General features: G+C 42.0%; 4 protein-coding genes, 2 long non-coding RNA genes and 3 pseudogenes across 25 annotated transcripts; 5 read left to right on the forward strand and 4 right to left on the reverse strand.

Moving 5' to 3' along the window:
- The first annotated feature begins 1,364 nt into the window (after positions 1-1,364).
- Brdt (bromodomain, testis-specific) lies at positions 1,365-57,310 on the forward strand. 14 transcript variants are annotated; one of them, XM_011249398.3, is made up of 19 exons: positions 1,365-1,611; positions 11,549-11,690; positions 12,269-12,508; positions 13,802-13,939; positions 15,385-15,499; positions 18,715-18,887; positions 20,325-20,675; positions 27,001-27,129; positions 27,996-28,184; positions 29,086-29,258; positions 29,442-29,722; positions 29,829-29,954; positions 30,021-30,236; positions 39,552-39,613; positions 40,404-40,578; positions 46,499-46,611; positions 47,259-47,464; positions 48,153-48,333; positions 55,707-57,310. In XM_011249398.3, the coding sequence occupies exons 3-19, from the start codon at positions 12,320-12,322 to the stop codon at positions 55,773-55,775; spliced, it is 2,886 nt and encodes a 961-aa protein (XP_011247700.1). In that variant the 5' UTR covers positions 1,365-1,611; positions 11,549-11,690; positions 12,269-12,319; the 3' UTR covers positions 55,776-57,310. The 14 variants fall into 14 exon arrangements, 10 of the variants coding, with proteins under 10 accessions (XP_011247700.1, XP_006534791.1, XP_030109919.1 ...); XM_006534728.4 differs by having other exon boundaries at positions 1,365-1,556; XM_030254059.1 differs by having other exon boundaries at positions 1,365-1,556; positions 40,407-40,578.
- Positions 40,868-102,372, reverse strand: Gm17202. 2 transcript variants are annotated; one of them, XR_880524.3, is made up of 8 exons: positions 102,073-102,372; positions 100,041-100,113; positions 98,261-98,350; positions 77,588-77,753; positions 76,994-77,068; positions 75,420-75,862; positions 67,178-67,317; positions 59,731-63,328 (listed from the first exon to the last, which is right to left on the reverse strand). It is a non-coding gene; the product is annotated as a predicted gene 17202 (long non-coding RNA). The 2 variants fall into 2 exon arrangements; XR_389494.4 differs by lacking the exons at positions 59,731-63,328; positions 76,994-77,068; positions 77,588-77,753; positions 98,261-98,350 and adding an exon at positions 40,868-41,304 and having other exon boundaries at positions 102,073-102,300.
- On the reverse strand, positions 51,544-52,504 carry Gm8152 (annotated as a pseudogene).
- Positions 71,568-71,686, forward strand: n-R5s173 (annotated as a pseudogene).
- Ephx4 (epoxide hydrolase 4) lies at positions 73,762-100,284 on the forward strand. Of its 3 annotated transcripts, none has more exons than NM_001001804.2 (7): positions 73,762-74,024; positions 76,281-76,366; positions 83,265-83,422; positions 83,747-83,875; positions 90,025-90,128; positions 97,049-97,197; positions 99,912-100,284. In NM_001001804.2, the coding sequence occupies exons 1-7, from the start codon at positions 73,800-73,802 to the stop codon at positions 100,138-100,140; spliced, it is 1,080 nt and encodes a 359-aa protein (NP_001001804.2). In that variant the 5' UTR covers positions 73,762-73,799; the 3' UTR covers positions 100,141-100,284. The 3 variants fall into 3 exon arrangements, with proteins under 3 accessions (NP_001001804.2, NP_001366153.1, NP_001366154.1); NM_001379224.1 differs by having other exon boundaries at positions 73,997-74,201; NM_001379225.1 differs by lacking the exon at positions 73,762-74,024 and adding an exon at positions 76,010-76,122.
- Lpcat2b (lysophosphatidylcholine acyltransferase 2B) lies at positions 101,798-105,288 on the forward strand. Its single transcript, NM_027599.3, has 2 exons — positions 101,798-102,227; positions 102,937-105,288. The coding sequence occupies exon 2, from the start codon at positions 103,056-103,058 to the stop codon at positions 104,604-104,606; it is 1,551 nt and encodes a 516-aa protein (NP_081875.1). The 5' UTR covers positions 101,798-102,227; positions 102,937-103,055; the 3' UTR covers positions 104,607-105,288.
- Positions 105,289-108,178: 2,890 nt separating this feature from the next.
- Btbd8 (BTB (POZ) domain containing 8) lies at positions 108,179-182,809 on the forward strand. Of its 3 annotated transcripts, NM_001378266.2 has the most exons (18): positions 108,179-108,394; positions 116,112-116,306; positions 122,238-122,434; positions 131,687-131,804; positions 140,957-141,046; positions 155,296-155,376; positions 156,006-156,102; positions 160,912-161,000; positions 161,728-161,830; positions 166,120-166,302; positions 166,985-167,122; positions 167,970-168,099; positions 170,276-170,337; positions 173,588-174,263; positions 174,753-174,843; positions 175,240-175,379; positions 177,125-179,371; positions 180,601-182,809. In NM_001378266.2, exons 1-18 carry the CDS (start codon positions 108,246-108,248, stop codon positions 181,068-181,070), a joined length of 5,256 nt encoding a protein of 1,751 aa, NP_001365195.1. In that variant the 5' UTR covers positions 108,179-108,245; the 3' UTR covers positions 181,071-182,809. The 3 variants fall into 3 exon arrangements, with proteins under 3 accessions (NP_001365195.1, NP_001371041.1, NP_001162029.1); NM_001384112.1 differs by lacking the exons at positions 108,179-108,394; positions 116,112-116,306; positions 122,238-122,434; ... (6 more) ...; positions 166,120-166,302; positions 166,985-167,122 and having other exon boundaries at positions 168,023-168,099; NM_001168557.2 differs by lacking the exons at positions 108,179-108,394; positions 116,112-116,306; positions 122,238-122,434; ... (6 more) ...; positions 166,120-166,302; positions 166,985-167,122 and having other exon boundaries at positions 168,023-168,099; positions 179,060-182,809.
- On the reverse strand, positions 131,781-141,808 carry Gm33885. Of its 2 annotated transcripts, none has more exons than XR_389496.4 (3): positions 141,268-141,808; positions 140,934-141,117; positions 131,781-132,014 (listed from the first exon to the last, which is right to left on the reverse strand). It is a non-coding gene; the product is annotated as a predicted gene, 33885 (long non-coding RNA). The 2 variants fall into 2 exon arrangements; XR_389495.4 differs by having other exon boundaries at positions 131,781-132,044.
- Gm9727 (predicted gene 9727) lies at positions 148,575-149,381 on the reverse strand (annotated as a pseudogene).
- Positions 182,810-202,283: the final 19,474 nt, after the last annotated feature.

The raw sequence follows: 202,283 nt of genomic DNA on the forward strand, positions 1-202,283 counted from the left end.
TTAGCCACTGATGATGCTCAGATGTTTTTTTTTCTCGGCAAGTTAAGGCAACCCAGCTGTTCTCTCCTTTCTCCTTGGTGCATCTAGGACTACTAATTTGGAGGTAGGCCTGAGGTAAACACCTTTAATCCCAGCATTCAGGAAGCAGGCAGGCAAGACGCTAGCTGGATCTACACAGCCAGTTTAAGGTCAGCCTGAGCTTCAGTGAAACCTGTCTCAAAACAACAAATGGAGACATTGTGATAGGATTAAAACAAACAAACAAACAAAAACCTATCATGCTAAACATACCCTTAGGCTCGCTAAATTTAAATGCCCACAAGCCCCAAGACATCTGGAGGTAGTTACTAAAACTCGAAATCCTTAATCACTTTGTGCAGCTGTGAAAAGGGTTACTTTGTTTGTTTGTTTGTTTTGTTTTTTGAACAGGGTTTCTCTGTGAAGCCCTGGCTGTCCTGGAACTCAGAAATACGCCTGCCTCTGCCTCCCAAGTGCTGGGATTAAAGGTGTGCGCCACCTCGCCCAGCAGGATTACTTAAAAAAAAAAACAACAAAAAAACAGTGAGTATCCCGGGTGTGGCGGTCCCCGCCTTTAACCCCAGTTTAACCCCAGCATGCAGAGGGCAGAGGCAGGCAGATTTGTGTGAGTTAACAAGTTAGCATAGCCCCGAAAAGTCAGAACTACATAGAGAAACCCTGTCTCAAAAAACCAAAAGAACAAAACAATACATTAAGTATCTATTATCGATTTGAGACTAGAGACCAGAGCTATACAGAAGTCTGAAACAAAAGACAAATGTCACCAGATTAAACTCAGGAACACCCAAAGTAACAGCACAGGGTCAGACCATGATGAGAAAGTGGCTTCAAAAGCAAACCTCTTGGACCAAGGAGATGGCTCATGGGTTAAAGGTGCCGGCCGCACCTATGACCAGAGTGGCTATCCTTGGGATCCACATGGTTGGAAAGTGAGAACTGACTCTTGGAGGTAGTCCTCTTCATGGAAAGCATACAGAATAAAAAACATAGTAACGCCACTCTCCTTGTTTGGAAAACAAAACACAGGAAAGTCCTTGGCCTGGAGTACAGGTCCTTCAAGCCCATCCCAGGATCACTCCAGGTCACGGAAGGCTACCCGAGACCACCTCCAGATAAAAGAACAAGTAAATAATAATTGCAAAACCTAAACCAACCAAGCAAGCAAACAGTAAAATTCTCACAGCTCCACTGTGCTTGCAGGCCCACGCCCTCCTAGGGAGTGGCGGCACGGAGCGAATACGCCCAGCCCACGCAGCCTAACTTCAAAGCCTCAGCCGCCACAGACCTGACTCACACCTCCGCGCGGTTTGAGGCGCAGGCACAGTCACGTGGCAGACCCTGGCCAATCAGCAGGCTGCTCGCGGGTGAGTCCCATAAAGGCGCCAGTCGCTGGCTGCTGACAGCCGCCATCCGGGCGAGAGCTGGCGGCCACCGGTGGAGAACCGGGAGCGACGGTCCTGCACTGCTTCATCTAGTGCAAACTGAAAGGGTGATCGGATAAGGCCCTTTCCTAAGAGGTACTACCATTGCTACAGAGGCTCGGCCCTGGGGCCGCCCCAGGCGGCTCTTTGGGTGAGAATAACGGTTTTTTGCCTCTCCCCTCCCCCATGAGCGCTGGGCCTCAAGGAGGGCAGTTGGGAGGCCATTGCCCAACCGAGTGCGTGACGCCTGAAGCCCTGGTGAGCTGGGAGCTGCCTTCCTTTGGTCTTGACCAGCTGCGAACTTGTGGTCCCACTTTCTCCCCTTTTTTTCTGCTTCTAGTACTTAGCCTTCCTACCCAAGGCTTGGAAGGAGGTTGGCACAAAGTCCAGGGTATAACGGTTTTCTTTGTGGTTGGAGTGTCGGGCCATTTTCTGTACTGTAGTTTTGAGAGGCCGGAGAATATTTAAAGCGCCTTTGTTGTGTCTGTTCTGTTTGTGGATATCGAGGACAGGAAAATCCTGGTCCTTGATTCAGTCTCCTACTCTTATGGAGCGCCTTGGAATATACCAAACCTTCTGCTGTGTGCTGTGGGTTAGAGTGTGCCCCACCTCCGGGCACTGGCCTTGTGCATGGACAAGAGTGCCTATGGACCCACGGGAAGGAGCAGGTATGTGGGAAGGAACGAGGGAGGTGGCTCACAAAAGACAGCCCGATCTCCAGGAGCAGATGGAAGCTGGATTTAAGAGTGATAACGGCAGTTCTGGTGTAGAAGTGATTCAGAAGTCAATACATAGAGTGAGGTGGATGGAGCCGGGCATAATTGTTTGGCTCGGTAGTCCAGACTGGCCTTGTCTGCCTCCGCCTCAGTAGTGTGGGGATTATAGATGTTTATCACAACACCTGGCAAGATTTTCTAAGTTTTAAAAGAAAATGTGTGTGTGTGTGTATGTGTATGCCTGTTATGTGGGAGCTGGGTATGCACGGCTCTCTGGCCTGCTGGTCCACAGGATTGTCCTATAAGCACTTCTAACCACTGAGACATATCTCTAACCCAGAATTGCTCATTTGTGAGTGGCTGCTATAATGTTGGGTTGATGGAATAGCAAGAGCTAAGTCTCACAGTGAGTAAGGTGACAGTTTATTAAAGGATCGATATGTCCTAAAGGCCAGGCTGTTGAAAAGTTTGGTCTTAAACAAGTGCTTGAATGAAAAACTGGGAACATCACTGTGTTGCATGAGCTTATATTGGGGGAGGGGGGGGGTGACAAGCAGTGAAACAGAACCTGGTGGTGTGTAGGACAGAGGATAGTAGTCTGTACAAAAAAGCACTTACTATCTATCTTGAGGTCTTGGGGTGACTGAGGTTGGCATAAAGCAAAGGTGTAGATGGAGTTAAGGGGGGATGGGCAGGCATGGTACCCAACGCCTATAATCTCAACACTTGGGAGGTCCAGGTAGGAGGACCAGGAATCCTAGGTCATCCTTGGCTACAGAGTGAGTTTGAGGCCAGCCTGGGTTACATAAGAAAGGGAGTTGGGGAGAAAGACTGAGAGAGACATGAAGGAAGGAAGGAAGGAAGGAAAACAGGGAGAGGAAAAAGAGGGAGGGGGGATTAAGAATGGGACTAGAAAGAAAAGTTCGCACAGCAGACACTGTCAGGAAGGAGGTGACTGACGCCTCTCTTTCCTCTCTGGTCCCCCAATGCCCCGTTTTTACTGTCAAAGCACTACTTATGTTTGTCAAGTGATAATCACCTGTTCACAAGGACCTGAAAGAAGTCTCCAACCTCAGCTGTAACGCTGGGCTTGACATCCTTCTAAGTGCTTTACACATATTTAATAGATGAACAAATAGAATTTGGAAGACGGTGTCCTGGAAAACAGACAAGAGTTTTAGGAGTGTCACAGTGATAGTCTAGTGACGTGACAGACTGCCAAGCAGTCTGGTCAGGTAAAGTACAGCAAGAGTCCATTGGATTTAAGAACTGACCGTGTTGACTGTTAGTGTAGGGGTGACTTAAGAACTGACCGTGGTGACTGTTAGTGTAGGGGTGACTTAAGAACTGACCGTGGTGAGTGTCAGTGTAGGGGAAGTTGTAAGGAGTGGGGAGGAAGCCAGGTGTGAAGCAGGTAACGCACACAATGCAGATTTTGGGGTACTCCGTGTGAGATCCACAAACCAATGTTGAGGCTCCAAGGAGGTAATAGGATTACGAGAAGACATTGTTTTGAGGAAGAGTCAGGATAATTCATGGTGTTTCAAGTCCTAGGTATGAAGAGACATTAATGATATCATAACCTCTAATCTATCTATCTGTCTATCTAATTTACTTATTTACTACTATTTCTGGATTTTTAACCTACTTTTATCTTTTATATGCCATGTATATGTTTTTAAATACTTTTATTTATTTATGTGTAGGCATGTGCGTTTATATGCACATGCATGCAAATGCTCTCTGAAGCCAAAGGGAAGCTGGATCCTTTGAAGCTGGAGTTATAGGTAATTGTGAGCCAGCTGTTGCTGGGAACCAAACTCTGGACCTCTGGGAGAGCAGCCCCAGATCTTAACCCCTGAGCCCCTTTTTAGCCCCTTGTGCATCTCTTTTTTGGAGCGAAACCTCTCCAAAGAAGTCCTTTGCCCGTGTTTGAATCAAGTTTCTCTTGTGTAGGATCCTTCTGTGGTTTGGACACTGGCTCCTCAGTAGGTTATGTGAAGACTTGTAGCTGCCTTCTCCCATTTGGTAGGCTGTCTTTTCATCTCAATGATTCTTTCTTCCCTGAGTGTACAGAATCTATTTCATTCTCTTCACTGATTTATCTTTACTTTTGGTGTCTCAGATTTTGATGTCTTCAAAATTCCAAAGACCACAGTCCAGATTCACATATAAATGAATATATACCACATGTACCTCATTTGTCTTTTTGAATCTGGGTTACCTCACTATCTCTATCCATTTTCCAGATTTCATTTTTTAATATCTGAGTAATATTCCATTGTGTATATGTACTACATTTTTTTAATCCATTCATCCATTGACAGACATCTATTGCTATTTCTAATTCTTGGCTATTATAAATACAATATCTATGAACATTGTTTATAGTAAGTGTCTCTGCAGTAGAATGTAGAGTCCTTTTATATGTCAACAGTGGTAGAGCTGGGTCTTGAGGTAGATCCATTCTTTGCTCCCTGAGGAACCACCACACTGATTTCCACAGTGGCTGCACAAGTTTGCACTCCAGCAATGAATGGATATTCCAATACCCTTGCTCCGCATGCTTGCCAGCATGAGCAACATTGCCAACATTTTTTTTTATGTTGGTTATTCTGATGGATATAAGATGAAATCTCAATAAAGTTTTGATTTTGTTTCCCTGATGACTAAGGATGTTGATCATTTCTTTAAGTGCTTCTTAGACATTTGTATTTCATCTTCTGAGAATTCCCTTTTTAGATCTGTATTCTGTTTTTTAAGTTGGATGGTTTCTGATGTCTAGTTGTTTCAGTTCTTTATATATTTTAGACATGAACCCTTTACTGAATGTACAGTAGTTGGTAAAAACCTTTCCTATTCTGTGGGCTGCCCCTTTGTCCCAATGATGGTGTCTGTTACCATACAGAAGCATCTCGGTTTCATGAGGTCCCATGTATTTTTGTTTGTTTGTTTTTCGGCTTTTTTGAGACAGGGTTTCTCTGTGTAGCCCTGGCTGTCTTGGAACTCACTCTGTAGACCAGGCTGGCCTTGAACTCAGAAATCCGCCTGCCTCTGCCTCCCAAGTGCTGGGATTAAAGACCTGTGCCATCACCGCCCGGCTAGGTTCCATGTATTAATTGCTGATCTTAGTGACTATGCTAAGGGTGTTCTATTCAGGAAGTCTTTTCCTGTGCTAATGAGTTCAAGACTATTCCCACTTTCTTTAATTGGATTCGGTGTATCTGGCCTTATGTTGAGGTCCTTGATCCATTTGGAGTTGTTTTATGCAGGATGATAAGTATGGATCTATTTGGATTTTTCTACATGTAGCCATGCAGTTTGATAAACACCATTTTTTTTGAAGATACAATATGTATTTTTGGATTCTTTGACAAAAATCAAGTGTCCATAGTTTGTAGATTTTTATCAAAATCTTCAACTTGATTCCACTGATTTTTATGCCTATACTGTCCTTCCTGTTTTTATTGCTCTTGTTCTATAGTACAACTTGAAATCTGGAATGATGATAGATACCTGTAATAGTTTTTTTTTATTATCCAGGATTTTTTTTTTAGCTATCTCTTGTGTGTGTATATATATGAAACATAAAATTGTCCTTTCAAGTTCTGTGAATATCTGTGAAATATTGATGGGCATTACATTGAATCTATAGATTGCTTTTGGTAAGGTGGCCATTTCACTGTATTAATTCTACCAATCCCTGAGCATGGGAGATCCTTCCATCTTCTGATACCTTCTTTAATGTCTTTCTTCAATGTCTTAAGGTTGGTGTTATGTAAGTATTTAATTTGGTTGGTTAGTGTTGCCCCAAGATAATTTTTGTGGCTATTGTGAAAGGTTTTGTTTCTCTGATTTCTGTCTCGGGTCATTTGTCATTTGTGTATAGAAGGGCTACTGATTTTCATGTTAATTTTGCATCTTGCTACTTTGCTAAAAGTGCTAATAGGCTGTTCCTGGTGGAGTTTTTAGGGTCATTTATGTATAAAATCATATTATTCACAAGTAAGCATACTTTGATTTCTTCTCTTCCTTTTAGGTTCCCCTTGACCTCTTTCAGTTGTCTAATCACTCTAGCTAAAAATTCAAGTTCTATACGGAAGTTTTGGAGGGAGCAGACAACCTTGTCTTGTTCCTGATTTTAGTAAAACTGCTTTGAGTCTAAGCCCCTTTGGGTTGATGTTGGCTGTACACTTGCTGTAAATCTCCTCTATTATGTTGAGTTATGTCCCTTGTATTCCCAGTCTCTCTTTCCCTTTTCAAAACTCTTAGAACTGAAAGTGTTTTGAATTTTACATTTGGAAATATTTGCATATAATATAATGAGATATCTTCAGTTAGAAACATTAAATTCATTTATGTTCCATGTATGAGCAATGTATATATACATACATACACACAAATATAGTTTTATACAGCATTTTTAGTGTGTTTGTATTTTTACCACATTCTGTTCCATGAAGTCAGAAATAGAATTTTCCAGGCATAGTGTCAGGTTCTGGAGCGTTTCAGATGTTAGGTCTCTACACTGATGTTCAACCTGAGGCAGTGAGTGCAGAGTAGAATAGTGGATAACGTGTGAGCAGGACCTGGGGAGGATGGGGTTTGGTGCCTGTTTAGAATGTGACTGTGAATCTAGGTGGGAAGAGCATCTCAGGCCTGACTGTATTGGCTCAGAGGCTGGCCAGCCAAGAAATTAATGGAGGATATGCCTAGTCCAAAAAGACAAAGTGGGGTAAGAAAATGATCTTGAGGGATCAGTAATCTTGGCTCTGGAAGTCTTGGGAACAGTTTAGAAGCTGTGACATTGTGTGTATGTGTGTGTGTACGTGTGTGTGTGTGTGTGTGAGTGTACCCATGCATGTGGAGACCAGAGGAAAACCTTGGATGCAATCCTTATGAATACTCTCCACCCTGAGATAGGATCTCTTCATCTCACCACTTAGGCTAGAGCAGGTATGCAGAGAGCTTTAGGAACCTCGCTTTGTTCACTTCCCCAGCACTAAGATTACAAGCAGGCTCCTTCCACCTCTCTGCTTTTTAATGAGGGTATTTGTGTGGCAAAGCACTTTACTGACTAAGCTATCTCCCCAGTCTCTGCAATTTAATTTCTTCCTTTTGAATGGTGCTTTAAATTTTATTTTTATTTATGAATGTGTCTATATAACCTGAGTGCAGTGCCCAGAAGAGGATGTTGGATGCCATGGAGCTGGAGTTATGAGCCACCCAGTGCCAGTGTGAGGAACTGATCTCAGGACCTCTGGAAAAGCAGTGCATACTCTTAATGACCGAGCCATTTCTCTAGCTCCTGTAATTTCTTATAATAAATGTTCTGTGTCTCCATTGTCCAGTGGCTAGCCACCAACCATATGTAGCCAGACGTTAGGCAGTTAGAGGTGGCCAACAATATGTATGATCATTTATAGTACCCTATCAGTCAACAACCAATTTAGGATTGTGTGTCTCTCTGTATTAATGGGGATCAAACTCAGGACCTCGCATGCAAGGTAAGTGCTCTACCACTAAACTCATACTTCAGTTCCTGATACAGTTTTAAATGGCCGAGATAGAGATAGAAGACTTTATTTTCAAGAGAAGCTGATAAAAGTACATTTATTAATGTAAGAACTTGGGGCTGGTGAGATGGCTCAGAAGGTAAAGACACTTGCTGTTAAACCTGCCTACCAGGATTAAGTTTCCAGTCCATGTGATGGGAGGAAAGAACTGGCTAGAGGTTTGCTGACCTGCACAAGCATGTGTGCATGTACACATGTACAACCATGTGTATGCTCATGCAATAATAAATAACTTTTAAAGCTGGTTTGTCTAGGCTTCCTTCTCATTGATACTTTAAAGAGTAAATTTTGCATTTAACACTTTGACAGGGGTTACATTTCCCCCAAGAGATTTCTTCTGCTCACCTTGTATTGTAAGTAGATAAATGCACTTCACAAATGGCAGCTTCCATCCCTCTAAAAACACCATTAAGAGTACCAGGAGGCCCATGCCAGTCATCCCAGTACTCAGGAGGCTGAGTAGAGGATTGCCTTGACTTTGAGGCTCATTTGGGCTTCAATAAGACCCTGTCTAAAAGAAAGAGGGAAAGAAAGGGAGAAGGAGAGAAAGAGATGGAGGAAAGGGAGGGAGGGATGGAGAAGAATTAAATAGCTGGCAATTGGAAGGTAGAAGCAGAAAAATTAAGAATTACTAAGCTTGAGGAAAGCTGGGATACATAAGTCCCTGCCCCCTCAAGCCTCCCCCAAACCACAAAGCCAGGTTTGGTAGTATTATGCCCACGCTCCAAACTCTTGAGAGGTAGAAGCCTTAAGACGATAGGATCAGGATCTGGGTTATTCTTGGCTTTATGAGGTAGGTTGAGCTACATAAAGCCTTGCCTCAAAAAATAAAGAAAAAGGAAAAACAACAACAACAACAACAAAACCCCAAAAACTAGGAGAGACTGTGATATTTACACACTAGGAGAAGATATTTGTAGTACATAACAACAAAGGCTTTGTGTTCAAAATATGTGACAATAGTGACAGACAGCATGGTAGACATGTAGTTACTACACCTCAAATGCTTGGTGGGCGATGCCCATGTGGCCAGTAAACACAAGGCGGAGCTTCACATGGCTCCTCAGAAAAACACACTTACCATCACATGTTAGCCTCCTGTGCACACAGAGGGCTGGGGTGGACGTAGGATCAGACGCTAATACAGAAAGGAAGTGGCTTGGAGAGTGGTTTGCACATTTTGGAAAGCAAGTGGCATCTTTTAGGTTGAATTCCTGCATATGATTTGGTAGCTTCACTTTTCGACTTCTACATGGCGTGCACATATGACTCAGTGATGTCGTCATGTCTGGGTTCATACATGGCATAAACATTCATGTATTACATGTTTTTGACAACAGTGTCAAATAACTCTAAAGTCTCAAAATGAATGATGTGGATGTGAATGGTACATGCTATAATAATCTATACTTGGGATGCTGAGGCAGGAAGCTTCCTGCAAGTTTGAGGATGGTCCTGGTCTACACAGTGAGACCTTGCTCAAGGAAAACTAAAACAGGAAAGAAAAGAAGCTTTCTCCTGCAGTGAATTAGTTTAAGTGAGCAAAGCAATTCCTGAATAAGCCTTATAAACATAATAATGAGGGACGAGCCAAGTGAACTGTAGTACATAGTAAGTAATGCTGTGTCTGTGCCAGGCTTGAAGTGTTTCAGATAACACAGAGAGGTAAGAGTAGGCTGTAAAGGCGCCGGGTGGTGGTGGCGCACACCTTTAATCCCAGCACTCGGGAGGCAGAGGCAGGCGGATTTCTGAGTTCGAGACCAGCCTGGTCTACAAAGTGAGTTCCAGGACAGCCAGGGCTATACAGAGAAACCCTGTCTCGAAAAAGAGTAGGCTGTAAGACTAATGTGGTGGAGCCATCCTCCTGTGGCACTCTGGTTCTATGTCTCTGTTCATAGCATAAAATATCTGTGTTTTTACTGAGCACTGTGTACAGTCCCCAAAAGCCACAAGCAGCTTGCATGATGCTGAAGGTGCAGGTAAGATGCAGTGCTGCAATGCCACAGTGGAATGCCACACAGCTTTAAAAAGGAAGAAGGGGCTAGAGAGATGGCAGAGTGCTTATGAGCTCTTGGTGCTTCCATAGTCCAATTCCAAGCACCCATTTTGAATGGCTTATCTGCTTCATTCTGGTACCATCCAGTGCCTTCTAGCCCTTGTCTGACCACTGAGGACACCTGTACATATAGCTATATACTCACCCATACATACATAATAAATAACCTTTAAAGGAAGGAAATGGAGGCTGAGGTCATATAGGTCAGGGTAGGTTTCTTACCTAGCACGAACATTGTCCTGAGTTCAATCTATAGCACCACAGAAGTGTGTGGGGTAGGGGTGGTGACCATCACACACCTGTGGCCCCAGTTCTCAGGAATCTGAAATAGGAAGTTTGTAAATTCCAGGCTAACCCTAGATACATGGCAAAGAAGAGAGGAGGAAAGAAAATCTGACATTCTGTAAACATGGATGACTCTTGAGGATTTTGAAGTAAATAAAAAAAAAACATTTATTTAAAAATATAATGTGCTCACAAGATGGCTGAGCAGGTAAACATGCTTGCCGCCAGGCCTAACGGCCTGAGTTTGATCCCTAGGACCTACATGATGAAGAGAAATGATTCCTACAAGTTGTCCTCTGACCTCCACAGCATGTGTGCTCTCACGTGTGCACGCATGCACACACACACACACACACAAATGTAATGAAAAAATAAGGTGAATGCTGTGTGATTCCACATGTAACATCTGGACTAGTGCATTTCATAGAAACAGAAGAGCCAGCCTTGGGTCTTGTGCTACAAGCCTATAACTCCAGCTCTTAAGAAATTCAGGGCTCTTCTGAGCATAGTGAGAGACCTTGCTCCTGGAATAATAACAACAGCAGAAATACAAGTTGTGGATGCCAAGAGTGGGGGAGACAAGAATCGGTGGGATAGGGATTGTTCAATGGATGTAGAATATGAGTTTTGTGAGGTAGAGATGGGAGACTGGTTTCAGAAAAACATGAATATATGCAATAATAGTGTACTAAGGACTTTTAACAGTTGATTGTTTCCATATGGATTTTACACAAGTCAAACGGAGACAAGCAGTTACTGGGAGCACTGATGTCATATAAATGGCCCCTGGCTTAGTTTCAGAACACACATGCCACTTCTCATTTTGCTTACTAACTGGAGGAGCAATCATCTTCCCAGTTCTAGAGTCTGAACTCTGTCTCTTCTCAATAACGCCATCCAGGCATCTCAGATAGAACAATGTGCACCCAAGAGCCAGGCCTTAACACTCAGTTCTCTTCCTAACTTGTTTTCCATTTTACTTATTTAGTTATTACTGTTGTTGGTGTTGAGGCTTGGACTAGGGCCTAGGCCTGGGTAAGCCACCTCTTTGCCACTGAGGTATGCTGCTAGGCCCTATTTGAATTGGAGGATGTGTGCGTGTGCCTATGCGTGGGTGCGTGTGCGTGTGTGTGTGTGTGTGTGTGCACACCTGCACACATTACCAAGCATGTGTGGAGGTCAGAGGACAAGTTGCAAGAGTCTGCTGAGCCATCTTGCTTGGTTTTAGACCTAGTTATTTCGTGTGTGCAAGCAAAGACCAGAGGACAACTTGTAGGTGTTGATGGCTTGGAATTTTAAATAAATTACTTTATTTAAATCACAATGAAGTTTTCGGGGTGGGGGGTTTGGGGGTGGAGGAATTAGTCAAAAACTCCTTCAGTCTTTCTCCTGTGCTGAGTGAACAACTACAGGACAGCGAAACCTTTAACCTTCCTGGTGCTTCTTTTTTCTTAGGAATTTGTAGACTTTTCCTGCTAAGACCTCAATTTGTATTTTTGAAGAACAGAAAGAAATTCTGTGACGTGTTGAAATAATTTAAACCATCTAAGACCAAGACACACATAATGAAGCAATGCATACTATTTATATAAAAAAGGTTAGTATTTGTTTAAAAATTTGTCATTTGTCCTTTTTGTTCCTAGCCTAAGATGTGAGGGTTTTGTTTTGGACTTTTTTGGGGGGAGGGGGGAGGGATGTTTTTGTTTTTGGGACAGGCCTTTACTATGTAGCTTTGGTTGGCCTGGAACTCAATATATAGACCAAGCTGGCCCTAAATTTACAGAGATCTGTTTGTTTCTGCCTCCTGAGTGCTAGAACTAAAGGTGTGTACCACCATGCCTGGACATTTATAAATGAACATTTAAACAAAATGTGTAATATCTTATCTATGTGGATTGTGTATGCCTATAATCCCAACACTCAGGAGGCTGAAGCAGGAAAGTCTTATCTGAGGCTGGCTTGGACTACATACACAGTAAGATGTGGGACCTGTCCCCAAAACAGCAGCAGCATACAGCCAGGCTTGGTGCTGTACTACTTTAGTGAGCTCCAGGCCAGCCCCAGAAACATAGTCAGACCCTGTCCAGAAAAACAAAACAACAAAAGTTAAACCCCTTGGTCTCTTATAAATGGCTATTTTAAAGTACTCATTTTTTTTTTTTTTTGATTTTTCAGGACATGTCCTCTTAGACAACTTTAAAATACCAGGATCCGAAGTGGTTGAGAATGTCTCTGCCAAGTCGACAAACAGCTATTGTTAACCCCCCTCCACCAGAGTACATAAACACTAAGAAGAGTGGGCGGTTGACGAATCAGCTGCAGTTCCTACAGAGGGTTGTGCTGAAGGCCCTGTGGAAGCACGGCTTCTCTTGGCCTTTCCAACAGCCGGTGGACGCCGTGAAACTAAAGCTGCCTGTGAGCACCAGGACATGTTAACTTAAAATAACTTTCTATTTTTTAATTTGTGTATGTGGGTGCATGTATGTACGTGTGGGTGCATGCATGCATGTGTGTGTATGTGTGCACATTTCAACATATCCATGTAGATCAGAGGACAGCTTGGGGAGGGTCAATTCTTTCCCTACACCCTGGGTTCAGGGACTGAGTTCAGGTTGTCAGCCCATGGGTTGACAGTAGGATTTCCCTACTGAGCCATCACTGGCCCAGATCTCAGGTGCTTGAATCAAGGCAGAAGGAGAACCTTGTAAGGAGCCCGGAAGCCATATGGTAGTGGACCAGAAGGAGCAAACTTAGTATCAAGATACAACCTGTGGAGACTTAGTCTGTGTTTTTATAAAGCACCTCAGTTAGGAATGGGTATTTAATGAAATATGGGAGAGAACTGTCACCAAGATGCAGGAGCCAAATTCAGCTCCAGCACCTGCAGGTGTCAGAGCCCCCAGCATTCATGGTCTCGTGTGGGGAGTGGGAGATGGGGGTCATAAAAGATGCTACTTTCAAGCCTTTCTCAGATAATACCGGGAAATGGAGGATGAGAAATTCCTTTCAGAGCTAAGGTTTGGAGGAAGCAATTTTAAATTCTAAAAACTGTATTGAAAAGCTATACCACTCTTGGGAATATACTCAAAAGATGCCCCACCTTGCCACAGGGGCATTATTTATTCATCGTTATTTACTTGCATGTGTGCACCAGATGCACAAGGCAGGAGCATGGAAACCGGAGGACAGCCTTTAGGAGTCTGTTCTCTCTTTCCACCATGTGGGCCTGCAGTGCCAAGTCAGGTGGTCAGGCTTAGTGGCGAGCACCAAGCACCTTTATGGTGCCAGCAAGCTGTCGGCACTGCCTGCCTTGTAGTCTTTAGAAGCTTTTTCTTCCCTCTGAAGAGCAGCGCTGTGACGCCTAGCCTTGCTAGCCTTGGTTTTTGTTACTAAAGGCTCTGGTAACCAGGCTGTTGACAAAGGTAATGGTTTGATTAGAGGTGTACAGTTTACAAATGGTTTAAATCAATAGTTGTAGTGAAATCCTTTTCTACATGTAATGGTACTGTACTGAACCCAAGGCCTCGAAGCCTACTAAATGTACGCATAACACTGAGCTACATCTCCAGGCTGCTTTCAAATATGTATTATTAGTTTATCGTGGTGCTGGGGGTGGAACCCAAGGCCTTGTGCATATTTTATGAGCTCGCGACCTCTGAACTACACCCTCAGCCTCATTCTAAAAATAAAATCTGTTCAAACCTACAGGACTATTACACCATCATAAAAACCCCAATGGATTTAAATACAATTAAGAAGCGGTTGGAAAATAAGTATTATGAGAAGGCTTCCGAATGCATAGAAGACTTCAACACAATGTTCTCAAACTGCTACTTATACAACAAGGTATGGAAGCTGTTAGCACAGTGCCTCTTCTTTGCTGTTGTGTGTAACAAGTATGATTTCAAAGTCCAGGTCCTGATTAGAAGTGCTTCTGTGTTGTTTTTGAGGGGAGAAGGACAGTTTGAAACACAGTTACCATGTCTGAAGTCAAGCTTGAGTCCCCTGCCCCAGCCTCTAGAGTCCTTGAATTATAGGCATGTCCATCATGTTCTGCTTACCTATTTTTATTACACATACTGATTTTGTAATATTTTGTCATTTTTCTCTTAGTGTGTGAAAATGTATAACGGTCAGAGAACAGCATTCAGGAGTTGATTTTCTCCCATAGTTGGTTATGGGGCTGGGCTGAGGTCATTAGGCTCATATGGCAAGTATTTTTACCAATTCTGAGCCATCTCACTGGCCCTACTTTGCCTATTTTAAGAAAAATGTTATCATTGGATTTCATAATTTTCATAATTAATCTATTTGCTCAACTTGTTTTTCAGCCCATTGGCTGTATTTTGGTCTGAATAGCTGAAAGGGGCCAAGGAAAAAATGAAATACCAAAGTCAGACTGTAACCCAGGAGGCTGAGGCAGGAGGATTTTTTGAGTTTAAGGACAGCTTGGGTACAGTGTAGGGCACTGTGTCAAGAAGAAAAAGAAGCACTGGTGGGCTGGCTCTCTGTGACCATTGTGCAGGGTTTCCTCTGTTCTCTTGATGTCTTAGTTACAGTTGAGCACCTGATGGCACATTAATCTTGGTTAAATTTTCTATCTATTGCCTAAGTTGGAAACTTAATGACACACTTTGCAGTGCCAAGGACTGAGCCCAACCCTGAAGTCTTATCAGGTGTCTATGGTAGAGATGTTTCAGTGTCAGACTGCAGCTTTCACATTTCCTTAGTAGTAGCTTTGTCTTTCCTCAGTGATGGGTGCAGTAAGGCTAGGGGACACTACAGTGCACTAGGGGACACTACAGGGCACACCAATCTCACCCAGTCCCTACTCAGTGTGCAGGGTCAGTGACTGACTTTGCTCAGCAATGTACCCTATTCATGTGTAGAAATCTTAACTGCAGACTCCTTTTTGTATTGCTGTGTTGGTTAGATTACATTTTTTTTTTTCTTGAGACAGGGTTTCTCTGTGCAGCCCTGGCTGTCCTGGAACTCACTCTGTAGACTAGGCTGGCCTCGAACTCAGAAATCTGCCTGCCTCTGCCCCCCAAGTTAAAGGCATGTGCCACCACTGCCTGGCAGATTACATTTCTTTGTTGTTCAGAAAAACCACTCGGATCCTTTTTCAAAGGTGAGGGGTTGGATGCTAGAACTTAAGGTCTTTCCTGCTACACTGTTTTCTAAATAGAAGAGATAAGACCTGCCAAAGAATGCTATGACATGTTCTACAAAGAAATGTGGTACAGCAGCCACTCTATGTATCCTTAGCGTATTTCCAACATGTTTTCTAGACTGGAGATGACATTGTTGTTATGGCCCAAGCTCTAGAGAAGTTATTTATGCAGAAATTATCTCAGATGCCACAAGAAGAGCAAGTTGTGGGTGGTAAGGAGAGAATAAAGAAAGGTAAGATCAGAGTGCATTATTGATGCCGACACTCTTGTGGAACATGTGTGTGTGCACGTGTGTTAGAGTTAAACATAAATAAAATAGAAAGAATACTTCAAAAGACATAGACACATGGAAGTCCTTTTACTTCCATGACTTTTGAAACCATTTGCCCATTTAAACAGTCTCCTCCACCTTACTTACACAGGTGGCTACCATACAAGTGTGTAGCCATGTTTCCAGTCACGTGATGATATTTATCAAATTGTCGCCTGGTTGATTGTAGCTGCTGTGGCTGTTCTCAGTGGCTCTTGTATCTGTGTGCTGTGTCAATAAGAGAACCCAAATGGACTGTAGCTGAGAACCAAATGTTATTGGGTCTAAGATTTCTTTCCCTCTAGCTGAAAATATTTTACTGACTGAGCTGTCTGTTATACCCCCTTTCTTTTTTATTTTTGGTTTTTCGAGACAGGGTTTCTCTATAGCCCTGGCTGTCCTGGAACTCACTTTGTAGACCAGGCTGGCCTCGAACTCAGAAATCCGCGTGCCTCTGCCTTCCAAGTGCTGGGATTAAAGGTGTGCGCCACCACACCTGGCTTATACCCCCTTTCTTAATTTGTATTTTGAAATAGGGTTTCTTTAAGTTTTCCAGGGTGGCCTTCAGCATGTGGTTCTCTGCCTCTCGAGTGGCCAGGATGACCAGCCTGCACCACCATCTCTGGCTGTACTGAAACTCTTTATCGCTGGTCATGCTGTTTACACAGAGACGTATATAACTAATCTTAATATTCACATAGGTTACTATAGAGCATCATCCAGCATTGATTGATTTTTTTTTGTATCACAGAAATATTTATCTTTTTTGTTTGCAAACATTATACAATTTATAGTTAAATGGCTGGACTACAGAAGATTATAGTGGGTCTTTCTAGACATCATTTTTATTAACGGTACTCTGTACCTTTTCTTCACTGTTGACAGATTTTAAGATGGGTTATGTCTACTTGTGAGGGTTTTTTTCATTCATGAGACTCACTATAATTTCCTATATTCCAGCCATTTAACTATAAATTGTTTAGTATTAGAACTGAAAAGACTTTTCAAGGAAGGACATATGAGGCACCACATGTGTGCATGCCCATGGAGACCAGAAGAGGGCATCAGATCTGCTGGGAGTGGAGTTCCAGATGTTTGCGAGCCAGCATGTGGTAGAAATCAAACCCACTCAGGGGATCATATAGTGGTTTTAATCAATAACCATGGCTCCAACTCCTACATATTTAAAATTTTTTCTTTTCCCACCCTCCATTCATCCTTCCCTCTCTTCCTGTTTTTGAGGCCAGATGTTATATAGCCAGGCTGGCTTCAAACTGACACTCATTGTTGGGGAGAATGGCTGTGACTGCCCAGTCCTCTCACCTCTACTTTCCAAGTGCTGGACCTGTGGGCAGAAAACATCATGCCAGCTCTTACACGTCGTCTTTTTCCTCCCTCTTTTTTTTTTTTTTTAAAGATTTATTTATGTATTGTGGCAGTATATGTAGGTACCTGCAGAGGCCAGAAGAGCTAAAGTTACAAGCAGTTGTAAGCTGTCAAATATAAGTGCTGGGAACCCAAACTTCAGCCCTCTGGCAGAGCAGAGACTATTCTTAACCACTAAGCTACTTCCCCAGCCCTCTGAATGTTGTGTTGTGTTGTGTTGTGTTTTTTAAAGAAACATTTAATACATTTTTTTTCTTTTTCTAGAAGTCAGGATTGAAGCTGAGGTCTTGTGTAGGCTGTCTTTGACTATCACTGCACTATATCTCAGATCCTTTTGGCTTTTCATATTGAGACAGAATCTCATTAAGTTGCCGAGGCTAGCCTTAAATTCACACTCCTTCTCTGTCAGCCTCCTTCTTAGATGGGATTACAGGCATGTTACAACTATACTCAGTAAGACTTCGTTTTTTTCCTGATTCCAGCATGTTGATTGTGCTCATAGTCACCTTCCACGTTACTTTATTTCCTCCCCAAGTCCCTAAGGGAGGCCTCTCACTTCCATTGCCTGCCCAGCAACCCCAGCAACATGGTAGTTCTATGTTTACCTTTTTGAGGAGGCTTTGAGTGGATTTTGAGGGCAGACATGCTAATTAATATTCCAGCAGCAAGCATGGGGCTCTTCTCTCCTCGTGCTCATTTCTGCTCATTTTCTTGGTGGCAGCCATTCTGACTGGGTTAAGGTAGAATGGCAAAGCAATTTTTCTTTTCTATTTCTTTTCCTTTTCAGATAAGACCTTACAGATGGCAGGCTGGCCTGTAATTCTTTAGAGAGGCCATGGCTGCCCTGAGCTCCTGATTCCCCTGCCTCAGCCTTGCCCAGAGCTGATGGCAGACATGCATCACCACGCCCAGCTCTTTCTTTGAAAAATGTAATTGTGATTTTCATTTTTCTAACTTTATTTATGTATATATGTTTAGGCCTGCATTTCAGTGTGCATGTATGCACTCAGTGCCCATGCGTGGAGGCCAGAAGCAGGGTTAGACCTGCTAGAGCTAGAGGTGCAGCCACAGGAGCTGCCTGGTGTGGGTGCTGGAAACCAGGCTCCAATCCTCTGCAAGAGCAGCAAGTGCTCTTACCCCACACACCACTCCAGCCCCTGGATTTGCGTTTTCTTGATGTAGATATTGAGCACCTTTTCTTGTATTGCTAGCCTCATCTTTCCATTCTTGACAAGTGGCTTTCAGTTCATATATTTACTTATAGCTGAATTATTCATGTTAGTTCTTATAAGTTTTTAAAAAGTTTTGTTTTTTAAAGATATTTGTGTGACTGTGTGTGTGCACTTATGTGTATGTGTTTCTGTGTACCGTGTGTTCTGGTATCTCTGTTTAGAAGCAGACAACTGTAGTTATGTAGGTTTATTTCTGGATCCTATATCATATTTTTTGTTGTCATTCTTTAGGTTTTATTGTTACTTGCTTTCTTTGGCCTTCAACACATCTGGCTTAAATTTAACTTTCCAAAAATTATATTTTAGAGATTTTGATATTGTGGTTTTTCAACTTTAAGCATTTTTTTTAAATGTCCCAGGGATTCAGCGTCTTGGATCAATTCTTTCAGGAATTATGACTAAGTCGTCAGCAACAGTGCACTGGGGCTTATTTTTCCAACTGAATTAGATTAGAATAGAAAATGAAAAAATGGTGTCTTATGCTTATCAGGTATTTGACTCTGGTTCACATTTCACTAGATATCCAACAAAAGATAGCGGTTTCCTCTGCTAAGGAACAAATCCCCTCCAAAGCGGCAGAGAATGTCTTTAAGCGGCAAGAGATTCCTTCTGGGCTTCCTGACATCTCTCTCTCGCCCTTAAACATGGCACAAGAAGCTCCCCCGATCTGTGACTCGCAGTCTCTGGTCCAAGTAAGTTGTGTGTGTGTGCACACGTGTGCTCGTGTGTGCGTGCATGCGCACTAGCACGAGTGCACAAGTGTGCAGGTGTGTAAGCCTATTCATGCCCATGCAGAGTTTCCGCCCTTTTTCTTAGAGACAGGGTCTCCCACTGAATCTGGAGCTAGGCTGGCAGCCAGCCAGTCGCAGAAATCCTCCAGCTCCTTCCCTCACAGTACTGGAACTACAGGTGTGGCCGTGCCTGGTTTTGACATGAGTGCTGGGCGTAAAGTCAGGCCTTTCTGTATGCACAGCAAGCATTGTGAACTGTTTAGCTTCGCTGTGCCTTTAAACTTGTTTTACTTCTAAAATGTTTATACTTTTAAAAATTGACATGAGAATTATTTGTCAGCATGGAGTCATTTATAAAATATTTTGTATTTTTCCTTTTTGTGCACATACGTGTTTGTGAATGTGTGTCTGTATGTATGCCACATGTGTAAGGTCACTTGGTGGAAGAAGAGGGCACAAAATCCCTTAAAGTGGCAGTTACAGGGGGTTGGGAGCCTGTTGTAGGTGCTAGATGCCATGTCTGCCCATCTATTTTCTTCATGGATAACGACCTAGAGTATTAAGCAAATATTAGAGATTTCTTAAGTAGAATTTGGACTATTTTACTATCTCAAATAGTATTTCTTTTTCTTTCTTTCTTTCTCTTTCTCTTTTCTTTTTCTTTCTTTCTTTCTTTCTTTTTTTTTTTTCCCTGGAGACAGGGTTTTTCTGTGTAGCTTTGGCTGTCCTGGAACTTACTCTGTAGACCAGGATGGCCTCAAACTCAGAAATCCTCCTGCCTCTGCCTCCCAAGTGTTGGGATTAAAGGCATGTGCCACCACTGCCTGGCTCAAATGGTATTTCTATCAAAAGCTGTCCATTTTAATCCAGGTTTGGAGGTATAGTCCTGTAGTGCTAACACTCAAAAAGCTATGGCAGGGGGGATCACTACTTGGAGAACAGTCTGGAATACATTTGAGAGCAGCCTGGGCTACAGAGTAAAACAAAACAAAACAAGTGTCCATAGTTACATTGGAGGTTTTTTCTTTTAATGTAGTAATGACAATAGTTTCTTTGTTTTGTAACATTATGGGCCATGCCACCACACCTGGCATCTATAGTTTGCACTTTAAAAGCATATATCCCAGCTAATTCCATCTTCTCAGAAACATAATTGGTATAAACATGACTTTGATTTTCCATCCTTCATTTGTCTTTAAGATTTGTACAAGATTTTTGGGGGGCTGTGGGAAGGGAACATCAAAGCTATTTGTTCTCTCTGTAAAAGAGGAATCATCTAATATTTAATACATGTGTGGTAAAAATCCTCTCATAAAACTTGGTGTTGGTAATTGTTTCTTTTGTTTAATTCATGGACGGTGCCTCCTTAAGTGTGCTTTTTGTTGAACTGTTCTTTAGATTACAAAGGGTGTGAAGAGGCGAGCAGACACAACAACTCCTACCACTTCCATAGCTAAAGCAAGTAGCGAATCTCCTCCGACACTTAGAGAAACAAAGCCAGTGAACATGCCAGTAAAAGAAAATACAGTAAAGAACGTTTTGCCAGACTCTCAGCAACAACACAAAGTTTTAAAAACAGTCAAAGTAACGGAGCAATTAAAGCACTGCAGCGAGATTCTTAAAGAAATGCTTGCCAAGAAACATTTGCCGTATGCATGGCCCTTCTATAATCCTGTGGATGCTGATGCTTTGGGACTCCACAACTACTATGACGTTGTCAAAAATCCCATGGATCTCGGAACGATCAAGGTAAATACTGCCTGAGTGGGAAGAGCTTTCTTTTCTTGTCTTGATTGTAAAAGTATTTCATCATTGCAAAGAAATTGATCTAATGTCCAGGAAATTGTGAAGAAAATTACATCACCAGAATACTAACACCTGAAGAGGACCGTTGGGACGTTTTAAATACATCTTGTTGTTTTTCCTGTAACATATCCATCTTACAGGCTAGTGGAGATTGAACCAGGGTCCTCAGTCTTACACAGCATCTCCTCGGCCCTGGCTCTCTTAAAGCACAGTTTTGTTTCATTATTTTTATCAATATAGTAAAGTTTGTTAACATGCTACTAAACTTTGTGTTTGCCCTCATTTCTTTTATTCTGCTGTCTCCCTCTAAGCTTATTCTGTTAGTTAAAATTCAAAAGCAGTGGTCATTTTTATGGATTTATAGATAGTAAACTCAGTTTATATATAGAAGTATCTTAAATGATTCTTAAAGTGAATATAGGATTCAAAAAAACAGTCATTTTCTGTCAACACTTGGATGACGTTCCAGCCTCTATTTGCTGTCAAGCAACTTGTCATTCCTTTGTACCATAATTTGTCTTCCTCTCTCTAGCTCAGTATTTGATTTATATCCATCTTGTACTGGAAGTTAACCCTTTCAGTCTGAGGATCTATGTCCTAAGTTTTTAATTGTTATATCTTAAATAGTACTGTTTTATTTCTTGATACATGCAAACTCAGACCCAAAGGTTAAAGAGTAGTATCAGGCCAGGCAGTGATGGTGCCTTCAATCCCAACACGTGGAAGGCAGAGGCAGGCAGGTCTCTTGAATTTGCAGCCAGCCTGGTCTACAGAGCGACTTCCAGGATAGCCAGGACTACACACACACACACACACACACACACACACAGAGAGAGAGAGAGAGAGAGAGAGAGAGAGAGAGAGAGAGAGAGAGAAACAGACTATGATCTGAAATAGCCATATGTTAAGAGGTAAATAAGAGTCTGTAGTTACTGTATATATATTTCAAGAAGAGAAAGTAACTTGTGGAATAGCCATGAGGTAAAGAAAACAATTCAGAACAGTATCTTAGTATTTAGAACCTAGGAAGGATGTGAGGGAAACCCAGAGGAAGGTAAGATGGGAAGGAGGTCACGTCTGAATAAAGCTGCTGCAGAGAAGCATGAGCGTCTCAGCCTTAACTGAGGATTTGTGGTGTTTTGTCTGGGAGCTGGGTACACACCAGTTACAAAGCTGTTAGATGGTTCCTGAAACAGGAAGATGTCGACTATAATTCAGCTCTGAAATCATTCTTAATTGCCATTGATGTAGCTGGTAGAAATTACATTCTTGAGACAGATTGATGCCTCAGTGCTTAAAAGCATGGCCTGCTCTTACAGGGGACCTGGGTTCAGTTCCCAGCATCCACACAGTGGCTTACAGCTGTCTTTCCTGGAAAGTTTCAAAAGACCCATCCCCTTGTCTGGCCTCTTTGGATACAGGCATAGGCATGCACGTGGTACACCAACATACATGCAAGGAAGATCTCTCTAAGATAGATAGATAGATAGATAGATAGATAGATATACATATAGATATAGATACAGATATAGATATATCAAAAGAAAAGAAAACTAACCAGTCATGGTAGTGCACCTTCAGTTGTAGCACTCAGGAGGCAAACACAGGGTGTATCTCTGAGTTCAAGGCCATCCTGGTCTACACAGTAAATTCCATAGAAGTCCTGTTTCAAATAAAAACAAAACAAAATGATGGCTCCATCCTGCATCATCTTAGTTTTGCATTTCTGCCCCAGCCTGGCGCATGATCCCCTGGCTCATGATCCATGGCTGGTGAATGCTGGGGTCACTGGTGGATGCTGGCTGGGATCACTGACCTTGCATTTGTTTAAAGTGAGCCTCCTGTAATTCACCTGCTGTTGGTCTGTGGATTGTAACTCACACCCCTGTTACCCTTATGCTTTTAAAATCTTTTCATTACTTTCTTACTGTAGAATTTCCATGTCAAGACAGTCTGAAAACACTTTCCTGTCTATTTTTCCCACAGTGCCTCCTTCAATCTCTTTACGTGTAAATGCTCATTGATTTCTTTTGTAAGTGTAAAATTTGATAAATATAGAACAATGTTTGATATTTGTTTTAAAAAGATATACATAGTGATCTCCCTCCCTCCCTCCCTCCCCCTCCCTTCCCCCTCCCTCCCATTTACTTGCTTCTGGTTAGCACACAAAGAAGTGGGTTCCTGTGACTCTCTTTCCTTTCTTTCCCTTTGTTCATTTGTTGGTTGAGACCTTGTCTCACACAGCCCAGGCTGGCCTCACACTTCCTGTGTACCTGAGGATGCCCTTTACTCCTGATCTTCCTGCTTGCACCTCCCCAGAGCTAGGCTCACAGGCATGCACATCATGCTGGCCATGATGTTTCCATACATATACATCACTACACTTTGTTCTTGTCTGCCACCCCCATGACTCCTGCTGCTTGGCTCACCCCCTTTATATCCCCATAAATAGGGCCCTCTTTCCTTTCGCAACATATGTTCTATTGCCTTCTGTTGTTCCCTTTCTGCATCCTCTCTTTACTGCTCTTTCTACTTTCATACTGTACATATATCTTTACATATATGTACATACTGCATATGTATATACATATATGTGCAAAAATTTAAATCTAGATTCCACATATAAGAGAAAACATATTTGTCTTTTCAAGTCTGTCTTATTTCAGTTCTCTGTTTCCTTCCTCTTCAGAGCTGAATAAAATTCCCTGTGTGTGCACCACATTTTCATTAGTCATCTGCTGATGAGCCTCTCGGCTGTTTTACATCATGTCTGTCATGCACAGAAATAGCAGTGATCATGAACGTGCAGGTGTCTTTGCTATGCTGATTGAGAGCCCTTTGTGGACTTACATGCTGGACCATGTGTGGCAGTTCTCTTTTGCATCTTTTTTAAAAAATTTATTTATTATATGTAAGTACACTGTAGCTGTCTTCAGACACTCCAGAAGAGGGCTCCAGATCTCATTACAGATGGTTGTGAGCCACCATGTGGTTGCTGGGATTTAAACTCAGGACTTTCAGAAGAGCAGTTGGTGCTCTTAACCACTGAGCCATCTCATCAGTCCCTCTCTTTTGCATCTTTAAAGGACACTCCATACTGATTTCCAGAGAGCCTATACAGATTTGCATTCTGACCAGCAATGTGTAAGAGTATCTTTCCTGTGTCTTCCCCAGTATGTGCTGTTTTCCCCCCTCTTGATATTAGCCACTCTGACTGCAGTAAAATAGAAAATCAATGTCGTTTTTATTTTTACTTCCTAAGATAGATAAGGATATTGAACACTTTTAACTATCTATTGGCTGTTTGTTTTTCTTCCTTTAAGAACTGCCTATTAAATTCACTAGTGTCTCTATTTTAAATGATGGGTTTTGTTTTGTATGTGTATACATATGTGGCAAGACTATATAGTTTCTAGCACTAATCCTCTTCTTGTTGTCTAGTGTACGGTTGGCCAAGACTTTTCCTCCATTCCATAGGCTATCTCTTTATTCTGCTGATGGTTTCTTTTTGCTACATAGAGCTTTTTAATACTACACAATACAACTTATCAATTCTTGTTTTTCATTTACTGAGCTGTTGGAATACTTTTATCAGAATGCTTTGTATGGTTGTTTTGAAGTGGGATTTCACACACACACACACACACACACACACACACACACACACACACAGGATTTCCTTCTGCATTACCGATGTGCTAGAAAAGCAGCTGCTTTCTTATGCTGCTTCTGTGTACCGCTGCTTTGCTTGCAGGTGTTTGTCAGCCTTGAAGGTTTTCTAATGGAGTCTTCAGGGTTTTCTAAGTACAGAGTCATGTAATCTACAAGCAGGGAAACCTGACCCTCCCTTCCCTGTGCCTGCCGTCTTTCTTATTTCTCCCTGTGTTCTTACAGCTGTAGCTAGATTGACTAGGAGTGAAGAGAATGGGTTCCCTGGTCTCATTCCTGATTTTAATGGAAATTAATTTGTTCCCCATGTCGCATAAAGCTGGTTGTAGATTTGTTGTATATGCATCTTAAGTCTCTTTATTCTTAGTTCAGAAATTTGCCAAGGACATTGGGCTCTTCTGTCTGACCTTTCTCCATCTCTTAAGATGATGGTATGGACTCATCCTCTTTGCTTTTCCTGGGTTGCTGGCCATCCTCTCCTGGTCTGTGGCCCACTTCTGTCCCTTGTTCCCCTGGTTTTAAATCTCCCGTAAGGTCACTGATCATTTTTACCAGTAAATGTTTGAAATCTTCATACGATGTTTTACTCCGTCCCCTGTCTTTGAATTCAGTGGCTAAGGAGCATTACACTCTTTTGTAAGTTTCCTTGCTTTCTCGTGGTTTTGGGAGAGTGTGGGTTTCTGTGTGTTGTGTTGTGTACATCTGTTTGTGTACATCTCTCCCGGTTTAATTTGTTTGTTTGTTTTCTTAGTGAATAGTTTGCTCTTTAGGGCTCAATTCCATTCACTGAACACCACTAAAACAGGAGAAAACAACTTTTAAACACGAGATATAGAAGTACAGTGAAAACTGGTTAAAGGTCACTAATATACCATTCATAGTCGGAAAACAAAAAATGGCAGAGTGCCAACGTTTAAAATGATGTTTAAATGTGAAACCAGCTAATGAATGAAGCTGTGGCAGGGAGTAGAGAAAGATGAAAAATAGAAGCATGGATAACAGAAGAGAAACAAGAAAGAAGAATTTTCTGAAGGAGAAAAATACATTAGTGGGAAAATAAAGATGGAAAATTACTCAATAACAAGAAAATGTAAAAAGTTATATAATGTGAGGAGATCAGAAAATGAGAACATCATTGGGATGTTTTTGTATAGAAATCAGTTGAGATCAGTCCTATTGGAAGCATAATAGGAAAACATCAAAAGGGAGACTAAGAGGAAACAAAAACAGATTATATGAAAATAAATTTTTAAAACGAAAACTTTTCTTAAGTATTGAAGAAATCATAGGCATAGAGGGGTGGTCAGCAGGTACACTTGCAGTCAGGCCTGACAACCTGAATTTGGCCTCTAGAACCCATGTTGGAGAAGGAGAGAGCTCACTTCTATGGCTGTCCTCTGATCTCCTTAAGAGATTCATTGCAGACACATACACATGCACAGGTCGGGGAGGGGCAGAGCAAGAAGACAAAGTTTTGACTTCTTTGAGGACTCTTCAAAATTGGAGAGGTAACACAGGTCAGCTGACTTGATGCTAGACTTGTGTCTCCTGCATCAGGGCTGTCTCCACTTTAACTTGGTCCTGCAGCTGTATATCAGGGGTCTGTGCTGCCAAGCTGAACACTGTAGCCTGTGGACTGAGCAGGTTCTCCTGCTCTCTGGAAGATCCCTAGTTTCTGCCCCCTGGGGCAGCTAATGTTCTGGCCAAAGAGTTTCTTCCATGTAGAATGGGAGAAGGCAAAGCAAGCACAGTGCTGAAATCTGCAAGTGCAGCCCTGCCTTCAGTTTCCAAGTCCACAAGCATTAGTCACTGCTGGGGGAGGGGATGCAGCTGCAGAGTTCTTGGGCCAGATGCATGAGCAGATGGGGGGGGGGGGGGACGTTCTACCCATTGAGCTCAGGCTTGTGGTGTTGGCTCCAGTTAGTAGGTGATGAGGTGTCTCCAGGCCCCTAGGCAAGACTCCTGTCACTTACACCTTTGGTTTGTCAGGATCTCACCCATCTGCTTCCTAGACTTATCCCTCACATTGGGTCTGTGACAGATCTAATTCAAGCTCAAATGGGACCTAGTCCACAGCCCTCTGAGCCAGATCTCTCTCCCTCTGCCAACCCCTCCTGTCTAAAAGGTCACTGTCTCAGTAAAAACCACAGCTGGATTTGAGGCTTGTGAGAACTGTGGGTTTGTCCTGTGGGTAGAACCACCTAGTATCTCTCTCACTGGGACTGCCTGGCTTGTCTTTTGGACGTAGCTTCTACTCCTTCTTCCTCAAGTAGGAAACCATACTGCTGGCCCTGTGTCTGGCTTCAGGCTCTTTTTACTGTTTCCCATCTTGTTGCCCCACCTGTTTCTCCATATTTCTAAGCTGCCCTATCAGGCCATTTATGAATTTTCAATATTCTTTCTCTGTTTGGAATGAAGTCTTTTTAAGAGATTTCCTATTCTCACAGCATGCACAGAGGCAAATGTCTAGGCCATCATCTTACCCAGACATTGAAATATTTTCTCTGTGTTATCTTCTCCATTTCCCAGTTCATCTAAATTGTTTCATGTGAATTGACTTCAGTTGTTTGTGAATCCTTCTAATTTTTCCTTAACTCAGGGGAAAATGGACAATCAAGAATATAAGGATGCATATGAATTTGCTGCAGATGTCAGACTGATGTTCATGAACTGTTACAAGTATAATCCTCCCGATCATGAAGTTGTGGCGATGGCTCGGACCCTTCAGGTGAGGCTTTACTCACTCTCTGGGTAAATTACCTTTGAGCATAATATATTTATTTCTGAACCATAACTCAAGAGCCAAATGATAACCTCTGTCCTTAATAGTGCCAAAAATTGTATAAATTACTTATTACACTGTGGAGGGTTGTCCGTTTAGTTGTAAGCGTTAGCAGCACACTTTTAAAAAAGAAGCTGCCTACTTCTCATAAGAAATGGATGAATCGTCAGTGAGAAGAGGGTAACGGGTCCCTAGTGGGACTGACTGAACCCTGGTCTGCTTCAGGAGAGGGCCCAGTCTTGAGTCACTGAAAGGTAGAACTGTATATGACATGGCTGACCTTAACTACAAAGGTCGACCATGCTGAGAGACATAGCCTAGAAGTGTGCTGAGGCACAGAAGTGCAGACAGAATCATCATGCTGCACTTCTTCTGGTGTGGCTTAAAGACGGCTGCCCAGGTATCTCCATGTGTAATTGTTTGTTTGTTTGTTTGTTTGTTTGGTTTGGTTTTTCGAGACAGGGTTTCTCTGTATAGCCCTGGCTGTCCTGGAACTCACTTTGTAGACCAGGCTGGCCTCGAACTCAGAAATCCGCCTGCCTCTGCCTTCCAAGTGCTGGGATTAAAGATGTGAGCCACCACCTCCCAGCCATGTGTACTTTTAAAGGTGTTCTTGTTGCATTAAATCAGAAATGGAGAAAATCAAACCAGGTGGTGTATGCCTACAATCCCAGCACTCTGGAGGTGGGCAGGAGGATTTCAAGTTCCAAGGCAGTCTGGGCTACATAGTGCACTCCAGGCCAGCCTGGACATGGTGAAACTCTGTCTCAAAATAAACCAAAAAATGTGAACAGGTTAATTTTGCATTATAGGATGTTTTTGAACTACATTTTGCCAAGATTCCCGATGAACCTATTGAGAGTATGCATGCATGCCACCTTACAACAAACAGTGCACAAGCCCTCAGCAGAGAAAGCAGCAGCGAGGCCTCCTCGGGGGACGCCTCTTCTGAAGACTCTGAGGATGAACGAGTGCAGCATCTTGCCAAGCTTCAGGAGCAGGTGGCCGTATATGACGCAAGTGTTGATGGTTCCCAAGCGGCTAGTCAGTGGTGCACTGCTTGCAGAGTCACAGCTGTTATGTTTAGATCACCTAATGCCATCTATAGCTTTAGTTGCATCACCTAATGTCTATAGCTTTAGTTAGTTTTTGGCATATTTGCCATGTTCAAAATTTCCTACTCAAATATCTGTATACTATAGTTCTAGAGCCACTACCACCACATTTTATTCCTCTTCCTCCTCCTCTTCCTCCTCCTCCTCCTCTTTGAAATGGTCTCATGTACCCGGCTTGTCATAAACTTCTGCTCCTTCTGCCTCTGCCTTTCAAGTGCTGGGATTGTTGGTGTGCACCATGATGCCTGGGAATTATTTACAATTCTGCTATTTGCATTTATAGTCTGAGTAGTTGATTCTTACTGAAGTGATTTTTGGTATAATGTGGAATATTTTAGAATGAGATCACTTGCTACTTTCTGTGATAAAATAGTAACTTTTACTGAGGTCATATCTGAAGACTAGGGCTGGAGAGATGGCTCAGCAGTTATTGGCACTGGCTGGTCTTCCAGAGCACCTGAGTTCAGTTCTTAGCATGTGTACCAGGCTACTTACAACCACCTGTAAGATATATATATCTTTTGAAAGAAACTTTAATACTGAGAAATGTTGGGCTGTAGTGTTTTTATTACTATACTATGTTATACTATACAGTTTGTTTATTATTTATTTATTTATATACCCTTCAAAACACTGAAATTCCAAAATGAAGCAAAATCCTGAAGGAAGTAGAACATGACATGAATTTCACAAAGGGTGGCATGACTTTGGAGTACCATGTTTTTCTAGTATCTTTAGTGCTTTAGAGACATAAATGTTTAAAGGCTTTTATTTTTTCCTTTCCCAGCTTAATGCTGTTCATCAGCAGCTGCAAGTTCTGTCCCAAGTTCCATTACGTAAGCTGAAGAAAAAGAATGAGAAGTCCAAAAGGGCGCCAAAAAGGAAAAAGGTTAATAACAGAGATGAAAACCCAAGGAAAAAGCCTAAGCAAATGAAGCAAAAGGAGAAGGCCAAAATCAAGTAAGCATGTTCAGTGAGTGACTGCCCAGGAGGCAGGCTCAGTGAAGGACCACACAGTTAGCCTATGTGAGGGCCTGGATCAAGATGAACTGAATGCCTGTGTGATGTGGGTACATTGTATGAAATTCCCACACCAACAAAAATGTTTTAAAAATATGAAACCAATATATAATTTTGTTACAGTCAACCAAAGAAGAAGAAGCCGCTTTTGAAATCGGAAGAGGAAGACAATGCGAAGCCTATGAACTACGATGAGAAAAGGCAGCTGAGCTTGGACATAAACAAACTGCCTGGAGACAAGCTTGGTCGAATAGTTCACATAATACAGTCAAGGGAGCCTTCCCTGAGAAACTCCAACCCGGACGAGATCGAGATCGACTTTGAGACCCTGAAGGCATCCACACTTAGAGAACTGGAGAAGTATGTCCTGGCCTGTCTGAGGAAGAGGTCGCTGAAGCCCCAAGGTAGGCCAGGCCCAGCCCCATCCCTAGGTCCCGCCCCATCTTGCCTCTAGGCCACGCCCCACCTCCAGGCCCCTCCCCGCACTCACGGTTGCTCCTCCTCTCACAGCAAAGAAGGTTGTCAGGTCTAAGGAGGAGCTCCATTCTGAAAAAAAGCTGGAGCTGGAGAGGCGGTTGCTGGACGTCAACAATCAGCTGAATTGTAGGAAACGGCAAACGAAACGTCCAGCAAAAGGTAGGTGGCGGTTTCTCCGCGCCCACCCGTGAGCCATGACCGCTGTTAACGCTCCCTGTTTTGCAGTGGAGAAGCCGCCCCCGCCCCCGCCCCCGCCCCCGCCCCCGCCGCCTCCCCCGGAGCTGGCCAGTGGGTCTCGCCTGACCGACAGCAGCAGCAGCAGCGGCAGCGGCAGCGGCAGCAGCAGCAGCAGCAGCGGCAGCAGCAGCAGCAGCAGCTCCTCGGGGTCCGCGAGCAGCAGCAGCGACTCGAGCTCCTCCGACAGCAGCGATTCTGAACCAGGTTAGCTGGCTCGTAGGCACCGCTGCGGTGGTGGGGGTGGGGGTGGGGGGGTGGCCTTTCCTGTAGCGTCCGGAGAATGTGTAGAGGAGGACCTATGCTTTGGATGCCAACATCCTTAATAAAATCCTTACTCTTTCCATAAAAGAAGGAAAGGATGTGACTTGGGCCTGATGGGAGGTCTCCTAAGGAAATGTACGAGATTGAAAAACTGCGGGTGCTGCTTTCACTTCTTAATGAAAACATTATTTGGGAGGCCTCAGTGTGTTCCCATTGTACTTTGGGTCACTCCGATGTGAAGTGTGTCCTGTTTGGACACTGCTTTCTGAGTTGAACTGTCGCTTTGAATTAAGAAGCCACTCACCCCAAAATTTGTAGAGAGTTTTTTTTTTTTTTTAATTTATGTTTTTTAACTACATATTATTACCTATCATCTATAGAAAAAGATGGAAGTACCACATTTTCTTGTGCAGTTTGTCAGTTGTATTAAGCCAGGCCACTCATGTTTTCTATTACTAGTTGGACAGCTGCCATGTGATCACTGTCCACCCCACCAATGGTGTTCCATTTTAACCAAGCAGCAAATGCAGAACCCAGGGCGCTTTCTTCCCTAAAATGTGCTTTATTGTTAATGGGATGTTTCTTGTGAGGTTCAGTTCTTTTTAATTAAAAAGAACCTCACAGAAACTCCAGCGTAAAGAATTGCAGTTGACAGTCAGGGTCTGCTGGCTGGCAGCGATTCTGTTTTCCTTTGGTTTTGATTCATTTATTTTTTGTAGAGCTAGTCGCTGATTTGGTTTTCACATTTCTGAGTATATAGAGGGGAACAATTTTGTAAAATTTAAAAGAATTTTTACTTTGGTTAGAATTTGTTATTTTAATACATTACATTAAAACTCATTTTAGAGTTCTTATTACAAAGTATTTCTTATATTTGACTTTTAAGCATAAAACAATACTGGAAAAATCTAAGTTGCATTTAGTATTTTAAATTGTAATTAATTGTAATTTTATCTAATAAAGCATTTGTGGCCTAATAAGTTACAGCACCTTGTCTTTTATTTGTGGGATAAAACTATGACTATTAATTTGAATTATTTAACTTAAATATTCAATAAATGCTTTGAAAGTTAGAAAAAAATACTGCATAGAGTTTTTTGGTATAGCGCCTTAGTATTTAGAATTCCTTCTTTCCTTCCTCCCTCCCTCCCTCCCTCACTCCCTCCCTCCCTCCCTCTCTCCTTCCCTTCCTGTCTTTGCTTACTGTGTAGCCAGACTTCACTTTGTAGGCCAGAGTGGATTTGAACTCAGCAATCCTCCTGCTTCTGCCTCCCAGCAGGTGTGCTATACCACACAAAACTCTTGATATGATATTCTAGATATTACTTGATATGATATTCTAGTATATTACTTGAAGAGAAGAAAATGTTTATCATCATCTATATGTTCTTAAAATGGTACAGAAACTTGGTTTCTAACTTTAACAGAACAGCTCAAACTCAGAATTCTAATCCTAAAACATTGCTGAGTTTGTATCTGCTGATCAGCATTCATGGTTGGTGGCATGTTTTCCAGAGAGCTTTGCTTCTGTTGTGTGGTGGTGGGACTAAGGCACCTGTGCATGCACACAAGGTGAGCAAGCACTGCAGCACCAAGCTGTGTCCTCAGGGAGTGTCCTGGGCTGGGCTGGGCTGGAGCTTGCACTGAAGCCTAAGCCATCCTTGAACTTGCAGAACAATTTAGTAAAGTTCAACAGAAGTTTTGCTGTGGTTAGGATTTGTCATTCTAATACATTTTAAAGTCATGTGCAGCTCTTATTATAAAATATTTCTTATATTTGACTTCTGAGCATAGAACAGTATTGGAAAAATATCCATTGCATTCATGGCCTCAAGCAGTAGATCATAGGCCCACACATGTAGACTGATTTAGACGCTTTTAAAAATATATAATGTTAAAATAAAAGCAACAAATTTTATTCCCTTTCCTGGCACTGGAGAGTGAACCCAAGGTCTTACATACCAGGAAATCAGTTTAACCATCAAGCTGCAGGTATTCCTCAGCTCGCTTCATTTATTTATTTATCTATCTATTTATTCAAGTTAACCATCTTATGAATAGTTTGTGATTTATTACACTGAGATCAGTTTGTCTTCACTGTGGGCACTGAAATTGTCTTTTACTGTTGTTTGAGATGGAGTCTCACTGTGTAGCCACGGATAGACTTAAAGTCCTGTTCTTTCTCTCACAGCCTCCTGAGTGCTGGAATCACAGGCATCTGTTGCTACATCTGTCTTGTCATTTATTCTTGAAATTTTAATTTTTGAACATACCATCTATATCTTTATAGACAGAGGGAAACACTGTTTAAGTGTATTATAAATTGCAAAGTCTAAAATGGAAAAAATACATCTATGCTTCCAATAAGCAAATTAAGTATAGGATCTTTTAATACTTTTTAGTACTAAACTGATACTAAGTAAATACTTCAATACTAAGTACTTTAAAATGCCACAAGACTTACTAATTTCTAGTGTGTAAACTAGGAACATTTTTACTTCCCTAAGAATAACAATAAAATTTGTAAGCAGGATTATAAATTAGAGAGAAAAAAATAAGTCAGCCCCCATCATTGCAATATTCTTGTAAAACTAATGAAAGCGCCTGTGTTCTTGACTGTGTGTATAACAGTTTCAACAAACTGCAGATGACAAACATGTTGCCAGCTTCCATTGTGTGGTGAAAATTGGTTAATTACCCATCAAAAAGTGAAAATTTGGTATATTAACAAAACACCAACTAAGAATAAAGCTAGGCATAGTGGCAGGTACTTGTAACTCCAGCATTCAGGGAGCTGAGGCCAGCATGCACTAGTGATAAAACCTTGTTCAATAAAACAAAAACTAGCTGAAAGGATCAGTAAGATGTTGACATTATAAGTGATAGTGCTTTGTTCAGAATGGATGTAGTTGGATATCATGATCCTGAGAGACTAGGTAATAGAAGCAACTTTTTTGAAAGCTTTGGTGGCATACATACTTTCTTATTAAAAAGCTAATCATATTTTTTAATTTATCTACCTTTCAATACTTGTCATACTGGATTTGTTAACATTTTATTGTCATATATTAATTCTATTTGACAATGGTTTATTATGACGCTTTCATACGTGTACATATTTTGATAATACTGTGTCCCCCTTCACTCCTGTTCTTTTCCCAACTGCCCTTTCTACCTCTGTGTGCACGTGAGTGTGTGTGTGTGTGTGTGTGTGTGTGTGTGTGTGTACCAGTGAGTGCCATTGAGGGTGAAAGCTGGTGGTTACTCACTAAGGAAATGTCTCTTCCCATGTATCAATTGCTAACTGTTTGTCCATTCTCAGTTTAAGGTGGACCCATAGCTCCTTCCCCTTCCTTCCATAACAGCATAATAGTATCAACAGCTCATCCCTACGGCAGTTTCCCCCCTTGATTATTTCAGCTACTTGACTATGACGATTTTGTTTTTGTTTCCTTTAGTCTTAATCTTGTTTGGTGTCGGGCAGGGGCAGATTCCTCTTGTTAAGTTTCTGTTCTTGCTATATTGTGGGTTTGTTTCTCTGCAATAGTGCTCTATTTAGGTGTGATGTCCTACTTAGGTTTTTTGTTTGTTTGTTTGTTTGATTTTGTTTTGTTTTTCGAGACAGGGATTCTCTGTATAGTCCTGGCTGTCCTGGAACTCACTCTGTAGACCAGGCTGGCCTCGAACTCAGAATCTACCTGCCTCTGCCTCCTGAGTGCTGGGATTTAAGGCGTGTGCCACCTCCGACTGGCCCTGCTTAGGGTTTTGATTGCTGTGATAAAACACCAGGACCAAAGCAATTGGAGAGGAAAGGGTTATTTGTTGTACACTTCCACAGCACTGTTCATCCTGGAATGGAGTTAGGACAGGAACTCAAAGCAGGAACCTGGAGGCAGGAATAGCTTGGTCAGCATGCTTTATTATAAAAAAGGGGTGGCACCACCCACAATGGGCTGGACCCTCCCCCATCAATCACTAATTTAAAAAAAATGCCCTACGGGCCTGCCTGCAGTCCAAACTTAATGTAGGCAATTTCTCAGTTGAGGCTCTCTTCTCTCTAGAGAGTGTAGCTTGTTTTAAGTTGACATAAAACTATCCAGTACAACTGACCCCTTGTCAGCTTGACACACAAATACATCACTATTAAACCACAACCTTTTGTTTCTTGTACATCCCTAAGAACTCACATGAATACAAACATCACAATTTAAAATATTCCAAAATTTTAAAGTCTCACAGTCTTTAAAGACTCAGTCTCTTATCCAAAATTTCACAACATCTTCATAAAACTCTAAACTCTTTAAGAATTAAAAATCAACTATGGGCTTCTGTAAAACAAAAAATAATTTCTCACTTGAAGAAGAAAGAACCAAATTCCACCATATCCATTGATCTCAACTTTATCTTCCAAACTCCCACAGAACAGCAGCCCACCACCCAAAGTCCCTGTTCATCATGGAAGAAAGGCAGGACAGCCTCAAATGAGACAGGAACCTGGGGGCAGGAACTAATGCAGAGGCCACAGTGGGGTGCTGCTTCCTAGCTTGCTCCCATGGCTTGGCTGAGCCTGCTGGAATACAGAACTCAGAACCACCAGCCCAAGGGTGGTCCCATCCACAGCAGACAGAGCCCTTTCCCATCAGCCACTAATTGAGAAAACATGCTATAGGCTTGGCTACAGCTTGATCTTAATAAGGGGTATTTTCTCAGTCGAGGCTTTCTCCTCTCCAGTGACTGTAGCTTGATCAAACTAACATAAAGCTAGCCAGCACCGGAGCTACTGAAAACCACATGAATGTTTTAAGTGGCTTTAGGGCTGTTTGTTCTAATCATCCAAAGAGCCCATTATTTTGAAACTTCATTTGTACATTTTTTAAAACCATGCTCATTTTTTTTTTACTTGGTTAAGCAGTACCAATTATGCAGTAAAGTACTGATTTCCAAGGAAAGTCTTGTTTAAAAAAATCTAGGAAAGTCATTTAATTATCATTTCAAGCAAGATATTTAATCTGATTCAAGATAAATAGTTGCTAATGAAATCCCAAATCTTTCTAAAGTAAGTATGAGAACCTGCAGACCAGAAGCAGCATTTCATTGCAAATTTCAATGTAATTTGATCATTTAAATTTTCTTTTTGGCTGACACCAATATCTACAAACAGTCACGTACAGATAAATCAAGAACATTTATTAAACATTGGTACAAATATAAAACCTTTACGTTTATTTTTATGTCTGTCAAAATACCAAGGATAAGATTCATGATATGGATGAGGCTGCAAAATACAATTAATTCTGACATAGCCTGTACTTGCTGCCCAAGTGCTCAGGGAGGGGCTATTAAGACAGTTCCGACATTCATCACGCTTGGATGACATGATAAGAGAAATATATTCAAATTATTGAATAAATAACCCTATAGCTCATCGACCATAGCACTGTTCTCCAGGCCTAGTGATTACTCTTCTGGTTCTCACACTTGGATTGTGAAGGCAGGAGGCCATCCTTGGACAAGTTCTAGGCCAGCCCAAACTGCATGAGGCCCGGTCTCAAAAATTGAATAAAAATGAATGAAACACCAATGCTTCTGATTGGAACCTTATAGGAAATAATCCTGGAAACTACTTAAGTGTTTAGCTCAGACAGTGTGAAATAGAATGCTTGAGGCATGTGCAACACCATAGTAATAGCATTAGTTCTTTTTTTTTCAGTGATTTTAAAGTAGGAATAAGTGATTTGTCACTTCACTGCCGTCGAGCTCTTCTGCAGAAGTACAGAGAATATGACTAAAGTTCTCATCAACTAACATCTAGAAGGGTTTAGAAAGATAAAAGCCAAGGATCCAGGCTTAGTACAGTAAAATAAAAGCTGATTCATATGCTGAGGTCTATATTGAGGTTGGACCTTGCAATAGCCATTTCTTTCTCATGCATTTTAAATTTTATTTTTCCATACAAGCTAGGTCTTCCTGGATAAATATATTATCTGTAATAGTATGTCTTAATCTTGGCAACATTAGAATGGCCTAAAAGCTTTTTATAATACTATGTCTAAATCTGGATTTGAATGTACAGGGAGACAGGTATGATTTATTTTCTTTAAAATGTACGAGGGGTTGGAGCTGATACAGCCACAAGGATTGTTGAGAGCACTGGATGCTCTTCCAGAGGACTTGGGTTCAATTCTCAGCACCCACATGTGGCTCAAGACCATTTGTAACTCTGGGATCTGATGCCCTCTTCTGGCCTCTGAAGGCATGAGGCTCACATGTCACACATATGTTTATACTGGCAAGTAGTCATACACGGGAAATAACCAATACTTAAGGCTTCTAAGGTGCTAACTAATTTGAGAATAACTGTAGTTGTTTGCTCTTTTATGGCTTTCCCTTTTCTGACTCAAGTTAAAATCTTTGTAGAAGGAGCACATTTTTATGACGGGTTTGTTCTTAATGTTAAAGAAACTACTAAACAGAGGGAGAATAGCTAAATAAAATAGGTTTTTTAAAGGAACCAAATTGCTTAGTATAGGGCTGAAAGTCGGTGCTTGTAAATCACTAGAATGTGATCCGGGCGAGTCCTTCCATACCTCAGGGCCTGCTGTCTCTCTGTAGAGTGAGATGCAGCTGCCACATGAGTTCAGTGACTTCCACGGAATTTCAGAATGGGACATGATTCGCTTCTCTAACGTCAGAAATGTTGGTGACTATTTCTTCTGTGTGTGACACCATACTCTGGCTTTGCGTTGTGGTGCCTCTTGGGATTTTATTCCAAACCAACTTGCTGGTGAGATGTGGTGTCTCTGGAGCTTTGGCCTCAGTGCCCTGATAGGTAAACAAACAGGTGCTTTTTTCCTTTTCGCTCACTCCCCACCAGTTCCAGCCATTTGTTTCAACTCTAGGAAGTTTTTTGTGTAGTTTAGAACAAAACATTTATAACAAAAATTTTAAATTAGGCTTTTGAGAGCTGTGAAATTCAAACACAACATGCATCATGGTTCATGTTCATTACTTAATGTTTCTTAATGTAGGCACGGATATAGTCAGAGGTCCCAGAGAAATTAGTGTTAATACATATGTGGTCATAATTGTGGTCAACTTAACTGATGTCCCCCAAACATGGTAGATATTTATTACTAACTGAAATATGATTTTAAGCTTAATAGAAAAAATGTGCATATATGTTTTAATTCCCAAAACCAGAGACACAGTTTACTTCAGCATGGGTCAGGGAAGCAGTTACCTGAGATTAGAATCAGAAGCAAAGCGCTGAGCCACAAGCTCCTGTCACTCACCTGTTTATGTCCCACAAGGCATTCAAGTGTTAAAGTGCTGTAGTGTCGTGACATGAACTAGGTAATTTTGAAATTTCTAGTCAATATCTTTGCCTTTTGCTAGCCTCTTCAGATCTAATTTTTATAAGCCTAAGTATTAGTTTTATATGTCATAAAACTAAGGAAATATTCTTCAGCTTTTCTTAGCAGAACACCAATGTAGCATGCTGTATTTTTATCTCACTAAGGTGTTTATGTTGTAAGACATTGTAGTTTAGGTGCATGTTTGAATAAGATATATTAATAAATATGTATGTTATATATTAATGAACTGTGTTTTTGTTTTTTGTTCGAAGCTGAAACTGTAGTTTCTCCTTTAAGTGTGAAGGAGCCCTGGATCTCTACCCTGTGTGTTCAGGCTCTCCCCGTCACCCCTCTACCCAACCCCAACACTAAAATCAGTCTTGGCTGAGTAATACTGGTTTGTGTCATTTTAAGTACTTGGATTCTTTAAGTTAAAATGCAGCTTTGAGTGCCATTTAGCAATTTTAACAGTGTCCAGCATCAAATATTTTAAGCAAGGAAAGAACAATAGCACATCCAGTGGAGACTGCTGGCATTTCAGGAGGCAGAAGGTAATTCTTCCATTAGAATGCTTTAAGTCTGAATAACAGTTGGTGTAGACCAGCCTTGGTACCCTTGAGCTCAAACCAAATACTGTTCAGGTGGTTCGTGACAGCTGTGGTTCGTGACAGCCGGCTTGGAGTGGTGCGTCCAGGTTCCTGCTTCACCACCTGGCAAAGGCCTGTGCTGGGGAGGACGGTACCACAGTCTATTGTTCATGAACAGAGGAATCTTGCCACGCCATGACAAGCAGACAGGGCTTTTTATATTTGCTTCTACCCCCAATGTCAGCAGCACAGATATTTCTGAGGGTAAAGGAGACCCTGTAAAACCCATTGGTTCTCTGGGGGCCTGAGGTGATAGAGAAGGCTGCACACAGCCAGAGTGAGCCCGGTTCACACAAACCAGGTGCAATGTCAAGACCATGCTCAGCTACATAGTGAGATCGAGGCCATCCTGCGCTATATGAGACACTGTCTCAAAACAAACAAGACAGGGAACCTATTTGTTGTTATCTAGTCCAAACTGCCAAAGTTTCAAGTAGAAGGATGGATCTTTGAGTTTAGTAAGGATATCAGATATCTCACTTATAATAAATGCATCCTCTGTACCCTCGCAGATAAATAAGTAACTTGTGTTTCTCTTGTGGTAGATTCTCGGTGATTTCACCTGAGCCCCAAGGAGCTACACTTAGGGCTCTTACGCTGGTGTAATTGGTGCCATGTCTGAAACCTTGAGCTCTGTTTGTGACTTCCTTTTTAAATGCTCCCTGGAGCTTCTTACAGTCAAAGAACACACTTGGTTTTTGCCTGAACATAATCCAAAGTGGAGTTTCTGAATGGGTGTTTACATCCTGAACAAAGAAGTTTGGAGAAATAACTTTTCTCATTTAAACAGAAGTTGACTAATTTAAATAGGGCAAACTCGGTGACTTTAAGAGATTTGTATTAAAAGCATTCTTTTGAAATGAGCCTTTTCTTCCCCCCCCCCCCCATTAGCCCCAGTGGTATTATTTTCTTTCCTTGAAAAATAATAAAAAGATACATTTAGGGTGTCTGCCATGATTTTGATGTATGTATGCATCTTAAAAACAGTTCAGTCACTTACATTAACATGTCTACCACTATATATTTCTGTGTTAAAACACTTAAAAGCTATTACCAACCATAGTCACTTTATAACAGGGCTCCTGAACTTGGCCTTTCATCTGCCTGAAAGCTTTACCTGTGACTGAAGCCCCGTGGCCAGGGAACCGAGGCCTCTTGGTTCTTAGTTTCACTTCTAATATAGAAAACCTGTAACTTGGTAGGGCTTTTCTGTTAAGATTACAAATGTTGAAATAATTATCTATATACATTTTCAGAAATATTTCCTAAATTTACTGGAGTAAAACAGAATGATTTACCTCCAAAAGAAAATATAAAGGTAAGTTGAATCTTTAACCTCAGCATTGAAAGCAGGGTGTGTGTTGTAACAGCTAGTGTAGTGGTAATGTAGTAGTGACTTTCTCGACAATGTTTTATGTGGAGGGGAGGTCGGTGGGCATAGTTTAGCACATAAATCGTGTCCACACTGAGGAAGCAGAGGAAAGACAACCACAGATTTAGGCTAGCTTGAGTTATATAGCAAGAGACTCAAAAAGAAAAAAAAAATAAAACATTTATTTTGTTTATATTAAAAAGTCACTGTTTTCAATCATTAACTAGGTGTTCAAAGACTTCCTCTCAAAGGCTGTTGACTAGAGAAATGACTTGGCTTCCTCCTTCTAATAAATACAACTACTGTATAAGCCAAGCGGTTAAGTAGAACAAGTTTTAGAAACTTCAGTTCAACCTAAGGCTGTGAATACAGAGGAACTGCCTTGGTACAGAAAATGGAGTGTGAGGGGTCCTATGTAAAATTTCTAAACAAAAATTAGGAGGAGAGTCAGGACTCCAGAGATCCAAGTTCTTAGGCATCCAACAAGGTATTTACTCTTCCTAGACCTTGATCCTCTCACCTGCAGAGTCTGCCCTAGCAGGACTCTGTGTGTGTGTGTGTGTGTGTGTGTGTGTGTGTGTGTGTGTGTGTGTGTGTGTGTGACTTAAGGTGTAATGCATTTTCAGAAGGTACCATTAAAGCATCGTTAGTCTGCTGCTTATGTCTTGTGTTCCAGATCTCTTAATTATGCTTTTGTGTGGTTAGAGGTCTGAAGGATAATTTAATCTTTGTCTAGCAGATACAATCTTCTGTGCAAGACATAACCTCTGCTGAAGCTCCCCTTGCTCAGCAGAGCACAGCACCATGCGGAGCCCCAGGGAAGCACTCCCAGCAGATGCTTGGTTGCCAAGTGACACAGCATCTGCAGGCCACAGAGAACACTGCATCTGTGCAGACTCAGCCTCTTTCAGGTAAGAAACACAAGTCAGCCATTCTGGCTGAGAAATGGACTCTGTAGTCCACATGTGTCTGGAGGCACGTGTGGGGACACAATGGTGTTGTCAGTGTTACACACCCAAGCATCACTGAATGAGCCAGGTCCCAGGAAACTGCTTTATATACATGAGCACTCCTAATATTTGTGTATCTATACTCAATTTGTTAGAGTGTATAGATGATGAAAAATCTCTTTTACTACCCAAGTTTAACCATATTCTAGCTACTTGGAAAATGCTGCTCTACCACCATGTGGAAAGCAAGCTGCAGTGGTGTGGAGAGAACAAAGCAGGTTTTGTTTTCCTTTGTCAGAGTTGCAGCTCCTCCAGCCTCTCCCTGACCTCACTATGTACCCAGGGAAGGCCTTGAGCTGATCCAGCCTGGGAAGGGCACTGGGGTCTTGATGCTCTTGTTGCCGCTGGTGTTGGGCTCCATGCTACTCTGCTTTGTCTGTAACTCAAATTACAGCTCATCCTTGAGGAGAAGAAAATGGAGATCAAGAAAAACATGGATGGGGACTAGGCTTGTAGCTCAGTGGTAGATTGTATTGTTGGCATATATGAGGTCTCTGGTTTATTTCCCAGTACCCACCACCCTCCAAAATACAAAAGGCCCTACAAACCAGAGAGAAAGAGGCAGGTGCAGATTGTCGAGCCAGCTAAGGCAGGGTGAATTGTGTCCAGAGGGAGAGCATTTGCATCCTGTGAGAAGAATAAGAAGAACATGTAGCTGTCCTAGGTCACAGTTTCTTTCTCAGACTACCATAGCATTTCAACTTTTAATTTTTATGCAACAAGGAACTTCAAACAGAAACATGTCAAACAAACAAAAAGACACCCTCACCCCCCCCCCCTGCAAAAAAGAAAAAAAAAAAAAGAACTACAATACTTTAGGGGATGAGGGAGTAGCTTATTGGTAAAACACTTGCCTGACAGGCATGAGCCTGAGGTTCAGAACCCAGCACTGGGCAAAACAGCAATAAAAAGTTTATAAAGAAAAAATTTGCTGCTTACTAAATTGTGGGTTAAGTTGAAGATACTCTGATTAGTCAGTACCATGGAAGAAAGCTGAGTTTGTCGTCTAAGTCAAAGTTACTACAACCAAAACTAATGCTATGAGCATAGGAAGGTAGTTTTGTAGCAGAAGGTGTAAGGCTTGAGAGGAGATAACCTAACAGCTGGACGGGAAGTACGAGGTAGAGCTCATTTGGCTATGCAGCTGGGTGAGTAAAAGCAGAAATGGGTATCTGGGACTAAAGAGTCTAACATCACTTAAGCATTGCCACAAGCGATTAAGATAAAATGGATGTAATTTAGGAAACCACGAGAAGGAAGGAAGGAAGGAAGGAAGGAAGGAAGGAAGGAAGGAAGGAAGGAAGGACAGAAGGAAGGAAGGAAGGAAGGAAGGAAGGAAGGAAGGAAGGAAGGAAGGAAGGAAGGAAGGACAGAAGGAAGGAAGGAAGGAAGGAAGGAAGGAAGGAAGGAAGGAAGGACAGAAGGAAGGACAGAAGGAAGGAAGGAAGGAAGGAAGGAAGGAAGGAAGGAAGGAAGGAAGAAATAAATATGCAAACTAAGAAGAGTAGTTCTAGGAAAGAAAATGTCAGTAAAGAGATTAACAAATCAAAGCACTGGTCCTGATGCTGCACTGCAGCGTGAGGCTTGTCTAAGCTGGAAGTTTGAGGCCATCCTGATCTTAAAAGAAGAAGAGGAAAAATTAGAAAGACAGGAGACAAAAAGGAAGGAGAGGTAATGAGAGGAGAGAGGGCTGAGAAGGGCCACCACCTGGGCCACTGGCTGCAGAGGCTGCAGTGGACACAGGGACAGAGGGGTCTAAACAGACACTGGCTGCAGAGGCTGCAGTGGACACAGGGACAGAGAGGTCTAAACGGACAGCAGAAGCGCTGCTCTTCCAAGCTTACGTAGGAGTTGTAGCAGCCAGGGTTCTACAAACTGCGTAGACCCTGGTGGATGCCTCAGTGAGGCCAAGGGGAAATAGCTGGGTTATTAACACAAAGACAGAACTTTTTAAAGCAGCCATGAGAGTTATTTTTTTCAGTTGGAAAGGTCCGAATGTTCAAAGGCATTAATAAAGCCCGAGCCAAGTAGGAAGAACCTGCTGCTGTCTAGCGTGCGATTGTGAGCGAGCAAGTGGGGAGATGGTGGCGCCCTTGAAAAGAAGGAAGAGGCTAGAGCGGCGTCTAGATTCCCACTTAACCCTGGCCTTGGCAAGGCAAGCCTGATGCCTAAACCTTCAGAAAGGGGCACCCTGCTGTGGACATCTGAGCTGGACACTGCAGCAGATAAGACTTCCCTGTATGCATTTAGACTGAGCAGTCTGGATGGAAGAACAGAATGTTCAAAAACTTTTAAGAAACTGACCTCAACATGACTGGTTTGATCAACAGGAAATGTAGAAATAAGTATGAACAGGTCGGCAGGGCAGATCACAGAGACCCTAGCAGCTGAAAGGCTTTGGTCTTGGGTGAGAGTGCAGTTAGTAGAAAGCTGATGGAGCTCTGAGCAAAGACGGTGCTTAGGGCAGTTAAACTTCCTGTAAAGGGAGGCTAGGGGTAGCTCTTGTAGAGCAGAAGAGGAGACAATGAGATGTTGTGGTGAGTGCTCCAAAGAGAAAAAAATAAAAGGTTGAAAGACTCTTCTCAGGCAGGCTGAGCACTGCACCCACAAGGCACTTGTGCTGTGTTAGTTATGGTAGGTGGGCCAGCATCGGTTCATGGGAAGGAAGCTCGCAAGGACTAGAGGTGAGGACTCCAGAGAAAGGAGAGCTATGGTATTTGATGTGTCAAGTGATAACTTTTGTGGTCGTGCTGCTCCCAGTTGGACCCTTCCTGCCATCCTAGGCTTCGATGACCCTGTTCTCTTGATTGTCCCACCTCTCTGAATGTTTCCTGCAGTCACCTTTTGGTATGACTGCCTTTAGATAAGGTTGATTGATAGCTTTAACTTTTGTTTTCTTTTGAGACAGGATTGTGCTATGTATATAGCCCACATATTCTCAAACTCATAATCCACCTACCTCAGCGTCCCAAGTGCTGGGGAAACAGGTGCGTGTCACTGCCCCCAGCCAGCTGCTTCCCTTCCTACTTAACCACAGAGCTTCCCACCCAGCCTTGCTGAACAAGTCCTGATCTTCCCCTCAAAGCAGTGTGCTGACCACAGTGAGTCTCGATAGCATGAGACGGAAAGGCTGAGAGACAACCTGATGTAGACTGCATCTGGGAAATCTCTGGGTTTTTTTTTGTTTTTTGTTTTTTCTGTTACTTGCACAATTCAAATGTACCTGGCCCCAGGCATACTTATACAACACTAGAGCATCTTTATTTAAACATCAAGTAACCATTGCAAACCATGTGAAAACAAAATTCTCACTTTTCCTTTTTTGGGTTTTTGAGACAGGGTTTCTCTGTGTAGTCCTGGCTGTCCTGGAACTCACTCTGTAGACCAGGCTGGCCTCGAACTCAGAGATCTGCCTGCCTCTGCCTCCCAAGTGCTGGGATTAAAGGCATACCCGGCCAAATACCCACTTTTCAATCCCCAGATTTTAAAAAGGGTTTTACTTATTATTTTAATTCTTATGTCATATGTGTGTTGTCTGCATGCTTGTCTATGCACCATGTACATGCCTGAAGCCCACAGAGGCTGGAAGACAGGCTTAGCTCCTCTAGAACTAGAGTTATGGATGGTTGTACATCATGTGTGGGTGATGGGAACTGAAAAACAGCCAGTGCCACCTCTGCAGCCTTTCAACATCCAGATCCTAATCTTCCCCTTTTATTTAGTGATAGCAACACTGCTACCTCTTATCAACAAGTTGAGAATCATTCTAGAGTTTCTACTTTCCACACAGACTCTCCTTCCTGCCTAAGTCTGGTGGCAGCTCAGAAGGGTTGTAGTTCTGAACTTTGCTTTCCATTCCACGTGAGTTTAAGAAGTGCACGCGTGTTGAGTGTCCGGGATCTTGTGAAGTTTGGGTGTGTTGGGCTGTCCAGGGTTTAAACGTAAGATCTGTTCTTTAACCCACACACTCCTCCTCTGACAGTGTCACATTCTCTCTCTGTTCTGTTTCTAGCTCTACCCTAACCTCAGCTTGAAGACAAGCATGATTTAGTCAAGGGACTGAAGGGAGGTAGAAGCTTAGATATACATCCCCACAGCATTAGATGATCTAGAATTTTATGAGTTTGGGTCAGCTAATTTTGCTTTTTCTTCTCTGTCCTTTAATCAACCAATCAATACTGGTGAGAGTTCAAACGGGATTGTTGTATTTTGTGTCTCTGTCCTGTCACATCCCCTCCAACTCCACTTGAACATCTCTCTGCATGTCTCCTCCCAATTTCATATCCTCCTCTTTTATTAAAAACCAAATCTGCCAGGCGTGGTGGTGCACGCCTTTAATCCTAGCACTCGGGAGGCAGAGGCAGACGGATTTCTGAGTTCGAGGCCAGCCTGGTCTACAGAGTGAGTTCCAGGACAGCCAGGGCTATACAGAGAAATCCTGTCTCAAAAACAAAACAAAACAAAACAAAAACCAAATCCACAGAGTCCAGTCAGTGTTGATTGCTGTGGGATGCACACTGATGTAGAGCCTCCACTACAGCCTGGGCAACCCACCAGTAGCCATATTGCCAAACAAACAAGGACTCTATCCCCAGAATCCATCAACTGCCAATAGCTAGCTCCTCAGCTAGGTGTGGGGCTTGTGAGCTCCTCAGCTAGGGGTGGGGCTTGTGAGCTCCTCAGGCAGGGGTGGGGCTTGTGAGCTCCTATTCTCCATGATGAAATGCTGACCAGCTTGATCTTGTTCAGATAACTACTGTGAGCTCATGAATGCAACATCCATGTCATGTCTAGAAGACAGCCCTTCATTGTGCTCCTTCCTATCCCCGTCACTGCCTCTTCTGCAGTGCTCCCTGAGAGGGAAATTGGCATGTGTCCCACTTAGAGCTGAGCACTCAGTCATGCATTCTCAGTACTTTGAACAGTTGCATGTCTTTCTGCATTGCTGCCCACTACAAAAAGATTTTCTGACCAAGATTGAGAGCACATATCTATGCACAAAAACATAAATAATGTGAAGACATTATGACCGTTCAACAAAATATCAGTAGGTTCTCCTCTATGATCTTTATCCCCAGCCATGAGCTTTTGACCAAGTTTATACTGCAAGGTATGAATTCCTCCTGTAGAACAGACCTTAGCTACAGTCACCCCCATGCCAGTCACAGCACCAGCTGGCACATTCTGCCTGGTAGGTTGGTATTATAGTATGCATTGTCCTAGGCTCTGCATTTTCATTTTCACATGGACTGTCCTGCCTCCCTAGAAGCCGTACATTGGCTTACCAGGGGAAAAGCAGAATTTTTATGACTAGCAGCTTAATCCAGATCCACCTCTGGAGCGGAATCAAGTCTACAAACTTTAGAGCTCCATATCATGAGAACAGACCTGCTCAACATCATGGTATGTCAACCCTTCATGGTTCCAAAACAAAAATAGAAAACAACAACAACAATCAAAGGTCACTTCAAGTGAGAAATGTTTACTTTTATAATATAACCCAACAGATACCATAATAAGGATGTATAGAAACTTATTTTTCTTATTCCATATATGTACATATATATGTACACAGACATACATGTGTGTATGCGTCTCCTTATTTTGGTTTTTTTTTCTCTTTCCCTAATCAGGATCTTATAAGTAGTACAAGCATACCTTAAACTTCTTACCCTCCTGCCTCAGCCTCTTGACTGTTGGGATCAAAGGCATGTGCCACTATATCTGGCTATTTTATATTTATGATGTCTGACATGGAAGGAAAAAGAAATTTAAACTCCAGATAAGTACCCTGACGTATTTGTGTTATTCCTTTCTAAAGAGTATGTGCTTCTAGGTGATTGCAAGCGAGTATTGCTTGGCCCCCCTGTGGTGCACACCTCTGCTGAGAGCCTCACAGTGCTGGAGCCAGAATGCCATGCTCCCGCGCAGAAGGTAAAAATGTTGTGATTGTTCTCAAGGGTTGAGAGGACCTGAGATGTAATATGAGTTATGTGGAAGATTGTTAAACACTAACTTAAATAAGATTAGATCCCTAAGCCAAACTTTTGCTTGTGTATCTCCAAGCTGCGGTGATGAATTTCTTGTTTGTTTGTGTGTGTGTAGCAGTGGCGTCAAGCTGTCTTTAGTCTGCAGAAGAGCCCACCCCCCCCCTCATTCAGAGCACACACTGGCAGCTTTGCCTTCTAGATGTTGAGAAACTTGAACTGTGAGGGCCTGTTCCAGGCCTTAGAGACACATTTTTAAACTTTGAATACACCATTTCTTTTCTTCCTCCTTAGAAGTACTCAGAGCATAAGCTCAGCTTCACTGTTTCTTAAGATAATTGTCTGGACAAAACACCTAACAGTTCACCCTGTTAACACGCAGAAGTAAACTACATTGAAACTGTCTAGAACCTTGGTGCTTTAGTTTGATCTTAGATAAATAGAGTTTAAATATCCGTTTTCCCCAACTAAAGTTAAAGTCCATGAAGGCTTTTACAACCTAAGCCTGCTCTATTAACAAGACAGAAGATATCATTTTCCTTCCAAAATCTGATTGACATCTAACATAGGCTGAATCAATATTTGTCATTTTAGGATATAAAGATTAAGAATGCAGACTCTTGGAAAAGTTTAGGGAAGCCAGTGAAAGCATCAAGTGTACTGAAGTCTTCAGATGAGCTTTTCAACCAGTTTAGAAAAGCTGCAATAGAAAAGGAGGTAAAGGCCCGGACACAGGAGCAGATGCGGAAACACCTGGAGCATAATGCGAAGGACCCAAAAGTATCTCAAGAAAATCAGAGGTCTGTGCTTACCGACCTTACTGGCCATGGGAGACTAAGGAATGTATTTGGCAGTTTGTCAGCTTACTGTGATTCAGTTGTCTAGTAGAACACACAACAAATTGTCATTACAAAAAAGTGTAGCTTATTAGTATTTCTCTAAATTATTGTGTCTATTTAGTAGAAGACAGAAATAGCAAAGAAATCAAGCTAGTAAATTTGTAACTGTTACCAAATTATAATTATTATATATTTCCCTGAACTGTCTTCCAAGCATTTCCATTCTACTATAGGAAGACAATGCTGTGTTGTGTTCAGGGCCACAGTTTTCTAAACCTTTCCTTTTTGTTGTTAATATAGATTGCCCTATGTAAAACTTGTCATTCAGAAGTAAAGTTCAGGGGTTTGGAGCGGTGTATAGCTCAGTTAGTGGAATGTTCACCTAATATGTCCAAGGTCCTAGATTTGATCCCTGGTATGGTAGTACTTGACTGTAATCCCAACAAGGGGAAGATCAGAAGTTCAAGGTCATCGTTAGCTACATAGGGGCTACATAAGGTCCTGTCAAGAAAGGAGGAAAAAGGGAAGGCAAGAAGGCCTTGATAGCCGGGAACCCAGGACATGGCTTTCTGTAGTTGTTTAATCATGTCATTATAATAAAAATGTTAAGGAACTTGAAACCTACTTTGAGCCATTCTATTTCTTTAAGGGAGCCTGGAAGTGGATTGACTCTAGAATCTTTATCAAGTAAAGTGCAAGATAAGTCTCTTGAAGAAGATCAGAGTGAACAGCAGCCACCGTCGGAAGCTCAAGACGTAAGCAAGCTCTGGCTTCTCAAAGACCGGAATCTAGCGAGGGAGAAAGAGCAAGAGCGCAGGAGAAGAGAAGCAGTGAGTACACTAGCTCCCTGGGCCCGAGACATCTCAGAGACGGCGGTGTCACCTCATTGGTCTAAAATAAGAGCTTAAAATCAGGTTTCATAATCTAAATGAGCAAGCTTACTGTAATGCAGACACACTGTGGGACCATTAGACTGCCTGGGCTCAAAGCCTGGCCTCTGATGTTTACTAGATTTTGCCCCTGGCAGTTTATTTATTCTTCCTATAACTGAAGCTCCTCATTTTAAAAAGAAAATAACAATTCCCTGTAACAAAGTAAATGAGCATACTTTGAGCACATAAAGGAAGTGACTGGCGTGTGAGTGGGGCAATCACTGCTGGCCATTACTGCCCTTAGAAAGCTCAGATCAGTCAGACATGGCGTGTCTTCCAGGTCAGTGTTTCTCGGGGTGACAGTACACAGCATACAACTCACCTCAATAGCGCAGAGTGAGGTGATTCAGCTTCAGAGGCTGTCATTCACAGGGCCAGTGCAACTGCACTTGGCATCTACCCTGCATCATGGTCCTGCCTGTGTCAAGTATGGCATGGCATGTCTGTGTCCTCCAATCTAAAAATATCATTCCAGGCAAATCTCACTCATGAACCCATGAGTGTAACTGGAGTTGTTTACAGGAGTAAGTGTGGGTGAGGGGGTCATGTATAGGAACCTGGCAGCTTTTAGGCATCTGTCCACTGGAGTCTTTCTCATCTCCAACAGTTAACTGCTTCTGTATCCCCAGGGAGGGGAAGTGTCTCGTACACCTTTAAGCCTCCTCCCAGTCTTGTGAGGGTCCCATGTGTATAAAGCTGCTGCTCTGATTTTAAATGGCAGTCTGCCATGCCCAGAGGAGACAGACTTCAACAGCACTGTCAGCACCAGCACATCACTGTAACCCTGAGTTCCCTAAGTCCACAGTGTGGGGCTGGAGAAATGGCTCAGTGGGTAAAGCACACACTTGCTGTGCAAGAATGAAGCCAGAGTGCAGATCCCAAGAACCTACTAAATGCAGGGTGAGCATTGAGCCTGTAATCTCGACACTGGAAAGTTGGAGACAAGAATCAGCAGAGCAAGTGGCTATCTAGACACGAGAACCAATAATGAGCTCTGGGTTCTAGTGAGAGACCCTATGTCAATAGAGAAGATGGAGGGCAATCAGAGAAGATACTTAATGTCAGTCTCTAGCTTTCACATGTATATGTGTGTGTGTGTGCAAGCGTGAGCACACACACACACAGACACAAGTCCATATTATAGTAGAATTAACTCATTGTGTTGTATCTTCCGTGTCTGTATGTTTTATTACTATGTGTAAATTATAACTAGGTTCATTATGAATATGTGTTGGTCATATTCACACCCCACAAAATACTCTTGACTGAAGCCTTTCCTACGAGCCTCTTTGTCAAATAGTTTCCCTTTTATTCTTGTGACTTTCACAAAAATCAAGCTTCCACACAATCTATTCTTTCTTTTCTGAGTCTGGTGTATGTTGCTGGACATGATGGTTTTCAGTCCTATTTTCCTGCCTACACGAAAATTCTCTCTCCTTAACAGTTGAGGGATACTCCATTATAGATATAGATATATACATGACAAATTTTATCTATTCATCTGTTAATGAGCACCTAACTGCTGTGAATAGTACCACGGTAAATGTGGTGGGTGTTCAGGTGTCTGTTATCTACTGATGCTGATTCCTCTGGGTGTGCCCAGGAATGGCAGGGTGTGTGTTTATAGCTTCTTTTTGAAGACCTTCCAGACTGATTTCCATAATGTCTTTACTAATTTCTGCTTCCAGCATTCCTTAGAGCACCCTACATCCCTGAGAGCATCTGTTGCTTTTGTTTTCTTGCTGATTACCGTTTGCCTGTGGGAGATGGATGTCAGTGTGGTTTTGAGCTCCACTGTGGCAGGAGATGCTGAGCATGTGGCTATGCATTTATTGCTATGCAGTCTTGCTTTTGTGTTCTCCTTTATGGATCAGATTGGTTTTCTTCATTTACACGTTACATTATTTGCCCTTTCTGTGTTTGCCCTGTCTGTTCTGAGTGGCAGTCCCCATCAGATAAATAGCTGGCAGGTTTCAACACTCTGTAGACTGTCTCTCCACTCTCATTCCCCATGCTTAGAGATTCATAGTTGGGGTTTTTTGTTTGTTTTGTTTTGTTTTGGTTTGGTTTTTCAAGACAGGGTTTCTCTGTATAGCCCTGGCTGTCCTGGAACTCACTCTGTAGACCAGGCTGGCCTCAAACTGAGAAATCCACCTGCCTCTGCTTCCCAAATGCTAGGATTAAAGGCGTGCACCACCACGCCCAGCTTGATTCGAAGTTGTTAATTTAAAGCAATTGTATTTGCCAGTTCTTGCCAGATTTCCTGGCTATAATCCTGAACAGTCATTGTTCTGGCTCAAATCTTGAAGCATTGTTTGCCTCTGGTACTCTCAAGCTCTTCAGGTCTGTTCTTTTTCCTCTCATTCTAGATTTTCTGCTAACTCACTGATCATTTGAAAGTGAATTGTTCAGTTTTCATGTGTTTGTGTGGTTTCTCTCTCTACTCATTTTTAGTTATAGTTCATTATGATATGAATGAACACAAGAGGTTATTCCAGTGATTTGGTATTTGTTAAAACTTTCTTTGTGGTCTAAAATGTGATCTACTTTGGAAAAGCCAGTTAAATGAGCTGCATGAAAAAGAGCATGTTTTCTGTTGCTACCGGATGGCGTGTTCTGTAGATCCCGAGTTCATTTGATCCACTACACAGTTTCACTCCGAAGTTTCTTATGAATATTTGTCTGACAGCTCTATTTTTAAAAAATAAAAAATGTTATTTACTTGAGCATTCAGAATGTCAACAAAATAGCTGCATTTTTTTTTGCAATTACAGAGTGGTATTCAGTTAACAGAACAACAATTATCTTTGTATAAGCTGCATCAGAGACAACTGAAGATGAAAAAAAATAAAACCCAAAAATAAAACCAAGAGAAAAAAAAAACAAACAAAAACCAAACTACTGTCCCCGTATATAACTAATTTGTGCTGTGCACCAACAAAAACCTGCTTTAAATTTCCATGCCATTTTCAACCCCAGACTGTACCAGGCAAAGTTAATGGCTATTGAAAATACCACTAAGACAGGGCTATCTAAAGACACATTTGGTAGTGTGTTAACTATACAAAAGAAGACACTGTACAGTTTAAAAACAAGTCTTACACAGCCTTACATTTCAATTTTTTTTCTTTAAAAGGAGTGAGTTGTGTACAGGGGGGTTAAATAGACAAGGAAAAAACGGCACTAGAACCAACTTATTCATCATCATCATCTTCTTCCTCTTCTTCCTCCTCTTCCTCATCCTCTTCATCTTCCTCATCATCCTCCTCATCATCTTCCTCTTCCTTCTTTTTCTTGCTCTTTTCAGCCTTGACCACCCCCTTTTCCGCTGCATCAGGTTTTCCTTTAACTCTGCAGGCAGCAATATCCTTCTCGCACTTCTCCTTCAGCTTGGCGGCCTTCTTCTCACAGGGCTGCTTGTCATCCGCTGCAGTGTTGTTCCACATCTCTCCTAGTTTCTTTGCAACATCACCAATGGACAAGCCAGGATGCTCGCCTTTGATTTGGGGGCGGTACTCAGAACAGAACAAGAAGAAGGAGGCCTCTTGGGTGCATTGGGGTCCTTGAACTTCTTTTTGGTCTCCCCATTGTGGGGAGGATGTAGGTTTTCATTTCTCTTTCATAGTGTGCCTTGTCAGCCTTTGCCATATCTTCACATTTCCCCTTTTCTTTAGCAGACATGGTCTCCCACCTCTCTGAGCCCTTCTTGGAGAACTCTGAGAAGTTGTCAGAAGCATCTGGGTGCTTCTTGTGCTCCTCCTGGCAGGTTTGCACAAAGAATGCATATGAGGACATTTTGCCTCTCGGCTTCTTAGGATCTCCTTTGCCCATGTTTAGTTGATTTTCCTCCGAGAGGCACAGAGTCGCCCAGTGCCCGTCCAGCTCGAGCTGTCTCTATGGAGTTCAATGTACTGCAATGGCTGTGAGAGTGGGAGCCAGAAACTGTCTGACAGCTCTATTGATGGAGTCTTGGAGTTACCACTGTAATTGTGCATATCTATGTTTAAATGTTTCTTCTTAGCTGTGGCATTGATTGCATGTTAACTTCCTAGAAAACAACAAATGAAATTCTGCCTGCCCTGCTTTCTCCCTACTTTCCTCTCAGATAGGACTTCAGCTATGTAGTCTAAGTTCACGTGGAACACACCATGCTCCTGCCTCAGCTTCTTGAATAATGGGATTAAGGCTTTGGCCTCCAGCAAGAGATGACTGACTTTTTTTTTTTTTTTTTTTTTTTTTTTTTGGTTTTTCGAGATAGGGTTTCTCTGTATATCCTTGTATATCCTTGGCTGTCCTGGAACTCACTTTGTAGACCAGGCTGGCCTCGAACTCAGAAATCCACTTGCCTCTGCCTCCCGAGTGCTGGGATTAAAGGCCGTGCGCCACCATGCCCGGCGCGATGACTGACATTTAAACGTGGTTATTTTACTGTTTGTGGTGCTTTGGATAAACCCAGGATATTACACCTGCTAAGAATGCCCGCTAGCACTGACCCACATCCTCTGTTTAGAGTTTATCATATCACACTGCTTTGATAGAACTTCTACCATACTAGACATGTTCTATTGTCTGTTTTCAAATATTTGTGGGATTTGAAGTGAAAGTTTTGGGTTATGTAATGTGATGGAGACTCACATGGTATCTTGTTGAGGCAGACTTACGTGGTGTGTTGCTGAGTCAAGATCCATGGGAGGATACATGATATTTGGAGAAAGTATAAATAGGGCTCAATAGACAGTGATGAGGTGCTTGCATAGCTAGCCTTGCAACACTTCCTTGGTCTTGAGTCTTCACTGATCTTTTCTTCATTGAGAGGGATATGACAAAGAACTCCTGGTGTCCCAGCTGGTTTTGGTTGCTCCCATTGACTCAGGCTGATTAGGTGGAGGCCTGGCTGTTTCTGCTGGATCATGCCGCTGCTGTTTATTTGTGCTTGGTATCCTGGCATTACTAGACTAGACTGTTAGTATTCTGACAAACAGATTAGAATCACCCTCAAAGAACTACTTCTAAACAGGTCCACATACAGGTCCTATTTACCATCTTTTCTCCCCTTCCTTTGGACAGTGGGCTAGAAGGGGGTCAAAACATTTAAGAACCCATATTAAAATAGGTTTTAAAAAAAATCTAAGCCTACAGGGATTGTTTTTCTTTGGGGAACTGGGAATTTTATACTAAAATTCATAAGTCCTCTTGTTAGGAGTCACAAAGGCCTGACTTTAGTCACCTTCTAGTACTTTTTCAAGAGTTAGGTGTCACCTAATATCCCAGCTTGGCCTGATGGCATTGCCAATATCTTAAGCTCTGCTCAGGACATTTAACAGCACCTCAAAGTCCACATCATGCCAGTCTCCTTCATCAGCCCTGTAGTCTTTCATCTGAATGGCTGGAGTGTGATAGGGACATAGAGAACGCAGTCTCCAGCCTCTAGCCTGCCACAAAGTCAAGTGGTAGTGAAGTTGTGGTCCCTACTATAAATTGGTGGAGAGACTGATTCTCTACTTATAAGTAGTCTACACGAGTAGATTTTAGCTAAGATATATGTAAGTCTAAAATAAGATTCTACATATACCCTTTAAATACAAATTTGCATTTTTACTTAAATATAAAAATGGTTTCATTACACTTTCTTCCAGTTCTTCAGTGTGCCTTACATAGGGCAGTGTCACACGACACTCAGATCAGGAGTACATCTCAAGCTCTCACGAGGCAGGAGAAACCAAGCTTCGTGTAGTTATGCAGACTAGACTGTCGGCAGCCTAGGAGCTTCATGTTTAAAAAGTCTTATAAGAAAAGAATTTCTTACAATGTGTTCAAGTCACACAAGCCTTCTCGTCTTTGTGGTGCTGAATAGTTAAAGCTTTTATTATCCTTTTAGTAGTAGGTCATGGCTCTAAGTCTTCCTACACAGCCAATGAAAATGCCAGTTCACATCCAAGAACCAACCAACTAGCTGCTAGGGCTTTTACATCTCACTGACCTGTGACTATTTTGTGTGGTGGGGGCAGAACCCTTTTAAATTTTCATGTTTGCTATTACTTGGGACAGAGGACCTTGGAACCTGTGCCCTTGCTAGAGCATCCCCACTGGCCTCATGTGTCACTCATTCCCTCATACAAGGGTTGTGCTAACTCTATACTAGAGCCTTCTCTCAATGAATTCCAGCGTTACATGACAGAAGAAGCCTAAGAATATAGAAGCCACGCATCTGCTGATTGACTTAGTGCTTTCTCACTGTAGCCCATTTCTAAGATCGCTAATATGTAAATGAGCACTGTTCCTAGGACTGTGCTACAGTTTGAGCATACTTACATGGAGCACGTTCATAGAGAGCACATTTGGGTAGAATTTATCACAGTTAGTGCCAGGATCAATGAAAGCCCATAGCTCTTACATTTACCTGTTATAATTCTCTCACACAAGGATTATATTGCTTAAGATTACTTTAAACTTTTTAAAATATTTATTTTATTTATTTACTTATGTGTGTTCCCATGTGTGTGATTCATGTGAGTGCATATGTGTTCACATGAGTGTCTCTCTGTGTGTGTGTGTGTGTATGTGTGTGTGTGTGTGTTTGTGTGTGCCTTTATGTACATGAGTGTGTGAGTGCCTACAGAATCCAGATTAGTCAATCTGCCTGGTTAGAATTTCAGGCACTTGTGACCCATCTGACATGGTGCTAAGAATTGAACTCGGGTCTTTTGTCTGGACAGTGTACTTCCTTAACCACTGAGCAATCATTCCAACCTGGTTTAAGCAATTTACTGTGTCTAGTGCCTAGTACCTCCTAGATTACAGAAATAAACAAGACAGGGCACTCTCATCATCATCATTCTCTCTCTCTCTCTTTTTGGTTTTGGTTTTGGTTTGGGTTTGGGGGTTTGTGTTTGTGTTTGTGTTTGTGTTTGTGTTTGTGTTTTTTTTCAAGCCAGGGTTTTTCTGTGTAGCCAGGCTGGCCATTAACTGGAAGATCAGCCTGCTCTGTCTTCCAAGGGCATTTGCTGTCACCACCAGCTCCAGCTTGCAATCTTACTAACTCTCCCTAAGTACTGAGAGGTTCTTCTTAGTTGGAGAATTGAACTTCACATCTACTTTCTTGTGGCATTTTATCACATGGTTAATATATTTAAAGGAACCACATATTTTAATTAAAAATTGTAGATGAGGTCATTAAGTTATTTATATTTTGTATGAAGCCTTTTCAAATGTATAACTATTTATATAAATTCATAGCTCTTAAACTAATTAGAATATTTTCTTCTCTACAGATGGCGGGTACCATTGATATGACTCTTCAAAGTGACATTATGACAATGTTTGAAAATAACTTTGATTAAAACTCAGTTTGTAAATTAACCCTCAACTTTAAATGAAAGGTAAAAGTGTTTACAGTGGGCGTGGTTAAAGTGGTTACTTTAAACACCAGAATGTCAATCACTGATTGTGTTCTGACTGCCCTAAATAATTTTTCATTTACATTTTAATAAATATGTTCTTTTAATGACATAATTGATAAAATGTTTTATAATTTTGACCTCTGAAAGTGGATAGATTTTATTCATCCTAAAGAGGACTGTCAGTGATGTAATATAGTCCTGATCTAAGTCTAAAAGGGATCATCAGATTGAAAACAAATGAAGAATACATAAAAGTATATAAAACACGTTTTGTTGAGATTTTAACTTTTGTTTTTTGTCTAAACCTGTTTGTTGGTTAGTTGGTTTGTGTCCTTGTTTGAGACAGGGTCTCATATACTCAGGCTGGCTTTGGTGAACTCAACATGTAGCCAAGGCTGGCCTTGATCTCCTGATTCTCCTGCCCTCAGCTCTCAAGTACTGGACTCCAGAAGTGTGTCTTCATGCCTGGCTGAGTTGTTAACTTTTCAAAGAGATATGTGTCTGCTGTCAGAATTGTAACAGAACTTCTAACAAGAATACTTGGTTTCCATGTGAGTCACAGTGTGTCAGATTCTCTGCTAGTTCCATGTTTAAATTCCATACTGCCTTTTGTTTTAAAGTAATATTAGCTATGATTTGAAAGGTGTTAAATTTTAAGCAAAGTAATAGTAAATATTGTGTATACAAGCTTCTGTGGGAATGTGTCAGACATTTCTTAAAATGTGTAGGTGATAGCAATGAATATTTGCCTAACCAGGGGAAATTATAGCCTATGAAACATTGATGTTTTGTCATTTTTCAAACTGCATGCATGTCTAACCATATGTAATCTTTTTTAAAATTTTAAACCTTTGAACATTTGAAATATAACCTGATTAAGGCAATGCTGTGATCTAAAGTACAAACTCAGTGTGTGTCCAGACAGGGAAGTGCACACCTGCTGTCCAGACAGGGCAGTGCACACCTGCTATGCAGACAGGGCAGTGCACATCTGCTGTCCAGACAGGGCAGTGCACACCTGCTATGCAGACAGGGCAGTGCACACCTGCTGTCCAGACAGGGCAGTGCACACCTGCTATGTAGACAGGGCAGTGCACACCTGCTGTCCAGACAGGGCAGTGCACACCTGCTGTCCAGACAGGGCAGTGCACACCTGCTGTCCAGACAGGGCAGTGAACACCTGCTGTCCAGACAGGGCAGTGCACACCTGCTGTAATTCCAGTATTTGGGGGGCAGAGGCAGAGAAGGAGTCACTGCTGATAACTCAAGACCAGCCTGGTTCACATAGCAATCTTCAGATTCTGGTCATAGCCAGACCTCCTTGATTGAGAAGAACCAAGAAAGAGAGAGAGAAAGAGAGTAAGAAGATGGTATTGCTTTCAGGAAACATTGCTTTCAGGAAACAACCAGAATTAAAGTGATAGATATTTTGTTGTACCTATTTTCTACTTTTTAATTAAAAACTTTATATGATATATTCTGATCACAATTTTCCTGTCCCTACGCCTCCCAGATGCTCCCACCCACATAACTCCACCTCTTCTTCCTCTCTCATTGGAAAACAGGCAAACAAACCAGATTATAAATAAATAACAAAGAGAAAGCACAAGGAACATGCACACATACAATGGTAAAAAATACAAAACCATAATATACAAGCAAAGGACCAGGGGAAAAAAGCCCAAACAAAGCAAAATCAGACAAAAAGCAGATAAAAACCCATTGAGGTCATTTTCCATTGTTTACCTGCTGCTGGGTCTTGGCCCCCCCTTAAGTGTGGTTAATATGCCCAGCAGGACTTCATTGGAGAAGACTAATTTTTCCTTTGCAAGCAGATGTCATTTTCCTGTGTCAACTTAACCCTCTCAGCACTGGGACCCCATCAGGCTTGAACCTGTGCAGACTATGTGTGCTGGCACAATCCGTGAGTTCATACATGTCAGTCCTGTTTTAACCAGAGGACACTGTTTCCTGTAGTCATCCATCACCTCTGGCTCTTACAGTCTTGCTGCCTCCTCTTCCATGGATCAGCCTAAACCCTGAGGGGAGGGCTTTGATGAAGACATCCCACTTAGAACTGAGTGTTCCAAAGCCCCTCACTGTCTGCACATTGTCCAGTTGTGGGTTTCTGTGATCGTTTCTGTCTACTGTAGGAAGGAGCTTTTCATAAGATGGCTGAGAGAAACACTGATCTATGTGTATAGCAGAATATCATTAGGAATCATTTTATTGCCATGTTCCCTTAGCAAAACAATAATGTGGTTTTCTCCTATGCCCATGGCCACCCAAGCAGTGTCAGCATGGGTTCCATTTCAGAGTGGGACTTAATTCTAATTAGAGAATGATTGCTTACAACATATGTTGTTTTTATTGCACCAGAATATCAGCTATGCAGGGATGATGTCATCTTTGATGACTAGTCTTGTGGTGGGGCTGGTGATTGTTTTTCTCCTCTGGAAGCAGGCAGGTGTCTTCCAGTACCATGGACACCAGTCAGTAGGGACAGAGGCTTTAAGTAGGCACCAGCTTGACTTTCCTGTATTCAGTGAGATATCTAAGTGTTGTCTTTCGCAATGGGGCCTTACCATCAGTTTGTGGAGAGCAGCCAATATCCTTGGCAATAGCCTGAAATGTTTGGAAGTTTCATGGACCCTTTGGCCAACTGTCAATGAAATATAATCCATTCCTGACACTGGAGGTTTCACCTGGCACTGAGATGTCTAATTGAGGTACCATCTCCCACATTACTTGGGGATTCCATTTAGATCTCTTTCGTATATATATTTAATAAGGGACAGTAGTAGGTTGCCATATGGCCCCTCAGATGGCCCTTAGTTGCCTCTCCCCATTTCTCTCTTTTACAGCTTTCCACTCACTCTCCCTGTTTAATGTTCCCACTCCAGTCTCCCCTATGTGTAAAGCTTTTACTTCCCCAGATGATGGGCTGAGATGAGAGCCCTACCAAAGCTGTGCAAATGCATGGCTCTGTCCTAACTATCCCTAGGCCTAGGCCTGGAAGCTTTTAGCCTCCTTACAATCTAGTTTTCCAAACTGACTAATTAAATGCAGCTTCTCTCAGCTTCTCACTGAATTGCTCTACTTGACCTCATACTACCTTCCGCAATCAGTTCTAATCTTCTGGCTCCTTCTCATTCTCTGCCGTATTCTGCCTTCACCTGTGTCTAGCTTGTTCTCTGTGCAACCTTTCTCTCTCTAATCTCTCTCTTTCTCTCTGTTCTTATAGTTTCTCTCTGTTCATGTGCTGTTCTTGTGTGAGCTGGGCATATCTCTGACTCATTCTGTCAGAATTTTTTCTGATTTGTCACTTTATCTGTCCCTCAATTAGACTTCACTTTCAAACATGGCTGCTTCCTTCTACAAACTAGCCTTACACCTTCACTGTTAGGGAATGAAAGTATGTACTCAGGGTGTGTCTGTATTCCAGCCAGATAACACTGTAATCCCGGGTGTGCCTGCATTCTGGCCAGATCATACAGACCTCGAAGATCATTGGATGCGATCCCTTGCCAGAGCAGCCAGGTTCCTGGATTAAAATTCCTCTACACTACCCCCTGTCTCTCAATAACTATATATTCTATTTCCCTTTCCCCCTGGTACCTTACTCTGTATCTAACATCTGTGATTATATAGATTGTAGCATGCCTATCTAAGGCTTCAAAGCTAATATCTACACGCAATAGAATTCATATAGAATTTGTCTTTTGGGGTCCGTGTTCCCTCCCTCAGGATGATTTCATTTTTAGCTCTATCCATTTACCTGTGAATTTAATAATTTTGTTTAATGGCTGAAATTTAATATCCCACTGTGTAAATGGAACTTTTTGAAGTCATCCTTTGTCCCATTGATGAACATCTGTGTTGTTTCCAGTTTGGCTTTCATGAGTGAGAGCAGCAATGAAGGTGAATGAGCCAGTGTCTCTGTAATCAGACGCGGGGTCTTTGGGTGTGTGCCCAAGAGTGGGTAGCTGGATCTTGGGAGTAGATCTATTTCTAGCTTCTAGACAAACTGCCACACTGATTTCTATAGTGGTTGTACAAGTCTGTACTCCCACTAGCAATGCATAAATGTTCCCCTTCCCCACATGTTCACCAGCATGAGCTCTCATTTGCTTTACTGAACTTGGCAATTATGACTGGGGTAAGATAAAATCTCAAATTAGTTTTGACTTGCATTCCCCTGTTGAAAAGGGATGTTGAATATTTTTGAAAAGCATTTCTCAGCCATTTGTATTTCATCTTTTGGGAACTCTCTACTTAGTTATGTACCCCATTTTTTTTAAAAGTATGCTTTAGCATTTCTTTTACTTTAAGTTTCTTCTTCCTTTTGTGCTAGGGATTGAGCCAAAGGCCTCACATTTTTTTTTAAAGATTTATTTATTTATTATATGTAAATACACTGTAGCTGTCCTCAGACACTCCAGAAGAGGGCATCAGATTTCATTACGGATGGTTGTGAGCCACCATGTGGTTGCTGGGATTTGAACTCGGGACCTTCGGAAGAGCAGTCGGCACTCTTAACCACTGAGCCATCTCGCCAGCCCCCATGTACCCCATTTTTAATTGGGTTGTTTTCTTGATATCCAGTTGTTTCAGTTCTTTATATGCTTTTGATATCAGCCATCTACAAGATGGGTAGTAGTTGATAAAAATCTTTTCTATTCTGTGGGCTGCCCCTTTGTCCCAATGTTGGTGTCTGTTACCATACAGAAGCATCTCAGTTTCATGAGGTCCCATGTTAATTGCTGTTTTCCTGTGCTAATGAGTTCAAGACTATTCCCACTTTCTTTAATCGGATTCAGTGTATCTGGCCTTTTGTTGGGGGTCCTTGATCCATTTGGAGTTGAGTTTTGTGCAGGATGATAAGTATGGATCTATTTGGATTCTTCTACATGCAGCCATCTTGTTGGCTAGGGGTTTATCAATCTTAATGATTTTTTAAAGATTTATTTATTTATTATATGTAAGTATACTGTAGCTGTCTTCAGACACACCAGAAGAAGGCATCAGATCTCATTACAAATGGTTGTGAGCCACCATGTGGTTACTGGGAATTGAACTCAGGACCTCTGGAAGAGCAGTCAGTGCTCTTAACTGCTGAGCCATCTCTCCAGCCCTCTTAATGTTTTTTTTTTTTTCAAATCATAGTTTCATTGAAACTTTGTATTTTTGTTTGTTTCTATCTCATTGATTTCAGCCCTGAATTTGTTTCTTGCTGTCCACTTTTTGTGGGGTGTTATTTCTTTTTGTTATGCTAGAGTTTTCAGGTTGTTGCTAAGTTACAAATATGAGAAAAATCTCTCCAAATTTTTCACGTAGGCACTTAGTGCCACAAGCTTACCTCATAACCATCTTCATTGTGTCTCACAGGTGTGTGTATGTTGTGTGTTCAGTTTCATTCAATTCTGAAAAGTTTTTAATTTCCTTCTTGATTTCTAACTTGTTTCATTTTTCACTCAGTAGGAAGTTGTTCTGTTTCCATGAGTTTGTAAACTTTCTATTGTTTCTGTTGTTGATGATATCCAGCTTTAATCCATGGTGGTCAGATAGGATGCAGGGGGCTTATTTCAGTTTTCTTGTATCTGTTGAGATTTGCTTTGCATCTCAGCATGTGGTCAACTTTGGAGAAAGTCTCATGAGGTACAGAGAAGGTATATGCATTTATGTTTAATGAATTGTTCTGTAAGTATCTGTTATATTACTGGTTTGTAACATTGTCAACTCCAGTATTTCTCTGTTTAGTTTTTGTCTGGATGACCTATCTATTGGCGAGAGTTGGGTACTGAGGTCTCCCACCACCAATGTGTGAGGTTCAGTATGTGATTTTAGCTGTTTTAGCATTTCTTTTATGAACTTGGGTGCACTTGTGCTTGGTGCATGGATATGTAGAGTTGCAGTGTCCTCTGGGTGGATTTTTCCTTTGATGAGTATTTAGTGTCCTTCCATGACTCTTCTGATTTGTTTTGGTTTGAAGTCTATTTTGTCAGATATTAAAATGGCTACAATCTCTTCCTTTTGGGATCTATTTGCTTGGAATATCTTTTTCCATCCTTTTACCTTGAGGTGATGTCTATACTGATAGTAAGGTGTGTTTCTTGGGTGCAGTACAAAGATGGATCCTGTTTTCTAATCCAGTATGTTAGTCTGTGTCTTTTTATTGGGGGATTTGAAACTCTTCTTGAGAATGAACAACAAGCAGTTTTTATTGGTAGTTCTTCTGTTGTTAAAGTTTGAATCCCATCCTCCCTTGTGACTCAGTGTTCTGGTATTATTTATTCCTTGTGTTTCTTGGATGTGGTCAGCCTTTTCAGGCTGAAGTACCTTCTGTAGAGCTGGATTCATAGGTAGATTCTGCTTGAATTTGGTTTTGTTGTGGAATATTTTTCTTTCTCCATCTGTTGTGATTGACAGTTTTGCTGGGTATAGAGTTCTGTAGATATATAGATAGAAAGTTTAGTCTGGATTGGCATCTCTCATCTCCTAGAATTTGTAGAACATCTTTTAGGCCATTCTGGCTTTCAGAGTCTCCACTGAGAATACTTTTAATGTTCTCATCTTGTTGCGTATGTTTAGTGTTTTGACTATTGTGGAGATTTTCGTTTCTGGTGTATTGGTTGCTCTGTATGCTTCTTGTACTTTGATAAGTACCTCCTTTAGGTTGGGAAGCTTTCCTTTTATGATTTTATTGAAAACAGTTTCTGTGCCTTTGGCCTGGGTTTATTCTCCTTTCTGTTATTCGTAGATTTAATCTTTTCATAGTGTCCCAGATTTCCTGGATGTTTTGTGCCTGAATGTTTTTAGATTTAACACTTTTTTTTTTTAACTGAATTATCCATTTCTTCTACCTTGTCTTCAACACCCAAGATTTTCTCATCCATGTCTTGTGCTCTGTTGGAAAGGCTTTCTCTGATATTTTTGTCTGACTTCCTACATTTTTTTCATTTCTAGTTTTACCTCAGTTGGGTTGTCTTTATGATTCTGTTTCACCTCCAGGCCTTGAACCATTCTCATTATTTCCTTCCACTGTTCATTTGTGTTTTCAGAGGCCTCATTAAGGACTCGTTCTTATCAGTTTTAGGGTCCTTAACTGTATTCGTAATTGCTATTTTGAAATCCTTATCTCGTAGCTATGTTGCCTTTCTTATGGCTTACTATAGTAGGGTAGGGTTCCTGGGTTCAGGTGGAGGCATATTGCCTAGAGTAGTAATCATTGTGGTTTTTGCACTGGTGTGTAGGCATTGGGGCTTAACGTGATTGAGGTGCCTGTAGATGCTGATTTCTGGTCTGGTCTGGTCTTTGTTGAGTGAGAGTTTCATCCCTTGGCGTCTGTTACCCTCTCTGGATCATAGGAAAGTGTGGCTGTGGGTTGCCTAGGGAGTGCTTCTTAGGTTGGTGGGTGGCAGAGAGAAATAGAGGTAAGCTAGGAGAACAGCTGAGAGCAGCTTCCAAAAGACCTGAGGGGAGTTTTTCCACACCTAGAGGTATAAATAGAAGGATAATTTTTTAACTAAGCTCAGCTTTAAAGAGAGACGATAGCATTTGATGCAGACATTTAGGGGAGGGGAGGGGAGGGGAGGGGAGAGGAGGATGATAAGGAGGAAGCAGCAAAGTTCATGGTGCATGAGTGTGGGGTGAGGGGAGAGTGGGGAGAGGAAAGGTTTCCCAGGATTTGTCTTTAGTTCAGAAGTGACCTCTCCAAGTTTATTCCTGTTCCCTAACACTTTGAAAAAATAGTGATAGCCCCTAAAACGTTTATTAAAAAAATAGAAACATCATCATTTCTTTAAAACTCTTTGTAAAAGTATAGCTAAAGCAGGCTCCCTATCTGTGGTCTATGGTCCTGTTCCCTCTGGCCTCTTGTTCAACATGCAACAAGAAGAGCCAACTCCCCAGATCCACAACCTCCCCATTTTTAGCGCTTGACAGTTGAATTATCATAGTCATCATACATAAAACCAGACAGAGTAACAAGTGTCTCTTTTTGCCCATATATTTCCTCCTCTCTTTCAGTTTTCCATCTTAGCATTCTTTCTTTCTTAAAAACCCTCCCATTGGTGTCAGATAAGGCCGTCCTCCACTACATATGTATCTGCAGCCATAGATCTCTCCATATATACACTTTGGTTAGTGTTTTAGTCCTTGGGAGCTCTGGGTGGTCCACTTAGTTAATATTGTTTTTCTATGGGGTTGCAATTCCCTTCAGCTCCTTCGGTTCTTCCCCTAGCTCTTCCACTGGGAGAGAGGAGGGGAAACTGGGAAACGGGATATTATTTGAAATGTAAACGAATAAAGTGATTAATAATTTTTTTTTTAAAAAAGAAGGAAAAACTTGTACTTAGCCAGTCGTCCTGGTAGGAACTTTTGACTTCTTGAGCATCCTAGAAATGCAATGTGTTATCAGTTGTGCCACAGAGCCCATCTACATCATGAAAGGATGTTAACATATCCGTGGCCTTTCCCTAAGAACTTCTGTCCGTATGATTAAAGAGCAAAGTGAAACACAATGCATCTCTAGTTCATGCCCTCTGTGCCTTACCCCAACTATACATCAAAATTGACTATATTTTTAGAAGGCCTTATTTGATTGGTTAAGATATTTTTGCTTATTGTACGCTTGCGATAGGTTATTGTAAGTATTCCCTAGTCTACTTCTCAACACTATTGGTTGTATCATTTGACTAAATTCAAACCTTCTGAACGCTGCTTGCTTTACACCCACAACACTGAATATGAAAATTGCAACACTATGATTGCAGTCTCTTTACATTTCTGACTTTACACTCAGTTGAGCATCATGTGGCCATGGGTCTGAGTTTTCATGATTTGTTCATTGCTTCATTGCCCCTGGACAGTCAGCTGTAGTTCATTCACACCTCTGCTCCTTTCAGGAAGCCACACAGCACCCACGGCCACAATAACTGTGCCACTTACTTCTCCTTGCTGTTGCACTGAGATAACCAGAGTCACCTTGGGAGAACTTCAGGGAGAGGACCGCATCTGTGGGGGAGGACCACAGCTGCAGGGGCAGCATCACAGCTGAGGGAGGGGCATCACAGCTGCAGGGGGATCATTACAACTGCAGCTGTCCCTCCTGGAGCTAATTACCAGCATATAAGTGGGCTTTTCTGAAGATGAAGGGGAAAATTACCATTTCCTTCTTTATGTTGGCTTCTTACATTTTTGGCCCCTTTAAAAACTTTTTTCTTTATAGCAATTTTTAAAAAGTTATTAAGACAGGTCTGGAATTGTAGCTTAGCAGTGAAGTGCCTAACATGTATAAATCCGAGAGTGTATAAAGACAAAACCCTCCCCTTAAAGCTTAAAATTCTGAAATTTTTAGTGCAATCACTATAGGAAAGATAGATTATTATCTATCTGTAATTCTCTGTTTTATTACGGATACATTTACAGTTTGTATTACATTTTGCTGTATCACATTAGTTTGTGTATAATGCAGAAGTAAGTAGTTAAAATTTGCTAAGTCTGAAATCATAAAAAGTTTATACATGAACAGTCACCTCAGGAGATATCTCTTTCTCTCTCTCTCTCTCTCTCTCTCTCTCTCTCTCTCTTTATATATATATATATATATATATATATGTATGTATGTATATGTATATATAAAATATGTGTGAATACATATATGCATATATGTATATATCCAAGTATAAAGTCTATTCCCTTTTAATAAAAATATTTTAGAAATGATTTAAATATAAAATGTAGAGAAAGTTTATCTCCTTGTATCCAATTACAGTGAGAACAAAGTTGATGTACTCAACAATGAGCTTGTAAACCTCATTCAAATATGGAAACATGGGGATCTGTTTGACTGTATTTTACAAAAATACGGTGATTTTGCTGTCTTCCTGCATCATGACTGTCCATGTAAAAACACAGTTTTTGCCTCGGGTATAAGAGATGGTTTGTTCTGGAGCCCAATGTGAGTCTTCATGACCAGAAAACTTGCTCAAATGTTATGTCTCAACATGGAAACAGTATCTGAAGTGTTCATAGTAGCAAGGTCATAAATCAAAGAATCTTTAAAATACACTGGTGAGAACATCAGAGGGTCCAGCAAAGCTGGGAAGTGTCTGCTGGCCTCAGATGCTATGTGCTAACAGGCTCTGGACTGATGGAACCTCTACCTGCCAAGAAGGATTTCACCTGATAGTCACAGGTAGACCAAACACAAAGTCGGCCATTAAGGAGTTCCTGATCCTCCTGCCTCCGCCTCCCAGGTGCTGAGGAGTTCACCAGGCACTCACCACCACACCTGGCCTCATGTATTTTTGTACACTTAAATTCCAGATGTGCTTTTATGTAGAATTCCATGCCTACGAATCCATTCTGCCTATGCTTTGAGGTGGGCGGGCATTTGCATTCCTCTCTTCCAAATCACTTGTCCTTGATGCGACCACAACTCTTTTACTAGACTTCTGTGTTGAGTGACTGTTGTTACCTAAGACTTATGGTGGTCACTTTATCTGGTATGTAGTAGTCAGATGAATGGAGAGTGTTATGATTTTAAATCAGAGTAGATAAGAATTAAATTTAGAGACCTAACAACTTAATTTTCAGTCTTATAAGTACACCCTGGCTTGCAACTCTCCCCTGTCTCCTTGAGGATTTTGTGTTAAAAGAAGCAAAGGAGTTCTCACTAGTCTTCCACTGCAAAATCAGCTGCGCAGAGAAACAGAGCAAGTGAGATACTGGAGAAACCTGGTTCCCTCTTGGGGCTCTTAGACCAGATCCATCCTGAAGCACAAAGACAGCTTATTAGAGTTCACAACAAAACCTCGGGGCAGGCGAGCTCTCAACCTGCCTCCTATTTATATATGTCTCAGGTTTATATCAAAGTGCCAGAGAAGAGGAGAGATGCATGGGCACAGAGATGAGCCACAAGCTGGGGAGAGGAGGTAAAGTAGTAAGGAAGCCTAAAGCCAAAGGTAGGCACTGGCAGCATCCAAAAGAACAATAAAAGGAAGCCAGGCGTGGTGGCACACGCCTTTAATCCCAGCACTTGGGAGGCAGAGGCAGGTGGATTTCTGAGTTCGAGGCCAGCCTGGACTACAGAGTGAGTTCCAGGACAGCCAGGGCTACACAGAGAAACCCTGCCTTGGAAATCCAAAAACCAAAAACAAAACAAAAAAAAACAGAAAAAGAAAAAGAAAAGGAAATAGTTCTGACCTCATTGCTACTGGTGAGGAGTTGAGAATTCTGGGGAGGAGAGTACATTCTTGTTTTAAGGTAAACCTGCCTTCTCAGTAATGGTCCCTTTACCAAGTCCCAGGCAGGCCACACTGGAGGAGGTCAGGGCCTACCTTCTAGATAACTTCTCATAAAATCAGGTGCTTAGAGTCCAGGTCTTCCAGAGGCTGAAGGTCCTGGCTTGGCCAGAGGCTGAAGCATGGTCACCACTGATTAAGATCCAGAACTTTCCACCACTGCAGATGAATGACAACTTGAAAAACAAACAAAACTATAAAGAGTGAAAATTAGAAGGCGTAACATGTTCCCCTTCTCCCAACCCATCCCTTACCCTGTTACCCCAACCCCTCCACTTCCATCCCCCTTCCATCCCCCTCCCACCCCCAGTACATCAGCAGGACATTGATGTGTAAAATGTTTAGAAGAATAAGACCTTTTTGGCAGGAAATGGACAGTTTGGGGCGTAGGGAAGGAAACTTCCAGAAAATAGATTTTTAGAACTCACTTTATTATATCTTTTTGGCAAAACAACTAAAACCATCTCCTTAAACTTTCTATCAATTACTCTAACTTCCTGAAAGTATATTAATCAAATCAGGAATTCTATAAAGTCACTAGTTCGTCTAAACAGCATTATTTCATGGAAGTCCATCCTCATGCTGATCTGCAGGAAGTTTGCCCAGTAGGGTGGGCTGATGCCCAGGGATCAATCATAGCAGACCAAAGGCCCAGTCACACCATGTCAGAAAAATGAGGAACACAGCAGTGACCAACATGAGAAGGCACAGCACCAGAAAGAAGCAGTCCTGGGACCAAGCCCCTGGGGCTCACCCACCGCAGCCGTGAGAAGACAGTGGGCCGGTGGGCTTTGTCAGGAAGCTCACTTGCCCACTGCAGCTCCTTCTGCATGGTGTCTGCCAGGGAAGGGTGGAAGAAAGAAAGATGGTTTATTGGAGCACAGCTTCATGCACTCTTTATGGTTGCTTTTGTGTTTAAGGATGAAGTTGGCTCAGTAGGTGTCTTAGTTAGGGTTCATTGCTGTGAAGAGATGCCAGGACCAAGGCAACTCTTCCAAAGGACAACATTTAATTCTGGCTGGCTTACCATTTCAGAGGGAAACTACAGAGGGTGGGAAGCATGGCAGCATGCAGACAGACATGGAGCTGGAAGAGCTGAGAGTTCTACATCTGGATCTACAGGCAGCAGAAGGAGACTGTGTGCCACTCATCCCCACAGTGACATACTTCCTCCAATAATACTTCCTAATAGTGCCACTCCCTATGGGTCAAGCATTCAAACACATGAGTGGGGGCGGGGCATTCTTATTCAACCTACGCCTTTATCCACAGTAGGAAAAGCTGCTTGCTGCCTAGCCTGACTGCCTGAGTTTGATCCCCAGGATCGAGATTGTGGAAGGAGAAAACCTACTACCTCAGGTTGTTGTCTGACATCCTCACATTGCCCACATGCATACTATGTAATTTAAAAAAACCAAAATGTTTACTACCTCACCTCTTAACTGTGTTAGAATGTGTTAGAAAATTCGCCAACCACTGATCTAAAGGACAAAATTAAAAGACCTAACACACATTTAATGAAACCAGGAATAACAAAAGTCATTTTTTGAGCAAACAGCAAATTTGATTTTCTTAAAATTGAGGAAAATAAGTTCTTGTAGAGATCTGTATGCATGGGCATGCCATAGTTTTTGCTTTGTTTTGTGCACGCAGGTATGCGTGTAGACGTGGTGTGGGTGGGTGTGATGTGTGTTTGTGTGTGGGGGATGTGGGTGTGTGTATGTGTGATTGGTTGGGGTGTGTGTGGGTGTTTTTGAGGTGTTGTGGGATGTGTATGTGTGATGTGTGTTTGTGTGGTGTGTGTGATGTGTGTGATATGTGGTATATGTGTAAGGGGGTATGGGGTGTGTGTGTATGTGTGATGTGTGTTTGGGGTGTGTGTGTGTCTGTGTCTGGGGGTTAGAGATGTGTGTTGTGCATCCTCTCTTGTCCCTCTTGAGTCAACCTGTTGGTCCCACCTCAAGCTCAGAGTGCTGGGATTGGAGGTGTGAGCGACCATGCCTGGTTGAATCTTTTTATCTTAACATTCCAATATTGTTATAACGTTCCAAAACCGTGAGCAATAAAAACACATCTAAGACATTGTTTTTCCACTGGCCATCACAATACCATAAACAAAATTTTGTAACCAAACAAGGAAAATAGCTTTTTAGGAGAGAGTATTTTAATTTCACCAAATAGAAATGAGTTATTGGCAACAATAACTCTAGAACAGAGGAATTCACACTTCAAAGTTTTGGGGAAAAAACCAAAAGCTTGAAATGTGGAGGGTTTTGAGAGGTGTCGTTTTCCCCAGCACTGGGCGTGCTACTTGTGGCTTCTGCCACCTCTGATTGACAGCGGTGCTGCTCACTATGGTTTCTTTCTGCCCTGTTCTGAACTGTTTGCCACAGGACAGTGTGCACCGATGAGGGCCTGCGTTTATGAGATTTTAGATTTTGCATGAGGGAAGGAAAAGCTGTGTACAGTTCACAGCTGTCTTCTAGTTTCTTCCACACTGTAAATTATAATTCTCTATGTAGATAGTAAGGATGACAAGTCTCTGCTGAGAAATGAAAAATGCAAGCATGTGTCAGGTTGGGAGTGTGAATGCAGTAATAGCATCCAAATGACAATGGAATGCAGGCCCCGCTCTATGTTGGGATCTCCTACTCTGGAGATGCACAGCACAGTGCCCTGCTCTCTCTAGTTACTCCACCTGGACCTTTTGGTCTCTGTTGTGGATGTACCACAAAAAAAAATCAAATGGAAATATTTTTGTTTTGTCTTTTAGCAAAGTGAACATTGATTTTTAATTTTTAATTTTTTTCTTCCCCCCCTTCCCTTCTCCCTCTTGCTCCAGCCCTGCTTACTCTGGCCCTGCTCACTCTGGCTCCAGCCCATAGGTATTTTATTTGTTTCTCATTACGGATGGTTGTGAGCCACCATGTGGTTGCTGGGATTTGAACTCATGACCTCCGGAAGAGCAGTCAGTGCTCTTAACTGCTGATCCATCTCCCTAGCCCTTTAATTTTTTTTTTTTAAAGCAGGATGGAATATCCCTTTAATCCCAGCACTCAGAAGGCAGAGGCAGGCAGATCTCTAAGTTCAAAGCAGGTGGATTCCTATGTGGGCTGGTCTACAACTTGAGTTCCCAAACAGCCAGGGCTACACAAAGAAACCCTATCTCAAAACCAAACAACAATAATAATACTAAAATAAGAAAGAAAAGAAAAGTGGGAGAGAGCTCTGGAGAGTGTCACAGTTGCATTTCAGTTGCTGTAGTAATAGAAGAGTTTATTGGGAGCTTACAGAGGCAGACAGGCATGGGGCTGGAGCAGTAGCTGAGAGCTTATATCTTGATTCACAAGTAGGAGGCAGAGAGACCTAACTAGGAATAATGTGAGATTTTGAAACCTCAAAACCCACCCCCAGTGACACACCTCCTCCAACAAGGCCATACCTCATAATCCTTCCCAAACAATTCCACATAAGAACAAAGTATTCAAACATAAGTGCATGGAGGCTGTGCTCATTCAAACCACTATACCCCTCGTGGAAAGGTTTTTAATCGCCAGACTTGAAAGAGGCCTCTTGCACTCACAATCCACTAACCACAACCCAATCTCTTGGCTACACCTGACTGGAAGCCTGGAGAATAGAGAACAATACACAGGCTTTGCTAATTCTGGGCCAGACGCAGGCTGCAGAAGATTCTTATGGATAATGAACATCCAGAGATGTCCAGCTTCTTTGGTATTGAAGGAAATGAAACTGAAGCCCTATGTGGTAGTGATGGTAACTCATTAAGTTAGCTAAGATATTTCTATCAGCACATGTTGGAAAGGAATAGTGGTATTGAAGTAGTGGTACCTACCACCAGGCCAGACTAAATAAACATAACCATTTTGTAAAATATCCTCTTTCGTAAAATCAAGTAGTTGCCTGTTAAACTCTTGTCTGTAGGTTTGTAGCAGTTCCTGCTAAGCATATGCGCTAAAGAAACCACTGCAGACTAGGAGATATGTACAAGAACATAAAAATGCATACACACATGGATCATAAAAAGAGAGGAAAAGAGAAAAAGGCAAGACACAACCCTAGTACTATAGACCAATGGGACGGCATGGGGGTGGAGACCCCCAGAGTGGAACCAGGGAGCCACAGCAACAATGCAATCCAATAGACATGGACTCATTAGAGTCAGGCAGGGTATCTCAACCTGTGCCACGGAAGAGTCCCAAATACCGGTATGTCAAGAACCTCACGTCTTGTACAAAAAACATCACAAACACGATAGAAAACTTAAAACTCTTTAGTCTCTTCATTTGCACCAAGAATTTTTAGACTTGACATTAAAAGGATGGAGAAAAATCAACAAATTTGGCCTCACCAAGATTAAAGCTTTTTTGCTTTTTTTTTTTTCATGAAAAGACAAATACAAACTGTTTACAGTCATACCACCCTGAATGTGCCTGATCTCATCTGATTTTGGAAGCTAAGCAGGATCGGGCCTGGTCGGTACTTGGATGGGAGACCACCTGGGAGTATCAGGTGCTGTAGGTTTAAAAAAAAAGAAAGGAAGAAGAAAAAGAAGGAGAAGTAGGAGGAGAAGAAGAAGAGACAAACTAAGGGGAAAGGAAAATCACATTATGCATAAGAGAGGTTTGTAGTTATGAGTTATAAACTATGAGGAACTCTCAAACTCAGCTGTGGGAAAGTATTGCTTTAAAAACAAAGAACAGCTATATCAGGGTCCTGTCAGCAAAAGCTTGCTGGCATATGCAATAGTATCTGGGTTTGGTGGATGTTGATGGGATGGATCCCCAGGTGGGACAGTCTCTGGATGGTTCTTCCTTCCATCTCAGCTCCAAACTTTGTCTCTGTAACTCCTTCCATGGGTATTTTGTTCCCCATTCTAAGGAGGAACGAAGTATCTACACTTTGGTCTTCCTTCTTCTTGATTTTCTTGTGTTTTGCAAATTATATCTTGGGTAGTCTAAGTTTCTGGGCTAATATGCACTTATCAGTGAGTGCATATCATGTGTATTCTTTCGTGATTGGGTTACCTCACTCAGGATGATATCCTCCAGATCCATCCATTTGCATAAGAATTTCATAAATTTATTATTTTTAATAGCTGAGTAGTATTGCTATACACATACATATGTATGTATAAGTATACACAAATATATAAATAAAGCCTGTAAAAGCAACCCCCCCCCACAAAAAAAACAACCCAAAGAACAAAAGCATTTGTGGATATAGCCCAGAGCTAGTGAATGCAGGCCCACCACCCCTGCTTCCATGGGGGTGGGGCAGGGATCAACACCAAGCAGAAGATTTGTATAGACACTTTGTCGAGAAAAGTATAGCTGAGTGACATGTGATCACACAGAAGATGCCTGGTACTATTCGCCATTAGGAAATAAATGTAGGCTTTATTCTTTTTATTCATTATTTAACAGTAATTAACAGTAATAACGCGGTAGCCTTTGTGGCATATTCAGACATATGTGTCATTAAACTTTGTTCTAAAACATTCACTTCCCCAGCTGCCCTCCCCCATGCTCTGCCCTCAGGCAGCTCCTTCCTTCCGGAAGATAGTGCCTCTTATTGAGAATCAAGGGTTCACTCTGCACCTCTGGAACAAATGAAATTAAGAGTTCAGTACACAGTGCTTTAAAGAATGGGACCCAGGCTCTAAGCAACACCTCTAGCACCGAGCAGTCATTCTGGAAGCCAGTTTGATTCTGTCGCAGAAAGCCAAAGGTACACTTACCCACCTTATCCCACTGTCTCATTTCTAGGTGAAATAGGAAAAAAAAAACGTTCACACAGAAACATTTTATGTAGATACACTTATAACAGCCCTAAGCTATTCAGATGGAAGGAATGAGTAGAGATGGCTCACCAGTTAAGAGTACTGGCTGCTTTTTCAGAGGACCTGAGTTCAGTTCCGGAGGTGAGGGGTGCACAGTCACCTGTAACTGCATCTCTAGAAGGACGGACGGACGGACGGACGGACACACACACACACACACACACACACAAGGGAGGTCAGGGAAGAGAAGGGAAACAGGAACGTAAAGGAAGACTAAGAAGAATGAATGTTTCTTAACGGGGCGGGGTGGGGGTAGGGCTGATAAACTATTGTAGAGTTACACCAATGGGGGCGGGAGGAGGGAGGGGGAGGGGAACATTAAGAAGAGAGGGAGGAGGGAGGAGTCCTTGCTAAGGGTAGGGACAAGCTAATTGATTGCTTGTGCCTTGGTGTAAAGTGCCTTTTTGCTTTTTCTGGCTGGGGTGTTTGGTAACTTTGAACTCAGTTAAGAAACAGTTAATATCTGTAAGAGATTGTGTTAGGGATGCCCACCTGAAGAAATAATTACCACAGTTCAGTACAAAAGTCCCTCCCGCCCTCCGCGATTCTCACATCCGGGAAAAGGTCTGCGGCTTCTGGGACCGGGGCGCTGGGACCTGTTCAGAGCCCGGAGCTTCGACAGGACCTGGGGATGGCGTTCGGCGTCGCCTTCATGTCGCTCGGCTCTAGCGACGTGGCACGGGAGGACAGCCCGGGCCTCGCCCTGCGCGGTCCCCGAGGCCCGGGCGCGCGGCGTGTGCGGGGCGAGCGGGCGGGCGCGGGAGGGACGCCGCAGCTCGGCTCCCGCAGGCGCCCATGGCCCCGCCGCGCCCGCCCCGCCTGCTGCCCGCGCTGCGCGCCCTGCTCTACTGGTCCCTGGTGTACGGCTACTGCGGGCTGTGCGCCTCCGTCCACCTGCTCAAACTTTTGTGGAGCATCGGTAGGGCGCCGGCGCAGACCTTCCGCCGGGCGGCCCGGGCCAACCCTCCGGCGTGCCTGAACGACCCCTCCTTAGGGACTCACTGCTACGTGCGCATCAAGGTGAAGGCCGACGCGGGCCTGGAGACAGGGGAGGGAGAGGGACGCGGGTGGGGAGCCCTGGAAGCCGCGGTGCCTAGGGCGCCGGGCCGATTGTTCCTAGATGCGTCCCGATGGCTGCGGGCACCCGGAGGACCCCAGGGGGAGGCAGGAGGGACCTGGCCAGGGGCTGTTCCGCGGGTCAGTATCATGGCTTTCCACTCTCTCCTTAACCTATGTGTGTGTGTGGAGGGGGGGAGGTGCGTGTTTCAGAACGTGAAATTTCTCTAACTGGATCCTCCTCCTGCTGAAGCAACTCAGAATAATTCTGCTCCCTCTCCTACTGCAAGGAGAAGCTATCTCCTGTTACCTTTTTTGCCTTTTAGGGCTCAGATCAGTTGCAGGATAATGCTCCTGGCGGTGCCCTGCTGTCCAGATTTTGAGATGGAGGGAGTGGACAGTTCTTTGGAAAGTCATTTCTAATCTCAGATGACCTAGGCAGCACTAAAGGATAAGAAATGGTTTGTGTTTGTGAGGAAGGAAGTAGGTGCAAAAAGTCAAAAATAGGAGAGAATGGAATACAAAGTAGGTACCCACTTCTTAATAAAGCTCCATTCTCTGTGCTTAAATAAAAGTGTCAACCGTGCCAACAGATTTTCATTGTCCGTCCTCGTCCAAGCTTCTGTCACAGCCCACAGACGGTCTATTTCCTGATGCCAGGTGGTGGAGTGATACAGTCTCTGTGATACGACCTACAGTCTGACTCACAAGCCTTTCAAAGGCAACATACAAGGAGATATTTGTGTTACTGAGTCCTGCCTGACGTTTAATCAGCAGCTAAACTCCCCAGCAACTGGGATTCAGAAAGGCAAAAGGAGCCTGAAACTGATGTGAGAATTAAGTATGTTCATGTTTCGAGAAGAAGGAGAGGAGGAGGAGGAGGAGGAGGAGGAAGAGAACCACAAAGAAAAAGAGAAGAAAACATAGGCCAACGGACCTATAACTTAGTATAATTTATAATTCATCATTATAATTATCAACCTGGCATATACCCAGTGCGATAAAATCTTTATTAAATCCAATCTGGTGGCCCTGGCATTTTATTCTTCCAAGACTCACCACCACTAAAATAATTTTTAAAAGATAACAGCCAAGTCACATTTGTTAATTCTGTCCAACTTAAGGATGAAACACAGCTTATGACTCTTCCTGGATTCCTCAGAATTACTCTCTTTTCCCCTCAAAAGCAGAAGGAAGAAATAGTGGTGACTCTAGTCACCTGTATACTTCATTCCTCTTAACTTGTTTATTTAGTGACGCCGGGGGACACATTGGTCATGCCAGGCGAGTGCTCTGCCACTGAGCTACATCCTTAGCCCGCTCATGACTCCCATGACCTTCATGACTTATGTGACTTACTTGGACCTCATTTAGGGGAAGGGACGGCAGTGCTGGGGACTGAAGCTCGGGTCTCATGCTTGAAAGGCAAATGCTCTGCCACTGCTCTGCAACCTCAGCCCTTGGGCCTTGTTTTCTTAGTAAGGTGGTGGAATCAAGGGCAATGACACGCCAGAGACAGAGTCCATGGCCAGCTTTGACTTGTGCTGTCTTCCCCTCATACTTGCAGGGATTTAGCTTTTCTCTCTTCCTTTCTTGTCTATGCTCCCATATCCTTGATGTCTGCAGCATTCTTCTCTTGTTCCCAGTCCTTTCCTTTTCTGGGGTTAGTCATCTCCCAAATGTGGCGTGAAGTCTTGGGCACTGATATAGTCCACTGTTAGAAACACAGATGTGACAGAGGGAGCAGGCAGGAAAGGAGAGCGTATATGAAACACTCAGATCGCAGTGTGGGAAGGAGATGCCTAAAAATAAGAGAAGGGGGTGTGAATTACATAAGTGATACTGCAGCTCTTGACAGGCAACTGAGGAAAAAAAATATGTGAGATACACTTTGCAACATTGAAATTCAGATCAGAATTATTTATGTATCCTGCAGGGGATAAAACGTCACACCTCACAAAGACGAAAGCTACATTGTAACATTGCTCCAGAAGCTCAAAATATATACACAGACCTTGTAACAGAGCAAGTAAGGGGTATTCCAAAGGGAATACCCACAAAGGTGAATTAGTCCCTTTATTCTATTGATAATATGTTGTTAATATTTATTTCTTGATATTAAAGTAATTCAAGCGAGAATGTTTTTAGTAACAGGGAAATACTAAATGTCTTAGTTTGATGTTGCCTGCTATCACATACTCCATACTCTTCCACTTTCAGGACTCCGGGTTAAGATTTCACTATGTTGCTGCTGGAGAAAGGGGCAAACCGCTCATGCTGCTGCTTCATGGATTTCCAGAATTCTGGTAAATTTACCAACTAACTTGTTTCTTTCGCATTAACACTTAAGATTCTGGCTCAGTTCATTTGATGCTGCTGTAAAGGAATAGAGTTTGTTGTTGTTGTTGTTGGTGGTGGTGGTGGTGTTTTTGTTATTGTTGTTATTGTTTGTTTGTTTGTTTTATTTTGGTTTTTGCTTAGTTCTGGAGGCTGGGAGGTCCAAGATCAAGATCCGATGTGGGCTGCCATGTTGAATGATCTTATGATAGAGGGTGGAAAGGCAAGAAAGCAACAGAGGGTAAATTAGAGGTTACTCCCATGAGGTCAGATCTAACTCTATTATGACCACGGTTAAATGTCATAGTTTTACAGGGGCAAACATTCTAAATGTAGAACTTATCATGGAATCCCTTTCTCAAAACGGCAGGCAGATCATTTCACAGGGTGAAATCTCCTGAATGTCCCTGAAGTCACAGCAATAGTTTTGCTCCTAATCTAAAAACATACATACATATACAACCACCCTAATTTTTGGAGATCAGCTGTTGCTGTGTAGCCCAGCCTAGCTGTCTTAGTTTGGGTTTTGTTGCTGTGAAGAGACACCATGACCAAGCAACTCTTATATAAAGGACATTTCATTGGGGCTGGCTTACAGTTTCAGAGGTTTAATCCATTAGCATCATGGTGGGAAGCATGGCAGAGTCCAGGTAAACATAGTGTTGGAGGAGCTGCAGACCACAGAAAAAAACTGTGTGTCACCCTGAGCTTAGCCCCAAAGCCCACCGTCAGAGTGACACACTTCCTCCAGTGAGGCCACATCTCCTAATAGTGCCACTCCCTATGGCCAAACTTTCAAACACAAGAGTGTATACGCCATACTATTCAAACCACCATACTGGCCTTGAACTCATACCCAAGCTCTCCAGTCTCCCAAGTGCTAGGCTTACAGGTGTGCACCACCATCCCTAACTATGCTTTTTCCTCTGAAGATTAAAAAAGTCTAAAGTTTCAATTTTCTGAAATTTCAAGTTATAAATTGAGTCAGGGAAAGAGCTGAAGCAGAAACCCTGACTTCCAGTCAGTGGTAGACTGCTACCCGGAACCGTAAGATGAAATAAACTATTTCCTCCCCAAGTGCTACGGTCCAGATGTTTTATCACAATGCAGGATAGTCAAATAGAAGAAGGACCCTATGTATCACTCAACAACATTTCTGCAGAGATGCTGTGAGAGTAGAATCAAATTACCTTCGTATCACCCCAGCCAGTACTCCAAATCTGTCCCTTAGGGGCCTGGGAAGATGTCACTGGGTAAAGCAGCCACTGCTCAGGTATTCGAGCCGGGCGATCCAGCATCACTCTGGTCTCTGCAGGTGCCTGCACATACATTGCAGACAACCACACAGACACAAAACTAAAGAAAAGTAAAAAGAACACAGTAATTTTTAAAATCCAGAAGCACCATATAGTAATGTGCTGTGTAGATTTAGCACTGTTACCCGAGACAGCTGAGAAGCAGCAATCTATGTACTTACTATCAGGGCAATAGTTAATGCATGCTATCACACGGGACACGAAAGCAATAGGATTCTACATCTGCCAGGGACACAAAAGCAATAGGATTCTACATCTGCCGCCTTAAATCCAGAGGAAGTGTTAGAGAAGATAACACATCTGTGGGAACTTTAGCTAAATCAGCCCAAAATATGGCTGTTTGTCAAAGGATTTTTTTTCTCTCTCCCTCTACCTCAATTTGCATCTCTTTTAAAAATATTTCAAGCTGACCCAGGCAATTTCTGTGAGTTGCCTCCATCTCCAGCTGCCTGGGATGCTTGTGTAAACACTCCCAGGCAGAGACTCACTCAGAGGCTCCTCATCCTGAGCTCAGCACAAAGGAGGCAGTGGTGTCACCTTTTCAGAGGAGGACAGACAGGATGCCCAACACCGCAGTGTCCTGCCTGGGAAACCAGGATCCTGAAATATGCTAACAGAAATGATAAGGGAAGAGGTTGTCTTGGTGTTTGCTTTTCTGCATGATCTCTGCTATTGTCTGAAACGGTCAGAAAAGCTAGGCGTGCTGGCAGCACATGTCTGTGTTCCCAGCATGGCGAGGCCAAGACAAAGGAGCCTGAGGCCAGTTGGGTTTACATAGCAGTACCAGACTTGAGCTGCTAACAAGATCTCATTTCAGGAAAACAACAAAACCACTGCCAACAAAACAACAACAAACAAAACAAAACAACCCCCCCCCCAAGGGTATGAAAATAGTCTTGTTTCAGTGTGGTAAGGGTTGTTTCTGTGATGTGCGACAGGGACAATGTTTTGTTACTGCAGCCATTTCTGTTTTAGTTTATGGCTGAAATGTGAGTCAAATATGTTACTATGTATGTATTCCAAAAAAAAGGATATTTACAGTTATTCTTTACAGACTGGGAGGAGCTGAGTAGGTGCTTTCTGTGCAAGCACAAAACCCTGAGTTCAAGCTCCAGGACCCATGTAAAAGAGCCAGGCATGACACTTAAAACCTCAGCTATGTGGAGGCAGGCGCACACAGGTCACAGGGTTCAAGGTCGTCCATTCCAGCTAGTGGGAGACCCTGTCTCCAAGCAAACAAACCAAGGTAGCAGCTGCAGAAATGGCTCAGCAGTTCAGAGCACTTGCTGCTCTTGCAGAGGACCTGAGTTAAGTTCCCAGCACACACATCAGAGAGTTCATAACCACTTGTAACTCCAGCTCTAAGGGATCTAAAACTCTCTTCTGGACTCTACAGATACCTGAACTCATATGCACGTGCCCCTACACACACACACACACACACACACACACACTTAAAAGTAAATCTTTAAGCTGTATGTATACATGTATGCATGTAGGTATATATGTATATGCAATGCATATATATATGTATATATGTACTTACACACACACACATATATATACATATGTGTGTGTGTGTGTGTGTGTGTGTGTGTGTGTGTATGCAAGTATGCATGAATACTTGTGGAATGGATGAGACAGGTGGTTGGGTCCAACAAAAATGTGAATGTGTTAATGTGTAAATGAGAATGTTAATGAAAATGTAAATGTGTGTATGAATGTTTCTGTGTCTATGCATATTTGCTTGGGTAAAAGTTTTCCTTCTTAGAACAAGTGTGACTTTCTTTTCCTGGTTCAATAAAAGTTAATCACTCCAAGCCTCCCTCTCACCTGGCCATTGAGAGGTGAGGGTTCTCAGCAAGAGAGAAAGGAGCCTTAGCAATAATTCCTCTACTGATACACACACACACACACACACACACACACACACACCCGTCAGTCATATGTTACTGATTCAGCCATTTGCTTAAGCAGTCTGCCGAACTGAAGGCATGTGGGCATGGGGCATGCTCCAGGGCCCTGGAGTGTGCCCAGTCACATTAGGGAGATGCTCCAGTCCCAGAAGTTCTGAGGGAAAAAATCCAACTTCCAAATTTAGGTTGGGGAATTGATCTCGCTGGGACCTCCAAATGTTAATTCAACAGATGAGAGGTAAAAGACTACCAACAAAAATCATGGCCAAATTAATTAAAACAGCTTTTTCTGTTATTTGTGTACATGGGCTATCTCCCCCTAAGGTGAGGTTCAAGAGATTAGTATTGGACATGGGGAAGATAAAGGGTTTTATAGCTCAGAAGTAGAGAGTTTCCAAACGGGGATTTGGCAGGCAACTAAGGGGGCGTAACAGGAGCAGAATATAAACATAATAAGTTGGCCATAACAACCACCTGAAACAAAGACATGGTGCAAGGTGGTCATAGCAAAGTAAACATGACAAGGTGATCACATCAAGTCTTTTAAACTAAGGCAGGGTTTCCATTTCCTGGAACAGGCATATCAGAATAAGCAGGAGGCATGATTATTCAAATACACAAGAGGCAGAACTTTATTGATTATTGGGCATAATGAATTATAAAGAGGGATGAATTGGACTTCAGAAACGAAAACAAGAAATATCCATTAAAAATCGAAAAGCTAGTAAGAAAATAATACAATCCCATGAGTCAACAGAGGAGACTCCTTAAGGAAACAAACTTCTTCCTTGAGTACAATGCACAGGCAAGGTAACTGTGTCCCTGGCTTGGGAGATAACTCAGTGGGTGAAAAGTACATGTTGTGTAAGCAGAACCGAGTTCAAATCCCCAGCACAAAAGGCTGAACACATAGTGTGAGTATCTGTGATCACAACACCCCCATGAGGAGATGGGAAATGGATACAAGAGAATCCCTGGACATTCAAGGGATAGCTGTATTGGTGTGTGTAATACAAAAACAAGGAAGGCAGCTGACAGGAGATCAAAGGCTAGGAGACTGAAGCCCAAGGTTGTCCTCTGACCTCCACATATACCAGTGGTATGTGTGTGCTCACATTCACACACACTTACACAAGGTTACCATGTCCTGGTCAAAGACACTATTTACCTAAGATGAAACACCAAACTCACATTAATCAGTAATGCTCTACAGACTTCTGTGAGCCACATTCTGAGAGTGGAGCAGCGGCACTTTGCCATTCATAATTAAGTATGCATCTGACACCTTTCCTGGCAATGTTTCTGTCCTGTGGCATCACACTCTTGTCTTACAGCATTATCAATCCACATTGGAGTGTTCTACCCTCTGTTGAGTGACGATCTGACACCTGTGTGCACTCCACTACTGCACTGCAAACGCACTTTCTGATGATAATTTCTCACTGGGTGCGTACCAGCTAACATTACAGTGCCTGCAGATGCTTTTGGGAGTCCTACAACATAAGTCAGTCACCCTGAAAATTTGGTATCTGTCTTAGTCAGGGTTTCTATTCCTGCACAAACATCATGACCAAGAAGCAAGTTGGGGAGGAAAGGATTTATTCTGCTTACACTTCCACATTGCTGTTAATCACCAAAGGAAGTCAGGACTGGAACTCAAGCAGGGCAGGAAGCAGGAGCTGATGCAGAGGCCATGGAGGGATGTTCCTTACTGGCTTGCTTCCCCTGGTTTGCTAAGCCTGCTCTCTTATAGAACTCAAGACTACCAGCCCAGAGATGGCACCACCCATAAAGGGCCCTCCCCACCTGATCACTAATTAAGAAAATGCTTTACAGCTGGATTTCATGGAGGCATTTCCTCAACTGAAACTCTGTGATAACTCTAGCTTGTGTCAAGTTGACACATGAAACCAGCCAGTACAGTATCTTTCTGTGTTATACTGAAATAACTTTGCTTATTTGAGGAAGAAAATGCCCTAAGTCTCTGTGTTTTCAATTAATGAGTTCTGTGGCCTTCTTATGAAGTGTGAGGGTTGACTGGCTAGCAGCGATATAATAACGCACGCCTGGAGCTCGAGTTACAGACAGTTGCCAGTTGCCCAGTGTGGTTCTCTACAAGAGCAGCTGGTGCTCTCAAACAGGGAGCTCTTTCTCCACCCCTCCAAACTAGTCCTCTACAAGAGCTGCCAATGCTCTCAAACACTGAGTGAGCTCTTTCTCCAGCCCTTACACATGTTTGTCTTACATCATTATTCTGTTGGATTCTTTCAGACTTAGTTTCAACCTTCAGACTCTTCCAAATTAGAATTTCAGCTGTTGAAATTACTTTAAAAAAAAATCCTGAGCTCTTTTTGACTGAGTAAGATAAATCAAATCTACTTTAGAAGGAAAAGATTTTTCATATAGTAAGTTTCAAAAATGACAGACTTGTACAGCTCTGCAATAAAAAATATTATGTTTACAGTACCCTGCCAAAGCCCTGAGCCAGATCAGCATTTAGACATTTTGACAAAATTCTGAAGTTTATCTTCCTTGTTATTATCTTAAAGGATTATAATCTTTCATCACATCCAGAAATTCAATCTATAAGATTCCATTTAAACAATAACTGTTCTTAGTACAATTAGAAAATATATAACATATCCATTTTTATATTTAATATTTTGCAGTTTCTGCAAATTCTGGCCCCTTGTTATGAATTTCTGGAGACAGGAGGGAGATGAGTGGCTAACGGTGATGGTCAGAGGTGCTTCCTCACAGGGCTCTTTTTCCAATAATAACATGCAACTATATAGCTTTTTTTAGTAAGTGATTTTTTTGTTGTTATTTTTGAGACAGGGACTCAGGTAACCAGAGCTCACTATGTAGCCGAGGATGGCCATGAACTTCTGTTTACAAATATTTTATTTATTTAATTTTTTGTGTATAGGTATATGTTGGTGAAATATGTTTGCAGTGTCCACAGAAGCCAGAAGAGGAGGTCAGGCTTTCTGGACCTGCAGTTACAGGCAGTTAATTAATATAAAATTAATTAATTTTATATGTATGGCTGTTTTGCCTGCATATACATGAGTGCCTGATGCCCATAGAGACCAGAAGGGGGTGTTAGATCCCCTGGAACCAGAGTTATGAGCCACCATGTGGGTGAACAACACCCAGGTCCTTCAGAAGAGCAGTCCGTGCTTTTGACCACTGGCCCATCTCTCCAGCCCCTACCTAGTTTTTTAAAAGAGTAATTTCTGGTAGTTTCCACTTAGACAGCCTTTACTTTTCTGGCTTGTCGGTTGGTTTTGAGGTGGCCTGTCACTATGTTGACCAATCAGAATGTCCTCAAATCCCTGAGGAGGCTGGTTCCTGTCAGTGTCCAAAGTATTTAGGAGTATGGTGCCTTCCTCCATGCCTTGCTAAGGCTATTCTTGATATTAGTCAACACTTATTTATGTCTGTGTGTGTGTGCATGATGTGGCATGGCACATGCATGGAGGGAGAGAGAAAAATGTGGGAGTGGGTTTCTCCTCTTGCCACATACGTTCTCAGGACCAAGCTCGGGTAGTCAGGCTTGCTGCTGGGAAGCAGTTTTAACCACTGAGCTGTCTCCCTAGGCCAGCGTTCTTAATGTTTCTTTTTCCCTTCAGGTATTCTTGGCGCCATCAACTGAGAGAATTTAAAAGCGAATACAGGGTTGTTGCATTGGATTTGAGAGGTTATGGAGAGTCTGATGCACCTGCTCATCAAGAGAGTTACAAACTGGACTGTCTAATTGCAGACATAAAGGATATTTTGGACTCCTTAGGTAGGTTTGCCTTTTAAAAACTTGTGTGTGTGTGTGTGTGTGTGTGTGTGTGTGTGTGTGTGTATGTGTGTGTTTATCTTTTGAGACAGTATCTTATGTAAGCCAGGCTGGCCTTAGATCCCTGCTTCTGCCATCCAAGAACTGGGATTGTGAATTCAAGCTACTGGCCCTGTTCAATAAATATTTTTAAAGTGTATAATTTATCGGGGAATATCTGGTAAGATAGTGAGTGGTAAATAGCTTCAGAAATGTAACTGTTTTATGTGAAATAATGACTTCACCTATTTCTTTACAATGATGTCAACATGTTTTTCTCGGTCACAGGGTATAGCAAATGTGTCCTGATCGGCCATGACTGGGGAGGCATGATTGCCTGGCTGATTGCTGTCTGCTACCCTGAGATGATAATGAAGCTCATTGTTATTAACTTCCCACATCCAAGTGTATTTACAGGTGAGTTTAAACTTTTAGTAAGCTACTTCTGCTAATGTGATAATTCTGTTATGTCCAGATCTCAGGGTCCCCACAGACTCCCAGAAACCACCAGGAATCCAACTTGTATGCAAAAGCATAGAGTCTATATACTCCGAGCTTGAGCTCAGACATCCCAACCCCTCCAGCACAGTGGATCATGGTATGGAAGGGGCTGAACCAGTACAAGCCTTGCCTTTTTATCATGGTTGCAGCAGGGCTTAAGGGACTTTTCAACTTGGCAATTACATGTTCAGCTGGCATTTGCTTGGCACATTTCTACTGGTTAGTAATGATTTCAGCTTAGTATGAACAATGGTTGCTAGCTTAATCAATCTATTTTGAAACATTAGTTATTTTCCCCAGAGAACTGATTGGTTGTTGCTAGAGGTGAAGTGGCTATTTGTTTAGGGGAATTGTTGTTGTTGCCAGGGTGACATGGTTCCTGGAATAAGTTGGATTTTTTTTTTTTTTTTTTTTTTTTTTTAGTAGCTGAGTTCATTCTAAGGGCAAGTTAACCATAAAATGGAGTCTGAAAGCAAAATGTGGTTTGTAATGTTAAGTTGGGCCCATCACCATTGACACTTTGGATTCAAACCAACAAAATTTGGTTAGCACAATCTTTTGAAAGTTAAATGAAGTCTGTGTCAGTCATATCTGTAATCTGAGCACTTGGAAGGTAAGACAGGAGGGTGGGGAGTTCAAGGCCAGCCTGGGCTACGCAGTGAGATTGGGACTCGAGGATAGATAGATAATAAATAAATGTAACCAACTAAACAAAGATGGCACATGATACATGATATTATATAGTTTAATTTGTTGCTTTTTTTTTCATACAGTGCCTTACATTGTAGCCCAGGCTGACCTGAGCTACAATGTTTCCGATTCACCCTCCCAAGTACTGGGATCATAGACATTTTCTATCAAGCCCAGCTCTTACCGTGTTTGTGTGTGTGTGTGTGTGTGTGTGTGTGTGTGTGTGTGTGTGTGTTGTGAACTAAGCCATGTTCTCTAAAATTGCTAGTGAGGCACTCTGCCACTGAGCCACACTGTCAGCTTAATACTTTGATTTTAAACCTTTCTGGGGGTGGGAAAAATCTAAGGGAATTTAGCTTCCTATTTGCTTATATAACTTGATTCTTTTTTGGACAATATTTCACTTAACTTGGAAAGGGATAAGGGAGGAAATCTGGTGGCAGTGCTTTGAAAATCATAAATCCTGGCAGGAATTAATTCTCCTCTTTTCTGAATCCTTTAGCTATTGAACACAAAAGTAGTCTTTAGAGCAGTAATGTTTAACTGTTCAAACTCAGGAATTCTTTATGCTCTTAAAATTATTAAAGACCCTGAGGAGATTTGTTTATCTAGGTTATATCTATAAGTAGTCACTACTTAGGAAATTAAAATTGGGATACTTAAAATACATTTATATATCCATTCATTTTTGAAACCTATTACGTGTTACATAAACATTGCATTTTGATGAAAACTAAACAAAAGTACCAACTACACTAAGTTTTAGTAAAAGAGAATATTTCACATTTTACAAATCTCTTTAATTCTGGCACAGCAGAAGACAGCTGGGCTCTTCTCTCTGTTTCTGCCTTCAATCTGTTGCAATATGTTCTTAGAACAGAAGTGTGAGAAGAGATCTGGCCTCATACAAATGTGTCTCAGGAAAAGGCACAAGTATTTTCACATCCCTGTCTTCTCCTTCTACCCAGCCTTTGATCATGCCCACTCCCAAGTTCATGACCAATTCTTCTTTAGCGGTTGTTACCCATACATGTGAATGAATAAACACATAAACACAACCACTGACTCTGTTGAGTGTTGCTATGTATATGTTTCTAGAGCTGATTACTTGGTGTTAGATAACCAATCACGGGATTCATCCCCAGAGAAAACTAATTCTCTCTGAGCCATTGTAGCTCTTCATTGGGGAGTGGGACCCCATGAGATTTCTCCTAACTACACTAGGATGGCAACTGGTGTTGAAATTGTTCAGGTCTTGTTTAGGCAGGTACCTATGTTGTTGAGACCTCATGGGTATGGCTTCCTTGGCATAGCTTGAAGGTACAACATCACAGCAGACCTCCTGATCCCCTCTCTGGCTCTCAAAAATCTTTCTACCCACTACTCTGCCTTCCCTAATATCTCTTGAGCCTTAGGTGCAGGAACTGAATTGTAGATGTATCACTTAGGGCTGAGCATCTCAAGGTCAGTTGTTCTCTGCATTTTGACTATTGAGGTCTTTGGTACTGGTCTCCATCTGCTACAGAACACAGCTTCTTTGATGAGGTAAGATTAAGATGTTTCAAAAATCCTTATTTTCAGTTGAAAGTCTGGATTGTATCAATGACAGCAGACACTGAGGCTTGTTTTCTTTTAAGTTGCCTGTTGCAGTCATTTTCAGATTATTGGTTGGTACTGTGGTCGATACCTCTGATCTCAGCATTTAGGAGGCAGAAGCAGGAAGAGTTCTGTGAACTTAGGGCTAGCCTGGTTTATACAGAGTTACAGGGTTTCCTAGTGATCCGTGTTGACTAAGGATACTTAGTACATCTTTCCAGTAAAAATGGCATTCCATTAAAAAAAAAAGAAAGAAACATCCTCTCATTAATTCAGCTTTACTTTTGTGCTTCTCTTTACTTCTTGTGTTGAGACAGGATCTCACTATGTAGCCTTGGCTGGCCCAGAACTCATTCTGTAGAACACATTGGCCTGTCCTCAAACTCACAGAGATTCCTCTGCTGCTGCCTCCCCAGTGCTGGGATTAAAGGTGTGTGCCAAGTGCTTCTCTTGAGATCATTCTTGTATTCAGGCGAGTAGCAGAACTATGTCCTCTATTCCTGGTCATGTGGTCTATTGAAAAGATATGCTCCAAGGTGGAGAATTAATAAAATTCAGGTTTTGTTATCTCATTGTTAAGTGAAACTGGCTTTTAATTGGGTTAATGAGCTGATTTATTTACCACAACTGTGCAGTGGTGAAGACCGCAATGACCATTAGTGGTTGCTGTTAGGGTCACTGTGTTGACTTGTGCTCAAACAGAAGCTTTTCTATGCTGCTGCTTTTGTACCAACAGTGCCAATATCAACATGGCTAAAGCAAGCAAATGATGCCTTAGCAGTGTATGAAATGGACTCATCATCCCTTGGATGCCACAATGGGTCTTGGGAGCCCGCAAAGATGCTCAGGAACTTTCCTTTGAGGAGAGGACAATTTTGAAGGGAACTCTTAAATGCTTAGTAGTGATCAACATCCTGTTGACAATGTTTATATTTGGCTTTGGCAAAATTATAATTTTGTCCTGTTCAAGTATTCCTGTTGGGTTTTCCAAAGTTCAGGTACTACTAGGATGCACAGCAATTATTTAGGAAACAAAAGGTTCAGAACTTGGAGCTGATGAGGTGGCTCAGCAGGTAAAGGCACTTGCTACTAACCTTAATGACTGGAATTCCATCCCTGTAACCCACACGGTGGAAGAAGAGAACTGGCTTCCACTGGTTGTTCTCTGATCCCCATAAGCATATTAAGGCACATGCACACCTACACTCAAAAGCACATACATAATAAATACTTTTTTTAAAGTTCAGAACAACACTTTTCTATTTCTCCTCAAAAGTAAACCATTGAGGATGACAGGGTCCCAATATACAGATACTGCATATTTTTAGTATCAGGGTTGAATTTTAGGTACACTTCCACCAACTGATCTCTGTCAAGGTAGGGCAGGATGGGTGTTTGGTACTGAAATGCCCTAAGAGTTGCTACACTTAATGGCATGCCTGCTGAATCATCAGGACCCCAAAGTAGATGTCATTTGTTAGTGGTGCTATGTGATAAACTGTAATTCTTGGCTACGTAAGAAAGGTACTTGGAATAATTATAGAACATGTTATCAACGACAGCTTTAACCCTGTTAGAAAAAAGTTTGGGATTGAGGAGAAATGACATCCAGTCCAACTGAAGCACCTGGACAAGCAAATTTTGCTCTTGATCAAGAGGGTGATCTTGGAAGAGCAAGCAAACCAAGACAGGAAGTCAGCCCACCAGGTTCTTAGTCTAACTCAGGTGGTGCCTGTCTTTTCTCCATCGGTTGTGGTCTGATCTCACAGTCTTAATCGGCTAGTTTGAAAAGAATTGACACACAGGAAATGACGAAAGAGGATGGGGTCACTGCTCCAAGGAAACAGGATCACTACTTGGGGCCATCAAATTCCCAGAATACCCAGCAGACCTTTGTGTAAACAAAAGTTATACTTGGTGTGAGCAAGTAAAACATTTGTATAGGTTGCGGGTGTGGATAAAAATGTGAGTCCCTTGTTCTAAACACAAGTTCTATAGTGTTTAATAGGAAAGACCCATATTTGTTGTTTCTTATAACCCTACCAAGCATTGTCAGATGTTTTGCCTGGATCTGTTTTCCTTCAGTTGAATTGATTTCTCTTAATTTAACAGTGAATAAAGCTTCAATGATGAATTCACAAAACATCTAGCATAGAATGGTCAGTGCTCCTAAAACCTCCAGACAAAATGAAAAATTGAAACCCAAGTGTCCATAGCAAGCAGAACAGAACACAGTACCAGTCAGGCCTTCTGTGCAATCAGATTTCTCCTGCTTTGTCTTCAGTGCTTTGCCAAGTAATTAAAGTACTTACAATTCCATACCTACCCAAGCAGGCTCCTCCTCCTGACTCATGATCCCCTCCTGCCTGAACACTGGCCACAATGGCTTTCTATCTGCTGCTTGCCCATCTCAACTCTAGGACCTGGCTCCCTCTCACCTGTCAGGTGCCGCATCCAGAAGGCTTCTTTGGCCATCTTTATAGATGGTCTCCCCACCCTCTGTCCCCACTATCATTCTCATTAAGATTACCTTGTTCTATGCTCCATGTGATATGTGTTGCTGGGGATTGAACCTAGAACCTCATGCACATTAGACAGAGCACTCTATCACTTACACACAAGTGTGCAATGAAACCCCCAAACTGGACCACTCCATGGGTAGAAAGAAAAGCTCATTGGGATAAATGACCTATTGGGAGACTTCCAAGACTATCTCTTGAGTGGGAGTTGGGAGTGGCCCAGAGAAGAAAAAGAAAAGGAAGCAAATTATATTTGGTGGCCAGCAGGGTGGGATTCTTTGAGATGATAGTGGTTGTTTGGATTGACCAGAAACAAGATGCCCTTGCCCATGGTAGTTGACCTTTGGGAACAGAACAAGGGAGATTCCTCATAAACAAAAGCCAGTCTTGAGGTTTCTTTTTACCCAGCCAAAATCCTTCTATTAGGACATTGTCACTAGGACTGTCATTTTGAGGGGCCCACTTTGGACCTCAGCCACTGCGCTGTATCGATGACATTGGAGTGATCTTTAAGACATGGCAGAAGATCATCTCTTGAGAGACTTTTCTGTTTGTTCATTGCTAACCCCGGCTTACAGTTGATTCAAAACCTGTCAATGAATGAATAATTTTCTAGATACATGAATAAATGCATTGAAAATGTTCAGCTCCTTTTGAGGATTCATGATAAGGACTTCAATTTGAATCTGTTTATAAGAAAACTCTTTTAATCAACAGGATACTATATGATCATAGATTCCTAAGATGATTGTTAGGTCTGGGATATTATGCTTGGAGGACTAGCAGGGCAATTCAGGCTTCCTGCTCCCCAGGGAGTGAAATCTTGGGGTTTGATTTTTTTGTATGTTTGTTTGGTTTATTTTTGTTGTTTTTTTGTTGTTGTTATTGTTGTTTCTGAGACAGGGTTTCTCTATGTAGCCTTGGCTGTCCTGGCACTCATGCTGTAGACCAGGCTGGCCTCGAACTCAGAAATCCACCTGCCTCTGCGTCCCAAGTGCTGGGATTAAAGGCGTGCGCCACCACTGCCCAGCTGAATGAAATCTTGGTAGAGGAGAACTTTGTTTTCACTTGAAATGCTATACATTTTCTAAACACTGGAAATACCAATCAGAATAAAAGAAAAAGGGTATATGGAAACCTTGATGGTGTATTCTTTCATGGGATTGTCTAAAAATGGAAGTGGATGTAAGAAGAAGTCCTCTCAATAGTCATTAACTTACAGCTCTTTGATGATGTCTAACATAGCGCTTTCTATTTCAGAGTATATACTGCGGCATCCTGCCCAGCTGTTCAGATCCAGCTTTTATTACTTCTTCCAAATACCACGCTTCCCAGAATTTATGTTCTCAATTAATGATTTTAAGGTAAGTCAAACAAATACTTTATTATTATCATTATCATTTATGTCAAATATTTTAACAGAAATCCATCTTTAAGAATGAAAAATGAAATAAAATAGGTAAGACTTAATTAGTAGGCTTAGTTACTGTTCTATTGTTGTGAGAAGGCACCATGGCCAAGGCAACTTATTGTTGAAGTATATTTAATTATACTGTGAACCATGAAATTGTGTTACTAACTGGCAAAACCCGTTTTTACTTGTGGTATGACTCAGCCCTAGCACACATCTTTAATCCAAGACCTTCCTGTTTATTGTAAGCAGGGCAAGCAACCAGTTGACAGGGAGTGATCATAGGAAAAAACAGAGAGAACAAGAGGAGTCAGGAGGACAGACAGAGAGATGCACAGGAAGTAGAAGGGAGGGGACATTCAGTTTGAAGGGGTTTTTAAGCCAACATGGGGTAGGAGGTTTACTCCTCTTGGGATGTCAGCTGTGGAGGAAGGTCAGCTGGCTGGTTTCTCTGCCTCTCTGAGCTGGGATGTTTTTACCCCAGCATCTGGCTCCTGAGTCTTTATTGGCAAAATTGAACATTTGAGATTTTGTTTTTAAAAACAAAAACAACTTATAAAAGACAGCCTTGAATTGGGGACTCTCTTATAGTTTCAGAGATTCAGTCCATTATCATCACAACGGAGAGTATGGTGGCAGGCAGGCAGGCATGGCTCTGGAGCAAATAGTTGAGAGCTCATATCTGATCCATAAGTTGCAGGCAATGGGGTGGGAGCTGGTGTGGGCTTTTGAAACTTTAAAGCCTACCGCACAGTGGCATCTCCTCCAACAAGGCCCACCTCCTAATCCTTCCCAAACAGTTCCACCAACTGGGGACCAAGCATTCAAACATGGGCCTATACAGGCCTTTCTCATTCAAACCACACGGTAGGTTTAAAAGACTTTCTGTGAAGCTTACTTCTCTTTATATCTCATTGATGTATTTGAAAGCCTGGCTGTTCAGCTTCGTATCTTATTGTTACCATCTAGAATTTGAATCCAGTAATTTTCTCCTTCAGTTAAAGAATTAAAAAGCAGGAAAAAACTTTTTAACAAGGCAGGGTCATCAGAGAAATCTCAAGCACAGCAATCAAGAGCAAACAACATTAGCAGTTGAAGGTATTAAATGGGATTAAGAAAATACACACATGCAGCAGGAATACAGAGAAAAAAGACAGCTTGGGAAACCAAAAATCCCATCTCTTCTGGAGTGCTGGGGTTAAGTCCTTGAAAGGTCTCCCTCCCCTAACTTAGGGTAGGTCGGTTTGAAAACAGACAGAATGGCTGGTTGGCCCGTACCTGTTGTTTTAAGCTGCTAGGTTTTGTATCAAGTCAGGAAGTTAATCTAGCTATCTTTGAAGTTCTATTGTGGAAATATGTTGAGCAGGTCCATCAGCAGGATAGGAGAAAAAGACTTAAACTTAATTTTTTTAATTTAAATTTAATTTCTCAGGCTGTTTTAAATTTCTGGGCACAAGAAACCCTTCTGCCTCATCCTCCTGGCTAGCTAAGACTGGGGAGTCATACCAACACACTGGACTGTTAGGATTTTTAAAATTGATTCAAATCCCTTGTTTCTTTGCTTTTCTTTTAAAAGGGCATAGTGGCACACACCTGTAATCCCAGCACTCAGGAGGCAGAGGCAGAGGCAGAAAGATTGCCACAAATTTGAATCTAGCCTGGCCTACACAGTGAGTGCCAGACCAGCCAGATGCTGTCTTGATAAACAAACAAGCAAATGAAGTTGAAGCAATTAGGTTGCCTCACACTCCCTCTCTGGCTCCTTCAGTGTGGTACCCAGGCTTTCCCTGTGCTGTAGATGCTGGTCTAGAGGCTTAATTGGGTTTTAACTTGACAAGAATTTTCAGAAGGGGATACAATGTATTTCCTCATGAGTCCTCTCAGTTAAACTGGTTGTGTCTGGCTGTCTCCATTTTAGTTATAATGGGCTTCTGAGCTGTTAGCACAGCTACGGTTTCCTGGCACTGTGCCAGGTTTATGTTGATATAAGGTTTATTATTTCAGCACAGTATGCAAAATGGTGATTTTCTAATTCCATCATTCTTTCTGTTTTTTATCAAATGGGATATTTTAGTACATCTTCTGTTTGGTGGGTTTGTTGTTATATTATGTTATGTTATTGATTGATTGATTGATTGATTGATTGAAACAGGGTTTCTCTGTGTAGCCCTGGCTGTCTTGGAACTCACTCTGTATACCAGGCCGGCCTTGAACTCACAGAGATCCTGCCTATGCCTCACAAATGCCGGGATTAAAAGGCATGAGCCACCACTGCATTGTTTGGTGGGTTTTAAGTACAATATGACAGTATAAATGTTTCAGATAATGAGTATATATTGATATACAATAAATACTAGTCATTATTGTTTTTGAGGCCCACATTATTCCATAGCAGTGAAGTGGGAATTCCTGCTGCTTGGCTTCTATTTTATTGTTGTGTAATCCCTTAAACTGATCATATTTAATGTTTTACTTGGGTATCTGTTACTTCCTGTTCCAGTCTGGAAGCATTAATCTTTTTTTTTTTCATTTATTCAAGGAACTGTCATGTATTTTAGTGGGAAGTGGTATTTAGGGACCACACTGTGGATGTCAAGGTGGTCATGGTTATGGGATTTCTAGATGTTTCCATCACACAAAATCTGTGTATTGTTTTTAGAAAGAATAAATGAGTCATGAAATCTTACTTGTATTTCCAAAACAAACTTAAGGCAGGATTAAGTTCTTTGATATTACACAAAACATTTGTAGCATTCCATATCAGGGCTTAAACAGAGCATATTCAGAGCAGTCTGGCTTGTCTATCTGTCTACCCCACCCCCTCTCTCTCTCATAGGAGACCATTTTACGTAATGTTGTTTATCTCTTTATTTTTTTGTAAGACATAACATAACCTATGATGTATATGTGTGCCTGTGTAAACAGTTGTAAATGTGTGTGTGTGATGTACCATTTCAAGGGGAGACCAAGGGTAAAACAGTGAGGAGAAGTGAAAAACAGGGAAGGACACAGCAGTTGTCGATGGGGTATTAAGTTAATTGTTTCTCTGGTTTCAACCAAGTCATAGTTATTTTTCTCTTTGAGATGATAATTTAATAATATTTCTCCCTTCCCTCTCCTCATTGAAAAATCTCCTGTGCACCTCTCCCTACTCTCCTTGAAATCCTTGGCTTCTTTTTCACTATATGTATATACATATGTATAGTGTATATACATATATATTCCTGTACATAAGCTATTCAGCAATATAATATTATTTATGTATGTCTTCAGGGCTGGCCACTGGCACTGGATAACCAATTTGTGTGCTTTTTGTTGGGGACAGCCACCTCTCCTGTCCCCAGCTTTCCTCTGCTGCCTAGAGTTCTTTTTGTAGAGTTGAGGCCCTGTGGGTTTTTCTTTCTCCATCTGCTGTGGTGTGCCCATCAATATCATCCTGAGTCAGCTCATGTTCTGGTAGTCGTGTTGGTGAGGCTTGTGGGTGCAGCTTCTGACATCACTAGGAGACACAGTCTCACAGTAAACTCCCTGCTCCTCTGGCCCTTAACATCTTTCTGCCCCCTCTCTGAAATGTTCACTGAGGCTTAGGCGCAGAAGCATTTTGTAGATGTGTCTATTGGAACTGGGCTCCATGATTCTGCATCTTGATTGGTTATAGTTTTCTGTAGTGATTTCTGTCTGTTGCAAAAAGAAGTTTCCTTGATAAGACACAAAGACTATACTTATCTTTGAGCATAAGGACAAATATTTATAGATTGTTGTTAGGGATTATGCTGGTTTAGTAAAGTAGAAGTTGTAGATTCTCCTCTAACAGCCATGACTTCACTAGCACCGAGTTACCTACATTACCAGTCATGGTATCCCTCTTGTTGGACAGGTCTTAAGCCCACTTAGAGAGCAGTTGGTTACCGTCAGGGTGTAAGTGACATTATTGTGCCCTTACTTAGTGTTAGCTTGTCACCCTGATCCTTGATGTAGTTCATAGGTACCATTGCTGGGTAGGACTCCTAGTGGCTTCTCTCCTTTGGAAGCTTGCATGGTTTCTTTGGGTACCATGCAAGCTACTCCTCAGGGAAGGGTATTCAGGTCAGGTTCCAGCCTAGATGTCTCTGAATCCCATTTCTGAAGTGCATTGTGTCTTCTGCACTAAAGATTTACCTTTCACCCTTTGGAGCAACCAAGAGCAATAGCAATAGCCTGTGCAATTTTGGAATCACTTAGAGAACCTTGAAAGTGGACTTCTCATGTCTGGTATTGGGTTTTTGGGAGGTGGTCTTTGACTCTTAGAGGGAGCACTGTCAATTCAAATCCAGGTATGTGTGTATTTATTTATACATAGGACTATATGTATTATGTTTTTTTAGGTAAATAGTTAATAGTATATTTTTGCATCTTTTCCAAACATCCTTACTGTTATTTTATCTTCCTCCTTCTTCTGTATCGACCTCCCTTCCTCTCCCTAAAGAACACTTCCTTTCTCGTTTCCCAATCAGATCACATGTACCCTGCCATTCCTTTCTCTATTGCTCAGCAACCTCCCTATCTCAGCAATGGTCCTGATTTCCTTTCCTTGTTTCTGTAGCTACTATAGGATATACACTCAAATCTGATGATTTGGAGCTAGGAGCTTCCAATAAGAGAGAATATGAGACATTTGTTTTTCAGGGTCTGGGATACCTCACTCAATATGATTTTTTTTCTAGTTCTATCAGTTCTCATTCTCTCTCCCTCTCTCCCTCTCTCTCTCTCTCTCTCTCTCTCTCTCTCTCTCTCTCTCTCTCTCTCTCTCTGTATGTGTGTATATTGAAAAAGTACATAAATATTCAATTGATAATGGGCGTCTAAAAACTTAATTGAAACTCCAGGGCTTCAGAATGTCCATTGTAACTGTGTAGTTGAAGTTGAGTAAGTGCTTGTTGTAGTGGCCACCTTAATCTAGCCAGTGACACTTCTATGTTTGAGTTTATTGCAATAAAGGGATTCTTTACCCTCATACCCAGTGGGCAATGGACAGCAGACATGAGTGGCTACCCCAATATTCTGCTCATTTTATTCTTTTTTTCACCCAGTAATGTAGCCTAGTGATCACAAAAGGTAAACATATAGAAATAGTCTCTATCTTTACATGTGATACTAGGAGCACTTTGTACACCAGAGTGTGACTGAACTAAAATTTATTCAGCAAGCACTCAGTTGATGGGCACTGAGTTTCTTCTGGTCATTTTCAATTACAAATAATATAATTAATCACCTCACATGTATGCCATTTCATGTTTTTGCACATGTATTTTTGTGTAGAAGGATTCACATGTGAAAAGCCATTCTGCCGGGCAGTGGTGGCGCACGCCTTTAATCCCAGCACTTGGGAGGCAGAGGCAGGCAGATTTCCGAGTTCGAGGTCAGCCTGGTCTACAAAGTGAGTTCCAGGACAGCCAGGGCTACACAGAGAAGCCCTGTCTCGAAAAACAAACAAACAACAAAAACAGAAGAAGAAGGAGGAGGAGGAGGAGGAGGAGGAGGAGGAGAAGGAGAGGAAGAGGAAGAGGAAGAGGAGGAAGAGGAGGAAGAGGAAGAAGAAGAAGAAGAAGAAGAAGAAGAAGAAGAAGAAGAAGAAGAAGAAGAAGAAGAAGAAGAAGAAGAAGAGCCATTCCATTTTTATTACTTGTGTGTGTGGTGGTTTGAAGGTGAGGGAAGAACTCCCATTGGTCAGTCCCTTTACCTTTGAACCATCTTGAGAGCCTCTAGGACTCACATTTCAAACAAATAGGACAATGGCTCTGAACAGGTTGTCTGTGTGTTGGGAAATGATGGTGTAGGGCAGTGCTCCATGAAACAAGGGCGGATAACTGGGGAAACTTAAAAGCTTGCAATTGGATTTTAAAGCCAAATGACAAAACTGACTGGAAAACTCCAGCAGAGGTGATAAGGACACCAAAGGCCATCTCCTCAAACTCTCACTTACTTAGGAAACTGCTGGGAACCAGGGTATGAACTGGGCTGTGAGGTAAAGTGTTTTCTACTATGGCTTGCATAACTTTGAAAGAGGATCTTTCTGGTCACTAAATAGTAGCTGAAATATGAAGGAAGGGTTTGGCAGGGGAACTGCCTAGCAGGGTCTTATAGAATGCAAAGAGGCACCAAGATAGGATGCTTTTCAGTGGGGTGAAATACACAAAGGAATCAAAAAGGAAGAATAAAAAAAGTTAGGAAAGCAGAAATGTGAATTGCATCTATAAGCAATGAGACCTTCAGCTAGAGCAAAAGTTACAAGTTATCACTGCCTATCAGCTACCATATCCCCACATCAGCTACCATATCCCCACATCAGCTACCATATCCCCACATCAACTACCATGTCCCCCACATCAACTACCATATACCCACATCAACTACCATATCCCCCACATTAACTACCATATCCCCCACATCAACTACCATATCCCTCACATCAGCTACCATATCCCTCACATCAGCTACCATATCCCTCACATCAGCTATCATATCCCTCATATTAGCTACCAATATCTCCCACATCAACTACCACATTCCCCTGACATCAACTGCCATACTATCTCCCCCCCCCCCCTTTTTGAGACAAGGCTCATGAATGCCAGCATGGCTTTGACTGAACTGGAATGTAGAAAAGATGATCTTGGCTTCTGATCCTCTTGACTGTACTTCCAAAGTGTTGGGATGAAAGGCATGTGCTACCCTGCTTAGTTTAAGCATTAACAGGACTCAACCCACGTTTTTGTGCATGCTAGTCAAATACTCTACCAATTGAACTACATTGTCAGTCCCCAGCTCTCGTTAAAGTCAGAGTGTATTATCAAATAACTGACAGTTTTAAATTATTCTCTTTCGCTTAATTAGGCTTTGAAACATCTGTTTACCAGTCAGAGTACTGGCATTGGAAGGAAAGGACGCCAGCTGACAACAGAAGATCTAGAAGCTTACGTTTATGTCTTTTCTCAGCCTGGAGCACTAAGTGGTCCAATTAACCATTATCGAAACATTTTCAGGTCAGTAAAATACTTCAATCTAAAGAGATAATACTTTATTATTTTAAATTATGTTTATTGCTTATTGAGAATGTCACACACATTTCCCCCCCAGATACATGATATTCTGTGTGTGTGTATGTGTTGTGTGCCTGTGCATATCCATGTGTCTGTCTGTGTGTGTGCATATGCACGTGTGCATGTATGTACATCTGTGTGTGTCTGTGTATATTTCTGTGTGCATATGCATGTGCATGTATATCTCTGTGGGTGTTTCTGTGTGGGTGTATCTGTGTGCATGTATGTCTGTGTGTGTGTGTCTATCTGTGCCTCTGTATGTCTGTGTGTCTCTGTGTGTGCACACACACATGCCTGTGTGTCTGGTGTGTGTGCACACACTTGTGCATATGGGTGTGTGCATGTCTGTATGTGCATGTGTGTCTGTGTGTGCATGTGTGTCTGTGTATGCACACACTTGTGCATATGTGTACCTGTGTGTGTGTCTGTATATCTGTGTATTTGCACATGTGTGTGCATATGTATGTGCGTCTTTGTGTGTCTGCATGTGTGTATCTGTATGTGTATGAGTACACACATGTGTGCATGTGTGTGTGTGTGATGGTGATGTGCTCATACTACACAGAGACTGTGGCAGTCAGAGAGGACAACTTGGTGTCAGCCTTCACCTTCTAGCAATTTGTTTGAAGCAAAGTCTCTTTTTTTTTCTGCTACACACCCCAAACTAACTGACCGGCAAGCTTCCAGGGGCTCTCCTGTTTCTGCCTCCCTTCTCTTCATAGGAGTGCTGGGACTACAGATGTTTATACTCCTTGTTTGCCTTTGCAGGAGTTCTGTAGACTTGAACTTGGGTCCTCATGGTTGTATAGCCAGCGCTGAGCCATCTCTCTAGCCCCAGGCCCAATATTAATAAGTTTCTTTCATAGAAAATTTAAAACATGGAACAGTGAAGAATGAAAGGTCCCCATATGGCCATTGCTTGTTTTATCCATAATTCTAGCCTCTTATTCTTTCCTTTTGAGTAGATTAATTTTTCTTATATTGTAATGATCATGTATTAACTCACTCAGGAAACATGTTTAAGAGCATGACATGTCCTGGGCTGTCGGCACTCGAGGTACACTGTTGAGAAGACAAGGGTCCCCAGCTCACAAACCTTGGCAGAGGAAGCAGACACTAAGTAAATAATCACAGTCATGAACCCATGGTTACCAACATACAGAAAGACTTTGGAAGAAACACAAGGACAAGGAGAGTGGACTGGAAAGGGAAATGGCAGGGACTAGAGCTGTGTGGGAAGATGGGGGTGTGACTTTATGCAGCACAGGTAGGGCTGGTGTGGCAGTGTGGCTCCAGGAAAAATAACAGTTGAATATTTTTAGCATCTTTAAACAAGTATGGGGGATAAAAAAAAAAGCCTACCAATTCAAAAGGAATCAGAAAAAGAGGGGAAAGGCAAAGAAACCAACATGAACTAAGATAAACAAGACAACGGTAGCAGCCAGGCATGGCAATGCCAACCAGCACTGGAAAGGCTGAGTTTATGAGGATCATAAATTCAAGGCCAGTCTGGGCTACCCAGTAAAATCCTGCTAAACAAACAAAAAATTCATCAAATCAGTGTCTTGGTTTCTTTTCTGTCGTGTGAACACTCTGATGCATGCCATTTGAGGGGAAAGGATTTGTCTTAGCTCACAGTCCCAGGTTATAGAGATTATAATCATGACCAGAAAGTCAAGGATGGAAGACCCCACCCACCCCCAGAAGTGTGTTTTAAGTGGCTGTAGGAGGAAAAGCAATCTAATATTTCTGTCCTTTCTGAAGTTTTTTGCTTGTTTGTTTTTACAATAATTGTTCACTAGGAATACTTGCACCACCAGGAGAAAGCACTGTGAACTCTTGGAGAAACAGAGCCTGTGAATGGCAAATTCTTGACTTTGTTTGGGTTGGGTTTTTATTCTTCTTTTGTTTTCTTATTTAGAAGTGTTTTATTGTATAGCCTTGGTTGGCCTTGGACAAATTTCAGTTTTATAAAAGCTAAATACAATTGGTTTTATGTGTGGATGTGTGTAGGTGTGTATGCATGTGGGTGCATGCTGAAGACTACCCAGGGAGCCACCACTCAGCAGCCATGCACCTTGCTTAGTAAGATGGTGTCTTACCAGGAAGCAAGGGCTTGATGATTACACCAAGCTGGCCAGTCAGGAGACCCAAGAGACTTCCCTGCCCTGACTCTGCAGACTGCAGTGCAGGCTACCCTCTCTGCTTTTCACCTGGTGATAGAGGTCCAAGTTGGTTCTTTATTGTTTTCCTTCTTTAGGGGCTTATTCATTTGTTTTCAGATAAGGTCTCAATTTTGGCCTATGCTGTCCTGAAATTCTGTGTAGCCCAGGCTAGCCTTGAACTTGCAGGGATGGCCTGCCTTTGCATCTTGAGTACTGCAATTATGTTCACTGACACACTCAGCATGTTGGAACAGCCTTAGTGCCCAATGCAGTGCTTCACAATTATTTTTCAGTACCACCTCCCAAGGGAGCTTTTAAAGACATTCACCCTGCCCCAGGATAAGGCTCTTCTACCCTCCCAAGAACCATTTTTCAGCCCTTTAGGGAGAGATAGTACTATCCTCTTTGAGGAATGTGCAACCTTCATGAATGTTAAGAACATTACTCAAACTTCGCCAGTGGTTCTCAAGCCAATGTGTTTTGATTTTGCAGCTGCCTGCCTCTCAAACATCACATGGTGACCACCCCAACACTGCTTCTGTGGGGAGAGGAAGATGCGTTTATGGAGGTAGAGATGGCCGAGGTCACAAAGATTTATGTTAAAAACTATTTCAGACTCACCATTTTGTCAGAAGGTAGCCACTGGCTTCAGCAAGACCAGCCTGACATAGTGAATGGACTGATATGGGCATTCCTGAAGGAAGAAACAAGGAGAGACTGACTTTATCTCCTACAGGGAGTCTTTCATGGAATTTCAAAAAAAACTCTTAAAAACTTGTTCTTCAACTTATGTTTTATTAGAAAAAATACCTGTTTTAATATGCTTGATTATAAATAAATATAGTGATACATGGTACTGAAAAAATCAGTGTAATTCTTTTTCATTGTATTTGCACAGAAAAACATCTGCCTTAAAATGCACAGTTGTACAAAAGGTACCTGGAGAAGATGGCTCATATTTGGCTCCTGGTTTCCTTTATCCTATTAACATATGGTATCCCTGTTAACATATGTATCCTTTACAAACACTCATGAGCTGGGCCACAATATAAAAGGCGGATCTGCGGTGGCAAACATTTTAATTTAATTGTTAAAACATTGTTTCTACTATATTTTCTAGCCATCAAAAATTCCAGCATCAACTCCCATGGCTTTATAATCTATAAAGGAATCTAAATAACTTGGCCAGATGAGCCTTTCAGGAAATGGATCTTACATTCTCTTTATGATGAATGATTAAACTATATTTGAAACATGTGCTATATCAACCAAGCAGGAAAATACCTTTTTACCCCTTCAGTGCAGTAAGAAATTGATACTATAATTCCATTGAACACTAGAATTCAAGTTTTACAGGGCAAGATATAATTTTTAAAAGCTGATGTACATTGTAGGACTGCTGAACTGTAGGCATGCAGACAATTTTCTTATGAATAAATCCAGTCCCAAGACCCTTAGCAGACCCCAAACTGCAGATGACCCAAACCCTATATGATAGACACCTTTCCCGTCTTAACCAAGCCCTTACTGTATACTGTGGCTGTGACTCTTTCAGTCTGAAGTGTGATGATCAAATTAGCACCATTATTTTTCTCTTTTTTTCACAGTACAATTTTTCTTTCATTCCTCCTGGGAAATAACTACTTTTTTAATTAAAAGTAGTACTTATGGCTTCTCTTAGGCATTTGGGGGCCACTAGTGGGTGAGATTAAATAATACTGAACAATATGTGGATTTTATTTTGACAAGTGATGCACATCAAGACAGTCTATCTGAAAGTTGAGTGGATAGAGGGAGGCACATGCAGCCCCGCTCTCCTGGCTGAGATGATTTGCATCTCCAGGTGGGATGAAGCTGAGCAGAGGGAGATATCACATTGCTCAGACACATATCATTTCTGTGATGCTTTTCAGTTCATATTTTTAAACCCTGGTGGACCACAGGTGACTAAGACCATGGATGAGGGTTAGGGACTGACTACTGCAATACAATGTTATAGTCAAATATTACTCCACATCTGGCCCACAGAGCATAAAAGAAAGATGGTGTGAGAACTGTTTCTTAAGAAGCATCTAAATGCTTTTTAAATTTAAAAATTAAAGGATGTAATTAAAGAAAGCTGAGGGAGTAGAACGGTGCATTGTATAACAAGGCACAGAAGGGATCAGTGCTGCTCTAGTCAGGGCTGTCCACTGTCTTGGGATAGCCTCTCTGGCAAAAGAGGCAATTAGTAACATGGCAAGTCACAGCACCTTTGTGACATTTCCTGCATTACAGACAGTTCTCATAGTGAAGGAGAACGTGGAGTGTCCTCAGAATTCTCATTGTGTCATAGTAACCTCTAGGCACAATAAAAGTTCAATTTGTTTAAAACCATAGACTGGAGTCTTGGAGTCTTGTAACAAACATGCATGGTAGGGAGTATCGCCAACTTAAAGATGTGAGAACAAGTTTTAACATGTAACTTTACCAATTCCCCTTGTGTAATGTTGGCACCTGGAAGAGGTCTTCCACGGAGATCCATCTTGCTTACCAAGCTTTGGTACCCATAGCTCCCTCCTCTTGTAGTAGGGCTAACCCGATACATGTCAATAGATGTGAACTCAGGGACCTAAACAATCACTTTCATTTCGGGAAAAGGAATTCAGATTACCAGTTAGTGAACACAGCAGGAATCCTCAGTGCAGCATGGTCCGGATGGTGACTGCTCCCAGATCCAGAAGAGAGCCTAGTTCACACTAACTGGCTCTATGACGTCTCGAGGACTGCAGGAAACAAGGGAATCGTCCTGGAAACCGTGCTGACACAGTTAAGTAGATCTTATTTTAGTCAAGTTTCTTTTCAGTTTAGAATGTTGACTGGTTCATGTAGACTAATCTTAACAATATAAGCCCCACATGCTATAGTCAGTTCAGGCCTATTAGAATTAATGTACCCTATTTTTTTTTAAGGATTCATGTTTTGCATCTCACACGGACACATTTGTGCTCTCTTCTCACTCCTCCTCCTCCTCTTGCTCAGCTGCTCTTTCCCACCCCCTTTGCCCTTCCCTACCTCTTTGCTGGTTCCCTTCTTTCTCTACCACTTTCTTCTCTCCAGTCACAGAGCCTATTACTCTCTCTTCTCCACCTCTTCATCTCTTAAAATCTATTCTTCATAAATTTCTATGTATGGAAGAGGGCTCATAAGTTCTTAAGGTGCCCTTTCTTACACGTCCTGGCATAAAGAGAATGAAATCAGCAAAGAAATCAATCTGTATGGACAGCAGACAAAGTTCATGAGTTAGCTCTCACTCAGCCCACAGCAAACTTTACTGGCATTGCCACTTACATTTGAAAGTTGCAATTCCATTCAAATTCGTATTTCCTTAGTAAGTACATAGGAGTAATCTAATACCAGAAATTGTTATGTGAAAATTTACTAACCATATATATGTGACCAAAACCAACAGCACACCGTGATTGTTCTCTTGATGAGATTCTAACTCTCCTGTGGATTTTCCCCCCTAATTTTAAAGGTAGTGCATCATTTCCTATTAACCAACAATTAGCTGTAAGGGCGCTAATTACATGCAAACACGGAAATAGCCCTTGGATGTGGAGAAAGGAATAGCCATAACGCTGAGAAGCCGGCTTCATGGCTCATCAGAACCAGCACCAGGATACCATAGACTCCACAGAGGTGGAGGTGTGGGACAGCAGGACTGCGCAGGAGGTGAACAAGTCCTTATATCCTCCGGCAGTGGACAGTCCCTTCACTCTCAACACTCACCTGAGTGCTTGGCGCTGGGCCTGCACCATCATCCTGGGGACTGTGCTGGTACCCGTGCGGGTGTCCTGCATTGTCTTCCTCCTCATCCTTCTCTGGCCAGTGGCCGTACTCTCCGCCATTAACTTGCCTACTCAACCTACCAAACCCATAAGGAGATGGAGGAAACATCTGATAAAGTCGGCCCTGGTATTCTTGTTTCGTTTGGGGTTCTTTTTTGCTGGGTTCCTGGTTAAGGTCAAAGGGAAAAAGGCTACCAGAGAGGAGGCCCCCATCTTTGTCTCCGCACCACACTCCACCTTCTTTGATGCAATCGCCGTTGTTGTGGCGGGGCTCCCTTCGGTGGTCTCTGATAGTCAGCTTGCGAGGGTCCCATTGGCTGGGAAATGCATCCTGGTAACTCAGCCTGTGCTTGTGAAACGAGAAGACCCGAATTCTAGAAAGACTACCCGGAATGAAATCCTCAGACGAGTGAAATCTAAAATGAAGTGGCCACAGATTCTGATTTTTCCGGAAGGATTGTGCACCAACCGCTCCTGTCTCGTCACTTTTAAACTAGGAGCCTTCTCCCCAGGTGTCCCTGTGCAGCCAGTGCTGCTTAGGTACCCCAACAGCCTGGACACAGTGACCTGGACTTGGAATGGGTTCTCAGGCTTCCAGGTATGTATGCTTACTCTGAGTCAGCTCTTCACTAGAGTGGAAGTCGAGTTCATGCCTGTTTATATCCCAAGTGAAGAAGAAAAGAAAGACCCCATCCTTTTTGCCAACACAGTCCGAATCAAGATGGCAAACGCTTTGAAGCTGCCTGTAACCGATCACAGCTTGGAAGACTGTAAACTGATGATATCTGCGGGTGCCCTTCAACTACCCATGGAAGCTGGCTTGGTGGAATTTACAAAAATCAGTCAGAAATTGAAATTAGATTGGGACAACATCCACAAGCACTTGGACCAATATGCTTCGTTTGCGGTCTCCTCAAAAGGAGGCAAGATTGGAATTGAAGCATTCTCACGTTATTTAAAACTCCCAATTTCAGAGCCCTTGAGACAGCTTTTCTCTCTCTTTGACAGGAATCAGGATGGCACCATAGACTTCCGAGAGTATGTGATAGGTCTAACTGTCCTGTGCAACCCATCCAATACGGAGAAGATTCTGCAAATGTCATTTAAACTTTTTGATCTTGATGAGGATGGTTATGTAACAGAACGGGAGTTGACAACTATGCTTCAGGCAGCTTTCGGAGTGCCAGACCTAGATGTTTCCACACTCTTCCAGCAGATGGCTGGCAAGGATTCAGATCAGGTTTCATACAGAACTTTTCGGAGGTTTGCCCTGAAGCATCCAGCATATGCCAAATTATTTCATTCATACATAGATCTCCAGGCAGCCTATATATACTCATTACCAAGAGAAGTATAAACATTTCCCTAATATTAAGATGTTCAAGGCATCCTTGGAAACAGGAAAAGAACTTTTAGGTGGAAATGATGAACTAAATAAAAATTATCCTTTGAGGAAAAACTCAGTGGTTTTTACTCTAAGTAACATGGATACTGTCTTGGAAAAAGCAACTTGGGTAAGGGCTTCCATCTTTGAGGAAAGCCAGGCCAAGCACTCAAGCAGAAGTAGAGATGGGGACCATGGAGGGGTGCTGCTTACTGGCTTGCTCCCCGTGGCTCACTCAGCATACTTATACAATCCAGGACCATTTGCCCAGGGAAGGCACCATTCACTATGAGCTAAGCCCTCTCACATCAGTATTCAAGAAAATGTACCACTGACTTGTCCACAGGCTGGTCTGATGGAGACAATTCTTCAGTTGTGGTCCTTTCTTCTCAAATGGCCCTAGCTTGTGTCATGTTGACAGAAACTAATACACACAGATATTATATGTAAAATATGCTTGAGGAATTATAATGCCTTTCCCTCCCTTAAGATAATGTTCATTGGGCACAATGGCATATGCCTGTATTCCCATCCACCCAGTAAATAAGAAGCAGAAACAAGGCTTTACAACCAAGCAAACAGACTTAGACTTAAAAAGATTTACAGCTTGCGTTGGGGTTTTCCTTTTCATTGATAATAAACTGTCCTCAAGCTCCTGTTTTCATTCTTAAATTATTTTAACATGAAATTAAGAACTCCAAGAAGGGGGCCCTGGTTTTCCAGGTATTATATAGTGGCTCTCTACTGGGACTCCCTAGGATTTCTGAGAGAATGGATGGGTATCCAGGAGGAGGGAAGCCTGTGAGCTGCAATAGCCTAGAAACTAGCACAGTGCAGGAAGAGGGGTTGTGGGGGGTGAGTAGGACTCGGAGGCCAGTATGGATACTGACATTTATACCAGGTGCTTGTGAATAGGGAACTGTAGGAGCCTGGATGGATTTTGATCTGCTGATAGGGATCCCACAGATGTATGTCAATAGAGAACTATACCACTTCTACCAGAGGCAATGGAAATGACTCCTTTTTGGCTTACAAGGAATCTAGTTCACAACTTCCTGAGAAATATTTAATCTAAGTGACAGAAATATTTCTACAATCCAGCTTGAGCTGAACTTAGACTCAATTTTGGACCAAGCCAGGGGCCTGACCTTATGGGGTGTTTTAGGGTACCCTTTGGACCTGACAATACATAATGGAAATTTACTTAGCTGTAAAGAAAAAAATGTAATGACGTAATTTGCATGTAAATGCATGGAATTGGGAAAATATATATGGAGGTAACTTGGGTGCAGAAATAAGAACACTTTATAAATGGATGGCATGGCATGGTTAAGGGGAAGGTTTTATTACAGAAATGTGGGAGAGAACAGCTAGAGGCATCTGGAAGAGTCTAGAGCAGGGGGAGGGGTAGGCTGAACATGATCAGCAGACTGAAACTGGGCTTGAGAGAAGCAGGAACAACAGAGATAGATAGATAGATGACTGAGATAGATAGATGATAGAGAGATTGATAGATAGGAAGGAGAGCAGAGGGAAGGAAGTAGGAAAGAAGAGGGTGGGGGAAAGCAGGGGTGGGGTGGGGGGAGAGCATAGCCAAAATAGCAGGGTAAGCCCATGAGCTGGAGACATTTACTGTTGTGGAGGAGGTAAGAAGGGCAGCATGTTGACACGAACTCTGAAATATGTAACAGGTACTTGTGATAATGAGGGAGCCTGGAGGCCAACATGAACTTTGGTATGCTAACACACACCACAAATGGCTTCACAAGTTCCCGAGGAATGCTGGACTTTTGTCTAACCACCAGAATTTGGAGAGATGGAATTTCATTTGGGCCTGACATATCGCACATTTGCATTAATAAAAGCAGATCCTAGCTTGGAGTCTTTAGAGCCACACGCTCGACTTAGAATAGTATAAAAGCCTTACAATTTAAGGACTATTGGGGTGGGGAAGCCCTCAAAAAAATGGCAGATAACTTAATAGTTGTGATATGAAACCAGATGGGGCAGTGGAGTTAGGCATGAAAACAGGAAGCTGTGAATCATGAGAGGGTTAACCTTCACTTTTTTTTTTTTTTTTTTTGGTTTTTCGAGACAGGGTTTCTGTGTAGCCCCGGCTGTCCTGGAACTCACTTTTTAGACCAGGCTGGCCTCGAACTCAGAAATCTGCCTGCCTCTGCCTCCCAAGTGCTGGGATCAAAGGCGTGTGCCACCACGCCTGGCCCTTCACATTTTCTTAATCCAAATCATTTATTCCTCAAAGCTAAGTAGGTGTAATGAGCACAGTAAAACAAAACAAAACAAAACAAAACAAAAAAACATGCATTTTAGATTTGTAAAAATAGCTTAGCCAGGAATTCCACTGAACTCAAGGCTGCACCTGATAACCAAAACCTAGTGGCACCACTTAGATAATTAGACACAGCCCTAGAATCCCGTTGACGCCAGTAGATAGAATGTAAACAGAGATTAAGAGTCTGCCCTGTGGCTGGAGAGTCTCTCCCAGGATCCTGACCCTTAATCAAAGACTGTTAGAGTCGTCTGATACAGGCTGACTCCATGACAGGCTTCAAATTGGCAGTCCAGGAGACTAGGCCTAAGAACTGGGCAAATCCAGGCAAGCCCAGGCAAGTCAGTTACTAGAAAAAAACCCTGGCTTTAGGCAGCTGGTCAGAAACTGCCCTGCCATCAGAAGCTGTCCTGCCACCTGGCCTGAAGCAAGGGCAAAGGGTCAACAACAGTTTCCATCCCCCACACCCTGGTAACGGAATATTCTTAGAGATGGAGCAAGATGAAGGTTATCTATCCCAGAATCCCCTAATGTGCTTAAATCAGGCCTGCGAGCTCACTTGATTGTCTCTGTCTTGGTAATGGGAGACCCCAGCATGCTGGACTTCTGTAGAATAAAACACTCTTTGTGTTTACATACTATTTGAGTCCTAGGTATCATTCCTTGGCGAATCATGGACCCTTATATAACCTTCAGCTAAGATACATCACCCAGTTAAGCAGCCTTAGGGAGATGGCCTTGGGACCATAGGAATTTAGGGCATGAACCTTATGTGATGACCCTCGGCATACTAAAATATAACTTGTGCTATACCAACTATGCCTATCTACCTCCTTGCTCAGGACATTAATACTCACTACTGGAAAACTCTTGTGATCCCATCCCCCACCTTACCCCCAACCCCCATCTTTCATAAAGAGGGCAGAGGATGCAGACACCCCAGAAAGAACACATACAAATTCTTCTCACATTGATTTCAAGTCACTTCTCCATAACACTCATTAAACGGTTGACTTAACACCAACCAGTAAGAAGAAAGAACAGATTACAGCTCTGGGGACCTTCCCTTCAGGTCAGTTAGGAGGGCGCAAACAGGCCAATGTAAACAGAGCGAGTGCGCCTGCGCAGCAGCGCCCGGTCACGTGGCTACGGGCTTTGAGTCCTAGGCGCGCGGTGCCTGGTCCGCAGCATTTAGGGACCGGCTGCAAACTAGGTGGGGGCGGGAATTTTCCTTCCGGGGCGGATTCGGCTGCGCGCTGTTGGGCTCGGGAACGCCCCCGTACCGGTCCAGCGCGGCCTGGCACCGGGGTTCTGCGGCCGACATGGCCCACTGTGGAGCGGGAGGTGCGGCCCCGGTGGCCCTTCTGAGTTCCCCGGGGCATGGCAGGAAGGGGCTGCCCAGGAAGGGGCCCGGGGAGCGGCGCCGGCTGAAGGCGGCGGTGTCGGAGCAGCTCAGCCGCGACGTGCTCAGGTAGGAGGCGGGAGCAGCGCTGCTCACTCCCTCCCCGCCTCGCTGCAGTCTCGCTGGGCGCCTCCCTCCCAAGGAGGCTCAGCCCGACCCAAGGAACCGGTGTCTAGGCACTCAGAAGGAGGACAAAAATTAGACCTACACGATGCGTTGCAACCAGTGTTTCTAAGGTTCACACACCGGCAGTGGCTGTTGCTGAGTTCGGGCTGCGTCCAGACCCTGAAACACATACCATGTCTTTAAAAAGTTGGAAGAAAAATTATTCAATTAGGAAAACGAGTGTTTTCTTGACATGAAGGACCGAACCGTGTGCCTTTAACGGGGCAGCTCAGGGTCACAGCTACCATTAATTCCTCTATGCTCTTAGCAGGGAAGGCATAATTCTGACAGGTGGGCAAGATGAACCCGGCCATCAACTAGTGGGGGAAACACATACTGCTGTACTGAAAATAATTCTGGCAATAGCTCTGCTGTGCAAACCTCCCATCCACCCAAGTGGTCAGACTTGCAGACTCCTGTCTCTATTTAAATTGTTCAAAGTGCAGACTGGGGCTGGAACTCGATTTAAAGATGACGGCATATATGAAAATGCATCTCCTAAGGTGTGTATATAAGTTAGTAAAAATTTACTCAAGGCCAGCTCTTCCTTAGGCATTAATTAGCCATACGCAGACCTGTGATAAGTGCGGGAGTGATTTCTTACTGGGAATGCGTATTCTTTCTATAATAGTGTGGGTGATGAGAACCAAACCCAGGCCCTCTGCAAGAGCAATGCTGCTAACCTCTGGATCATTTCTCTCTTATTGCACAATACTTTCGTTTGCTTATTTGGGTTTCGTTGTTTTGTTTTTTGGGTTGTTTTTTCTCAATGTAGCCCAGACTGTTCAGGAACTCACTCTCTAGACCAGGATCACAGATCAGCCTGCCTCTGCCTGTCATTAGAGGCATCTGCCACCACACCTGGCTTTATTCTACAAATCTTACTGTGAACAACTGTGGAAATTTGGGGATCTTCACGTTGAGCTCATATGTTTATCGGGAAAAAAAGCTGAGGTCCTCTTCTTCATAGTCTTCATAGTCTCATTAATAAAATGATTTTAAAAACAGAGTCAATAGGCAAGCTACATGTCTTATCAGCTGCCTGGAAGCATGGGGAAGAGAAAGCCGTGCCTTTTATATCAGGTCTAAGAAAGCTGGTAGGCTACCCAGTGGAGAACAGCTGCTGTGTGATGTGTGAGCTACTTCCAAAGAACAGTGAGAAAGTCCAGAGTGTATGGGCCAGTGTCTAAAAGAAAAGGATAGAAAGGAAAAGAAAACCTTATGCTTTGAGTTAGGACTCAGAAAAGCAGGCAGGTTTCTGTTGTTAGAGGAGCCCATTTGCCAGTGGTGACTACTCAGACACAGTTTCTAGCCAATTGAAAGTATTTGTTCCTATTGGCTGGGACCTAAGTGTACTCCCAAGCATTTAGGTGAGGGGCTTTTAAAGCCACTTCCCCTGTATTGTGCAGCTGCAGGGGGAATTTTGCACAAGCAAACACTGTAACAGAACTTGAGCAGTTAACTGGAGGGGAGGTCTGCACAGTAGGCAGTTTAACAAAAAAGCTAAATTGGCTGGAATCTGTTGACCTTGGATTCCTACAATAGAGTTGGTTAACTTTTTTGTGGGATTCTCTATCAAGGAAACCAAATGTTAGTTAAACCTGAAATGGCCTCAGCAAGAATATGAGATGGAGGAGCCTCTGCGCTGTCTTGCGCTGTCACAATGTCATCATGCTGCAAGTGGCTGCACTGAAGGATGGGCTTCTGGGGAGGAAAAGTATATTATCTCAATATTCCTTCTGGGGGTTGTGCATTCTTAAAGGTACCACTTGCTACCTGGATTATCATACAATTTCTCCACAGAAGTTACCTTGCTTAACTAGCACATGAAGCTAATGTCAGCTTAGTATACAATCCAGTTCAGATGAGATTAAAGTATTGAGATTTATGATAAAAAGCCAAGGTCATATAAGTAGATTTGAGCCTGTCCTGGTTAGTTTTATGTTAATCCGACACAAGCTAGAGTCATAGGAAAGAAACTCAATTGAGAAAATGCCTCTCCAAGATCCAGCTGTAAACATTTTCTTAATTATTGTTTGGGGAGGGTCCCGCCCATTGAGGGTGGTGCCACCCCGGGCTGGTGGTCCTGCACTCTATAAGAAAGGCTGAGCAAGGCAGCAAGCAGTTCCCTTCTGTGGCCTATGCATCAGCTCCTGCCTCCAGGTTCCTGTCCTGATTGAGTTCCTGTGCTCACTGCTTTTTAGTCCATAGAACTGAGTAAAATAAACCCCCTTTCTTCCCCAAGTTGCTTTGGTCGTGGTGTTTCACCACAGCAATATTAGTCCTAACTAAGGCAGATTGTTTTATCTTGAAGATATTTGTGGTTATGGCAGACAAAATGACAGAATGTGAAGGTAGATAGGTTAAGACTGTAGATTATAATAGGGCATTCTTGTGTACTTAAATATTTGGGATGGATTCTGAGGGTAGTTCAGAGAACTGTTGGTGTTTCTAAAAAAACAAACAAAACAAAACAAAACAAAAACCAACCAACCAAACAAGAAATAGAATTAACATTGAGATCTTGACTTTGGGAAAAGAGAAATTAGAAACAAACAAGCCAGGTAAGAGATTTTATGGTAGCTGAGGGCTACATGCTGGCAGTGGAAATGGAAAAGTTACAGGTTTGTTGAGTGAATATATGTGGGCGAGCCGAGACAGGGAAGAACAGGAAACAGCTCCAAATCCTAGGACAGTTGAAAAAGAAGTATATATGAGTATTCGGGAGGCTGTATCCTGACGACAACTAGACGTGCATCTGAAGAGATGAGCTGAAGAGAGCTCAGACAAGCAAGTACAGATGAAGGATTGGTGGCATCACCAGAGCCCAGGTTATCTATCCAGACCAGAGATTGTTCACCTTCACTCCTACATCCAGCCAACGCCAGTTACTACCCACACGTGTTTTCATTTCCTCCTCTCTGCCATCATGGACCCCACCTAGCTCAGGCTCCTGGCATCATCTGTTTGTACTGTAAGGTGGTTTGTCCTCCTCGCTTCAAGTCCCGCTTTACCCAGCTAACGGCTGATAATTTGCCTGTTAGTTGGCTCTCCTCTTCTAGGGTCTGTATACGTTCTTTGCCTCTTTTTCACCTTCATGTCTGCAACTGCAGAGTCAGATAGGAGGATGTGGGGTTCGGCTTTAAAAGCCCCTTGCTCTTTCCCACACCCAATCTGCACACCCCCCCCCCCCCCCCCCCCGTGGATCAGTTGGTTTGCCTTTCGGAGCGAAGCCAGGAGCTCCCTTTCCCGTTGTTTTTGTAACCGATGCTTAAACGTCTTTAAAGATCACACTTAGTAAATGTATTTTTCAATTTGATCTTTTTTTTTTTTTTTTTTTTTTTTTACTTAGTCACTTTACATCCCACCCAGTGCCTCCTTCCCAGTCACACCCTCCAACAATCATTCCCCTCAACTACCCCGCTTCTTCTCTGAGCTGGTTGGGGCCTTCTGCTTATACCCACATGCTGACACTTCAAATCTCTGCAAGGCTAGGTGCTTCCAATCCCAGCAAGGCCAGACAAGGCAGCTCAGCTAGTAGAACATATCCCTCATATAGGTAACAGCTTTTGGGATAGCCCCTGCTCCAGTTGTTTAGGACCCACATGAAGACCAAGCCTGCACATCTGTTAAATACGTGCGGAGGCCTAGGTCCAGCTTGTGTATGTTCTTTGTTTGGTGGTTCAGATTCTGAGAGCCCCAAGGCTCCTGGTTAGTTTACGCTGTTGGTTTTCCTGTGCAGTTCCTATCCCCTTCACAGCCCACAATCCTCTTTCCTATTCTTCCTGAAGAGTTCCCAAGCTCCATCCACTGTTTGGCCGTGGGTGTCTGTATCTGTCTGAGTCAGCTGCTGAATAGAGCCTCTCAGAGGACAACTTGCTTCCATCTGGTCACCCAGCATATCTTGTAGTCGTGTGTGGTGTCTGTCTGGGCTGATTGGGGGTCAGGGTCAAGGAGTGTATTTGCTGTTGAATGTATCGTGCCTTTTAATTTTCAGATCTGTCTTTCTCTACTGTGCTTAAAACTCCAGAGGGGCAGGCATTATGTTTTAGCCTTTAGTGGTCTTTATGTTCTTAGTACATAGGTCAAAATGCTTAGTAACTAAACTTCAATAGGAGTCTGAAGTGCTTTATATAGGTTATGCTATGATTTGAATATTTGTTCTTTTCAAAGTACAAGCTGGAATTCATAACTGTCATTGGTTTGTTGTTAACTGTCAGTGGGTCCTTAAATTGTGATTAGGCCTTAAATGATCCCTTCTTGTGGGTAAAAGCGGCTCCCTAATTAAAGAGTGAATCTGGGGCTAGGGAGATGACTCAGTCAGGAAAGTGCTTGCTGTTGAAGCATGAAGGTCAGAATTCAGTACCCAGAACCTCCATAAAAGCTGGGCATGGCGGCGTACTCTGTAATCTCAGCACTTGGAAGGCAGGCGGGATGGTTTGGGGGGTTGTTGGCCAGCCAGCCTAACCAAATGAGGCAGTTTCAGATTCAGTGGAAGATCCTGTCCTGAAGTAAAAATGTAGGGGCCTATTAAGATAGACTCTTGACATGAGCCTTTGACCTGCATGGATGGGTACACACACACACACACACACACACACACACACACACACACCATGCAAAAGATTGGCCCTCTTTTGGCCCTCTTTCCACCATTCCATAAAGCATGGAGGCCTCTTACCAGATGTTAGCACCTTGAGATCAGAAGTTGCCTGTAGACCTGCAAGCCAATAAACTTGTTCATTGTAAACATCTTGTCTGTAGTATACTGTTACAGCAATATAAAATAGGCAGGGCAGGCCAAAACAGTAGAAGGCAAAGAGAAAGACAGAAATAAGCTGGGCTTTTGCAACACTGGGCCTTTGCTCCAGTCTGCTTTTTCTCTAGCTTTCACTTTTGGGTGAGCCAGTAAACACTCCTTAATGTTTAAGATTTTTAACTTAAAGAAAATGCAAGATACACTTGCACCTGATACAAGTGGTTTTATAAAACAAAAAATACACACACTCCCCTCTCCCTCTCCCCCCTGCTCTTACACACACACACACACACACACACACACATTCTGGTTATCTCTTATGGACAGGATTTCCCATTGGTTTTTGGCTACTCCTGAATCTACTTTTGCTGTTTGAAGGAATCTAATGTAAGCCAGGTGGGCCCAGCTAAAAGAGGCCTAGCATAAGCTTCAAGTTCTGATTCTCCAGCTTCAGTCTCTGGTGTGTCTGAAATTCCAGGCATGTGGGGATCAAACTCATATGATATGATATGCAGGGCTTGTACCCACAGCTGGCTGTCCGTCTGAATGCTTCCTTACTTTATAAGGGGTAGTAGGGTCAGCTGAGATGCTGGGTGGGAGAGAGGACAAATTGGGTATATAATCTGAGTTTTCAGCAAAATTTTGAGAACACAACACACTTTTGTTGTTAAGTTTTGGATAAGTTTGATTGTACGATATTATTGTATGTATTCTATTTTATCATAGATAATATGCCTAATGTATAAGTCAAAATGTATGGCAGGTATGTATGTCTAGAGAAAATTGCCAGGTTTAGATTTGTAACATATTTATGCGGACAAGAAGGCTCTTCTGTAAAGTTACCTAAATGTCAGACTTTGTTCTCCTGGGAACTTGCCACATTAGAAGATTCAGGCCTTGAGCTGGACATTGGTGGTGCACACCGTTGATCCCAGCACTCAGGAGGCAGACGTAGGCTGTGAGTTCCAGGCCAGCCTGATCTATAGAGCTCCAGATCTACAGAGTTCTACGGCAGCCAGGGCTACACAGAGAAATCTCAATAAAACAACAAAACAAAAAGCCTGGCCTCAGCATGAGCCTCTAGAGTATGAAATCTGTATCTGCACGGTGATTGGTGAGGCTCAGCACAGCACTGTGACCCTGAAGTAAGTTACCTTCAAAAACGATCCGAGAAACAACCCTGACCAACCCAGAACGTATTTGAAGGTTTCAAAAGCTTCTGCTCTCTGAAGCGCTTGTTTCCTTTAGCATAAAACGGATCCATGGACAAGCAGATACTCTTTTTGTATACTAATGACACATTGTTTTTGCCCTTTGGGAATTCATTATCTAGTGGGGAGAGACACATAAAAATAATGATGCAATGACAGAAATGCTGTAATAGAGGTGTGGACCTTGTATAATGGGACTGAGAGAGGAGCCATTAGCCTGCCCTTAGGGGAGTCAGTGTCTCAGGCAGCTTGCCAAGCTTTCACTGTAATGGATATCTTTCCCAGTACATGGTCCTCCCATGGTCCATCGGTGTGATTGCCAATTATATCCTGCAACACAGAAATCCTCCGAGAACCCATACCTTGATGATACTGGTGATTTGGCATAGTGAAATAAAGTATTTTAAGTAGGTAGAGAGAAGAAATACATAGTACGAAGAAGCGAATGAATAGATTATGTTTTCTGTTATTTTCTATTTTTCAGTTTATGTAGACATGTAATCAGTGGGCTTTGCCATAACTATGCATATACACTAGGGATTCAAATGGGTTACGTCCCGAGCCTGTCGTTTAATGATAGATGAGAACATGATTGATTCCTTTGGGTGGGAATGAGAAAGGGCAAAACAGGTGTCACGTCCTTGACATCCAAGGCTGCATTTTAGACTTTGTCATTAACAGAACAAAGTTACTAGTTTCTTTCTTTTCTTTCCTTTTCTTTTCTTTTCTTTTCTTTTCTTTTCTTTTCTGTTTTTTGTTTGTTTGTTTGTTTTGTTTTGTTTTTGTTTTTCAAGACAGGGTTTCTCTGTGTAGCCCAGGCTGTCCTGGAACTCACTCTTTAGACCAGGCTGACCTCAAACTCAGAAATCCACCTGCCTCTGCCTCCCAAGTGCTGGGATTACAGGCATGCGCCACCACTGCCCCGCTGTTACTAGTTACTAATCTGGATTGTCTGATGTTGTGTCTGGTTTGTTGTGTTGACTGTTTACAGTTTTGGTTGAGTTTTAGTATGATTTTTGAACAATTAGTTCATTAATAAAACTTAAGAAGGTACATTTTTAAAGAAAAATCAATGTTAGCAGCTGTCTTAGGGTTTCTCTTGCTGCAGTGGAACACCATGACCAAAAAGCAAGTTGGGAACAAAAGGGTTTATTGAGCTTACACTTTCCACATTGCTGTCCCTCACTGAAGGAAATCAGGACAGGAAATCAAACAGGGAAGGAGCCTGGAGGCAGGAGCTGATGCAGAGGCTGTGGAGGGTGTTGTTTCCTGGCTTTCTGCCCATGACTTGCTCAGCCTGCTTTCTTGTAGAGCCCAGGACCACAGCCCAGAGATGGCACCACTCACAATGGAATGGGCCCTCCCCCATCAATCACTAAGAAAATGCCTTACAGCTGGATCTTATGGAGGCATTTTCTCAATTGAGGGTCCTTCTTTCAGATGACTCTAGTATGTGTCAAGTTGACATAAAACTAGCCAGGACAGGGCAGAAAATACGTTTTATTACTAGAATGAAGAAAATATTTTAAATGTTTTTACTTCTTTCATAAATCCTCTTTGTTTTGACTGCATTTCTAAGTATGCAGGTTGTTTTAAACATGTTACCTGTTTTTAGCATCACTAATCCAACTGTAACCTTTTTCCCTAACAGGCTTTTAAGGGAGGAAATCCACACAGACACCATTCTTTCTGTCAGTGGCTCGCTGTTCAAAGTGCACAAGGCAGTCTTGTTAGCCAGAGCTCCTGGCTTTCATTCCCATATCATTGAACACACATCAAGTGACCTAACAAATGAGCTTGTTCCTGTGGATGGTGTTGAAGCTTCAGAATTTAAAGCATTTTTACAGTAAGTGCCTCATCTTACATTCAACTATGATAAACAGTTGACTTTTTAAAAATGCATGTGCATATTCTCATTATGTCCATACTCTAGTCAAATCTTTCCATTTAAATGGCTTTGTTAATATTTGAGGCTTTGTATTGGCAAACTCAAGACTGATGCACTGCTGGATGTGGTTTATATGCCTATGAGTCAGCATCAGAAGGCTGAGGCAGGAGGATCACAAGTTTGAGGCCAGTCTGGATTGCATACAAAGACTCTGTCATGAATGAATGCTTGAAGAATGAGGTCTTGTCTCAAATGAATAAATAAATGAATAAGAACTTGATCCTGGTGCATGCCTTCAGTCCCAGCACTTGGGAGGCAGATCCATGCAGACCTCTGTGAGTTTGAGGCCAGCCTGGTCTACTGAATGAGTACCAGAAAGCAGAGGGGAAAGGAAAAAACCAGTCCTGAGGGAGAAGTGAATTCTGCATTTCCTGGTAGTTTCCTTTTCTACCCACCTCCTTCTCTTCCCCCCTCCTCTCTGGCCCCCTCCCTCACTCCCTCCCCCCTCTCCTCAGCTCTCCTGCACACACCAGCAGACCAGCTTTGCTGTGGAGGTTCTTCCCTTCTACCATGTGGGTTCCAGATACCAAACAGGTTGTCAGGTTTGATGGTAGGCGCCTTTTTCCACCTCTATTTTGCTGTTGGCTCTTCATTTTAAGCTCTAACAATTGCTTTGTTTTTGTTGTTTCTAATGTGAAGCACCTATACTTTAAACACATTGTAACTATAATTTATTTAAATTTATTTATTTATTTATTTATTTATTTATGGTATAGCTAGCTAGCTTGTCATTGAGTTCAAATATCAACTTAAAAATGTATGCCTTTCCCCTGGCACAGCACAGTTGTGGTAAGGACAGGCTTGGTAGTCAAGCTGAATCTACCACATCTAACTCTATGAACTTGTACTGACCACTTATATTTACTCCTTATCCAAAAAGTACATATACTGAAATACTCCTCATTGAATCATCTTAAACCTAAAGGAGATAATTATAATGCCCTTAACACGGTGGTCTGGCACAAAATTTAATGGATATTATTCACAGCAGTAGACACTGTAAAATACAGCTGTGGACTGTACATTTAAAAGAAAATCCTGGGAAGCCAGGCATGGTGGTGCATGCATTTAATCCCAGCACTTGGGAGGCAGATCCAGGCAGATCTCTGAGTTCAAGGCCAGACTGGTCTACTGAATGACTACTGGTCTACTGAAAGGACAGCTAGGGCTACACAGAGAAACTATGTTCCCAGGAGGTGGGGGGGGGGGGGAAGAAAGAAAGCAAGGGGGGAGGGAAGAGAGGAACAAATGAACTGGATGGAAGGATGGATAGAGGAATTTTAATCCAGCAATTTGGCTGCTCTGTTAAGGGATTACATCCAAAGACCTTCTAGGTCTATATGATCTAGCTGGAATTCAGACACCCCTAGATTACAGTGTTATCTGTCTAGAATTAGTCATGCCCTTAGTACATACCTCTAATCTTTAACAATGAAGGTAAGGTTAGTTTGTAGAAGGAAACAGCGGAGTTTGAAAGTGATGTCTAGTTGAGGGACAGATAGAATCAGAGAAAGGTTTGACAGCATGAGTCAGAGATAGGATATGCCCAGCTCTCACAAGAACAGCACAGGAAAGAGAGGCTACTAGAGACAAGTGGGGGTGGGGAACACACACACACACACACACACACACACACACACACACACACACAGAGAGAGAGAGAGACAGAGAGACAGACAGACAGACAGACAGACAGAATGGTGTGTGTAGCAGTTTTACCAGGATAGTTGTACAGAGACAGGTTGCAGAGACCAAGCTAGACACAGATGAAGACAGAACGAGCCAGGGAATGAGGAGCCAGAAGATTAGAACAGATTGCCAAAGGTAGTATGAGGCCAAGCATAGCAATTCAGTGAGAAGCCAAGAGAAGCTGCATTTAATTAGTCATCCTGGAAGATTAGATTGTACAGAGGCTAGAAGCTTCCAGGACTAGACCCAGGATAGTTAGAGAAAGAAGCGCTCTGGGCTCAGCCCAAGCTGTGTATTTGCACAGCTTGGGTACGGCTCTTATCCCATCATCTGAGACAACAAGTCAGAGATAAAAGTGACATTCACAAGGAAGGAAGGAAGAAGGGAAAGGCCTGAGAGTAGGCCAGAGCTTACGCAACAGGGAAACAGAGAGATCACATTAATATTAACTTTTATTTGCCATCATTAAAAGTGATAGGGAAGGGAACTGTAGCGGGGGCTCAGTGGTTTAGAGCACTTGTTGCTCATGCAGAGGAACTGGGTTCAATTCTAAGCATATACATGGTGGCTCACAACCATCCTAACTAGTTCCAGGGGATCTATTACCCTCTTCTGACTTCCATAGGTACCAGGCACCCACATGGTATACAGGCACACATGCAGACAAAACATTCATACATTTAAAATAATATAGTTAAATATATTTTTTTAAAAAGGGATAGCGAGGGCTGGTGAGATGGCTCAGTGGGTAAGAGCACCCGACTGCTCTTCCGAAGGTCCGAAGTTCAAATCCCAGCAACCACATGGTGGCTCACAACCACCCATAATGAGATCTGACGCCCTCTTCTGTAGCTGTCTGAAGACAGCTACAGTGTACTTACATATAATAAATAAATAAATAAATAAATCTTTAAAAAAAAAAAAAAAAAAAAAGGGATAGCGAATAGGCAAGCTGTGGTGGGACACACCTTTAATCCCAGTACTGTGGGTCAGAGGCACGTAGATCTTTGTGAGTTTAAGGACAGTCTGCTCTGCATAGTGAGTTCTAGAATGACTCAGTGTATGGGGGTGTGAAGGAAGCTCTGCGCTTGAGGACAGGGCTGGAGGGAGACATCTGCCTTCTCCTGTGCATTGTCCTGTTGTATAATTGCTCTCAGCTTCAGTTTTCTCAGCTCGGATAAGGAAGCTAGAATAGCTGGTTCTGTGCTTTATCCCATAATCACACTCTGTTCATGCTAAGTAGTCATGGTGGGTCTGTGGTTATGCAAGCTCCTTGAACTTGGATTGTCTGACAATGTGTACTTCATGAGCCACCTCAGCTACTGCTTTGCATATAGAAAGCGCTTATGATGTGTCGCCTCTATTTGTTTTTTAGTAGATTACGTTGAAATTTGTCATTAACATAAAGCCTAAAGGGCATATTATAATAGAAAATGATTTAGATTTTTCATTCTTTCCTTTTATGTTTTCTATTTGATTTTGAGACGGCATCTCACTGTGTAGCCATGGCTGGCCTGGAGCTTGCTATGTAGATCAGGTTGGAGTCACACTCCCAGAGCTCCACCTGTCTCTGCCGACCAGTGCTGATGTTAAAGACACGCACCATCACAGCTGCCCTGATTCAGACTTTTTAAAGAAAAAATTTGGTAAGATAGCATTTTGAAGTTTTGTGACATGAAATGCAATCATCTGTAAGGCGCTTCACTTTATTCATGAAGCTACTGAAACTCTCTCCTGCATCCTGGACTCTGTAGTCTGTGGTGTGCACTCTGAGTATAAAACAAAGCTCTGAAACACTGACTCATCTGCCCTTTGGAAACCGGGCTTTTGAATCACCTTAAATTCAAGTTTACCTTAAGATCATAAAGCAATATTCAGTTTTCAAAGAAGATTTAACAGTGTGCTTAGTGTGAGAGTATGTGTACGCACGTGAAAGAAAAAGGACCTCAGAGTTCAGTTTGGCCTTAGTAACCTAGGACTGCTACCATAAAGTGTCAGTCGGCTCAGCACAGGCCCAGGACAGAAACTCCTCTTCTCTCTGCTACGGCTCTTGTTACTCAGGGTGGGAGTGGGTAGTAGATTATTCTTTAGCTGTGTTTTCTGCATGTTGGGTAGGTATTTAGTCCAGAGCTTTGTTCATGCTAAGCATACATTCTACCACTGAGATACAAACGCCAGCTATGTATTTATTTTAATTTATTAGTTTATTTATTGAGAGGCGATCTTGCTAAGTTGCCTAGTCTGTCTGTGAGCTCTTGGGCTCAGGTGGTCCTCTAGCCTGAGGTTACAGCAGCTGCCACTCAGCTGAAGCCATGTATCCTTAAAAATATTTCTGAGATTATAGTTACAACATTTAGCCATGTACTCTTGATGCTTTGATTTCTGGAGTCTCACTTAGTTTCTTACTATATCAGAGGAAAGATTGCCCCTTCCAGGGTTAGCTGATTCCTACATGTAGCAAATGACTTGCCTGTAAATACTTCTTTCATTTGTAAGCCATCCAGTCATGAGTCCATGTACACAGCCACATACCTTCTTTTTTCCAACGCTCTCTTCTAAACACCAGGCCAGGTAGCAGATGGTGAGAGATCAGCCCTTACTCACATGCCCGCCCACAATGATTCCTAATCCTGTTCAGGTGCCACCTCATCTTGCTCATTCCCTCCCACAGAAACCACAAGCAAGGCTTTTGTTTGTGCTTTCTCATTTCCCTCCCTCTTGACCAACTCTGGCTTTCCCAGATGGCCCTGTGCAGCATGCACATGAGTGTGCATGTACCTGTGTCTGCAGGGGCCAGAGGGGCAGCACAAGTTTTCCGATAGCGCTCCACCTTACTCGCTTCAGATGAAGTTCCTTACTAAATCAGAGGTTTGCCAGTTTGGCTAGGCTGGCTCCCCAGCAGACACCCAGGATGCAACTGTCTCCATCCCCCAATAGGTTAGAGGACTGTGCGCCATGCCGTCATTTTATGTGTGTTCTGGGAAGCTGAACCCAGATCCTCATGCTTGTGCGCAAGCGCTCTTGCCCACTGAGCCAGCTCCCAGCCCCTCTCGTCTTAAATCCTGCAAGTCCCCCTCCACTCTTACAGTCTCGCTTACAAATTACAACCATGCCAAGAGACCCAATCAGCCTCATATGTGGCTTTTGTCCTTCATTCTGTCTGCACAGTGAATAATACTGACTTTCTCTTGTCCAGCCACTCCCGATTTCCTGAAGTAAATCTTCACTGGTTGTGTTGTATAATCGTGTTCCTATGTTGCTGGGTGCAGTTAGCTGTCAGTTTGTTGATGTTTTCCTTCTCATTTCCTTCCTCTTTCCCTTCTCTTCCTTTTTTCCTTCCTCTTTCCCTTCTCTTCCTTTTTTCCTTCCTCTTTCCCTTCTCTTCCTTTTTTCCTTCCTCTTTCCCTTCTCTTCCTTTTTTCCTCCCCCCTTTCCTTCCTTCCTTTCTTTCTTTCTTTCTTTCTTTCTTTCTTTCTTTCTTTCTTTCTTTCTTTCTTTCTTTCTTCCTTCCTTCCTTCCTTCCTTCCTTCCTTCCTTCCTTCCTTCCTTCTTTTGAGACAGAATGTCTCTGTGCAATCCTGGCTGCACTGGAGCTTGCTGTGTAGACAGAGCTCCTCCTGCCTCTGCCTCCCCAGTGATGGGAAGGTGCGCTGCACTGTGCCCAGCTGAGGATGTTTTCTTATACTAATCATAAGAAGTGGCTAATTTTTTCTTTTCTTATGATTTTTTTTTTGGTCTTTTTTACCTTGTCTGCTTTAACCCAGTAATCCTGGATGTCAAAAGTTAGTTGGGACATGTTTTTCTTCTACATTTTTGTACATGAAAATTATGAAAGATTTAATTCTTAAAGAGTTTAGGAAAGTTGCCAGCCAGGCCATCTAGTCCTGGTTTTTTGTTTGTTTTTGTTTTGTTTTGTCTGCAGGGCCTTATACATGTTAAGCAGTTACCACATCCTCAACACCATATGCCCTGGATGTGGTGTTGCACAGCCATAACCCCAGCACGTGAGAGATGGAGGCCACTCTCTGCAGCATAGCGAGTTCAAAACCAGCGTGGGACACAGGAGTTTTGTCTCAGAGAAAAAGACCAAAAAAAAAAATCACCTTTATTTTAATTAATATTTTATATTTTGTCTTTTAGGATTGTATATTCATCAAACAAAAACATAAAAAACTATGAAGAGGAAATTGTTAAAAAACTGAAAGTGGGAAGCTTAATGCCAGAAAAGGGGCCAGACGTCAGCTTCCCGCGGTATAGAACTTCGTCTGACTGTTTTCTTGGGAAAGGTGAAATTCCAGAGGATATTACTGGTGGAGGTGACTGCTTTATTTCCAAGGGTGAGATGTTTGTTGGATTTTCATAAAACTTTACAGCCATGTGCTGAGATATATTCTGTAATAGCGAAGAGCATGTTGTGGAGCTGCTCTGCCAGGCCTTGATTGTTTAAGAGGCCTGGAAAGGGGAGGCCATACTGCAGTCACCTTCCCATTTCCCTGAGTAACTACTGCAAATATAGCTACATATAGTTCCTCATTGTCTTTCAGCAACTTCAGCCTCAGTACTGCTGCCTCCATTTACCATGCTCCAATAAGAAGAGAAGTTCTAGCAAACATAGAGCTAGTTCTAACACAGCATATATAGTCCTCAAACGACCAGGAAACACAACAGTTGCCATAGCATGGAAACTTTGTCTTGAGGTATTTAAAAAAGAATGTAACCTGGTAAAAATGATAATCGGTTTCAGTGGTTAAATGGTTAAGAAACATATGAGTTGTTCATAATGTTCATTGTACATAAATACTACAGAGCATGTGGTATTCCATCTTGAAAATGACTGTTTTCTTATGGAAATAGGCATCAGAATGCTTACAGATTTAAAGTTAATTATTAATTGATAGAAAATGGAGATTAACTAGGCAGATGTTCTAACAGGAACCTGAGGCCTTTGGATCAAACAGTAGACCTTATATTATTCATGGACCACCTTGGAGCCATTTAGTTGACATTAAATTAATGAGGCACTGTAGTGAGACCTCATGTTACCATGCCTGTGCAGTGAAATTGCACTACAGAAAAAAACAGCAGCACTCCCACAAAATTAAGAAATGTTGAGGGCTTATGCATAGGGCACGATTGTGTAATAACTTACTAGTGTTTCACGAGGAGCAACAGCCAAACTGATTGACTCTCACTTAGAATTTGTTCTTATATTCATAATACCTAATTATGAATAAATGAGTAGTTTTGATTTTGAAGTAGGCCTGCCTATTCATTTGTTTAATCTCTTTCAAAATTCTAAGAAGCAGTTACAAACTGATTTTATTATTTTATACCCAGTGATTATAAGGGACAAAAGGCCCACAGAAGAATGGCCAAGTTAGTGTGTGATAACTAGTTGTCCTGCTGACAGGGCGCTCTGCCAAGGCCACCAGGAGTTCTTTACCTTGGCCAGTGAACCTGCGTGGAGAAGGCTCATTTACTACTCAGCCACTCTCTCCATGGTGGCAGAAATACCCATAATCCCTACACTCTGAGGTATAGTCTCGTAATTGCTTGATGTCTTCCCCAAAGAAGTGTGCACTGCCACCATGTCCTCTGTACAAGCTCCTTACTCCTGAGGCTCCATTCCAGTCATTATCACAGCTTTTCTTTGAGGACCTATTTGTGTTACATTTAAAGATAAAAGTAAATGAGACAGTGGTCCTGCCCTGAGTTAGTTTGGAGATAGTCATGTAGGTGTGGTACAGGTTGTTCAGAGAATACAGATAGAGCACATATAACCTGAACTACACTTCCAGAGAAAGTTGCATGGTGCAGGCAACTTCTTTTGCTGTAGTTTTGTTTTATTCTAGGGATAAAATTAGTTTACACTGTTGAGCAAATAGTCTAATGCTGAGCATATCCCTAGTCCTGTTCACCAAGTTGCCTGGCCTTGAACTCACCTTGAAGCCCACACAAGCCTTATGCTTGCTGTCTGCAGGCCTGCACCTGCATATGCTTTGGTTGAATCCCAAAGCAAAACAAATTAGTGCAGCAAAACTACTTAAAGGAATGATAGTCCAGGCGAAGTACAGGACTGCCTGCCTGGAAGCAGAGGGAAAGTAGGACATGGGCTTATTTATTTATAGTGGGAACAGGGAGGGTTAGGGTACAGGCAGGATGCAGTTAGAGACTTGAGCTTGTGAGAGTCATACAGAAAGGGTAACTGTGTTTGTCCAAAGCAGAGTAGTTATGAAAGAGTAAAAGAATTGCTTGCTGGAAATGTATTTGTATCTCATTACTCACAGAGGATGGGTTCCGAGGCCTTCTCTCACCCAGGACACCCAAGCCTGCTGATGCTTACATCCCTGTATGAAGAGCATAGAGCTATGTACCATTTCTACATCCCCTGTATGAAGAGCATAGAGCTATGTACCATTTCTACATCCCCTGTATGAAGAGCATAGAGCTATGTACCATTTCTACATCCCCTGTATGAAGAGCATAGAGCTATGTACCATTTCTACATCCCCTGTATGAAGAGCATAGAGCTATGTACCATTTCTACATCCCCTGTGTGAAGAGCATAGAGCTATGTACCATTTCTACATCCCCTGTATGAAGAGCATAGAGCTATGTACCATTTCTACATCCCCTGTATGAAGAGCATAGAGCTATGTACCATTTCTACATCCCCTGTGTGAAGAGCATAGAGCTATGTACCATTTCTACATCCCCTGTATGAAGAGCATAGAGCTATGTACCATTTCTACATCCCCTGTGTGCTTACAGTTCTAGGTTACTGAGAACACCTAACACAGTGTAAGCAGCTCTTACCCTGTGCTTTTTAGGAGCATTGACAAGAAAAGACCAGTCAGTGCTTGTTCAGCTCACATGTAACCATGCTGGCCTCAACTGTACAGTATGCTAATGTGAGTATAGTATGCTAATGTGAGTATAGTATGCTAATGTGAGTATAGTATGCTAATGTGAGTACAGTATGCTAATGTGAGTACAGTATGCTAATGTGAGTACAGTATGCTAATGTGAGTACAGTATGCTAATGTGAGTATAGTATGCTAATGTGAGTATGCAAATGAATGCTGGATATCCCGAAGATCTGTGAAATGATTGAAGGCTTTGTTTGCATGGGATCAGGGTAGTGCTTATTATTTGACAAATCCAAGTGTTCCTGTTGAGACTTTTCTGGTATTCTGGTATTTGTTTGTTCATGTGTGTGTGCTTGCAGGCAGGCATTTGTTTGTTCATGTGTGTGTGCTTGCATGCATTTGTGCGTGCAGAAGCCAGAAGAGGGTGTCAGGTCCGCTGGAGTTAGAAGTTATTGTAAGCTGCCTGATGTGGGTGCTAGGAACTGAACCCTGGTCCTCTGGAGGAGCCGCCAGTGCTTTTCTCTGTAGTTATTTTTAACTTGCTTTGCTTCCTTCCTTTTGTCTCTGTGTGAGATGTGTATGATCGTTTGTTTTGGTGAGGGTGGTGCTAGAGCATGAGCCCAGGACCTTTCTTTCTTTGTGAGTTTTATTTTTGGTTTTTATATATTGGCAGTGGTGCTAGGGAATGTGTTCAGAACCTTGCTTGTGCAGGCAGGTATACTGCTATTGAGCTGTGCCCTGCACTGCCCAGAGGCTGGAGTAGTTTAGTCTTTCTGGAAATTCCCATCTCGAGGTCATCTGGGGGCACTTCCCTAATTTGCCTGTTAGCCTAAAGTAGGTGTCATCTTTAAGGTCTCATTTATGGACAACAAAGATGCTTCTCTCAGAAAATTCTGAGAATTTTAGCACCTCTGCCAGGACCCAGGGAGACTGGGACCAAGTGTATGTCTTTATTGCCCACTGCTACAGTATAGTCAGATTCCGTACTGTTGGAGTACAGGATGAAGATTGTGATATTTAGTGTAACCCATCAAATTAACTTGGTTTCCTTTTGATATGTTTCTAGATTTTTCCATTTGTGTCAAGCACTTTTTTCACATCTCCCATTGTATTATATGGTTTAGGTTTTTGGAAGGAATTGTAGACGTTGCATCTTTCCTTGCCTGATGCTTAGCTCTTCAGATGTATATGTAGCATTTAATACATTATTCAGTGACTATTTCAGAGATGTGTTAGGCACCGTCCTAGGTCTGAAGGAATGACTGAAGTGCATCACTGGCTCTTTGTACCTGGTTAGAGAACTCAGGGTGAGGTAGGATCGACACTAGCCTAGAGAAGAAATGGAGATGTCTGCATAGGGGACATAGGAAGAACAGGGATGGAATCAGCAACTTCAGCCTCATTAAATATAGAGTGGTGGAAGATTTAAAGAAAGGAAGAAGAGGTTAGCCATTGAGGTGCCTTGGAGAAAAACGTGCAAGGCAGAAGAAGTGTTCAGTGCAAAGTCTGAAGGTGAGGCTATCCCAGATTGGAGATAAGAGGAGAATTTGACATAGAAATAAATGGACTGAAGTCAGAAAGGTTTACGGAGTCAGGTACTGTGGGGCTTGAAACACAATGCTAAAGACTGAGTTTTACTCCAAAAGAAATGAAATGAACAATATGAGTTATTTAAGTATTTATTTATTTTTATGTCATATATATGGGTATTTTTGCCTGCATGTACCATGTGCATGAAGAGGCCAAAGGGCACTAAAGCCCCTGAAACTGGAAACTGCATAGTATTGGCACAGAGACAGACAGGTAGATCAGTGGAGTAGAATTGAAGACCCAGAAATAAACCCACACACCTATGGTCACCTGATCTTTGACAAAGAAGCCAAAACCATCCACTTGAAAAAAGCAGCATGTTAACAAATGGTGCTGGTTCAAGTCTTGGTGATCGGTTTGTAAGAGAATGCAAATCGATCCATCCTTATCTCCTTGTACAAAGCTCAAGTCCAAGTGGATCAAGGACCTCCACATAAAACCAGATACACTGAATCTAGTAGAAGAGAAAGTGGGAAAGAGCCTTGAACACATGAGCACAGGGGAAAGTTCCTGAGCAGAACACCAGTGACTCAGGCTCTAAGATCAATAATCAACAAATGGGACCTCATAAAATTGCAAAGGACATGTCAGTAGGACAAAACAGCAATCTACAGATTGGGAAAACTCTTTACCAACCCTACATCTGATAAAGGGCTAATATCCAATATATACCTAGAACTCAAGAAGTTAGAGTACAGAGGACCAAATAACCCTATTAAAAACTGGGGAACAGGTCCAACCATTTGCCTAGGAATTTCATAAGTTCATTCTTTTTAATAGCTGAGTAGTACTCCATTGTGTAAATGTACCACATTTTTTGTATTCATTCCTCTGTTGAGGGGCATCTGGGTTGTTTCCAGCTTCTGGCTATTATAAATAAGGCTGCTATGAACATAGTGGAGCATGTGTCTTTCTTATCATCCTGAGTGAGGTAACCCAATCACAAAAGAACTCAAATGATATGTTCTCACTGATAAGTGGATATTAGCCCAGAAACTTAGAATACCCAAGATATAAGATACAATTTGCGAAACACATGAAACTCAAGAAGAACGAAGACCAAAGTGTGGACACTTTGCCCCTTCTTAGAATTGGGAAAAAAACACCCATGGAAGGAGTTACAGAGACAAAGTTTGGAGCTGAGACAAAAGGATGGACCATCTAGAGACTGCCATATCCAGGGATCCATCCCATAATCAGCCTCCAAATGCCGACACCATTGCATACACTAGCAAGATTTTGCTGAAAGGACCCTGATATAGCTGTCTCTTGTGAGACAATGCCGGGGCCTAGCAAACACAGAAGTGGATGCTCACAGTCAGCTATTGAATGGATCACAGGGCCCCCAATGGAGGAGCTAGAGAAAGTATCCAAGGAGCTAAAGGGAACTGCAACCCTATAGGTGGAACAACAATATGAACTAACCAGTACCCGGAGCTCTTGTCTCTAGCTGCATATTATCAAAAGATGGCCTAGTCAGCCATCACTGGAAAGAGAGGCCCATTGGTCATGCAAACTGTATATGCCCCAGTACAGGGGAACACCAGGGCCAAAAAGTGGGAGTGGGTGGGCAGGGGAGTGGTGGGGAGGATATGGGGGACTTTTGGGATAGCATTGGAAATGTAAATGAGGAAAATACCTAATAAAAAATATTTAAAAAGAAAAAAAAACTGGGGAATAGAGCTAAACAAGGAATTATCAACTGAGGAATCTCAAATGGCCAAGAAGCAACTTAAGAAATGTTCAACATCCTTAGTCATCAGGGGAATGCAAATCAAAACAACCCTGAGATTCCACCTCACATCAGTCAGAATGGCTTAGATCACAAACTCAGGTGGCAGCAGATGCTGGTGAAGATGTGGAGAAAGAGGAAAACTCCTCCATTGCTGGTGGGATTGCAAGCTTGTACAACCACTCTGGAAATTAGTCTGGCGGTTCCTCAGAAAATTGGACATAGGACTACTGGAGGATCCAGCAATACCATTCCTGGGCATATACCCAAAAGATGCTCCAACATAATATGTGTAGCTCTGAATTTTTCTGTTGTTGCTAGGATCTGAACCCAGGCCCTACAAAAGCAGCAATGCTCTTGGCCATTTAGTTGTCTCTCCAGCCCTGCAGAGGGTTGAGCTGCCTAGATTGTGCTCTGGATGCTCTGTTGAAAGTGGACTGTGGGGATCAAGTTGGATGTGCTGAGTGGTGGGTGAATTATGGGTCCTTCAGAATGGTCCACATAATTCTCTCATTGTAGTTTGTACTGAATGAACTTGGTTAGTAGAAATCTATTAAGTAACTAGCCTTCATCAGATATGGCTTGTTAAAATATAATTTTAAGAACAAGTAAATGTAGCCGAGTTTAGTTCTAGCAAGGAACAATTGGTGAGTCAGACAGCACTCAAGCAAACTGGACAGTTCTTAAGAGATAAAGTTCTTAGAGATGAGAAAGGGAGGCCTGGCAAGTTAGTCCTTAGAGGAGCTAGCACAAAGTTGCCCTTCAAAAGTCTTTATTAGGAGAAGGTGCTGAGACCATGGGAGTCGCTGGCAGGCCTTCAGGTAGGAGGGCATTAAAACATAAATGGGGTCAGAAACATAAAGAAACTTCTCTCTCTCTAACACCCCGAGAGGAGTGAAAGAGCCACTGTGACAGGCCAGGGGCAGAGAAGGGAGCCTTCAGAGGACTCTGAACACAGGAAATACCAGACTTCGAGCTTTTAGGGGCCGGTAGGAACTTGCACACTGTGTATTTTGGGGTGTAATAGCCGAATGTGACACAGGACAGAGGAGCCAGGCACCATGGATCAGCGGCTCAGTTACTCTTCAGTTGCTGTGGTACAATACCCTGGCAAACGGTTTATTTCTGATTTGTTTGACATACAGCCCCTCAATGTGGGGAGGATAGCAGAGAGCCTAATGCCAGCCTCTTAGGAAGCAGAGTGACTATATCTCATCTGCACATAGGAAGTGAGGCCATGAAACCTCAGAGCCTGTTGCCAGTGATGTACTTCTTCCAGCAAGGTGCCCCTTCTAAAGGCTCCCTAACATTCTCAGCACACGAACTAGGGACCAGGTATTCAAATGCATGAGCCTGTGCTGGGGGTGGAGGAAGAGGACACACATATTTCATAGTCAAACCACAACAGCTGGGTACTGTTAGATCATAGCACACCAAGGGAAGAGCTGCAGGGACAGACCCATGACCTAACATGGAGCATGGAGATCAAGTACAGAAATAGCACATCTGGCTACAGCAATACCTTAGCTTCTTTGGACCTATTCTGATCAGTTGGCTGCTTGTAATTCGGTTAGGTTTGGCTGCATTACCAAAAACACATACTTTATGTTAGGTTTTACTTGCCAAGTGAGTTGGCAGTTGATAATGTGGGACCTCAAAGTATAGAAATAGTCTTAGGTCATACTTGATTTAGTACAGTGTAACATACACACAATGATATGCCAATGATCTCTATCATATCTGTGAAGTACAATATAAAATTTATTTTACTTTCATTAGTTTTTTATTATATATATTTTTATTTATTATTATATTTTACTTTTACCTGAAAGGTAACTCTTTGGGAGACTTTTTTAAAAATACTTATCTCTGTATATGTCTTCATGTCTTCATGCTATTTATAGTGCTGACCTTACAATAACTGCTTCACATTTTCTGTTGATTTCCATTTAGTCTCTATTTGCCTACATGTCATGCTAGCCATAGGTTCATGAAGTAGCATAGGTTAGTCATCTTTCTGTTATAAGAAAATGTCTGGGATAATTTGTTAGGAGAAAAAAATGGGAGAATGGTGCTAGAGAAATGGCTCAGCAATTAAGAGTACCTGATGCAGAGGACCTGAGTTCGTTTCCCAGCACCCACGTGTCGTGGCTCACAAATAGCAGCAGCTCCAGATCCTGGTGACCCCCCCCCACACACACACACGTGCACGTGCACATGCACACACATACAGGTTTGCTTAGGCTCATGGTCTAGGGGTCTTCACCTTTCCTCTGTGCCTCTGGTACACACGGTGGACTACGTGGTAGAGCAAACTGGGCAGAACAAACTGCTCACCTCATGGCTGAAGCAGAAGAGGAAGAGGAAGGCTTCGGGTGCTGTTCAGTTGCCAGAGGGGCAGCCTTGCATGCAAGAAGTCCTGGGTTTAATTCCCAATACCACATAAACCACATGGTGACACAATCCTGTAATCCTAACAAACTGGAAGTTAGAGGCAGGAGACTCATAAATAGCTATGTAGCTAGTTTGAGGCCAGGGTCTGACAATTCATTTCAGATGACAGAAGCACTTCCCACTTGTTCCCACACTGCCAGTGGCCACAGTATCTCTAGTAGAAGCATGGCATATTCTAGGCCTTTTACAGATGGACCTCTGGAGGCCAGTCAGTGTCTAAGCCATAGCTTAGGAGGCAAGGAGCTGAGTGTTAGAAAGGACCATCGGGCCTAGCAAACACAGAAGTGGATGTTCACAGTCAGCTATTGGATGGAACACAGGGCCCCCAATGGAGGAACTAGAGAAAGTACCCAAGGAGCTAAAGGAGTCTCCAACCCTATAGGTGGAACAACAATATGAACTAACCAGTACCCCGGAGCTCCTGTCTCTAGCTGCATATGTATCAGAAGATGGCCTAGTCGGCCATCACTGGAAAGAGAGGCCCATTGGTCTTGCAAACTTTAGATGCTTCAGTATAGGGGAACACCAGGGCCAAGAAGTGGGAGTGGGTGGGTAGGGGAGTGGTGGGGAGGGTATGGGGGACTTTTGGGATAGCATTGGAAATGTAAATGAGGAAAATACCTAATAAAAAAATAAAAAAAAAAAGAAAGGAACATCGGTACTGCAGACATACCCTTTGCTAATTCACTTAGTCATAAAGCTTAGTCTTGATATATAGTATTGACACATATGAATATAACTATATTTCAAGGAATATTTAATTAATACATATTTCAAAATAGGAAATATAAGTGATTTAAACGTTTTTACTTTATTTTCAATTTGCTGCTTAAGTATTCTAGCTAATTGAGAAAATTATGAAGAAGACCTTTTGCGGGCATTAGAAAATGAAATTTGGGGATGTCTAATATTAAAGGAGCTGCTTTTTGTCTTCTCTTTTAAAGCTGATTCTGACCTGGAGCCTGCGTCTGAGTTAGGAGGAGATTTGTTGAAGCTTTACCTGAGTCAGCACTACCCTGACATTGACATTTGTGTTGATGGGAGGAGCTTCCGAGCCCACAGGTGGGGACTGATGGATCTGCTGGTGTGACATAGGTTCAGAGAAGAGTGGGTGGTTTTCCAGCACATTCCTGCAGACATAGGGCTCCACAGCAGCTGTTCAGGGTCAGAATCTGGCAGAGGAGAAGCTGGCCACCAGACAGGGCTTCATGCCTGCAGGCTCACATATGCACAAGTTTCAGTCTGAGCAAATCTGCTCAAATCCATGTGAACCTAAGATGTCATCAGAAGAAAGTGTTCTGCCTAAAATAGGTTTAAAATTCATGTTAACAGAAAATGTAGTTATGCAGTTTTTAGTTTTTATGGGCATTATAGTAATATTTGTATTACTATACTAATAAGCATGTAATAAACTAATTTCTACATTAATAGCATATATTGTATTGGATACACTTTGGCTCAAATTCTGTGCTTCTGAATAGAGGATGTTTATGAATAACATTGATTAGGAGGTCTGATGCTACAATGTATTTAAAAATATAGTCTGTGCTTTAGACTTGACTGCTGAGATAGCTCAGGGTTTTTAGATTTCAAATTAAAGCCTACCCACTGTTTTGGTCATGCTCTTTTAGTTGTCAAGTACCTAAAATCTACTTAACAGAAGAAAAAAATTAACAAGAAATAGAAATAGTTTGTTGGAACTGGAGGGAAAGAAACATAGGCAGGTCTCAGCTGTGGATGAGAAACAGCCAGAAGTCTGAGGAACCAGACAGTTCTCCCTCCACGCTTCAAATAGGAAGGTTGATAGGAAGTTCCTCTGTGCGCACCTACAGAGGATGAAGCAGACTCTGCTGTGGTTGTGTGTGTGTGTGTGTGTGTGTGTAAGCAGGCTTGTATGCATGTTAGGGTGCACATGTGTGTGGAGGCCCACATTGAGATCAGGTGTCTTCCTTGACCACTTTCCATTCTGAGGCAGAGTTTTTGGCTGAACCCAAAACTTGCCAATCGTGGTCCCTAGGGTTCACCTACCTCTGCCTCAGAAGTGCTTGCATTAGAGACAGAAGCCATGGCTACTTGCTTTTTATATGGGCTCTGGGGGAAACCACAGACTTTAGTCCTTATCTTTGTATGGCAAGCACTTTATCTACTGAGCAGCCTCCACCCAAGAAGCAATGTTGAAGACTCCATAGCAGTAGTTTTAGAATACAGGAATACCTCCTAAACTCAGAAATCCTACCGATTGTCCAGTTAATTGTGACAACAATGCAGTAAGGAGACTGTTTACTGCTCAGAATTTGGTGATACATATTAATATTTTCCTAAGTTATATCATCATCATCATCAAAGTTTAGCTACATAGCCCTAGCTGGCCTCAACCTCACAATTCTCTTACCTCAGTATCCTGAGTGCTGACCTAACAGACATACATAACTATACTTAGCACTTTCCTAATTCTTAAGAAATTTTCATTATTATATCAAAATACAGAACTTGGTAGAGATTAGACAATATGTTTTACATGTCATATTATACATTTATTAAACTGTGAGGGGTGTGTGTGTATGTTTGTCTGCCTGTCTGCATGACTGCCTGTTTGCCTGTCTGTATTTTGCCAACAGTATTTTAAATTTTTACTTCATTTTGTAGCAGATTTTTTCTTGAGGCCACATGAGCACTGAAGTTGTGCTAATCGGACCCTTAAGCCGCCGCTGCCACAGAGGAAAGGCACAGCCTCATGACCGTGAACATTTGCAGCTTGTCCTCAGTGCTTACCTGTGGCCATTCCCCTTTGTGCCTTAGACTGGACTAAGTGGACTAAGAGAGTAATTTCAGGAGCTAGAACTAGAATATTAGGTTTTTGAGTCACCAGGTAGACACCAGGAGCTGAACTTAGGTCCTCTGGAAGAGCAACAAGTGCTCTTAAGCGTCGAGCTGTCTCTCCAGCCCCGGGGCTCCTCAGCCTGCTAACTCAGTGGCCCTCCAATGCAGTTCCTCATGTTGCAGTGACCCTAACCATAACATTATTTTGCACTACTTCATAACTGCAGTTTGGCTACTGTTATAAATCATAATGTAAATATTTTTGGAGATAAAGGTTTGCCAAAGGAGTTGTGACCCCCCAGGTTGAGAGCCACTGTCCTAGAGTGTTAGATGTAGTTTTCATTTATGGTTTAGTTTTGTTCATCTTGTGGTAAAAAGGAAATCTGGATTAATAGAAAAGCAATTTCCTAAGGAGATATTTTAAAATATGACCTATTTTGCTACCTTGTTTTGCATATTATGATAGTAAATTCTGCATCATATTATCTTTCTGGTTCAAATTTGAACTTTAGTTCATAGTAGTTCTGTTAAATTCAAAGAATTGAGACAAATAGCTCAGAAAATACACATTTGTGAGTAGACCATGTCTTTATCTCTGTCCTCCTCATCCCCAGCACTTCTGCCCTAGTCAGAAGTGAAGGGAGTTTTACTAAGGATGGAAGGCGGCAGGTAAGTCCGGTGGTCTCAGAGCTCCCCACTCGTTACTCAGGTTCTCTTACTGACACTGTTCTCAGTGCTAAGCAGCAGAATGCTGCTGATTTATGGAGCTCAGCTGCATCAGTCTCCTGCCTCGACTCCACTTGATTACTTGATGAGTCCTAGCTACATACTGAGCATTTCTGTTTGCTCCTATTTTCTCCTGGCACCTCAAAGCTATGCTATACCCCAACAGCTACCGCCAAACAACCACTCTGTTGCTGCCCTCCCGTTTTAAAATGCCATTTATTTTAATGTTTGTTAAGACAAACTGAATGTTACACTTTGAAGGTAATTTATTTTCTGAGTCACATTAAGATTCTATCATATTGCCTTATTGAAAAATCAAAGCAGTGATTCCTAATTTTAGCTTCATGACACTCAGGATCTGGTATTTTCTTATCAGTGTTTGGTATTATATTACTAGACATTCATTGTTGAATTGTAATGTTGTCCAGTCCTTCTTTAAGATTAGTGAGTTATACAGTACCAGAAGCTCAGTGAGTTACTCTGGGCTAGGCCACCATCTATGCATCTTTGGGTACATTAGCCAAAAGCCTTTCAGAAGTAGCAGGCTTTAGTGAGTTGGTCTTTCTGAATCTGTATTCTGATTTCAGCATTTACTAATAGTGGGCAAGTTCTTTAATCTCTTGAGTCTAAATTTCTTCATCTGTAAAAGTAAAAATAGTAATAATAGTAAGTATAGAACAAGAGGCAGTATGAACTGAATCAGATATTCACAAGAAACCACATCTCTGTGTGGCTAGCATATTGTAACACTTTGAACCAAATGTTAGTTGCTCTACATACACACTAGACGTCTGGAGAAGTATAGCATCGTCTGGGACACCTCCCTCTCTACCGCAGACGGCAGGTATGCGACAAGACAAAGAAGGTGTAAGGTGGCTATAAGCCTAAGATATTTATCTGATTCTTCACAGAATAAATTTGCTATTCCCTGTCTTTACAGGATTTATACTTAATGATATAGTTATATATACTTAATGAACTAATTATAAGATTTCTCATTACAAAAGAAGGTTATTAGCATCTTAGTATTGTTTTATTAATGGTGGTTTGTCAACGTGAGAGGCTTAAAATAATGCTAAGATAGGCAAGCAATAGACGAAAAGAGGGGAAATCCTTAGTGCCACTAGCCTTCGAGGAGGTTGTGAAGGGGAGCTAAAAGCAAGAAGAAGCACTAGGTGTCTGAAACAAAGAAGGCACGCAGACCACAGACTGCTGAGCTCTGCTTCAAGCCTCCAGGTGCCCTCTGGAGAACTTGCTGGCCGCATCCAGCTTAGTGCACTTGCCCAGCAGATCATTTTCTACTGAGCCTTACCTCTGTCCTAAGTTTGTACTTTCCAGAAAAACAAATTTGGCTTAGTGATAAATTCCAGAGTGATTTTCACCTCCAGTGTAAAGGTGAACTGTAAATACTACTGCCTGTGTTTAAAGAAGGAAGCTTTGAGCTTTCCTGGTCATACTCTCTTCAAACTCCAATGGAGGTCATGAAGGAGATCACCAGGGATCTCAGAGCAGTAACACTTTAAATGTTTAGGGGTGAGCCAGCAGACTTGTGGCCCTCTGTCCTACCCAGTAAAGCTCTGTGAAGTTGACAAAAAAGTTCGTACCTTCCAAAAATTACTTGGGTATATTCCCATATACCCATCCCATTTGGATTGTCATTTTGATGTCATAAATTGATAAATACTGTACAATCCAGCAATATGTAGAATATAAAAAGTTGCCATTCCAGGGGCATCTGAGGTGGGTGCTTTGAATATATAATTAGGGAATGGGCACTTAGAGCCTGCTGTTGAGTTCAGTTAACAATATAAAGTATAGTGAGAGCTGCTGAGATATAGCCAGTACCACACTCAGATGAATTCACCAAGGTTTTTAAACCCATTTTTCATTTTAGAGAAATTTGAGCTAGAAATGATGATAAATACATGTATCATTCTTGCAAGAAGAGCTCTGATTAGTGAATCCTTTTTAAAGAAAGATTGGCCTTATAGTGAAAGACAAAACTTGTGAGGGACCTTTATGAGGTGCTATGGATGGAACCCAGAGCTCTGCCACTGAGCTACCTTTCCACCCTGCACGTTCATTCCACGTAATTATCTATGATGCCTGTGATGTGCCAGCTTGTTTTAAAATCCTAATACATTAGATTAGTTTAGTTTAGTTTAGTTTCTTTGAGACAAGGTTTCTCTGTGTAGCCCAGGCTGCTCTGGAACTTGCCCTGTAGAGCAGGCTGGCCTTGAACTCACAGAGATCCGCCGGTCTTTGCCTCCCTAGTGCTGAGAGTAAAGTCATGTGCCACCACCATGCAGCTAGTTTTGGTTAATCAACTGTGAATTTGGCTATATTGTATCATTAGATAGGGCCTTTATTGTACTTTACAATTTAACTTTAAAAGGCTATTCCATGAAAGCTGCAATCAAAACATAGTCTCTAAAATATTTGTCACGAAGTAGAGTGCATAATGGTGACGTTTTCAGAAAGTGTCTGCACTCGTCTGGGTTTGAGCCTTAATCAGTTATGTGGAGCTAAATAAAGCAAGAGCTACTTTCCCCACCTCCCTCCCTTAAAGCAGGAAGACTTAAAAGTTATCTCCTCGGGAGCCCTTTCTGAGCAATGCAGGCCATTGTTCTGCATGGAGTGTGAATCTAGTTCAGCTAGCATCAGGCAGTGTGGACTGCCATTGTCCTGAAGCAGCAGCAAGGGGGAAATGAGGGCATCTGGGTACAGCCAGAAGCAGCGTAGTCAGTTGAGATCAAATTTAGTCAAAAGAAGAAAATAGTTTCTGACATGTTGGAAACTAAAAAGGATGTTTCAAAGATTCTTAATATACCATGCCATCCACAGCACCGTTAACTGGAGGCAGATGTCCTAATTAAAAAGGAATCTTTTCTAAGTTTCTATTTTAAGGTCAGAGTAATCACTTATGCCTCGTACGCTTTTAATGCTTTCTCTGGAGAGAGCTAGCATGCTGTGAGAGTTCAAATCTTGTGGTGCAGACGCAGGGTTAGATTGGATAGCAGGAGGTATGCACAGTAACTTTGAGAGAGCATCGGGGGAAGCCAGAGAAGCCTGGGGCTTGTCGGACTCCAGCACTGAGCTGACCTTGGAAGAAGGAATGAATGGCCTGCATGCTGCTACATGTGTCTGGGGACAGCCCCACAAGGTTCTTGGAAAATGTTGAAGCAATCATCCATCAGAAAAGCCCATCGCCCAGATATTTAGAGGCACCTTTCTCCTCCACTCTGCTCGGTTATGGCAAGAATGACTCATGAGGAGGTGGCTCTGGGATCAGTGTGCCTTAGACTTCAGAGTGCTGTTACACAAGTCAGTGGTCAGAGGCATTCTCATGACTGTCCACACAAAAGTCATGACATGCTGTGTATTTGTGTAACTTTACTATTAGGCTTAGCCAGATAAATGGTATCGATTAGAATGTTAGAATTCTAATGGTATTATTCATTAAGGCTTTTTGATGGATTGGGCATGGTGGTAGATTGCAATTAGATATAACTAATTGCAGCACTCAGGTGACTGAGGCAGGAGAGTCACCAGCTGTTCATATCCCATCTAAACCAGCCAGTTCAAGATAATCCTAAGAAACTTAGTCAAACCTGTCTCAAAAACTATTCTGTAACAGTTCGATGCACACTCATAGACGGTGTGCTGCTGAGACTGAGGTCCATAAGGGATAAGGGTGACACACACAGAGTAGGATAGTGCACACATAGGCTGTACAGTGAGATTACTGTAGGAGAATAGCCAGGGCAGGTGTCTTGAAGGGCTGCCCAGTGCACTGCTAACCTTGGTCATCTCTGAAGGCTGGGGTTGAAGTAAAAAGGGGCAAATGAGGAACTTAAGACCTCGTTTATACAGTTCAGTGGCGAACTTCTACAGACATCTTAGAATTTAAAATCTTGCTTTTGACTTTCCTTGCTTTAGGAAGGAATCACAAACTGTAATGTTTGTAATCTGTCCATGTAGACTCAGTCACACTTTACAGATTCTACCTTTAGTCTACCTTAATGCTTCGTTGTTGTTGTTGTTTTGTTTGTTTGTTTTGAGATAAAGTCCTGCTCTGTAATCCTGGCTGACTGATCTGAGTTCTCTATGTACAGTGGCCTCAACCTTGTCTCTCTTCCTGGGTCTGCCTTTCCAATGCTTGGGTTACAGGTATGCACCCCATGCCTGGCTTCTGTATTAAAACAGAATTCTTAGATCAGTGATTTGATCCTGTGAGTCTTTTTTTCCTTTCCCTACGTGTGTGTGTGTGTGTGTGTGTGTGTGTGTGTGTGTGTTTCATTTTCTTACATGTGTGGTTCATGTAGGTATACTTGGGAAGGTCAGAAGTCAACCTCGAGTATCTTCCTCTGCTGCCATCCATCTTATATTCTTTTAAAATTACATTTATTAGTGTGGATGTGCATGTGTGCATGCCATGGCATGTTAGTAGAGATCATAAGACAGTCTGTGAGAGCCAAGTCCCTCCTTACACCATGTCAGTCCTAGAGACTGAATTTAAGTCATCAACCTTGGCAGCAGTGTCTTTACCTGCCGAGACATCTTGCCATCCCTCCACATTGTGTTTTGAGACAGCTCTCTCACTGAACCTGAAACTTTTCATTTTAAGTAGTCAGGCTGAACTGCAAAGTGTATAGTCTACTGTTTATGTCTCCCCAGCCCTCTAAATACACCAGTTTACAGGTGTGCTCCACTATGTCTTGCCAGAATAGGGCATTAGACCCCTGGGACTGAAGTTATAGATGTTTGTGAGCCACCATGTGGGTGGTGGGAATCAAATCTGGGTCCTCTGGAAGAAGAGTCAGTTCTGAACCACTGAGCGTCTCTGCAGGAAGTGTGGGTGCTGGTAACCCACACTCAGGCCTTACATGTGCACACCAAGCACTTTATCCATTGAGCCTTCCTCCCAGCATCTTTTCCCAAGAGAGAATTTAGAAGCTAAGGGTTTTCCTCTTGTCAGTGCTTTAGCCAAGGGACACACATTTTGTTTTGTTCTAGGGGCTTGTGGGTTTTGAGATGGGGTCTCACTTTGTAGCCCTGGCTGGCCTGGAACTCACAGAGACCCACCTGCCTTTCTCTTGAGTGATGGGATTAAAGGTGTATGTCACTGGGTCTGATGAGGCATTGCATTTTTAAAACTAAACCTGTGTTTCCTGAGTTTTTATAGTTCTTCTTTACCAATGAACTGTGTTGAGCTTCCAAGTATTAGGGGATTTTTCACTATAAATCCATCACTGCTTGTGAAGAGAAAGATAAATGTTTAGTTAGATGAAAGTTTTAAAAGAAGAACACATAATAAATATCTGTTGTAATTTCCTTTTGTGTAATGATTTTAATAGATTTTTGAAGATATGTTTTTGTGGTGATTGTTTTTAGAAAATGTATAACTTGTGATTATGAGGTAATTTTCTTCTTACATAGAGAAACTTTATCTTAGGGAGTATAAAAGGGGTTAAGAGAAAAAAATAAAGGGCTGGAGCCTTCCTTTGCTTTAACCACTCAGTCAGTGTGTGTGTGTGTGTGTGTGTGTGTGTGTGTGTGTGTGTGTAGATGTGTAAGCCATCGCCAGTGTGTCCTCCCCTCCCTGCTCTTCTCCACAGGCCCTGCCCACAGTCCACCAGAGCGCAACACTGTTCTGTATGTAGGACTCAATGCTGCAGTCACAGTACTTAGAGTAAAACCCAATACAGATAAACTCAGCGGGAATTTGGGAATAAATAGTTAATTAATATTTTATTTGAAAAGACAGGAAAATTAAAAAATCTCTCTTTTCATTTCTTCAGGCCTAGAATATAGCCTTTGTCAAATGTAACTGCAGAGAATTCAGAATTAGAGCTTAAAACCTCTATTGAAAAGTCTGTCTTTAAAAAATTCATTTACAGTGATTTCCACCTCTTTGCCTTTTTGTAAAATTTATTTTTATTTTATGTGTATCAGTGTTTGGCTTACATGTATGTATGTGTACCTGGTGCCCACAGGATGTCAGATGCCCTGGAACTGGAGCCATGTATAGTTGTCAGCTGCTTTGTGAGTTTGGGAACTTATTTACGGCCTGTACAAGAGCAGCCAATGCTTTCAACCATCAAGCCGTCTCTACAGCCCTTTCTTTTCTTGTTGCTGTTTCTTCTGCAAGTTGCTAAGTTATACAAGGCTGTATTTCAACAGTGCTAGCAGCATGTCACCAACAGAGATCCATCTCTCATTCCTCTAACCCACAATAAGAGCACCTCCGCTCTTACGCCTCCATTTGTAGATGATGATTTTGTAGTTTTGTAAATATAAAGAGCTTTTAACAGAACAGTTTAAGTGATAATAAGGGCACTGTAATTTGTGTTTTACTGGACTGAACTTGCTTACTCCCTTTGTGTTTAGAGACAGAATCTCATGAGGTAGCTAAGTTGACTTGGATCCCCGTGCCTCAGCTTTCCACATGTAGGATTACAGGTGCATGTTATCAAGACTGGCTTTTGAATTAATGTTTTAAACAAACAATGTGTAGGTGTAACTGTTTATATTTTTTGTTACAGGTATTCTATCAGTCAGTAAAAACAAGACAAATAGGATGTTTAAAGAGGTGGAAATGAAAATTTTGTAAGATCTCCATTTGCACAGCATGTAAATACTCACCTGTTTCCATCCTCTCTCTTCAGGGCCATTTTAAGTGCCAGGTCGAGTTATTTTGCTGCAATGCTGAGTGGCTGCTGGGCTGAAAGCTCCCAAGAGTGTATTACTCTTCAAGGGTGAGTAAGCATAATGTTTCATGAGTCAGCGTGACTATAGAAGATTACAGATGATACACACAGCATTCTTCCTGCGTTCAGAAAAAACATATCTTAGATGGTAGAACTTCAGAACTGACGTTTTTTCTAAAGCTAAAGGCAGAGGATCACTTAGTAATCAAGGTCTTATCTGAATCTGCTCAGGCCCTGAAACAGAGCCGAGAGACTGCAGCACCACACACCGGTTCTCACACTTGTGAAGGCTGAGAGATCATCAAGGCTTCCTTAGCTTGTGGACAGCTGCTCCCTGTGTCTCGTGGGGCGTTTGCCATTTGTCTTGTCTGAAAGGATTTCTGTGGTATCTCTCCAAACACTACTCTGTCCTATCCAGGCTCCAGCCTCTGCTTAATTTAAGCTTATCTCTTTCCAGTGGCCTCCTCTCTGTGCTGAAGGCTGGAGCTTCAGCGTCTGATCTGGGGAGGACACAGTCAGTTCCTGGTGCACACATGCATAGTGCACACATTCCGATTAAGGGATATTTTAACTGTCAGGCTTAAAGCTTCATTATCCTGTGGGTAAGAGGAGTTAAAAGGCATACCTGCTGGTGACCTATGTTACCACTGTTGAAATACAGCGTGAGGGGGCTGGAGAAAAGCTCAGTGGTTAGAGACCTTCTTGCTCTCCACAGGACCCTATGAGAGTTCCCAGATGTTTGGACAGCTTACAGATGCCTGCAACTCCAGCTATGGGGATCTGCTGTCCTCTTCTGGACTTCATGGGTACCAGCACATATAGACATAAATAAAAAATTTAATCTCAAAAAAACCCCAAACAAACAAATAAACAAACAACCCAACTTGAAAGACCTGTCTGCCAGACTGATGATGTTTTCCTTTGAGAATGGAAGAGGTTGAACTTGCAGAAGCCACATATCTTCAGGAGTGGCTGCTTTGTGTTAATTTTAGAAACTGGTTTAGGGCCTGTTTCATATGCTTTAGACATCTACTTTTAAAACTGTCAATATATCCTATTAAAACTGAATTCAATGAGAATTCAAATTAAGGAATAATACTAGTTTGATTTAAAATCTAACTTTTGTACATGCCTTTTTATTTTTATGTCTCTCAGAGTTCTCTTAGAATGAAGCAACTAGAATTTCTATGATCTATTCATTGTGAACCGTTCTTGTATATTTTATGCAGATTTTTAGATATTAAATAAGTCTATGACATTGTTACAGAATGTAAAGTCCAATTTTTAAAAAAATGTTTATATAGAGCCAGGCGTGGTGGCACACACCTTTAATCCCAGCACTCGGGAGGCAGAGGCAGGCAGATTTCTGAGTTCAAGGCCAGCCTGGTCTACAGAGTGAGTTCCAGGACAGCCAGGCCTACACAGAGAAACCCTGTCTTGAAAAACAAAAAACAAAACAAAACAAAAAAAGTTTATATTGATTCTTTGGGACTTCTACATAATGCACTCCGATCACACGCACTTCCCAATTCTTCCATGACTACCGCCAACCCTTGTGGCCTCCCCACCAAAAAAGTAAAAATAAAAATAAAGGTAAGCTGGGCGGTGGTGGTGCACGCCTTTAATCCCAGCATTTGGGAGCAGAGGCAGGCGGATTTCTGAGTTCGAGGCCAGCCTGGTCTACAGAGTGAGTCCCAGGTCAGCCAGGGCTACACAGAGAAACCCTGTCTCGAAAAACAAACAAACAAACAAACAAACAAAAAACATAAACAAATAAAGGTAAACAAGATCAAGCTGTCTTATCTGTCTACTCAATGGAGCACGGTCACACTCTCAGATAGAACTGAGTCCTTCCCCTCCTTGGTCCCCACCAGAAGCCATCAACTGTGGAGAGCTACACTTCAGTATCCTCATCGCACTTTTTTTTTCCTTTTCCATTTTTTATTAGGTATTTAGCTCATTTACATTTCCAATGCTATACCAAAAGTCCCCCATACCCACCCACCCCCACTCCCCTACCCACCCACTCCCCCTTTTTGGCCCTGGTGTTCCCCTGTACTGGGGCATATAAAGTTTGCCTGTCCAATAGGCCTCTCTTTCCAGTGATGGCTGACTAGGCCATCTTTTGATACATATGCAGCTAGAGTCAAGAGCTCCGGGGTACTGGTTAGTTCATAATGTTGTTCCACCTATAGGGTTGCAGATCCCTTTAGCTTCTTGGGTACTTTCTCTAGCTCCTCCATTGGGAGCCCTGTGATCCATCCATTAGCTGACTGTGAGCATCCACTTCTGTGTTTGCTAGGCCCTGGCATAGTCTCACAAGAGACAGCTACATCTGGGTCCTTTCGATAAAATCTTGCTAGTGTATGCAATGGTGTCAGCGTTTGGATGCTGATTATGGGGTGGATCCCTGGATATGGCAGTCTCTACATGGTCCACACTTCAGTCTTCATTTTTCTTGAGTTTCATGTGTTTAGGAAATTGTATCTTATATCTTGGGTATCCTAGGTTTTGGGCTAATATCCACTTATCAGTGAGTACATATTGTGTGAGTTCCTTTGTGAATGTGTTACCTCACTCAGGATGATGCCCTCCAGGTCCATCCATTTGGCTAGGAATTTCATAAATTCATTCTTTTTAATAGCTGAGTAGTACTCCATTGTGTAGATGTACCACATTTTCTGTATCCATTCCTCTGTTGAGGGGCATCTGGGTTCTTTCCAGCTTCTGGCTATTATAAATAAGGCTGCTATGAACATAGTGGAGCATGTGTCCTTCTTACCAGTTGGGACATCTTCTGGATATATGCCCAGGAGAGGTATTGCGGGATCCTCCGGTAGTACTATGTCCAATTTTCTGAGGAACCGCCAGACTGATTTCCAGAGTGGTTGTACAAGCTTGCAAAAAGCATATTGATAAAGGGATTCTTCATCAAAGGAAAGTAATTTATAGAGTGTACATGTCTAATTTTTTTCCTATAACAAATCTTAAAATTTCATGTAGGTTGGTGGCAGTTTCAACTAGCTAGATCATATCAAGGGTATCTTTGTTTCTCTCTGTCCTCAGCAAATGTATAACAATTATACTTTATTCTTTCTGTGTCTCCCCACATTCACCATGCTCTTTAGTGTTTGGAGTCAGTCTTTCAGATATAGAAGAAAGATTCACATGTTGAAATGATTAAAAACACAATCAGAGAAGTTAAATGTCTTCCCAGGCTTATACAATTATATCAGATATGAATCACATTTATTGATTCTTTTTTAAAACGTTCTTTAATTGAAAAAGGTTGTTTGTTTGTTGGGTATTTTTTGATATAATATGTTCTGGAGTTCCCCTCCCCCAGTTTTCCCACACTTCCCCACTCAACACGACTTCATGCCCTCTTTTTCCTTTGTCTTTAGAAAATAAACAAAAACCCAAAATAAAACAGAAGAAACACACGCACAAAAACAAGACCTATAAAAACATAAAACCCGAAGCTATATCTACAAACAAGAGAACAAAAAATGCCCAAAGCAATACCAGACAAAAAAAAAAAGTCTATAAAAATTACTATCAAAAAAAAAAAAAACCCAAAGAGGACCAAAGCTCTAGAGACTCTATCCCACTTGCACACCTGCCTTGACTACCAGAGAGCCTAGACTCACTCACATCGCAGTGGTTGGAGTAAGAATGACCCTCATGGGCTCACAGGTTAAGTTGAATGCTTAATCACCCAACCACTGAGGAGTACAAGAACTCTTGTGATACTGTTAGAAAGATTAGGAGGTGTGGCCTTGTTGAAGGAGGTGTGTCACTGGTGCTGAGCCCAAGTCAGGCCCAGTGTTTGCCTCCACACCTGCCAGCCTGATTGTCTCTGTGTCTCTCCCTCGATCTCTGTCTGTCTTTGTCTTTCTCTCTCTGTCTCTCCCTTCTTCTCTCTCCGTGTGTGTGTGTGGGGGGGGGGGCGGGGGGGATGTAGCTCTCAGCTATGCTCCAGCACCTGCCTGTATGCTACCAAACTCCCCACCATGATGAAAATGAACTAAACCTCTAAAACTATAAGCAAACCTCCAACTAAATGCTTTCTTTCATTAAAAAAGTGTACACACACCATTGAGTTTGTTTGAACTGCTAGACTACCCTTAAATGTGGTAAATATACCCAGTGAGACTATTGGAGAAATCAATTGTTTCTTTGTATGCTGGTGTAGGTTGCAGATAGCTGCTTGGTTAGGGGTGGACACTCATGTCCCCTTCTCTGCCTTAGCACTGAGAGTCCGTCTGGTTTAGCTGTGCAGGTCCTATGCATGCTATCAGTCTCTATGAATTCACATGTGCATCTCTTCTGTTATATCTGAAGGATAATGTTTCCTTGGAGTCATCCATTCCTGCTGACTCCTTCAGCCTTTCTGCCTTCTGTTCCACATAGATCCCCAAGCCTTGTGGGAGGGGTTCAATGAAGTCATCCCATTTAGGACTGAGTGTTCCAAAGTCTGTCACTGCATATTATCCAGTTGGGAGTTTTTGTGTTAGTTGCCATCTACAAGAGGAAGCTTCTCTGATGATGGTTGAGCTAGGCACTAATCTATGGTTAGAACAGCATCTGTTTCTTTAGCAGAATTATGATATTTGTTTGTCCCCTAGGCCCATGGCTTGTCTTATCTCAGGTTATTGGCCAGCCAAGCAGTATCAGGCATGGGTTCCATCTATGGACTAGGCCTTAAATCCAGGCAGATAGTGGTTGGTCACTCCCAAGACATTTGTGCCACTATTGCAGCAGTGCATCTTGCAGGCTGGTCACCAGTGTACAACATAGGGCTTGTAATTAATGGCTACCTTTCTCCTCTGGTAGCATGCAGAATACATTGTAGCACCGTAAACACTAGTCAGTAGGGATGAAGGCTCTAATTAAGCACAAGCTTGACTTGTCTGTGTTCAAATGAGGTAGATGAGAGTTGTCTTCAGTAATAGGGCCTTACCATCAGCTTGTGGAGAGCAGCCAAATAGCCACAATAGTTTGGAGTTTCCATGGGAGGAGGAAGGGGCTTCAGCCCACAACTCAGAATATAGCCCATTCCTGGCACTGGAGGTTTTGCTTGGTGACAAAGGTGTCTAGTTGGGCCATCATCTTCCCACTTACTTGGTGAATTCACTTAGACTTCTTTCAACTATGTATATATTTTAAGATGTTTTTACAGTAGTGGATTTCTGTGTGACTCCTCATAGCCCTTAGTGTTACTTGTCCTTGCCCATTTTTTCACCCACCTCTCCCACCCCATTTAACCCTCTCATTAGAGTGTCCCCATCCCCACATCTCTTCATAGCTGTATATTTTGTTTCCTTTTCTTTGGAAATCCTTCCCTCCTCCCTGTCCCTTACTCTATATCTAACCTCTTTGCTTATACAGTTTGTAACTTGCACATTGAAGGCTTAAAAGCTAGCCTCTGGATATAAGAGAAGACATCCAATGTTCATCTCTTTCGACTGGCTTACCTCACTCAGGACAGTTGTTTCTGGCACCAATCATTTACCTGCCAACTTTATATTTTCATTTTAACTGCTGATTATTTCATTGTATGAATGTACCACATTTTTGTTGCCCTACTTGTTTGTTGATGGATCTGTAGGCTCTTTCCAGTTGCTGCCTATTATGAGTAGAACAGCAACAAACATGTAGTATCATTCTTTGGGCATATGCCTAAGACTGGTGTGTTTGTCAGGGTTCTCTAGAGGAGCAAAACTGGTAGAATGATTATATACGTATATGGGATTTAGACTGGATTACAGGCTGGGGTCCTGTTAGTCCAACTGTGACTGTCTACCAATAGAAAGCACAAGAATCCAGCAGTTACTCCGTCCATGAAGGTGAGCGTCTCCTCTGGTCTTCCCACTGCAAATGACCTGGATTAAAGGTAGATCTTTTTCCTTCAAATGATTTAATTAAGAAAAATCCCGGGAGGATGAAGTCAAGTTGCTAGCAGAAATAGCCATCACCAGTGTTATAGCTGGATCTTTTGGTAGGTCTGTCCCCAGCTTCTGGAGGAGCTGTCACACTGATTTCCATGGTGGCTGTACACGTTTGTATTCCCACCAGCAATGAATTAGTTTCCCCCCTGCACCTCTCAAATCCTTGCTAGCATGAGCTGTCATTTGTTTTATTGATCTTGACCATTCTGACTAGTGACAAAATGGTGTCAAAATGTCTAAGTAGTTTTGATTTGCATTTCCCTGATAACTAAGGAGGTTGAGTATTTCTTTACATGTTTCTCAGCTATTCATCTTATGAGGACTCTGCTTAGTTTAATCTTTTGTGAACTCTCTACTTTGTTCTAAACCCTGCTTTTAAATAGGGTCATTTTTTGATGTCCAGTGTTTTGTTGTTGTTTATATATTACAGATATCAACCCTCTATTGGATACGTAATTGGTAAAGATCTTGCCCATTCTGTAGCCTGCCAGTTTGTTCGAATGGTGGTGTCCTTTGGCATGTAGAAGTTTTTCAGTTTCATGAGGTCTTTTTTATTAATTATTGTTCTCCATCTCTGTGATATTGGTGTTATGTTCAGAAAATCTTTTCCTGTGCCTGTTCCCCACTTTTCCTTCTATCAGATTCAGGACTCCAGGTATCTGGCCTTGTGTAGAGTTACGTTCTGTACAGAGTGATAAGCAGGGATTTATTTTCATTCCTCTGCATGCCATACCATTTGACCAGCACCATTTGTCATGTGAAGTTTTAGTTTATTTAAAAAAACAGAACAAAACAAAAACAAGGTGTCCATAAGCAAGTAGACTACATCTGCATCTTCAGTGTGATTCTGTTGATTAGTGACTGTTTTATCCAATACGATGCTGTTTTTATTACTCCAGCTCTGCTATACAATTTAAGATTGAGGATGGCAATGCTACTCCAGCAGTTCTTTTATTATTCGGGTGTGCTTTAGCTATCCTGGATTTTTTTTGTGTTTGTGTATGAAGTTTAGGATTATTTTTTCAATTTCTGTGAAGAATTGTGCTGGAATTTTGATTGGGAGTGCAGTGATCTGTAGGTTGGCTCGGTAGGGCAGCTGTCTGCAGCATGTTTGCTCTATCCATAAGATGGAGATCTTTCTGTGTTCCCATGTCTTCTTCAGTTCCTTTCTTCACTGTGTAAAAGTTTCACTATGCCAGGCTTTCACTTGTTTGGTTAGAGTTATCCCAGTATATCCTCCACACCCCAGTCTGCCTCAGTCTGTTTGTATGTAGGGAGGCTGCTGATTTTTGTGTTCATTTTGTATCCTGTTACTTTGTTGGAGTGTTTATCAGCTATAGAAGTTTCCTGGTGGGACTTTTAGAATCTTTCATGTATAAACTCATACTGTTCACAAAAAAAGATAATTTTATTTCTTTCTTTCCTATTTGCATCCCATTGACCTCATAGTACTCTAGCTAAGACACTAGCACTATATTAAACAGGTAAGGAGAGAGTGGACATACTTGTCTTATTCCTGATTTTTAGTAGAAATGCTTTGTGGTTTAATGATTCTTAATTTAGTATTCATTCCACAACAGTCACTGAGGAAATTGGAAGTCTTTCCATCCACAGCTCTTTTTTTTTTTTTAATTATTCTCTTGCTCTTTTTTTTGTTGGGTGTTTGTTCAAGTCTAGGTTTTTTTTTTTTTTTTTTTGAAACACTGACCCTAATAAGAGTCAGCAGGAAATATAGGATCCCTTCCCTCCCCCGGCCTGCCTCCACTAAAGCCACCACCACCATTGCTGTGGCTGGATGCTGGAAGAGTCCTCCCTGTTTGTGGACTCAGGATGACAGAGCAGCCTCCTTCTGTGGTTGTTGGGCTTGTGAACGCTGTAGTATCTTTTGGCTTTCCACGTCTCTAAATTGTTTTTCAACTATTTTGCGTACATGGCTCAGTGCACTCCCCTCTTTGCCTTTACAATTTTCCACTTGATATGGGGGTGTAATAACAACTTCTTCCATGACTACAATGTTTTTTTCTTGCCATTGACAGTCTTTAATGGTCTTGTGAATGGTCTGGAAGAGCTGTTGGCCCTCCAGGGAGACACCAGCGCTGATTGCATAGGCCTGGCTCAGCTTCTCCTCCTTTTCCGTCCGTGCTTTGCTGGCAAGCTTACTAACATTGAGTGAAGCTAGGGGAGGAGGGGTTTCTGTTCGATCATTAATTATTTCCACTTCTGAAACATACTGTAAGTTTATAAGCAAGATGTCTGCATGGTTGGGTTTTCCACTGGAAGAGGGACATTTTAGAGCCAGCATTTTGGACTGGTAGTCGAAGGCTACCACCTCACCTTGCAGCCGCTGCTCCTGGCACGTCCAGCACGACACCTGGCTTCCAAAGTGGCGGTGGCGGCGGCGGCAGCAGCGGCAACAGCAGCAGCGGGCAAAAACCCATCCACAGCTCTTGACTGCTTTAGAATATTCTTTCCAAATGTGTTAATGACTTTCAAACTCTGCCCTTAGAACCCCAAACCTCCTAGTAGGCATGTAAGATTGGAACTGGAGTTTAAAATCCTCAAAGTCTGTGTTCCTTTAACTCTAAACTGTTTTATTTTCTTCGAGACTTCTAAGTTTAGCATAAGGATACGAGCAAGAAGTTCTTATGCATCAGTGTTCCCCAGCCGTCCCTGTGACCTGGGAGGGTGAAACGCTCAGACCCAGCTTTCAGAGATGAGGTCTGTTCATGAGAAATCAGTGGGGAAGAACTAAGTGGCATCAACTACTGCTTATCTACTCTTACCTGCCACTCTCTGACCTTAATTTATGCTGGAAGTATTAGATATTTCCTATTAGATAGAATTTGGATATATCCAAATTCGAGCCCCTGGGCTTATACAAGTACTTTACCAACAGTCTTCCCAGCCCCTCTTCCTTTGTATAGATTAGAATGCAGTTATGTCTGCCTTTGCAGAAAGGACATGGTGTTTTCATGGTAGTTACTCAGAGATACAAGAGTCCTGTGATCATGATTTCACTTGTGCCTTAGAGTTGGAAGGAAATTCTAGTGAGAGAAACTAAAAAATACAATTGAGCCACAGACTAACACTTCCATAAGGAACTTCAAGCATTTCCATTTTTATGAATCAAAATCTTACAGAGGTTGCTTTTGGCTGTGAATTTGGAATTTGAGAACCACTACCTTAGACTATAAGCCTCTATATCTAGACTACAGCCTGCTTGTTAATAAATAATAAGCATAAATTGACAGAAAATGAACATATAGATGGGAGAATGAAGTCCTGTGTTTTCCTATCAACAAGCACAGGCACTTGAAACTTTGAAAAGCAGAGTTCAGATGGTTTGATTAGTCTGACCTTAGATGCTTCCTTTTTAACTGAGTACACTAATGTTCTTGTCTTCCATAACTGTTTGGTTACATTTAGCTGTAATAAATAGTGCTTTAAGTCTGCTCACTTAAGCTGGGCTATTTGACTAATTTGTTTTCTAGGTGGAGTCAATAGTGGTGGACAAGGAAACACAGCATGCGGTACACACTTAACACCAGTGATGTGTAGAGGATACAGGAGACACAGCCTGCAGTGCACACTCACAGCACTGCTGTGTAAGAGATACAGTAGGCACAGCCTGCAGTGCACACTCACAGCACTGCTGTGTGAGGGATATAAGTGGTTCAAGTGTAGAAAATGCGGAAGTTCATTTGTGTCAGAAAGCTTTGGAGAGAACTGGAGGTGTGTGATAAAGAGCTGTATAAGAAGCTGAGAAATTTGGACTCTGTGGGCTTGTGAAACTCTCTGTGTGGGACACTATAAAAGATTTGCTGTGTCTTGCAAAATTCTTGTAATAGCAGTGTAGGTAATGGAATGCAAGTGGATTTCAGGCAGAAAGTGGGGTGAGAAGACACTTTCTTCCTATGGATCCGAGAAAGTCAAACGGTATATAACCTTTGGCCCACAACAGGAAGCGGAGAGAGGAGAGAGGGGAGAGAGAGGCTGGGTCTGGGCATATGAAATCTCAAAGCCCACCCACAGTGGTTCCAACAAAACCACACCTTCTACTTCTTCCTAAACACTCCATCAACTGGGAACCAAACATTCAAATGTATGAGCCTCAGGGCCGTTCTCTTTCAGACCACTACAGGTCTTACTTTGGCATCTAGGTGAGTATGAGTAAGAGTTTTCAGTGGTAGGGAATGACTTAGAGTGAGCAATCTGTATTCAAACCATAGCTGAGGTCATCACGTCAGCATCAGTGAATCCTATACTTAAACACATGTGTAAATTCTGAAGTCATGTTTTTATTCTTTCACCTAGTCAGGACAACAGCCAAGCTAGACCCTCTGATAAGTTGTAATTAAGGAATTTCTATAGCAAGGGCTCTTCTAATGAACAAAGGTGTTCATTTTAAGTAAATCTGAAGTCTGTTTATCAAAGGTGCTGAGGAGAGATTGTGTGTATAAAAGCCACCTCTCAAGTCCCCTCTAACTTAAGAAGTCTGGAAGAAGATGCAGAAAAATCTTTTGACAGAAATCAAAATCCTTTTATGATGAGAAGTCCTGGATAGACTAAGGATACAAGAGATGTGTGTTCAGATCAATGCTTGAAGTCTTAGCTAGAGCAGGAAGACAGCTGAAGGAGATGAAAGGATATAGATTAAAAGGGAGAAGTCAACGTGTCCTTACTTGCAGACAATATGATGTTTTACATAATGACTCTAAGGACTCCATGGAGAAACTTCTACAGCTGATAAATACTTTGAGCAGTGTACTAGAATATCTCACAAAAATCTGTAGCCTTCCTATAGACACATGACAGTCTGAGAAAGAATTCAGGAAAACAATAACTTTACAATAGCCTAAAAGAAACATCTCATGGTAACTAATGAAGCATGTGAAAGACTTGTATAATATAAACTTTAAAGCATTGAAGAGAGAAATTAAAGAAGATAGTAAAAGATGGATGTTCATGCACTGGTAGGATTAATTTAGTTTAAAAAAAAAAAAGAAAAGCCATGCTATCAAAAAGAAACCTATAGATTCAGCACAGCCCCCATAAACTTTTTTTTTTTTTGATTTTTCGAGACAGGGTTTCTCTGTGTAGCCCTTGGCTGTCTTGGAACTCACTCTGTAGACCAGGCTGGCCTCGAACTCAGAAATCCACCTGCTTCTGCCTCCGGAGTGCTGGGACTAAAGGCGTGCGCCACCACGCCTGGCTTCCCCATAAACATTTACACACAATTCTTCACAGAAATTGAGAAGATAATCTTTAACTTTATATAGAATTGTGCACACACACACACACACACACACACACACACACACACACACACAGAGGTTAGCTGGAATAAAATAATACTGAGAAATAAAAGCACCGTTGGAGTTAGCACCATCCCCAACTTCAAGTTGTCCTCAGAACTGTACTAATAAAAATAGCATTGTATTGGTATAAAAAAAAAAAAACATTGATCAGTGTAATTGGAATAGAAAGCCTGGGCCTCATAACACACTGGAGAATAGACAGTGTCTTCAACAAATGGTGCTGGTCAAACTGGATGGCTGCATGTAGAAGAATGCAGGGAGATCCACACTTATCATCATATTCAAAACCAATGCCAAGCAGATCAGAGCCCTCAACATCATATCAGATGCCCTGAATCTCAGAAGAGAATGTAGGGAATAGGCTTGAACTCATTGGCCCAGGAAAGTACTGTCTGAACAGGTTCCTCAGAGCGTGGGCACTAAGACCAACAATAAATGGGGCCTCGTGAGACTCTAAAGCAAAGGACACTTTCCTTTGAGGAAAGAGTCAACCTACTAGATGGCAAAGGATCTTTACAAATTATACATCTAACAAAGTTAGTATTTAGAATATACAAACAAAAAGCAAAAAAGCTGAATACCAAGAAAACAAATAACCCAATTTAAAAATGGAGTATAGAGCTAAAGAGAGAGACCTCTTTACTGCAAATGGCTGAGAAATACTTTTAAAATGTTGAATATCCTTACCCACCAGGGAAACACAAACTAAAACCACACTGAGATTACATTTCATCTCACTCAGAATAGCCAAGGTTAACAGAACAAATGACAGTTCATGCTGGTAAGGATTTGGGGCAAAAGGAACCCTTACCCATTGCTGGTGGGAGCACAAACTTTGTCAGCCAGTATGGGAATCAGTATGGTGTTTCCTCAAAAAGCTGAAAATAAATCTACCAAAAGATCCAGCTATACAGTTCTGGCATATACCCAAAAGACTTCATCTAACAACAGACACACTTACTTGCTCATCTATGCTAACTGCTGCTCTACTCATAATTGCCCAAAACTGAGACAGCCTGGATCCACAGCTAATGAGTGGGTAATGAAACACGGTACACAAAGGGATAGGATTCAAATGAAGTTTGCTGGTAGCTGGGCGGAACTAGAAACAGCCATCTTGAGTGAGGGAACATAGACCCAGAAAGACAAACATTGTATGTTTTCCCTCATGTGTGGATGTTGGCATTTATGCTTTAGATATGTGTGCTTCATTTAGAGTCCCACAGACATTAGGGAGCTAGCAAGGGACCAGGTGGGATAGAGGGATAGAGGGGGTATAGAATATGGGTTTATAAATAGATAACTGGGAAGGTAGAACAGGGGGCTTAAAGAGTCAGGGATAGGAGGACAGGGTACATGCAGAATATGGGGAGGGATAGCTAACACCAAAGACTTTTGAAAAGCCAAATGCAACCTACTGTTGTAGAAGCTTCCATATATATATATATATATATATATATATATATATATATATACACATACATACATATACATATAAAAGGACTTTTAAAAGACTCACCATATAATGAGGAAGACAGTATCCCAGCTAGATACCATATGATGCCAAATAAAAGTCCCAGTACTGCAAAGGGGTCATGTGATTTTTGTGTCTTTCCCCAAAGGAGTCCCTTAGACTTCCCTAGACACTAAAGGATATTACCAGTATCACTGGTTACCCTTCACAACTTGACAGTAAGGCCCTCTTGCTGAAGACACTGCATACTTATAGTGCACACCATGGCAGGATGTAGCTAGTACTCAACTGGAAGCTTCACCTCCACTGGCCAGCTTTCAGAGTGCTAGAAGATGTCATACCTACATCTAAAGGAGAAAATCAATCTTCAGCCACACCCAGTTATGAACCTTCAAAACTGCAATTATGACCTGCCAGACAGACATCCCACCAGTGCAGTGGTATGAATGTTAGGGAGTAGCCAACCACTTTTAAAGTTTGAGGTCCACTTGTGAGGTGGAACAGATACTGATATTGTCAATGAACCATAAAATGGCTCCTCTGACATACTGCCATACCTCATCAGAGAGAGACCCACAACAACATGCAGAGAGTGAGAGACTTTGGCGTGCTCTGTGCTGAGTGGGGGCAGAAGACCATGAGAGCCAGAAGTAGTGCATGATCTTAAGGAAAGGTCCGTTTCCACACAACAGGTCGGATCCACAGGCAGGCTCCCAGAGACTGGGATACCATGCACAAGACACCCTCAGCCCAAGCCACACTAGACCCCATCATAAAGGAGAGGGATTGGGCACAGAAAGCCCCATCCCTACCTGAGAAGCGTTTCACAAATGATAACTGCTGGGAAACGTGTAATCGATTTTCTTCAACGGAGTAACAGTGTGTCAGCCACACTCTAGGGCGGGCCCATGCGCAGGAGCAATTGGACCACAGATTACTCCATGGATTTTAGTGGCTTAGACTTTTAAGAGAAAAAAACATAAAATTGGGGAGGATCTGGGAGGCCTTGGGGAATTGGACAGAATATGATAAAAATAAAAATATGCAAAATTCTCAGAGAGTCTGAAAAATTTAAACATCAAACATTTTCAACTTATATAAAAATCCATAGGATAGGTTTTGGGGTTATTTTTGCTGTTTTTAATTTCTTAGATTTTATGTATATGAATATATGTATATATGTATATACACACAAATATACACACAAGTGCTCTAACTACTCTGCAACCTCTCCAGCCCTTGTGCTTTTTTTTTTTTTTTTTTTTTTTTTTTTTGATTCAGGGTTTCACTGTGTAGCCCTGGCTGATTAGAAATTTGATACATACACAAAGCTTTTGAACTGGAGACCCTCCTGCCTTTTCTTTCCAAATGCTGTGTTTAAGGGTGTGCACTACCATGCCCAGTCTAACTGCTGATTTTAAATTAATGAAATACTTAACCTGGTATTTGAAGACCAGAGGTTAGCACTTCAAGTTTGTGAGGAAGTAGAATGTGTCATTGGTACTAATTAAACCTGAAGTGTTTCTAGATTTGAAAGTTATTTTCGTCTTGCAGAATAACCCATGTAGAAATGAATGTTATGATGCACTTTATATATGGAGGAACTTTGGATTTTCCCGAAAAGGCTAATGTTGGGTATGTATTACTTTTTGGTAAGTTTAAACATAAAAGTTACGTGAGTTCTGTTGTTTTGAACTATTTTTCAAAGAATCAATGAAGTAGAAACTTCACTTTTATTGTCTGTTTTGCTATATTTTGACTAAATTTGGGGAATATGTAAAAACAGTAAGTATGAGCCTGTAGAAATGGCTCAGTGGTTAAGAGGACTTGTTGATCTTGCAGAGGAGCCTAGTTCAGTTCTCAGTACCTACATGGAGGCTCACCATCTCTAACTTCAGTTCCAAAAGATCCTGTGCCCTCCTCTGGCCTCCAAGGGCATCAGCCATGCATGTGGTGCACAGACATAGATGCAGGCAAAACACTCATGCACATAAAATAAACTTGAAAGAGAGCGTGGCTGTGAGAGTACTTTCCATTGCTCTGTGTGCTGCTGAGGGGAATAAGGCCGCTCCACATCCTCGCTCCTCACCACAAAGCAGAAGATCGGTCAGTGCTGACGATTTTGTTCTAAGGATGTAAAGCAAAAAGTTAGAGTTATAATTCAGATTCTTTTTTTCTGGACATACTATATTGTCAAGAAATTATTATGCATTATTCTTTGATTTTACATTTCGGAATTACCAGTTAATATCTGTTTATTTTAGTCAGATACTGAACGTGGCTGATATGTATGGACTGGAAGGATTGAGAGAAGTAGCAATCTATGTTTTAAGAAGAGATTACTGTAATTTCTTTCAGAAGGTAATTGTTAATTATAACAAATCATCAGTTAATATGTGTTAGATTTTGAACTTTGGATACAGTCATGCTTAAAATTGTCACAATTTAGCTAATAAGCACTCTTGCTGAAAAATAACACAAGAAATGCGTATAAAATCAGAAATTAAATGTAATCATTTTAAGAAAAGTCAAATTGACATGGGAGTTTATTGATGGTATTTTAAAATCTTGTGTAATTGAAAGAGTGCACAGCTAGGCCTCGTGCTGAGTTTGGCAGTGTGAGAAAGGGAAGCTGTCATGGCCCCGTCTCCCCAAGAGCCTCACCAAGGCTTTAGTTGGTTCTCCCCCCTTCCCTCTGCTGTGGCTGAGCACAGCCCTTGTCTGATGGAGTTTGGGCATGTTTTGGTTTGCACAAACTTACTGTCTAAAGAAAGAGCCTTTGTACATACATTATTAGTCTTAGATTCGCCATTCTTTAATATACTTTGTAAATGTAAGTTAATTCATATAGTTATGCTTTTCATATTTTGCCAATTTTTTATAATTCACTGAGCATAAATTTACTTAACAATGAACAAAAACTCTTAAAAGAATTGTTTATATTGTATTTCTTTATTATATACTTGATGCAATATTACCCATTGTCTGACTTGTAACTCAGTTAGTTATTTTAATAACATTTAAACCTGTTTTGACATTAGATAGGACCTTCTCTGTCCCCTGAATGAGAGTAGCAGGACAGTCCCCTACCCTCTCAGTCTCTGCCTAAGCGCATATGGAGCTCACAGCCATGCAGGAGTCAGACCCAGAGAACAGAAGACTGCGATCTGAGCCATGCTCTATTCCATTCTAGATCTACTTGGCCACAGGTTTAGTCTGGGAGGAGGGGAAGGCTTGGGTCAGATGTTTCAGAAGTATTAAAGCAGCACTCTACTAGAAAAAAAAAAGATTAACAGATGTGGTTAAAGTAAAGTTGGGAAAATGTTTTGTATTAGTGTCCATTCTGAGCTGAGATTCTTTAAGAAACTGATTTATACCTGTCTACGTTATAAAAGTCTCTTCTGTAAGTAATCCTTACACACATGTGCATCTATTTTAATATGTTCATGACTGTTGAATTAAATGCAGCTCCTTGTATTATACTTTAAGTAATCCACTTAGTGTTTTGTTAATTGGACAGATCATTTGCCAACACTTTAATGGATTTGAGGGCTCCCATGTGATGTGAGAACCTAGCCATCACACTGAGAACTACAAGATCAGACTTCTTAGTTCTACTGTCTGAAAACAAAGGGGATGGTTATTTCTATTAAGACACTGGAAAACATCTCCACATTTGGCATGTCCTTCTGTGGGACAGGCTTACTACATTTACTGTAAACTGGGTTGTTCTGATGAGGAGTATTTGAGAAGATGATTCCTGACTCTGCTGAGCCAATTCTCAAACATTACTGCTTTGTAGATATATATATTATTTTTTTCATAAGTGAAGCTTTGAATATGTTACCATATGTAAAAAAAACTTTAAGTCTTCATTTATGCATCACAGTGACTGACCTTTACAGGCAAAACACACACACACACACACACACACACACACACTCACACACACACACAGACATACACACAAATAAATGAGAAAGCCTAGGCAGTGGTAGTGCCATGACTTTAATCCCAGCACTTGGGAGGTAGAGGCAGGTGGATATATGAGTTCAAAGCTAGCCTGGCCTAGAAAGTGAGTTCTAGGACAGCCAGGGCTACACAGAGAAACCCTGTCTTAAAAATAAATAGATAGATAGATAGATAGATAGATAGATAGATAGATAGATAGATAGATAATAAATAACTTTAAGAAGAAAAGCATTAATATGCAAAGCAAAATGTGTACATTCAATTGTTTATTTTAATAACTTTTGTGGCAGGATCTAATGCACCCTGGGTTGGCCTCACACTCATCATGAAGTTGAGTGTAGCCTCCTGCTTTCACCTCCTCGGTGCTGGAGCTACAGGCAAACACAAGCACACCTGCTTTATATAGTGCCAGGGTTTGGACCTCCAGCTTCCTGCATTTTAGACAGGTTCTCGACCATCCGAACTACATCCCAAGCCCTACATTAGGTTCTTAAATACTAATGTGATACCTTCCTAACAAGTGAAAGATCAAGTTAACAGTAGTTCTTCATTTTAAAGTTTGAAATTGCTGACCTGATTAGAAGGAAGAAGCTTTGTTCTGCTTTTAGAAGAGTATTTAAAAGTATACTTCAGTGATAGATTACCGATCATCTTTAATATCCTGTAAACTCCCAACCGTAACTAACAAATGCGTGTTGGTTTTCTCAGGTTGATAGGCGTTCAGAGAGGACACAGGGAAACTACCTAACTTTACCTCTTCTTGGGCGAATTATTGGAAGCACGAAAGTGCCGCTTGACTGTCTCTCCACAGGGGAGTCCACAGTGCTGGTGTGGCTGTCTGTCTGGGACAGGAGTAGCAGAAAATCAGGAAAAGCACTGCATGCTATAAAGAGCAGGTAGCTCTGGGACAGGGGAAGCTTTAACCTGGAACAGCCTGAGTTTAGGGTAGCCATGGTGGTGTGGGGCAGGGTGTGCAGGCCAGAGCAACCTGGTGGCTTTGATTGTGTGTGTGTGTGTGTGTGTGTGTGTGTGTGTGTGTATGTATGGTGTGTGTGTGGTATGTGTGTGGTGTGTGTATATGTGTGTGTGTGTGTGTGTATGTGTCTGTTGTGTGTGTATGTCTGTGTTTGTGTATGTCTGTGTGTGTGTGTGTCTGTGGGTATATATGTGTGTGTCTGTGTATCTATCTATATATATGTGTGTGTCTCTGTGTGTGTGTGGTTTTCTTCCATACTTTGTTTTATTCACACATCATCCCAATTGCATACCCTTCCCTCCTCTCTTCCCAGTCCCACCCTTACAAATCCCTTCTCCATTATCCCCTCTTTTTCTCTTCAGAGAAGTCAGAGCCTCCCCTTCTTGGTTACCACTCCGCCCTGAGACATCTAGTCCCAGGCTTGCTCTTTGGTTGGTGGTTCAGACTCTCTGAGCCCCCATGGGACCAGGTTAGTTGACTCTTCTTGTGGTGTCCTTGACCCCTTTGGCTCACTCAATTCTCTCCCTCATCCTTCCACAAGACTCCTCTGAGCTCCTCCTGATTGGCTGTGGGTCTCTGCTCTGTTTCCATCTGCTGCTGGATGACCTCAGGAGACAATTATGCTGGGCTCCTGTCTGCAAGCACAGCAGAGTATCATTAATAGTGTCAGGGGTTGGTTCTCTCCCGTGGGATGGGGCTCAAGTTGGGCCAGTCACAGTTGGCTGTTCCCTCGGTCTCTGCTCCATCTTGTAGACAAGACAGCTTTTGGGTGGGTTGATATCCCCCTCCCTCCTCTGGAAGTCCTGTTTAGCTACAGGAGGTGGTTGTGTTAATAGGGACCCACGGAACCTTGAGGTTATTGCGGTTTGATGTGTCACAGTTATGTGCTAATGAAGAGCTAGATGCCCCATTTGCCAAGGTAAGGGGGTAAGGGAAGAGGCTGTCCTGGTGGCAGAGACTGGTGTCAGGGTTGTCTGACGGACGCTGAGAGGAAGCTTTGCTCTGTGTGCAGCGATCTTGTTTACCCTGTCAGAATCCAGCCTGTGCTGAGCCAGTCAGTTTGGGGCACAGTTAGGGCATGCATTTTGGAGGCTGGAGCTTGGGATCTAATAATAGGTGGTTGGAATCAGGCCTTGCACATTGGCTTTGTATTGACACTCAGTGATTGTGTGTAGGTTTCCCCTGTCCGGATTTCAGTGCTGGGTGTGCCATTGCTTGGAGGTACTACAGTCCACTTATCGTTGTCCCCAAAGTGTGACTAAAGCCTCTTTAAACATCTATGTATAGGTTTTTGCATGGAAAGGGTTTGTTTTGTTTTTTTTTTTAAGAAAAAAATTAGACACTAACTGCAAGTATATTTCTGGAATTAGTTAATTCCAGATGTAGAATTAAGTGTAGGAAGTAAGTGTATTTCAAACAGTGTCTTATAAATTAGCAGTAGTGTTTATATGATTTAAAACAAACTAACAATCGGCCTGGGATCTGCCAGAGACTAAGCCACCCACCGAAGAGCACACGGGGGCTGGTCTGAGGCCCTGGCACATATGCAGCAGACAGAGGGCTGCCTGGGCTGACCTCCATGGGAGAGGATGCACCTAATCCTGCAGAGACTTGATGCCACAGGAAGGGGCATATGGGGGCAGGAGAGCACCCGCTCAGAGGTGAGGGGGGAGGAGGGGGTGAAATGCTCTGTCTGGAAGGGGGGCATGAGTGGGGTAACATTTGTGATGTAAATAAATAAAAATAATTAATTTATAAATTAAAAACATAAAAACCATCTTTCTTCTGCCCACTGCCCCCATCTTCCCCCCTCTGTGGTCCTTGTCTTCCTACCACACAGTTCACTCGGCTTTAATGCCGTGCACATCCCACTGTGCTTTCTTGTCCCTTGATGCCCCTCCCCCAGACCCCTTTATCATTTTTTCATAGTCTCCTTTCTATGGTGTCCTACAGAAACACACATGTACACACACACAGGTGTATATGAACTTTAAATTATATCTACATGTGAGAGAAAGCATGTTATAGTTATTTTTCTGAATCTGGATTGTTTAATTTCACATCATGATCTCCAAAAAGTAAAATTCCAAGTTTATTAAGTTGTGAATTGTATGTATTTGTATTATGGCTTAAGTATATAAATCAGATTTTCTTCATGAACCAAATACTTCCAACCTCTGTAAATTAAAAAGATTAACTGTGATATTTTCTATCAATTTTAGCCTGTTCCCAGAACGTGGGCATCAATTCTAGAATGCTTAATCATTGCTCATTCAGTCGGAGTGGAAAGCCTTTTTGCTGACTGCATGAAGTAAGTTACCTTCTGTATTGCTGTTAGTATGTCCTTTATATAGAGTATACATGTATATATAATATTTACTCTTACCCTCCAAAATCCGTGGGTAATTTTAATCTTGGTATGTGTTTTCCATAAAGTTCAAGGAGTTAGTTCTTAACTAGTTGTACCAATTGAGAAGGCATGTGGATTTAGATGTTACTTAAACTGTGTGGATTCGTTGATGATGAACCATGGCTATGTACAAATGTGCACATAATCACCACAGGTTTAAGTACCTGTTTCTGCGGATGAGCTGTGCATGCAGATGTGGGTGTGGCTGCAGGGATTCTTGCAAGCATCGTGGCCAGCAAGGAAATAAGCCTTGAAAAGATGAGAATGAAACTCAGTTAGGCCTGACTGGATCAAACTGTGGGAGTCTGGCCCCAGGCGGGTTACTGTGAGCATATTTAAACACGGTGCTATTAGGAAACAGTTTCCAGGCAACAGTCATTCCAATTCTAGGTGCACACTTACGGGTGTGGCTACTTAGACATTCCTAGTTTCTCCAATGTTCGTCTGTAAGCATGGTGACCTCATGCCCCCTACGTTTCTGACAAGGAATATAGTGAAGTCTGTCTGAGCGCCCATAAAATTAAGTGACAGTTAGTCACGATCTGTGGTACTCTTTGTACGATTGAAAACAAAAATATTGACTTTAACATTTTTCATTCCTCTAACTTGTATTATTTTATTTTAACAGCTGCATTATAAGCCATTTTGCAAGGTTTTGGTCGGAAAGAAGCTTTGCAAATGTTCCTCCTGAGATTCAGAAAACCTGTCTCAGTATGCAGATTCAGTCCCTAGTGAGTATAGTCTGAGTGCTGTGCTTATGTGTGCATCAGAAAGTTTACCCAGTCTGCAGGACTCACAGTGAGTGGATGCAGAAATCGAATTTAATGTTTCGGCAAAAGCAAGACGGCACTCACAAAAACTCAGGACCAAACTGGAGATCCCCACCCTAAGATCTTGTTCTTCTGAAGCCACTCTCAGTGCTTACCTCACTAGTCTGGGGTTCAGTCAGACAGGCTGCCCTGCTCTGAGGTAGACGTTCATGAACATAAGGGCTCCAGAAATGGAGATGGTGCGTCGGTTCAGCAGTCCAGGGAAGCAGATCACCAGGGGGTTCAGAATGCCGTGTGGAGTGTCTCCACAGCACCGTTCCCAGGGGCTCAGCTATCCACCTGGTGGCAGGCAGGTTTACCTACGTTAGGTCACGTCCCTCATAGAAGAGATACGTTTGTATTTATTAGGATAGGTATTCACTCTGGACATGGATTTGCCTCCCTGTTTCTGCTAAAACTGTCATCTATGACTGTATACTCTGTCATCTTGGTGTTCTACACAGCACAACAATGACTAAGAAATTCACTCACAGAAATTTTAAAACCTGCAACAGGCTCATGCTTGTGTAACTCGCTGAGTCCATGAATTCCCCTATTGTCCTGAAACTACTAGTCTGATGGAACAGACCAGGACCTGTAGAAGATGAAGGACAGTGCCTGCCTGGTGGCAGTGCCCTCCCAGGCTGAGGCACTGTCTTCTAAGATGCAGTGTGTACCTAAATCAGCCTTGGATTTAAGGTGCTGTTTTTCTTGTAGTTGAAATTTCTATATCCAGAAATCAAGATGAGTCACTGGGGATGAGCAATGAGAATTGCTCCTGGTGACCCATTAGCAAAATTTTGCCTCCCTTTCAGGGCAACTTTGGGATCTGCTGATGTAGCGATCTTAGCACCAGAGAGAATGCATCCATCTGGGAGTAGACACAGCAAGGATTCCATTGACCTGGCAGCTGAGACAGCCTTGTTCTGGCTGGTTTGTACATCCACACATAAAGCAGAAGTGATAGGTTGAGCTTGACTGTTAAGGGGAGTCTGCATAGCAACTCTCCATTGTGTATGAGGAAAACCACATCTGGACATATTGCAATGTTACAACACACATGCAGCCTTAACACCCCTCTCCATGAGTGTTTGTCTGATGAGTAGTCAGATGTCTTAATTTTCACCTATGACCGTGTTGCCTTACCATCCAGGACAAGCTGGTACCAGTTTACTTTGTGCCTCCATATTTGTTAAGAGACCCTGAGAACTAAGTCTGTTTGAAGGGTAATGGGGATCACACAGTGTGAGAAACATGGAACTTGACATTTGCTTTCTCTTCCAAGAAAAGAGGTAGCATGTTGTATAGTGGTATGTGTCATTTTAAGAAGCAGCAGGACTTACTCTTCCCACTAGGGAACAAAGCACAGTCCACAGAGTTACATTCAGGTGCCAAGCTGACAGGGGTGGGACGTTGATCATACAGCATTGTAACATGTTTGTTCCCTGGCTTTGATAACGGTTACTTCTTAAATTTCCTTCTATGTCTATTTCCAGTTAGAATCACCACACAATCCAGGTCATGACCAAAACCAGCTTAGGGGGGGAACCCTTCCATACATCACTCCATCACAGTCAGGGCAGGAACCCAAGACAGGAGCTGATGCAGAGAGGTGTCATGGAGGAGAACTGCTTACTGGCTTGCTCCCTGTGGCCTGTTCAGCCTGCCTTCTTACAGCAGCAGGAAGAACTTCCAACCCAAAGGTGGCATTTCTCATACAAGTTGAGCTGGGCCCTCCCACACAGTTACCAATCAAGAAAGTATACCATAGGCATATCTGATCTGGGAATTTTCTCAATTAAGTTTTCCTTTTCCTTCTGTATTCTCTTGTGGCCTTCAAGCCATATCATCACTTATAAAGGCTGCTTAAGCCTCTCTGTCTGTCTGTCTGTCTGTCTGTCTTTCCCTCTCTATCTTCCTTCCCCCACTTTGTCTCTCTCCCTCTCCCCCTCCCTCTGTTCTTCCCTCTCTCACTTCCTTTTCCCCCTCTTCTCTCTCTCTCTTCTCTCTCTCTCTCTCTTCTCTCTCTCCTCTCTCTCTCTCTCTCTTCCCCCCTCCCCCCGCTTCTCTTTTTGTCTCATACACTCCTAATCAGCCCCGTCTCTCTGACTAAGCATGGGTAGTAACGTGAGACCATGTTACACAGAGGGTGAATGCAGGGGAAGCTGGGAAATGACATGAAGTGCCGCTCATGTCATCTAAATGTTGTGTCTCAGCCAACGAAGGGCCTTGTCACCTACTGTTTTGTATTGGCTTTCTGCATTATTGCGTAGTTACTCCTGTTCATGAAGGGAGTTACTCCAGCTGTAATTTGGTTCAGTAGAAACATTATTTACTACACCAGTGGTACCCATAAGTCATGTATGGTTCATATGTCACATGTTATTTTTGTGAAATTTAGTATAAGACAGGTACTGTTATCTCAATTTCACAGAAAAAAACAGGCTGGATGTAAATGACAAGGTAAAGCAGATTTAAAATACATTGCTGCCATTCTAAGATATTTAGATGTTTAGGGTCATGTCAGTTTTATTTATAATCTAGCACCATCTGCCCAGGGGTGGCACTGCCTAAAGTAAGGAGGGCCTTCCCGATCAGTCATTAATTAAGAAGATAGCCATAGGCCAATCTGGTGGAGAGACTTTCTCAGTTGAGTTTTCTTCTTTCCAGATGACTCTCGCTTGTGTCAGGTTAACAAAAACAAAAACAGAACAATAATAGCAAAACAAACGAAGGACAACTAACAAGGGCAACTACCCAGGGCAGTGTCTCCTCATAATACCTTATATTCACTTTGAGTTTTGAATCGTATTACCCTGAATTAAAATTTTGTGTTTGGTCTAGAAGTATTACATTTTTACTTTGTACTTGAAGGTATTTAACATTTAGGGTTCATCAAATATTCAGATCAGTATGGAAGGAGTCTGTACCATCTGTTATCACTTTAGCATGTCCATATTTTAGTTTCCTAATAGATTCCAAGCTAGGCTATCTACTATACTCAATCTTACTGCCACTGAACATACCAGTGTATATATAGTAAGCAGTAGGGAGCACCTGCCAGACTTGCTTGCATAGCTACATGCGGCTGGCTCCACAAGTAACAGAAGAGCACAGCAGGTTATTCCCCCAGCCTCAGTGAGTACAGCTGCTCAGGACGCCATCACAGGAGGAAAACGAGAGCTGAGGATGGCTCCACAGTCCAGGCAGCAGCTCTTCTTCAGAGGACCCAGGTTCAGTTCCCAGTGCAGCATATCAGTTCACAGCCATCTGTCACTCCAGTCTGGGGGTTCTGATGCCCTCTTCTGGTCTCCAAGGGCACTACATGTTGTGATGGAGACTCATACATGAAGGCAAAATAGCCATACATATAAAACAAGAATAAATAAGTAAAAAGCGTGTGTGTGCGCGTGTTGCCTGTGATGATCAGAAGGCAGTGCCAGAGCCTTTGGAACTGGAGTTATGGGTATTTATGAACCACCATATGGGTGCTGAACTAAGTCCTTTGCAAGAGGAACAAGTGCCCTTAACTACTGGATTTTTTTTTTTCCAACCTAGCAGAGTATGTTTATTCTGTTAAGACAATTGAAACGATATGCATTTTAATGAATTATTGTTAAAAGTAATAAAAAGTTTAAGGTTTAAGGGTTTAATGTAAAATACCATAAAAATCTATTATATAACCTCAGAATCTGGTCATAGTAGAAATCCAGTAATCATAAAGTTTCTGTATTAACCCAGTAGTCGTAGGCCCTGCAGTCCAGCAGTGAGCAAAAGCAGACATTGAACATACATATGTTATGTTCATATTTGAATAATTTTGTTTGAGTTAAGAGCTTAAAGGAGAGAAATAGGTTCAGAAAGAATGTGGTGTCTGTGTAAGGATCAGGACTTAACCAAGAAAATACCTTGGTTAAGTTCTCAATGTTTCAGAGAAGGTCCAAGCTAAGTATTCAGTCTTCCATTTTATTGCTGTGCGAGAAACCCATCCCACAGCTGAATAGCTCAGAACCATAATCTGTCATTTCTACAACTGAGCTGACGGTCTGACCCTCCTGCTGATATTCTCTAAGATGACTCCTGTTGCTACAAGGGGCAGGCAGCTGAGCTGCTGCTGGGCTCACTATGCAGTCCTCTGTTTGATTTGTCTAGAAAGTTATTTTATGAATAATAATACCAGCTAATTTTTCCAAGTATTTCTAACATTCTAGAATCATGGGAATGCTGCTTTTCTTCTAATGGAAAGTGACAGGCTGATCATGGGTTTACCCAGAGTAAAGTGGACAGAAGCAGCCCTGTCGATGGCATCCCAGCTCCAAGAAGAGTGTGTGACATTTATTGTTGAAAACTTCTCTCAGATCATTGAGAGTGAGAACTTCACTCTTCTCTTGCAGGTACTGTGTCTAGAGTGTATGCTCTGGTCGGCCCTGTCTTTGTGTTTTGGTTTTAATTGCATAAGCATTTTTAAAGTCAGGTTGCCTCTGATTAAATTATTCTGGCTTGAGTAACCTCCACAGCAGATGGCAGATTTGGAGCAGTGGTGGACAGGGTGCTGTGGCTCACAGAGGAGAGGCAGGAGGGACAGGCTGAGTGCCCTGGCAAGGCACAGTGTACCTTGGGCCAGCTGGAGCCCTCAGTCACCATGGCTACACTTTAGAGGCCCATGTTGTAAAGATAGTGCTTCTTGAAAACTCCATCTTAATAAGGAGCCACTTTCTCTAGAATTAGTTACTGAGTAAAGATGCTGTCTTTATTTCCTGGTTCTATTATCATGGCTGTATTCGCTTTTGAGAACCCTGTGCACACATATGTGTGTGGTGTGCCTCTGTGTGTGTGCGTGTATTATGCATGTGTGTGGGTCTGTGTGTGTGTGTGTGTATGTGTATGTACATGTGTGTGCATGGAGTGGGGAGTGATCATGCCCATGCAGTTTTTCAAGCAGATACGGAAGGCGACTACAGTTTCAGGTGATGCTACGTAGCCACCATGGCAGCTGCGCTGCTGTCACACTAAACACTAACATTTCTCGTGTGTTTTACATCTCTTTCATTAAGTGTCAAACTCTGTGTTTTGTAGTCACAAGCAATGAGCAGCACAGCTCATCTGTTGGACAAAATTTTTAAAGCAATTGAAGACAATATTACCGCTGAAAATAGTTGCTCTCTCCTTATGGCTCTGGACACGTTACTGAATTCTGAAAGCACAAAGGAAATGGTACTGAATGCAGCAAAACTCATTAACATATGTAATATTGGAAATGTTTAAGATTTTCAGTTGTACATGCAGTTTTAAATGTCACACAGGTCATTGAAATTAGGTACTAGACACCTTGGGCTTGATACAGCTTTTTATATATATTTGGAATATTTACTAATAAAATTTTTATCAGTTATGTTTGCCTTCAAATTAGCATTTAATAAAGGTTTAGAATTTGGCAATTTGGCTCCTTAATTCTAAGCATAGCTTGGGACTTAGCAATATTATCTCACACAATGCAACTTTGGTATTTTTCTCTGATAATTACAGTAAATTGTATGTATAAGGTGTATATTTTAGTGTCTTTAATAATTAATGTTTTTATGGCATTAGTAATTTCTTTTTTTCAAAATAAATCTTATTTTTTAAATTACATTGAGTAAGAAAAATAAAAATGTAAATATCATTTATTTTTAAATGCAGTTAATCAGTGACAATAAGATAATCATGAATTATTGGCATTTTTTATTCTACAAGAATGATAAAATGTTTCATTAGATTTATTATTATTACATAGAGTATTTGACCTTGCAATGTCATAGTTGATATGAAAAGGTTTAGGAAGGTGTTCATAAAAACCCCATTGATGTTTTAACATGTAGTTTAGAGTAGCATCTAGCTTCCTGTTCACTATAAAACCCTGTTAATGAGTAAGCCTGCATAAATAGCATGTACTCAGTGATCTTAGAAATGTAACTGATGACATCATTGATGTAGCTTAGGAGTAAGTAGATTCGGGAAGGAATAATGACTGGTTGCTATGACAATGTGGCTCACCAGCTGCTGATTTGTTGCTGGAACACAGGGCTTTACGTGCAGGATCCAAGCTGTGCGTGGTAAGCTGTGGGCCTTCCTGGTACAGTCTTTCTATGCTGTTCGTCACACAGGAAGCTGGAAACTGATGCACTTAGATGATCAGCAGAAAATTCAAGTAGGTATGTTGTTCTTCGAGGTTTTTATCCTCAGATGATGGTCTTTGTGAGAGCAGATAGTTTGAAGGCATTCTGAATGCTAGTTAATTAGCATTTGCGAGCTTCTGTTCAGCAATGGAGTGCTTCCCAAAACTAGCGATGTGTTAGGCAGCTTGGAGAAACCATGTTTTGTGTGCTGTTCTTAGAAAATGAAACTTATTTCTTTTGCATGTAATTATCAATTTTTAATCCTTCTATATATTAGCTACAATATTCTAGCCACATTTGCTTAAAAAAATAAATACAAGCATCTTTGTGGGAGCTTGAAGTGAAAGGGCACAATTTCTACAGTCAGACCTGGAAGCTTACTTTCTCCCTGGAAGGTGTATTTTACTGAAGCTTTCCATCTTTCTCACAAGAACCTTCCCTTGTGCTTCTGCCGAGATTAGATGGCTTTATTTCACAATTGATTGGTTCAGGGATGCACTGTGTGCTATTGCGGAGGGTCCCTCAGGAGCCAAACAGTGATCTCTGACATTTCATAGAAGCAGATTGAAACATTAGCATTAAACAGAAGATGTCTGTCTGTCAGAAAGGGTGTGTGCTTTAAAATGTTGAAATAGAATTCTGAGGGTGTGGAGCTAAAATGGCTCCGTGACTATTTTTAGGTTAAAGCAGGTGCCTCAGAAATAACCGCCACGTTCAGCAGTTCCACTTTTTATATTTTATGTAACAAACATTTTAGTGCTCTAAAACATGGAATGCAAGGAGGACAAATTATACCTCAGGTTTGTCAAATTCTTAAGTGATATAGTCATGGTTAGACCTGCTTTATAAAGCAACTAGATGTAATAAATTTAAACAAGAGTTTTCAAGGATATTCCCTTATTCGTGTAATACAAATCATCGATCTTTAGAGACTGAACACTTTCCTGGTTGCAGACACAGCTTTCCTTCCACAGTCTGAGGTGAAGAAGCAAAGGTCAGCATCCCTTCAGCAGGCGTCCTTTGAGCTTGCTTCTGATTGGCAGCAAACTTTGTTTTTCTCCTTTTTAGAGGAATTCACAACAAAGTTGAGTTCCAGTGTTCTGTAATCTCTCATAGTAGCAATTAGAAACCCATATGCTTGCACATGCTTACACACCTGGACAAACTGCCAGTGTGGTGCGGTTAGGCATTGTACTTCCCTGTTGTTAGGCTGCATTAGGGTAATTCTCAAATTACAAGCATGTTGACCTGTAAGGAGTCCTGACCTGTGCGTAGTTACTGCCTTGGGTCACCTTTGTTCTAACATTCTGAGGTTCTTACTGTGGTCCTGACTGGATAATTTTTATTAATTTCTGTGTGTTATTATGCCGTCATCTGACTGCTGCAAATCAGTCCTTGCTGTCTCCAGGGTTGCTTGCTCTGCCGGGCAGCATGTATCCATGGAACAGAGACTGGAGAAGCAGTTTGATAGCTGCTTTACTAAATACATGGATATTTGAGAAATGATATGTGCAAATAAATTCCTTCTTCAAAGTAAACCGTCAAGCACTGTAAGCCCTGAAACTCTGAGCTAGACTAGACCCGAGTCACATTATTTCATCTTTCTGGTGCCGTTCCAGTTCTAGTTTTAAAAGGACAAACATGAGCCTCTCAGTAATTCCCAGGTAAACCTGACTTACAAAGTGAGTTTTTACTTAGCTCAGTAGGAATGAGACGACTTGCACGATTGCTTCCTGCTTTATGTTTAGGGAGGACAACATCTGTTTCTCTTCTCTTTCTACAATCCCAAAATCAATTGTAAAACCAGAAAATATGTTTAATTTCAGCAGAGTATACCTAGAGTAATTGGATATTTTTCATATTAAATTTATATATAAAATATTGTCTTGACATTTAGAAACTAAATAAAACTGGTTATTTAAAAATTTACAGCTTGTAAAAATTCCAGCTTTTTTAAACGAACATTTTTTTAAATGTTACATTTTCATTTATGAGCTTTAAGAACATGAACTTTTCTGGACCAGAGTAAGATTGAAGTATCTTTATTTTAAAATGTGATGGTAAATAGTTTGTGCTGCTTTGGATTCAAGTGGTTTGTTTGTTTGTTTATTTTTAAATTTCTATCAAAATATAGCATTTTCTCCTAGCTTTCTATTATCCTGCACTTCTTTGCTAATAATTATGTTTCTTATATTTTTTTGTTTGTTTATAGCTGCACTTGACAAAGGTGATGACCGCAGACTTGGCAGGAAGCCTGTGCTCACCAGCTCTCAGGTACACTTCCAGCACGGCGCAGGTGCCAATGAGAACACGATGCAAATATATTATTCTACAATGCAAAATTCATGTTTATTAGTTGAAGCTATTTTTAAGAGGAAATAACAACTGAGCATTTAATATATACATTTTAAATGATGTGACTGTCCCAAATTCATTTGGCATAGGAAATATATGCCTTTTTAATTTCCTTGAAGTTCTTTTTGGCAGATAACGTATTGGCACTGTTCCAATAAGTGAGGAATTGTTAAGACATCTAGGATTCAGTTTGGTGCCTGCTTTTAGTCAGCCAGCCTTGTCACAAGAGAAGGCTCATTGTTCCAGGTTTCTCTTTGCAGGGTAAAAAGAAGCAAGTGGTGTTAAGAGCACAGTGTGCTTTATTTTTGTATTCATTTGGTATACTTTCATATAGTGTTAAAAGTAGTCAAGTACTTATAATTAGTAATTATAGCGGTAATGCCCTGGGCTTGAGGGCATGGGGTCAGACATATAAAAAGACTGCCTCCCAGTGACTGCAACATGACAAGCTTCCCAGGGGTCTAGAGAGCCACTGTGCAATAAAGCGATAGAGTAACGTGACTGCACTCCATTCTTAAAAAGAGTAACATGTGTATTCTGCTATTTTTCCTTTTAAAAAAAATATTTGATGACTTTATTATAGTGTGAAATATATTTTCTTCCTTCCAAGTGTTATTATATGGCTATTCATGTCATCAAAATATGTAAGTACAAAATTATACTAATCTATGCATAGTCTAATGATATTGTGGACTCAATTATTCAATGTTCTGATTTAGAATGTAAAGAACAGATTGCCCTTGAAAGTTTGGCAGAGAATCCTGTTTCCTCCCTCCTTATCGCCCACTAGCTAGGAACTACAACTTCTGCAGCCAGGACATAGCTCTCTTGGCTTAGAACAGGAGGCATCAAGCCCTCCATATTTCTGATTGGAAACCCAGACAATGGAGAATTTTGTCATTTTTCTGGAGTGTTTCAGAGTCCTCTTGTGCATCATGTCCTGAGCCCTTACACCATCTAACATCTAATAAAGTGAGAGTCATGGGCCATAGTTATCCCAATCCCAGGGAGACAGGCTGGAGGAGTGTGAGCTCAAGGCCAACTACACTACATAGCATGAAGTACCCACTAAGACAAAGAAGGTTCCAAACAAAGTTGGTTTCCTTTTAGAAGCTTAGTCCTCTTTTCTCATTTTTGTTAATAGACTGTGGTTCCCCCCACCCCAACACACACACAGTTGGCTGTGAATTTATAAGAAATGTGTATAAACTCGGGAGATATAAGTCCAAGACTGCCTAGAAATGCATATGCACCAGATCCTTATCATTCTGTAATGTACTGTGAAGTTTCTAAAGCATGTATTTATCTCATAGCATACATACATTTCACATACCACATGATAGTTCACAGTACATAGGCTACAGTAAGTTAAGTGAGGTCAGTTTTAAGCACAGGAAGAGGCCTTACAGAGAAGCTTGCTAAGTTGTGTTAAAAATAGAGAAATATTCCAGGTAGCAGTGGTGCACACCTTCAATCCCAGCACTTGGGAGGCAGAGGAAGGTGGACCTCTGTGGTACTGAGGCCATCCTGGTCTACACAGTGAGTTCTAGGACAGCCAAGGCTGCACAGAGAAACCCTGTTTCAAAAACCAAAAGGGGTCAGGGGGATAGGGGATTATATTTCAAATCAAGAAAAAAAAAGGAGGAAAGAGGCTGTTTGATATTTACAACACTTAGAATTCTTGGAGCACTGTTCTGAAGGAAAGCATTCTCCACTCTGCAAACATACATAATCTAAAGCCAAAATATGCTTAAAATTTCCACAATACCCCAGCCCCATTAAGTCAAAGCTAGGACAATAATGTATTGATTCTGTTACCACTGCACCCTGCTTTTGCCTAAATTTAGCCTTTATTTATTGTCTTATACATATACATGTATCCATGCACATGTGTGTTATCTGAGTCAATTTTCTAATATATTGGAAGCCTTCTATATTTATAAACGTAGTCTTGAACTAAATATCACTACATGCTTAACAGCGGTTACAGACATTTTGTTGCACTCCCGATATGTTATGGGACATAAAGGGTTTAATTGTGAAGATAAAGCAACACAAGCTCCGCCCTATAACCCCATGCAGCTTTACCAAGGTCAGGGAAATCAGCAGTTGCATGTATGGATGATGTATTTATATTTTATTCTAAGGTTCCCTTCCGTATGGAGATGTTGGCTGCTCTGTGCCCTGGGGTTCCCCTCTTCTTTCCCCAGCTCAGCTCTTATTAGATGTCTTTTCCTCTGTAACCTCTAGATGACCAGTGCTGTCTGCCATCTAGGATTTTTTTTAAACCTAAACTTTTCAAGTATACATGTTGTGTTTCTAGAAGCCTTTGTCATTTTGTTTTAAAAAGGACTCCCAGAGTTAGAGAATTGTGGTGAAAATGTTTATAGTATGCCTCAGATTACAATTAGATGACTACATCATAAGCTCTAGTCTCAATCCTGTCCTTGCCAGGCATGTGACCTTGGATAAGTCACATGTGTGCTTTAATACCCAGTTTCTTATCTAACAGTTGAAGACAGCTGCAGGAGCTATTTCAAATGATTATTTTGTAAGTATGAATTGAAATGATGGACCCTAAGAAAGGGCTTCAGAAACCCTCAAGTGTTATCACTCAGGATAGCCTGAATCTTCATGGGTTAATTTCGATTGTAATACCACAAATTAAATAAATATTTAATGCTGTATTTCAGAAATGATTAAGGTAATAATCACCAAAGGTGTTTTTTATGAAAATGATAAGGGATATCTCAAGTTTTGAGTGATCCTGAATCATAATAAGAATTTAGAAGCTGGGCTGTGGTGCTCCCTGGGAGACCACTGGCAAGAGCATTATGTGAGCTTTGCTCAATTGTTGCTTCTAAAAACTTCACTGAAGCCAGGTCTCATGGTGCATGCCTTCGGTCCCCACATGGGGAGGCAGAGACAGGCAAAGCTCTACGAATTTAAGGCCAGCCCTGTGTACATACTGAGTTCCAGGCCAGCCAAAGCTATATAGTGAAACCCTGTCACAATAACAAAAAGCCAACCCAAAACTTTCTTAAAACATAAAATATTCTATGTCAAAAACTTGTTGATTTATAGGATTTTCTTCCTCCCTCCCTCCCTCCCTCCCTCCCTCCCTCCCTCCCTCCCTTCCTTCGTTCCTTCCTTCCTTCCCCTTCCTTAGCAAAGGAGACAAGGCTCTGATGTTGATGTTTTAAAAATAAAACCTTGGACAGAAAATAACAAAAAACCGTGTCAGACCTCTCTCTCTACTAATCAGAAGATGAGATCCGATGGATTGGGAGCATCAGGACATGCATCAAGCACTAACAGAAACAGTATAAATAAAGTGTCCAAGCATGGTGACAGTACAAAAATGTCCAAAGTTGTGAAAGAGATGAAAACTGGGGGAAAATATGTCTCTGGCAAGTCTAAAACTATGGTAAAGCCCCAAACAGAAAACAGTGATCATACAAAGATAGAAGGTTTGTCATCCACTGTTGTGGGAAGACCATCAAGAGTGACAGCAGCTGGACGGAAGGACCCAGTACATGGAAAAGGAGTCCAGAACCAAGAAGTGGAGACCACAGGGGCAAGACCTAAGGTACTCACTGCAAACCTGAACGTGCAAGCCAGAGCCAAGCCTTTGCAAACACTGAGAGGAAAAGATTCCACATGCCCCGCCTCTGTAGGGCCCTCCAGTAGATCTACACATTCCAGCACGGAGCTTCTGGCTTCCATGGGCTCTGTGGATGAGACAAAGGAAAACGGATCAGTAGAAGACAAGTGTCGTGATGGGAAGCCATACGTTAGTGATTCCCCAGGACAGATGGTGAGCAATGGAGTAATGTCAACTGCAGGTGGGTTTCAGCACTTTGTGTGTGTGTGTGTGTGTGTGTGTGTGTGTGTGTGTGTGTGTGTGTGTGTGTGTAGCAGGGCAGCATGGCTCTACACATGCTAGACAGGCAGTCTGCACTAGCAGCTCAGCACTGCAAACATTTGTTTGAGATAAGATCTCTCCATCAGCCTGTGCTGTCACTAAGGACACTCTTGTACCTCTGATCCTCCTGTCTCTGCCTCCCAGGTGCTAAGACTATGGTTGTACCTGTCATGCCTGACTTGTGTAATGCTAGAGACGAAGCCAGGCAAGTGCTCTACTAAATAAGCTGTGTCCCTGCCCTGAGTTCCTGATGCTTAAAGGTTCCTAGATGACCCTTGCATGCTTTACTTACCTTTAAGTGCTAAGGTGTGTTTTACACAGATATGTACAAACTGAGAAAGTGTGTTCTCTCCTATATCAGCACTTGGTTTTTAGTGTCTAACCTGTATATTTATGCAATTTATTGTAGCAGTAAAGTCTCGAGCAGTTGCAAGAATTACCAATGGAACAGCCAGTAACAAAAGCTTTACTCATGAACAAGACTCTCACGGGAATAGCAGGTGGGACTCTCTTCAGCTTGTGTTTCACCCAACTGTCTCTGCAAGCTACTTATATACTAATTCTTAGCTAAATGTTTTAAAAGATGTTTTGTTATTTAACCGTATTTATGAAATTATATTTTTAAACTTTCTTAGTTCATATTTATATAAAATGAAGAAATACAGGGAAAGTTTCTTAGCTATACTTAATGGCATGTGAAGTTATGCGTTGACTTATCGTATGTGGTCTACTCTTTCAAAAGTTGAAGGATTGTGAACATAGGTTTCTCTATTTTCAGAAGAGTTTCTATCTTTTGACAAACTATGTAATGGTATATGGTTGTGGTCATGCACAGGTGTTTGTGAGTTCACGTTTTGGAGTGTCACTGTAATACTAAGTGCAGTCATTCTTCTTAGTGTAATAAAAAGAGGGGATGGCAAAGGACTTAGTGCTTCAGCACCACAGACAGCTGCGAAGAAAAGAGGGAGCAGCAATGGATGCACAGCAGCTCAGCCACGGACGAAGAGCGCCCCTCCCACCCTGGCTCAAGCTCAAGGTAAAGCCACAGGGCCCCCGAGGGTTCTGGGGCCTGTGTCAGCCGGACTGCCATTACACATAAGCAAGACAATAAAGTTCTGTGGCTTTTAGATAGACATTTTAGCATTAGGGGATTGATTTGGGTTGTCTTGTCCTTCATGGAGATAAACTTAAAGGAGCCATTGACTGGTCTCCAATTCTGTCCTTTTGTGTAGCGTGCCTAGGTTCCTTGAAAGTTTCCTTGATGACTTGAGGAATTATGTCTGTGAAAACAGCACTGAGGAGTTGTTAAAGAACAGCAGGAGCTGAGCAGCTGTGTGGAGAGGGCGTTCCTCCAGAGCTGTCCTCACGCTGCTGTTCCTCAGTGTTGCAAGAAAAATCAATACTGTTTAGATTATATAATGTGCATGTAACAGCCCATTTTCAACATTGCTTTCTTTCTGGGGTTAGTGGCACATGCCTGTAGTCCTTCCATTGGAGGGATGAAAGCAAAGTCATCTTTGATCTGTATACTGAGTCCAAGCCAGTCCTGGCTACTGAAACACTATCTCAAAATAAATAAAAAGTGAGAGAAGGAAGATAGGAAGGAAGGAAGAGGGCTGAGGGATGGCTTTGTACGTGAAGGTTGGTGAGGGAGGCAGAGGTGGATGGAAGATCCCTGAGTCTGGATCGCCAACAGCAACCCAGCCTCTTCAGTGAGGCCCAAGTCCTGATAAGAGACTATGTCTTAAAAGGAACAGTGTGTCGCTCCTGAGGAGTTGATCTCTATCATGCACACGTGTACATGTACACACATCGTCACACAAGTACGCACACACACACCAAGATTGACCTCTGACATGCTCACATGTGCATACACACTCACACACCACAAGCACACACACATTTATTTTTTGTGTGTGTATTAAGCACTCATGTGTAAGAGCAGTTTATAAAACCCCCAAAATAATCTTGATTTGCATGATGAATTAATACTGAAAGTCAATTAAAAATCAAGGCAGATGAGATTACTCATATCCTAGTAAAAGTTGAAATGAGATATAAATGGTCTATAGGACTAGGGTACCTCAGTGGCAGAGTACTTGCTTGTCTTTCACAAGTCTCTAGAACTCCCCACACCCCCAAACACACACAGAACAAAAAGTTGGTAATTGGAGTTGGCAGATTTGAGTGCCCCAAATTTTTATTCTAAGACTTTAACCAGATGCATAAATGGAATTTTAATTCTGAATCTCCTGTAGGCAATGATCTGGTTCTCACTGCAGCAGATCTGGGTTGTTAGCCCTAGTAAGCTATAACCATAATTATACGGTATACGTTTATTCCAGTTTGAAGAGAAATGAATAATTTCAACAAATGTCCATTTGTTTTTAGGTTAGTTCTTCCTTTCAGTTGTGTTGTTTAGTTTACTCCCCCTGCCACCAAAAAAGAAAACTTCAAAGAGAAGAGCTTTCTTGTTGGTTTGATATAAGAAGATGATAGTTTCTGCTGTTGCAGATTTATGTAAATCCAATTTGGGCACGATGAAGGTTCTTGGTGAAAAGAGATTCTCTTTAAGGGTTTTTAGTAAGATCATAAAATAGTCCCTCTATATTTAAAATATTTAGGTTTTTTCACTTTATCATTGTTTTTTTATTTTTTGACTGTCAATACTAGATGTTTCCCTGTGTTTGCTTTATTAATTTTATTTTCTTTAAAGTGATTTGAAAACATTAAATTTCACCTTAGAATTTGAGAGTACTTTGCATTTCTGAACTTTCTTAGGATCCCAAGGGGAGTCACCACACTCTGTAAAATCTTCAGTCTCTTCAAGGCAGTCTGATGAAAATGTAACAAGGTTGAGGCATGGAACAGATAAGCAAATACCTAAGAGAAAAGTTGTCAAGCAAGGACACACAACTTTGCAGAAGGTTAATGCAAAGCTGGTACCAATGCCTAAAATCCCAAGTCAGCCCAAGAAAGGTGGAACTGTAAACAGCAAAGATTCAAAACAAAAAGTGCTTCCTGGACAAATTATGCTGCAAAGTCATGCTTCTCAGCGACCTTCCAAACCTGAGGTAGCTGAGAAAAGCGTGCTTCATGGTGTGAGTGACAGCAGGAACCATGTCTCTAAACAGAGGCCTCACGAGTCCCCGTGTACCCTTGCTTGTGACACCAGTGGTCCTGAAGTGTCCCAGATACCTTGCAGACCTCAGCCACAAAGTCCATTAGGCAGTCAAGAGAAAAAGAGACTGGAGCTAGCATGTCAAGATAGGTCAACCCTGGGCGACTCAGTGAAACGTGAGCTGAGGTCAGAACTGGCTGGCATAGAGCAAAGTCACACATCCGCTTACAAAGACTCGAGTCAGTGCAATGGGAATCCAAACTGTGGGAGCATTGCTGCTCTGAAATCTGTGATTTCAAATCCAAATGAAAACTTGATAAACTCTAACCCAGTTCATAATTCAGACTCAGCAAATACAGAGCAAGCCTATTTATCAGATAGAGAGAGAGAAACAGGGAGAGAAAACACAGATACTGAACCAAGTATGAGTTGTATAAATGGGAAAGCTTTCCTGTGTGTTCCTGAAGGGACAAGCAGTACCCTCAACCCTACTCAAAGTGACAGAAGACTCACATTTCATGGAGCAGCTCAAAGCCAGTTACCTGACGACTGTGCTACAGAGGACAGTAAATGTGCTACAGTCACCTCAGCTGTTTCTTCCAAATGTCTTTTGGGACAACCATCAGAAAAAAATTGTAAAAATATGGAAATGTCAGAAACCCCAGAGAGCCATGGAACTCCAGAAGCTCCATTCGTGGGCCCCTGGGATTTGAACACTGGTGCCACACATCAAAGAGAGAGTCCAGAATCCGACACTGGTAGTGCTACCACATCTTCAGACGACATAAAGCCCCGCTCAGAAGACTATGATGCTGGGGGGTCTCAGGATGATGAGGGCTCACACGACAGAGGCATCTCCAAGTGCAGCACAGCGCTGTGCCATGACTTCCTTGGGAGGAGCAGCAGCGACACCAGCACCCCTGAAGAGTTGAAGGTGCACGAGGGTGACCTCAGGACTGAAGTCAGAGTGAGAAAGCAGGGTGGGGGTGACCACCAGATCCACTCGGCAAGTGATGACGAGATCCCTAGGAAGAAGCCAGAACCTTGGTCTCGATCTACAATAGGCTATCCCCGGGAGAAGGGAAGTACGCCACGGGGTAGCATCCCATCTGCTCAGGAAGGGGACCAGGTTTCTTCTTCAGCAGATGAAACAGAAGATGAAAGATCTGAAGCAGAGAATGTTGGGGAAAATTCCTCTCCATGCAGCTCAGGTACTCAGCAGGTTCAGGGAATAATTAACTTAGCTTTTGACGATGGAGCTGAACATGAAAGTCGTGAGTTTTCTGCAACTAAGAAGTTTAGAAGGTCAGTGTTGCTCTCGGTAGATGAGTGTGAAGAAGTGGGATCTGATGAAGGTGAAGGCCACACCCCCTTTCAGCCTTCCCTAGATTCTCTTTCACCTTCTGATGTTTTTGATGGTGTTTCTTATGAGCATCATGGAAGGACAGGTTACTCTAGATTTTTCAAAGAAAATGAAGCTACTACTGCAGAGCATAATCACAACAAAGGCAATGGTGGATATAAAAATGAAAGCTTTCTCCTGAATTCTAGAAGCAAAGACTTCGAAAAACAAGATAAACAATGTGTCTCAACAGATCAAAAGACCAGGTTAGATGTCCCACCCAAAGGAAGCCAACAGCTTTTTCCGGAAAACGAAGAAGTGATAAGTAAACGGGAGGCGGCTCACAGCTTTCAGCAGCACAGCACATTCATGGATGGGGACACTAAGTCTCAAGAACGACCGTGTCATTTGGAGCTCCATCAGAGAGAACTCAGCTCCAATATACCAAAGATCAGCTCAGTGAAATCTCTGGACTCCTGTCCCAGCCAGGGGCTGCCTCAGGAAGGGCAAGTGAAAGAGAGCCGTCCCACGCCTCCCAAGGGAGCTAATAACGCTGTGTTCTCAGGTAATGTACAGAAGTAGAAGTCTAAAGCTGTCTGTAGCCCTGGATGCTATATTTTAGTTAGAATATTTAAGCTACAGTTTCAACTTTGAAATGAGAACTTAAATTTATTAATGATATGAAAATGAGCTAGCTATTCATTATTTATTGTTTGCTTACAACCTTAGTGAATAATTAATATGTAGTAGAAAACCTTGTTTATTACACACAGACAGATAACATGCTAGATCTTACCTGGAAAAGACAAGGACTTAGTTTGGTGTCATTTCAATTATCATGTTTAATTTAATGTAAGCATCTTGACTATGGGAAGTTTTACTTTACATTGGACATGATTTATGGACTTGCTAGTGTAGATCTAAGAGGGCCGTGCAATAACCATAGTAATATTACTGAAAGCAGTAAACTATTTTAAATAGATTAATCATCATAATTTATATGCATTTTACAGAGACTAAAACTTTCTTAGGATCAATATAATTCTATTCTAAGATTTTCAAGTGAAGAATTTCCTAAGCAATTATATTTAGAATGATAGTATATGACAAAGCCCAGGCTTATATCACATGCTAAGATAATTTTTTGTCTAATTGTTTTATGTTTATGTCTTTCTTATTTCAATAATTCAAACTAATGACTTAAAATATGCAATAGTAGCTGGTTGAGTATTATGTATCATAATTTTAAAAAATATTGACCAGAAATCCCTATTCAGTAAAATTATAAAGTAGGAGATCTTCCAAAGTTGTATTTTTGTTTGTTTGTCCTGGTTCACATCCTCCTTTGCATGTGCCATATACAAATAAGACTTTAGATAGAGTGTATTTATCCCCCCACCCCGTGAAACCAAGTTACCTTATAGATACCTTTAGATAACTGTCTTTTTTTCTTCCTTGAGTTTCTATTGTAGTGAATTAGATTTGTGTGTGCTTTTATGTTTATCTTTTAAGTAATTTGTTATTTTCTGTATTCTAAGTTTTCAAATTAAAATATGGAAAATTATTGTTAGTTACCTACATTGATTTTGCTGCTAAACATTACCCTTGAATTTTTTAACACAGAAAATAAATGCCTCAAAAATTTTGTCAATTTTGTAAAAATGTTATTTTTTTCCATCTTATGTTTTTCTGAGAGAAGCTAATACTGCTATGTTGTGTTAATGTTGTTCTACAAAACTCTGAGGGGAGTCGACGTGCAATTTTTACATTGTGTAGTATTGTGAATTATTTCAGGAGACATAGATGATTGTGATACAATGGCACAAACCTCCATGTATGACCACCGGCCTTCAAAAACCCTCTCTCCAATATATGAGATGTCTCTAACAGCAGCGTGTGAGCAGGAAGTGGAGTCAGAAACCCATGTCGCAGACAGGGGCTCTGAAGACGAGCAGCACTTTGCAAAGCAGGACTGGACACTGCTGAGGCAGCTGCTTTCTGAACAAGACGCAAACTTAAATATCACAAGCTCTCTGCCTGAAGACCTAAGCTTAGCCCAGTATTTAATCAACCAGACACTCCTCTTAGCTCGAGATAGCTCGAAACCTCAGGGTTCAGCACACGCTGACACTTGGAACAGGTGGAGTGAACTGTCATCCCCACTTGATGATTCGGCAACAAGTGCCACCACGGCTAGTGTTTCTTCCACAGATTGTTCGCCTCAAGGGGAGTGGACAATCCTGGAATTGGAAACTCAGCATTAGGAGTCTCAGCAGTCGGGAAAGATTTAGACTACGCCACCCCTGTATTTTTGATGCCTACTTTATATTTAAATTATAATTTAGTTAGCCAAATACAGACTGTCCTTAAATTGATGGAGTCTTTTAATTTATTGAGGTAAATATAGCTTATTTATTGATATGATGTCTCATATTTTGAAAATGTTTTTCTAAATTTATGAGCATGTTTTCTACATCAATTAAGTTAGAAGGCTGAAAACAGTCTTTGCTACAGTTTTCTTTCCTACCTAATAATTTGTTCATTTATTCAAGAATTTCCATGTCAGTACACAAGTAGATCAACCCCTTACTCTTGACTCTGCATATGGTATCATAATAATTTAACAATAAACTTACTGTGTGAGTGTGCACCGTACAGAATCAGTCTGTGAATAACATTCAGACTCAGGTGAGTGTTGCGTCTGGGGACACAGAGGGACCCCCAGCTTCCCCAGTGTTTCAGGACTAGGACATGGAGAGGTGAGTGCACCTTGAGTTTCAGCCATACTGCTAATAAACTAAGAGGAGTTGGGCTTTTCTGTTTATGTCAGGGATAGGAATTTATTTCCTCTCTTCAAAGGCATGTAGAAACTGTTTTGTTTGTGGCTGGCTCTAACAGTCACTTTGTCTTGCATGCCATGGTAGGAATACTTTGGAGCTGCACTGCTCTGAGCTAACACAGCATTAACCAAAATTCGTGCATGAGGCAGCTGAGTGAGTCCTAGTGTGGGCGTGTGCTTCCTCTTGTCTGTTTATGTCCTTTGTCTGTCAGATTTCTCTCAGTCTGTAGCTTTGTAAAAAACCAGATAATCAGTGCTACAAGAGAGGAGCAGTAGGATCTTAGATGCTAATGAGGATCCCTTTAAGGTGATGGGAAAATAACAACCAGGTTAATACAGAACTATTTGTCCCAAAACAACAATTACGTTTTCATTTAAGCACTCATCTATTATACCATAAAAGTTTCTCATGAATTTTAAAAAAGGTTTTAAGTGTTTTATATTAATTTATTTTGTGGGTAGGCATGTGCATGTGTGCTACAACACACACGTGGAAGTCAGTGGACAGCCTGTGAGTCAGCTCTCTCCTTCCACCACGGGAGTCCCAGGGACTGAAGTCAGGTCATCAGGCTTGGTGGCGAGTGCCTTTACCCACTGAGCCATCCCTCCGATCCTGGTTCTATGCCTTTTTAAAAAGCTAGACACTCTTGCAGGACTACTCATTCATGTGGGGCTTAGTTATACTCAGCTCAACAGGTAAATAAATAGGCATTGGATGTAAGCACTCAATAGAGGGTAAAATAGAATTAAGTAAAAAGTTCGGTTTCTAGTGTAGGGCAGGAGAATGTAAGGAAAACATTGAAATATGAACACACACACACACACATACTTTATATCTTAAAGCTTGGTAGAAATTTAAAGATTAGACTAGTCTCTTTAAATGGTAAAGGAAGGCTTTTGTGGCCATAAGAATGAAAAGGTCCTACAGCCTACTCGTGAGGTAGAATGCATTATTTCTTAATTCCAACTTGCTGTTATTTCTACCACACAGAACACTCTTTCTCATGGAGCTGTGAACAAACAATGACACACTGAAACATTTGTAGTGTGAAAATGTCTATGTGATGACAAAGTGCACCTTCAAACATTGACACACTGAAACATTTGTAGTATGGAAATGACTATGTGATGACAATTAAAGTGCACCTTCATTCATTCCCAAGACATACGTGGGCTTTTGTTTTCTCAATGTGAAGTTGTTTTACATGTTCCTTTCAGTAAACTTCCCCTGAGGTTTAGAAGTTTATAATTGAAATTATATTTCTTTCCCATCCTTGGGTCTTAAGACTCTCCCTTAAATTATTAAGCCTTAAAATATACTCAGTTACATATCACTTCTGCCGACAGATCACTGGAGATTCGTCTTACCTAAGTGGTGACCACTTAGGGAATTTGAGCACTTCCCGAATTTTCCTAGCTGCTTTGTGAACATGCACTTACCACTATTTGCTGCAGGACTCTGTAGCAGGACCTCTTCATGGACTGAAGCCGTAGCCAGATACAGAAATGCATGCAACTGTTAAGTTTATCTGCCACTAACTGTATGTTAGAGACTGCATTACATGGTTCAGATAGGCATCAACACATTGAAATGTCGCAACAGGTCTGTGAAATACATCTTTACACATAAACGTACTTTTTAAAGGGCCAGATAATGTTTACTTTAGGACTTTTCTCAGGAAAAGTCATAAAGTGAAACATAATGCATAAAGTAACCAAGAATGCAACACGCAGAGACCAAAACCCAAACGTGAGAGACAGGACAGCCATTGCAGCATCTGCCCGGTTTTCTTTGCTGGAACCATGTCCAGCAACAATGCTGACTTCGTGATGTGACTCCTGCCATTTCCAGTGGATATAGCAGTGACAGTGTCCACTGAGAAGATTCTGATAGGAAGACAGCAGTCTGTCCCCTGTCTCCTAAACCCACAGAATGTACATTGTGTCTGATTCAGAAAGAGAATTTGCACACACTCATAGTTACTCAGTGCAAATGTATAAACAATACAGTTATGAAAAATGCACTGTTTATAAGTGCATAGCGTTTCATACAAAGATTGGCCCACACCCTGCTCTTTACCAACACGAAAGGCCACTAAGTCCATAGGAAATGCTTGAAGTAAAAGTTAAGAACAGAGAGAGCAAATGAGGCCTTGTTATCCATGAGCTCACTCAGTGTCCACTTTTGTATGCTTGTGTATACACGGGTACAGGGCCATTTACCAGAGCATGGGTAGCCTCTTGAGGACCCAATGCCCGAGGCTGAGCCACTCCCTCCGACAAGAGGACTCGGTTGCCAGTAGGTACTCATCTTGGGGCCATACCTCCTGACTTCCTCTTGGCTCAAAGACGTTAGTTCATCTGCTGTGCAGTCATAGCTGTGGGTGGTTCATGTGTGCAGGTGTCCTGTTGTACCGTGAGCGCCCCCTGCCTGCAGTCATCCTTCCCTCTGGCTCCTACAGTCTTCTCACTACATCTTATGAAGGAAATGTACTTTTTATTTTATTTTTTTTAACATTCATTTGTTGTGAGTGAGAGTGTCCTCAGCACAGTGTGGCAGTCAGAGGAGAACTTGCAGGAGTCAGGGTCTCTTCCACCATATGTGTGCTGCAGATTAAGCTTAGGTTGTCACACTTGGTGACGAGTACCTTCATCTGTTGAGTCATATCACTGCTCCCAGAAACTTATAATTGAATATATGTGTACACGTGTACAACTGTGTATGTGTGTGTGTTCTTTCTTTATTCTGGATCATCTGACAGAATGGAAGAAACCAAAGAAAAATAACCAATTAGTATCATATGGTAAAATCCCAGCTGTCCATGTTCAGAGTCAGAAACACAAACAGCTCATCCAGAAGAGGTTAGAGGTGCATCACTGACAAGTTCTGCCCCCAGCTGAGCTGAGGCTGGAGTCTGAGTCTGTACCTTAGGCTGGGGACTTGGTGTCATACATAACAGGTATGTCATTTTTACTTAGTTTTTTGCAAACCAAAAAGGATATAAACTTTTTGAAGATGCTTTTATTCCTAGTTTACATGAGATTGTAGACTTCTAATCAAAAAAATGCCTTCATTTTTTTTAAACTTCCAAGATTTTTATTTTGAGTTGGATTGTTTGGATCCATGAGGAAATGTCTGGAGAAGATAGATAGGTCTTTCATCCCCTTTCTTTGAGCATCTAGATAACACCTGATGCTACTTTTAAGGATGAGTTGAGACTCAGCAGTACTCGGAGGACTGGCGTGCAGGATGGATAAGAGAGATAGTAGACAAAAAGGAAGAGCTAAGCTGGAGTTAGATCTTGAAGTATCTAGGAATACAGTCTGCAAACTTAAAATATCTCTCTCTCTCTTGTTTTTTTTTTGTTGTTGTTGTTGTTGTTGGTTTTTTGTTTTGTTTTTTTGCAAGACAGACATGGTTTCTCTTTATAGCCCTGGCTGTCCTGGAACTCACTCTGTAGACCAGGCTGGCCTTGAACTCAGAAATCCGCCTGCATCTACCTCCCAAGTGCTGGGATTAAAGGCATGTGCCACCGCCACCACCGCCCGGTTTAAACTTATAATTTCTAAGCTTCCATTATACATTCAGTTCCGTGGGTTTAACTCTCAGTAGACAAGGGTTATGTTGAATAGAATTAACTAAGTTCACAATGGCTATTCTATCAAAAGGTTTTTTTTAAATAAAATCTTTATTATTAAACAATTTATATAACATAAAATTTGTCCTTTTACAAAACTCAGTGGTTTTTTCCTGCAGCATAATCTGAAGCCAGCATCGCTTTCAAGTTTAGAACGTTCTAACAACTTCATGCAAATATATAATGTACTGTGATCCTAGTCACTGTCTGTACCCCCTTCACAACTGCTGCTGGTCCCCTTCTTGCCAGCCAGTCCCCCTCAATTCTTCACCTGTGTTTATGTGTGTGCATGTGTTTACAAGTTCATAGGCAGCATGTGCTTTGTAGAATCTCAAAACAACAACAACAAAACCCTTTGGTAGCAGTATGTAAGATTATGAGTTGAACGACAAAGGCAGAGACACTGGTAAAAGTAGTTTGCAGTGATAAAAGCTTGAATGGCGCAGCTTAGGAGATGTTGGAAGACCCTGCATTAAAGTCGCAGTCCACCATGCCCGGATGGCTTTCTGAACTCAGTGCAAAATGGAGGACTCCCTTTCTCAGCAGGGTTTCCTCTTCTCTGCCTGACCTTGTCTGAAGAGTGTCTCTAAGCACAGGTGCCTGGCCTTATCTAGAGGATGACCCTGCACAGAGCTTCCTGCAAGCCCTGCATGATTCAGCACAGAAGTCCTGCTCAGCCTTTCCTGCTATATGATAATTAAGTACTGTATTATGACCAACCAGCCCTTCCTACCTGTTACCCCAATAACCTCTAAAGAAAGCCACATAGTTCATAGACAGATTACAGGTTCAACTTCTCTCCTGGTAAGAAACTGCCCGTCAGGTTCTTGGAATTCCTCTTCATGTAAATGCAGCATGCCCAGCAACTCAGCCCCAGCCAATAATGTACACCCACCCTGACAATCCCTACCCAGGCCCTCAAATCTATATAGCCCTTGTTCACCTTGAATAAGGTTGAAGCTAATCCTGGAAGCCACTCTGTCGTACTCAAAGCTGTCTGAACCCTACCATCTCATGCCTCTGCTCCCCTCACCCTTGTAGGCCAATGGCCAAAGACCTCTGAGGAAAGGGAGACCCACAAGGAGAAACAGGAGATACTTGGCCTATCTAAGAGATAGAACTGAACAAACTAGTAATTAGGTAGAGAAATGAGATGTCAACTTAGAAGATTTAGGTTTCTGACTAGGTTGGCCTGGGTGGCTGATGATGTCATCAACCAAAATTTAAAATGAGTGTAGGCGAAGGATAAGTTTAATTGAGGACACAGTGAGTGTGAGATTCCTAAGGGACATTCAAAGAGCTAGGGACAAAAATACTGTTGAACATTCAAGAGAAGAAAATCCTGAGGAGCCTAAAAAAGGAATGCTCAGAACTAGAAGCAGAAAGCCATCCTGAAGGAAAGGAAGATGTATGTAATCTTGATGCTCTTTAGAGGAGGGTACTTCAGAGTACATGATCCTACTTCAACTGCTCAACCCCATAACCCATGAGGATTGTTGGTAGCATTTTTCTCTTGTAAAGGCAATGTTAGCAAGAGAACAGGTGTTGAGGTCCTCCTCCCATTTTATGAATACAACTTGCCTTTGTCTACGCCAAAGTGTTCATAACTTCATATCCAACGTAGTCTACCCCCCTACACACACACACACACACACACACACACACACACACACACACACACTGGGATCCACCATTAAGAGTAAAGAATTTGAAAGCCTTCATGGTAATCTGCCTGTAATTCCAATACTTAGAAGAGGCAGCAAGACCACAATTCAGAGCCAACCTAATCTATGTAGGAAGAAGCTGTCTCTAAATAAATAATCTCAGAGGCTTGTCTAAGAAATGTTTACAATAGCACTAGACACTGAATTTTTTTTAATATCAAAATAGGGCTGATGAGATGGCTCAGCAGCTAAAGGAGCTTGCTGCCAAGTCCGATGACGGAGAGTTTAATCCCTAGTACCTGCATGGTCAAAGGAGAGAGCTCCTGAAAGTTGCCCTGCGATTTTACATGCACACCTTGATATGGCATACCCAGAAATACAAATAACTGGTTTTAAGAAAATTCACTAATGTGTTTGTATAACTCATGCAGTAATCAAAGTTGCTTACAAAAATCTTAATAACAAGGAAAAATGATCATGGTGGGGAAACATTGTGTCTGTGTTTAAATCCACATATGTCCTTTTTTTTCTTGTGTGCTTGTGTATAAACATATTTAAGACCAATTCCCTTATAAAATCTGAACTATACTATATAGTACCAACTACTGTAACCACATGATGCTTACTCTGACTGAAGTGTGTGCCCTTTTGCCAGTATTTCCCATGTTCTACCTTTGGCAAACAGCATCCCACTCTGCTCCCGTGAGTTTTATACTTTTAGATTCTACATTAATGGGACCATGTAGTGTTTGTCTTTTCTGTATCTGATTTATTTCATTTACAGAGAAAATAAATTCACACCACAAATCACAGGGCTTCCTTCTTCTCAAAGTCTGTTTAACCCTTTGTTTTCCTTACCCATTTGCAGGTGTTGCATGGACTTCTCTGAGTAGGCATAAACAAATGCTTGTTCACCCTAGCTAAGGGCACATAGGAAGGAAACGGTTCTACCCAAGCATAGCTTAGCGGCTCGTTGAGTTTATCAGGATTACTTACAGGCTTGTGGGTATTCAACTACATCACAGAAAAGCCCATCCTGGCCTGGGTGAGGACTCACAGAAGCTGCATCCCTGGAGATCCCTGCACAGCTACAGGCAGATCACCCTGCTGGAGAGTGTCTGCTGCCCAGAAAACATTAACTGCTTAGGTGGGGAGGAGTCTTGTGAATCTCCTAACAGTGTCATGAGCCTCAGAAGTGGTTGGTGCCACTCTCCTTGCTGCAGAGAAGAAGTCAATGGGGGAGAAAATGCCCATACAACGCGATCAGTTCATTCCTCTAGTCTCAGGGTGAATTCTTCACCCTGCTTCACAGAGTGGCCTGAGCCTAGGAGGGGATGCTATAGATGTGCAATTACCTTTTTTCTTTCCAGTTATAGTTAAGTGGACCATGGTGCATAACAACAGTCACTTATTCCCTGCAGGAATCACAGACTGAACTGGAAGCTCCCTGTCTTATTCCCATCAAAGGATGTCCTGTGTTCAGTATGCAATCAACAACCATGGTGATATCCTTTATGGTTTGTGATGTCTCCCCAGCGCACAACTCAAAGGGAGATCAGACTGTCCTTTATGCTGAGACTTCCCCCTTATTACCTTATGGCTTTCTTCCCTCATGTCCTTTTCACTCAGGCATGTTTATCAACTCCTCGGCTGCGAATTACTGGCTTTACAGCTGTTCTTTTTAAATGTTTTAAATCAAATACTCAGTTTAACAATATGTAATGAAAGCTTCTTTACAAAAGTTGGCTAGGATCTTCATCTGAAGGCCACCATCATCTAGTGCAAGTTGGTCTTACATAGCTAAGGGATTATTTAAAAGCCAGTGTGAGCAAGTCTAATAGTGCATAAAACAATCCCATCACTTGGATCAGTTGTTTTGTCAAAGGAGCAACATTGGGTACATAGATGGGGGACTTTATCCATCTAGCCCCTCCACATGGTTTGCTGTGAGCCACCTAGCTGTTTTATCCTAAGGTACTGCTGTCACCGTGGAACCGCTGTGCATTTCCCACCTTGGCTGGTCTCTGTGCGATTTGGCCCAACTCAGGGCCAAGGGAAAGCAACACTGTCCATTACCCAGCCATGACTGCCACTGGAGCCAGCTCCTTTGTTCTTGTAGGCTCTGGGCCAACACATGATCTTTGCCTTTCCATCAGCTACACCCAGCTGCTGAAGGGGCCCCAAGCTGGGCGAACAGTCCTCACTCTGTCCTTTCTTGCACAGAAGAATTACTACTGCATTCTCTGGCATGACTGCCCATCCCTTCAGTAAGCTTTCTTCTCACTCACTATTTTATCATTTATGCATTGTGTAAATTATTCAGGTTTTAAAGCCTTCAGAAGCTCATGAGCACTACATTCAGTGTTCTATTAATTTGTCATAGGAACTCCAGCTCAACACTAAAACACATCACATTTGTCTGCAAGTGACCTGGACAGAGTTCTTTTTCTTCTCTCAGATCCTGAGAGCTTAGTGCCATACAAACACAACTTCTGTGCCAGTCTGAATCATTTAAACTCACCAAGGCCTCCTACCTTGTAAAGATTGTATCCCAGCACAGGGCTCAGGGTCTCAAGATCTCTGCTGACTCAACTTCCTCTTTCTTAGCTCTCCCGTGAACACCTGTGGCATACAAGCATCTCTCTGGTGCCCTCTCATCTTACTGCTGCCCACCCTCTTTGTATTGACTTCTATCCCCTGATCATTATGGGGACCTCAGCCAGTGGCTGGGATTGAATTTAGAGCCTTATCATGCAGACAAGATCTTTACCACTGTGCAACATCCCCAGACTTCTTTCTTGTCTCATACTATCCCCTTTTTGGGTCTCCTATCTGCTTGGAATGGGTCTCTGGTTGCAGGTGGACAAGGAGTCAGCGAATGACAAACAGAAGCGACACACAATATTGTGTAGAATCTAAATGTAATTTGTCAAATCGAGCATCAGACTTTTTATACAGAAGAAAATAGGAAAGTTAAGTGACACATTAGCAAGGTACAAATGAGGTTACCGGATGCATAATGACTCTTAGAACAGAGGAATGCAAACACAAAGACTGGCAGAACTGGGCAATAAAACAACTGAGACAAAGTCAACTCTATCTAAAGTCAGCTATAGTCTTAGAAGCCAGGTGTGAGGTCTTTACTCTCCTAGGGCAAGGGCTTTCACACCCATGTCATGGTTCTAATTAGGGAGTTCTGCTCTAGCTAACCTTCTCATGAATAATGCAATACTCTAAAACCACAGCCAGATCTACTTCCTAAACCATTGTAAATTCCTGTATATGGGAGTGACTTGGCTTTTATTCTGAGTGATAGTGGGGGGACTTTTCTACTAATAAGTAATGTACTGCCATACATAACTATAATAGGAATTCTAAACTTTGCTAAGCTTGCAAAGTAGTAGATAGTAAAGCCTGATTTCTTTCACTATCTCTCTTACAATACTAGAGGCAATTCTGAATGTCACTGAATAGGCAACATTCTTACTGAATTCCAAGCCCAGGGTCGGGTCAATGACTACCTAGGACATTGGTGAAGGCCAGGAAGCAAAGTTCGATTTTGCTTAGGCATTTGGCAAGTCATTGCTTGGAGGCACCTATAACAAAACAATACTGAAAGGAAGCACACAGATCCATTCACAAGGACAAAATTGGAGCATGCAGGCTATGGAATGCCACAGTTCCAGGAGACTAAGTTTCCGTGAAACTCTTCGCCTCAGGCCTATCATGCATGTCACTACTGGAGTGGACGTAGCACTTTCTGTTCTGAGACAGGGCCTCACTAAGTCGTTCAGGCCAGCCTTGAACTCACCATGCAGCTCAGGCTAGCACTGAGCTTCTGATCCTCTTTGTCTCGGCGTCTTTACTAACTGGAATTATAGGTCTTTGTCGCTAAGCTCCATTTCTAATTTTTATTCTTTTATTCTTTTTCCTTTTGAGCCTGGGTCTCACTACTCACCTCTTCTGGCCCGTTTGTTCTTTAGCACAGGCAGGCCTTGGACTCATGTTCCTCCTGCTTCTTCCTCCTGGACAATATGGTAAAATATTGTCTCAAAATAAATGGGAGGAGGCTTGAGAGCACATGGTGCCTATGAGGCACTTGCAGAACGCTGAAGGCGGTTTTCTCTCTCCATTTCATGTGTGAGGGTGTGTGAGGTGTGCATATGCATCTGGAGCTCCCTCCCCCAGGTTGATGTTGGGAATCATCTACAATCCCTTTTCCATCTCAGTCAGTGAGGCAGGGTCTCTTAATCAAACCCAGAACTTTAGATGTAGCTACCAGCTGGCCAGCTTGTCCTTCGGATTCCACCTCTGCATTTGCTGGGTTTGGGAATCCAAGCTAGCAGCACTTAGGTTTGCATGGCCAGCTCCTAACACAGCCATCTCCTCAGCCCCCAGAAAGCCTTCTTCTTCTTCTTCTTTTTTTTTTTTTTTTATATGAGTGAAATGCCAACAAACTATGGACCAGCAGAGGCAATAACACTGGAAAATGCAGGCAGCCACAATGTGATGAGCCCCACACAAGGACTAGCACAAGCCATCTGGGCAAACACGTGAAGGGTTCTCAAACAGGCCAACACATCCCATGTAACACTGTTTATTAAGATGCCTCAGCTCCTAGCAGGAAAGCAGGAATCTGGTTATTGCTGGTCTTTTGAACCAGCAATTTGAACATGACATGTTTGAGGTGCGGTTGATCCTGCCTTGGTAAGGCACAATGACTCACATCTGTAATCATTGCCCTTAAAACTTGAACTGTGAGTTCAGGATCAGCTTGGACCACAGAGGAGGACCCAACCTCAAAAACAAACAAATAATCCTGACAAAGCATGATCTTCCCACGTATCCACTCTATACTAGTTTTGGGCTGCCGGGCTCAGATGAGGACTTTGACACAGTTTGACACAGTGTACTGAAGGCGCTCTCACTGAACATCCTACTGATATTTGTATTTGTTTTGTATCGTGGATTCTGATAACACAACTACTTTGAATCTGACGTAGCTCCAGGAGACTTGTATATCTGTCATTGCACAAACTACTATAGTGTTCACAGGTCAGCTTTCCTTTATATAAGATGTAATGAGGTTTGCCTGTTTTCTATTTCAAGCTCTTTTTTTTTTCCTGGAGAGAAAGCTTAATTGAAAATAATTGCAATCAAAATGCGCCTTCATTTAAACATCATATGCTTCCTTATGAAGAGATTTCTAGAGTGGTAAAGACCCTCAGACTACAAATAATCCACCTGTGAAATTGACAGCAAAAGCTGCCGTCAGACCTGCCACGGTCAGAAGGCGGGAGCCCTGCTTTGAGTTCCCAGTGAGGAACTGCAGCCTGACAACAACTCCAACCTAACTTGGAAGCTTAGGCTGTTACAGCCCAGCCTTGGCCAACCATAAGCAGCCAGGCTCCAGCCAATCTCAGGCTTCCAGCTGATCGGACCACATCCCAACAAGGCAAAGGGTGGAGCAGGAACCAATCAGCCTATTTCTGTACTTCCCTTCACCATCTATAAATAATGTCTGCTGTTCCGGAATTGAGCTAGCTGGACCTTTTCTGGTTCTAAGTTCTTTCCGGCTCATGATTCGTTCTTAACTCAAATCTCTCTGGTAAGTTTAAAATAGCAAAAAAGGGTCCCCTTCAACAAATCTTAAGTTGAAATAGAGTATCTTCTTGTAGCATCTTATTCGGAGTAAGTTATATAAGGCACATATTTAAGAAAATATCATCAAATGAAACCAAAGTGAATTGGAAGGAATGAATGCAGACAGTAGTGGTGCTCAGGCTGCAAGGACTGGTGAGATGGCTCAGCAGGCAGAATCTCTTGCTACCAAGCTGATTACCTGAGTTCCATTCCGATGACCCACATGATGAAAGCAGAGAACCACCTCCCCCAAGTTGTCCTCTAACCTCCAAAGCCTGCTGTGGCATACACATCCACTAACATAAGCACACCTACATTAAGAATATGTAGATTAAAACAAAATTTAAATCAGTTTTTTATAAATAGGCAGAACTGAAAAATATCTTTAAAAGCTGCTTCCTAAGCAGCCGAACAACCTATCCATCCCATGGTCTCAGTGCTGGGAAAAGCATAAATACACAATACTTATGGTAGGGTTTTGTACAATCTCATACAAGTACAGCTGAAACCCTGGATGAAACCAATGACTTAAAGAAATACGATTTAGCAAGTGGATTCAGGAAGTCTACACAGATGACTTGTATCTACATAGATACGCTTGGAAGAAGCTGACAGAGTGTTTTAGGTGTACCCTTCAAACCCGCAGCGGTCCTAGTCCCAACTCAGATGCTGAGGCAGGAGGCTACTTGACCTTGGAGTTTGTCAGTCTAGACAACATAGACAGTACTGTCCCAAATTAGTGCTGATCAAGGCCGCTAAATCATTTTAGAATAGAAATAAAGAAGAAATGCCATGACACGCAATCTATGAAGCTAACATAATATGACCATTAAAATCCGACTGAAGACAACATAGAAATTATGGAATAATACCTGCCTTGGTCACTGTTCTATTGCTGAGAAGAAACACCATGCCCAAGGCAACTCTTACAGGAAGAGCATTCAATTGGGAGCCTGTTTATAGTTTCAGAGACATAGTTCGTTATCCTCATGGCAGGAGGCATGCTGGCATTGGCAGGTGCTGGAGCAGTAGCAGAGAGCTATATCCTGGTTCTTAGACAGATGAACGGACAGATGGACAGGGGAGAAGAGAGGGAGAGGAGGGAGAGAGCACATGCGTGAGAGAGCATGACTGGGCCCACTATGGCCTTTTGAAACCTTGAAGCCTACCCCCAATAGCACCAGCAAGGCCACGTCTCATAATCCTTATAATCCTCAAAAAGTGCCACTCCCTGGTGACAAAGCATTCAAAGGCCACCACAGTACCACTTACATAATTGTGGCACAGCTCCAAAATGGTCCAGTCATGTATTAAAACAACATAATGACAATTTAAGGAATGCAAGGTGCCTTGATGCTGGGAAGCCTTCATACAGCACAGCGGCAGGTCAGACGAGAACAACCATCTCTATGGACACGGCTATTTAACTTGAAACAGTGACATCAAAAGAGAATCATTAAAAAGCATGTGGCATGATCCTCAGTGGGATGGGTTGATTGTATCTGGTTGAGGACCACAGCCAATGCTCATACGAGTCTCTCCTCAGTTAAAGCTCTGGGCAAACACCCTTACAGACATACCCCGAGGTGTGTCCTCTAGGTCATTACAGACCGGGTTGGGTTGACAGCAAAGATTTACCATTACAGGGACACCAAGGTGATAAAGTGTAGATTGATAACCTGGCTATTTTAAATGTAGAATATAAACATGTTCAAGATGCCACAAGAAGAACAAAAAGACAAAAGGTAAGCTGGGGGAAATATTCTGCTTAACAAAAATTAAAAATGCAATCTTTGTAGAGCCAGATGTGGTGACGTGCATCTGTAGCCCCAGAGCAGAGACAAAACACTGAAGCTTGCAGGCCACACACATGTCATAATCACACATTTAACCAATTAAATTACGTTAGGAAACTAATTTCTAGCATCATTATTATGCTCTACAAGTTTATCATTAGTCAAGTCAGATAACCCTTGCTTGGAACTAAACTCCACTTGTAATTTAAAATCAAGCTAAAATTGTGAGCATATTACATTAAAATCCAACCCAAGCACAGTGCGTGGGATAATTGTGCTTTTCATAGTCAGTGAGCTAAGTCAATCTAAAAATTGCTAAGCAGGAAATGAGAACACGTTGGGCTGCCCGTGTGGTCCACACGCCTGAGTCAGCATGTTTCCAAACCAGCCTCCGTGTAGCACACCGGTGTCGTGTGCTTTATCACCACCAGGATTCATCACCTTCAGCGCTCAAGGTGGCCTTTAAAAAAAAAAAGGCACGGCTCATTTGAAGTTACATTTGAAGACAATGTGGTTCTTCCTAGATATAATTAGATGAACGGACTCTAGACCTAGTAGTTCTTCTGTAAGAAGAGAAACATTACATATGGAAGTGGTTTTGGGGGGGAAAATGATCACATTTCCCAAGCAGTTTTTAGAAAGTGTGACTGGTTATTGCACCTTTTGCACTGTTCCAGCGATGGCTCCCATTGGGCCAGTGAAGGATTGAAGAAAAGACACACACACACACACACACACACACACACACACACATATCAGGCTCAGGGGGGCTGGACTTTGTGATTGAGAAAACATATTCAGAGGAAGCTGAGTATGTTGTTTATATACAGAGAGGCAGGGTCACTACATACAGCTGGGGTTCATATACAGATAAACAAGGAGACAGCTCTGTAGGGAGGAGTGTCTTCAGGTCATAAATGTCCACGGGGAGAAAGCTATGGTGACATCCTCTACACACACTGCCAACATGGACCCTCAGATCACCTAGGAAGGCTTCACCATTCTCTGAAACTCACCCTGGGCTGGGCAGGAGTGGGGAGGCTCTGTCATTCTCAAGACGGTGCGGTTTTAGAGCCTTTACCATGGCGGTGGCTTACAGGAAGGTGATGCATCACTTGTCTGAAAATATCTCATTGTTATGTTTCATTCTTTACATTTTAATTGCCACCACAATTACATTTTTATTCATTTTGATGGACTAATCTAAGAAAAATGTCAAACTACATATACATTCTTTGACATATCAATACTAAAACTTTATATGAAAAATTTTATGTGAAAATTTATAATATGAAAAAATAGGAAAGAAAATGAAGAGTAATATTTTAAGAGCCATGACATATATTTATATTCTAAATACACAAATACCTCCTATATCAATCAGAAGAATACTAACAGCTAAATTAAAGAATACTAGACAAAAAAAAAACCCAAGGTTATCAAAAGAAGAAACTGAAATGGTCAAAAATACAGTGAGCAGTAAAATAGTTTATGTGCTAGTTACTAAAAAACATAGAGCAAAGCATATTAATAAAGATAAAATTATAAAATCTGAGGTTTAGTAAAATTGCCATCAAACTCATATACTGCAAATATAAAACAGCTACACTGATTCTGAAATGCCCTTTGACAACAAATACGGGACCTAAAAGAGTGGTAATCTCACTTTTTAAAATGTAGTGAACAATTAAAAACAGACTCACACAAAGTACTTTAAAGTGTAGGGTTGGGGATATAGCAAAGTTGGTAGAGCTGTTGCCCAGTGTACAAGGAGGTGGTGTCTTTATTTAACCTTAGTGTGCATTGTCAGTTCTCCCTGCATCTCAAACGGCAGGAAAAAAATGACTTTAAGGAATCATCTTCTGTAATTTAGTGGGGCAACAAGAGAAGCCTGGGGCTAGTGTGATATTTTTGCTCTTTCTGGGAAACACCGTTTATCTCCTTTGTAGATGTTTTGTAGGTCACCTCACAGAACCTTGAAATTTCAAAGCATTGTCAGGCCATGTCCTGGGTAATATTCCTGGAGGGGTTGTTCCTTTCCTTGTGCATCTGCAGACTCTTTTCTTCATGTAGAAAGTGTTCTTTATAGTCTGTATTCGCTCTTATCCCTTTGTTGGGTTCTCTGATTTGTGAGCACCAGTTATTCTTTTCTGTTTTCTTTTCTTTCTTTTTTCTTTCTTTCTTTCTTTCTTTTTTTTTTTTTTTTTTTTTTTTTTTTTTTTTTTTTTTTTTTTTTGGTTTCTCTGCGTAGCCCTGGCTGTCCTGGAACTCACTCTGTAGACCAGGCTGGCCTCGAACTTAGAAATCTGCCTGCCTCTGCCTCCCAAGTGCTGGGATTAAAGGCGTGCGCCACCAGTTGCCTCTTCTCTCTCTGCTGTGGAGTCTCCTGTGTAAATCCTCATTATGGATTTCACCTATCAGAATCAAGTCTTTTCAAATTGTCAGTGTGGATTGAATTCTCTGATTATATTTTTTTTTATCAGTCACGTCTTTTATTTGTAACGTATTTCTATTTTAGGGTTTCCCTTTTCAATTTCATTTAGTATGTGTGTACACTTATGTATGTGTTCGCTAGTGCATGTGTATGCATGTGCATGTGTGTTGCCATGGCACATACAACCCTAACCTAACCCTGAGAGTCAGTTATTTCCTTCTACCGCCTGGGTCCCAGAAAGGCAGCTCAGGCTGTCAGGTTTGGTTGCTCTTACTTGCGTAACTGTTGGCTTTACCACCCAGCCTCTTTGTTCCCAGAAATAACAACTCTGAGACTTCTTATATATGAGTCAATGGCGAGGCCATAAGCTTGGGCCTGTTCCCCGAATAGCTCATAATTTAATTGTCCCATTTTATTCTAGTCTAAGTCCTGTCATATGGCTGGTTACCTGGTCCTCAGTTTCATGCAGCCTTCTTCCTCTCTGTGTCCTGGAGAATCCTCCATGCTTGACTCTTTCCCAGAATTCTCCCCACCTCTGTGCTGGAACTCCCACCTCTTATTTCCTGCCTCAGCTCATTGGCCATAGGCTTTTTTTATTGACAGGTGGTGCTTTCACAGGGTACACAAGAGAGTCTCTCTACATACTTGTTATCCCATCTTACCATCCTCTAACATTTCTTAAAAAAAAAAAAGACAATTAGTGTATATTCATTGTACATAGTACTGTTATGTACCGCTCTTCTTATAGAAGTATATAATGTACTTTGAGCATATTTCCCTCCTATAAATACTCCCTTTCTTTTCTCTCTCCTTCCTATTCTGTTAGCTTCCTTGATCTGATGAGCAGTTTTGCTTCTTTCACATCTACATACGTGGATTTATGTATCTGTATAAAGTCTAGGAACCACACGTAGGAGGAAGCACTCAGTATGTGTCTTTCAGAGAGGACTCAGCTCCTTATGACCATCTTCAGCCACATCCCTCTTTCTGAAAATGACAGGACTTAAGGCGGAAAATAATTTTCATTATGCATATGTTATGGTTTGAATAGGAATGGCTCCCATAGACTTATATGTTTGAATGCTTGGCCCATAGGGAGGGACACTATTAGGAGGTGTGACCTTGATGGAGTATGGCCTTGTTGGAGGAAGTTGTGTTACTGCAGGGGGGGGGGGTAGGCTTTAAGGTCTCCTGTGTCTAATGACACAGTCCTCCTCTGCTGGCTATGGATGTAGAACTCTCAGCTCCTTCTCCAGCACCATTTTTACCTGCATGCTGCCATGCTTCCCTCCATGATGATAATTGACTAAATCTTTGAAACTGTAAGCCAGCTGCAATTAAATGATGTCCTTTATAAGAGTTCCTTTGGTCGTGATGTCTCTTCACAGCAACAAAACCCTAACTAAGACAGAAGTTGCTATCAGGAGTAGTGTATTGCTGTGATAGGCCTGACCTTGTTCTTGTTTGGGGGGAATGTAGATTTGGGGTATTGGATTAGAAAATGCTTTAAGAGCTGTAGAACTCTTAGTCCTCCAGCACCATGTCTATCTGCAATTCACTGTGTTTCCTGCCATAACTACCTCTGAAACTGTAAGTGAGCCCCAATTAAATGTCTTCCTTTATAAGAGTTGCCTTGGTCATTGTGTCTCTTCACAGCAGTGAAACCCTAAGACATGCATAGTCACCATATTTTCAGTATCTGCTCTTCTGTGGTCATATACTTAGGTTAATCTTATAACTTAATAAGAAACAGTGATGCACAAATATCTCCGTGATACATTGACTTGCAATGCTTTAAGAGTCCAAATATCCAGGAGTGGCATAGCTGGGTCATACCATAGATCCATTTTAGTGTTCTGAGGAACTGGAGTTCAATTCCTGGAACACACACAAAGGTTCCAGGAGGCATGGGGGTCTTTGTGCCCACAAATAGACACTAGGGGAACCTGGAAAGTTAAACATACAGAATTCTTCCTTAAAGGGAATGAATGTATAAACTGTTATCTACCGAGAAGGCTGGGAGCAGGCACATTTAATAGCCTGGTGACTTTTGTGCTGTCTGTGGCTGGAGACCACACTGGACATCCCCCGACTCCTGACATTTATCAAAGCTTGTTTTTCTCTGTCACTCTACAGACCCTATCTTGTTGGAAGGTGTCAGGGGTACTTTTACAGTTTCATTTAGCTTACTTTGTTCCTCAAGGAGATTCACGCAAGCTTTATTGTGCACACAGGATTGAGTTCATTGTCACCAGAAAAGTTTTTTACCAAAATATGCTTAAATATGCCTAAAATAAACTACTCAGGGTTAGACTATTCTATAGATTCTACACTTTCAAGTTGATGTATGTACTTTCGATCTGAGAATCTAATTTATGGAATTTTTTCATTGTGACTTTCTTACAGACTCTAAATTAGGAATGTCTTGACTCTAAGCGGAAATGTTAACCAAGCATGTCTATCTAGAGATTCTAGGAAATAGTGAGTCAGAGAGTCAGGCCAAATACATTCTTGCTTTCAATTTTGATCTACTTGAGGCTAAATATATATGCACCTTTAAAAGCACAATGTAGCAACCATGTTCTTGCAACAAATAAATTTCGGTAACACTTATTCACCCTGGATAAAAACCTGTTTAGTGGAATTAGCTATGAAACATATATTTCTGTAAAATGCCTTCAGGAAGACTAAATAGCCTGGACCCAGAAGAACAAAGCTTGAAATAAAGACCAAAGCCTATAAAGTAATAGGGCTAAGAATTGTAATAAAAACGAAATCCCACTGGTACTGTGCATCCTCCAGCTACTAACATTGGGTGGTACATCAACATTCCTTTTATTAATTAGTATATTGTGGGGTCTCTGAGAACACCAGGGCTGGCAGAGTACAATCCACACGAGGCAAGAAGGAAATCTGTTTCAATACGACTCAGTAAGCTGGTATTGGTTCAAACTTCTGGGCAGTTTGTTTGTTAGGCATTTAAGTATAATACATTAAGTACAATTTTGGAAAAAAGTTTCCTGGTAAGAGTTATCCCAATCCCATGTATACAATAGGGTTTAGGGCTTGAGTACATTAAAACTCTTGCAAAGTACATCTGACCTCTTCCCTAAGAATGGACTCCATAGCATAAGGGCCTGGGGGAGGACCTGGTATGCTCTAGGTCATTGTAGAGGTCCCCAGGGAATCTACAAAGTACATGCAACATCTCCCTGAAGGATGGGTTCTGTGAAGTGAGAAGCAATGCTCGAGATCAAGGTCTATGGAAGAAGAGTCTAAGATAAACCTAACAGTCTGGGGTATTCAGGGTGGCCTGACTCTACAGATAGCACAGCCCACCAGGCTATTAATGACATTCACCCCCAGCCTTCTGGTTGGAAAAGAGATATACATCTCCATGGAGGAGATAACCCTGTGTGTTTATGTCTGGGGGCTGACCATGGACTATTTCAAGATTTAGGTAAGAGGTTGAGTCCCCGCACTCAGCAAGCTGAGGCAGGAGAATCACTTTGATCCTTAAAGTTTGAGGCCAACCTTAGGCTATATAAGCAAGACCCTATCTCAAAAACAATTAAAAATAAAGATTAAGCCATTTCTGGTGGCACCAAATCCCAGCTACTTGAGAGGCTGGGGCATGAGATACATAAATCTAAGACCTGCCTGGATAGCTGAGTGAAACATGTTTTAAAATAAAAAATAGAAAGTGTCTGGCTTCCCCAGGGAGTGTCTGTGAGCACAAGGACCATGTGGTCTCTATAATACATGCAGACGTTATTCTGGAGAGGCTTCAGCAACCTGAGCTGATAAAAAAAAATCCCAGTTCTTGTGTGGACTTTTACCTTGTAGTGAGAAGTGCACAGCTATAGACAATAAGCAATGCACATGTAACTTACTGTAGTAGGTCAGAAAGTGACAGGTGCTAAGAAAGCCAGACTATTTCAAAGGGATTAGAAGCTGGCTTTTATTTTAAATGAGGCTGTTATGGTAGGCTTTACTGAAAATGTAATGGTTGAACTAGGATTTGAAGACAGGACCAGATCATAAGCTTTGATGCCACGTGGAGAGAGTGCTTTGGACAGAGAAGATAATGTAGAAGCCCTTCAACAAGAACATGCCTGGCAGGTGTAAGGACAGGGGACCCAGAACGGGATCTGGAATTTATGACTGGATGGTTGCATCTAGGCCCCTACATTTATGCATTTACAGCAGATGTAAATAAGCCAGAGAAGAAACGAGGTCTGGGGGCTGACCATGGACTATTTCAAGATTTAGGTAAGAGGTTGAGTCCCCGCACTCAGCAAGCTGAGGCAGGAGAATCACTTTGATCCTTAAAGTTTGAGGCCAACCTTAGGCTATATAAGCAAGACCCTATCTCAAAAACAATTAAAAATAAAGATTAAGCCATTTCTGGTGGCACCAAATCCCAGCTACTTGAGAGGCTGGGGCATGAGATACATAAATCTAAGACCTGCCTGGATAGCTGAGTGAAACATGTTTTAAAATAAAAAATAGAAAGTGGGTTGGGAATATAGCTTTGGGGTAGATGGAGCACCTGTCTAGAATACATGTGGCCCAAGGTCCAATACTGCACACATTTTTAAGATTAAGAGATAACCAGTGAGGTTACAGGGAGACAGGAAACATTTCTGTAGTGTGAAATAGTCAGTTGTAACAAATGTTGCTGATTGATTAAGTTAGGTCAGTACTAGCAATTGTTGTAACAAATGTTGCCAATTGCCCACGTTAAGTAAGTACTAGCAATACTCCCCTGGACTTAGGAATGACCTTGACAAGCAGTTTCTGGTGTGCTTGAAAACCCTGAGTAACTTTAATAAAGAATGTGAGAAGCAGGCATTAGAAACAACTTACAAACTGACCTGTGTTTTGATAAAAAGAAAAACAAGTAGAAGATTTGCTGGTGTGGGAAGTGAGATCAAGAAGAGATGAAGATGGGAGAGATAACAGACTGTTTTCTGTTCCAAGTAACTGTTGGAGACAAGACACTTGGTGATGTAAAAGAAACAGGAGAGCTGTTGGAGTAGTTTTCTGTGATAGGCAAAAAGACAGGATCTGATATCTACTCAAAGGGCAAACCTACAGAGATGTTGCTTAGTGTGTCTACTATAATTGGAGGGGAATAAAAATCATTGAGTGCAGATGATGGTACCTGTGGAAGCTCAGTTCTGGGTGGCTATATATTTAATATTTAAATACTAGTATAATACAGTTCATGTTTATGAAGTACTTACTGTCTTAGGGTTTTATTGCTATGAAGAGACACTATGACCAAGGCAACTCTTTTTTTTTTAAGATTTATTTATTTATATTTTATGTAAGTACACTGTAGCTGTCTTCAGACACTCCAGAAGAGAGAGTCAGATCTCATTATGGATGGTTGTGAGCCACCATGTAGTTGCTGGGATTTGAACTTCGGACCTTTGGAAGAACAGTCGGGTGCTCTTA

The sequence above is a fragment of the Mus musculus genome, chromosome 5 (genome assembly GCF_000001635.26).
Source record: "Mus musculus strain C57BL/6J chromosome 5, GRCm38.p6 C57BL/6J".
In the NCBI taxonomy this organism is placed as follows: Eukaryota; Metazoa; Chordata; class Mammalia; order Rodentia; family Muridae; genus Mus; species Mus musculus.

Excerpts from the sequence above, each read along its gene's own strand:
- Brdt (XM_011249398.3), top strand. The coding sequence starts at position 12,320 with ATGTCTCTGCCAAGTCGACAAACAGCTATTGTTAACCCCCCTCCACCA. Across the intron at positions 28,185-29,085 it reads TTGCCAAGCTTCAGGAGCAG|CTTAATGCTGTTCATCAGCA; the intron begins GTGGCCGTATAT and ends TTCCTTTCCCAG. Across the intron at positions 29,955-30,020 it reads AACGAAACGTCCAGCAAAAG|TGGAGAAGCCGCCCCCGCCC; the intron begins GTAGGTGGCGGT and ends CCTGTTTTGCAG.
- Ephx4 (NM_001001804.2), top strand. The coding sequence starts at position 73,800 with ATGGCCCCGCCGCGCCCGCCCCGCCTGCTGCCCGCGCTGCGCGCCCTG. Across the intron at positions 83,876-90,024 it reads ACATCCAAGTGTATTTACAG|AGTATATACTGCGGCATCCT; the intron begins GTGAGTTTAAAC and ends TTTCTATTTCAG. Across the intron at positions 97,198-99,911 it reads CATTATCGAAACATTTTCAG|CTGCCTGCCTCTCAAACATC; the intron begins GTCAGTAAAATA and ends TTGATTTTGCAG.
- Lpcat2b (NM_027599.3), top strand. The coding sequence starts at position 103,056 with ATGGCTCATCAGAACCAGCACCAGGATACCATAGACTCCACAGAGGTG.
- Btbd8 (NM_001378266.2), top strand. The coding sequence starts at position 108,246 with ATGGCCCACTGTGGAGCGGGAGGTGCGGCCCCGGTGGCCCTTCTGAGT. Across the intron at positions 161,831-166,119 it reads GTATGCAGATTCAGTCCCTA|AATCATGGGAATGCTGCTTT; the intron begins GTGAGTATAGTC and ends CTAACATTCTAG. Across the intron at positions 170,338-173,587 it reads CTGTGCTCACCAGCTCTCAG|CAAAGGAGACAAGGCTCTGA; the intron begins GTACACTTCCAG and ends CCCCTTCCTTAG.